Source organism: Neofelis nebulosa, chromosome 2 (assembly GCF_028018385.1).
Source record: "Neofelis nebulosa isolate mNeoNeb1 chromosome 2, mNeoNeb1.pri, whole genome shotgun sequence".
NCBI lineage: Eukaryota > Metazoa > Chordata > Mammalia > Carnivora > Felidae > Neofelis > Neofelis nebulosa.
The window spans coordinates 61,995,163-62,267,351 of record NC_080783.1 but is presented as its reverse complement, the minus strand read 5'-3'; the positions used below and the strand labels follow the sequence as shown (position 1 = coordinate 62,267,351).

The 272,189-nt window shown below is 37.4% G+C and overlaps 2 protein-coding genes and 2 pseudogenes across 5 annotated transcripts in view; 2 read left to right on the top strand and 2 right to left on the bottom strand.

Annotated features, from left to right (window-relative positions):
* GORASP2 (golgi reassembly stacking protein 2) overlaps positions 1–2,768 on the top strand; it is a 34,273-nt gene extending 31,505 nt beyond the window's left edge. Inside the window, exons 9-10 of the mRNA XM_058714325.1 lie at positions 1–21; positions 1,632–2,768. The exon at positions 1–21 is cut by the window's left edge and continues 90 nt beyond it. Coding sequence (XP_058570308.1) covers positions 1–21; positions 1,632–1,972 — 362 coding nt within the window. The 3' untranslated portion in view covers positions 1,973–2,768. The remainder of the gene's footprint in view (positions 22–1,631) is intronic.
* Positions 2,769–19,610: 16,842 nt separating this feature from the next.
* Positions 19,611–19,998, bottom strand: LOC131492981 (large ribosomal subunit protein eL31-like; annotated as a pseudogene).
* Positions 19,999–49,027: 29,029 nt separating this feature from the next.
* TLK1 (tousled like kinase 1) lies at positions 49,028–242,128 on the bottom strand. Of its 4 annotated transcripts, none has more exons than XM_058714302.1 (21): positions 242,107–242,128; positions 152,853–152,971; positions 131,625–131,696; positions 114,305–114,380; positions 109,694–109,740; positions 107,919–108,014; positions 106,621–106,710; positions 105,262–105,354; positions 101,341–101,451; positions 101,088–101,224; positions 96,910–97,098; positions 81,686–81,752; positions 69,796–69,893; positions 67,140–67,221; positions 62,058–62,149; positions 61,884–61,973; positions 61,570–61,739; positions 61,142–61,277; positions 58,203–58,314; positions 57,301–57,408; positions 49,028–50,792 (listed from the first exon to the last, which is right to left on the bottom strand). In XM_058714302.1, the coding sequence occupies exons 2-21, from the start codon at positions 152,964–152,966 to the stop codon at positions 50,616–50,618; spliced, it is 2,157 nt and encodes a 718-aa protein (XP_058570285.1). In that variant the 5' UTR covers positions 152,967–152,971; positions 242,107–242,128; the 3' UTR covers positions 49,028–50,615. The 4 variants fall into 4 exon arrangements, with proteins under 4 accessions (XP_058570285.1, XP_058570271.1, XP_058570282.1 ...); XM_058714288.1 differs by lacking the exon at positions 242,107–242,128 and adding an exon at positions 194,528–195,070; XM_058714299.1 differs by lacking the exon at positions 242,107–242,128 and adding an exon at positions 159,437–159,485.
* On the top strand, positions 219,642–219,747 carry LOC131505738 (U4 spliceosomal RNA; annotated as a pseudogene).
* Positions 242,129–272,189: the final 30,061 nt, after the last annotated feature.

Below are 272,189 nucleotides of genomic sequence, written 5' to 3'. Positions count from 1 at the left end.
TACCAGAACTGGTGAACGCGGGTATGTGGCCCATCTTGCCTTCCTAGGACTCTGTCTAAATAAAAAGCTTTTACCCAGGAAAGCAGATCCTCTATTGCAGTTTTTTCTGGAAAGGGCAGATCAGTTGAACAAATTTCAGTTGCTTCAAATAAATATTATTTTTTTTATTTAAAAAGCTTAAAAAAGAGGAAGAATATTTTTGTGATTCTCCTCTACTTGGCTGCCTCTCTTCCATTTTCCTCTCCTTGCACCCTGACAGCCCAGATACCAGAAAGGCCAGTTGTAGAAATAAAGAACAGCAGTGTGGTGCTGCTTTGAGTGAACTGCGCGGAAGGTGTGCATTCACCCAGCGCAAGTGAATGGACTCCTCGTGTTTGGGTAGCTGCCACCAGCGGTGTTTGTTTTGAGTAGTCAAGACCAGAAACGTGGGCTGTGAAACTGTCACCCTTGCTCAGCTGGCTGGATTTGTTGTTATTTGATACGTATTCTCTGTTACTAATAGATGTTTTTATGATAAAAACTGAGAGAGACTTTAGCTACACGTAGTTAAGCTGGCAGATACTCCCAAGTATTTACGCTCAGATTTTATGCCCTGATGAAAATGAAGCAGCAGAGTGCCCACAAGTCTGTTCTTCCAGTTAATGATTACCCAGCTCTCCTTCAACTTTGAGAGGACCGCATGTCAAGGCGACTGCTAGTTGCTCATTTCAGTAGCTAGGCCCCTTGGTGATGTCAGGGAGTGTGCACGGTCGTGTTTCTGTCTCGGTTGTAGGTGTCCCCGTTGTGCCGTCCCCATCTGTATGTATTCATCACCTGTCCTCATGGACGCATTTACTTTCCGCCCAGTAGTTTAAAAAAAAAAAAAAGGAAGACTAGTAAACCCTCATGTTTACCCTGTCTTACCACTCCTTTTGTTTTTTCTATTGTGCCCTGTATTCTTGGCTTCATCCGCCCTTTCCTCGACTTAACAGACAGACCCTAAGAGCATTGAGGTTTTCACCAGCCCGGTGGTTGCTCTGAATATATCGTACCTTCTGCCGTTCCTTTGTTTCTTAAAAAAGCAACGCTCTTTTCCTTCATTCTCCATTTTGAAATCCTCACGTTGAGCCCACCAAGCGTAATGGTTACCAGTCAGTCAGAGGGCTTGAACAGAGGCTGAGTGCTTACAGTGAGGTGAGGCTAAAGGAGGAGGCTACAGGACAAGCGCCTCCCTCCCCAGGCCGGCCCGTCTCCTCTTCCTGTTTCTGTCCAGAGGGCCCCTCTGACTCAGCTGGGGGCTTGCCTGACTGAAGGGCAGTTACGTCCAACACTAGTGTGGCCGCATTGCTTGCCAGGTGGGCTTCTGCCTGTCCTAACGGGGAGAATCATTTCTTCTCTGAACTGGCTGAGTCACATGGAGGTTGTGGAGTCTGGAAGGCGGGAACATTTCCTTCTGGCCAGCTGGTCTTGGATTGGATATTTAACCCTAACTGTCCTGGCCTCCGCCTGAGGATAAGCAGAAGTTGCGATTTGTGGTGTCTCTCCTTGGCTTCAGTTTCCCTAATGAAATGCAAATAAAAACAGTCACGTGATGATGACAGCTGCTCTTTCAGTGCCGGGAGGATGTATGATCTGTGCCGTTTTTGTCCTAGGTTTGCCACCTCTTCCTTCCTTGCCTCCCCGAAACTTACCTGGCATTGCACCTCTCCCCATGCCATCCGAGTTCCTCCCGTCATTCCCTTTGGTTCCAGAGGTGTCTTCTGCAGCGAGCTCAGGGGAGCTGTTACCCTCCCTCGCACCCACCGGGAGCCCACCCTCCGACCCTGTCACGACCACTGCAAAGGCAGACGCTGCCTCCGCACCCACCTCGGATGTGACGCCCCCCACTCCCAAGGCCCCCACCACTGTTGAGGACAGAGTCTGCGAATCCAGCCCAGCCGGCGAGAAGCCTGCTTCTGCAGATACGGATGCAAGTGCCTCCGAGTCACCTTAACTTTGAACCGGTCTTCGGAATTGGTGTGGTGGGCTTTGTCTAACCACAGGAGCGTGTCTGGAAATGCAAACTCTCATTAATTTCATACTAGTTTGTACCGTATCTGTAGGCATTCTGTAAATAATTCTAAGGGGAAAACTAAGGAAGAGGACGTGGGCTTGTATCCTGCCAAGTCGGGGTGGGGCTCATAGGCTGGGAGGGAAATGTCAGAAAGTGCTTGTATTTTAAAAACAACCAAAAAGAATTTAAGAGTGGCTTGCTGCCAGGTTTCCACTGCCATTCGTGGGGGTACACATCTTTGGGAAAGGTGACAGGGCATCCACGAGGCTCCCTGTCCCCCTGCTGCTCCTCCTGTAAGAAAATGAAATATTTTATGCCTAGTACTCACATGCAACATTTCTTGTATTTTGTAAGTCGTTTTTGAGAATGCTGACCACCTCACTTAAATTGTGAAAGGAACAGATATTTTACTTTTGGTTTCTGTGAGTCAATCTCTAAAGGTTTACACGAAAATTCCAACTAAAGATGTTTGTTAAAGTTACACAGTGTGCACTATGAATTGGACATCTTTTTATTCAGCCTATTCACAGATCTTTGTTTAGAGCTCTCAGAATTACTCAGATAACATTTTGTAACTGCTGCTGTTGCTTTATACGTCCACCATCAAATGGCATTTAAAAAGAAATAAAGGAAATGCTGCACAGTTTTAAACCAGAAGGTGGCACTTTGTGGCTACTTCTAATATTATAGCTATCCTGGACAAGCATAGATTCAGCAATAAATTACAGTAATTTTATTTTTCTTCTTGTGGTGCATTTAAATGACAACTCCTAATTGCCATGTATGCACTTGTTACTCTCAAGTATGTCACACATCTTTAATGTAGTTTTTCATGTCTTTTGTTGGCTCTCTCCCAAGTTTTCTAAGAGATGGTAAGTTAAGTGGAATTGATTTATTGAATGAAATTAAATGCATATTGTATCTGTTTTTTAAATAAGACAAAAGAGGTTCATCAGTTATTGACCTGGTAGTAGCATGAATGTTGCTAAGGGCCCAGCACGTGTAATTGAGCTGCGACTGCTCAGCCGGAAGCTAGACTTGCCAGCGCCAACCTAGTGCCTCTAACGGGGGGCCCAGCACCAGCCGATTTTTAGGATATATCCACTACTGAACCAGGTTTGTACTTCACGCTGAATGAAAAAGAAGGCTCCAGCTATGAGCACTAGCTTCTTCTGTTTGCATTGTAAATATAATTCTAGAATATTTCAGTTAGCAATCCTATTTTTTTTAACAAGAGCTTGTAACTGGTAGGAAAAATATTCACAAGCATACTTAAATGTTATATGATTTTTTACTTTCCAGTATAGGAAGAGGTGAGCAAGTTGTTATTACTTTCTAAAAGATGCTCATATTTTTTAAAATGTCAAGGAGATACCTTAGCGGAAAGCAAGTAAGTTTTACGCTTTAAAAGTGATTAAAAATCAAAAAACAAAAACAGCAGCTCTTCCAATGCAGTGATTCTTAACTCTTGTGAGGTCACAGTTCTCATTTGAGAATGATGACAGCCCTGGACCGTCTTCCCAGAAAAAGGAACATAAGCATATATAAAACACTAAGCTCTGGAGAGGGGGATTCTTAGCACTCGCTTGGAAGCTAGGCACAGAGTTGGTCTATGATGGCTCATTGGATCTTCCTGAGGTGCGAAACACGTATTTTACATACTCCCTGCTTCCTTCTGGAAAACCAGATTCAGTGTTTATGGAAGTAGGGATCCTGTACTGGGCCCAGAGACACAGATATAAAAGATACGTGTCCCTGCCAGGAAGCCACTTACTATGGCTGCGTAGCGAAGAGAGCTTGGGGTGTGGGGTGTGTCGGGCCTCAGGGCAGTCCTGAAGTGTTCTAACCATGGAGATGAGCTCTCTGGCCAGCCCTTGGTGGAAGGATCACATGCCCTCAGAATTACCTCTGAACTCCCTATATCACTCAGTGTTCCCAAGTTCACACAAGAGAGACACGATTGAGGCAGTGATGGTAGAGGATGTTTGGAATAAACTCAGTTATCACAAATATTCTGAAAATAATGGAGGCTTAAACAAAAAAGTTTTTCTCCCAAGTTCAATAGAGATAGTCTGGTAGAGGCAGGATTGGTCCATTAACAACGTCAGAGACCTCAGCCCCTATCTGTAGTTCTGGAGAGTGTTCTTTTTCCATTTGCATGGTCATCCCGTGGACCCGGATGGCAGGTGGGGCCCCAGCCAGAAGAAGAGAAAGGTACATCCCCTTTTGCGTTGGGGATAATTCAGAGAAGTGTCACACAGCCCTGTGGTTTACATCCTCCTGGCCAGTGTGGAGTTACATGGCCACTTCTCCCTGAAGGGGAAGCAAAGAAGTGAAGTCTTTATCCTGCCCTGTGCCCAGCTATTACTGAGGAGGAAGAAGAGGAACTAGTGAGGCCGGATGAGCAGCCCTGCTGCCCCCCTGTGGGACTGGACTGAGTCCTTGGCGTGGCCCGTGTGGCGCCAGAAGAGGCAGCCCGGTGAGGGTGCTGGGGAGATGGGCGGGAAGGTTCCTGAGATGACATTTGACATGAAGAGTTACTCAGGCAAAGGAGGAGGCAGAAACATAGGTTAGGGAGAGTCTGAAGTCTTTGAGGAATGGCCAGGAGTAGAGTGCACAGGGGGCCCCAAGTGCCAGGCCGGGGAGTTAGGGCTTTATCTTAAAAACAGGGGTCCCTGAAGGGGTACAAGCTCAGATCTGCATTTGAGAAAGCTTGTCTAGCGGCGGGGAGGCTGGAGCGTCTGCAGCAGCCCCTTCAGGGTGGATGGAAGAAATTGACTTGCTGCTGTCACCCAGAGGCATCTTTGGTAGCTAAGACCGTGAGGAGGATTTCCCCTTTCCCCTTTGGGCTTTGTTCCTGTTTTATCCTTAGTTCATTATTAAGCACACTTACCAAGAACAGCCATGTTTACCTCATTTGCCTGACCATTGAAAAAGGAAATGCAATGAAAAACACCTTTCTTATTTGTGAGACACCAGTTAAGGTTCAGGGATGGCTCTGCCTTGGCCTGAAGGTGAAGGCCTTCCCTTTATCAGACCACCTGGTAAGCATAGCATTTCAACCTCTGCAATTAGAATCATCTCAATTAGAGTATGGATTCCTGGGCCCTCGGAGTTTTGAAAAGCTTCCCAGAGGATAAGAGCCGCTAAACACATTTCTCTTCCACGTGGAACCTGTTCCCACTCTGGCAGTCCAGAGCTTGGGGAGGTAATAAGACAACACAAAGATCATTGTTTACTAAGATATTTTAGCACTTAGCAAATTTTTTGCATTAGACCTAAGAAGAAGAGCCTCCTGTATTGCCAACCAACATATTCCTGTATAGGCTTCTTGCATATGAGCGAATGTGACTAAATAGAAGAGTGGGAGATTAACAGCCAAGGCCAATTTTTCCAACACCAGAACCACAGGCCAGTGGAAGAGTGCATGGGACCACCCTCAGGCTGGTAGCATCCTGGGCTCTGGTTTGGGGGGCAGTGGAAGGAATGCACCATTCACGGGGACAGAGCTTCTATCTGTTACAGAGCAGCTGAGGGCTGGATGCAGAAAAAGCTGCCTCTCCAGGGAGTTCTGTGAATGTGGGTGCCCTCTGCCCACTTTACCAGTTCAAACGTAACATGAGAAAGCCATCCACCAGTGGGGTTGGGCCCTGGGACTTTCAGTGTTAGCAGAGCTGAGGTTGCACAGTATTTCCTGACAACAGAAACAGGACCCTGGTCCGCGAAGGCCACTGGGACTCAGGTACCTGCTCGCTGCCGGTGGGGTGAATAGGGGTGCTTGGCTGACTCGATCAGTAGAGCGTGCGACTCTTAATCTTGTGGTAGTGAGATCGAGCCCCACGTTGGGTGCAGAGATAACTTAAAAAAATAAATGAACTCAGTTTTCTTAAAAAAAAAAAAAAGTTACTGAGCCAGCCCTTTGCAGGACAATCTGCCAGGTGAACAAGAGGTAGCAAACTGGCTCTCCCCCCCCCCCCCCCGCCCCCAGACATGGTTCCTTTGAACTGCCCTGTATATACTAAAATGTGAATTAATTGCCAACTTTAAAAATCAGAAAGTTTCACATAAATCCAGATTTCTGGTTTCTCAAAAAGTCCCAAGATCTGGGATTTTTCAGTCCCGCAAGGAAACAATCCCCCTCCACACCACCCCACCATGAGCCTAAATCTTTGAGTTTGCCACGGTCCTCACCTGGCCCGCAGGCATCTGAATTTGCAGTGTCTCTCAAGTATTCTCCTGGAAGGGAGCTTCAAAAAGTTAGATGGTCCAGAACCCGGGGGATCCAGGATCAGAAAACAAGATTGTTCATGGGCTTAATTATTTTGAATCCATGAACCATGGTAGAATGGACACTAAGGTTTACAAAATGTTAAGCAGTCCCTTAAACTATAATAAACTTGGGGGAGAAATAGGTCTGGACGATGATTGGGACAGTGACAGGGATTCGGGTTTCACCAGCCTCTTCCTGAAGCCAATTCTGGGACCCCAAAGCTGTTAGTTATTTACCTAACAACCAACTCTTGGAATTCATCACCAGTTCTCTTTTTTGGGTATCAAGGAGTGGGTTATAAGAGGTCCTGAATTCCTGAATGGCCTTCTTGCCCTCCACTCTAAATGGCCTCAAGTCCTGGTTCGAGGAAAGTGGCTGACATTTGCCCAGCTCTGACCAAGCTGGTCTGGCTTAAGACTGGAGCCAGTAAGTCTGCCTGAGGTTATGGGGGAAGCATGTTTGAGGAGCCCTTGAATTTAGGGTGGCTGGTGGTAGAGTGATGGGAACTTCTTTCTTCTCTTACACACTTGAGTATTGCCACAATCTTTTAAAAACACATTTGAATGCCCTTTTAATTAACAAAAACAACAGGATCGTTTCCATGTAGGGGAGAAATGGGACTTACGGGGCCAGGGCTGCCTAGCCTGGAGGGTGGGGACTGGTGATCTCCGGCAGCATTTAAAAGGACTATATGGCTGGTCATATATACGGGGAGCTCTCTACGAAGAAATCTTTAACACTGGCCCCTAGGTTAGAATTATCAGCCACATTAGCCTTAATAGACTTGCACTGTGACTGCCCTACAATGTTGTGTTCGTAAATCAGTTTCGTCAGCAATGTTCCTAAGTCTTCAGACAGCTGTGCTGAGCAGAGGGGCCCATAGACATGGCAAGAGTCTGCCTTGCTTTGGCATTTAGATCTCTGGAAATGATGTGAGCTGTCAGATACAAGAAGCACACACCCTTCTAACACTGTTTCATTTGAAACCAGCAGCTGAACCCCTGTGTGCTTTGGGGCAGAGGGGAACATAAATAATGAGAGCATGCTTTTGTTAGCTGAAACAGGGGCTCAGGGTGCATTTAATAAACGAGGCATTTACCCACCTTGGTCTCTGCCAAGTTTTTGGTTTTGTTTTCCTGGAATGGCAAGGGCATGACAGCTCATTTTTCCAAATTCAAACCTCTTCTAGGCACATAGTATATAACCTGAGGGGAAAAAACCCACAGGGATCTCTGACACCCTGGTGTTGCTGTGTTCCAGGAGGGGGTGAGTGAGGGTTGACTGTGCTTGGAACGTGGAAAGAGGCAGAAGAGAGAAACGAGGGGGCCTTGGGCAAGCACAGATTCTGGACTTGCTCCCATGGACTGGTGTTGCTAAGTGTGATACGTGGAGGAAAGTTTTATTTTCTAATATTAATACCTATATATTTAGCATGTTTTGAAAACCTGAGTTGCTTTGGATGAGGTTAAAGCAGTTTCCTTTACAAATAAACTTTAGTAAGAAAAAGGAATGCATTTAAAGGGAAGTATTGAGTTGACAGCAGGTGCCAGGCGCCATATTGAGCGAGTGTTCTTATTCTCCTGGGCATCCAGCAAGTAGTACCGATATCTCCACTTAACCGTTGAGAAACCTCCTCCAGTTCGTACAGCCGGAAAGCTCTGGGATAGGAACTGACTCCGGGTAGGTCCGTCCTGTCCCAGGCCTGTTGTGTCCCCTGAAGCCGGGAGGCCGCGGCGCTTAACGTTGACTCTCGCCCAGAGATTCCTGGTTTCTCCACCGCCCACGAGCAGAGGGAGCCCGGCCCGCAGTGCGCGCCGCGGCCACCAGGTGGCGCCACGAGCCTGGGAAAGCCGCTCCGCGTCGGAGGCCGCGGGGTCTCCGGGCCGGCCTCGCAGGGCCCCTGGGCGGGGCTGGGGCATTGCGGGAGCGGCCCCAAGGGTGGGGGCGCTTTTTGCTCGTTGGAAAGGGACTCTGGGACTTAGTCCCCTGCTTCCCTTCCACCGCAGACGCTTAGCTGGGTGGGGATACAGAAAAGCCTGGGTGCATTCTCCAAACGGAGTGTTCAACACAATTTTCAAGTAAATATGTCAACCTGAGGGTTGTTAAGATAAAAAGGAAAAGCCCTTCACTAGCCTGTGAACCCCTCCAATACTTCAAGAAACATCCGGAGTCTGAGCACCTAGTGCGGGAGGAGGGTGAGGAGGAGTCTTGCTTCCCACCATTCCACCGTCCCCTTGGCTTCGCAACCCCAGGTTGACCTTAGGCCCTGGCTGTGGCCGTCACAGCTGAGCCTCCGTGGGCAGACCGGCCTGGGGGCCTCGCCCCGGGCTGCGTGCTCCCACCCCAGTGTAATCCTCCCCACGGCTCCGCAGAGGCGAATATTCCCGCTTCGCAGGCAGGCCCCAAGTGTAGCTAAGTGGTGGGTTTGGACCCAGGCGTCTCAGCAGCCAAAGGCATTCCACCACACCGCTTGTGAGTTAGCGATTTAGTATCCGGTGTGATGAGTTAGGAGGGTTGGGAGAGCACGGCAGCAGGAAACTTCCATCTGGGGAGATCCAGGAAGGCTTTGACGGCCGGCTGGGGCTCCGGGAGCGGCACTGCAGGCGGAGGGCCCCGCAGCCGCGCTGGCGTGAGGTATGTAGCACGCGGCGCGTTCTGGAACCCCAGGTTGCTCTGGGCGGCCGGATCGTGAAGGGTGCCGTGTGCAGGGGCAGCAGCTGCCGCCGGAGGGGTTCAGGGCCAGACCTTGAAAGGCCTTGGATGCCGTGCCAAGGAGCTGAGACTGCACCGTAGTGGAGAGTTGAGAGAGGGTTTTTTGTTTTATTTTGGTTTGGGCAGGGGAGTAAAGAGCTTGCCCTTTATAAAGATCGGCGGTTTGGAAAATCTTTTTAGCAAGCAGATAGCCTTTTGAAACTGAAATATCATATGGAGCACAGCCTTCGAAACCAGATCAAGGTGTAGCTGCTGACAGCCTCTGAGCAGGAGCGAGAGGCGTGGCACCGCTGGGGAAGGCGGCCAGTCGCCCCAGAACGGGATACGCCAGGGAAACTTTAAGATCTCATCTTCCTTCAAAGAAACTGAAGTCCAGAGAGGTGCTGTGATGCCCCAGGTCTCCTGCCTTCCAGTCCACCGCATTTCGTGCCCCCAGGACCCTACTCTAGGTGTGGCTGGCGAGCACCTTCAATTCAACTTCTGGTCTCGTAGAGGTCTGGGAAGAGCCAGAAACCCGCAGGGTGAGCCCCCTTCCTCTTCTCCAGCCAAGGCAATCCTTTCTGCCTGGGTCGCTTTAAAAAATGCATACCAGGGGCGCCTGGGTGGCGCAGTCGGTTAAGCGTCCGACTTCAGCCAGGTCACGATCTCGCGGTCCGTGAGTTCGAGCCCCGCGTCAGGCTCTGGGCCGACGGCTCGGAGCCTGGAGCCTGTTTCCGATTCTGTGTCTCCCTCTCTCTCTGCCCCTCCCCCGTTCATGCTCTGTCTCTCTCTGTCCCAAAAATAAAAAATAAAAAACGTTGAAAAAAAAATGCATACCAATGCCTGTGGATCGGGCAAAGCAGCTTCGCAGACTTTGGAGTTCTTTGCCCTCAATTCCTCAGTTTATAGATGAAGATGGTGAATCCAGAGAGGTTGAGGGACTCTCCCTCGGGGGTCCGGCTAGGGGTGGCAGAGCTGGGCCTGGTGTCCAGGTGGAAATAGGAACCGTTCACCTGTTCTTTGAGCGAGGTCACAACCTGGGCCACTGGAGGGTGGGGGACAGCTCACAGCCTGGTGGACATGCATAGATGACACAGGCAGCTGGAGGGCTGGGGGAGGTGAGTGTGGGGTCCTGTGAGCGCTCATATGGCATTTTCTGTTTTAAGTTTGCTTATTTTTGAGAGAGAGAGAGAGAGAGAGAGAGAGAGAGAGAGAGAGAGAGAAAATCCCAAGCAGGCTCCGCACCATCAGCACAGAGCCAGATGTGGAGCTGGAATTCACAAACTGTGAGATCACGCATGACCTGATTCCAAGTGGGACACTTAACCGGCTGAGCCTCCCAGGTGCCCCTCGTATGGGATGTTCTTAATGCAAACCGGAGCTAACAGTGCCTTCATTTTTTTTAAATCAGAATTTAACATGCCAGTTATTTTCCCTTTTTTTTCAACAGTAAGACAGTGTAGCCGTCAAGACTCTTAGTTGTGATAAGAACCCAACTTAAATCAGCCTAGTCAAACAGGGGCCGTTTAAAGGCAGGCTCCTGGGGGAATTTCTGTGTCCAGGCTGCAGCTCTCTTCGGCCCCTGGGGTCTTTCTGTCCCCACAGACTGGCAGAGAAGTGAAGGAAGAGAGGACTCAGGTGAGAAAGTGCTACGATGGGACACTTAAGGGGAGGCTGACACACACCTGCCTCCCTGCCTTGGTAGCGGGGACTGGGTCTGGTTTAACTGGCTCTGCAGCATCTAGAACACCCCTGACTCAGTGCCGAATGAGTGACCACCAGGATCTGTCCTCATCTAACCTGGAGTCTAGCAGCGGGGCCCTGGCGAGGATGAGTCCGTCTGGTACACGCACGGCTCCCTGCCTGTACACCACCATGCCCACCTCTGGGCCAGGGACTCAACAGAGATCTAGGGATCAGAGGAGCTGGAGGGGCATGTGCCTTCCTAGAGGAAGTACACAGAAGCAGGCAGGGGAGGAGCTCTCCCGCGGGGGGGGCGGGGGGGGGGCTGTATCCGTGGGCTGACTGCGGTGCCTAGCAGAAGTGTGCGGGGCGTGCTACCTGGGGTGACGAAAGGCAAGGACTGTTCACACCTGCTGCTGTCTCTAGCAGAAACTCAAGGCTCATTAGGTCCTGTCAAAGGTAGGGGACGGGGGATACTAAAAATGTTTTTTTGTTTGTTTGTTTTAGGATTAGGGGTTTAGTTGTCTTGCTCAAGAGGAAACAGTAAGTTATGGGCAGGAATTGAATCCTTTTCTTTCCCCAAGGCCAAGATTTTTATTTGGAAATAGATAATTTTATCAAGAGATTTTTATAGCTTGTTCATGCAAAGGCAGAAGGCCTTATTTTTTTTTTATTCTTTATTTATTTGTTGTTTTTTTTAAATCCAAGTTAGTTAACATACTGTGTAATCATGATTTCAGGACTGGAATTTAGTGATTCATCACTTACATAAAACACCCAGTGCTCATCCCAACAAGTGCCCTCCTTAATGCCCCTCGCCCCTTTAGCCCATCCCCCCACCCACCTCCCCTCCAGCAAACTTTAGTTTGTTCTCTGTATTTAACAGTCTCTTATGGTTTTCCTCCCTCTCTGTTTTTTTTCTTATTTTTCCTTCCCTTCCCCTATGTTCATCTGTTTTGTTTCTTAAATTCCACATATGGGTGAGATCATATATTTGTCTTTCTCTGACTTACTTATTTCAGTTAGCATAATACCCTCCAGTTCCATCCACGTAGTTGCAAATGGCAAGGGTTCATTCTTTTTGATTGCCGAGTAATACTCCATTGTATATATAGACCACATCTTCTTTATCCATTCATCCATCGATGGACATTTGGGCTCTTTCCATACTTTGGCTATTGTTGATAGTGCTGCTATAAACATGGGGGTGCATGTGCCCCTTCGAATCAGCATTTATCTTTTTGGATAAATACCTAGTAGTGCAATTGCTGGGTCATAGGGTAGTTCTATTTTTAACCTACGAGGAACCTCCATACTGTTTATCAGAGTGGCTGTACCAGTTTGCATTCCCACCAGCAGTGCAAAGGGTTCCCCCTTCTCCAAATCCTCACCAACATCTGTTGTTGCCTGGGTTGTTAATGTTAGCCATTCTGACATGTGTGAAGTGGTGTCTCAGGGTGGTTTTGGTTTGTATTTCCCTAATGATGAGTAATGTTGAGCATCTTTTCATGTGTCTATTAGCCATCTGGATGTCTTCTTTGGAGAAGTGTCTATTCATGTCTTTCTCCCATTTCTTCACTGGATTATTTGTTTTGTGAGCATTGAATTTGTTCAGTTCCTTGTAGATTTTGGATACTAACCCTTTATCTGATACATCATTTGCAAATATCTTCTCCCATTCCATGAGTTGCCTTTCAGTTTTGCTGATTGTTTCCTTCGCTGTGCAGAAGCTTTCTATCTTGATGAGGTTCCAGTAGTTCATTTTTGCTTTTGTTTCGCTTGCCTTCTGAGACATGTCAAGTAAGGAGTTGCTGTGACCAAGATCAAAGAGGTTGTTGCCTGTTTTCTCCTGTAGGACTTTGATGACTTGGCAGAAATTGAATCTAAAGAGAGTCTTTACTTGACAGGATTTTCACTTTCAAAAGATGCTACTCAGAGCTTTATTCTTTTTTGTTTTAATGTTTACTTATTTATTTTGGGATAGAGAATACACATGCGTGCGGGAGAGGGAGAGAGAGGGAGAGAGAATCCCAAGCAGTCTCAGCACTGCCAGAGCAGAGCCTGGCACAGGGCTCGATCCCACAAACCTGAGATCATGATCGGACACTTAACCAACTGAACCACCCAGGTGCCCAGATCTTTGTTCTTTTACTTAAAACAAGTTGTGGGAATTAATAAAAGTTCTCAATAATGAGGAAAAAATAAAATACTTGTAACATCTGAGCATGTCAGAGATTAGCAGCTCTTTGCTTTATCTTAGGAGAACAGAATGTAGCTGGAGGGAACTGCATTTGATAAAATATTGGCAAAAGTATTAAAAGAATACAATTGTAGTATCAACAATAATATAACCTATTAGCTTCTTCAGATTAGAATGCCCTAAATATCTGGAGTATTGCCATCTTTTATTGCAGATGATCTCAGTCTGCAGCCTAAGGTATACTTTTCTGCTTCTGAAATTTTTGGGGGGGTATGACTGTGTCCTATTATTTCATCTCCAAAATGAAGAGTTTTTAGAGTGAAATTATTATGCTAGAGTAGCATACATCTTTGATTTTTTTCTATGGACCTCTTTCTATTTTTAATTTTTTAGCACCATTCATCAGGTTATTGTCTTCCCACAATGTAACTTCACATTTATTTGTGTGATTCTCTTAACTGACACCTGTCTCTACTATTAGACTTTTTATGTTCCACAAGGATACTTTTCTGCTGCTTTCTGTATCCTCAGAGCCTCAAAGAGTGTCTGGCATAGGATATATGCTCTATAAATTCTTATTGGATGAGTGAAAGGGCCTATGAGGGATTTTTAGGCTAGGCTAGATCAGTACCCATTTCACAGCATCCCTGACTGCATTATTTTCTAAATGTTCAGAAAGCATTATAGAAAGGAAGGATGGAAGGAAGGAAGGAGAGAAAAAGGAAGGAGAGAGAGAGAAGAGGAAGGAAGGAAGGAAAAAGCATTGTAAAGAGAGAGAGAGAAAAGAGAAGAGGAAGGAAGGAAGGAAGGAAGGAAGGAAGGAAGGAAGGAAGGAAGGAAGGAAGGAAGGGGAAAAAAAGCACTGTAATGGCTGGAATTGTCATCTAGCCATCTATAGCTTTTAAATGATACTATCTCCCATTTTGAAAATCTTTCTTTGATTTACTTAAATGTATTCCTAGCTAAAACCACTAGATATGTTGACTTCTTGTCTAATTTTCTCAACTTTTTTCCTTGAAGAAAACAACATATATTAGACACTTTTGCCTTTATTTGCAGATGAAGAGATTGGGGTGAAGTAATTTTTTATTGAGATAAAATTGATAACATTAGTTTCAGGTGTACTTAATAATGCTTTCGTATTTGTATGTGTTACACAATGATCACCAAGATGCCTATCTGTTGAAAATCTGTCACCATAGGTAGTTACAGATTTTTCCCTTGTGATGAGAACTTTTAAGATCTACTGTTAGCAACTTTCAATATTTTAACTTTGTATACGATACAGGATTAACTATAGTCGCCATCCTGCACATACATCCTCATGAATGGTTTATTTTACAACCGTACCTTTGGTCCCATTTCACCTACTCTCTGCCTCTGGCAGTCACCACTCTCTTCTCAGTATCCACGAGCCTGAGGTTTCTTTGTTTCTTTTCGTTTTTGAGGTTTTGGCTTGTTTAAATAAAAAAATTTTAATGTTTATTTATTTTGAGAGAGAGAGGGAAAGCAGAGCAGGGGAGGGGCAGAGAGAGAGATGACCCCAAGCAGGTTCCACCCTGTCAGAGCGGAGCCCAACTCAGGGCTCAATCCCATGAATTGTGAGATCATGACCTGGGCCAAAATCAAGAGTTGGACACTTAACGGACTGAGCAACCCAGGCGCCCCATCATTTTGTTTTTTTAGATTCCACCTATAAGTGAGAGCTTACGGGTCTTTCTTTGTGTGACTTATTCACTTAGCATAATGTCTTCAAGGTCTATCCATGTGGTTGCAACTGGCAAGATTTCCTTCTTTTTTTATGGTTGAGTACCATTCCCTTGTGTACGTACATTTTCTTTATCCACTCATTTATTGATGGACAGTCTGGTTGCTTCCATGCCTTGGCTGATGTAAATAATGCTGTAGTGCACATGGAGGTGCAGGTATCTTGTCAAGTTAATGTTTTCATTTTCTTTGGATAAGTACCCAGAACTGGAATTCTTGGATCATATAGTTGCATTTAAAAAATTTTTTTGATTATTTATTTATTTAGAGAGAGAGAGAGAGACAGAGTGTGAGCAGAGGAGGGCTTGAGAAAGAGGGAGACACAGAATCCGAAGCCTCCAGGCTCTGAGCTGTCTGCACAGAGCTGATGTGAGGCTCACACTCATGAATGGTGAGATCATGACCTGAGCCTAAGTCAGATGCTTAACGGACTGAGCCACCCAGGTACCCCTCGTAGTTGTATTTTTAATTTTTTGAGAAACCTCCATACTGTTCTCCATAGTGACTCTACCAGTTTACATTCCCACCAGCAATGCAGGAGAGTTCCCTTTGTTCCATATCATCACCAACACTTACTGTTCTTGTCTTTTTTTTTTTTTTTTTTTTTTTTGAGAGAGAGAGAGCAAATGTGTGCATGAACAGGGGAGGGGCAGAGAAACAGAGGGACAGAGAGAGAATCTTAAGCAGGCTCTGTGCTCAGCGTGGAGCCTGGCGTGGGGCTTGATCCCATGATCAAGGTCAGGATCGTGACCTGAGCTGATATCAAGAGTCAGACACTTAACCAAATGAGTCACCCAGGTGCCCCCTTTTTTGTTAGTAGCCATTCTAACAGGTATGAGGTGATAGTTCATTGTAGTTTTGATTTGCATTTCCCTGATGGTTAGTGATGGTGAGCACCTCTTTGTGGATCTGTTCACCATCTGAATGTCTTCCTTGGAAACATATCTATTCGGATCGTCTTCCCACTTTAAAGTTAGATCGTTTGTTTTCTTGCTACTGAGTTGAATGAGTTCTTTTTTTTTTTTTAATATATGAAATTTATTGTCAAATTGGTTTCCATACTGAATGAGTTCTTGATATATTTTGGATGTTAACTTCTCATCAGATATATGATTTGCAAACATTTTCTCCCAGTTGGTAGGATGCCTTTTAATTTTGCTGATTGTTTCCTTTGCTGTGCAGAAACTTTTTCATTTGATGTACTCCCACTTTTATTTGCTTTTATTGCCTTTGCTTTTGGTGTCAGATCCACAAAGTCCTCTTCTAGACCTCTATCAAGGAGATGATTACCTTTGTTTTCTGCTTAGGAGTTTTCTGGTGTTAGGTCTTATGTTCAAGACTTTATCCATTTTGAGTTTATTTTTGTGTATGCTGTAATATAGTGGTCCAGTTTCGCTCTTTTGCATGTTGCTGTCCAGTTTTCCCAGCACCATTTCTTGAAGAGACTATCCTTCCCCCATTGTGTGTTCTTGGCTCTTTGTCATAAATGAATTGACAGTCTCTACATGACTCTGGGCTCTCTATTCTGTTCTATTGACCTATGTGTCTGTTTTTATGCCAATACCATAGTGTTTTGATTTCTATAGTTGGTAATGTCGTTTGAAATCAGAAAGTGTAAGGCCACCAGCTTTACTTTTTTTCTCAAGATTGCTTTGGCAATTCAGGGTCTTCTGCAGTTCCATACAAATTTTAGGATTGTGTGGTCTATTTTTGTGAAAAATGCTGTTTGAAATTTGATGGGGATTTCATTGAATCTGTACATTGCTTTGGGTAGAAGGGACATTCCAACGATATTTGTTCTTCCAATCTGTAACCACAGAATATGTTTCAGTTATTTGTGTCTTTCACTTTCGTGATTAAATTTATTTCTAGGTATTTTATTCTTTTGATGTAATTATAAATGAGATTTTTTTCTTAATTTCTCTTCCTGATATTTCATTATCACTGGATAGAAATGCAACAGGTTTTTGGGGTTTTTTTTGTATATTTATTTTGAATCCTGCAACTTTTACTGAATTGTTGATTCTGACAATTTTTCAGTGAAGTCTTTGGAGTTCTTACATATAATATCATGTCATCTGCAAATAGTGACAGTTTTACTTCTTCAATTTCTGCTATAGATGCCTTTTATTTTTCTTGCCTAATTGATTTAGATAAAACTTCTGTTTGGTACTTTCTGCTTTCTCCCTCTTTATTGAAGTTCTTGCTGTGCTCCTCTATTCTCTCAGGTTCAGCGAGCTTCTTTATTATTTTGAACTCTTCATCAGGTGTATCACTTCTCTCCATTTAATTAAGAATTTTTTTTCTGAGGATTTATCTTGTTCTGTCATTTGGAATGTAGTCCTCGTTTTCTTCATTTTCCTTGACATGCTATGTTGGTTTCTGTGCACTGGATAAGATAGCCACCTCTCCAGTTTTGGAGGAGTGGTCTCGAGTAGGAGATGAGCCTCATTCAACTCTGCCCGAGCTCTTCACTGTCTCTCAAACCTTTGTAATTTTCCAAATAATCTATTTCATTTTTCATGGCTCCTAGTAGGTAATGGTGTGCCAGGACATCAGTGCACACAGAGGGGAGGATCTCATTTAGCACTTAGATTCAGGCTGATCGGAAACCAGACCCTGAAGCAGCTGCCATTAAAATATACAAATATTTACAGTCCTGTAGGACTATAGGCATGAGTCCCTCTGGCCACCAGTACCAGATGATCCAGAGGCACCAGGCACTGAAATCAGGGCACCAGACAAGTGTGTACTTCTTTTCTGGGACGTCCGTGAAGAGGATTACAGTCAGCCCTTCAATGTGTGTTTAATTAGAAGCCTGCCCCTCAGACTGCCGCTCTGGTCATAGACCAATCAGCCTCTTTAACAGAAAGATTGGGTTCCTGGGTCTGTTGCCTCTTGTTGTGCCCTGGTGGTGACAGCCACTTAAGAGCCCTTTCCCTGTTGGTTATCACCCTGTAGGACCCACGAGTACAAGCCCCACTGGCCCCCAGGGCCTGGTGATTTACAGGTATCCCCTAGAAGCAGCTGCAACAATTGGGGTGCCAGAGAAGGGTATAAGCTCCTTTTTGGGAGCTACCCATAAGCTGGAGTAAGGCGGAGGGCGAGCACAGGATTCCACCGACCGGCCCCCATTCCCTGAGAGCCCTTCTGAAGGCTTCTCCACATATGCCAGACCTGAAGCCTGTGCTCAGACGGAAGCTCCTGGAAAAGCAAACAGGCCTCTTTCACAGAAGGACTTGGGGCGTGTTTCAGTTCGCTGTCTGTGCAGTGCCCTGAGGGTGGTAGCCTGCCAAGAACCTTCTCTCCAAATATAGTCCTGTGGGGCCCAGGAGCACAGACCTGCTGGCCACCAAAGCCAGGTGATCAAGTGATCTCCCCTGGGCAGCAGCCACAAAAACTAGGTCACCAGATGAGTGAACTCCCCTCCAGGAGACAGTGGCACTTGGGAGTATGACAGAGGGAGAGCACCCTGACACCCTCCCACCCTTCCATATACATCAGTCCTTAGATGAATACTTAACTGGAAGCCTATCCCACAGCCTGTAGCCCTGATGATGAGCTAATGGCCTATTTCACAGAAAGACTGTGTGTGGGGGTGGGGACTAGGGTGGCTCACTCAGTTGAGCATCTGACTTCAGCTCAGGTCATGATCTTGCAGCCCGTGAGTTCGAGCCCCGCGTCAGGGTCTGTGCTGACAGCTTAGAGCCTGGAGCCTGCTTCAGATTCTATGTCTCCCTCTCTCTCTGCTCCTCCCTCACTTGCACTCTGTCTCTGCCTCTCTCAAAAATAAAGAAATGCAATAATAAAAAAAAAGACTGGGATCCTGGGACTGTTGCCTCTTGCTGTGTGTCCTCAGGGTGACAGCCATTGAAGAGCTCTTTCTCCATTGGTTACAGTCCTGTGGGACCCTTGAGCATAAGTCCTGCTGGCCACCAGAGTCAGGTGGTCCAGAGGTATCCCCTGGGGAGCAACTGCAAAAATCAGGGCTCCGGGAGGGTGCAAGCTCATTTACATGGGATAGGAATGAGCTGGAATGAGTGGGAGAGAGCGTGAAAATGGTGCCTACTAGCTGGAACAAGGAAAGAGAGTGCAGTGGTGGTGCCCCCCAGCCTCCATCCTGGAGAGTTCCCCAGAGACCCCTAGATCAGGAATTAAATTAGATGCCTGCACCTCAGGCAGATACTTAAAGATAAACAAATAAACCTCTTTCACATAAAGTCAGGGCCCCTCTCCCTCAGCTGCTTCTGCCCTGGGCCTCGGGGTGAGTGAGTCTGAAGAGGCAAACCCTTTAAGAGCTGTCTCTCAGATCACCATAGGTCCCATGGGCGGGTCTCATGTGGGTCTCAAGGATGCAAGCCCCATTGGCGTTCCAAAGCTAGATGCTTTGGGGGCTCGTCTTTCAGGTGCAGGTTTGAAAAACTGGGATCTCCATTGTCAGGTTAAAAACGCTTCGCTCCTCAGGGAGAGGCCCTGGGGTTTGAATCCCTTCTTGATCGCATGCCGTCGTGCCAGGGGTGGGGTTTATGGTGAGACTGTGTCTCAGCCTCTCCTACCAGCTTTGAGGTGAGGAGTGTTTCTGTTTGCCTGACAGTTGCCCAGCCAGTTTTTAGTATTCTTCAGAGGCAGTTGTTCCATATGTAGCTGTAGGTTTGGTGTGTCTGTGGGAGGAGGTGAGTTCAGGATGCTCCTGTGTCACCATCTGGAACAGGAACCTTTTGTGATGGTTTTACTGGATGTCACTGGATGGCTTTTATTTATTTCGCTTCCCAGGTGGCTCTAGCTAGGTCTTCCAATGCTGTGTTGAATAAAAGCAGTGAGAGTGTGTATCCTCGTCTTGATCCCGACCGATATTAGAGAAAAAAACGTTCAGCTTTTCATAAACAATATATTTTTGGGTTGAGGGCTTGGTGTTTTGGGTTTTTTTTTTTTTTTGAAGTTTTATACCTTTATTTGACAATCAGCGATTAGTTCTCATCCACATGAACTGTCTGTAGATTTGTGAAAGTGGTGACAGGTGCATCAGTAACCAGCGCTTAGCGCTTGTTTGGTGAATCTTCATCCTCATTACGTTTTCCGGACAACCACACACGGAAACGGTATGGAACATTCCTTATTCCTTTGGCCCAGGCAGTTCTGTTGAGCCTGGAGTCAATGTACACGTCTGGAGTTCCTCTGTCCTTCATGGTAAATTTCCGGATCTCTTTGAGTGCCCGAGGGGCATGCTTCTTGAAACCCACTCCATGCATGCGATTGTCAATGTTCTCTGGTCACTACCTCAGTGATGGCAGAACAGCCGTTCTTCTCCCCACCCTTCCTTGAGGAAGCCATCCTGCCAGGCCCTGGCCCGAAAGGAAGAACAATGTTTGTTTTGTTTTCAACATGTGTATATGTATGTATGTAGGTAGGTAGGTAGGTAGGTAGGTAGGTAGGTAGGTAAGTAATCTCTACACCCAACGTGGGACTTGAACTCACAACCCCAAGATCGAGTCCCATGCTCTAGGGCACCTGGGTGGCTCAGTTGGTTGAGTGTCCAACTCTTGATTTTGGCTCAGGCCATGATTTTACTATTCATGAGACCGAGCCCCCCCTCAGGCTCCATGCAGACTTTGCAGAGCCTGCTTGGGATTCTCTGTCTCCCTCTCTCTCTGCCCCTTTCCCAGGCTCATGCGCTTGTGCACATGCACTCTCTCTCTCTCTCTCTCTCTCTCTCTCTCTCTCTCTCAAAAAAAAAAAAAGAGTCCCATGCTCTAATGACTGAGCCAGGCACCCCAGAAGAATGTTGTTTTAAACTGGAATTTAATATTCACAGGATAAAGAAATAGGGCTTTCCCTCTGCATTTTACAGATTCCATTCAGAATTGGAGCACACTGCCTGTATTTTTACTCAAGTGGGTCTTGGATCCCCAGTGGTAGAACAAAACCTTTCAAATACCCCAGTATAATACAACTGCTTTTCTGGTAAGATCATTAAGTATGTAGGGGCACCTGGGTGGCTCAGTTGGTTAAGCGTCCGGCTCTTGGTTTCGGCTCAGGTCATGATCTCATGGTTCATGAGTTCGAGCCCCTCATCAGGCTCTGTGCTGACACTGTGGAGCCTGCTTGGGATTTTTCTCTACCTCTCTCTCTGTCCCTCCCTGGCTTGCCTGCCTCTCTCTCTCTCTCACTGTCTCTCAAAAAATAAACATTAAAAAAAAACTTTTTTAAAGATAATTAAGTATCTCACCAAATAACTTTATAAATCTGAAAAAGGTTATGTCAAACTCTGTGGAAGTCCAATGTAATTTTTCTTAGATATTCCACTGTAAATTAATTGAAGACTTTGCCCTGCTATTATTTTTGTCACTTGAAAGGTTGGTGAATAGTGTGTTGGGGATTTTAAAGTCTCTTGAGTACAAAACTATAAGAAAATGGTAAATTTTTTTCTCCAGCTTTATGAAAGTATTTCTGACAAATAAAATTGTACATATTCCAAGTGTACCTCTGGCGATTGGATATATGTATACTTTGTGATGTGATTACCACTGTCATGTTACTTAACGTTCATCACCTCATAGGGTTAATTTTATTTTTTGTAGTAAGAGCGCTTAAGATCTGTTCTCTTAACGGGGGCGCCTGGGTGACTCTTGGTTTCAGCTCAGGTCATGATCTCACAGTCGTGAGATGGAGTCCTGTGAAAGATTCTCTCTCTCCCTCTGCCTCTCACCTCCCTGTCAAATAATAGTAATAATAATAATAATAATAATAATAACAATAATAATAAAAGATCTATTAGCACATTTCAAGTTTACAATACAGTCATTAACTGTAGTTACTATACTGTACATTAGATCCTCAGTACTTATGCATCTTATAGCTGAAGCCTTGCGCCCTTTGACAAACACCTCTCCATCTCCCCCCCCCCCCACCCCCACCCCAGTCCCTGGTAACTATGCTATGCTCTCTGTTTACATGAGATCAACTTTTTTGTTTTTAGACTCTATATATAAGTAAGATCATACAGTATTTGCTTTTCGACCATATCGTCTGCAAATAAAAATTTATTTTACTTCTTCCTTTTTACTTTGCACTCCTCTTATTTATTGTTCTTGCTAATTGTTCTGGCTAGGACTTCCAGTACCATATGGAATAAAAGTGGCAAGAGGGGCCATCCGAGCCTTGTTCCTAGAGGAAAAGCTTTCACCTTGAATATGATGTTGGTTGTGGACTTGTCACTTATGACCTTTATTATGCTGAGGTACATTCCTTCTATACCTAATTTGTTGGGAATTTTCATCATAAAAGAATGTTGGATTTTGTCAAATGCTTTTTCTGCCTCTATTGAGATGATCCCGATTTTTATCTTCTATTAATGTGGTGCACCAGTTTAAAGAGAAAAACCAACTTTCTTCAGTCTTCCATTTCCTTCCATTTTAATTATTCTTCATTTTAGCTTTCAAATATACACAAATATCTACAAATAAATACTGGTCTGTGCTCCACTTCCCGACTCTCTTCTCCACTTATCTTTGCCACCCTCTATAAAATTATTATCACCAAGGTTGCCAGTGGGTTTGGTACTAAATCCGACCTTGTGATGCTTGTCTCACTGAGTATTGGAAAATATTATACATATCAACTCTTTTATTTTTTTTCAACTTATTTCTTTGTAGCCAGGAGTTTGTACTTTTGAAGCCCCTTCACACCCATTTTGTCCACCCTCCAACTCCTTGTCTCTGGCAGCCACCAATCTCTTCTCTGGGTCTATAAGCTTGGGGTTTTGTTTGTTTCTTTGTTTCTGTTTTTGTTTTGTTTCAGATTTCACATATAAGTGAGATTGCATAGTATTTGTCTTTATCTTACTTATTTTAGCATTTAGGTCTATCCATCCATGTTGTTGCAAATGGCAACATTTTCTCTTTTTTATGGCTGAATAACATACCACTGTGTGTTGTGTACATGTCTGTGTTTGGGTGTGTATGGATGTGTGTGTGTGTGTGTGTGTGTGTATACTTTCTTTATCCATTCATCCAGTGATGCACACTTACATTGCATCCATGTCTTGGATATTGTAAATAATGTTGCAGTGAATATGGAGGTACATACATCTTTTTTGAGTTGCTGTTTTTCTTTTATTTAGAAAAATACCCAGAAGTGAAATTTCTGGATCATATGGTAGTTGAATTTTTAATTTTTTGAGGAATCCCCATACTATTTTCCATAATGGCCACTCCAATTTACATCTTTTTTTTTTTAATTTTTTAATGTTTATTTTTGAGACAGAGAGAGACAGAGTATGAGCAGGGGAGGAGCAGGGAGAGAGGAAGACACAGAATCCAAAGCAGGCTCCAGGCTCTGAGCTGTCAGCGCAGAGCCCGATGTGGGGCTCAAACCCATGAGCTGTGAGATCATGACCCGAGCTGAAGTTGGATGCTCGACCAACTGAGCCACCCAGGTGCCCCTCCAATTTACATTTGTTTTAAAAGTTTATTTACTTATTTTTGAGAGAGAAGGAGAGAGAGAGTGGGGAAGGGGCAGAGAGAGAGGGAGAGAGATCCCAAGCAGGCTCCACACTGTCTGCGCAGAGCCCAATGCAGGGCTCAAACTCACAAACTGAGATCATGACCTGAGCTGAAATCAGAGTCAGACACTTAACTGACTGAACTACCCAGATGCCCCCCAATACACATTCTCATCAAAAGTGTACAAGCGTTCCTTTTTCTCCACATCCACACCAGTACTTGTCATTTCTTGTCTCTTTGATAATAGCTGTTCTAACAGGTGTGAGGTGATATCTTACTGTGGTTTTGATTTGCATTTCCCTGATGATGAGTGATGTTGAGTATCATTTCATGTATCATGTATCTGTATGTCTTCTTTGGAGAAATGTCTGTTCATGTCTTCTGTCCATTTTTAATTGGATTATTTGCATTTTTGGTGTTGAGTTCTGTAAATTCTTCTTAATTTTTTTTAGTTAGTTTATTTGGCGAGAGAGTGAGAGAGCGAGAGAGCGAGAGAGCAGGAGAGGGGCAGTGAGAAGGGGAGAGAGAGAATCCCAAGCAGGATCTGCAGAGCCCAATGCAGGGCTCAGACTCATGAACCAGGAGATCGTGAATTGAGCCATTGTTTATTTGGAAAGAGAGAGAGACAGGGAGGAAGGGAGGGAGGGAGGGAAGGAGAGAGAGAGAGAGAGAGAGAGAGAGAGAGAGAGAGAGAGAGAGAGAGAATCCCAAGCACGATTTGAGAGCCCAATGAGGGGCATGAACTCACGAACCGGGAGATCATGAACTGAGCCAAAATCACGAGTCAGATGCTTAACCAACCTAGCTACCCAGCTGTGTGGATTCTTTATATTTTTTGGATACTAACCCCTTATTGGATATATCATTTACAAATATCTTCTCCCATTCAGTAGGTTATCTTTTTGTTTTGTTGATTGTTTCCTTCACTGTACAGAAGCTTTCTGTTTTGCTGTAGTCCCAGTAGTTTATTTTTCATTTTATTTCCCTTGCCTTAGGAGACCTATCTAGAAAAGTGTTGCTGTGAAATGCCTTTTAATTTTGTTGATGATTTCCTTTGCTGTCCAGAACTTCTTCATTTGATTTAGTCCCACTTGTCTATGTTTGCTTTTCCTTCTTTTGCTTTTGGTATCAGATCCATGAATGCCCACCAAGACCAATGTCAAAGAGCATATGCCTATGCTTTTTTCTAAGATTTTTATGGTCTTACATCTAAGACTTTCGTCCATTTTGAGTTAATTTTTGTACACGCTGTAACACAGTGGTCCAGGTTCATTCTTTTGTATGTGTCTGTCCATTTTTCGTATCAACACTTACAGAAGAGGGGCGCCTGGGTGGCTCAGTCAGTTGAGCGTCTTCAGCTCATGTCATGATCTCATGGTCCATGGGTTCGAGCCCCACATCAGGTTCTGTGCTGACAGCTCAGAACCTGGAGCCTGCTTCAGATTCTGTGTCTCCCTCTCTCTCTGCCCCTCCCCTGTTCATGCTCTCTCTCTGTCTCAAAAATAAATAAACATTAAAAAAAATTAAAAAAAAACACTTATAGAAGAGACTGTCTTTTCCCCATTGTATATTCTTGGCTCTTTGTCATAAATGAATTGACCATCTGTGTGTGGGTTTATTTCTGGGCTCTCTATTGTGTTCCATTGATCTATGTGTCTGATTTTATACCAGTACCATACTGTTTTGATAACTATAGATTTGAAATGGAGTTTGAAATCAGGGAACTTGATGTCTCTAGCCTTTACTTTTTCTCAAGGTTACTTTAGCTATTCACAATATTTTATGGTTCCATACACATTTTAGGATTTTTTTTTTCAGTGAAAAATGCTGTTGGTATTTTGATAGGGACTGCATTGAATCTATAGATTGCTTTGGGTTATATGGACATTTTAACAATATTCTTCCAATCTATGATCATGGTATATCTTTCCATTTATTTGTGTCATCTTCAGTTTCATTCACAAATGAACATCATAGTTTTCTGAGTACAGGATTTTCACCTCCTTGGTTAAGTTTATTCTAAGGTATTCTTTTTGATGTAATTGTAAATGGAATTATTTTCTTAATTTCTCTTTCTGGCAGTTCATTATTACTGAATAGAAATGCAACAGGTTTTTTTGTATATTAATTTTGAATCGTGCAACTTTGCTGGTTGACTAGTTCTGACAATTTATTGGTGAAGTCTTTGAGGTTTTTTTTTTATTTTTTTTAATGTTTATTTATTTTTGACAGAGAGACAGAGCGTGAGCAGGGGAGGGGCAGAGAGAGAGGGAGACACAGAATCCGAAGCAGGCTCCAGGCTCTGAGCTGTCAACACAGAGCCCGACACAGGGCTCAAACTCACAGACCGCGAGATCGTGACCTGAGCTGAAGTCGGACACTTAACTGACTGAGCCACCCAGGCATCCCTGGTTTTTAAATATAATATGTCATCTGCAAATAGTGACAGTTTTACTTCCTTACTGATATAGATGTCTTTTATTTTTCTTGCCTAATTGCTCTAATACTATCTTGGATAAAGTGGTGAGGAAAAGCTTTCAGGTTTTCACTGTTGATTGTTCACTGTAGGCTTTTCATATATGACTTTTATTATGTTGATGTACATTCTCTCTATGCCCACTTTGTTGATTTTTTTTTTAATCATACATGGATGTTGAATTTTGTCAAATATTTTTTCTATAAGTGATTTTATCATTTTTATCCTAAATTTTATTAATGTGGTGTATCACATTGATTTTTAGATGTTGAACCATCCTTACATCTTACATCCCTGGAATAAATCCCACTTGATCATGGTGTATGATCCTTTAATGACTGAATTAGGTTTGCTAATATTTTGTTGAGAATTTCTGCATCTATCTTTATCAGGGATACTGGTCTGTACTTTTCTTGTGTTGTCCTTCTTTGGTTTTAGTATTAGGGTATTGTTAGCCTTGTAAAATGAGTTCAGAATTGTTGCTTAATGTCAGGTAGAATTTACCAGTGAAGCCATCCATTCCTGGAATTTTGTTTGTTGGGAGACTTTGATTACCCCTTACTAGTAATTGGTCTGTTCAGATATTCTATTTCTTCATGATTCAGTAGTTGTGATAGGTTATAAGTTTCTAGGATTTATCCATTTCTTCTGGTTGTCAAATTTGTTGGCATGTAATTGTTTCTGGTAGGTTCTTATTATTCTTAGTATGTCTGTTACCAGTGGTTTTGTCTCTTATATCTCATTTTATTTGAATCTTCTTTTTTTTTTTTCTTAATGATTTCAGTTACAGGTTTTTCAGTTTTGTCTTTTCAAAGGAGTACCTGGGTGGCTCAGTTGGTTAAGCAACTGACTCTTGATTTTGGCTCAGGTCATTATCTCATGGTTTGTGAATTTGAGCCCTGTGTTGGGTTCTGCGCTGACAGTGCAGAGCCTGCTTGGGATTCTATCTCTCCCTCTTTCTCTGCCCTTCCCCAGCTTATGCTTGCGCTTGCTCTCTTTTTCTCAAAATAAATAAATAAACATTAAAAATTAAAAAATAACCAGCTCTTAGTTTCATTATTTTCTATTGTCCTTTTAGTCTCTATTTCTTTTATTCCCACTCTGATTTTTGTTATTTCCTTCCTTCTACTAACTTTTTTTTTTCTTTTTCTAGTTCGTGTGGTGTAAAGTTAGGTTGTTTACTTCATTTATTACTATGAACTTTCCTCTTGGAACTGCTTTTGCTGCATCCCATAAGTCTTGGTATGCTGTATGTACATTTTCATTAGTCTTGAGGTATTTTTTATTTCTCTTTGACCCATAGGTTGTTCAGTAACATGGTGTTTAATTTTCACATATTTATGAATTTTCCAGTTTTTTTCTTGTAATTCTAGTTTTGTGCTATTTTAGTTGGTAAAGATGCTTATGACTTCAGTCTTCTTAAATATATTAATGCTTGTCATGCGGCCTAATAAATGATCTATTCTGGAGAATGTTGCATGTGCACTTGAGAAGAATGTATATTCTGTTTCTTTTGGATGGAATGTTTTGTATATATCAGTTAATTTCTTCTGGCCTAATGTGTCATTTAAGGCTGATGTTTTCTTATTGATTTTTGCCTGGATGATCTATCCATTGATGAAAGTATGGCATTAAAGTCTCCTATGATTATTGTATTCCTGTTTTTCCCTTTAGATTTGTTAATATTTGCTTTATATGTTTAGTTGCTTTTATGTTGGGTGCATAGGTATTTAAAATGTTCTGTCCTCTTGTTGGAGTGATCTCTTATTACAGTCTTTGTTTTAATTTTATTTTTGTCTATGTGGAGCTACCCATTTTGGGGTGCCTGTGTGGGCTCATTTGATTAAGTGACTCTTAATTTCAGCTCAGGTCATGATCTCACAGTTTGTGAGTTCAAGCCCTGCATCAGGCTTTGCTCTGACAGAGAATCCCTGCTTGAGATTCTCTCTCCCCCCTCTCCTCTCTCTTCCCCACTCCTCTCCCCCCGCCCCCCCCCCACTGGTGCACTCACTCTCACATGCGTGTGCTCTCTCTCTCAAAATAAATAAGTAGAGCTACCCATTTTATTTCTGGTTTCCACTTGCATGGAATATCTTTTTCATTTTCACTTTTAGGCTGTGTGTGTCATAAATGACATGAGTCTCTTTTAGGTAGCATTTAGGTAAGTCTTGTTATTTATCCATTCAGGTACTCTATGTCTTTTGATTGGATAATTTAGTCCATTTCCATTTAAAGTAATTATTTAAATGTATGTACTTATTGCCATTTTGTTCATTGTTTCCGGGCTGTTTTGTTGTTCAGTTCCTTTCTTCTTGCTCTTTTCCTTTGTGATTTGATTTTCTGTAGTGTTATGATTCCTTTATATTTTGTGTATCTGCTATACATTTTTGCTTTGTGGTTACCATTAGGCAAGCTCAATTTCTTATAAAGCTTTTTACTAATAACTTTGTATGTGTGTGTATATATATACATATATAGAGAATACATATTCTATATTTCTGGGAAGGAAGCTCACAGGCATAAAATTTTAAAATATTCTTAGCGATGAAGTTAAAATTGTCAAACACAAACATTAATAAATTTTGTTACATTAATTCAGCAACCACCATGGTGTTAATATTCACAGTGGCTTGAATATAAAAAATCTTGGGATCCAAACAGCATCTTTAAAGTGAAGGAAAAAAGATAGACCTCTGGAAGCAGACACCAGTAAATTTGCAACCCACAGTAGTCATGTGCCTTAGATGTGCAAGTCACTGGATATGCAAACTTCCAAAATAGCTGCAGGTATTAGAACAGAGAAGAAGTCATTTATGAAAACTGCTGTATGTCATTGGTGAGAGGCAGGGTTCATGCTAGGTAGTTATGCACAGGTGTGAATTAAAATATAGAAATATGTCCACATTGGTTGATAAATGACTGCTTCCTAAAATCTCCTGAGCTTCTCATCCCAACTGTTCTCATCCCTTCTTCAGGGTTTACCACAGTCACTCTGAGATAGGGGCCTCTTGACCCTCTCCTGCACTGTGGCCAGTATTTGTTCTGACTTGGCAGAACCCATGCCATATCTTCTGGAGAAACTTGTGAACCCACTTCTGGTGCCAGGTGCCTACACAGCAGGTGCTTTTAGTATAAACAGTTTAGAGATAAAGAAGGTAAGCCTAGAGAGGTTATTGGCTTATCTAAAGTCACACAATTATTAAGAAAGGTGGGATGCAGGGACCCGTGGGTGGCTCAGTTGGTCAAGCATCTGACTTGAGCTTGGGTCATGATCTTGCAGTTCATGGGTTTGAGCCCTGTGTCGGGCTCTGTGTGGACAGCTCAGAGCCTGGACCCTGCTTCAGATTCTGTGTCTCCCTCACTCTCTGCCCCTCCCCCATTCGTGCTCTGTCTTTCAAAAATAAACATTAAAAATTTTTTTAATTAAAAAAAGAAAAAGAAAGGTGGGATGCAGAGTCAAGTCTGACCTCAAAACCAATACTTTTCACATTTTTTAATTATCTTCTGAATGCTTTCTTAAAAGGAAGGTATTTGGTCATTAGCAGACAAAAAAAAAAAAAGATGTACTAGGATCCAATATGAATGACATAATTTAGAACACCAAAAATGACTAATATTCAGAACACTTTGGCCATACTCATTTTTTGGATCAGGTTATTTTAGTACGTAAATTTTAGTATCTAATTTTAGTATATTGTCTGTCATATTCTAGAAATAAAGCCTCAATATCTCTTTTATCATGTGAATGGTATTTACTCCAACACACCACATGCTCCATTAAGAAAAATGGAACGTTGGGGCGCCTGGGTGGCGCAGTCGGTTAAGCGTCCGACTTCAGCCAGGTCATGATCTCGCGGTCCGTGAGTTCGAGCCCCGCGTCAGGCTCTGGGCTGATGGCTCAGAGCCTGGAGCCTGTTTCTGATTCTGTGTCTCCCTCTCTCTCTGCCCCTCCCCCGTTCATGCTCTGCCTCTCTCTGTCCCAAAAAAAAAAAAAAAAAAAAAAAAGTTGGAAAAAAAAAAAAAAGAAAAATGGAACGTTGATCATGTTCATCTACTCTTTAGCTCAGTTAGGTGTATGGTTATGGGAATAGCCTAATGTCTAAATCCTTCAGATGAAAATGGATCATATATTCAAAGAAAAATTTAAATTCAATTACATACAGACTTTTTAAACCAAAGGAAGAGTCACTTGATGAAGTCAGGATTACTCATTTGTGGTCTTGGTGATGGAGCAGCATCACACATGAGTAGTGTCATCAGACTTAAAGACTTTTAGACACAAAGTTTAGTGGTCATGTATAGGCAACTAGTGAAGTTTCCGTAAAGTTTCATGGCCTACTTTTGAGAAAGTTATTGTCCTAATATAGTCAATTTTATAAATTTTTAAAATTAGAGACCACCTGGTACCACTGCAGGGAGAAAAGACAGGATATATCTTCTGTGCTCATAAAAGTGGGCCAAGGATGAGGAAGGTGAACCGATGTCTACAAGTTAGGCGAACCAGATCTGATCTTTGACTTAAATAAAAATGTGACAAAGAATAAATGTGAGGACAAGAAAAGGTTTGCGACCCTTTCTCCACTTTACCTAGAATGAGCCTGGAACAGAAGCCCTCCTCAAATGGCAGCCATCAAGGTACAGCTCAGATGTCATTCTGATCTAACAGGTGAAGAATTGTTTAGATTTGCTCTTTTATGATAACAATGATCTGTTCTGTTTGGTGTCACCTTTGAAGAGTCACAAAGATTTAACACACTAAACAAGTTTTATAATAAGTAGGCAAGATATTCACATGGTAAAGCTGTGCTGTAGTTCTGACATTACTATGTATGTGGCCTTACCTAGTAATTTCTTTCCTACAAATTTCTTTCTTCCTCTGTAAAACTGGGATAATACTGCCTGTTCTACTTCAGTTGCTTGCTCCTAGCAAGGAAAACTGGAAAGTATGGTAAAATGGCCTCTGATGAAATAGCATAAGTGGCTAGGGTGTGCTCCTTTTGGAGATTGCAGTTTCCAGAGTTACTTTTTTTTTTTTTTCCCCAAATTCCTATACTTGCTTACCTTCCATTTTCAGGTAATCTAATCATTATTTGAAACCTGAGTGGAGCATTGTAAACTATTTCTTAAAAGAATTTAAATTATCACAGGAAGCAAAGTAGGCTGCATTTTATGTATAGGATAAAAGCAACAGAATAATCTGTGAGTTTTAAAACAGAATCATAATAGCTTATTCTACGTGGTATTACAATGTTCTGGGCATGGGTCTAAGTACTTTTTCTATATGAACTCATTTATACCTTACAACCACAATATGGTGGGTACTATTCTCATTTCCAGATGAGGAATCTGAAACACAGGTAGTAAATGACAGTTGACAATTGAACCAAAAAAATCTGGTTCCAAATTCTGAGTTCTTAACCAGTATATTGTATTGCCTTTCTCAAAACAGTCATGGGTATGTAGATAATCCATGTTGCCAGTATTTTAAATGAGGATTTCCAGGTGAAAACCATGCATTTCATCCTAAATAAGAACAACTCCTCTAAGTTCTTCTCTGGCTCTGTGCAAATTTTTGAAGTTGGTTTATACACATTTACTCAAGTCTTTCCTATTCAAAACTTAAAGAATTCTCAGGGGGAAAAAAATCCTCAGAAAAAGGGGCAGGAGAGATAAGTGAAAGCAGGGTAGGGTAAATGAAGATGTGTACATTCCAGAAAATCTAATTCAAGTAGACCAATTATTTAAATTCTAAAGCTATTGTAGAGTTCCTGAAATATAGGAACTAGAATTCCACTAATTTGATTTAAAAACTAGCCTCTAAAGCACTTTTTTACTTTTCTAAACAGTATTTTTATTCAATCCATCTTAACCATTTTTAAGTGTACAGTTTCATGGCATTAAATATATTCACATTGTTATGTATCCATCACTATAATCTATCTCTGGAACTTGTCATCTTACAAAACTGAAACTATCCATTAAACAAAAACTACCCATTTCCCCTGCCCCAGTACCTGGCAACCACCATCCTACTTTCTACGAATTTGATTAGTCTATGTACCTCATATAAGTGAAATCATACATTATTTGCATTTTTGTGACTGGCTTATTTCACTGAACATAATGTCCTCAAGGATCATCCACGTTGTAGCATATTGGAATCAGACACACTACCATTGCACCCCCAGGTCACTGTGTTGTAGCATATTGCAGAATTTACTACTTTTAAGGCTGAATAATATTCTATTGTGCACACATTTCATTTATCCATTCATCTATGGGCAATGGGTTGCTTCCACTCTTTGCCTATTGTGAATAATGCTCCTATGAACATCAGTGTAGAAATGTCTTGATAAGTCACTGTTATCAGTTCTATTGTATAGATACCCAGAAGTGGAATTCCTGGATAATATGGTAATTCTATTATTTTTTTTTAAATCACTCTATTTTTTTTAATAGTGGAGACACCATTTTACATGCCCATTAAGAGTGTACAAGTGTATCAATTTGTCTACAACCTTACCAACACTTCTTATTTTCTGGATTATTTTTTTTAAACTGAGGTATAATAGACATATACTATTATATGAGTTTCAGGTGTACCACATATCGATTTGACATTTATACGAAATGTTCACCATTATATATGTAGTTATCATCTATCACCATAGAAAGTCATTGCAATATTACTGTTTTTTCTATGGTATTCATTACATCCCAATGACTTATTCATTTTTTTTAAGTTTACTTTTATTTATTTTGAAAGAGAGTTGGAGAGCAAGTGGGGAAGGGGCAGAGAGAGAGGGAGACAGTAATCCCAAGCAGGCTCTGTCTTGTCAGCAAAGAGCCTGATGTGGGACTTGAACCCATGAACCATGAGATCATGACCTGAACCAAAGTCAAGAGTTGGATGCTTAACTGACTGAGACACCCAGGTGCCCTGACTCACTCATTTTATAACTGGAAGTTTGTATCTCTTAAGCCACTTTACCTATTTTGTCCATCCCTCAACTCTTTGTCTCTTGCAACCACCAGTTTGTTGTCTGTATTTATGGTTCTGTTTCTGCTTTTTTTGTTCATTTGTTTTTTAGATTTCACATGTAAGTGAAACCGTATGGTATTTGTCTTAGTCTGATTTATTTTGTTCAGCATAATACCCTCTGGGTATTGTCATAAATGGCAAGATATCATTCCTTTTATGGGTAATCTTCCAGTGTGTGTGTGTGTGTGTGTGTATTTTACACACACACACACACACACACACATATGAATGGATAAAGATGTATATGTATATATACACACACATACCACATCTTTATCCATTCATGTACCAATGGACACTTAGGTTGCTTCCGTAACTTGGCTATTGTAAACAATGTTGAAGTGAATAGGGGTGCACTGTTTGTTGTTGTTGTTGTTGTTGTTGTTGTTTTAGAGACAGCATGAGCAGGGTAGAGTGGCGGTGGGGGGGAGGGGGGACAGAGAGAGAGAGAGAGAAACCATCTTAAGTAGGCTCCTTGCTTAGTGTGGAGCCTGACATGGGGCTCAATCCATGACCCTGGGATCATGACCTGAGCCAGAATCAAGAGTTGGACACTCAGCCAACAGAGCCACCCAGGTGCCCCAAAGGTACGTGTATCTTTTTGAATTAGTGTTTTAATTTTCTTTGGGTAAATATCCCATAGTGAAATTACTGGATCATAAGGTCTTTGTATTCTTCATTTTTAAAGGAATTTCCATACCGTTTTCCACAGTGGTTGCACCGGTTTGTATTCCCACCAAGGGTGCACCAGTGTTCCTTTTTCCTCCCACATTGTCACCAATGTGTTTGTTATTTCTTGTCTTGGGTTTTAGCCATCCTGACAGATGTAAGGTGATATCTCATTGTGGTTTTGAAGATTAGTGATGTTGAACACCTTTTCATGTATCTGTTGACCATCTGTATGTCATTTTCAGGAAAATGTCTCTTCAGGTCCTCTGCCTGTTTTTCAGTTGGGTTGTCTTTTTGGGGTAGAGTTGTATAAGTTCTTTATATATCTTGTATTTGGATATTATCAGACATATCATTTACAAATATCTTCTCCCATTCAGTAGATTGACTTTTGATTTTTTTTTTCTGTGCATAAGTTTTTATTTTGCTGTAGTCCTGGTAGTTTATTATTGCATTTATTTTCCTTGGTTTTGGAGACCTATCTAGAAAAATGTTGCTATGAGAATGCCTTTTAATTTTGTTGATGGTTTCCTTTGCTTTCCAGAATTTCTTAATTTGATATAGTCTCAATTATCTATATTTGCTTTTGTTTCTTTTGCTTTTGGTATCAGATCCATAAATGTTCACTAAGACCAATGTCAAGGAACATACTGCCTATGTTTTTTTCCTAAGATTTTTATGGTATCAGGTCTTACATTTAAGACTTTCATCCATTTGTAGTTTATTTTTGTGCATGGTATAACATAGTGGTTTCGTTTTAATTCTTTTGTATGTGGCTGTCCATTTTTCCCAGCAACACTTATAGAAGAGACTGTCCTTTCCCCATTGTATATTCTTGGCTCTTTATCATAAATGAATTGACCATCTGTGTGTGGGTTTATTTCTGGGCTCTCTATTCTACTTTGATCTATGTGTCTGTTTTTGGGCCAGTACCATACATTTTGATTACTACAGCTTTGTATTATATCTTGAAATCTGGAATTTTGATACATCCAGCTTTGCTATTTTTTTCTCCAGATTGCTTTGGCAGTTCAAGATCTTTTGTGATTCCATATAAATTTTAGTATTAATTGTTTGAATAATATGAAAAATGCTGTTGTGGGGGTGCCTGGGTAGCTCAGGCAGTTAAGTGTCCAACTCTTGGTTTCGGCTCAGGTCATGATCTCACAGTTCGTGCATTTGAGCCCCACGTTGGGCTGTGCACTGACAGTCTGGAGCCTTCTTGGCATTCTCTCTCCCCTCTCTCTGCCTCTCCCTTGCTCACATTCTCTCTCTCTCTCTCAAAATAAATAGACTTAAAAAAAAAAAAGAAAAATGCTGTTGGTATTTTGATAGGGATTCCATTGAATATGTAGATTGCTTTGTGTAGTATGGACATGTTAACAATACTAATTCTTCCCTGAGTGTGAAATATTTTTCTATTTGTGTCATCGTCAATTTCTTTCATTAGTGTTTTATAGTTTTCAGAGTAAAAGTTTTTCACCTACTTGGTTAATTCTTATGTATTTTATTCTTTTTGGTGCAATTATAAATAGAATTGTTTTCTTAATTTCTCTTTCTGCTAGTTTGTTATTAATGTATAGGAAAATAACCAAAATGAATAAAGAAGCAATTTCTGCATGTTAACCTTGGTACCAAAAACTATTAGATGTAATTTACATAAATCCTTTAGGGTTTTCTAGATACAGTATCATGTCTTCTGCAAACAGTGGAAGTTTTCCTTCTTTACTAATTTGGATGCCTTTTATTTCTTTTTTCTTGTCTGATTGCTATGGCTAGGACTTCCAGTACTATGTTGAATGATAGTGGCAAGAGTAAACATCCTTGTTCTTGATCTTAGAGGAAAAACTTAGTTTTTCACCACTGAGTATGATGTTAGTTTATTTATTTATTTTGAGAGCAAGTGGGGGAGGGGCAGAGAAAGAGATGGAAAGAGAGAGAGAATCCCTTAGCAGGCTCCACACTGCCAGCACAGATCCTGATGTGGGGCTTGAACTATGAACCATGAAATATGACATGAGCTGAAAGGAAGAGTCAGATGCTTAACCAATTGAGCCATCCAGGTGCCCAGTAGCTGTGGGGTTTCCATATATGGCCTTTATTATGTTGAGGTATGTTTCCTCTAAATCCACTTTGTTGAAAGTTTTGTATCATAAATGGATGTTGAATTTTGTCAAATGCTTTTCCTGCATCTATTGAAATAATATGATTTTAATGTTGATTTATTTATTTTGAGAGAGAGAGCATGCATGAAAGTGGGGTAGGGGCAGAGAAAGATGGAGAGAGAGAATCTCAAGCAGGCTCCATGCTGTCAGTGCAGAGCCTGACACAGGACAGGGCTCAATCCCACAAACGGTGAGATCATGACCTGGGCCAAAACCAAGAGCCTGATGCTGAATTGACTGAGCCACCTAGGCACCCCCAAGATGATATGATTTTTATTTTTCATTTTGTTGATGTGGTGTATCACATTGATTTGTGAATATTAAGCCATCCTTGCATCCCCAGAATAAATCCCCCTCTATTTTGATGAATGATCCTATTAATGTATTGCTGTTGTTTAAGATTTTATTTTTATGTAATCTCTGCATCCAACATAGGGCTCAAACTCACAACCCCAAGCTCAAGAGTCATATGCTCTTCCAACTGAGCCAGCCAGGAGCCTCCTATTAATGTACTGTTGAATGCAGTTTGCTAATATTTTTTAAAAGGATTTTTACATTTACATTCATTAGGGATATTGGCCTGTAGTTTTCTCTTTTTTTTAGTGTCTTTGTCTGGATTTGGTATCAGGGTAATAAGGCTGGCCTTATAGAATGTATTTGGAAGCTTTCCTTCCTCTTCTAGTTTTTGGAATCATTTGAGAAGAGTTTAGTATTAACTTTTTAAATGGTTGGTAGAATTCACCTGTGAATCCATTTGGTCCTGGACTTTTGTTGGGAGTTTTTTGATTACTGATTCAATTTCATTACTAGTAATTGGTCTATTCAGACTTTCATTTCTTTCTGATTCTGTTTTGGAAGTTTGTATGTTTCTAGAAGTTTATCCATTTTTTTGAGGTTGTCCAATTTGTTGGCCTATAATTTTTGGTAGTATTCTCTTATAATCCTTTCTATTTCTTGTTACTTCTCTTTCATTTCTGATTTTATTTATTTGTGTCCTTTTATTTTTTCTTGAGGAGCCTGGCTAAAGATCTATCAGTTTTGTTGTTTTTTTCCCAAAGAATCAATGCTTAGTTTTAATGATCTCTTCTATTGTTTTGTTTTAGTCTATCATTTACTTTTGACTTTACCTTTTTAATTTCGTTTCTTCTACTAACCTTGGGCTTTGTTCTTCCTTTTCTATTCCTTTAGGTGTAAGGTTAGATTGTTTGAGATTTTCTTGTTTCTTGAAGTAGGCATGTATTGCTGTAAGTTTCCCACTTAGAAGTGCCTTCTCTGTGTCCTAAAGATTTTGGACCATTGTGTTTTCATTTTCATTTGTCTCCATGTATTTTTTAAAATTTCCTCTTTGATTTCTTCATTGTCCATTGGTTGTTTAGTAGCACATTATTTAGCCTTCACACATTTGTTCTTTTACCATTTTTTTTCTAGTGATTGATTTCTAATTTCATAATGCTGTGGTCAGAAAAGATGCATATGATTTCTCTTTTGACATTTATTGAGGCTCACTTTGCAATTTATTGAGCCTAACACATGATCTATCCTGGAGAATGTTCCCCATGTGCCTTTGAAAAGAATGCATATTCTGTTGTTTTTTGTTGGAATATTGTTTGTATCTGTGATGTCTAAACAGTCTAATGTATCATTCAAAGACACTTTCCATGTTGGTTTTCTGCCTGGACAATCTAGCCATTGATGTAACTGGGGTGTTAAAGTCCCCTACTGTTACTATATTGCTGTTAAGTGTTCCCTTTATGTCTCTTAATATTTGCTTTATGTATTTAGATGCTCCAATGTTCAGGGTGTTTAGATACATACAATTGTTACATCGGCTTGTTGGATTGACCCCTTTATCATTATGTAATGCCCTTCTTTGTCTCTTATTATAGTCTTTGTTTGTCTGATAGAAGTACCCTATCCTGGCTTTTTTTCTGCTTTCATTTGCTGGGAATATGTTTTTTCATCTTTTCACTTTCAGTCTGTACCCAGTATCCCCAAATTAATAGGATATTTTTCTCTCTCTTTTTTTTTAAGTTTATTTATTTTGAGAGAGAGAGAGAGAGAGAGAGAGAGAGAGCAAGCAGGGGAGGAACAGAGAGAGAGGGAGACACGGAATCCGAAGCAGGCTCCAGGCTCGTAGCTATTAGCACAGAGCCTAATGTGGGGCTCGAACTCACAAACCATGCGATCATGACCTGACCTGAAGTCAGATGTTAACTGACTGAGCCACCCAGGCTCCCCAGGTCTTCTCTTTAATCCATTCTGCCACCCTGAGTCTTTTGATTGGAGTATTTAGATCATGTACATTTCAATTAATTATTGATATGAACTTACTGCCTTTTTGTTAATTGTCTTCTAGTTGTTTTTATAGTTCTATTCTGTCCCTTTCTTCTTCTCTTGATCTTTCCTTAAGATTGATAACTTTCTGTAGTGGTTGGCTTGGCTTTCTCTTCATTTTTTTGTGTATCTATTATAGGTTTTTGGTTTGTGATTACCATGAGGTTCATCTGTAACATCCTAAGTATATAGCAGTCTATTTTAAGTTGATGGTCAATTAAGTTCTAACACATTCCGAAAGAACCTCTTTTTTGCTCTCTACTCCACATTTTATATATATGTTGTCATATTTTATATCTTATAATTCATAATTTTCTTTTAATTATAGCTTTTTTCTTTTCCACTTAAAGAAGTCCCTTTAGCATTTCTTGTAAGGCTGGCTTTAGTGTTGATGAGCTCTAACTTTTGTTTGTCTGGTAAGCTCTATCTCTCCATCAATTCTGAATGATAACCTTCCCTGATATGGTAGTGTGTTCATTGTGGATTTTTTCATTTCAGCTCTTTGAATATATCATGCGACTTCCTTCTGGCCTGCACCTTCTGCTGAAAAATTAACTGATAGCATTATGGAGTTACCCTTGTACATGATATTTTGTGCTTCTCTTATTACTTTTGAATTTTTCTCATTATCTTCAACCTTCAAATTTTAATATGTGTTGTAGTGTGGACCTCCTTAAATTCTTATTTGGAACTCTCTGTGATTCCTAGATCTGGATGTCTATTTCCTTCTCCAGCTTAGGGAACTTTTCAGTTATTTCTTCAAGTAACTTTTCTGTCTCTTTTTCTCTTCTTCTTCTTCTTCTTCTTCTTCTTCTTCTTCTTCTTCGAGGACCCGTATAATGCGAATATTTGTTCTTTTGAAATTGTCCAAGAGATCCCTTAACATATTCTCATTAAAAACAAAAAAAAAAACATTCTTTTATTGTTTATTTATTTTTGAGAGAAAGCGAGAGAGAGAGAGAGAGAGAGAGAGAGAGAGAGAGAGAGAGAACGAACGAGAATGAGGAGGGGAGGGGCAGAGAGAGAGGGAGACACAGAATGAGAAGCAGGCTCCAGGCTCCGAGCTGTGACCACAGAGCCTGATGCAGGGCTCATACTCACGAATTGCTAGATCATGACCTAAGCCAAAGCTGGATGCTTAACTGACTGAGCCACCCAGGTGCCTTTCTATGGCTGGATTTTTTATATACTAGTTGCTCTTTTAAACCATTGCTTGCTTTTTTTTTTTTTTTTTTTAGCGTCGTAAGGTGAATCTGCCTAGTCCCTCGGTACTATCCCGCCTCACTGCCTTTTGCAGCATTGGGGGTGGGGGTTTCCTTTGTTACTGAGTCTCCATCTTTCTTGCCATTCTCTATGATGTCTATCTGCTGTTCATTCAGCTCTCAGTTTTTATTCAGGAGAAACTACTTATAAATACATATAGATTTGGTGTATCCATGGAGGAGATGAGTTCAGGGTCTTCCTACATTGCCATTTTATACTGTAAACCCAGGTCTTTAATCCATTTGGAGATTCTTTTTGTTTATGGTGTGAAAAAGTGGTAGTCTCTCATTCTTTTCCATGTAGCCGTCGAGTTTTCCTGATACCATTTGTTGAAAATAATGTATTTTCTGCATTGTATATTCTTGCCTTTTTTGTTGCAGATTAATTGAACACATAAGTGTCGGTTTGTTTCTGGGGTCTCTACTCTGGGCCATTTATCTATGTGCTGTTTGGAGGCCAGTTCCACTCTGTTTTGATTAGTATTGCTTTGTAGTATAGTTTGAAATCTGGGGATGTAACATCTTTAGCTCTTTTTCTTTTTTTCTTGGTTGTTTGGGATCTTTTGTGGTTCTGTACAAATTTTAGGATTATTTTAGTCCTGTGAAAAATGCTATTGGTAATTTGATAGGGATTGCATTGAATCTGTAGGTTAATATTAACAATATTAATTCCTCCAATCCATGAGCATAGGCTGTTTTTCCATTTGGGTCATCTTCCATTTCTTTCATCAGTGTCTATTAGATCTCAGGGTAGATGTCTTTCCCCTCCTTGGTTAAATTTATTCCTATGTATTTTATTATTTTTGACGCAATTGTAAATGAGATTGTTTTCATAATTTCTTTTTGCTAGTTATTAGTATATAGAAACACAACCAATTTCTCTGTGTTAATTTTGTATCCTGCAACTTTACTGAGTTCATTTATTAGTTCTAGTAGTTTTTGGTGGAGTGTTTAGAGTTTTATATATATATTATCATTGTATCTGCAAATAGTGATAGTTTAACTTCTTCTTACCAATTTGGAGGCCTTTTATTTTTCTTGTCTGATTGTTGTGACTAGGACTTCCAATACTATGTTGAATGAACATGGTGAAAGTGGGCATCCTTATATTCTTCCTGATCTTTCAATTTTTCACTATTGTGTATGACGTTAGCTGTGGGTTTTTATATATGGCCTCTATTATATTAAGTATGTCCCATCTATACCCACCTTGCTGAGATGTTTTATCATGAATGGATGCTGAATTTTGTCAAATGCTTTTTCTGCATCTATTGAGATAATTGTATAATTTTTAGCCTTCATTTTGTTAATGTGGTGTGTCATACTGACTGATTGCCATATGTCAAACCATCCTTGCATCCCTGGAAGAAATCCCACTTGATCATGGTGAATGATCCTTTTAATTTATTGTTGAGTCCAAGTTGTTAATACTTTGAGAATGTTGCAGTTATGTTTATCAAGAATATTGGTCTATAATTTTCTTTTTTGCCCTTTCATTGCTTTTGGTATCATGGTAATGCTGGGCTCATAGAATCTATATGGAAGCTTTCTTCCTCTTATAATTTTTGGAATAGTTTGAGAAGTATAGGTATTAATCCTTTTTCAAATATTTGGTAGTTGGGGCGCCTGGGTGGCTCAGTCGGTTAAGCGGCCGACTTCGGCTCAGGTCATGATCTCACGGTCCGTGAGTTCGAGCCCCGCGTCGAGCTCTGTGCTGACAGCTCAGAGCCTGGAGCCTGTTTCAAATTCTGTGTCTCCCTCTCTCTGACCCTCCCCCATTCATGCTCTGTCTCTCTCTGTATCAAAAATAAATAAACATTAAAAAAATTTTTTTTTTAAATATTTGGTAGAATTCATCTCTGAAGCTGTATGGTCCTGGACTTCTGCTTATTGGGAGATTTTTGATTGCTCATTCAATATCCTAGTAATTGGCCTGTTCTCATTTTCTTTTTTTTCCTGATTCAGCCTTGGAAGATTGTATGTTTCTAGGAATTGATCCATTTCTTCTAGGTTGTTCAATTTGTTGGCATATAATTGTTTGTAGTAGTCTCTTATAACCCTTTCTATTTCTGTGGAGTTGGTTATAACTTTCATTACAGATTTAGTCCTTTTTCTTGATAAATCTAAATGTTTATTAAGTCTTATTTCTCTTTTCAGGAACCAGCTCTTAGTTTCATCTTTTTTATTGACCTTTTCATCTCCATTTCATTTATTTCCACATTGATCTTTATTATTTCCTTCCTTCCACTAACTTTGGGCTTGTTTTATTTTCTGTTCTTTTGGGGGTAAGGTTAGATAGAGAATTTTCTTGTTTCTTGAGGTAGGTCTCTATCACTATAAACTTCCCTCTTAGAACTGCATTTATTGTGTCCCAGATATTTTGGAATATTTATTTTGTCTCCACAATTTTTAATTTTTTTTTTTACATTTATTTGAGAGACAGAGACAGAGCATGAGTGGGGGAGGGGCAGAGAATGAGACACAGAATTGCAAGCAGGCTCCAGGCTCTGAGCCATCAGCACAGAGCTTGATGCAGGCTTGAACACACCAACTGTGATCATGACCTGAGCTGAAGTCAGACACTTAACTGACTGAGCCACCCAGGCACCCCTGTCTCCACTTTTTTTAAATTTAATCTTTGATATCTTCATTGACCCATTAGTTGTTTAGTAGCATTTTTAGCCTCCACAGGACTTTTTTCCAATTTTCTTTTATTTTTAGAGAGTGCATGCTCTTGAGTAGAGGAGGGGTAGAGAGAGAAAGAATCCCAAACAGGCTCCGTGCTGTCAGCAGAAAAACCAAGAGTCAGACACTCAACCAAGTCACCAAAGCGCCCCTTTCCAGTTTTTCCTTTAATTGACTTCTATTTTCATAATATTGTGGTTGGAAAAGATGCTTGACATGATTTCAGTCTTCTTACATTTACTGAGTCTTATTTTGTGGCCTAACATGATCTCTCCTGGAGAATGTTTCATATGCACTTGAAAAGAATATATTCTGCTGTTTTGAATTCAATGTTCTGTATATATCTGCAAAGTCCATCTGGTCTAATCTGTCATTCAAAGCTACTCTTATTGATTTTTCTGTCTGGATGATCTATCCATTCATGTGAGGGGGCTGTCCAAGTCCCCTACTATTATTGTGTTACTGTCAACTTCTCCCTTTATGTCTCTTAATATTTGTCTTATAGATTTAGGTGCTTCAATGTTGAGTGCATAGATACATATAGTTGTTTATGTCATCTTGTTGAAGTGACCCCTTTATCATTATGTAATGTCTTTCCTTGTTGTCTTACAGGCTTTATTTTAAAGTCTACTTCATGTGATGTAAATATTGCTCTCCTGGCTTTTGTTTGTTTGTTTATTTTCATTTGCATGGAATGTCTTTCTCCATCCCTTTACTTTTGGGTTCTGTCATTAGGTCTGAAGCCATATAGACGGCTCTTGTTTTGTTTTTGTGTTTAGTTTATTTATTTTTTAAAAACATTTTTTAACATTTATTTTTGAGAGACACAGAGCACGAGTGGGGGGAGGGGAAGAGGGAGAGAGGGAGACACAGAATCCGAAGAGGCTCCAGGCTCTGAGCTGTCAGCACAGAGCCCAACGTGGGGCTGGAACCCACGAACCGCAAGATCATGACTTGAGCCAACTTAGACAGTTAACCAACTGAGCCACCCAGGTGCCCCTAGTTTATATATATTTTTACAGAGAGCAGGGGAGGGAAGACAGAGAGGGTGAGAGAGAATCCCAAGCACACCCCACACTATCAGCACAGAGCCCAATGCAGGGCTTGAACTCACAAGCCTGTGAGATCATGACCTGAGCTGAACTCTTAACTGACTGATTCACCCAGGCATTCTGATGGGTCTTGTTGTTTTATCCATGCAGTCTCCTAATGTCTTTTGATTGGGGCATTTGGTCCATTTACATTTAAAGTAATTATTGACACATCACAATCCCAGACTTCAAGCTATACTACCAAGCTGTAATGATAAAGACAGTATGGTTACTGGCACAAGAACAGACACTCCGATCAATGGAACAGAATAGAGAACCCAGAAATGGACACACAAACATATGGCCAACTCATTTTTGACAAAGCAGGAAAGAATATCCAATGGAATAAAGACAGTCTCTTCAGCAAGTGGTGCTGGGAAAACTGGACAGTGACATGCAGAAGAATGAACCTGGACCACCTTCTTACACCATACACAAAAATAAACTCAAAATGGATGAAAGACCTAAATGTAAGACAGGAAGCCATCAAAATCCTTGAGGAGAAAGCAGGCAAAAACCTCTTTGATCTTGGCTGCAGCAACTTCTTACTCAAAATGTCTCCAGAGGCACGGGAAACAAAAGCAAAAATGAACTACTGGGACCTCATCAAAATAAAAAAGCTTCTGCACAGTGAAGGAAACAATCAGCAAAATTAAAAGGCAACTGACAGAATGGGAGAGGATATTTGCAAATGACATGTAAGATAAAGGGTTAGTATCCAAAACCTATAAAGAACTTATCAAACTCAACACACAAAAAACAAATAATCCAGTGAAGAAATGGGCAAAAGACATGAATAGACACGTCTCCAAAGAAGACATCCAGATGACCAACTGACACATGAAAAATGCTCAACATCAGTCTTCATCAGGGAAATACAAATCAAAACCAAATGGCTAACATTAACAACTCAGGCAACAACTGATGTTGGCAAGGATGAAGAGAAAGAGGATCTCTTTTGCATTCCTGGTGGGAATGCAAGCTGGTGCAGCCACTGTGGAAAACAGTATGGAGATTCCTCAAAAAGTTAAAAATAGAACTACCCTATGACCCAGCAATTGAACTACTGGGTATTTATCCACAGGATATAGGTGTGCTGTTTCGAAGGGACACATGCACCCCTATGTTTACAGCAGCACTATCAACAATAGCCAAAGTATGGAAAGAGCCCAAATGTCCATTGATGGATGAATGGATAAAGAAGATGTGATGTGTGTGTGTATATGTATGTGTATATACACACAATGGAGTATTACTTGGCAATCAAAAAGAATGAAATCTTGCCATTTGCAACTATGTCGGTGAGGACTTTAAGACACAGAACAGATGAACATAAGGGAAGGGAAGCAAAAATAATATAAAAACAGGGAGGGGGACAAAACTAAGAGACTCTTAAATATGGAGAACAGAGGGTTACTGGAGGGGTTCTGGGAGGGGAGATGGACTAAATGGATAAGGGGCATTAAGGAATCTACTCCTGAAATCAATGTTGTACTATATGCTAACTAATTTGGATGTAAATTAATAAAATTAAAATTTAAAAAAGTCATTATTGATAAGTACTTATTTCCATTTTTGCTAATTGTTTTCTGGTTGTTTTTGTAGTTCTCTGTTTTTTCTCCTCCTTTCCCAGTCTTGTTATTTGATGACTTTCTTATGCTTGGATTCCTTTTTATTTACTTACTTATAATATAAGGTTTTTAGCTTCTGGTACCATGATGTTTATATATAGCACTTTATCTATATAGCAGTCTATTTAAAATTGATGGATGTTTAAGATTGGACAAATTTTAAAAGTGCATTTTTTTTTTGTTTTTACTCCTTCCCCCCCCCCACCCATGATTTATGTATTTGACACATTTTACATCCTTTGTCTCTTAACTGTTTTAGATATGTGGATTTTACTACTTTTGTCTTTTAAGCTTTATCCTAGGTTTATAAGTGATCTACCTTTACTATAGGTTTGCTTTTACTAGGGAAATTTTTTCTTATGTAATTCTCATCTTATACTATTTTTTCTCCATTTAAAGACCCTTTGATATTTCTTTGAAGGCCATTTTGGTGGTGTTAAGCTCTTTTGACTCTTTATATTGCCTCAATTCTGAATAACTTTGCCTGGTAGAGTATTTTTGGTTGTAGACTTTTTCTTTCAGCACTTTAAGCTCTATGTCCAATGTGGGGCTTGAACTCACATCCCCAAGATCGAGTTACATGCTTTACCACCTGAACAAGCCAGGCACCCTTCCCTTTCAGTACTTTTGAATATATCATGCTACTCTCTTCTGGGTTGTAATGTTTCTGCTGAAAACTCCGCTGATAGACTTATGGATATTTCCTTGTACATAATTAATTGCTTTTCTCTTGTTGCTTTTCGGATAGTCTTTAACCTTTAACATTTTTATTATTATGTCTTGGTGTGAACCTCTTTGGGTTCATATTGTTTGAGGTTCTCTGTGATTCCTGGACCTGGATGTGTTTCTTTCTCGATTACTATTAATAAAGTTTTCTGTCCTCCCTTTTCCCTTCTGGGGCTCCTATAATGTGAATGTTGGTATGTTTGTTGTTGTCACAGAGGTCCCTTAACCTAGCATCATATTTTTTTTTACTGTTCAGTTTAGATGATTTTGTTTTCTGTATCCTCTATTCTGCTGTTGATTGCTTCTAGTGTTTTTCATGTTACTGTACTCTTCAGCTCTGGTATGTATGCACGTATGTGTGTGTGTGTGTGTGTGTGTGTGCGTATTATTTATTTTCTACCCCTTTGTTGAAGATGAATTTATCTTCTCCCAAGTTCTGTGAACATCTTTATGACCATTACTTTTATCAGGTAGATTGCTTATCTGTTTTATTTAGCTCTTTGCGGTTTTGTCTTGTTCTTTCATTTGGACCATATCCATGTGTTTCTTTTTGTCTGGCTGTTTCTATATAATATGCAGGCCTGCTACATCTCCTGGTTTTAGAGGTATCAGTATGTAGGTGTCCTGTGGGGTCCAGAAGCACAATCCCCCCATGGTCACCAGAACAAGGTGCTCTACAGGTGTCTCCTGTGGGCTGCATGTACCCTCCAGTTGTGACTGAACTGTCTTGACTTTTGTGGGTGTGCTGATGGGTGGGCAGACTCCCAGTGTGGGTGGCTGTAAGGCCCTGCAGTGACTTTGGGATGTGTTGTTAGGCAGGGCTGCCCCCGTTCCCAGGGCCAGAGGTGCTTTAAAGGGGAGCCAGTCTTGGGATGCTTGGGTGGCTCATTTGGTTAAGTGTCTGATTCTTGGCTCCAGCTCAGGTCATGATCATTATTCCTGAGTTCTCTCTCTCCATCTGCTGTTCACATACACTGTCAACAAATAAAACAAACAAATAAATAAATGGAGAGCCAGTCCTGACCAAGACTTCCCACCAGACTGTGGTGGGGCAGGCGGCAGCTACCTTGGAGGTATGCTTACTGAGAGATGGGTTAGGTGGGTCAGAGCTGTAGGGAAATGCCAGGATTGGGTAAGTGGTGCTAGCAATGTAGATGAAGAGTCCTGAACTGGCACCTGCCAGGATTGGGCCAGCTAGGCTGAACGAAGGCAGGAACAATTGTGCCCATCAGCACTGCCCTTCCCAGAGAAAATTTCTACAGATCTGTGTTCCTTGTGTTCCTCTGGCACTGGCTTTAAAATGAGTCAATATATCTCACTTACATAGAACCTAGGCACTTTTCAATCTGCTGCTTCTTGCTGGGTCTTAGACTTTGAGACTGCATTGGCCTTTAAGAGCAGAGACTCCGTTTCCTACAGCTCTCGTGGAGTTAAACCTGGCTGATTTTCAAAGCCAGACATTATGGGGGAATACCTTCCTGGTGTAGATTCCCAGGACAAGGAGGGGGACCCAACGGGCTTGAACCCCTCATTCCTCAGGCAAGACCTCTGCACCTGTGATACTCTTTTCTACTTGCAGGTTGCTAAGTGCTTTTCAAACTGCTGTTTTTCTACCGGGTCTCAGGGTGAGTCAGCTTGCATGCAGGCCCTCCAAGCAGTGATTCTGTTTTCCTATAGCACTTTGGGACCTCCTACAGGTCTACCCCGTTCCAAGCCAAATGTTCTGGTGGCTTGTCTGATGCAGACCTTGGGGTCTAGAGTGCCCAGTGTGGGGCACCAACCTCTTGTTCTTCCTAGAGAAGCATCTCCCTAGTGTGAGATCTCTCCCTATTGTGTTGCCACACTGGAGCTTTTTTGTTTTGTTTTGTTTTGAGACCATGTCTCTGCCTCTCCCTTTGCAATGTGATCATTTATATCCTTTGCTGTGGAGGGCAAAGCATAACCCCCATGGTCACCAGAACAAGGCGCTCTACAGGTGTCTCCCGTGGGGCTGCATGTACCCTCCAGTTGTGACTGAACTGTCCTGACTTTTAATTCATTTAGTTTTCAGATCTTTTTCAGAGGGAGATGATCCATATGTAGCTGTAGACTTGGTATGCCTGTGGGAGGGGGTGAGTACAGCGTCTTCATATACCACCATTTTCCCAGTTGTATCTTTTATTTATTTTTGAGAGAGCGAGAACAAACCCCAGGCAGCACGGAGCCTGATGCGAGGCTCGATCTCACAAACTGCAAGATCATGACCTGGGCCGAAATCAAGAGCCGGATGCTCAACCAACAGAGCCACCCAGGCGCCCCTTCTCAGCTGAATCTTGAAAATTAGCTGCTAAAGCAATTTTTGGGTTAGATTAAGCCTTCAGAACACTTAGATTCGGTTGTATTAGGGAAGAAAATGTTCAGATAACATATTAAAATTTAAAGTGAGACTGCAGAAAGACCTGCCAATATCAAAGTATGAGGTTTTTCCACATTTCAAACAGCAATGTAATAACTAAATTCTTAAAAGAACTGCTGTCTACATTAGCACTAAAACATAGCTAATAACATCTGATGTTAACATTGTATTTAATAAGTAATGAACAGCAAAACAGACAATATACTCTTTAAATGTTTCGCTGAAACTCTCCACCATTTTGGCTTCATGTAATGAGGTATTTGTAGAATATACAGTCACATTTGATGTACATTTAAACTGAGGGTTTTTTTTGGTTTTTATTTTTAGAAGGGGATGGTGGTCAGTAAGGAAACAAACCTGAATTTATTTTTGAAAGACAAAAACCAAAAATCTACGCAACTCCCAATTTAGATGAGGGTGGTTTCTACACTTCCTCTCCACATGCATATACTAAATAAAGCTAATTCACATCAAAGAAAGATTTTTAAATTATATGCAGAAACTATACATTTTACCTTGTATCACTGCTGACTCCTGATGGGAGACCTTGGCTTTGTCTTAGGGAAAAAAGACATGCTTTAATTCTGAGGACAGAATTCTGTAGATCAGGCAACAATGTATACTTCAAAAGATATTAGAGCCATAGACTGAAATTATTTAGTGATAGTTACCGATATCCCATATGAAGGTAACAGTAAATGATTCAGTTTGGCTCAGTTAGCCATCCTATACCTGCTGGGTTACTGGCATATGACCCCAAAGCTGTAGCATTTGTTGGGAAATACTTTAGGAAGAGATGGCGTGTAACTTGATTCATCTTTGACTCCAAATGACTACCTAAACTCAGGTCAGGGAAGCAGTGTCATTTCATGGCTTGTTTTCCTGCATTTCCACACTACGAGGCATTTTCACTCACTTGAAAATAGTATGACAATGCAGTGATCTAGTCCATACCACTTATTCAACCTAGTGTTAGCATCTCACTAAAACTTAGAACACCAGGCATTTTCTTTTAATTCAGGACTTTAAATGACAATTACTATGTGAAGACAGTACTTTATGATTTGGAAAGATGAAAACTCCACAAAACTGAAAAATGTGCAGGCAGCATCTAAAGCACTCAATGAATGTTAACATTCCGTTACCCTATCAGTATTTTTTAAAAATAAGATTTCTGTCTTAATCTATGGAAGAACAGGTATAGTAGCCCTTAGGCCACTCCTCATGGTGCTAAATGTTACTTACCCAGGACTAGCCTTGATAATGATTATTAGATTTGCTTAAACAGCTTGAAGCACTTGATACTTGAAGTACACTTAAAGAATTTACTGAGCTGATTCTTAAGGAGCCAAGTCAGTTAATATCCTAAGTCTTGAAAGCTCCCTTCAAATGTAATTTTCATAGTCCTTAAATTTTAATTGTCACTGTTTATTACTGTTTTGGCTACATTCTCTACAATTTCAGCAGCATCTTAAAGAGACAATGTGTCTATATGTACAATGAAAAAACAAAATGGCTTGCAACATGAGAAATAAGAGCCACAGTTTAACTGTACAATATTAAGGAGAATCTGTGGTATCACCTCCTTTTTCCGCAACATGGACAACTTACATGTAAGTATCAGCATTATGAATGTGACAAATAATTCTTACAGGAGTAAAATACAACATCCTGAAAAATAATGGTTTCTACCATACAAGGCAGTTAGAAAATGTTCACATTTTAACAAATCTGTACAAACCACAAGAAACTTGTTTATGGGACCATCATCCCACCTTGCTGATAAGAACCTTCTAGAAATGTAGGATAAACATGAACAATTTATAAATCTAGTATCTATGTGCTCCACAGCCCTAGAACCCAAGAAACTGATTTAGTGAACCCTAATATGTCCAAGAAGGATCATTTTTACATGCCTTGATTGTTAATGAATGCCAACCTTTAATATCTCTCTATGATGTACAGTCAACTTGCACCTTTAAAGAGGTCATTAAATTTTTTAGCAAAGAAGCAACGTCATTTAGCAGCAATTAAAGCGCCTTCAAGAAGACTTAAAAAAAATACAATATCCAATTAGAAAAGCCGTATTTTTAAACATTTGTACAAGAATAAGCTGCTGAAACTTGGTAATTGAAATACAACATCTGTACAACAATTTACAATAGAGCTAGAAGGGAACTTTATCATTATCCTGCATAGAACTGGTCTGGTCCACATTTGGTCACATACTATCACTTGTTTATGAACAAGGCCTGGTAATAAAGGGAAAATAATCTTAATTCTAACGTGTTGAAAACACCAGAGATAATGCAATTTAGCAAATTCAACTGATTTCAAAACAAGCAGCTCCTTTTGTCAAAGGTGTAAAGTATCTAGAAATAACAGCTCTCCCGTTAACATGACTAGTGTGTGTGGGGTGGGGAACGGACATGTGACTCCGAGGTACAACTTGGTAAAAGCCAGAATAGGCAAGTGACAAAGTCTAACTTTGTCCAAAGATGCTAACTCTCACATTCTACTACTACAAAACACAACTGTCACTGCCATTCAGTTCTCACTTTGGTTTCAGCAGGTTAACTGCTGAATGCTGAAGAATGTATCCAGGCACTATAGTTCTTGTGTTAGAAATATTTTTTCCGTGTGTTTTTAAATAATGAAAAACTACCCTTCATATTAGAACTCTCTAGTAACAACCAAATGTATTTAAGTATTATAAACGTTATTTACAGTGTTCCCCCAAACAACGATTTTTCTCCTTAAGTATGGTATTCCTGTTTCTGTGCAACAGGCAGTCATCTTTCACTGCTTAAGGTTACAAAGTGTACACTTTATTCATTGTCCATGATCCACTCTCATACAAATGACGCTATGAAGAACTTCAGTTCACAAACAACCATGTCTGTGTGAAAAAGGAAACAAAAACAATCAAATGCTCTCAAACTCAAGTGTGTATCTGGAAGCAATTCAAAGATACCATGCCAATTTTGGAGGAAAATCAGTAAGTAATTATGCTTGAAGAAGGGGGTGTGGGGGATGCTGTGAGGCCAGCCATGTGTAAGTTTCCTGAAGAATTTGATCTTCTCATGTGCGGGAGAAGGTATGGGTCATTTGCCAGTTGGTGCACATCAAACCGATCTTCTTTTCGGTAGGCCAAACAGCGTCTTATAAAGGCCTTAAAAAAAAAAAATTCAGAAGTTAAAATTTTGGGGGGAGGGGCAGAGAGAGGGGAACAGAGAATCTGAAATGGGCTCTGTGCTGACAGTAGTAAGCCTGATGTGGGGCTCGAGCTAAAGAATTGTGAGATCATGGACACTCAACTGACTGAGCTACCCAGGTGCCCCAATTTTTGCCCCTTCTAGTCATCCTACAGAAGGATGAACACATTTAATAAATATATTTCATTTCATTAGTATTCAAATCTTTAAAATTTTGTAGCAATAAAATTCTTCCAATTCAACTCAATTCATCCTTAGTGGTTCATTTTAGTCTAAATGATTATTGCTACCGTTTAAACTTCCTGTTGGAAAGATGCATCTCATTTTTAAAAAAATTTACAGCTAGAACAAAAATTAGCATTTTAATCCCTTTTGGATATGCAGTTAATTCAGTGGCATTTTAAGTACATTCATGTTGTGAAACATCAAGATTGACCATGTCCAGAACATTTTCATCATCCAAAACTTATCCAACATCCAAAGCAGAAGTTAAAATTCTGTATCCATTAAACAAGAACTCCCCACTCCTCCTTCCCCCAGCACTTGATAACCACTATTCTACAAGTAGAGTAAGATTTGTCCTTTTGTGTTAAGGCTTATTTCCCTTACCATAATGCTTAAGAGTTCTCCATGTTGTAACATGCATCAGAATTTCATTTCTTTTTAAGGCTGAATACTCCATTCCATGCAATTACCACATTGTATTTATCCATTTATCTGTTGACTGACATTTGCATTGTTTCTTCCTTTTGACTACTGTGAATAATGCTGCTGTGAGCAATAGTATATAAATATCTATTTGATCCTTGCCTTTTGGGGGGGGGGCATATACCTAAAAGTGGAATTGCTGGATGACAATTATTTTTAAAAACTGAAGTATAACTGACTGATCTATAACATACTAGTTTTAAGTGTGCAACCTAATAATTCGATATTTGTATATTGCAAAATGACCAGCACAATGTAACTAGTTAACATCCATCACCAGTTACAACTGTTCTTTATTTACTTTCAGAGAGTGAGAGTGAGTAAGCCAGCATGAGTTGGGGGTGGGGGTGGGGTGGCAGAGAGAAAGGGAGAGAGAGAATACCAAGCACACTCCACACTGTCAGCGCAGAGCCTGATGCAGAGCTTCACTTCATAAACCCTGAGATCATGACCTGAGCTGAAATCAAGAGATGGATGCTTAACTGGGCCACCCAGGAGCCCATTTTTCTTTCATTTGATAAATTTAAAATCTATTCTCATAGCAACTTTCAAATATATAGTGTTATTAATTATAGTCACTATACATTACATCCCCATGACTTAATTTTTTAATTTACATCCAAATGAGTTAACATATAGTGCAACAATGATTTCAGAAGTAGATTCCTTAATGCCCCTTACCCATTTAGCCCATCCACCCTCCCACAACCAACCCTTTGTTCTCTATATATAAGAGTCTCTTATGCTGTCCCCTCTCCCTTATTTTTGCTTCCCTTCCCTTATGTTCATCTGTTTTGTATCTTTAAAAAATTTTTTAACATTTTATTTATTTTTGAGAGACAGAGCATGAATGGGGAGGGGAAGAGAGAGAGGAAGACACAGAATCTAAAGGGGGCTCCAGGCAATGAGCTGTCAGCACAGAGCCCGAATCGGGGCTCAAACTCATGAACCGTGAGATCAAGACCTGAGCCGAAGTCAGTCACTTAACTGAGCCACTCAGGTGCCTTGTATCTTCTGTTTTGTATCTTAAATTCCTTATATGAGTGAATCCCCATGACTTATTCTGTAACTGGAAGCTTTGACCCTACCCTCATCGCTTATTCTGCTCACCCCCTACTCCCTGCTTCCCACCAGTCTGTTCTTTGTATCCAAGAGCTTGGATTTTTTTTTTTTTTTAATAAGATTCCATATACAAGTGCGATTAGATGGTATTCGTCTTTCTCTGACTTATCTCACTTATTTAGCATAATGCATTTAAGGTCCATCCATGTTGTTGCAACTGGTGAGATCTCCTTCCTTCTCATGGCTGAGTAATATCCCGTAAATGTATGTGTGTGTGTGCGCATGTATATATACATATACACGCATAAATACATATACACACACATACACACATGTTCAGCCACTATGTTGTTTTCATGTCTTGGCTACTGTAAATAATGCTGCAGTGAACACAGAGGTGCAGGTGTATTTTCCAATTTGTGTTTTCCTTTTCTGTGGATAAATACCCAGAAGTAGAATTACGTGATCACATGGAAATTGTATTTTTAATTTTTTGATGAAACTCCATACTATTTTCCACAGTGGCCATACCAATTTACATTCCCACCAAACTGTGCACAAGGGTTCCCTGTTCTCCACATCCTTGCCAATACCTGTTTCTTGCCTTTCTAACAGCCATTATAACAGGTATGATGGGATAGCTCACTGTGGTTTTGATCTGCACTTCCCTGATTAGTGATGATGAGCACCTTTCTGTGTATCTGTTAGCTATATGTCTTCTTTGGAAAAGTGTCTATTCAGATACTCTGCTCAGGGCAATCAGATTATTTTCTGCTATTGAGTTGTACAAGCTCTGTATATATTTTGGATATTCACCCCATATCAGCTATGATTTGCAAATATTTTTTCCCATTTGGTAGGCTGCCTTTTCATTTTGTCGAATCCTTTGCTATGTAGAAGGTTTTTCATTTGATGTACTCCCACTTGTCTATTTTTGCTTTTGGTGTCAGATCCACAAATCCTCACCAAGGCTGATGTCAAGGAGCTTACTGGCTGTGTTTTCTTCCGTTCGAGACTCTCGTCCATTTTTAGTTTATTCTCGTGTATGGTGTAAGACAGTGGTCCACTTCTCACAATATCATTTATTGAAGAAACTGTCCTTTCTCTACTGTATAGTCTTGGCTCTTTTGTCATAAATTAATCATCTATGCATGGGTTTACTTCTGGGCTCTCTATTCTGTTCCACTGATTTTTCCCTTTTTTATGCCAATATCATACTGCTTTGATTGCTACAGCTTTGAAATATAGTTCAAAATCAAGCAGTTTGATGCCTTCAGCTTTGTTCTTTGGCTATCCAGGGTTCTTCTGTGGTTCCGTACAAATTTTAGGATTGTGGAGTCTATTGTGTGGATTGTGTGAAAAATGCCATTGGAATTTTCATAGGGAGTGCATTCAGTTTTCAGATTGCTTTGGGTAGTAAGGACTTTTTAATATTCTAATTCATGAGCACAGAGTATCTTTCCATTTATTTGTATTGTTTTCAATTCCTTTCATCAATGTTTTATAAGTTTTCAGCATACACATCCTTCAATTCCTTGGCTAAATTTATTCCTAATTTTATTCTTTTTGATGCAACTGTAAATGGGACAGTTCTCTTAATTTCTGTTACTCGTGTACAGAAATCCAATAGATTTTTGCGTACTGATCTTTATATCCTGCAACTTTGCTGAATTTTTTTATTAGTTTTGGGTGCAGTCTATTTAGGGTTTTCTATATATATATATCGTCATCTGCAAATAGTGACCTTTTTACTTCTTCCTTTCTAAATTGGATGCCTTTTATTTCTATTTCTTGCCTACTTGCTCTGGCAAGAACTTCCAAATACTATGTTGAATATGGAAAGCTGCTGCATTTTTCCTTATACAATTGTAAACTCTTAGAATTTTTCTTCTGCTGAGAGACTCCTCTCACCCTCCTTCCATTTTACTATCAGTTTATTCTGGCCACAGGGTATGATGCCGCTTTTTGTCATATTTCTTTCCTTTTTAAACATCTTTCTTTAGATGAAGGGAATGCTGAAGTGATACTTCTATTGGGGTTTGTTTCTTAGGTTAATATCATGTATCAGTACACTTTTGAAAAAAACCAATGGAATATAATCCGTATCTGTTTTTCCTTCTCAAACTGGTTTTATATATTGTCCTTATAATTTTTATATATTGCCATTTATATATTGCCTTTTATATACTGCCATAAAATGGCCTTTTATTTTTTAAAAAAATCTAACATTTACAAGACAGTACACAAATCCTGAGTGTATAGCACAAAGCAAATCTACGTAACTGGCAACCAGAACAAGAAAAAGAACTTTACCAGAACCTCTAGTCTCTTCATGCCCCTTTCCAGGCACTGGCTCTGTCCACAATAATCTCTTTCCTGACTTCTAATACTGTAGTTGAGTTTTGGTTGTTCTGAACTTTATTTAAGTGGAATTATAGCTTATGTTCTCTTTTGCCTGGCTTCTTTCACTCAGTACTATATTTGAGAGATTCATCCAATTTTTGCAACAGATAAAACATTCTCAAGGGATAACTGATTGTTTCCTTTTAATCCTGACACTAGAAATAACTTTAGCAGCTTGTCTTGAAATTCCCAACTTCCAGATACATTCATGAATTAAAGCATTTGTAGGGAAACTACAAGTAAGATACATAACTTCAAAATCAAATCTTAATCACCGTAAAAAGTATTCTGCACCTTCTCAGTTTGAAATTCATTGTAAGTAATTTTTTTTCTTTAAAAACAAAACCTAGCTTTTCTCATCATTATACCTTGGATATTAGCTAATATTTACTAAAATTTTTTCCAAATCCTTAGGTCTTAATCATTTTCTGAGTGGTCATTGAAACCCAACATGGAGAAAAAAATATCAAGAGTGACTGACATGTTCAAGGCAGAGTTTTAGAAGATGAAAAGCTGCTGACAGCAAGGTTAGTTAGGAAGTCTACAAGGAGAAAATGTACTTCAGATGCCCACACCAGGTCAGTGGAGATACTTGGTAAAGGTGTACTCTGTAAGGATGAGATCTGAAAAAGAACACATACAAAACCCCACAAAAAACAATGTGATCTTCCCCATCCCAGATCTGAGGTGGGGGAACCTAGGAAGAGCCTAAGGCTAGACTCAGGGATCGTCAAATGGGACTTCCTTTTGGCACACTACATTCATGCCTGGTCATTTCTGCCGGTTGATTCATTTAGTTTCTGTTCTCATGAAGGCAGAATTTAGATGCCAACATTGTCAGGTTCCTTTTAAAGGAGACATATTTACCTTATGAAAAATACGTGATGTTCTTATTCTGAAGCATAATGAATTATCTTCTAAGAGTCATCCAAATAACTTGCTAAAGCACCAGTTAAGATGTAACAGACAAAATGAAATACAAGACGGTTCCAAGAAGCACACTCAGAGTACAAAAAAACCCTAGTAAGTACATCTTCAGTTATGAAGGTCACTATGACCTCAATGAGTGGCAACATCTAGCAGTATTTTATCTATATTCTAAGAAACTATATAATGCCTGTTTATGAATTATCCTTATGGCCTAGACTACTCACACCAGAAAAAATGGGAACTTCATGTGTTTTTTTTTCTCAGCAATTTCATAGGTTTTAAAAAGGAAAAGATGCCAACAGGGCTCACAGAGAAATGAGCTTTGTGAGAAGGATAACAAAGCAGGAGTGAAAATACAAATGTGAAAGGCCAACAGGATGAAGATGGGAAGATCTAAGTACCGTAAACATTCTATTAATTAGAAATGGCTATTCTGTGTTACCACACAGACCTATGGATTAGAACTATAGGAAGCCACTATTACAGATTCACAGACCGCTACATGGAAGCACAGGTGATGAAGAGGTCAGGCTTTTTCCACAGCTACTGTAGGGTGGCATCTGGAGTCTAGCGTAAGTGAATACTTTGGTCCACAGCTCTCCTACTTACTAGCCAGTTTGCTTCTGGACAAAGTACTTCTACAGTGGCTTAGCTGGCTTCCTACTTTATAAAATGGAAATAACAAGAAACTGATCTACACCTCATAAGGTTGTTAATAAATAAAGTATCAACACAATGCTTGGCACACAAGCACTAAATAAATGGTAGTTATTACTACTTTTATTACTTCTTATACACTTAAAATACTTCAGTATTAACATAAGTTTGTGATTTTCCCTTGCTCTCCACAAAGCAAGCTGGTGTGATCAAAGAATCAGGGACTGTATCTGGGTCTTCAAAACTATCAAAACCAAAGACCGAAGAAACACTTTTCCAGAGCAAATAACCAGTCCCAACGGGACAGATTTCACTGTGGTAGTGATCCCTTTTACTTTACTTGTAAGTACAGTTGACCCTTGAACAATGTGGGGGTTAGGGGCACAACTGAAAATCCAAATATAACTTAAACGCCCAAAAATGTAACTACAAATAGCCTAGTGTTGACTGGAAGCCTTACCAACAACAAACAGTTGAGTAATATATATGTTGTAGGTTATACATATTAAATGCTGTATTCTGTCAATAAAAAATTAGAGAAAAGAAAATGTTAAAATCATAAAATACATTTACAGTATTGTACTATTTACTGAAGAAAATCCACATTAAGTAGACCTGTGTGGTTCAAAAGTCAATTGTACTTTGTTTTAAGCACAATTTATGAAAAGAATTACTTCACAAAACCTATTTACATAAATTTAATACCTTTGCTTCACTGCTTACAACTGGTTTTACAGGGAACTGGACTTCTGTGGCTTTTAATATTGTATTTTCTTGAAGAATGTCTTGTTGAGATTGATTGTGACCAAATGGCTTAAAAAAAAAAAAAAAAGAATAAAATGTTTAAATATTTTGTGAGAAATTTCTACGAGTAATTATCAGTGAATCCCCAAGATACAAATGATTTGTATTCTAAAAAATCTTGTCCTCAGTTATTTGGAACTTGGGATGCATTTTCTTAAAACAAGGTTCTGAGAGCAGGCTGAGTAAACCCATCTAATCAATCCTCCACATAGCTTAAACGTTGTGAATAAGCACAGAAAATAATGCTGTTACAATATAATCAAGATAAAAATATAAAAAGAAATCAAAATTATGACTGGTCAAAAAACGGAAATACGATTAGAGGAGTAAGAAGCAGTGAAAACGTCTGTGAAAATTCCAAAGAATAAAATACTTGATCACAATACACTCCCTTCAATGACAACTCAGGGATGGGAAAGTCTGTGGCAGCTCACAGTTCTGACTTCAATATAAAGAGAGGTTTGGAAAGAATTAAGCCTAAGTTTGATGAAGTTTTCCCGAGAAAGCTAAACTGAGTAGGAGGAGGGGAGACAATGTGAGCAAATAGAGAGAATGGAGAATGAAAAGTGTTTTCCACTTTCCAATATCCCTACATAGCAGAAAATGTTAGCACTATTAACAGATAGCTTCTTTTACTTTAAAAAAAAAAGGGGGGGCTGGGTAGGGATGCCAAAAGCAACTTAAGTAAGCTGCCTGGCTTTCCTTAGAAGGATCTACACTGACTTGAAGTTAGTTAAACTTTGCATTTAAAAAGGAAATTCAACTTATCTCCACACAGCAGAATCCTGCATACTTTAACTTACCTTTCTACCATAAAGACACTGAAAGAAGATGACTCCAACTGACCATACATCAACCTTGTTGGAAATCTTTGGTGGTTCTTTTCCAACCACAAAACACTCAGGAGGTAAATACCTATAGTTTTTTTTGGGGGGGGGGAGGGTAGAAAACAGGAAAGGATACTGTTAAGAATCTGTAACTTAAAGCCTTCTCAATGTACATTTAGAATACCCAGAACACTCCTGTCATCTATACATAAAACCTTAGGACTTTTATCAATGAAAATGACCAAAACTTTTGAAGCACTTACATCCTTGTGTTATCTGACTCTAGAGTCAAAACCTACAACTCTGTGATGAAGTCTGCAATATACACATATTATGTATACGTATTATATATACTAACAAATTTTTCATTTCTGTAGACAATATATATATAATCATTAGAAATTACAATGTTCTAATTTGAGCAAGCAATAATAAATGCTCTCCCATGCCCTTTCACCTGAGTTCAAACTGTAGACAATTCTCTTCCTAAAGCACCTATCTGACCACCTGGTTCTTCTGTTTAAAAAACTGCAACATCATGAACCACCAGCTTAAGACCTCCTAGCTCTTGTTGGTACACACAGACCCATCCTAATCTAGAAGCAACTTAAATTTCCAAAATCTGCACTCCCTCTTCTCCTTCACCCTCACACCTCCTCAAACTGGCTAGGCAAAAACAATTCACTTGGTTCCCCAACAATGCCCTCTGCTGCATCCACCCCCACTACCCACCACCTTCCTATGCTTAATATGAATCTCTAATGCCTTCCCTGACCACTCCAATTCATTTGGTGAGTACTTTCTCTCTTTTAAGAGCCACTGGACCTTCATTAAGTCTTCTCTGTTTCCTCCAGGCTGAGCTTTGCTCCCTCCCTATGTAACCAGCAGATGTTATGGTACCTCTATTATGGCATTAAACTAAAATCCCACTAAACTGTGAGCAGAGCTCAAGGAGCTCTTATTATTCAATGTGTAGTTTTTGAACACGGCAGCATCTGAAATATGTTAAGAATTCAAAAATACTATTTTCTATTTTTAAGTTCATAATTTTATATAAAGGAAAAGTAAAAATAAATTTGTCACACCTTAGATTGTAAGTAAAAAAATCCACCAGGGATGCAAGCATCTCCCACCTTAAAATTTAGATAAACTTAAAAAATCCTGGAAAGGAGTTTTTTTTTTCCTTTAGTTTTACACTATGATAAAATCATTTACATTTCAGCAGAAATGCATAGATTTCTTAAAAAAAAAAAAACTTTTTGAAAAAGAACAAAAATGACCAATAATTTATTTGGAATGTAAATCCTTTTCTACCCCCCAAATCAAGTAAAAAGCCAGACTTGTTTTATGATAAAAATATGTATTTTGTGTATATTTATGAAACAAGAATGGCTTGTAAACACTATGCTGCAATGTCTCTTGAGGCAAAAGGGTAGAACCAAAGAGAGAAATTGTAGGAAGAGAGACCCAAAGCTGGAGAGAAATGACCACCAGGACTTAGTGAAAAATTGCATTTGAGGCCTGAGAGGAAAGGGGGCACAAAACTGATTTCCTTCTAACTGGTAATGACAAATAGTTTATACATTTCTGGGGATGAGATGTAATTTGTGAAAGTACTATTATATGTATTGTAAAAGACTGTAGAGAACATCCCAGTTTACCAAACACACAGCTAAAAAACTTAAAACCATTTTTAAAAACGTTTCTATGGGAAATACATTCCAGGTTACTACATGGAAATGCTCCAGCCCTCCTGTCAGAGGTAAATCTCCTTGCCCAGACCTCCACTAGCAAAGCCGGAGTGCGAGGGAAACAACATAGCAGGAAACTCTGCAGAGGAAGGACGATCTATTATTCAGAACTGTCTAAATCTACTATGTCAAGCTGTCTTCCATAGAATCCAGGGTTCTATAAAGGAGACTCGATGCTGCAACTCTAAAGACTGCTGATTGAGGATACTAACTTTTAGGGGGTTACTAATTTGATAATTTTCTTTAAATATGGAAGAAAAATCCATGACCTACTATCTTACTCATATTCCTAGAAAATGGTACAACCAGAATTTGAGAGTAAAATGGTTTTAGAAGAATATAGGGAAAGTCAAGTTCACACAGACCGGCGGCATCCTGTGGAACTGGTTATTATGTGCCCAGGCTGTGTGAAGACTGTTCTAGAAACTAGTCTCCATCCTGTTCAGTGAAGTTGTGTACAGTTCTCTCTCCAATTAAAATTTTACTCCTTTTGCTAAACTAAGTTTGTTTTGAAATCTTATAGTCTTATGTTCTCCACTTTGGTGAATTTGACCAGAAGTTTGAAAATTCACTGAGAAGTGATTTTTGTCAACACCTTGGTACTCTGAAGGGAATGACACTCATTTAGACTTAGATCTATGAATCTATAGTTCTATCCAGAGTTTATACATATGAAGTTATTAAAAGGGATTTCTGAGAGTCAAGTCCAAAGACCAAGAATATGCTAAACTTCTTTCCCATTGTAAGATCAATGCAATCTTCATCTTCAACAAAAACCAAAAAACTGCTACAATGAGGGCTTCATGCTTATGACTATTGCTTGTAATAGTTATGTTGTTATATTCACGTAAGTATTTTTACTCATGATAAACATCACTTGAATATACAGAAAGAAAATCTGTAATTTTCTATGTGAGGCGTTTCTGGCTAGTAGATACTGAAGTCACTCACTAATGCCAAGTCATTATCCCTTCACTTACCTCATATTTATAGTTAAGAGCAGATGAGAAGAGAAGGCTGATGACAGGAATCTCCCTCTTTGGACTCAAACTTCGTATTAGTACCCCCTCACCACAGTAATCTCCAAAATACATGAACATAAAAACTAAACTCTCACAAAAAGTAGTCTACACAATTTCAATTCAAAATAAATTATACATTTACCAGTAAGTGCCTGCCCCTTGAGAAGTTAGATCCATTCCATCTACACCATAGCTATCATCATCCATAATCTTAGATAGACCAAAATCAGTGATTTTGATTTCTCCACATGCTGTGCCATCTACCAGAAGAATGTTTCCTAAGAACAAAATATAAGGTTTTTTTTTTTTCAATGACACATAGATGAAACACATTACTATGCTAGCTGACTTGTGGGCAACAAACAGATATTTAAAAATACATAGTTAAAAATGTAAACAAATTATAATTTTAAAGTGTGGTAACACAATAAACATTTTAAATTCTTCTAGTATTCCATGGAGTTTTTTGTAAAAAGCTAAACCACAAAGCATATTTGCAGATAATAAATAAAAACCACAGTCTTTAAAGCTTAAAAAAATAAAATTATTTTGACAAATTTTATTAATTACCTGGCTTAAGATCATAATGTATAATAGGGGGTTTGATTTCATTGAGATATCTTAGTGCATTTACAATTTGCATTACAATAGACCTAGCTTCCTTCTCTGACATTAATTTATGTTGCTTCAGATAGAAATCCAAGTCATTGCCTTCACAGTATTCTAACACTGTACAAAACCTACAATGAAGAGAAAAAAAATTAGACTTAAAATATCACCCAATAATTATCACAGTGGAGAAATGAAGTGTGTATCATAACAGAATAGGGAAAGCAAAAAAGCAAACAGTTTTTCTTAAAAACTAAATCCTTATATTCACTTACGTATCTGTATCCAAGGAGAAATAATCATAGAGTTTAACTATCCTAGGGTGATCCAGTTCTTTATGTATTCTATATTCTCTGCAGGCATGTCTATGAGAAAAGAGAGTATATTCATTCCCCGTGACTATTAAATGTACTTTCACTTGATACAAACCAGAAAGTATTAATATTTACTTGTGGTAGTTTTCCTTCTTCTCATCCCTCCAGCTTTTATTAAGCTGATGGATCTTCACAGCAGCATATCTTTGTTCATAAAGGTCAAAAGCCTAGAATTCAAGGCATAGTAGAGTTAGGACCGAAGATCAACTGAATAGCTGAAGAGATTTTTACAAATTTTTTGGTGATGATTTTTGCAGTAATATGGAATGAGAACATACACTACAGTTTTTGAACTATGATTATATATAGTTCTGTGACACATTTATTACTGGACACAAGATACAAATTCCATCATATTACATCAGAGAAAACTTTAATGTGAATTTTCATACTCAAGTTCGTAAGTACCAATACATTGAATCAAGATAAAACAAAGTTATTGTTTTCCTTCTTTACACATGGATCTGGCTCCTCTCTACTGGCAGTAGCAGTAAGCAGCCAACAGAACAGATGGCTATAGTGTGTTTTTTATGGGCCGGACAAAGCAAACCTTTTTCCTCTACCTTTTTCTAGCAACTCCCCACTTCTTTAAAAATAAACAGGTTCCTAACAATTTCCACCTGTTTAAAAAATTATAAACTTTTATTATGAAACTGTTCAAACATAACCATAACCATACCACATATCATTTTATCACACCTAACTACATCAATAATTTCTTAAAATCTCTTCTAATACCCAACTTGTCTTCAATTTTCACTGGTTGTCTTAAAAAAAAAGGTTCTTATACTGGTTTGTTCGAATCATCAGCCTAATTCTTACATAAAAAAATTAAGAATGATTAGTATTCTTTTAAGGCCGTGGGTAATTTATAAATTAAAAAAAACAACACTTGAATGTCATTAAAGAGAGATCTACTAATTTACGTTCTGTTGTGATTTATACATAAAGGTGTCCCTTTATTAAAAACTTTCTAAAAAATATTCATTTTTGAGAGAGACAGACAGTGAGCGTGGGAGGTGCAGAGACAGAGGGAGTCACAGAATCAGAGGCAGGCTCCAGGCTCCGGGCTGTCAGCACAGAGCCTGATGCGGGGCTTGAACTCACAAACCACGAGATCATGACCTGAGCTGAAGTCAACCACTTAACCGACTGAGCCATCTGGGTGCCCCTGAAGGTATCCCTTAAAAAAAAAAAACACTTAAGGGGCGCCTGGGTGGCTCGGTTGGGCATCCAACTTCGGCTCGGATCATGATCTCGCGGTTTGTGAGTTCGAGCCCCACATCGGGCTCTGTGCTGACAGCTTGGAGCCTGCTTCGAATTCTGTGTCTCTTTCTCTCTCTGCCCCTCCCCCACTTGTGCTCTGTCTCTATTAAAAATAAATAAATGTAAAATACATAAATAAATAAACACTTACAAGGTACATATTTATAAGAATGAAGGTCCCCAGTCCCTACTCCCCACACCCCCATCAACTTAACCTAAAAATAAATAGGAAACACAAACTGCTTGTCACATAAGCCTGAGATCAGAAATAATATAGGATGCAGTAGTTAAGAATATTCACTTTGGAGGCAGAACTCATCAACTATACGGGGCACCTGGTGGCTCAGCGGGTTAAGTGTCTGACTTTCACTCAGGTCATGATCTCACAGTCCATGAGTTCGAGCCCCATATCGGGTTCTGTGCTGACAGCTCAGAGCCTGGAGCCTGTTTCGGATTCTGTCTCTCTCTCCTCTCTCTGCCCCTCTCCTGCCCACATTCTTTCTCTCAAACATAAGCATTAAAAAAAAAGAACTCATCAACTATAGAACTTTGTGCTAATAGCTTCTTAGCCTTAGTCTCATTTGTAAAGTTTGGGTTGTTGAGAGGATTAAATAGGGTAGAGCATATAAAATGTTAAACATGAACTAATTACAATATTAAAAGTTTAAAGAAATAGAAAAGGATAAAAGTAAAAGAAGCTCATGTGAAAGAATGCAAAAAAGCATAAAGGATAATTAATAGAAGAGAATAAAATTTTAAGTACACTAATAAAAGTTATCAATATATATTTAACTTATATATGATACATCTTTCTCTCAAGATTAGGGGAGTATAGTATACCCTTCCCATAGGCTAATGTGGTAATTACTGAGCAACTGATTCAGTATTTTCCACCTTGGTATAGATAAAAAAGTCTGTATTTTTTTATTTACAGTCTGCTTCTTTCCCAGTGGACCTGGCCACCACGAAAAGGCTTTTTGAATGGGCTGGTAAGAGTGGTGTTTAGTATCTAGATCAGTATTGAAGATTCAAGTTATTAGGCCCAATCTGCATTTTCTATTTGCTATATAAGTCTTTTCTTCAAAAAGAAAAACCCCTTTTAGCCCCCACCTGTGGCATTAAAAACAGTGCAAACACTGTAGGGCAGTGGCAGAAGGTTGTCATGAAAGGTGTTAGCAGGCTCAAAAATTGGGCAACTCTAAGGCTGAGCTAGTACTAACTGTACTTTGGTGATTTTTAGATCCAGAGTGAGCTACTATGATCTTCTTTTCTATTTCGTGGCCTGGGTAAGCCTACTTGAACCATTAAGTGCTTGAGGATGAACTATTGTTAGAATCAGAGAACCAGGAATTGAGAGAGAGCTCACAGATCACTCCTGATGGGTGAGGAAAGTTGGGCCCACGAATCTTAATGCTCATCCAACTTAGCAAAACAAAAACAAAATGACTCATAGTTGAACTAAGATCAGAACTGAAGTTTTTTGAATCCAAATCCCATATTATTTCCCAGAGTCAGAACTAGAATCTAGGTTTGTCCTCAGTAAACCAAGAAGACACAGTCCTTGTCTCACTGAACAGAGAGGATTTCTAATAATAATCTGATGAGCTTATATTTGCTAAACACTAATATTCTATGTGATTTCCCTGTGATAGCTCATTTAATCATTACAACAATGCTATGATGTAGGTACTGTTACTATTCACAGATGAAGACTGAAGCAGAGTTGGTGTCATAAGGCCAAGTATATACAGTTAGTAAATAGGAGTCAGAACTAGTCAGGATTCAAATCCAGCCTGTCTGGCTGCAGAACCCAAACTCTTAACCACTGACTATACCAATACATAACAAAGCACAAAGTGTCAACAAGGAACTATAAAAGGCAGATCAACTGGGAAGCCTTCTGTAAGAATCGAAATTTAAGGTGAGAGTACAACCTTCAATATGACTTCATCCTAGCTATGAGCAGATGGGAAGCCCCTGGGGCTTATAAGCAGGAGAATGAGAAGATCAGATTGCGTTTTATAAAAAGGCCACTCTAGCTACAGTATATACATCAAAAATTGGAGAAACTCAGTGCCCCAAAGAAGGTGATTAAGTACAAGGCTCAGGCAGCAATGCAAGTAAGAGACAAGGAGACCTTGGGCTAAGAGAGGACAAGGGTCATTGCTGGATTTGAGAGCTTAATGACATTAGTAGCAGTAGGCAGCAGGGACTGGTTTTATGTGGAGGGAAGGGAGTTAAGGGAGAGGTGGAATGAAGAATGGCTCCTGTGTTTTTCATTTGGGCAGATGAATGGTAACGCTATGTACTGAAGTGGGAAGCAGTGTTAGAAGAAAAAGGTTTTGGAGAAGAGGAAGGTAACTTCTATTTCAGACCTAAGTTTTCAGTCCATATGAAGCATCCAAGTGAGGCAAACAGACTAAGTTATGTACACCAACAGGTATGGAGCTCAGAAGGAAGGTGTAGAATGGCTATACGTACACTGATACAGTAATGGCATTCGTTCCTTCATTCCATTTATTGAGAGAGAGAGAGAGAGAGAGAGAGAGAGAGAGAGAGAGAAAGCACAAGCAGAGGAGGGGGCAGAAAGAGAGGGAGACACAGAATCCAAAGCAGGCTCCAGGTTCTGAGCTGGCAGCACAGAGCCCGACGTGGGGCTTGAACTTGTGAACCATGAGATCATGACCTGAGTCAAAGATGGATGCTCAACTGGCTGAGCCATTCAGGTGCCCCCAGTAATGGCTTTTTTTGTAAGAGTGAAAAATCCTCTCTGGATTTCTTTCGGTTAGGGAGCACAGGCACTAATATAGGTCTTTTTTTTTTTTTTTTTTTTTTTAAATGTTTGTTTATTTTTGAGAGAGAGCACACAGAGAGTGAGAAAGACACAGACTCCGAAGCAGGCTCCAGGTTCTGAGCTGTCAGCACAGAGCCTGATGAGGGGCTCAAACTGTGAGATCATGACCTGAGCCAAAGTTGGACTCTTAACCGACTGAGCCACCCAGACACCCCCTCTAATGTAGGTCTTTTGTAAAAAGTGAAGAAGCCTGACAAAACTTCAGAAAGCAGGAGATACGCTTCCCTTTACGCCACTTTGGGCTTATGAAAGGTTGCACAGTAATGCTCTATTTTAGATAGCTGGGGAAACCTGTATTTGAAAAGGAGTATACAGAATGATAAAAGACCTTAGGAACTACAGAATTTTAAAGGTTGGGCAGAAAGATACAATGTAAAGTGAAAAAAGGTTAAGATACAAAACACTAAACACGGTGACTAAAACTTTTTCTACATTTACAGAGATGCATTTAAGAAACACTGGCCTTAAAATAGGTAGAAATTTGGGTAAATTCAGGACATGTAATACTTGTGACACATGCTTAAGGGGTACAATCTTTCCATAAACGTACTATATTAGATGGCTACCTGCCACTCTTGATTCTAATGACTGTTATCAGATTGGCTACTGATAACTAGGTGTCAGATATCAGCATGACACAAGGATAGTGTCCAGATTCTTGAGACAAGACAACATAAGCCACCAGACTATTTTGTAATGAGCTGAAACATAAAATCAATCAATAAAAGACAAGTACCTCTCTCTTTTTTTAAGTTTATTTATTTTGAGAGAGAGAGAGAGAGAGAGAGAGAGAGAGAGAGAGAGAACATGAGCAGGGGAGAGGCAGAGAGAGAGAGCAAGAGAGAATCCCACACAGGATTTAAGCCCTGACATGGGGCTTGAACTCACATATCACGAGATCATGACCTAGCCTAAATCAGGAGTTGGATGCTTAACCAACTGAGCCATGCAGGCACCCCAAGACAAATACCTCTTTAACCATGTACTCCTGTATCTTTGCTCCATTAGTGTGAAGAAAAGAAAAAAATTTACATTACCTTATACACTTCACTAAAGCCACCTCTACCAAGCAGATGAAGTAATAAATATCTTTCATTTAACGTTGGGTGATCTTTGAACCTTAAAGGTGGGAGAAAAAGACACTTAGGCATGCAAAAAACACACACAAAAAAGATTTCTTCCACAATAAAGTTCCACTCTCTCTTCTACTACTCTGAGTTACTGTTCTCAGTTACTCCACTACTAATTTCTAATTCCGTTCTATACTGCTTTTCTTTCTCTACTTGCATGACTACTTTCCATCTTAACTCTTTGGTGTTCACTAAGCTGAACATTTACAGCTGAATATTCAAGTTCAATAACCAAAATTATAGCACTCTGATAAAGACTTCTCAACTATCTTGTTTCCAAGAGCTTTATGAAATCCTGTAACTACTCACAAGAAATTATTTCCCTTGTAGAAACATACTTTTATATTGAGAGGATCGTTAGTCCAGATTTTACAGTATTGACGTATGATTAAAAATAATTGTATTTATAAGCTGGCCTTCATACGTGATTAAATTTTACTCTTTGGACTTGTATAAATAAAATTTCAATTCCCAATTAAAAAAAGGAAGCTTTAAAACAAAACTTAAAAATCACTCACAGATAATACTACTCTTATTACTACTAAACACTTATTGCTTCTGCTATATATTAAGCATTCACATGTATTAACTCATTTATTTCTCAGCCAACCCGTTCTAAAGCAGGACTTGCTACCATCTCGTATTTTACAGATGAGGACACCACCACACAGAAAGGTTAACTAACTTGCTCAGGTCAACCAACAGTTAATACATGACTGCACTTAGCAGAAAAATGTGATTCCAAAATGTGTGCCCTTGACATCAAGAAAACAAAACAAAACAAAAACAAAAACAATGACAGCTCTATTTTTTTTTAATTTGAATTTTTTAATTTAATTTTTTATTTTTTAAAATTTACATCCAAATTAGTTAGCATATAGTGCAACAATGATTTCAGGAGAAGATTCCTTAATGCCCCTTACCCAGTTAGCCCATCCCCCCTCCCACAATCCCTCCAGTAACCCTCAGTTTGTTCTCCATATTTATGAGTCTCTTCTGTTTTGTCCCCCTCCCTGTTTTTGTATTATTTTTGTTTCCCTTCCCTTATGTTCATCTGTTTTGAACAATGATAGCTTTATTAACTCCAGGTGCAAATACATTATATTTTGTTCAAAATCAACTGAATATAACTTTGACAATTTTTTTTTCTTGAAGAACTTGTTAATAAAAGAGATTTTGCTTGGTTTTTTTTTTTTCTGTTTAAGTAAACTCTACCCCCAGTGTGGGCTCAAACTCACGACCCGAGATTGAGAGTCACACACTCTACCCACCAAGCCAGCCAGGAACCCCTCTGCTTTATGGTAAAGCTGTAACAATTCACTTGATTTTCATCAAGTGGACTAAGTCATATCCATAAATAAGTTTGAACATAATTTTCAGAACAGCCAACTGTAAATTAGTTTTGTCCTACCTGCTTTATTAGAATTTTCATCTGGTACATTTTAGGTTATTCCATAACTATATCATTTCATTCACCTTATACAGAAGAATGATCTGTGTATTTATGAATTATACAAATACAATGATCATGGATAGGCCTTCTTTTAAGCAAGATTATTTATAGTTCACAAGAGAAATTGGCCATTTCCAATTCTGAGATTCAAATTAAGTCATGAAGCTTTAAATGACATGACAAATCTCACAGATAAAGGATAAAAAAGACCACCCTTCCTTTCCTGTACATCAATCAAATCCAAGTAGTGCCTTGCTTAATTTCTATCTTCTTCATAAAGTTCCCACCAGTCATCTCCTCTTCTTTTGAATTTCTTTAGCATTTAGTATCTATGGCACTCATTCTGATAAGCAGGGATTAAGGACAGAGGCTATACCTTGAAACTTCTTTTCTGTTTCTTCTACAGTTTTTGCATAATGATGAAAACACGGCTTACTGAAGTCCCGTTGGTTGAAATAATTTCTCCTTCACTACTGTAATACTAACTTTGGTATTCAGTCAACAAACATTTATTTTGTGCCTATCATGTGCCAGGCACTGGTCTAGGCTCTGGGGATACAGCAAGAACAAAACTAAGCCTCGGCTCTCATGTAGCTTATGTTCTAATTGGAGGAGATAGACAAGAACTGAAAAATAAATCTGTAATTCCAGGTAGTGATAGATGCTATGAAAAAATAAAGCACGGTAATGACACTGAGAGAGGGAATGGAGTGAGTCAAAGACTGCTATTTTAGAGGGTGGCCCAGGGACAGCCTCTCTAATGGTCATTTGGAGTGCAATAAGAAGTAAGCCACTTAGATATTCAGAAGAACAACATTTCAGGCAGAGAAAATGGCAAGCATAAAAGCCTTGAGGTGGGAATGTGCTAGACATGTTTGAGGGGGCCAGCTTATCTACAACATATAAATAAGGGGAGGATGAGAGAGATGGGAGTGGTGAGGTAGCCAGAGAAAAGATCATACGAGGCCTTCTGAGCCATGGGAAGGGCTCTGGATCGTTTTCTAAGTGTGATGAGAAGCTACCCAATAAGGAAATACTGTGTTTATGCTCTTCACAGGGAAGGAAAAAACTTTTATCATGTAAAACTGTAAAATATGAATAATGACTTACTGTGAATTATCTTCATTATTTATTCTTTTGAGCTCTCGAATGTGAAGATTTCTGACTCTTTCCAAACGTTCAAGTTCTGCCTGGATTTCTGCCTCTTCCTGAAAATGAAGAGAGGGGACTATAACAAGCTCAATTTATTTGCAATATAAAAAAGATATTTTTACCCATGCATCAATTTTTTACAATGACGGGAAGAATAGTATATTATAAAGTACCACTGAGTTAAAAGACCAAAGTGCACTTTCAATGCCTGAAAGATGGAAAGAGATAAGGCAAAAGCCTATTTCAAGAAACCATCCTCCACATAAAAATCTATACCTAATGAGATGCTGAGTTTTATTCTGTACTACAAGAAATCTATTTTTATAACATCTAAACTGAAAATGACTGCAAGGTAGTCTGAAACTGACTTATAACACAAAATGAGAGCTTTATTTCTGATACATCCTGATTTTAAGAGGGAATAATTTAGCAATACAAATGAAATGAAGGTATTTTACAATAGTTAAAAAAAGGAAGAAGACAGAACCACTGATTATTTCTAGGCCTTATAGTGTTTGATATACACAAACATGCACACACATACAATCTGACCACTCACTTAAGTAAATCTCTCTGTAATTGTAAAGAGACTTTAAAATAAAAACTACACGGATAGCTGTGGCAGAACCTCAGTTATTAGAGCAGATAGAGGCAAATCCTAATGAAATTTCCTTTCACATTTGATAGAAAATTTTTGAAAATATTTTTCATGTCTCAAAATATACAGTTTTGAGAACATTAAAAAAAAATAAGATCCCAAATAAACAATCACCCATCTTACATATCTCTTTGTCAATATAAATTTGAATACTACATAAGGGACAGATAAGAATAGACCAAATTTTAGTGGAAAATTCTAGAAATACCCAATTTTATAGTATTTTTGAATTAGTGTTTGTTGAGGAAATAAACAAATACAAATTGCTTTGGCCTAAATGTGTATCCGCTATCATTATAAATCTATACCACATGGAATAGAGGTTGTTTTTTAGTATTACACTTAAATATTTCTGTATTATATTAGCTCATTTTCTTTTAATGATTTATCTTCTGATTTTAAAAATCCTTTATCTAAAAAGCAATTTTCAAGTTTACTATAAAAATATAAATATCATTTCATTCCAAAGCAAATAATAGAGATATAAAGTCTATAACACCTTTGTCTAAGGCTTAAACTGAAAAGAAGATTCTAATTAAGATAAAGAAAAACAAATGTTCACAGATTAAAAAAACTAAATCTAAGTATGTTGTTTGTATTCCACTTGATCCTTGAGGTTATTTTTTTATTGTTTTAAAATAAAACTCAACCACTACTTGTTACAGAGATATTTAATATAAAGTAAAAATTAGATGACAAATAGAACGTTTAAAAATAAATTTAAATGAAGATCAGCCTTCCTAGAATTTTGGAGATCTTTAGAAAATAGACACACTAAACAGACTGTCTTAATTTAACTGAAACGAATGCACTTAATACAGCTTCAGTCACAAATATTCCTTATTTCAATGAAAAAAAGAAAGGTAATAGTCTAGGGAATTAAATAATTGAAGACTCATTATAAGGACATGAAATAGATTAAAAACTTCTGGAACGATACTTAAATCACAGTTGTCTTAATTTAGTCATATGAAGTACAGTAAGAAACTGGCTGTAGAAAATGTTCGGGAGTATGAAAAAATTCAAATTCATTTCTAGCACAGAACATAAAAAGTGGCAACCTTTTCCTTTCATATTACTAACATTTGCTATCTTAAAACTTGCCATTAATTTGATTCTTACACATGCAGGAAACTACTAAACACTTGGTAGGCTGGTGGATTTTTAAATATCTGATAAAACTATGAAATGCCTATTAGGATACCAGCTGAAAAAATTGTTTTAACTTTTATTTGAAATTGTGGTAAGGGGTACTATTTCAAAAGTGAATTTACAGAAACTAAATCTTACTGAATCAATAAATATATAATTATGAGATCCAACTAGATTGTTGACACAGTTACATGTGCTTAATATTTTTTGTTAATCTTCAGAGGTTTATCCAATGGCAGTAGCCAAGATCACAAAATACTTATTAAAGAAAGTAAAATGTCTATCCGTGTCAGTTAAGTAAACTTTTTTATCCTCTATAAAACAAGACAAATATGTCCCATAAAATCTTACAATACAAAAAGCACAGGCAAGCTGCATTTGGTTTGAATTATAAAGTTTACAGGAAAAAACAAAATGATGCCAGAAGCACTAAAAAAAAAAAAAAAAAAAAAAAAAAAAAAAAAAAAAAAGCTAGATCCTATGTATTTAAGAGGAAATGTCAAGGGAAGGAATTATAACCAAGTCTTACATACAGATAAATATAAATCCTCTATAGTCAGTGAAATATATTTACAGCTCCCATATTCTAATTTACTATTTATTCCACAGTATCTTGGACCTTAAACCAAAGTGACATACTTCTGGGGGGAAGATAATTCTGCAACTCTTATAAATAATTTCTCTTAAACCCCACTGAACAAAGGATATATACTGTTATGGACTAAAGGTTTGTGTCCCCCCCCCCCCCCAAATTCCTATGTTTAAGCCCTAAACCCCAATGTGATGGTATCTGGAGATGGGGGCTTTGGGAAGTAATTAGAATTCGATTAGGTCATGAAGGTGGGTCCCACATGATGGGATTAGTGGCTTTATAAGGAGGAAGGGAGAGAGAGACATCTATCCTCCCCATCCTGTCCCCTCTTTGTGAGAGCAGAGAATAAGACAGGTGAGGAGTTGAGAAGACAGCCATCTAAAACCAGGAAGAGATAGATCCTCACAAGAAACTGAACCTGCTGGACCCTAATCTTGGATTTCCAGCTTCTAGAACTGTGAGAAAAATTTTAAGACACCCAGTCTATGGTATTTCGTCATTACAGCCCAAGCAGATTAATACACATACTTTTGGGCAAATGTTAGGGCAATACTACCTAGTACTCTTTCCTTATATAAAGAGGCAAGACCCAATTTTGGTATGGCCCCAGGGTACAACAGTCTAGAATACAGTAGTCTCATCAACTAACTTCTATTTAGTGCAGATCATTTCCAAATATAAATAATTTATATTTAGTGCAGATCTATCCTACAGACTACACTCTCCTTGCTTGAGATCAACATTAATCTCTGGGCCATCCTCAGAATTAATCATTTTCAGAGGGTTCAGGAGAAGCAAGTATGACCCAGGCTCACAACTAACCTGAGTTCATTACAGAACAGAATCCTCAAACTATGGCAAAACTAGGCAAGCTTACTAAAATATAAGAGAGATAATCCAACCAGATAGCTCATGCTTAATAAGAATACCAAGTAAAAATTCTGGAGTCATCTACTAGCTGAGCAGTTATCTAGAAGATACAAAGAAATAGCATCTCTGGAAAGGAACTGGTCTCTGTAGGCAATTATGGTGTAGAAGGGACATGGGTAAGAAGAGACTGTTGTAGAGAGAGAGGTAGATTTGGTGATCACATACAGTTTTAAAAGGACATGGCTCTTTTCTGTTGAAACAGAAAGCTGTAGCAATGGACAATTTAACAGTATTTCTACAGCTATTTTAACAGTATCTTAAAATAAGCTCTTAATATTCTGAATTAAAAACCAAGTCATACAAGTATACAACAACAGATCTCAATATTGCCTTACTGTTTAAGTAACCTGTGAAACACACCTTCCAAAATTTATAGCTTTTAAATTTTTACGTGGAAGGTAAATTTCACAGCAACTCAACCAAAAACATTTGTTTCTCAGCAGAAGTTTGACATAGAAATGCTTTCTATTTGTAATCAAAGTCTTTTCTTGCAACTTAATGTCCCCTTGGCTCAACACTCTAAGCCAAAAGTCAGTCACGGTACTAGACAATCTCTGCAAAATGCCAGGTGAAAACTGCTAGGTGAAATTCTGAGCATTTCCCATAATGGCAACTTTTAAAAGAGCAATTACTGAAAGGTGGGGTATGTAGGCATTAAAGCTATAAAGCTTTAAGAGTTATAAAATGCGTTATCACAGGTAAAACTGATACATTTCCTGAAAAAATTAAACACCTGAGTTTATATTTCTTTAACAAATCTTGAATATGTTACATGTTATACACACAAAAAACCTCTTTTCAAAGTGCTGCTTTTCTATAAAGGAAGATAATATAGAAAGGATTTTAATGTATCATTCTCAACTTGCCTATATTCCAAGAGGGTTGGTAAAAAAGAAATTCTGCATAGTGTATTATGAAGATTGTAGGAGAGAAAAAAGCATATCATTCCAACAGTCTATTCAACAGCACTATAAACGTTGCTTGGTCTAGGAAAACAAGTTCAGAATGAGGTTTCAAAAAGTTTAACTCCAAATTCATTTCAGTAATATGAACAAATATTAATCCCTCAAAAGTTAGTATCTGCAGGTCCTCAAATTTTTAATGTCATAAACTATGTCATTCTAAAAGTTTATCACCAAGAAAGGGAAAGGAGAAATTAACAAAAGGCACTATTAAAAGCTAATGGAAAGAAAGGGCAGTGCAGAAAAAAGAATTAAGAAGAAAATCATTACCAGTTTACTTCAACTTTATCCCTATTGTGTGTTCCCAGATTATGTCTATTACATGCTTTCAAATATCCTACCTATGGATGTGAGAGATATGAACCATTGGAAATACGAACCAACCAACAAACCAAAAAACCATGCAGATAAAGCAAATCTGAATTTATAGAGATTGGTTTTGAAACTATTGCCCATAATCCTATTTTTGCTTGAGTATATTGTATAGATGGAGGACTGGGGAAGGAGGAGAAGGGACAAAAATTACGAAATTCCTTGGGGAGTGGAAGGTTTCTTTCCTAACTACATAAATCCCTTCACTCCTATTCCCAATCACGGAGCTGGCTATTACTGATGGGAGAATACTCTATCTCCCTCAGGTGTATTTCACTGCCTTACATAATTATTTTAGAACCTTAATGTTTTCCTTTCTCTGCACTTCATTTCCTTCTTTTTTAGGGGGACGGTGTGGGGTATGACGATTGGGGTGGTTTTTTCATTCTCTCTTCAAATGCATAAATACATACATTAAAACCCCTGAGAATAACTGTTGAAATAGGCAGGGTTTGATTCCATTAGTTCCTCCATTCTATTTAAACAAAACAAAATAAAACCCTTCCCAGAAGCAAATAAATATAACAATTCAACTGATCGGCAAAATTTAAATATTTAGTACATTTCTTAAGAAAGCAATTACAGCTGCTGTATCAGGCTAGGAGTGAAATTCCTTGATGTTCAACACAAACCAAAGTGCTGACAGCATGCCACAGCATGTACAGGCACCATGCCCTACTACAACACATCGTAGCCCTTCTCCCCACTGCAGGCTTCCTTTTAACCTTTTTCAGGATATGGGTGGATTCATACCTCTAGCTCATTTTATTGTAAGAATACAGTATTATATATAACAGAAAATTTGTGTTAGTTGACTGCTTATGTTATTGGTAAAGCTTCTGGTTAACAGTAGGCTATTAGTATAGTTAGGTTTTGGGGAGGCAAAAGTTATATGCAGATTTTTGTGCACATGGGGGTAAAGGGGGATCGGTGCCCATAATCCCTGCATTGTTCAAGGGTCTATCGTAAATGGCATGGAGTTATAGTTCTCATTGGGAAGGGCCAGTGGTCAAGCAATTGTTTTTCTTTTTTTGTGAAACAGTGATCTTTAGACTGAATTTACAAATCTGAATTAAACTCTGCTCTGACCAATTGCTAACATGACTTCTAAAATTCTTTCCAAAATTAAAAAGATTCCATTGCTTATAAAACAACTGGATTAATATTAAACATTACAGAAGCAAAACACATTTCACCTCTAAAGTTTCATTTTGGTAACTGAACATCTACTACCAAGTTAAGATAAATGACTGCAAATGTGGAAACACAGGGCAAGGAATGTTTATGGTTTCATAGTAAGCGCAAGAGATAAAATACGAACACTGGGAGTTCTCCTATTGACAGCCAGTTCCATGATCTCTCGGCACGGTCACAGTCATCTGTTATAGACTACCACTTGTTCTTAAAAGGGAAGCAGTAGTAAGGACAAAATGTCAAGTTTAGACATCTAACACTCCTCTTGGCACTTTTCTTGCCCACACATGCCAAGAAGACAAGAACCTCATGACATTCTTCATGGGCTTAATCATGACTTTTTCTACTATAGTGCATTTTCATCAGACTTCCACTTAAAACTACTGCCTGTATATACAAGTAGCCTCTTATGTTCTAGAGAAATATAATGTACAATGTGGTTGGCTTTAATTGAGAGAAGAATTCCCAAGAGATTTCTTCTAGTCATGGCCATGAATATAAAGGGGAACACACAGATTTAGAAATTAAGTCCTCTAGAATTATACTGTTTTTTCATATTTTTATTCAAACCTAAAGTGACAAGAAATGTCACGTATGCAAATTTATTCTTTGTGGTTATACTAAGGATTTGATAAATCAGATGACAATGGTATTCTAGAAAGACCAAAGGAGATATCAAACTTCAAGAATATTTGGGGGTCAATTCACCTAAAACCAATGCCCTGTATTCTCCACTGTTCAAAAGGCTTGTAGACAATCCATTGTCTTCCATTTCAACTAGATGCATGGTCCACTGTGAAGGAGTGAGAAAAGAGCTGTGTGCTTGTTCTTGACCTGTAAAGATTTCATCATGGAAGATTAATACTGATGCTGCTGCTGCCTGTTACTGGTTGTTTCTCTTTGCAGGTGCCAATATCGGTCAGAGAACAGGATTTCAATGGCAGAGTTGTTGCTATACTGTTATCTCTTCAGAACGGAGGCACAAGGAGAGATGAATGCCACATCGCAAGGAGCAAAAGAGAGAGAGAGAAAGAAATGGTGTCAGGTGGCATGTTGGATGTGATTTTTGTTTTAGTAGAGATTGAGATGACTGCAAATTGTTTAGCTGATTCCTTCGGTCTGCAAAGATACATTTGTGTTGGTGCTGAGGATTCTTGACTAAGCCTGTTTCAAATTACAAATTGGTTATATTTTTCAAAATAAACTTCCAGCACTTATATTCAGGGCTTATAAATCTCTCTCTCTCTCTCTCTCTCTCTCTCACTCTCACTCTCACTCTCCCTCTCACACACACAACCCAAAACACATACATTAAGGCCAATCCTACTAACATTATTTAATATTCCATACTGAGATGTCAAATTTCCTGTATGTATTATTTTCTTTAGTTAATCAAGTATTTTAAATATAGAAGAGGACAAAACTTAAAGACTAAAAAATAAAGAGCAACATATGCATGCTGTTCACATCACAAACTTAAGTAACAGCAGGGGCAAGACATAGTTATTAGTTCTAATAACCTTCAAAATTCTTATTTCCTCATCATTTTGGGATGCCATGATGGGTAACTAGGATCATTTAAATAACAGTATGACTACAGAGAGAATCTATTACAAGGATGATGGTTTTTCAGGGATTTTTAAAAAATATATTTGTGTTAGGGGCGCCTGGGTGGCTCAGTCGATTAAGCATCTGGTTCTTGATTTTCGCTCAGGTCATGATTTCACAGTTCGTGAGTTGGAGCCCTGCATTGGGCTCTGTGCTGACAGTGCAGAGCCTGCTTAGGATTCTCTCTCCCTCCCTCTCCACCCTTCCCCTACTCACTTTCTCTCTAAAAAAATAAACTAAAAAAAATTAAATATATATATATATATTTGTGTTAATTTAGTAACAATCCTAGAAAAGCATATCCATGTAGTTTTCTTCAATTCCAGAATTATCTGAATACAAACAACAATCTAGCAGAACTCCTCAAATCAAAAAGATAAACTGCTTTTCCATAACTAGGATTTATCAAAGACTGGTATCAAAACAGGATTAACCATAAAAGCTAACTGACATACAGTCTGTTAATTTCCTTAAATCCATATTCCACATGTGGTACAGGTACATAAAATGGGACAGTTAGTAGTCTTGCTTCAAAGAACCAACTTCTTAAAGATAGTAAATTATTCCTATTGCAACTACTAGCTTTTAGTAAGTGATAACTGGGTAAATTTGCACATAATTACTACCAGTGAAAGGTCATTTTTTAAAAACTGTTTTGGGTATAATTTGCATAGTCTCCATGTATTTTATTATATAGTTCTTTTCTGTTAAATCCTTAAGCTACATAAAAGGTAAGATTATGTTAGAGTCTTTATACTTTTTATTAAAAATGTGCTTTTCAGTTGACCTTTAAAAATAAATTTAGAGTGAAAAGCAAATGTATCAGCTAATAAGAAATACTGTAGCTGATATAATCATCACTAACATTACCCAAGGAAAGTAATACGTGAGTTAAAGAGTATCTGTGGGTGAAAAACTATACTGCTCTCCTTTATCTGCAATGAAAATGAAGCATGTATCTGAAAAAACAAAAAGCCAACATCAGCACTATTCTAAGACAGATGCAAAGAGAGCTACAAGTGAATTAATTCTTCTGAATACAAAGAATCAACTTGCTATCCTAACTACAACAAAAAAATTGTAGGAATAAGTGTATAGGTATTGCCATTGAAATGGGAGTGGAAAAAGGTTCATGTTTGGCTTTGCCAGTTACTAGCTTTTGTTAATTTCTACAAAACATAGAAGATCCTGGCATTCAAAAAGTTAACATTAATGTTCACTCTAGAATGGTTAAAACTTCAAAATCCGTCAAGTGTAGTTATCATGTAATTCTTCTGAAATGGGGATACAAATCATGCCTGTATCAGGCAGAGTGTGGAAATAAGTCAGTGAATGAGTGAGCAATGATTTCATAAAGTGAGAAAAATTGAAAATATTGAAGAATTCTTGATATATATTTAAAAAAAGCGTGCTGCACAGCAATTTTCCTAATCTCAGAAGAAAAAACTAATAAGCCCCTAAGCCCCAGAAATATCTGTTTGTTAGCCATGGACTTACTTTTGGAGACTTCTGCTTACCTTTCATTCCTTACTCTATCACTTTCACAGCTTTGGATTTATTATATTTCTAACCCCACAGAACAGCACAGAATGTGAACTGAACTTTATGATTTATTCAATGGTAAATATACTTTTTCATATTTGAGTTTACCTATTCAATTATTATGATCTTTACAAAATACAATGCACATCATAAATTATTCATTTCAAAAAAAAGTAAGTAGGTCTTCTAGTCCCATATGTCCAAATAACATGGGCTTCCTCAATAAAATAAGTTTCTCTTTCGGTGCCCACAAATTTAATCTAGTAATTTGACTGAACTTTAAGAGCCTGCTCCGGCTTAAAGACAGAATGAAAACAAGAGTATGTCAGGCTCTAAATCTAAACCGTAAGCTGGCATACTATAGGTTAATTCCCGTGCAGGTTACAAGGATCTCAAATATACACAGATCAGATCCAGCCTATGGTAGAAACCATATGGTAGTTACAACTTGGGTACAGTTCATGTCAGCTTAATAAACCCAGGAGCGAAGGGAACTGCTAAAACAGAGGTCATAACATCTTTTCTCTTAACTGAAGCTTGTTCTCTGTGTATTAAAAGTGTCCAATCTACTTTTTTAGAAAACAGAATGACCTGTTTTAATGGCCTATTTTCCAGTTGTGCTTTGGAATGCCAAATAACTTATTTTTAAAACATGTGACTTAATGCTTATTATTTAATTGTGCAACTCAAAATTTATATCCAAGTGGTAAGCAGGCAACTCTTGTTGATTTGTGCTCTAAGATGACACTACTTACTCAATTCTGTTCTCTGTATGTACTACCAACAACTTTCTTTATAATGCATTCATACATTCTTCTCACCCAAAATAGCCTCTTAGAAGAAAATGCGAGAATTCAAGACATGAAAGCATATTTCACCATTAGTAGTTTATCCACTCTCCCAAAATATTCCATGATGTTGGTCAAAAAAAAGTACTGTTGTAAAATGGCTAAGAAGATAAAGTTAGAAATCTAGAGCTGCTCAGTAAATATGATAAAAGCTGAAAAAATAAAGCAGGAAAATGATTACGGAGGGGACAGTTATTAGAAAGAATGAGTAATACAAAACATGGAGAAGTCAAACACAGGGAAAGAGGCTAATATGGAGGTTAGAAGAGAAAGGGTAGTATTTTACAACAGTTTGCAACTATTTAGATAGTGTCTAGATGTGTAAGTATACCTCCCTTAAGAATACTTACAGAAGTGTTTCAGACAAACCAAATATTATCAAAGTACCAGGAAAGCTTTAAAGTCAACCAAACACAACCAACCAAGACCAAAACCAACCCTTCTCTGAAGCTTTTCAAAAAGCAAAGTATTTTTTGTAATACAAGTAAGCTGATTCCTAATATAACTGCTTTGTAATTTCAGATTTTATGTAACAGGTTTTCATAAAATAAGATATACAATGTACAATCTCATTATTAGAGCAATTTAAAATGAACTATTTTATTATATGTAAAAATAATAACCCTCCAGTTAAAATGTTCCATTATCATGAAAGGCTGGTTTGAAAATAATTGATAAATCTTTATAGGGGACATCAAGCATAGGTCTCTATGAATTCATTATGACAACTGCTTAGGTGGGCACACAATACTTATACTAATTCTGTATTACAAAATCCCCCAACAGTCTCATTACAACTCATCTGTTACAGAGAATAGACTGAAGTTGTCTACTGTAACCCAAAGAGCAGGAAAAATAGTCAATAATTACAACAGAAGAAAATACACTTTAAGAAAAAAAAAAAAAAGACCAGAATAAATCATTTCACAATTTACTGTTAAAGTATTTGGGGTTGAAAGTTTTCTGAGTACGGGCATAGACAGATACAGCATAGTTAAAAATGCTAATGCAAATTACACATATATGTGGACACATTTATGTATCTTTTTCTATTCTCTGTAATTAAATGGCAGGGGTCTGAAAGTAGGTTGATGGCATTCCAAAAACAAAACAGTTCATAGTATGATGGCAGCTGCTACCAGAATGGGTTTCTCTGTCCTACCTCACAGGAAGACAACTTCACAGAAGCTATCTTCGATTAGTTCACTAACTCATTTTTAGCAATTATTCAGCCTATTAAAAAAAATATGTAAATGATGTGACAAGCAAAAAGCAGAATTAAAAAATTTGGTCAAAGAAAAAGAATTTTACATCTGTCATTAAGTTCATTTTGAGTGGGAAAATCTATTATTTATTTGAAATAGTTTGAACTAAAAAACTGTAAAAACAATGAACTGATTACAATTTCGTAGTTTACAAATCAGTACAAAGCTATACATTTAAAAAATTTTACTATAATAACACGTAGCAACATTTTAATAAATTATATCACTTTATACTATTATTAATGATTAAGGCTCTTCTAAATTTGCCAATGTACATATTTTAGTTGAAACATTTACTCAAGCATTTGATAGCTTAAAAGTTAAGCCAAAGAACCAAGTTTGTTATTAATTTTCAATTATTTCAGTTTATTATAAATGGACACAAACAATATGGAAATTTACATTTCATCTTAAAAATGAAGCATTTTTACAAAAATAGTACTTAAACACAGTAATCTTAAGACCCTGAAAGTCTGGCCAGGAGTCACTTCTCCACTACAGGCACATGGTATTATCAGCATCTCAATGTTTGTAAGCTGCCACAAGGTAAAAGGCATGTTATTTTAACATATTCAACTTAAAAGGACAACTTTAATGCCCCTCTTTTTTTTGTCTGAGCTTTGGGTATTTTCTCTCTAAGCTGACTTCTCCAACGAGAGACTTACAGTAACAACTCTCCATGACCTCTGGTAACAAACTAAAATTCCAGCATATGCTTCACATACCTTTTTGAGATGTCCTAGTCTAAGTTTGAAAATTTCTTCCTGTTCATGATATTCTGCCAAAGTCAACCTGTCAAAAATGAAATTGTAATTCTAGATATTAAGATGAATACTTATTACTTCTTATTAATAACCAGCAAAAAAAGATTAATGTTTCTCAAAATGCTAAAATGTTGACAACTTTCAGTCCAGAATATAAGCCAGAAGTCCTTTAAAATATTCTTCAGAATATTTCTAACACTTATAGATGGAACACCTAATTGATAAATTCTGCAACTATTTAATGAGTGCTATGTATCAGGTGATGTTCTAGAATTTCAATCCTAAGGATACAATGGAAAAGACATTTTCTCCTTTCATTTTAGTTTGAACTTACACTCTATAGTGGGGATAAGGAGGCAGAAAACAACTTAAAAAAGAAATAAAATAATCCCAAATGGCAGTAAATACTATGAAGAAAACAAAAAGGGTGGTTGATAATGACTGACTATATTACACTACTTGCAGTGAGTATTAGGGAGGCGGTCTTGACCTAAAAGTCAAAAAGGAAACTACAAGAGAACCTGGGGGAATATGTCCTAGATATAGGACAAGTGCAAGTGCAAGGATGCTAACATGGACACAGGGTGGCATACTGTAAGAAGAGAAAAAAAAAAAAAAAAAGTAAGCATCAAAACAGTCAAAGAGGCTGTGAGAAGTAGGAGAGGTAAGCAGGGGCCAGCTTACAATGGACTTCCAGACCAAGGAATGAATTTCATTTTATTCTAAGAGCATTAGAAAATTACTGCACAGTCCATCCAGTTGAGTACTGGTTTAAAAAAAAAAAGAAAAAAAACTAAGACATTTTTCTATTTTCTGCTTCCATGTGTTAGTGAGAAAAAAGAATGCTAAAACTATAGTCAAAGCATCAAATTCTTAATAAAATATAAATAGACATAAGAATTTAAATCCTGAAAAGTACTTAATGGTTATTTTATTAATTTCAAACACTCCTATAGAACACTGAAAAATAACTAGCTTATTATGTAGGTCTATAGTAAGACATACATATTATAACATTTCCTAAGGAAAAATGATTCTGTTTTCTGATAAAGTAAAAGTAGAAAAACCACTCTACAATAAAACAACTTCCATTTCATACCCCAAAACTGAAAGAATTGCTTTTATCCATCATACTCAGGGCCCGTTTGTTTACTTATGTGTTCGGGGGTACTTGGTGAAGCTCCTACCCTAGGTATGATTTATTTATGTTTTTCATTCAGGTCCCTCAGCAACATTTAATATAAATGCTACTTTCCTTTAGCTAGATGTTAGTTAAATTTACTAATTCTAAAGAAAGGGCATTCAAAGGAAACAAACAAAACCCTCCAAGAAATTCAGTTAGTATTCCACTAGAAAATCTTAAGAGTGAAAAAATAAACATTTAAAATTAAATCAGTCTTAGGTTAACACAACTGCTGGATTTTGTTATACCAAATATAACAACAGTGGAGAGTTGCAGCAGATGCTTAAAGCAAATTTAGAGAAATAAGTGTTGCAGTGTGAATACAGATGGATTGAAAGAGGGAGAAGAGGGAAAGGTGATGTTAAAGGAAAAGGATTTGGAAACAAAAATTGATAAAAATCTCTACTAATCCAATAAAGAAAAGCTGTAAGAATTTTTGGTGAATGGTTTTTGGATAGGCATATATACCACCAGTGAAAATTTGGTACAATTTGAATTTCCCATAATTTTTGAAACTGTTTTCTACTAAGAAGTTTGGCTCTCATGCAAACTTGCAAAGCCTTTACATGTACAGATGGCTGAGAATTTCTGTAATTTGGAGGTAAGGATATTTTGTTGTCTTTAGTTGGTGTAGTTTTCAATAGCTGCTATTCTTGTGAGTCAATAATGAATTAATATCAATTAGCTCCACGATGATTTAGTTTGTTGAATACTGTCTGGTTAATCTTATAGCATAATGTAATGCATACTTGCTTTTAAAAGCACTCAGTTCCAGTTGTTAGTATGTTTTGTGTTGTGGTTCAAATCATCCACATCCCCATAGCTAAAGCAAATGCATACAAATACTCCCTCCCCACATTTACTTATAGTAATAATTCTTCACTGATTTAAAAACTTGGACCTTAGAGCATTATTTCATAGGTCTCACATTTCATAGGTCTTTATTGTATGTGTTAAACGCATACAATTCTCACTAAAGCTTAATGGTAACTTTCATCAGCAGGAGAATTTAGCTATTTACTTCCTGCATTTTAATGACTACTACTATAACTACTAACTAAGCTTCAAATAAACAGCAAAATATATAAATTTACCAATTTTTCTCTGCTTGGTTTTGATGCATTAATAAGCAAATTCTATAGAAAGCACTAAATACTAGGCTACTGACTTTCTAGACAGTGATTCTTACCACTTTATGATCGTGGATATCTAAAAATAATCTAAGGAAATTTATAAACACTCTCTCCAGAAAATATCACATATACATAAATCGGGGGGTTCACAGATCTCCATTTGATAATTCCTATTCCAGGGTCTTGTCTCACTAAATAAAATGCAAAAGAGACATTTCTTACATTTCTCTGCATTTCCCTATCAGGAGGTACTTGACATATGATATCTCTGTTGTCTCCTTCCAGTAAGGAAAAATGTTTTTAGATAAAATGTGATTTTAATACATAGAATGAGAAGAGGTAAGCTAGGATAATGTTAATTTTAATGGCTACATAATTATTTTTATGATGTGTTTTTAAAGATCCTAAAAAAATTCACACTCTTAAGCAAGTCTGTTGGTTAGGTTATTTAGCAAATCTTTTATTCACAGATAATGAGAAGATAAAGTCCAACTCCTCCCTGTATGAGTCATACCTGATATTATTGCCTGAATGATTAATATTTTATTATGTTCAAATATACGTATATGTGTTTATTTAGGGGCATGCTAAAAGCTCCTAGAGTAGGTTTATATAAAACTTTATTTTAAAAGCCAAGAAATTTAAAATAAGACTTAACTCTTGATAATCTTTCATAATGAGTCTAAATGGATGAGCATTTTTTAAATGTTTTTTTAATTTTTATTTTTGTGACAGCATGAGTGGGGGAGGGGCAGAGAGGCAGGGGACAGAGGATCCGAAGTGGGCTCTGTGACGAAAGCAGCAAGCTCGACACAGGGCTTGAATTCATGAACCAGGAGACCATGACCTGAGCCGAAGTCGGATGCTCAACCAACTGAGCCACCCAGGTGCCCCTAAATGGATGAGAATTTTATTTCTAATTCAAAGAGCTGTTTTACAATAGTTTGATAGAAATGTGAGATGACTGTAATAGAACTAGAACAAATAACAGGAAAAAAGGGAATACTTGATAATCAATTCTTCAAAGACATCCTGTTTAAGAAGGAAATTAACCTTAAGTCTCAAAGTTAAAGAATGCAAGCTATAGTAAAGAAGACTGTTACAGGCATTGAAGAAAAAAAAAAGGCAAGCCCATTTATTTGCATAATTTAGTAACAGGCTATGAGCCCTGCATTGAGGATTAGATTTTCTAAATGGAGGAAGGTGGGACATGAGACTAGTTTGTCTTTTTTTTTTTTTTAAGTTTATTTATGAGAGGGAGACAGAGAGAACGTGTGCACACATGTGAGCACAGAGGAAGAGGAGAGAGAGAGGGAGACACAGAATCCCAAGTAGGATCAGTGCCCATGCGAGGCTCGATCCCATGAACCATGAGATCATGACCTGAACTAAATCAAGAGTTGGACACTTAACCAACTGAGCCACCCAGGAACCCCAAGACTAGTCTGCCTTTGAAAAGCCCCCAAAAAACTAGGAACAGAAGTTCCTCAACATGATACAGGGAATTTATTAAAAACCCACAACTAACATCATACTCAGTGGTGAAAGACTGCAAGCTTCCCCCTTAAGGTGAGGAAGAAGACAATGATGCTTTCACCATTGCTATTCAATATTGTACTAGAAAGTTCTACCAGAGGAGTTAAGGAAAAAAACCAAAAATGTAACATAATGCATGAGAATTAGAAAAGAAGTAAAACTATCTTTATTTGCAGATGACATAACTCTAGATGTAGAAAATCTTGAAGAACGAACAAGAAAAAACCACGAGAGCTAATAAATTCAGCAAAGTTGCACGATACAAGATCAACCCACAAAAATAAGTTGTGTTTCTACACATCAACAACAAACAATCTAAAAAGGATATTAAGAATACATTTCCATTTATAATAGAATCCAAAATAATAAAATACCTAAAAACAAATTTAACCCAGGAAGTGACTTGTACACTAAAAACTAGTAAATAGTGCTAAGGAAATTAATGAAAACGAATTAAATGAACGACTTGTATGTTCATGGATTAGCAGACTTAACATTGTCAAGAGATAATCCTCTCCAAAGTGATCCATATATTCAGTATAATCCTGATCAAAATACAAATGGCTCATTTTGCTGAAATAGAAAAGCTAATTCTTAAATTCATACAAAATTGCAAAGGAGGCTCAAATAGAAAAAACAATGTTGAAAAAGAACCAAGTTATAGGACTCCCACTACCTATTTCAAAACTTTCTACTACAAAGTTATGGTCATTAAAACAGTGTGGTGCTACCATAAAGACAGACATTGACCAAAGGAATAGAACGGAGTGCAGAAATAAACCCAAATATCCATCGCCAGTTGATTTCTGACAAGGGTACCGAGACCTTTCAATGGGGAAAGAATGGTCTCTTCAACAAATGGTGCTGGGACAACTAGATAACCACATGCAAAAGAATGAAGTTGGACTCCTGCCTCATTCTATATAAAAAAATTAACCAGGGGCGCCTGGGTGGCTCAGTCGGTTAAGCCACCGACTTCGGCTCAGGTCACGATCTCGCGGTCCGTGAGTTCAAGCCCCGCGTCGGGCTCTGTGCTGACAGCTCAGAGCCTGGAGCCTGCTTCGGATTCTGTGTCTCCCTCTCTCTCTGCCCCTTACCCGTTCATGCTGTGTCTCTCTCTGTCTCAAAAATAAATAAAAACGTTAAAAAAAAAATTAAAATAAATAAATAAATAAATAAACGTTAAAAAAAAATTAAAAAAAAAAATTTAACCAAAAAGGAATCCATAATTTATATATAAGGACTACTAGAAAACTATCAGAAGACAGCACAGGGGTAAATCTTTATGACCATGGATTTGATACCAAAAGCATGAGCGAAAAACAAAACAATAAACTTAAGTCATAAAAATTAAAATAAAATAAAAGGACATTATCAAGAAAGCAAGACAACTTACAGAATGGGAGAAAATATCTACATATCGTATATCTGATAAGAGTGTTGTATTCAGAATATATAAAGAACCCTTATAACTCAACAACAAAAAGACAAACAGCTTGATTAAAAACTGAGCAAAAGACCTAGATATCTATATAAAGACCAGCAAGCCCATTAAAAGACACTGAACATAATTAGCCACTCAGGAATATAAATCGAAACCACAATAAGATGACCTTTTATGGACACTAGGATGACTGTAATTTAAAAATGGAAAATAGGGGCGCCTGGGTGGCTCAGTCGGTTAAGCGTCCGACTTCGGCTCAGGTCACGATCTCACGGTCTGAGTTCAAGCCCCGCGTCGGGCTCTGGGCTGACTGCTCAGAGCCTGGAGCCTGTTTCAGATTCTGTGTCTCCCTCTCTCTCTGACCCTCCCCCGTTCATGCTCTGGCTCTCTCTGCCTCAAAAATAAATAAACGTTAAAATAAAATAAAATAAAATAAAATAAAATAAAATAAAAATAGAAAATAGGGGCACCTGGGTGACTCAGTTGGATAAGCCTCTGATTCTTGATTTAGGCTCAGGTCATGATCTTGGTTTGTGGGCTCGAGCCCTGCATCAGTCTCCTCAATGACAGCATGGAGCCTGTTTGGGATTTTCTCTCTCCCTCTCTCTCTGCCCCTCCCTTGCTCTCTCTCTCCAAAAGAGGGAAAAAAAAAAAAAAAAAAAGGAAAATAAAATGTGTTGCCAAAGACGCAAAGAAATAGGAACACTTGTTTATTGCTGGTGGCAATGTAAAATATTGCAGATGTGAAAAAGTTTAGCAATACTTCAAGAATTTAAACATAGAATTACCATATAATGCTGCAATTCTACTCCTAGGTATATACTCAAAAGAAATGAAAACATATGTCTACACAGACACTTGTACATAAATGTTTGTATCAACATTATTCATAATAGCCAAAAGGTGGAAACAATCTAAATGTTCATAATAGATGAATGGATAAACAAAGTGCGCATGTACATGCATATACATACAATGGGATACAGTCAGACATAAAAAAGAATGAAGTACTGATACATGCTACAACATGGACACACCCTGAATATATTATGCTAAGTGAAAGTCAGTGAACTCTCCAGAAAAGGCAAACACATAGAGAAAACTGTTACCAGAAAATGAGGGGAGGAACAAAGAGGAATTAATGGGAATTAATGATTATTTAATGGCTATGAGGTGTTCCAAGTTAATAAAGTTTTGAAACTAAAAGGGTTGCATACATTGTAAATGCACTTAATGCCACTGAATTGTACACTAAATGGTTAACTGTTATGTGAATTTCACCACAATATTTTTAAAAAAGCATCATTGTGAAAAAGAATGGAGGTGTGTGGGAAGGATGAAACTAGTCTGCCTCCGAAGAGCCCAAATGTTCTCAATGCAATTAACAGTTGAATTGAGAATAACTTATACCAAGTGCTAATGTGGTATGCAGAATAATGGCCCTCCAACGATGTCTATGTTGTAATCCCTGGGACATGTGAATATGTTAAATTATACAGCAAAGGAGAATTAAGATAGTGAATGAGTTGACCTTAAAATAGGGAGTTATTTTGAGAAGACATGACCGCTTCTTGAAGTTCACAGATTAAGAGGAATTGTGTTTTGGAGTGGATTATACAGATTCTCACCCATACCTGATTTCGATAATGAGATTCAGAACATTTGAGATGATGAAATTTAGATGAGATTTTTGAATGCTGAGTTGATGCTGTAGTGGGGTTGATTCTTTTGGGGATGTTGGAATAGGATGAATATATTTTACATGTAAGATATGAATCTTGGGTCAGAGTAAAGACTGATAGGCAGAATAACTGCTTCCAAAGTTAATACATCCTAATCTTTGGAATTTGTGGACATGTTACCTAACAGGGCAAAAGATTAAATGGGATAAGGTTGCTAATTAGCTGACCTTAACATAAAGTGATTATCCTGGATAATACAGCTATGAGTACACAGAACAAAGACAAAAATTTTTTATCTAAAGGAAACTAGGAAAAGACACAGAAGAGGTAACATCTGGGCTTGATTAAAGAGGAGTAGCAGAAGGAAGCCAGGAAAAAGAAACGGTGTATAAGGCCATTGTAGCTCAAGAGCACAGCATGTAGATATGCATGCAAAAAAAAAAAAAAAAAAAAAAATGAATGTATAGTGTAGATTAAGGAAGTTTTTCTACTGATTCCTAAGAGTTTTAATCAAAGATTAATGCTGAATTCTGTCTGATGTTTTTTGTTTTGGCATCTGTTAAGACTATCATATGATCTTTCCCCTTATATGGAAAATTACACTGATTTTTTTTTTTTTAATGTTAAACCAACCTTACATACCTAAAATAAATCCAACTTGGTCTTGACGAATTAATACATGGAAAAATCACACTGATTTTTTTTTTTTAATGTTAAACCAACCTTGAATACCTAAAATAAACCAAACGGTGAAGATAAATGATCATTTTTACATTATTATATGTTGGGTTGCTAATATTTTATTTAAGATTTTTACATTCGGCTTTATAAATGAGATTAGGCTATAACTTTCCTTGTTTGTGTCATCCTTATTAAATTTTGACATCTAGATTATGGTGGTCTCATAAAATAATCTGGAAGTATTTCTGACTTAACTATTCTTTAAAAAAAAAGTTTTAAAAGGAGTGGCACTATTTCTTCCTTAAATGGATGTTACAATTCATAAATGAAGTCATCTGTACCTGGAGTTTACAATTCATAAATGAAGTCATCTGTACCTTTTTAATTACAGATTCAATTTCTTTAATAGTTATAGAACTATTTAGACTTTTGTTTCTTCCAATGTCAACTTTGTTAAGTTAGATTTTTCTAGAAATTAACCCATTTCACAAAAAATTTCAAACTTAAGCTATTTATTTATTTTTTTAATGTTTATTTATTTATTTTGAGAGAGAGCAAGCATGAGTGAGGGAGGGGCAGAGGAAGAGGGAGAGAGAGAATCCCAAGCAGGCTCTGCACTGTCAGGGCAGAGCCAGAATCTCCATCTCAGGAACCATGAGATCATGACCTGAGCTGAAATCAAGGGTCAGATGTTTAACCAACTGAGCCATGCAGGGACCCCTTAAGCCATTTATAATATGTATTTTGTTTTCCTTTAAATATCTGTAGACTCTATAGTAATATTCCTTTTTTTCATTCCTGATAATGGTTGTCTTCTCTCTCAATTTTATTAGTTTAGCTTTTGGGGGGAAAAAAACACATTTTTTTTTGGATTGGTTGATACTCTGTATTGTATATATTTCCTGTATTGTTAATTTCTGCTCTTATCTTTTCCCTTTTCTTTGGTTAAGTCTATTGCTCATCTTCTAACTTACTGAAATGGATGCTTAATTTATAAAGTTTGAGTTTTTCTGCTTTTCATATGTAAGTACATGAAGGTATTAATGTCCCCCAGATACTGTGTCAGATTTATCTCACAAATTTGGCCACACAGCACTTTCACTATCACTCATCCAAAAATATTTTTCTCATTTCCATTGAAAATTTTTTCAATACCTTTTTTGTTACTGATTTCTAGTTTCATTCCACTGTGATCAGAGGTCATATTCTATGATTCTAATCCTTTAAGTTTCACCCAGGAGTTCTACCAAACATTTAAGGAAGAAACAATGCCCAGTCTTATACAAACTCTTTCAATCTTTTGAAATTTGTTGAAACTTAACTTTATGACCTAACATGGTAAATTCCTATAAAAGTCCGTGCTTAAAAAAGAAGACAACATATTCTGCAGATGTTAGGAGATATTCTGCAAGTGTCAAATTTGTCAATCTCACTGAAATTTTCTATACCTACACTGTTTTTTGTTTTGTTTTTTTAATTTTATCTATATGTTCGGGGCACCTGGGTGGCTTAGTCGGTTAAGCATCCAACTTCAGCTCAGGTCATGATCTCACGGTTTGGGAGTTCGAGCCCTGCGCAGGGCTCTGTGCTGACAGCTCAGAGCTTGCAGCCTGCTTCGGATTTTGTGTCCCCTTCTCTCTCTGCCCCTCCCCAACTCGCATTCTGTCTCTCTCTCAAAAATAAATAAACATTAAAATTTTATCTGTATGTTCAATTACTATGACATGTTGTATGCTGAAATCTATTATGATTTGTGGATCTGTTTATATCTCCTGAAAGTACAATTTTTTATTTATCTTGAGGTCATATTATTACATGCATGCAAATTTAGAATTACTGTATGTTCCTGGTGATTTGAACTTTATTTATAGTTCTGAAATAACCACTATTTCTTCGTATTTTTTTTTTGCCTTAAAATTTTACTGAGTCTCATACAACATTTACCTGGAATATTTTTGTCTTAACTTATAGTCCCAATATCTTTTTTCCATCCTTTGGCTACTTTTAAGAACTTTTCCTCTTTGCCTTGCTTTTTCTGAAATTTCATTATGATGTTCCTAGGTGAGTATTTCTTTTTATTCATCCTACTTGGAATTCTTTGGCCTCTATAAATCTATAGATTGATTTTGTTAATCTGTTTTAAAATATTCTCAATTATCTAATCTTCAAATATAGCTTCTGCTCCATTCAAGATGGTTTTTCTATGGTCAGGTGACTTGTCTAGTAAACAAAAACTGAGCAATCCAATAAAAAGAAAAAAAAAAATGGGTCAGGGATGAGGCAGGATAAATCAACAGTACAAATAAAGACCAGATTTAAGCCCTAATAAATAACAGATGAAATGAAAATAGATTAAAATGCTCCAATGAAAGATTTTTCGGGCATGATTTTTAAAAAAATCAATTAAATATTTATCAAAGCCAATAAAATGTAAACTACCAAAGGTGAACTTTAATGTACACTGTAAACTCTGGGTGACAATGATGTGTCAATGCAGGTTCATCAACTGTAACAAATGTCCCACTCTAGTGGAGGGTACTGATAGTGGGGAAGGTTATATGTGGGGACAAGGAATAGATGAGAACTCTTCTACTGTCTGCTCAATTTTGCTGTACACTAAAACTGTTCTAAAAATAAATCTTATTAAGAAAAGTTATAGAAGACAAGTAATCCATTAAATAACTTTATGCTACATAAAATATAATCTTGAGCTAAAATTAAAGCTTTCATGAGAAAACACAGTAACCTCTAAAACTTCGTTAATATTAAATGTAAGGTAAAATATTACTGTTTACTTTGCAATCATCCTCTGTGAAACATGAAATGCATAAATAAAATCAGGATATTGAAAATATATTTAACATAAGCCCAAATCTTAATTAAAATTAATTACAAAGGTCATTAATTAGTCCAAGGGTCATTTACACATCCATAGATAATACTATCTTATGCAAACTACTCTGAATAATAAAAGTCTTTGTGACTAAAATTAGAAACTACTACCTAAAACACCTGACTGAATCTTGCTGGAAGATAAAAATCCGTAAAGAGCCAGGAACCATGCAAGTACTTTACATTTACATGTATTACCTCATATCATCTTCTCAACACTATGATGTAGGTACTTTTAAAAGTGAAGAAATGTAGGCTCAAAAAATGTAGCTTACAAAAAATAACCACATCTGACCATCTACAGAAGTTAAAGTCCTAACCCACTACATAGTAGGTAACTTCTTTTTCTAGATTAACTTCTTGACAGAAAAATAATTAGGAGCACCTGGGTGGTTCAGTCAATTGACCATCCGACTTCATCTCAGGTCATGATCTCAGAGATTGTGAGTTTGAGCCCCGCACTGTCAGCACAGAGCCTGGAGCCTACTTCAGGTTCTCTGTCTCTCTCTGGCCCTCCCCTGCTCACACTAGGTCTCTCTCCAAAATAAATAAACGTTAAAAAAATTTTAAAAAGAAAAATAATGAAAGATTCAAAGTCTCTATGCTAATTATACTAGATGTTTTACAAACACACTAGATGTTCTAGTTACCACAAAACAGTGATTTAAAAGGAATTTTTAGAAGACAGTTGCAAAGACTTGGGCAGCTGGGTGACTGAGTCGGTTGAGCGTCTGACTCTTGATTTTGGCTCAGGTGATTATCTCACGGTTGTCAGATCGAGTCACAAGTCGGGCTCCACACTGACAGTGCAGAGCCTGCTTGGGATTCTCTCTCTTCCCCCCCGCCCCCTCAAAAAAAAAAAAAAAAAACCAAAAAAAAGGGCAGTTGCAGAGTATAGCCACTAAAATCAAAGTATAATAATACATGAATCAATGTCCTTCTACAGCTTCTTTTCCCCATTTAAAGCTGCATTTGTATAAACATGCAATAAAACTACTAGGAGTATCACTTCATTTGCCATTCCAAGAACACAGAGCAGTATAACTTCAGGGTTAGTTCTCAGTCAACATATACAATAAAGTGTGGTGGAAATGAGGTAAGTCTATGATTATTAAACTATAGTTAGGGCTATCAGCACCTTGGAAGACAAGTAGTAAGCAAAACACCTGTAACAAACCAGAAAAATGGTCTACTGAGGAGAAAATGAAATTCAACCCAATGCTTATGTACTGGAATTTAGCATTTACTGACCACTTTCCATATGCCAGGAAACTGTGCTACATATTGGGAATATAGAGCTAAAAAGGTGAGATAAATGCTACAGTATATACACATACACATATAAAAGGCTATGGGCACCTAATCTGAGGGGAGAGACAATGGGAAGAAAAAACGTCAGAGGTGGCTTCCTATTGAAAGTGGTATGTGAGCCAAGCCTTAAAGGATGGATAGGAAATGAGACAGGTGAAGAAAGGGAAAGAACAAGATGTACGAAGGCACAGAAACAAGAAAGCTCAACCCATTTAGAGAACTAAAAGAGTTTAAGATGCAGAAGGCAGATATTGGGAGTGAAGTGAAAGAGAAAAATGAGAAAAATAAGAAGGCCTACAAAGAGTCCTTCATGAGGGTGAATTTTATCTTAAAGGCCAGTGAAGGAGGTTAAAGGTGAAACTGACATGAAGAGAATCAATTTTAACAGTAATCTAGGTTAAAAAAAAAAAGAGATGAGGTTCAATATTAAGATAGTGGCAATGATGGACAAATACAAGACGCTATAGAAACAGACACAGAGAATGAGGCAAAGGGAAACATCTACAATATTTCTAGTGTCATTAACTGAGTGAATGGTGATGCTGTGACTGAAGAGACAGAGGGCACTATCACTTTACCTTACAGTGATCATTAACTCCTATTCTTCAGGGATCAAGGAAAAGCTTTTAGGAGGAAATACCTAGCATGGGATTTAAACAATGAACAGAAATTAAAAGAATGGTTTGGAGTCTGAAAGTTGGCAGTGAAGGGTAGGCAACAGTTAACAACAAAAGATGAGGCTAGAGTGGTCAGAAGATGCCAGATCAAGGTGCTCTGTGGCACAAAAACAGACATTCAGATCAATGAAACAGAATAGAGAACCCAGAAATGGACCCACAAAATTATGGCCAACTAATCTTCAACAAAGCAGGAGAGAATATCCAATGGAAAAGTGCCCTGAAGAAGTCATCTTAGGGCGGTGACGCATCCATCTTAGCCCGCTGGCTCGGGTGGTTAAGCATCCAACTCTCGATTTTGGCTCAGGTCATGCTCTCACAGTTTGTGGGATGGAGCCCCACATCAGGCTCCGTGCTGACAGTGTGGGGCCTGCCTGGGATTCTCTCCCTCTGCCCCTCCCCTGTTTATGCTCTCTCTTTCTCAAAATAAAGAAGTAAACTTTAAAAAATTTTTTTTAAATAGTCATCTTGGGACTTTTGGATTTTATCATTCAAGTAACAGAAATCTATGTTAGGGTGATAAGGAAGAGAACAAAAGGATCGTATTTTGCAAAAATGATTCTGATTGCAAAATGAAAATGAATTGGATTGCTGGACCAATGCTGAAAGGAGAGGTAGGGGTAAAAAATAACCCAAGTAAGAGATGACTAACCTGAGTTAGAATGGTGTCAGTGGGGACTTGCATAGGTGGATATAACTGAGATCTGGAAGGACTAGTGTCTTACAGGAGTGGGGTTAAAGCTAACACATACTGTATTCTATATAACCACTTTTCTACCCACTACCTTTTATCAAGCAACAAATTTACTGATTTACAAAAAGTTAACCGTTTGCTAAATTTAAAAAAATATCAATAGCTGAACGTTTCAATTCCAATTTACAAAAGCCCTCTGCTGCCCCCCAATCAGGAAAGGCTTGAAGATGGAGGTAGATTTTGAGATGGAATTTGAAAAATTATCACCTATTTTTGATGAAAAATAATAAAGAAAAATAAATGGAATCTTGATCTATAATATTAAGGATGATAATCAAAATTTGGCATGTGAAACTTAGAGAATGGTAATACAATTTACTAACAGAACACAGGAAAAGGCAAGGGGTGTGTATGTGGATGTGTGTGTGTAGACAGAAAGAGACGGACTAGAATGGGAATAACAATAAATGTTTTGTGTTTTTAGTAAATATGGTTTTGAAAAGGCTGCATTAGAGGTTCCTGTGAAGCACTGAAGTACCAATATCAATTATGCAAGGATATGACATTCAAAACTGAGATACAAATATTTAATACTCAAGAGAAAAGTGTACTGGAGATCAAATCTTGGATGTCAGTAGCATGTATGTGGTAACTGAAATTCTAAGAGTAGCTAGTTTTCAAGAATATGTAGGGGAGGAAGTAAGATGGCCAAGACAGATCCTTAAAACACCTACATTTTACAAACTGGTAGAGTAAATAATGTCCACAGAAGAGACTGAGAAGATGAGCCAGAAGAGTTAAAATGAAAATTAGGATAACAAGGTATTTCAAAAGAAATAGGCAAGAAAGAGAACTGGGAAAAAATAAGAAGTCAACAATATTCAATATTGCCAAGTTAAAGACGCAAATGTCTAGGACACTGAGCATCAAAAAGATAATGTTTAAAAGGCAATTTCACTTAAGAAAGGACAAAAGAGAAGTTGAGGCAGAAGAGACTGGCCCAAGTAAGTCTTTTGGGAAACCTGGTTAATAAAGATGACAGAATATGGAGACTAGGGTAGAGATATATAATGGCAGCAGAGTTTTTTGTTTCATTTTGTTTTCTAAAAGGAAGGAATCAGTAAAGAACAAAGTCAACGATGTAAGATAAAGGAGTATCAGATAGAAGAGGTCCCTCATGTAGCCAGGGATGGGAATCAAAGCATAAGTGAAACACGACCTTCCAACACAGGAGAGAAAGAATACATCCACATAAAAATATCAAACGGGGATGGGTGTGTTTTAAGCTTAACTCATAAACTTAAGTTCCTGCAGAAGAGAAAAATTATAGAAATTTGGATGTATCTTTAAATCAACATTTAAAATGGTCTTCTCTGTGGGATTGGATCATGGTCTATATTGTTTTATTATGTTCTTTCATATTTTCCCAATTTTCTATCATAAGCATTTAATGATTTAAAAATGTCTTTGTCCCTTGAACTATGAATTCATCATTAATGCAGAAAATTTAGAAAATAAGTAAAAGCAGGAAGGGAATAAACAATACCTACAACTTACCAACGTATTGCTTTCACAGGTTAAAAAAAATACGTCAGTTATATTACTTAACATTTTCTCAGAAAAAGGAACATTAATGGAAACACTGAACTGAAATAATCAAAACTGATAACTGACTCTATCATTCAGACATGAAGAAAGAGTGGATTCCAGTTTCCTCTTAGCTACCTAAATCTCTACTTTAAAAGAGGATTAATAAATCTCCACTTACAAAGGCAGAATTCAGATATCTGGAGATTATTAATTTAGTCATAAATTTCAATACTGCCATCATTCCTGGCCATAACTACTTTTAGTATTTAAGTATTAGTTTAACTACAAATAACATCTATCACAAACATTCATGCTCATTGGCAACAATTAAAAAAAAAAGAAAAGTTAAAATGGAGGCTTACAGTTGTGGTAAATTTGGTCTAACAAAGGGATCATTCTCTGCTCCATTGACTGCTTTGTTTTTCCTCTGTTTTGGTTCAGAATTGGTAGAGGGTGCCTGAGAATTATTAGCTGTGGGAGGTTTGCGCTTGGCTAGAAGTTTCCTTTGCCTTTCAATATCTTCCCTTTGCTGATTCACCCATTCTTGTTGCCTGTATAAAAATAAATGTAAAAAACCGTATTTACTTTTTGTTTACTCTTCACAGTTAAAAGATGAAAATACATTAATAAACATGAAAAAATCATTTAACAAATCATATAACATAAACATAAATTATGGTTCCACCTTTCTGAACTAACTTGTACTCACTTTCTAGGTCTAATTTGAAGCATTCATTTCTAAATTCCCTAAATCCCTTGAACTAGGGAAAGCTGTGTTGCCATATATAATCTCATGGTAGCTTGTAGATCTCCGCTTCCTTCTTTCTAATAAGCATCAATCCTACAGACATTTGATTAGAATGTCTCTAGTTAGACTACATTACTCCATGAGAACAGAGACTGCATCTATTTTCTACCCTATTGTATCTCTGGTGCGACCACAATAATCAGCACATACTAGGTATTCAGTAAATATTTGCTGAATGACATAAATGGGCTATTAAAAAAAGAACAGAGGTAAGCACGGAGTATATTTTAAACATGCATCTGATCACTTACTGTTTGTAGAAAAACTTACAAAAGACAAATATGAATTTTTTAAATGTGTAATATTTATTTTCTATAATTTATTTATTTTTTTTATAATTTACATCTAAGTTAGTTAGCACACGGTGCAACAATGATATCAGGAGTAGATTCCTTAATGCCCCTTATCCATTTAGCCCATCCCCCCCCAACCCCTCCAGCAACCCTGTTTGTTCTCTATATTTAAGAGTCTCTTATGTTTTGTCCCCCTCCCTGTTTTTATATTATTTTTGCTTCCCTTCCCTTATATTCATCTGTTTTGTATCTTAAAGTCCTCATATGAATGAAACCATATACTTGTCTTTTCTGACTAATGTCGCACAATACCCTCTAGTTCCATTCACCTAGTTGCAAATGGCAAGATTTCATTCTTTTTGATTGCCATCATCCGTTGATGGACATTTGGGCTCTTTCCATACTTTGGCTATTGTCAATAGCACTGCTATAAACACTGGGGTACACGTGTCCCTTCGAAACAGCACACCTGCATCCCCTGGATAAACACCTAGTTGTGCAATTGCTGGGTCGTAGGGTGGTTCTATTTTTAATTTCTTGAGGAACCTCCATACTGTTTTCCAGAGTGGCTGCACCAGTTTGCATTCCCACAAATATTAATTTAATAAAGTGTTATTTTCTAAATTTATCTCTGTTAAGAAGATTTGGGGAATGTGCAAGTGCTATCTTGAAACAAAAATTGATCTGAATATGAGAAATTTAAGAAGAGGGGAGTCTGGGTGGCTCAGTCAACTAAGCATCTGACTATCTGATGCTTGATTTCTGCTCAGGTCACGATCCCAGGGTTGTGGGATGAAGCCCTGTGTCGGGCTCTGCGCTGAGCATGGCACCTGCTTGAGAGTCTCTCTCTCCCTCTCCCCACATGCACACCCACGACTGCTCTCTCTTTCTCTCTGTCCCCCCCACCCCGACACACACAGTTTAAGACATTTATGAAGAAAGAGGAAATTTTCACTACCTGAAGGAAACAAAAATTAGCATGGCTTTAAAGAATGAGCAATTAATGAAAGTAAATAAATATTACTGTTTCCCATTCAAGAATCTAAAGCTTACTAATTGTAAAAAACTACTAAATATCATGTCTACTATAAAAATACATGTTAGAGATTTCAGCAATCTGACCAGAGCAAGAGTAGGTTAACAGTGAACCTTTTTTTTTTTTTTTAACGTTTATTTTTGAGATGGGGGAGGGGCAGAGAAAGAGGGAAACAAAGAAACCGAAGCAGGCTCCAGGCTCTGAGCTGTCAGCACAGAGCCCAAAACGCAGGGCTTGAACCCATGAACTGTGAGATCAAGAGCTGAGCCAAAGTTGGATGCTTACCTGACAGAGCCGCCCAGGCAAACTTGTTCTCAAAGTAACCGGTTCCCTTTTAGGTCACCTCAACACGCTAAGAAAAAGTTTTAAAAACGCTACATGGCTATAAGACTAAGATTTAAAACAAGACAAATGTTTCAATTCCTTGGCTCCCCACCCCCACTCAAACCAGAACTACAGAACTTCTACTCTGCTGATGCAAAACTGACTTCATGCACACTGCCTTTTCCTATGGTTCTAGCCAGATGGTAGTAGAATACGACCAGAATGAAAGAATCACTAACCACCCACAGAGAAGAGTAAAAGGGTGGAGAAAATTCAAGAATAGCAAAGCTAGAACAGGACTTTAATCCAGTTTCCATTTGGAAGTAGGAATAACTTTATTTAAAAAGTTAACTTTTAAAGCTACTTTAGAACACAATCAAGATGTTATAAATGAAAATAAACAGCAATAACCCTACTGATCAAAATCCTAACGGAAAGTAAAGAATTACTGGAATGAATATACAGCAAATATCTGATTATTCAGGAATGACTACACATTTTAGAGATTAATTTAACATCACTAATATTTATTTCTCTTATCTGTCAACTACTTTGGGTTCTATCACTGATAAACTACTTGATACACACTGATAAGTAACTTGATATAAAATATGTATAACAATACACAGTAGGCCCTCAATTCAAGAAATGCAAGTAATTTTTTAAAAACTAGATTACTTATCATAAAAAGGCACAAAGCCAGAACAGCCAGACTGAAGAGGTGCATAGGGCAAGGCACAAGGGAAGGGCACAGAGCTTCCAACGCCCTCTCCATTTGCACCACTCTCCCCAGACTTCCATGTGTTCACCAACCCGGAAGCCCCAATTTTGCTCTTTTTTGATAGCTCAGTGAAGAAATTTTAACTACTAACAGAGCTTGTGTTTTAGATTTATATTTAAGGTTATACACTGTAACCTATTTTATTCATTACCAGGACAACTGTAGGTCTGGGTTTAGCAGCTGAGGTTCTTGCTTTTAAAATACTCAAAAATCATGGTTTCTACCTCAAACGTATCTCTAGTTTCACCGTCAATATTTTAGCTCAAGCCTAATCATCTTTCATTTGGAGACCTCTCCCCATCTCAGCTGTCAACAATTTATCTTCTTTCCAACATTCCCATATTATCATGAGTTATCTTTCTAAAACTCAATTCTGACCACACACACTACAGACAAACCTTTAATAGCTCCATATTATCTACAGAATTAAAAGCCAAAATCTCTAGCATCACAAGAACAACATCCTTCATTATGGTACACCTTTCACCCAGCACAGCTGGTGGTGAACAAAAGCTAAAGAAATCAACTGAGATAGGGAAGGCCATTCTGTGCTAAGTCCTGGGAACCAGTGTTTAAAACAGCGATGTTTATATAATACGGGAGATACAGCTTTGCCTCCATTTTGCACATAACTGAACGAGTTCTAGGAAATCTGATGTAGATGCTGCCACTACTCCTGCTTTTCAGGTTTTAAAATTTTTCCAGCAAAAAAAAAAAGGGGGGTGGGCAGCATAGGTCTTGGCTTCTTAACAGAGTCAATCATCTAAACTCAATAACTTCTCTGTTTTAAAGTTTACCTCAGAAACACTAAAGCCACATGTTCAGTTCAACTGATTTAGAATTATTGTATCTAAAGCAGAACAGAAAAAGTTCTTGTCTTTTCCATAGGAACAGAGAGCAGACAAGGGCTGAATACTAAGACTAAAGTAAGGATTGGAGAATGGGGGGAAAAAACTAAGTAGGCAAATCCCAAAATATACATACATATAGATGTAAATCTTCCAATGACAATTACATTTCCCTCCCAAATCATCTATAAAGCTGGAAGGTCAGTTTATATTTTGGAAAGTCATGTTTAGAATAATACATCATGCTGTATGGATGAATGCTAACTAATCAAGAAATTTGCTAAAGCTGAAATTGTAATACTTGTGTTTTACGTTCCTTTCAAATGTACTAAATTCTGTGATTTCAAATAGTAAGGAGTAGATGTAGAACACAATTCCAAATGTACAATCTTTGCAAGTAATAAAAACTCAAAGGAACACTACATTATTTAAAATGTAAGAATGACTAACTTCACGAGATTCTGAAACGCAAAACCATCTGTCCATTGTTCAGTAAATGAAGCACCATGTCTAACTGTTGTGAAGTGCCCAAGGCGTAATCTGTCTTGCATACTCTTCTCTCGGCTTGACAGTTTTTCCTGCGTACTCTGGAAGGAGAAGGAAAATATCATCAATTTTATTTATTTAAAATTTAAAACTGTACAAGGCAAAAAAGGGGTCAAGCGGAATGAAAAGGAAACAAATCACTGAACTTTAAACCTACCTTTTCAATAAGCAGTTTTTTGCTCATTGATATGCACTTATTTAATCGTTCTTTGTATTTTTCAAGTAATTTTTGTTGTTCATCTATTTGCCGTCTGAGATCACAATTAGCCTACAAAATAAGGAGAAAATGGAAAAGGTCTAGAATTTGTGTATATGAAACAGTGATGAATATTTTTAACATTCTGAATAAAGTATATAAAAAGAAAGGGTTAATTAAGGATTTGAGTATGATACTAAAAATTTTTTTTCAACATCTACTTATTGTGGCATAATACTGTTAAATGTTCCTTAACTGTGCAGTGGAAAGTACATGGAATTTGTATCCATATTCCATGGTTCAAATCCACATCCTAAGGTATATAACCTTGGCTAAGTTCAGTCAGTTACCTGAACCTTAGTTTATTTCTTTTGTATTTCTAAAATAGGGGCAATACTATCTATCTCACTTAGTTAAAAATAACTAAAATATATGTATATAAAATGACTAACACTTAAAAATGAATGTAAGTTCTCTTCCATCTTTTGTAACTGATAAAACTGTTTTCTCCATTAAACTTGGGGCTGACACTACCGATGCCTACCCAATAGCTAACTATTTCCACCATCTTTCTTGGCAATAAGATACCCATTTTGCTGACTTTCTAGGCAGCCATATGCTCATGCAAAGGCCCTTATATAAACTCAGGAGATGAGTCAGATTAGTCTAGGATAATGACAGAATAACCTGGAGGGCTTGTTATAATACAGACTGCAGGGACTGTATTGGGGGACACACTCCCCAAGTTTCTATATAAGTCAGTCTGGAGTAGGGTCTGAAAATTATTTCTTTCTTTCTTTAAAAATTTTTTCTTAATGTTTATTTATTTTTGAGAGAGACAGAGACAGAATGCGAGTGGCTTGGGGCAGAGAGAAAGGGAGGCACAGAATTTGAAGCAGGCTCCAGGCTCCGAGCTGTCAGCACAGAGCCCGACGCGGGGCTCGAACTCACGAGCTGTGAGATCATGACCTGAGCCGAAGCCAGACGCTCAACCGACTGAGCCACCCAGGCACCCCTGAAAAATATTTCTAATAAATTCCACAGGATGCTGATGCTTCTGGTCTGGGAATCATACTTTGAGAACCACAGTTCTAGGCCAATCATTGTAGAAGCCAAAAGACATAATATATCGAAAATGCTAGAAGAAAAGAGCTACCAATCTAAAATTATATACCTAATAAAATTATTTTTCAAGGAAAAGGGTAAAATAAAGAGATTCTCAGAGGAACACAAATGGAAGTCAGTACCAAGAAACCTTCCTCATTAGGCACAATTCAAACAAACTGTGGTGTGTGTGTGTGTGTGTGTGTTCAAAATTTGATTCTAACATTTCTCTAAAACTACAAAAGGCCAAAAATAGCAAAAAAGAAAGGATATTTCTTCGATCACAAATCAAGATTTAATATAAAGCTACAGGAATTATGATCACCCAAATCTATTTTCTCTTTCTTTATTAGTAATGAAAGCTTACATTTTATTCTGGATTGATATGTACCTAGCTAGCCTATTGTAACTATGAGACCCTAATAAATATTTTATACCTTGATATGACCTTCAAGATGAAAGCCATACACTAAGGATAAAGGAATAAAAAACTGAAGGAGTCAAGATCCCATAAGACACTATGAAGACATCACCAGTTCTGTGATGACAGAACCAGTTCTGTTCTCCTCTCAAAAACTAATATTGTATCTCATTTAAACTATTGCTGTTTATGTTCTCTGGTACTAACAAAGACAATTGCTAAATGATAAAAGATGCTATACCAGTGTAGGAATACACAAATAGAACATGGAACACAGCAGAGAATACAGAAATAGATCCACTTGTATATGGAACATAGATTACATGATGGAACTGGCAGGAAAGAGTGGAGTTTCAATTAAAAGAGCTGGGCAACTGATTATCTATATAGAAAGAAAATAAAATGAAACCTTATTTACACCATACCGAAAAACAAATTCCAGTGAGATTAACAACTTGTCTTGAAAACCCAGACTACAAAGGTTTTAAAAGAAAATATAGAGGGATATCTTTATGATATTAGAAATTAAAAAAAAAAAATTAGTTCTTTTGGTATACCTTTGATAATAACTTGGTACAAACATACCATAAGCTACAAACAAAAAGATGTATTTAATCATATAAAATTTTTAAATGCATCTAATCATCAAAAGACAGCATGAAGAAATAAAGAGGCAATTTGCACACTGGGAGAAAATCAATATATATGAACAACAAGAAACTGACATCAATAAAAAAAAGATAGCAACCCACTAAGAAAAAATGAGCAAAAAACATCAGTTATTTCACAGAAGAAACACAGTTAATAAATATTTTAAAAGATGATAAAAGAGAATGCACAATAAAAGACACCTTGTTTCCCTCTATCAAATTGGCCAAAAAAATTTCTTATATCTGATTATAATAAGCCTTGACAAAGATAATAAGCACCAAGATTATTTCTTGCCCACTGCCGGTAGGAGTGTAAACTAATCCAACCACTTTGGGAAAAATTTGGCATCATTATAAAGCAAAATTGAAGATGTGCATGCCATGTACTCTGGCCACATCTCTCTTAAGCATATAACGTAAGACAAATTTTTCCACATTTGCGCTAGAAGACATGTATTAGAATGTTGTTAGCAGGACCATTCGTATTAGCAAAAAAGTAGAAACAAAATGTCTACCAACAGCAAAAAGATGTATTACGGTATATTCATATAAAACCTTACTATATAACATGAAACAAAGTACATGACAATTCCACATTTAATGTTTAGTGAAAACAAGCAGGGCAAAAGGGTACATAGAGCGTAATTTTTTTTAAATGTTTTTATTTATATTTGTGAGAGAGACGGAGCAAATGGGAGAATGGCAGAGAGAGGGAGGGAGACACAGAATCTGAAGCAGGCTCCAGGCTCTGAGCTGTCAGCACACAGCCCAACGTGGGACTCGAACCCATGAGCCATGAGACAATGACCTGAGCTGAAGTCGGACGCTCAACCAACTGAGCCACCCAGGTGTCCTCAGCATAATTTTATGCAAAGTTCAAAAAAACCCTGAAATATGTTGTTAAGAATGTATAGATACAGGTGATAAAACCATAAAGAAACACAAAGGCATAATAAATACAAAACTTAGAACAGTAGGTAATGGTAAAGGGATGTGAGAAGTGACTGGGATAGGATCAGGAAAAGGCAAGCTGGGTGTTTCAAACATATAGATCATTATGGTAAGACCACAGATGTTGATTTCACTGAGTTTCTATACCAACAGTTCTTAATGCTGGCTTAAATTATAATTATCTGGAGGAGTTTTAAAAACTACCAATGCCGAACCCCTGACCTCACATCAACTTAATCAGAACCCCTCAGGTTGGAGTTTAGGCATGGCCACCTTTATAAAGTGCCTCCCACCTTTCCCATTTGCTAATTCTAATCAGCATCATGGAGTGAGAACCACTGCTTCATACCTTACTCATATTATAATACTTTCTGATGTGTCTTTTTGCAAGGTTTCCATTAAAAATTTCACAGGATTGCAGCAGTTACTTCATCTTGTATAATACCAAATATCAGAGGGTTTAAGACAAAATCCATTACACCCTTAAAACTAACACAAAATGGCTATTTGTCTTATGATAGTTGATCAAATAAAAATAAATTTTATAAACTTCCCTCTATTTCTCCAACTGTTTCTCAATTCACATTTAAAGAACTAAGAATTTGCACTTTAAAAGTTATTTTCATGTACTTAAAACTACCAGAAAAAGCTTATTCTTCTCAGCTATAGAATTTTTTTTACGTTGCTAAGTATTTCCTCAACTTTTACTATTGCCAAATAATTCACTCAATTTTCCCTCTATGACTTATTACTTACCCTGAGCAAGTCATCTATACGACCCTCCTTCTTTTCCAGGTCCTGGTTTTTATTACTTTCTAATGCTGCTAATTTCAGCATTGTGAGATCAGTCTAAATGAAAGAAAACTATTTGATTATCTTCATTATATGTATCACTGCATGCAAATATAAACTAGATTTTACTCTGATTCTAAAAAGCAAAGAAAATATTTGAGTTTGTGTTCATAAAAGTTATCCCAAAAGTCTTAGTACAGGTTTAAGTTTTAATATCTTCAGAAGTATAACTTCTACAAGGTTACAAAGAAATATTTAAAAGACTGATTACTAAAAGTTTTAGAATATTGTTATGTTCTTCATTAAAATTCAATATAACCACTGCTTTGTGCTATCAACTCTAGCTGACTTTTGAACATGGCAAAAACTTTCATGAACTATTCATTGACTGAAAGCAATGAATAGCCTGAAGTTTTGATGCATGTACAACAATTTGCACATGACCTAACAGAAAAGTCTAATGGCAATAAATTGGGTAATAAAGATGGCTAAGCAAAAACATCTACTCTTCAAATCCCCCTGGTTTGAGATAGTATCATCCCCAAACTGTCATATGTAAAAAGTTAAAATGAAAAACTTAGTAATCAAAATTCATAAAACCAAATAAACATAAAAGATATCTAATATTCAATTTTCAAATATTTTAAGTATATAGCATATATATAAATTTATATATATATATATAAATTTATATACACACATATATATGTATATATAAATACATACACCCAAAATGAACACCTTTTATGTCCACGTATGACAAATGTAATAGCTTCAGGAAGACAATGCTTATATTTATTTGGATGGTATGTTCAAAAAAAAAAAAATCAGTGAACAAAATTGACATGTTATGGTTGTTCTATTTAATATGCTTAAACATCTAGATATTTTTAAAAAGTTTTTAATGTTTATTTATTTATCTTGAGAGAGAGAGAGAGAGCGCACGCAGGGGAGAGGCAGAGAGAGAGGGGGAGAGAGAGAAAGAATCCCAAGCAGGTTCCGCACTGCCAGCACCGCGAACTCACAAACCATGAGATCATGTACCTGAACCAAAATCAAGAGTCAGACACTTAACCGACTGAGCCACCCAGGTGCCCCAAAACATCTACATATTTAACCAGCATGTAACAAAGGACAAGCTGATAGTAAACTGGGTGTTTCAATTTCTCACCCCCTACAAACTACTTTTTTGTCTAGTAATTAGCTTTCTTGATGTATAATTTTACTTTATGACTATGTCCACTAGTTTCTACATTATACTAAGTTTCTTATAAGTCACTAGTTTCTTACAAATCACACAAAGAAATTTCAATTACTATTTACCTGAGTAATTTTAAAGGATAACTGCTTTGGTTGTAAAATAGGGTGGTCCCCAAAAGCTAATGCAGTAGGAGAAGGGCTATTCGGTCGAACCTTAAAAAAATATATTAAAAATTTTACATTAGCAAGAAGAAAACAGCCTTCTCCTCAGCAACAACTACTTAACCCTCCCTTACATAAAGGTGCAATGAAAGAGACAACCATATATTCCCTGCCCTCAAGAAGCTTACAGCCTAGAACCATCAAAAACATTTTAATGCTTTCAATCTGTTAAACAAGGCCAAATACATTATTTCAAAACAAAAATATTAAAAACAGATGACGATGGCTCAAAAAGTAAAACTGAGAAGATCTTAATATAGAATTCTTAGTAATAGGGACAATAATGCATGCCCATATATAGTATAATATCAATTTACCGTTGAGTTTCATGGTTTATCTAGTGACTAGTTTTAAAACACATCATTGAAAACAGATTATATCATTGTATCACTGCTATCACTACGACTCAAAATTATTGAGTCTTATAGTTTATTTTGCATATTACAATATAATGTGTCCAAGTTACAAAATAAGTAAGATACAACTAATTATATGTCTACCAGCAAGGACCAGAAGGGAACACTGGAAATAATAACAAGGTATTTGAATAAATAAGAGATACTTTGATTTTAAAAAACCTTCAATTCATTTTTAAATTACTGAGAGCCAACACTGCTTTTCCGGTTAGACATTAAACTTTCATATAATGAAAGACAAGGAAAAATGAAATCCAATATGCAAAACAATGCATATAAAAAGGACTAGGACTTAAATACACTAGAAACAAACCAAGAAGTTGTAAGATAATTTTTAGATCCAAGATTCTTCTCCTATGCTGAAATAAAATGGTCCAAGGCTAAAGGCTGCCTACCTTTGTCTAGAAAGGAATCATGCTATCACTTTAGTGGGTTAAGAAATTTAATTTCTAAGAGAATTAGAAATTAGAAATCAGTAACTGAATATGGACCGATACAAGAGTATTCATTGTAGTCCCCTAAGTTTGACAGCATTCTTTTATAGAAACATTACTTCTTGGATATAATCAATTCAGGAAATCTTTAACTTAAGGATCTCACTTTGAGAAATAACGTTCTAACAGCATCAAATCATTAAAAAGAATTTAACCTACCTCACAAAATAATTTTCTTAGAAGATAAATACAAATAAATATATATAGAAGTTCTCAGTGAAAAGATATTCAGTATACATACATACATATGTTAGTAGATTTAAGACTCTCTACACATGTCAAAACTTACAGATGAGGAAGGAGTGGAATGTGAATGTGAATTTTGAGGAGAACGGATCGCAGGAGGTATGCCTCTTACTGGACTTGAGCCATTCCCACCTTGGTACTAAGAAAAAAAAGAAAACACTTTATGAAAATAGGTTTGGACAGATGTTTAGACATGATATTAATAATTAATTTAAATATATTGTCTTTTAAATTAAATTCAGTAGTGATTTAAATGGGTCAAGAAAAAGCAAAACTAAGGTTAGTTACAGCCAAGTCCTAAAAGACTAAAGAGAGAATACTGATCACAAGAATATGAAAAGACTATGTTTAGCAAAGACCCTTATTTTTTTTAACATTCTGGTTTTAATTTGTTACTGCAGCAGACTCAAAAATTCCCCCCTTCCCCAACAATGAACATATATTATTTTTCCTTCAAATTTTAATAGTTCCTTATAAATGTTTGTTGAATGGGTATAATCCCGAACACCCCCAAATTAACATATTTACAAGTAGATGTTAGTGAATGTAATAAGCCATCTTAAAACAACATTCTCTAGATCTGTTAAAAATCCAAATGTTTGTAGCACTTAATATAAAAAGTTACATAGACAAAGTCTCTTCTGTTTAACAGCACAAAATCTAATAAAAATCAATCCTTTCTTTCATGCATGAGATGAATTACAGTGCATGACTTAGGTGCCTATGAAGAGAAGCCTCCAAATCTATTCCACAGCTACCTTTCTCATTTCTCTACCAAGAATGGGAAGAGAAAACTGCTACTGGATTCCTCTCAGGGTATTAGGAGAAGAGCAGAGATGGGGACCTCCTAGTAGGTCTTCCTGCAACCTAGGGACTTGGTCTAATTTATTTTTTACTCTACAGTGACTAGCAGAACTAGTGGCACATGAGGAATATTCAACAGACTTGAAATTTGTTTATTTGAATTGATCCAACCTTTGCCAAAGATTCTTATTAACACTGAGGGACTGACCTTAACTAAAGAGCACTAGGTTAGCAATACAAGACCGTGGTCAGCAATAGTTTTACCTTAGATTCTGTAAATCCAATTAAGAAACACAATGGATGGTTTAAAAAAAGGAAAAAAAAAAAAAAAAAAAAAAGCTTTTAATGCAGCCCTTCCCCTAACTGGCAAATTCTGCTCTCACACTCAAGTAAATATAAGTATTTTTCAACTGAGTAGATCATGTTTGTGTTTTAACAATCATATTAATGTACTGTAATGTAAAACTGGTAGCCAAAAGTATTTCTGTGTAGAAGAATAAGGTAATATTCTAAATTGGGTAAGAATCTAAATTTATCACATTTATTATTTTCAGGGGCTCTTAGATTCACATTTCTATTATTTAACTTCCATCTACAGGGCTCAAATGTTGCTATGGTGCCATAAAGGCTGCACTGACAGCAGAAACAATTCTAAACTAGAGGTTATTCAAGTTCTCTCTTTGCACTTCCATTTAGAATTTGACGTTAAATAGGCTACTTTACATGTCTGGTCCTCAGTTTCCTCATCTGTAATATAGAAACCCTAATATCTCCTGTGCCTATCTCCTGGGCTGTTATACGCAAGCATGTGAGGAAGTACTTTGAAAATTACAACAATAATATACGAATATAAAAGTAAATTTTAATGTTCCTAGGAAGACAGGACATTACATAGTACTGACACTCTGCTCTAATCACGTAGATAATCAAAAGTTGACCTCGTACTTCAAAGAAATTATTTCAGCCCATACCAAAATAATATTAAGAACTGGAGGTATTTGTCAATAAACTTACTTCAAAATAGTCGCTAATTTTGTGGCCACGCCCCCCAATACTTTTTCCTAGAATATAAAAGTAAAAAACTGTTACCGATCTGGTCATGACTACCTACCATACTATATCAGAAAAAGAATGTGTCAAACTTGATTTTGCTAATACACATAAAAATCATCTGCTTAATAAAAAGAACATGATATTTTAGTTGGGTAATGATAGACATTGAAAGAATTATATTAAGAATCCTCAGAGGGTAAGATGCCAACTTCAGAAATCCAAAAATCAAATGACATTTCAATAGAAACATGTCAATTTTTAAAGTCCCAATTACTGGAGAACCACATATATAAATGACATTAAAGGATTTTGTTTTTAAAACTACATTATTCATATTGCTTAATGACTGCTAATTTCATAAAAGCAAATCAATGAATTAAAAAAAAAAACAAGTAGCAACTGTATAACTAACAAACCAATTCATACCTGTAAATAATATAAAAGCTTTGGTTAACACAAAACCATAACAAACTGACAATAATAAGCTTTAATATGAACGTTATTTTGTAAAAGTTTGGATTTTCTAAAAAAAGTATTCCCGGGGTGGGTGGGTGGCTCAGTCGGTTAAACATCCAGCTCTTGATTTCGGCTAAGGTCATGATCTCACAGTTCACTGGTTCAAGCCCGCATCGGACTTCCCACTGGCAGTGTGTAGCCTGCTTGAGATTCTCTCTCTGCCTGCTCACACACCCTCTGTCTCTCTCAATAAACAAAATAAACTTGAAAAAAAAAAAAGTATCCCCAAATCAAATCAACAGGATGTTCTTCTTCTTCTTTTTTTTTTTAAGTTTATTTATTTTCAGAGAGAGAGAGAGAGAAAGAGTGTGTTTGCACACAAGCAGAGAAGGGGCAGAAAGACAGGGAGAGAGAAAATCTCAAGCAGGCTCTGCATTGTCAGTGCAATACCAGATGCGGAGCTCAATCTCACAACACATGAGATCATGACTAAGCCAAAACCAAGAGTCAGATGCTTAAATAACTGAGCCACCCCAGGCACTCCTGTGTGTTTTTCTTAAAGTTTATTTTGAGAGAGAGAGAAAGAGCGTGCACACATGCAGGGGCGTGGTGGAGAGAAAGAGAGGGGGGCTGAAAATCCAAAGCTGGTTCCATGCTGCCAGTGCAGAGCCTGATGTGGGGCTTGATCTCACCAACCATGAGATCAAGAACTGAAATCAAGAGTTGGACCCTTAATCAGAGCCAGCCAGGTGCCCCCAGAGGATGTTTTTTAATAAACTAGATTTTAAACATTGCTCTTATGACCATATTGATAAAGTGGTCCAAATCATTACATATCACAGTTCTTTGATTAAAAGTTTTGCTCTAAAAAGAATCAATTTTATAAATCCTGAATTAAGGGCAGGGGATAGGCTAAATGTGTGATGGGGATTAAGGAGGGCACTTGTGAAGAGTACTGGGCTGTTATACGTAAGTGACGAATCACAAATTCGACACCTGAAATCAATTTTAATATATATGTTAACTAATTAGAATTTAAATAAAAACTTGAAAAAAAAATATTGAATTAAGAAGGTGCTAAGAAATACTGTGTTTAAAGATACTTTTTTTGGATAAGAGGCACCCACCCTTCATTGGAACTATACAGAATACAGGATTTCTTCAATACAAATAAAACCTGATGACACCATGAAGTCAAAAGCTTCGGATAATATAAACACACACATTTATCAATTTAACACTGACTTATATTAATTTATTCATTTATTTTATTTATATAACAAATATTTGAAGTGGTTACTATGTGCCAGGCACTACTGAGATGAACAAAGGTTACATTTAAGGTGTGCCTGGGTGGCTCAGTCAGTTGAGCATTCAACTCATGATTTTGGCTCAGGTCGTGATCCCAGGGTCATGAGATCAAGCCCTGCATCAGGCTCCACACTAAGCATAGAATCTGCTTAAGATTCTCTCTTTCCTTCTTCCCTCTCCCTGGCTTGATCTCTCTCTCTCTCTCTCTCTCTCTCTCTCTCTCTCTCTCTCTCTTTTTTCCCTCTCTCCCTCATAAATAAACAAATCAATCAATCAATCAATCAATAAGATTTTAAAGTTCAGCAGCCTTAAATTCTTTTTTATTTTTTTAATGTGTATTTATTTTTGAGAGAGAGAGAGAGAGAGAGAGCAAGCACTGGAGAGGAGCAGAGAGAGAGGGGGACAGAGGATCCGAAGCGGGCTCTAAGCTGGCAGCAGAGAGTCCGTTGTGGGACTCAAACTCAACAAACCGTGAGATCATGACCTGAGCTGAAGTCAAATGCTCAACTGACTGAGCCACCCACGTGACCTAACAACCTTAAATTCTTTTGTTTAACAAGAAAAACTAAGTACTCACAAGTATAAACGCTACCTAGAAAGTTTGAACAATAGTTTTATACAGATTTATTTAGAGGTCGGAAAGGAATGTAAAAGGTTTTACAGGCATACCTTGTTTATTGCGCTTCACTGATACTGTGCGTGTGTGTGTGTGTGTGTGTGTGTGTGTGTGTGTTTAAACACAAATTGAAGGGTCTATGGCAACCTTGCACTGAGCAAGTCTATAGGCACTGTTTTTCCAATAGATAGCATTTGTTCACTTTATGTCTCTGTGTCACACTTTGGTAATTCTTGCAATATTTCAAGCTTTTTCATTATTATTATATTTGTTATGGCAAATAATCACTGTTATCAGTGATTACAACTCACTGAAAGCTCAGATGACAGCATTTTTTAGCAATATTTTTAAATTAAGAAATGCATGATGGTTTTTAGACATAATGCTATTGCATACTTAATAGACTATGGTATAGTATAAATATACTTTTATATACCCTGAGAATCCAAAAAATTCATTTAACTTGTTTACTGTGATATTTGCTTTATTGTGATGGTCTAGAACCGAACCTGAAGTATCTCTAAGGTATGCCTGTATAACCCAAGGAATTTTCCTTCTGCCTATAACAACTTTCCTGCAGATTCTGAAGGTGCTATCCTTTGATGAAGACAGAGACATTTTTGGTTATCTATCCAGAAGCTATTTCCCTAATCCTTTTTCCCTAACTGAACACAAATTTTGCTCTGTTAACATTCCCTCCCCTACATAGCACATGTAATTTCAGAAGAAGCTGACTCCTGTCTGGCCTCCATCCTAATTTCTACCCCCTACTGATCAGAAATCCAATTTTGTTCAGGTATCGTCCCCTCTCCACAAAGCCTTCATTTCTAAAAGGAATTTTACCCACTTTCAATTTCAGAGATGGACCTGATTTTTGTAAGGGCAATAGTATGTCTATGGACATAACTGGGTTTGGAATGGACTCATGATCCAATTCTGGCTGACCAGATTATAAGAGAAGTTTGCTCAGGACTTGAAGAAGCTAACGTTCAAAGAAAGGGGAAAAACATAGAAAGCCAACTCTCTCTAAAGCAAATACAAGTGTGAAAGCTGAAGCAAGTAAATCCAATCAAAATTGGCAACCATTCTAAAACCGTAAGGAAACCAGACAATTCTGTGGATAGCAGACCACAAAGAAATAAACATGGATTCTTAAAAACATAGGATCTGGGTTGGATCAACCACCCCAGAAGTCCCACTCTAATTTGGGACCTGCTTTTAAGTGAGTTTTTAAAACTAGAGTTGAAACTATCATAACTAATGTATCTTTACACTAAATCAAACTCCCAAGTCCACTAATCACAAGCTGGTGGAACTACACCAAGACCAAAAACAAGCTCAGAGCAGACTGAGATACAAAGTACCACACGTCTACAGAAAGATGCTAGAGTGGTTTAACTCCTTCCTTCCACACAGACAGTTGCTTCAAGTACATTTCTTGACGCCAGTGCCACATGTAAATACTAGGATACCACATGTTCGCGGCCTTAAGTCTTTACAGCTAAAGTAAGTGGCTCTAAAACATGTAATATATGTATAAAGTCATTACATGTGATTGAAGAACCAATTTATCGTATTTAATTTTGAGTAGCCAAATTAAAGGACAATAACTATTTTGTTGCCCATTACAAGAGTTGTGTAGTCTAATGAAAACCATCTTCTTAGCCTATATCACAAAGGGTAGGTATGCAACAAAGAATGAAGAACAAACAGGTCTGGAAAGAAAAAGTTGGTGCTTTAATAAAAGTCTTTATATAAAGTCTTTAATAACCAAAGCAAGCTTTGGGTACTTGCACTTTAAAGTGACATCTAATGTTCTTATCCAAAGACAAGAAGCCACTTCAATACCATAATTCAGATAAAGAAAGAAAAATGAAAGGGATAAGATAAGGTTTGGACATGATACTTGCCTTTTTAATTCTCAAATAAAAAAAATAAGGGAAATGTCAAAAAGCCTAAAAATAGTAACCATACACAAACTATCTGTGCTACACGAAAGATTCCAATTTTATATTATTATTTCTTATAGAAGTACATTTCTAAACTATTAGTAATGCATAAGTTACATAATAGCTATAGAAATTACAAAAACATAGTATTACTTGTACAGTTAAACTACTGATTAAAAAATCAGAATAATTAATTGTAAATGGTCATTTGGCTCTGAAAGGAGATTTTGTTTCACTTACCCTGACTACTTTCATTCTGGTTTTCTGATTTTCTCTTTCTTCCTCTAGATGATTCCGATTGTTTCTTTTCTGGTGTCTACAGAAAGCAAGTTAACAGAATTTAAAAATATACTTTTTACATACAAAATTATTAGTCACTATACAAATTATTTTCATTTTCAAAATAAAAACGGTTTTGTTCAATAGTGTTCATGTGCTATAAATGAATAGTTACTTTTACACAATTTATTAAAAGATAAAATTTTCTGTGTAAGCTTTTAAAATTCAAAGTACAGAAGACTTACACACATTACGTGAAATTCACATTTACAGAATCTGATTTGAGGTGGGTGAAAATCTGAGAGTAATTAGCCTTTTTAAAGGCTGTTCTTTAACATCTTTAAAGAAAAATGAAAGTTCTTCACATTCTTAACTGGATTGGGTAAAAAACAACAAAAATAAAGAATAAAAACTTATGTTTTTCCTATTAGCTTTCTATTATTCACACATATTTAGTCTATAAAAGTAAACTCGGATGAAAAAGAAAAGAGCAAACTTAAACTGATATATATACAATCCCTACTAAAAAGGACCATTCACCTAAATGTTTAACAATTATTATGTAACAACAATTAGAGCAAATTTGTAGACTGTGCCCTAAATTAGGGGACAGCAAACTACAACCCACTGGCCAAATCTGGCCAGCCACCTGTTTTTGTAAGGCCCAACCTAAGCCTAACTTTTACTTTTTTTAAATAACCAAAAATTTAATAATTAAAATACTATGGTAAGAAAATTTTAAGAAATTCAAATTTGAGTGTCCATAAATAAAGTTTTATTGGAACACAGCCACACTCATTCATTTATGTACTATCTATGGTTGCTTTCAGACTACAACAGCAGAGTTAGTTCCTACAGAGACTCTATGGTCTACAGAGCCTAAAATATCTGGCCCTTTACAGAAAAAGTCTGCAGACACCCCACCCTGGAAGATGGCTTATTCCCAAATTAGTATTTTCATCAGGCTAAAATGACAAGTAATTTTCATGGAGTGTTGACAGACTGTTGTTGTGCTTAAAGATTAAAACTAAGAGCAAAAGCACAAGGCAATGGCACAAGGCCCTCAAATTCTAGAAGCTTGGCAAGTACGTCTGGTGCCAGAACAAAGAATGTTTGAATGAATGAAACATCGAGGCAACTTAAAATAAATCTCTAAAGGCAATGTAGTCCCCAAACAAGGAAGGAACATATTCCATATTTTGTTGTATGAATAGTCTATGATTAAACAGTACGAATGACAACACATAACCTAACTCATGTTGAACATCTATGATTCCTCTTCAGTATTATCATGGAGATTTTAAGTTTTCTTACCCTCATTTTTATCAACAAGATAACAGATTCTGAGAGGATGAAGTGAATGTTTAGAATCTGAATTCTTTAAAACAGGAGTGACACCATCTTCCCACCTCACCTTCCCATTCTCCCATTCCTGCATACAGTTATCACTTGATAAATACATGAATATTAAATAACTTATTCAAGGTAACCAGGATGGAAATCAAATTCAACTCTGTACTTTCAAGGCCGGAATGGTCTTTTTTTCTCTGTGTGACATGTTACCTGCCCTATATCCAGAACTGAATGAATCAACTATACAAAAAAACTTCAAAATTTTATCAAGTTTGCAAATAAAATTCATTATGTCTATCAATAAACTGCCTATATGTTTTCACAACACAAACCAGGTATCTTAAAGAAATCCACTCTAACTTGCAATCTACTCAGAAGGCAGACTGATGTACCAACAATTTAGGGTAAGTAGTTCAGAGTTTAGTTATCAAACTCAAACAATAACCAATCTTCTATTTGCTTCAAAATAACACTAAATTAAAAATTCTAGGTTAACATTTTTATAAACAACCCTAAAATCTATCTTAAACAAAAAAAGAACTGATTCGCAAGTAATATTTATTCATATCCTTCCCAACTTAATCTATGTAAAAAATATAATTTAAAATCAAGAATATACGGTTTTTCACAAGTTTAACGTTACACTAATTTTTTTTTAATGTTTATTAATTTTTGAGACACACACACACACACACACACACACACACGGCATGAGTGGGGGGAAACACAGAATCCAAAGCAGGCTCCAGGCTCTGAGTTGTCAACACAGAGCCCAATGTGGGGCTCAAACTCATGAACTGTGAGATCATGACCCAACGCGAAGTCGGATGCTCAACCAACTGAGCCACCCAGGCACCCCAATGTTATACTAATTTTTAAGCATGACAGGATCCCATCTGAATTCCATTTTAAGTCTTGACTAGCTAACTTTTGATAAACAACAAAGAATCCACACAGAATTATACAATTCTAAAAGTTATACTGGAAACACTGTCTATCTAAATGGTTCCACATTATTTTCTAAAATACATTGCAGGAAACACTGGATCAGTTAGATGAGAGGCTACATTTTAAATGCAGAAGACCGTGGGGTGGTTCAACTGGGGTAAACAAAGTTAGATTTATTTACCACAAAGCTTCTAGGAACCATTAAAATGCTAACATTCACTGGTTATCTCCAAAAAGGGACTGGGATGGAAAGTTACAGTGTATATAGAAATTCTCAAACTTATTTGGAATATCATTTATTAAACACTTCACTAGATATATACTTGAAGATACTGTAGGTCTTTTTTTTTTTTTTTTTTTTTTTTTTAAAGACCTACAGGTTACTTAGGAAAAACTTCTTTTCTCTGAGGTAACATTTCCCTACCTAAATTTTAAGTTTGATGGAATGGAAAAGTGGGACAGTCCTTTGAGGGAAATGTCATTTTGTTAAAAACTGTTAACAATGAATGATGGGACACCTGGGTGGCTCAGTCCATTGAGTATCTGAGTCTTGATCCCATGGTTTGTGAGATGGAGCCCTGATTTGAATCCGGCTCTATGCTGACAGCTCAGAGCCTGGAGCCTGCTTCTGATTCTGTGTCTCCCTCTCTCTCTGCCCTCTCCCATTCATGGTCTGTCTCTCTCTCAAAAAATAAAAAATAAACATAAAAATTTACATAAATAAATAAACTTAAAAAAAAACCCAAATGAATAATTATTACAGTTAAAACACACACACACACACACACACACACACACACACACACACACACAAGGAACGGGTTTACCTTGTTTACACCAGAAAAGAATTTGAGGAAGAAGGGGTTGGAAAAAGGATGACTAAAGAACTAAGGAACTAAAATTAATTTTAAGACTGACATGACTAATGTGGGGTAAGAAGTTGGAAATAGGTAATAAAAAATTGAAAAGTTAAGCAAAATAAAAAATGAGAAAGGAAAACCTAGATATAACTAAATTTGCCTATAAAGTAAATGTTTCCATTACAAACACACCATTTTGTCCCTTCCTATGAACCTTAATCTTTTTTCACCGATGCTGTAGTATGACCACCTCATTCCTCACTCTCACCCCAGATTATTTTAGGCTTGTTCTGTCAGCCCAAATGAACTGTAATTTTCTAAAGAGCAAGTACCATGGCTCTCTGAAGAAAAAGACTGGGACTAAGAATCAAACTCTGGATCCATTATTTACCATAACTCTTAGCATGTTACTTATTAACCCGACTCAGATTTTCTCATCAATTTTTTTTTACATAATCTCTATGCCCAATGTGAGGCTTAAACTCAGGACGCTGGGATCAAGAGTCACATGCTCTACTGACTGAGGCAGCCAGGCACCCTATTCCCATCAATTTTAAATGTGATAATACAGGTATAGGATTGTGGGGATTAAATGAGAAACATACCAGAAACACACTTGATACAGCATCTGGAACAGATACATACTCTATAAATGTCAGTAAGTACCCAATAAATTTTCTTATCTGAGTAGCTATCCTATTATTACAAATATCCGTGTACTTTCATATTTCTAAAGTTCAATCATGTGCCACCTGTTAAATGATTAGCAGATTCTGCCCTTACAGCTTACAAGTAACTTGTAGGGCTTGCTTACAAAATAAGTGGTTTCCTCTCTAAGGTCCCATTCAACTCTGTTCTCAATTACAAGCCACAGAACTGGCAGTCTAGGCCCTAAGTGTTGTATCACTAACCTTCAGGACAACGTGCATTAGTTATGTGGTTTTAAATTTAAATAATCTCAATAACACTTATATTAAACAAAACAAAAATTCTCAGTGAAGGCTACTGCTGCCAATTCTCCTGAGTCACTCATTTCTATATGGATTTATTTGGGAATTTAGAAACGTGGAAATTTAGGATATGTGGAAACTTGGCAAATATTTAATGTCTAAAATGGCTCATCAGTGAAGAAAAATTCAGAATGCTATCTGCAATTTTTCAAACAGTACTCCAGAGATACCTTAAGAGAAAGGAGGTTGTGCCTCAAAAGTTTAGTTAAAGAGGAGAGAGAAGGGAAGAAAGAAGCAGGTGGCTGAGCTAAGGCTCTAGCTTATCAGAGACACATCCTATCCCACCTCCACTTCTATGCTTGCAAACACTGCATTTCTTATTTTAACACTCGAAATTCTATATTTGACTCACTTTGAAGACAGAGTTCTATGGCTTAAAAAAGATTTGAAAAACCATCAATCTTGACCAGTGATTTCCAAGAAAATCCAAGGGACATCAACCACGCCAGCTTTGTATTTGCACAAGGCATAAAATTTGCTCATATCAAGCATTTTATATAAAATAATTCCAAGCTTGCTATTGCTCTCGTGGAGGCTGTTATTTCATTCTTTTCTTCTCTGTTTTTTCTCAATTGTTGCATTACACTTGACCACAATAACAAAGGCAAAATAAATATAGAAGGCAAAATATCATCATTTTGCTTTAGAGCAAAGATGGAAAGATTACAGCAATTATAAAAAGTCAAAGAATTATCACATACAACAGAACAGTGGTTAGGAGAAAATGATGAAAGGAGAGACTGGTACTATTTAAAAAATCAGTTTAGCTTCATAAATGCTAATTTGTAATCATACCAAAACCTGAATGATTACTCTGGCATTTAAATGTTCTAAGATATTAGTGAGAATTTAACACAGTACTTCCTAGCAGTTGAAAGTATGTTCAAAAAACAAAGACAAATCTAAAGGATTTAAGAGGTGATTGTGACATAATTGAACTAATGCTTCCATTTTACTTGGAATTTAAGCCAGTGATTATTAAAAAAAGGTTTTCATATCTACTACGGGATCTTGTTTTATCTGGCTCCTTGACGTATTTTTAAGATAAAAATACATGTGTGTTTCTTCAATGCAATTAAGACAAAATATAAGAAAACCAGAATCTTAACACTGTCACAGAAGGAGGCAGATAAATCAGTATGGATTGTGTCGTGAAAACAGATAACCACCGATAGAGCCTCCAACTAGAGATATTTAAAATTATTGGCACAAATGCATTACAGGAAATTTTAACATTATGTGAAAAGATACCATTATAACATCAACAAAAGAAGAGTGGATATTAAAATTTATTCTTCGCCTCCACCTTAAGCAGAACTCATCAGCCCTGACTAGACAACAACAAAAAATCAGGTATCATCATCTCTAATAAAATTACTACAGCTAACCGACACAGATATATTTAGTATTTTCCTGTTAAATGAGAAAATACTTTAAATCAGAAAGAAAAGTTACTCTATTATTAAATAATATCTATAACCGAATATTCAATCCTTAGACTTGTCAGAATGAATGTTTTCCAATCAATTCGTTTAGCTTAAGATAGGTTTCAAAAATACAACTCACTGGCTATTCAAATGATTCACAGAGTTACTTAGGTATCAAATTTAAGGTCACTGTACTTTGAACAAATGGCATGACAAATCTTTTTGCCTGAAGCTGGTAATATCAATGTTCAATTTTATTCCACATTTCTAGGCAAAATTTGTTAAACGATGTAAGACAGAAAAATGCTGGAGAAGTCTGTTACTTTAATGGCATATATCAAAACAGCACTGAACTAGAAAGGAAAATCTGGAGCTTTATAAAAATAGTCAATGTAAAATAGATGTTCTATTCAAGAATATCAAATGTACAAGATACTGTTCCTTCCAACTTTTTGCTATAAAAAATTGGTTAGAATAATGCACTATAAGAAAACTAAAATTCTATTGTAAAAATTTCCTTGCTGCTTTGCATCAAATTTACATTTAGATAAAACTACCATGAAATATGTACATCCTAATACAAGGATGATTTTGAGCTGGCAGGACCTGAAATTCACAGTCTGACTCTGCCCAAGAGTCAAAACTTTAATATTATTATCTGGAAATATTTGCTTGAATCTTTGACACCTAAAAGAAGATCGACGTTATACTACTGATTTCAATATTTAGTATAAAAAGTTTATATATACATCATTTTGGGGATCCTATCATGAAATAAAAGCACTTCCTTGCTGTCTGAAGTTATTCCAATGAACGTGTCAGCAATTTTGAGTGTAGCCTATTTTCTGCTGTATTATTATTTAATAATATGTACTATCAAAGATGGTAGAGAGCCAAGAGATAAACTTGGGTAACTGACCAACTAAAATGTGTGTGTGTGTGTTTTTTTTTTAATGTTTACTTATTTTTGAGAGAGAGAGAAAAAGACAGTGAGAGACAGAGGGCAAGCGGGGGAGGGGCAGAGACAGAGGGAGACACTGAATCTGAAGCAGCCTCCAGGCTCTGAGCTGTCAGCACAGAGCACGATGTGAGGCTTAACTCAGAAACCATGACATCATGATCTGAGCTGAAGTCAGGCGTTTAACTGATTGAGTCACCCAGGTGCCCCAAAATGTGTGCTCTCTATAGGTAATTTAATCTGTGCCAGCTCATAACATTTTTAAAAGCCTGAAGATTTTTACTTTGCTCACAAATATACAGTACCTACAACCGCATTAGCACCTAAAAGAACTATAATACTAAAGCAATCTTACTGTCAATTTTTTAAAAACTACCTTAGCTCGCCATTCTCACAGTCTGACTTTTTAAGATCCTATCATCTGGACCCATTTTAATTTGCATTCACATATGTTTAAAGGAGCATACCAAGTCTTCAATATTGATGAAATGCAATTTTATCTCCCATTTTCTTACAATTTACATAGCATAACTATTTCTTGGCATTTTCCCTTCTCTGGCTTTCCTTTTAAAGGCTTTATTTGTTGAATAATATAGACTAAAAATTAAAATAAAGTTGGACTTTCTCCCCTATTCATATGATCTTGTAAGTTTTCAAATCATACAATCAGAATAAAACAGCCATACAGAGCAAATGCCGTGGGAGGAAAAAGCAAATTTTCAAGATAAGTTATTCTGGAAATGTTGGCATTTTGAGAGTGCTTACAATAGTAAAATTTAGAGCAGTGATTTCACAACTTTTCTCCCGGTGTGACACTCATGATGGAGTAACATACTCCTGTATAATAGCCCTACAGACATTTCCTTGAACGTGAATCCCTAGATCCTTAAACAATTTCTTTGGGATAGACACTTTTACGTGTAAGTTTTGTGACACAGAATATGCACACTAATAATTTTAAACATATTGCCAAAGTGCATTTTCAGAGGCAATGCCAATCTACACTTTCAATAACACTGTGAGAATGCCCACCAATCGTTAAATATCTGTCTACCTGATATGTTTAAAAAAAAAAAAAAAAAAAAGGTGGTATTCCATTGTTGTTCTCTATAGCAATACTACATTTATAACCCAAAAAAGTGAGTATGTTGTAGAAAGAAATCATTCTATCATTCAACCATTAGCCCTGATTTTCAATGTTACTATACATCATAACCACTTAATGCTTTTATTTAAGCTCATGCTCAAGTCCCCATTCCAAATTTAACCATCTCTGGAGAGAGACCAAAGGAATCCTCACTTTTAAAGAGCTCCGAAAGTGATGCCGATGTATCCAGGATTAGCAATAATCTATGTATATAATAATGAGACCTGCATATTCCATACTGGAGATTGTCTAAAATTAAGAAATTATTCTTAATATATTCTTCTATTAAAAATTAAAGACCAAAATTGTGACATATAGCTATAGCAGAAAACTCATTAGGATATAAGTCCAATGGGTTGTCATGGTTACTCACTTATTTTAGAAAATGAGAATTAATCATAATACTGTGTGCTGCTGACATAAAAATACATCTAATATTTTTAAAACTCTACTATAGTATAACACACTGAAACCGAATTTCTCAGTAATGTCAGCTTGTGCTGACTGTCCTTAAAATCCAGACTAAAAGCAGTATTTATCAGATAAAAACATTTGTGAAATGCTTTTAGTCCAGGCATACCTTGGATTGGCAAATCTGATGTTATTATAAATCATTTTAAATCTAAATATTGCCAAAAAAGAATACCTTTTTTTTTCTTCAAAAGACTAGCTAGGATCATTTATCTAACTCATGACTTATACATTATCTTAGTTATACAGAAAGAGGGTACACACAGTGGTTGAGAGTATCACTTTGAAATAAAACAGATACTTACGTACTAGAATGTTGACTGTTAACTTACTATCTGTGGGCAAATTAATTAACCTCTCTGGACTTCTGTTTTCTTACTTAGGAGATACGAAACTTACAGAGTTGTAATCTAGCTCCACAGGTAACATGCTAAAACTATTCTCTCTCCTTCATTAATAGGGTGGTACTCAACGAGAGGATTTCTGGCAATACCTGGAGATATTTTTGGTTGCCACAAGGGAGGGCAGTTGTGGAGGAGGAGAGAGGGGCTACGGAGATCTAGTATGTTAGGCAGAGATGCTGATGAACAACCTGCATTGCACAAGACAACCCTACCCCTAGCCCAGGAATTCTCCACCCCCAAATGTCAATAAAGTTAAGAGATGAATGTGTAAGAACCACCTGTAGTTGTTGACACAAAAGCTACCCGTATAGTACGGTACAACTAGAGTGGTGTTAATAAGTTTATTCATTCAAAAAATATTCACTGAGCATATGTTATGGTCAAGCACTAGGCCAGGTTCCACTTTAAAGTATGTCTTCAGTCTTAGAATGACTTGGCATTTTTCTCTTCCAATCTTATTTGCATCAATCAGCTTAGAACTTTCTTGTCCAAAGAACAACCAATCACTGACGCTAAATGCACTTGTACAAAGGGAAACATTTAACAGCTAGCTGTTTATTTGCTTCCAAAATAAAAGGGTTACAGAATCATTATTTCAAGATTTCATGATTTATAAGAAACTGAAAGATTATCTAGACAGAGTATATAAGAATTTCCAAGCAGGGAGCCTGAATACTTTTCCTCTGAAAAAGCTTCTCAGATGATTTCGACACATACAGTCCTCTAACTTTATGGAAAAAGAGGCACAGTGACAGTATCAAACCCACATTTGATTTCAACTTTTCCTTCCAGGAGACCAAGGACATATATATTCAACTGGATAGATCCACTTCCTTTGCTGTGAACCCTGTCATATAACATATTTTAGGGTCAAACACTAACTTTTAGCTGAATATAGCTCCTATAAAAGCATGTCCTTTAATGGATAGTAGTATAATTAAATATAGTTTTCTTTTTAAATAAAAGGAAATTTTACAAAGAAATTCCATGAATTTCACAGGAACTTTAAATCTTGTAATTTAGAAGTATGATTATCAGTCTTATAAGGGAAAGAAAAAAAACAAACTTACTCTTCTACTGAGAAAATGTCTTTATTAGTGTTATAAAATACACCAGTTTGCATGCACACAGAGTACTCTCCCCTTCAAGATGACATTGCTATTATACATATTACATACTGTATATAGCAACACTGTTATATACAGTGGTTTTGGTTTGGCCCTCCTAACATAGTAAGAAGTAATGACAAAATATTACTAGCGCAAAGACAAAAAAAGACAGAGGAACCCAATCAAGTAGAACACCACAAAAATTATTTATCAGACTAAAACATTTTAGAAAATAATGTAGGCAGCAGGATACAAAGAATATTTCTTAAAATTGATGAAGGTACTAAACTAGGTGCCTAACAATCTTGAGGAGCTAACAGATTTAAACAGAATAAAGTGAAAAAAAAGGTAATTCACCAAAGGGAGGAATGGGCATGAAAATATAACTTTCAGTGATACTTAACTACACACAACTAAATTCATTTTTCAAGTTTTCTTCTTTCTTACTAGGTGTTCACACTAAGACATTAAAAAATTCTCTGGGTTATAATAAATATATATAGACAAGTAAAACTTTAATGATTTTTTTTTAACTCAATCTAAAACCCAAAATTTAAGGCCAGTATTTGCAGCAACATGGATGGAAATGGAAGGTATTATGCTAAGTGAAATAAGTCAGAGAAAGACAGATACCATATGTTTTCACTCATAGGTGGATTTTGAGAAACTTAACAGAAGACCATGGGGGAGGGAAAGGAGAAAAAAAAGTTACAGAGAGGGAGGGAGGCAAACCATAAGAGACTCTTGGATACTGAGAACAAACTGAGGGTTGATGGGGGGTAGGGGAGAGGGGAAAGTGGGTGATGGGCACTGAGGAGGGCACTTGTTGGGATGAGCACTGGGTGTTGTATGGACACTAAGTTGTCAGTAAATTATATTAAAATAATAAAATAAAATTTAAGGCCAATATTATCTATATTTTCAAAGAGAATCATAATTTCCAATCAACCTAGGATACCTAAGCATTCACTGCAGAAACATTTAAGCCAAACACTATTAAGAGGGCAAAAAAGAAATATGAAAAGTAGAGATGGGTATGAATAAAAAAAAGTAAAAACAGGAAATACTCTTACCACTCTCCTAATCTAGCCAGTTAACTAATATAAGAAGATAACCCATTTAAATAATTCATACATATGTATAAGTTACACATGGAATTTTTAAATACCGTCTTCAACAAAGGAGATTTTACATTAAAAATAACCTACTAAAGAACTCAATACACAATATCCCTAGCTCTAGAAATGGAAATAATACCCTGCTAAAGCCAGGTTCAAGTTAGCTTTAGGTCTAATTCCCTAGTGTCAACTTCTATTTCCTCCAAAATATGAAATAAGAAACCACACATAATGTGGTCCTTTGAAAATTCTTTTTAAAAAAGAACAAAACAAGCCATTAATGTTTTAAAGTATCTTTAATGCTATCACTTCAACTCGAATGAGAAAAAAATCTCATTTAAGTTTCAAGACTTCTACAAACTTAATTCAAATGACAAAGCTAATCAGAACTTTCATAAAATGACCTTCATTAATCAACATTAGAGGTAAATTAAGACAATCAAGGCACCATATCATATTTACCTTTCATTACAATCCTAAAAACGCATGTAAGTTTAAATGTCTAGATGCAACAGCTGTCCTGGCTTCCCTATATCTATAACTTAAAATCCTTAATCCTAAATAACTCAGAAATCAAATTCAGTTGGACCAAAAATAAACAGTAATTCAATGCCAGCGGACAGAGAGTTAAAGGATTAACCTTCCTCAAGGCGGGGGTTGGGGGGGGGAGAGAAACATTTCGGTTCTAGAAAAGAGAAATAATTTATTTTAAAATGATTAACTTTGATTCAGGTTATATAGAAGTACTATAAAAGATGAATATTAAAGATTAAATTGAGGCAAAAATAAAGCAATTTGACATGTGTGTTTGCTTTACCAACATTATTATGTAATATGTTGAATGTAAGCACACAGGTATAAACAGACTTACAGCGTGCTTCTCCAATATTATTAAAGACGACATAATTCAATTATATTTATATTCAGTCACAAATATTTCAACCTTAGTAAGAAATAAAGTAAGGCAGAGAAATATAAAATATATTCTAGGACATCCAAGAGGAGAGGGAGGGAGAAGAATTATGTTATTAGTATTCATTATAAATTCCAAATGAACTATACAATACATAATTTATCTTAGGATCTGGGGTACGGCTGGGTGGGGACAGCAACTGCAAAGAATTTATAGAAAGTAGCAAAGGTCTTTGTGCGTAGTTAGAGAAGGGTCCTTCAAGAAGAACTGCAAACAGGTGAATAAAGGCAGATTTTAAAACTTAGAAAACACTGATAACCAAAGAATATGGGCTCCATTCTCTTATCCTCATAAAATAATCTGGACTCTCATCCAGCAGACAACGCACGTATATACGGTTTCTAACTCCTTGAGGCATTCTAAAACATTTAAAATAAGATGAACGGCCATCTCCCTCCATTCCCTACAAACTCCTTTTCTGGTCCGTCCCATAAAATTTTTATCATTCTCACACCCACAACCCATTCATGATTCTCTCCTTCAGCTGATAACCTCTATTTCACTGTGAAGTATGAGAAAGGTCGTCTGGTTAGAAGTTTGCCCATCAGGGGAAAGGATGTACCCAGTCAACTCTATCTACAATGAACCCAATCAACCCAGGGTCTGGATCTTGGCATTTCATACCACCTCAAAAAAAAGTTTAAGTTTGATTCTATTTTCTCTCTTTACAGCACTTTTCTTGTCCCACTGTCACAGCTCTGCTATGAGCCCTTCCCTAGCACATAATATGTCAAGCCTGTTAAGACTCTAGATACCGTCTCCCCTCCTTTATCATCAAGATTCTGCCAAGAGTAGTCAATATTTGCTGTCACTATTTCCTCACTATCCAATGTCTCCTTAACAGACTATAATCTGGCATCTTGTTACCATTAGTCTACTAAAACTAAGCCTAAGTGACAATTCTTAGTCACTTTTTACAGTCATTTTCCTAACTGACTTCTGTGACATTTAATTCTCCTTATTATTCTTCTCCTCCACTTTCTCCTCTTTTTCTTCCCACTGTCTGTCTACTTGCTTACCAGACTACTATTCTTTCTCTAGCATACCTATCTCACCTGCTAACATTTCCTAGCATTACAAACACTATCAAGATGAGTTCAGCTACAGAAGCAGTTTTTAAACTTTTGGGTCTCAGGACTCCTCCACGAACTATTAAAAGTGTTGAGGACCCCAAGAGCTTTTATGTATGTGGGCTATAATTATCAATATTTACTATTCTAGAAGTTAAAACTAAAAAAGTTTTGAGACACCAGAATATACAAGTCATCAGAGTGATGATGTCATCATGTGTCATTACACACTAGAAATTTTCACACTGTAAATTCATGAGAAAATGAAAGTTAAAAACCCAAACGTGTCTTAGCATTATTGCAAAAAAGGCAAATAATGTTTTAGCATTACTATACAAATTGTTCTGACCTTCAGAACACTCTGAAAGAGTCTCAGAGACACCCCCTTCCCCATCCCCCACCCAGGAATCCTTTATCTCAAGGATTTAACACCCACACCAGAAATTCCTCTAAGTCTTCATCTCTAACCTGACCTCTTTTCCTGAGCTCCAGATAGCTCCTACCACCTAACTGAAGTACCATCTTCATTTGGTCAGTTCACAGATATTCAAACTCACTGTTGTCCAGAATTTAATTCATTACATTCTAGGCCAAATCTATGTATCTTCCTTCTGTGTTATCTATCTTCATCAAAGGCACTAACATTCACCTAGGGCCAGATAACTTTAAACAACCCTAGGTTCTTCCCTTTCCTTCTTTACCCTCATTCAGTCATCAAACCCTACTGATTCTGCTTTTATAATCTAGTAGAATGTGAGAGCTTGTTAGAAATGCAAACCCCCACTCCAGACCTAAAGGCATAAGGAACCGTTGGTAATTAATTCACTTGCACGCTAAAATTTGAGAAGCATAAGCCTGGATGGTGATAATATCCAATAACCAAAGTTAGAAAATCTGAAGGAGAAGGCAGAACCCAAAAGGTAAACTTGAAAACACTTTAATTAGCACCCTGCCCACTTTTTTCCCTCCTACTATTAAACTGTGGAGGTGAGCAGTTTCGTAAAGGTGGCAGTATTCCTTAACTAAATGATCTTCCCAACTTAGGTTTCTCCTCTCTCCCAACTCTATTCTCTGTACTGCCACCCGGGGGAGCCTTCCTCATCTCTACTTTGCGTTTTGTTTCTCCTGCTTAAATGGCTCGCCATTATCTAGACCAAAGTCCAAATTCCTTAGTACAAAGAACAAGGGCTTTCAAACCCTGATTCCTACCAATCTTTCACCATCCTTGCATATCCTACCTACACCAGAAGTCTGCAAACTAGGTGAATCACACAGGCGGATTATGTTTTTTAAGCTTCTTGGGTGATCTAAAGTGCAGTTGGGGTTGAGAACCACTACACCATGTCTTGAACAAAACTATTTGCCATGCTTCCAGGCAAAAGCAAAAAGCGTAGTCTCTCTGCCTGCCTTCTCATACTTTGCCCTTGTGTTCTGGGATGAATTCATAGCCTTTCCAACAACTCAATCACCATCTCTTCTTTAAAGGAAGACTTCTCTTTTCTCCCCTCTTCTTCCCTGCAGGCAGATGGAATTGGGGGGTTCTTGCTCTTTGCTCCCATACCACCTTGTACTTCTATCATAGCATAATCTACACTGTTTATGAAGTAGTCTGTTCTACTAGACAATGATCTCATGTGAACACAGGGATTGTATCATATTCATCTTTTATATTCTCTGTGCTTGGACACAGAGGCTAGAAGATAACAGATATGTAATAAATGCTTACTGAAAACACAGCAAATTCTTGGAGCCTATCAAACAGACCTAGAATGATGTAAAAAAAAAAAAAAAATGAAGCAAAAACAAGACCAATCTACTTCCTATCTACTAGGCAATTTCATTAACAAAGGGAAAAATCTCTGTTCTAAATTCTACATTTAGTAACAAAAAGCAAATCTATGTATGAAGTAATTCACATCTGAGTGAAATGAAAAATTTCAGTTGAAGTAGATTCAAATCAGCCTAACAGTGAGTATCAGATGCTTTCAGTTTTAACAGTACAAGGATGGAAAACAGAAGGGTTCTGGGTGTCTGAAAAGAGTACTGGGTAGGAGGAAAGAGCCCAACTGAAGAAACAAAAGCTCAGGATATATATTAATATGCATAAATAAAATGTGGAAATAAGTAACAGGAAGAAGGGCTAAAAGAATTGAGGATGCGGTAGGGTAGAGGTGGGTGGCAGAGAACTGCTATTTTTTTTTTCAAATAAACTTCTAGTACTGATTGTCCATAAAAACAAAAACTATTATTTAAGAAAACGTAATGGATCAAGGGATGGATTACCAAAAAAATAAAATGACACCAGAAGACAATGAAATACTACATAAACTTTACTACGAGGTGTATCAGGAAAAAAAAAGCAGTACTCCACCCTACAATTGTTTACTCCCAACAACTTCATTTAAAGACCTACAAATACCTGTATTTTGAAGCGTGTAAAATTTCATCCCAAGGAAATTCATTAATTAAAGTATCTTAATATAGAAATAAAACTTGGAAACCATTTTCCAGATAAGTAGCTTCCTAAATGATAAGACAAAAAAAATTCCTTCTTCAAATCTTAAGGAAAAAGTGTAAGCTGTAGACCTTTCCAATACTGTGCCACTTGACTTAATGATTAATTTTTAAAAATTCCAGATACAGAACACAGAACAACAAAATCTCCAAAATTTTAAGATTTTCTATTCCTTCCCCAAATGTCAAATTTTCTATACAAATTAAGCTAAGTATATGCAATGGTTAGCCAAATTGTACTTCACTGTAAATTACACTATGGTCTTAAAAGAAAAAATTTTAACTACAAATACAGCCAAAAGCGACTCTTAGAGTTCTTTAAAGGGAAGTGGTACTTTCTTATAGACTAATTCTTTTGAAAGAATTGAAATACTCTATGGCTTATATTGGGGGCATGGGTACCTATAAAGGACATGGAAATATATAACTACTTTAGGTGATCTAATTACTAAGTTTTGCTATTAAAAAAACTCTCAAAAATATCAGATTTGGTGAAGAGAAAAGGGAAATATTTAAAACTATTTTATTACCCTTCATAATGTAACAGCCTATGAAAGAAAAGACATGTGAAATTACTAAATGGACCAAAATCTGGAAATATCAAGAAATGTTCCAAAGTCCAGGAGATATAAAGTGAAAACATTCTTGATGTAGCTTCTGAAAAGCTGTACTCTGACTAAATCTAAACCTACACTTTGTAAGGACTTAATGTAAATGTGCTAATTTGAGAACAAGCTAAACTGCGATAATCTGGTGCTACAGGGGCTACTAACGCTTACCTCAAGGGAACCTACTGCAGATAAAGTCCCGTCACTTGCACAGTCCTTTCAGCTGCCTGCCAGTTGTCTCTGTGGAAGGGAAAGCCTGATGAGTGAAAACCCTATGCCACACTCCTCTGGAGTGTCAGGGTGCCTGCATAGAACTGCACAAAACTGTCTACCTAGAGAGTCCTAGATGTTTTCAGTAACACAGGACTTAAAAAGATGCCACCTTTGACATTCTCTTTCAATGAACACCAAAACCAAATGGCTAAGAGTTACTAAATGCTAATGACCTACTGATATTATCAAAGAGATATATCTACACTAGCCCAAGTAGGAAAAAGACTAAAATGGATCAAAGAGAAATAAGTTAACATTGAAAGGAAAACACAAATACACATACACACATACACACACACACACACACACGCATGCGTTGAAAAGTAACACAATGCTATGATCTGAGCAGAAGTTGTATCCACAAAAAGTGATGTTGTTGCATCAGCAAGTGAATGCTAAAACCCAAAGAACTTCCTATCTACATATGTCAAAAAAGATGCTATTAAGTACATCATGCCCATTGTTAACTATATCATGGATCCAAATGCCTACTTATAAAATCCCACGTATTTTCTTAGTGGGGTCAGTAAGTGGATGGGAGGGGAGAGGATTTTCCAGGTAGTTTTAAATATGAAAAGTGAAAAACAGCAGCATGAAATTCCGCAAGAAATTTCCAAAAGAGAAAAAATATGTGTATCTACATCTCAGTACACAAACCCTTACTCAGAACCAAACTAAGAGGGGAGTATAACAAAAAACAGTGGAAAACTGTAGTACATAGTTCAAAAACTACTTTCATCTACTAGAATTATAAATGGCCAGTAACTGTCTTCCATTAAGAACACTTATAACACTAATGTATAAGTTCAGCTACATAACCAAAGAAACTATATTTTCTTACTAATGCCAAATAGTCTTCAGTCTGAATACTGTGCCTCATAAGGCAGAACAAAAATGCTCCCATCAGAAACTTTAGCATTAATGATTATTAGCACAAGGATGGGGGGGTGGGGGGTGGGGGGTGGGGAACTATTAAAAGAAAAAAGGTGATTCCAGCTTTTACTTTAATAGCACCATATTTAAAATGAAGTTACTTACCTCAGATTCTTTGTCACTTAAAGATCCCAAGCTTCCAAAACTGTGATTAGAACTTTCATTATTTGTTGAGGCCTGTTAAAGATTTTTAAAAAGGTAAAAATTAGGAAAAATTTTAAATGAAACATACTACAAAAGGTAAGCTATCTTCATAAGTGAAAATAAAGTATGATTCCTTTAAGCAAGGAAGTTAAATGAAGTAAAAATGAGAAATATCAACTTCTTAACACTATAAATATCTTGGAAAGTTTTATCAAGTCAATAAAGATCTGTATTTCAGGAACTGACTTGTTTTAGCTGACTTTTTAGAATACCAAATTCAAGAACAAAGGAACTGGGCTATTACTAGGATAACAAGATCCCTAAAATTAGTACCCAACATATAAAAAATTATGCTTCCTTAAAAAAAAAAAAAGTATTATTTGTGCTCCTTAATTCCCTTCACAATCTCATCAAATTCCATTATATACCATCCACACACCCCTTTGCCTTTTTTTATATAAAACAAACCAGGCAATCCCTGGGGTTTTGTTTGTTTTGGTTTAGTCTTTTAAGAGAATTTCTTCCCATCTTTACCATTTTAATTGCTTCAACCAAGAGTTTTTACATTTCCTTTAGTAATACTTTTTTAAGTTTATTTATTTATTTTCAGAGAGTAGGGGAGGGGCAGGGAGAGAGGGAGAGAGAATCCTAAGCAGACTCCATGCTGTCAGCACACAGACCAGTAAGGCTTGATCCCACAAACCATGACCTGATCGTGACCTGAGCCAAAGTCGGACGTTTAACCAACTGAGCCACGCAGGCACCCCTCCTTTATAATGTATTTTTAAAATTTTTTAAATGTTTATTTTTGAGAGAGAGAGAGAGCGAGCAGGGAAGGGGCACAGAGGGAGACATAGAATCCAAAACAGGCTCCAGGCTTGGAGTTGTCAGCACAGAGCCCAACTCAGGGCTCGAATTCACAAACTGCAAGATCATGACCTGAGCTGAAGTCAGATGCTCAACCGACTGAGCCACACTGGCGCCCCTCCATTATAAGATTTTTAAACAGTGACGGGATGACATTTGCTGTGTTTCCAATATGTTTCTATGATGCTCACTATTTTGTAGACTTTTTTGGACCATCAGCTTTAGATCAGTGTCTTCCAGGAGTGTTCAGATCAGAGGATGACAGACTATGGCATATTTATCAAAGATGATGCATGAATAACCTACGTGTACAGGCAGGCCAGTTGATATCCCTGTTTTTCTCCAATTTGTTAAGAGTAGGAGCTAATCCTACTGTTAAAAGGTTGGAAGTTGGCCTACAATTACTCTTAGGCTAACTTCTAAACTGATGACTCTTGAGTCACTATTTGGAAGAAGGTATAATTAGAGCAAGATTATTAAACACCATAAACAGCCATTAAGAAGTGATAAATTAGATTCAGAAACAATGGAGGCTGTACCATGTTTTTGAATATCCCCAAATCCTCAGATAAAAATATAAACCCAAAACCCACAGACAACATTTACAACAAAACTGGCTGACAAGGAATCTCCATGAATTCCCCCAAAAGAGAAGGTAGGGACAAATCACCAATAACCACAGGAAATGCATCATAGGAGAGGAAGCAAAAGGAAACAATGACAGATCTGAGAAAAGAGACTCTGAAAACAGCAATTTAAGTACAATGGCTGTCATTGGAAGGGTTTCTGTCCTTTCCAACAGAGATTAAGTATGGGAGGACCATGGTGAAGTGTGAAGAAGTTGGAGCAATCTAGCCTCTAGCTACGAACTCTTAACACATCCCTCATAAGGGTATCACAATGAGGATAAACTACTGGGTGCAGAATCAAAATTGAGCACAAGAGGTACAATGAAGATAAAGGAAAGAGAATATTCAGATAAAAGTGAGGAAGGGAGCAAAGCCTAGAAATTTCAGAAAGCAGATGCCACACTTTTGAAGAGTGCCCAAAAACAATAGCAGAGAGAGCTCTGTAAGAAAAGCCATTCTAAACCACAAAAATGTAAACAACTGAAAATGATGTAGGTCAATCCCATGAAGTTATCATAAGAAAAAGAAGAAAAAGAAAAAGGAAACATGGGATAACATCCTGATAATAAAACCATACCAGGAATACATATCCACAAAAGAGTATGAAAACTATAACCTACTATTTCAAAATGAGCTAAAAAACATTACAAAAATGACTCAAGACATGAAAGAACATAAAGCTGGTTTCAAAAAACTGAGATTTAAGGTTAACAGAACTCAGGAAAATATCAGAAATAAGAAAAAAAAGTTTCAGAAATGAAGATTAAGCCTGAATGAAAGTAAGAGGAAATACATACATGTAATGCTGCAAGAGAACTAGAAGGTAAAAAGGAGAAACATTTCTGAAATTCAAATGAAGGGATAAAAAGGATTGAGAAGGCAACAACTAATGAAGCAATAAAAATTCAACACTCAGGTAAAATAAGTCTTTAAAGAATAATACCAGAAGAAAACAAATAGTAAAAAGTATAATTCAAGAAAATCTCCTTGAAAATTAAAAAAAAAAAAAAAAAAGGAAACTACCAACAGAAAAGCACACTGTACACCTAAGAATACCAACCCAGAAACCCAGTATCAAATTTTTCTAAGGAAACACTATATGCTAAAAGAAAATGGAGTAACATACTTAAGATATTCAAGAAAATATAAATGAAGTTTTATATTCAGTAAAATGGATTTTGGGGATGCGTGGGTGGCTCAGTCAATTAAACATCTGATTCTTGATTTCGGCTCAGGTCATGATCTCACAGTTCATGAGTTTGAGCCCGTCATTGGGCTCTGTGCTGGCAGGGTGGAGCCTGCTTGGGATTTTCTCTCTCTCTCTCTCTCTCTCTCTCTCTGCCCCTCCCCTGCTCATGCTCTCTCTCTCTCTCTCAAAATAAATAAACTTAAATTTTTAAATTGATTTTTAACACATAGAAGGCACTGATAAACTGTTATCAAAATGTCAGAAATCAATACTGCTCCCATGAACCTTCCAAAAGAATCTAGAGAACAAGTATTAGATAACCAAAATGAACAGAATTTCAACCTAAAAACTAATGGCAAGCAACATTATTTACTTGTTGATAAAGATTAAATGAGAAGTATAAGGAAGAGAGCATAAAATATAATGGCTAAAGCATGTCAAGTTGTTAATAATAAAATACTGTTTTAAAATAGGAGACGGAAGAGTATGGAAAGCACAAGCAAAAATGGTAATGGTTTTTGGTAATCACTTTGGTCACGATGATAATACAACTATTATTTTAAGACTGCTATGTGTAAGATATAGAAAGGAGTGAATAACTATGTGACCTTCTAATTCTATCATCTGCTTTATGTCCTTGAGAACCACAAGTTTTAGTACAGAAGAAAGAAAATAGAGATGTTAAGTAAAAACCTTGTAAGTTCCCATTTGAATTGGAAGTATAAATATAAATTCATAAGGTGTTTTTAACTTTTACAACAAACAACAAAAAAATATAATGGAGATTCTGTAACAAGTAATAGAGTATCTCATCATACCAACATTCCCTCAGATAACTATATATTCTGGAAAAAAAATAAAAAACAACTACCTGAAGGTATCTGAGCAACCAAAAGTAGGCAGAATCTGGATAGGATATAATATCTGGAAGAAAGGAATAGAACTGGGTGGGTTTCCTATTTCTACAGCTTTCACTTGAAGAAAGGTCCTAGTCTGAACAGCACAGAACAGCTGGAACTTGGATCAAAATATGCAGTCTTACCGGCCTGAAAAATTCACTCTCTAAAATAAAAAATTCAATGAATGGGCTTAATAGCAAAATGGAGAAAGTACTGAAAAGATAAAAAAATTACTCAAACTATAGAAAGAAAAAAATATTTAAAAAGAGTTGGCTCTTGGACACTGAAGCAGTCTAACAAAAATTTACTTGGAGTCATAGGAGAGGAAAAGGGGCAGAAAAAATATGTGAAGAACAGCCAGAAAATTCCAAAATTTGGTTAAAGACATAAATGTACAGGTTGAAGCAGCTCACTGATTTCTCCAAACAGAAATACAAAGAAAACCATAACTATGTACATTATAGTCAAACTACTGAAAACCAAAACTAAAGAAAAAAATCTTACCACAGTAAGATATCACCTCACACCTATTAGGATGGCTATTACCAAAAAGACAAGAAATAACATGTTGGCAAAGATGTGGAGAAAAGGGAACCCTTGGCCACTGTTGGTAGGAACATAAACTAGTACAATTCAGAACATTTCATCCTAAAGCAGCAGAATATACATTCTTCTCCAGTGCACATGGAATGTTCTCCACAACAGACCACATACTGGGACACAAATCATCTCTCAACAAGTACAGAAAGATCGAGATCATACCGTGCATATTTTCAGACCACAACACTATGAAATTCAAAATCAACCACAAGAAAAAATTTGGAAAGGTAACAAATACTTGGAGACTAAAGAACATCCTACTAAAGAATGAATGGGCGGGGCGCCTGGGTGGCTCAGTCGTTGAGCGCCCGACTTCAGCTCAGGTCATGATCTCATACTCCGTGAATTCGAGCCCCGCGTCGGGCTCTGTGCTGACAGCTCAGAGCCTGGAGCCTGCTTCAGATTCTGTGTCTCCCCCTCTCCCTGCCCCTCCCCTGCTCATGCTGTGTCTCTGTCTCAAAAATAAATTTAAAAAAACATTAAAAAAAAAAAAAGAATGAATGGGCTAATCAAGAAGTTAAAGAGGAAATTAAAAAGTTCATGGATGCCAATGAAAATGATAACACCACAACCCAAAACCTCTGGGACGCAGCAAAGGCAGTCATAAGAGGGAAATATATAGCAATCCAGGCCTTCCTAAAGAAGGAAGATCTCAGGTACACAACCTAACCTTATGCCTTAAAGAGCTGTAAAAAGAACAGCAAATAAAACTCAAAACCAGCAGAAGACAGGAAATAATAAAGATCAGAGCAGAAATTAACGCTATCGAATCCAAAAAAAACCAGTAGAACAGATCAATGAAACCAGAAGCTGGTTCTTTGAAAGAATTAACAAAATTGATAAACCACTGGCCAGTTTGATCAAAAAGAAAAAGGAAAGGACCCAAATAAATAAAATCAAGAATGAAAGAGGAGAGGAACATAAACTAGTACAGCCACTATGGAAAATAGTATGGAAAACTGGATGACTCAGTCAGTGGAGCATGCAGCTCAAGATCTCAGGGTTAAGAGTTCGAACGCTATGCTGGGTACAGAGATTACTTAAATAAACTTAAGGAAAAAAAAAGACAAGTATGGAGGTTCCTCAAAAATATTAAAAAATACAATTACCAGGGGCACCTGGGTGGCTCAGTCAGTTAAGCTCCCAGCTCTTGATTTTGGCTCAGATCATGATCTTACAGTTCATGGGACTGAGCCCTATGTTGGGCTCTACACTGACAACACAGGGCATGCTTGGGATTCTCTCTCTCTCCTCTTCTCTCTCTGCCCCTCCCCTGTTCTCGCATCTGCCCACTCACTCTCTCAAAATAAATAAATAAACTTAAATAAATAAATAAATATATGTATGTGTGTATATATATTTATACATATATATATATACATATATATATATATACATATATATATATATATATATACATATATATATATATATATATATATAAAATTACCATACAATCCAGCAATTCCACTTCTGAGTACTCATCCAATGAAAATCAAACACTAATGCAAAAAGTTATCTGATCAGCAAAACTGAAAAGCAACCAACAGACTGAGAGAAGGTATTTGTAAATGACATGTAAGATAAAGGGTTAGTATCCAAATCTATAAAGAACTTATCAAATTCAACACCCAAAGAAAACAAATAATCCAGTGAAGAAATGGGCAAAAGACATGAATAGACACTTTTCCAAAGAAGACATCCAGATGGCTAACAGACACATGAAAAGATGCTCAACATCACTTATCATCAGGGAAACACCAAACAAACCTACAATGAAATACCACCTCACACCTGTCAGGATGGCTAACATTAACAATTCTGGCAACAACAGATGTTGGCGAGGATGCAGAGAAAGAGGAACCCTTTTGCACTGCTGGTGGGACTGCAAACCGATGCAGCCACTCTGGAAAACCAGTATGGAGGTTCCTCAAAAAATTAAAAATAGAGTTATTTTACAACCCAGCAATTGCACTACTAGGTATTTACCAAAGGATACAGGTGTGCTGTTTTGAAGGGGGACATGCACCCCAATGTTTATAGCAGTAATTCTGACAACAGCCAAAGTATGGAAAGAGCCCAAATATCCATCGAATGATGAATGGATAAAGAAAATGTGACATATATACAATGGAATATTACTCAGTGACCAATTCTTGCGATTTGCAAGAATGGAATTAAAGTGTATTATGCTAATGTATTATTTGTCAAAGAAAGACAAATATATGACTTCACTCATATATGGAATTTAAGATACAAAACAGATGAACATAAGGGAAGGGAAGCAAAAAATGTAAAATAGGGAGATAAACCATAAGAGACTCTTAAATTACACAGAATAAACTGAGGGTTGCTGGAAGGGTGTTGGCTGGAGGAATGGGCAAGGGGCATTAAGGAGGACACTTGTTGGGAGTAGCACTGGATGTGACACATAAGTGATCAATCACTAAATTCTATTCCTGAAGTCATTATTACTGAAACCATATTAACTAACTTGGATTTAAATTAAAAAAAAAAAAAAAGTGTGCTTGTGATGAGCACTGGGTGTTGTATGGAAGTGTTAAATCACCAAATTGTATACCTAAAACTAATATTACACTGTATGCTAACTAACTGGAATTTGAATAAAAACTTTAGTTTAAAAAAAAAAAAAAAGGAAGAATTATCTGCACCCCATGTTCACTACAGCATTATTTACAATAGCCAAGACATGGAAGCAACCAAAGTGTCCATCAATGGAAGACTGGATAAAGAAAATGTGGTGTATATATATACAAGGGAATATACTCAGCCATTAAAAAAAAAAAGGAAAGAAATCTTGCCATTCACAACAACATGGATGGACCCTTCAGGGCATATGCTAAGTGAAATAAGTCAAAGGCAGACCAAAGTTTATGATCTCACTTATATGTAGAATTTTAAAAAATAAACAAAACCCCCTAAAACCCAAGCACACAGACACAGAGAATAGATTAGTGGTTCCCAGAGGCAGGGGATGGGGATGGGTGAAATGGATAAACAAGTCAAAAGATACAAACTTCCAGTTATAAAATAAATAAGTGCTGGGGACTATAGTTAATAATACTGTATTTCATATTTGAAAAATGCTAAGAGATTAAATCTAAAAAGTTCTCATCACCAAAAAAGAATTGTAACTGTGTGGTGATATTTTCACTAGATTTACCGTGATGATCATTTTGTGATATATACAAATATGATATATATATTATATATATATAATATATATACAAGTATGTTGTATGCATGAAACTAACATAATGTGATATGTCAATTACACCTCAATAAAAAATTAATCCACTAAAAATTTTTAAAAAGAAAAAAATCTTGGGGCACTGGCTGGCTCAGTTGGTGCAGTGTGCCACTCTTGATTTCAGGGTTGTGAGTTTGAGCCCCATACTAAGATGCAGAGATTACTTAAAAATAAAATCCTAAAATATATATATATAAAGAGAAAGAAAAAAATGTTGAAAGCAGCCAGAGAAAGCTAACATATTGTATACATAAGGACAAAAAAGGGTATGACTGACTACTATCTCGTCATCATAAATACTGCAAGCCAGATTTAATCTCTGGAAATGATGAGCCAGAACTATGGATTTAGGCACATCCGGCACACCTGAGGAACTAGAAGGTATTAAAAGCAAGTCTACACACTAACTGAAGAGACCCTTAGCCCTCTTTCCATGCTCAATTCTATAAAGTTAGCAACCAAACTTATACTCCAGATAGAAGACTATAGACTTTCTCTCTAAAAAACCAGCATCTCAAGATATAAGACCTATAGATAAGAAGAATTAAAAATCTCTCAGAAAAATGACCCAATCATGTCATCCTGCTACAAAACCTATTGGTCAATAAACCCTCCCTACTCATACAAAGCTTCCAGTAAGTGTTCCACTGGCCGGGCGCCTGGGTGGCTTAGTCAGTTAAGCATCCAGCTTTGGCTCAGGTCACGATCTTGCAGTTCATGAGTTCCAGCCCCATGTGGGACTCTGTGCTGACAGTTCAGAGCCTGGAGCCTGCTTCTGATTCTATGTCTCCTACCTCTCTCTCTGCCCCTCCCCTGTTCATGCTCTCTCTCTCAAAAATAAATAAACATTAAAAAATAAAATGTGCTTCAGTGTCTAAAGCATGTACACGAACAAAGCCCAGTATCACCAGATATGTGAAGAGATACAAACAAAAAATATAAAGAAACTGGTAAGAAATAAAGAAATAAACTTCACACAAAAATAATACCACTATTAAATATCCTAGGATAGCAAACTAAAAATGAAAAAAAAAAAAAAACCCTCCTGGCAAAAGAAAATACTATAGCTAAAAATGAAAGAAAAAAATGGATGGATTCAAAGATAAAGCTGAAGCAATCCTCTCAGAAAAAGACCAAAAAAATTCAAAGAAAAAAGAAAACTAGAGAATCTATCCAAGAGGTCCTGGTTCAAATGATGTGAGTTCCAGAAAAAAGGACAAGAAAATCAAGGAGCTGAAATTATCAAAGAAATAATTCAAGAAATTTTTCTAGAACTGGAAAACATGAATTTCTGCATTGAAGGACATACTTTTGACCAAGCACCTGGCTCAAGGAAGAGCCACACCAAAACATATTGTAATAAAATATGTTAAATGCCAGGGATTAAAGACAAGATCCTAAAAGCGTTTAGGGGGAAATAAACAGGTTACTTACAAAGGATCAGGAATCAGAATGGCATTGGAATGCTCAGCAGTAACACTGGAAGCTAGAAGGCAATGGAACAATACCTTCAAAATTCTAATAAAGTGATTTCCAACCTAGAATTCTACGTGCAAACAACCAAAGGGAAGAAGAGAATATGCAAGGTTTCAAAAATCTGCCTACTCATTTACCTTTCCTCAGGAAATAACTAGAGAATCTGTTCCACCAGAGCAAAGGAGTAAACCAAGAAAGATGAAGAGATGGCATTCAGAAAGCAGAGCTCACAGGACAGACACAAATGGAATTCCCACGATGGTCAAGAAGGTAGATTCCAGGATGACAGGCATCCAGCAGAAAGAGAGAGCAACTATCTTAACAAAAGAGCTACAAAAGTTCAGGGAGGATGTCTAAATAAAAAAATAATAACAAAGACTTGTATGTGAAAATAATGAGAGATCTGCACACCTCTGCTGGAGAGTATTTGGATACTTCCACTAAATACTAAAAAACTAAAGATATAAATCAACTATTAACTCCGGTGAAAACAGAAAATTGTATAAAAGAAGAAATGTAATCATGGAGCCTTCACAGCTGTGAATAAAATTTACACAGTCATACTGTAAATAATGAAATAACAATCAATCCCAAAATTGCAGTACTGTCTATCTAAGTTAGGATGGAGTCAGGGAAATGTGAATATTTTTATAGAGGTAGAGGGTTGGGTCATTTAAAAGAGTTAATGCCTCATCTTCTATGATACGAAGTCAATAGGCGTGCCTGGGTGGTTCAGTCTGTTAAAGCGTCCAACTCTTGATTTCCACTCAGGTCATGATCTCACCGTTTGTGAGAGGGGGCTCCGCACTGGGTTCTGTGCTGTCAGGGCAGAGCCTGCGTGGGATTCTCTCTGCCCCTCCCCCTACTCATGCCTGCTCAAAATAGGTGAATAAACACACACACACACACACACACACACACACACACACACACACACACACACACAAAAGGGAAGTATTAAATACCTAAAACTGAAAAAGACAAAGAACCAAGAACAAAGAAACTATATTTATTATATAACCTTACTTAGAAATACAAATAAAACAAAACCTGCGATAAAAAGCTGTAAGATAAGGATCACTTCTGTGAAAAATGAATATAGGGTTGGAAGAACAGGATGTAGTTCTACTACTTTTCATTACAGGTTGGGTAGAACAATTTGGCTTTGGCAACTCTGACCATGGATTACATGTCTTTTTCTTCTTGGTTTGTAGGAATTCTTCACATAATTCTCAGTATAAATCTTCTATGACTTGCCTCTTCACTCATCTTACTGGTGTCATTTGAACATAGTTACATTTATTAAATTTTTTCACTTTATGGTTAGTGCCTTTTGTGGTACATATATGAAATCTGTCATTATTCTTATTAAATATTTATTGTTTTACCTTTCATATTTAGATCTTCAAGTCACCTATTACTGATTTTTGTATGATGGTAAGAGTTGAGGGTCAAGAATCATTTTTCCCCATATGTATATTCAACTGATCCATCATCTATTATAAAAGACTATCCCTTTCCCCACTGCACTGTGGAACTACCTTTATCATATATCTAGTTACTATATATAAATGGATCTGTTGCTGGACTCCTTCTGTTCCATTGGTCTATTTTTCTTTTCCCATGCTACTATCACAGTGACTTAATTCCACTCCTTGATATACACCTAAGAAAACTGAAGAAAACCTGTACCAGAGTTTTCAAAGCAGTTGTACCAGTGTTAATTCAAAGACTATTCACATCAAAAAATAGAAACAAGTCAAATATCCAACAACTGATGAATAGATAAACAAAACGTAATACATCAATAAATGGAATATTTAGTCATAAAAAGGAATTAAGTACTAATATATGCTATAATATTCATGAACTGTGAAACATTATGCTGGGTGAAAAAAAACACACAAAATGGTACATATTGTATATTTCCCTTTATAGAAATGTTCAGAATAGGCAAGTCCATAGAGACAGAAAGTAGACACAAAATGCTGTATTTGTATGAATCCATTTGTATGAAATGTTCAGAAGAGGCAAACCCATAGAGACCGGTAAGACTAATGGTTGCCAGGGGCTAAAGTGTAGGGTAGGAGAGCAGAATGGGGAACTACTGCTAATGTGTAGGGGGTTTCTTTTTTGGGTGATAAAAATATTCTTGAATTAGAGGGTGGTGATAGCCACATACCTGTGATATACTGAAATCCCCTGAAATGTACACTTTAAAATGGGCCAATTTTATGGTATGTGAATTATATCTCAATACAAAAAGATTTTATAAAAGTTTCAAATTATTGAGGAGAAAGGAACACAGGAGGAAGAAAGCTTGGTAAAACCTAGTATATAATCACTTATACACTCAGATACATAGTTATACACACATGGCAAGCACACACTCAGACTTTCAAAGCCTTCAAAGCAGATTTGGTGGGGCAAACACTCATGAGGTATTTTTTTAAATATAAAAACAACACAGGCACATGGAAAAAAATTTCATTACTGAAACATAAATTTCTCCCTCTCATGCTAGTCCCAATATTGAGGCAACCATTTTTTTAAAAACTATTTTTAATGCAATTTTTGAATAAGCAATACAAACAGGCTACTTTACTTTCTTATTACCTTTCTAGAGGTTATCTGTCTACACTAACAAATCAAACATACAAACTTGGTTCCTTCCTTCTCATACAAAAAATAACATTATGCAGACTATCCTGCACTTCTTTCTTTTCTCTTAATAGAGACTGGGAAATTCCTAATCAACATATAATAAATTCTTGATTCCTTTTTTCTTTTGCTAATTTCTTTCTTTCAAACAGGGGCAGAGTATTCTACTGTATGTACCTCTATTTCAATAAGTCCTTTATTGACTCTGCCATGAATGATGAAGAATTTAGTTCACTGGCACCACAGCTTCCCCTTCTTCCTGATATATTCGCATTTTTTATTTTACATTTTTCAAATGGTTACCTTACCCTTAAATATACACAATTTTTAAGTTCTTTAAACCATGTGTGACTCCTCACTATATAAGAAAATAAATCTTTATATTTAGCTCCTTTTCCTGACATGACAACCACACAATAACTTTTACGTCAGTCCATAACGTTTACCTTTACCTTCTATTTGTAACCCTACAACAGAGTCACAAACTCATGCCATAAGGATCTGGGACAAGTAAAATAAGCAGGTGAAGCAGGCTTGGGCTAAGATAAAAGAAGTAGAACATGATGGAATAAAAGTTCTCTCTCTCTACAGTCAATTTTTGTATTAGCTGTGAACACTGAATTAAGTGAATGCTGAATCATCGCCACTTGGGGAAATACACAGTTAGGGTCCTGCAAGCTTCTCATCACATTTTTTGTTAATTAATACATAATCTTGTTTTGTATAAAAGTGTGTTTCTGTTTTAAGATGCCTTATTTAATATATATTGTTGATTCATTCACACTGAATTCACAGCTAACAGTACTATAACTCATGCTTGAACAAAGCTTACATAATAACACATGTATTTTGTCCCTAGGGCATATCACAGCCTTCTTGTGCTTAGAACACTAGATAGCAACTCAGCAATACTACCCCTGGGGGCCATTTTAAACAGCAAAATTACCAATAAAAAGCACAAAAAAGTGAAAAACATGGCACTGAGTAAACTGTGAAAAGAACACTTGTTTAAAGTATAAGAGCTGAAACACGGAGTGTTGTTTTGTTCAGCCTCAGGCAGCTCAAATTTTCCAACACTGCACATGCACAGGTCCTTGAATGATTGGCAAAAGCAATCTGAGTTTTGATATTGAGGTTACAAATAAATTTTAGCAAGTAGGTGAATTTGCAATTACAAAATCCTCAAATAAAGAGGACTATTGTATGTGTGTCCATTATCTATCAAATCAAGCATATAGATTATATTGTGCAAACTGCAAATCCTATATAGCCTACTGTTATATATATGTGTATATACACACACACGCATGTATATATATATATATATATACATACATACATGCATCTATACATATATATGTACATATATAAATATAACTGAACAGTCAAAATTTCAAAGAATTTAAAATTTAAAAGAATTAAAATCCTTCACTATAATTACACTTTAATAGATTCACCATGTATTTTTAGAACTGTATGACATGTGAAAGTTTATAATTTTCATATCTTCCTTATGGATTATTAGTCCTTAAAGGGTATCTATCTATCTTTGTACCATTCAGGCTTTTGTTCCTGAAGAATAGGCTTAGTACTATTGCTGATGCTAGAAATATAGCAATGAAAAAAAAAAAAAAGACTTAACTCCAAGGCTTATGGAGTTTAACACTGTACAAGAAAGGAAACAAACAACAAACAAACAAATATCTAGTAGTATGTAAGGAAATAGAAAATTAGAAATTAGGTGGAGAAAGGGGGAGAGTGATATAGCTATCTTCTTACATAGGGCAGACAGAGAAAGCCTCTTTGAAGAGGTGACACTTGAGCAAACATCTGAATGACGATGGGAGAAGTATGTTTGAGACAAGTGGCAAATATAACAATGTGGGCATAGTGGAATGGCTGTTAGTTAAATAAGGTATTTAGTCTAAAGGCAGATCAGAAGGTCTTATTACAGTGTAATGAAGACATTTAATTTTATTTTAAGTGTGATGGGAAGTCTCTGGAAGGCTCCGAGTTGGGGAGAAACTGATCTCAAATTTATATTTAATTGTTCTCCATGATTATCTGAAATATCTTCTTTTCAGTTATTTCCAATCTTTGTCATTTTTGGGAAATGCTTCTTGTCAACAGTCTATAGATGGAGTCTCATTTGTTGTGATAATATATACTTGGCTTTATGATTTCCACATTATGTAACAGCTTAAAATAGAATTTTTTGTTTCTTTTTTCTCTCCCTCACTTTTATTGGATTATTTCTTTTTATTCCACCTTCTACACCCTGTCACAGTAATTTAAAAGTTCTATTTACAGTATCTCTGTTGCCTATACTTATTACTTTCCTACTTTTAAGCAAACATACCTCAATACAGACAAATTTATGATTACTCTATACTCTTAAACAACTTTCTTACCTTTCTCCCATTCCTCCTCTCCCAGAGCACCATCACTATCAGAATTGTGATCCTTGTGCTTTTACTTCCACATTATCAACTCCTGGTTTACCATTATTAAAATTGCCTACCCAACAATACTGCATTTCACAGGCACATTATCACCAGCAATTTATATAAAATCATTGTAACAGTCATTGATCAACAGTATTTTACATTCTGTAGCTTCATCTATATTTGTTTTTAAATTTAAATGGATATTTTAAAAATGGAAGGCTATCCACAAAGAACAGTAAGCCAACATTAATTCATCATCTAACACAGAACCCATACTCAAATTTCCTGAGCTGTCTCAAAAAACATTCTTTATAACTATTTTTCTCCCAATTCAGGAGCCAATTGGGATTCACAGATTCACAGACTGCATCTGGCTATGTCTCTTTCACTTCAATCAATCTAGACAGAACAGTTCCTCCACATCTCTTCATTCTTCATGGGACTGAATACTTTGAAGAGTCCAGGCCAGTTGTCCAGCAGGATGTTGCAGGAGTATTTTATCATGACTAAATTCAAATAAAATTTTTCCACTATGGAGAAAGAAAACTCCACTATGAAAACTATAGGGGTTCCTCTTGTTGCATCTCCTCAGAGTACATCTAATTAATGTCAGACTGTGTCACTACCAATAAAAAATTTGACCTTGATTATGGTGGTGACTAACAAATCTCTCCATTTTAAATACCCATTTTCTCTTCTGAAATAAATAACTCATCTATAGGGTGAAATTTGAGACCCTGAAAATACACTAGTCTCTGAAACATTTCACTAAATGATTGTAACATCCACTGATAATCCTTGCCTTAAATAATAATTACGCTAGGGAATACTGAATATTGACTTCCTGATTCCACATTCCTTCTACATTAGCTGACATTCTTCCAAAAGACTACCACATAACAAGCATACCTAGCTTGGTTCCTAAGTACCATTCCCCACCGAAATGAAGCACAACTCCCTCAGAGAAAAGTCCGTTCACATTCACTGAAGAGACCACAGTGATACTAGAGAAAGATGGTAGGGGCTTGTGTACACACGAGCAAAATTTCACAAAAATGATTACATCTCTTAAATCTGGATAAAGAATATGCAAGTATTCTTTGTACGGTATTTTCAATTTTCTATAGGCATAATATTTTTTCAAAGTGAAAAGTTATTTAAAAAATAGGGGCTGGCTGGGAAATCCTGCAGGAATACACAAATACCAGTTTGAGTACAAATATAATTAATATAAACAATATAATTAGTATAAATATACACATGAGTATAGAGTATCATAATACTAAAAATAGAACATGTAATCTCGAAACATCAGGAAAAACTCCATCTGTCCAATGGAAAGCAAGGGATAGAAGGAAATAAAAGTAAAGTATAATCAGAAGACACTGGACAATAGATAGCAGAGCCAAGTCAGAAAATAACAATAGTTACAATAAATATAATGGACTAAACCCGCCATTTAACAGGTAAAAACACTAATATTCTATCAAAAAAGACATGCAGTTGGGGTGCCTGGATGGTTAAGTGTCTGACTTCAGCTCAAGTCATGATCTCATGGATCATGAGTTCAAGCCCCGCACTGGACTCGGTGCTGAGAGCTCAGAGCCTGGAGCCTGTTTCAGATTCTGTGTCTCCCTGTCTCTCTTCCCCTCCCCTGCTATCAAAACTAAACAAACATTAAAAAAAAAAAAAAAAAAAAAAGACATGTGGTCCAAAAGAAATACAATTAAAACGAGTAAAAATAAAATAGAAAAACATATACCCATATATCTAAGACAAAAATGAACCAAAAGAAGGCCGAAAATAGTAAGATTTGAAAAAAACAAATAATTAAGGAAAAAATAGTTATAGAAAGAACAGAATAAGATGTATGCATGTAAAAATATAGCCTCAAAATATATTAAGCAAATGTTGATAAACTGCAAGCTGAAATACATAAATCAATAATCACAGCTAATGATCTTTTTTTTTTTTTTAATTTTTTTTTTTTCAACGTTTTTTATTTATTTTTGGGACAGAGAGAGACAGAGCATGAACGGGGGAGGGGCAGAGAGAGAGGGAGACACAGAATCGGAAACAGGCTCCAGGCTCCGAGCCATCAGCCCGGAGCCTGACGCGGGGCTCGAACTCACAGACCGCGAGATCGTGACCTGGCTGAAGTCGGACGCTTAACCGACTGCGCCACCCAGGCGCCCCTAATGATCTTTTTTTTTTAATTGAAGTGCAGTTGACACACAATGTTACATCAGTTTCAGGTGTACAACATAGGATTGGACAACTCTATATGTTATGCTATGGTCACCACAAGTGTAGCTGCCATCTGTCACCATACAATGCTATTACAATACCACTGACTATATTCCTTATACAGCTAATGATTTTAATACACCACTCAGGGAAAAGGTCAAGCTGACAATACAAGGAAATATCTAAGATCTGAACAAATAAAATTAAGAGTTATTAGATATGAAGTGTTTATAAAACAGGGCGCACTTCAAGAATTAATGTCATACAGGGGCGCCTGGGTGGCGCAGTCGGTTAAGCGTCCGACTTCAGCCAGGTCACGATCTCGCGGTCCGTGAGTTCGAGCCCCGCGTCAGGCTCCGGGCTGATGGCTCGGAGCCTGGAGCCTGTTTCCGATTCTGTGTCTCCCTCTCTCTCTGCCCCTCCCCCGTTCATGCTCTGTCTCTCTCTGTCCCAAAAATAAATAAAAAATGTTGAAAAAAAAAAAATTAAAAAAAAAAAAAAAAAAAGAATTAATGTCATACAAACTGTATTTTCAAAATGTAATGCAATAAATTAGAAATCCGTAACAAAAGAATAGCTTAAAACATCCCACATTAATAACCCTTGTGTTAAAAAGGAAATAAAGGTGGGGCACCTGGCTAGCTCAGTAGTTGGAGCATGTGACTCTTCATCTTGGGATTGTGAGTGTGAGCCCCACATTGGAGATAGAGCTTACTTAAAAAAAAAAAAAAAAGTAGAATAAGCATTATAATATGTAGCCTTTTGAATCTGGCTTCTTTTAAAAGTCAGCATAATGCATCCATTTGAGATTCATCCATGTTGTTGCAGGTCGTCATCAACTGCTAAATAGTATTCCATTGTACAAATATATATATCACACTTTTTAATCCATTTCTTAGATGAGGAACATTTGGGTTGCTTACAATATTTTGAAAATTACAAATAAAGCTTTTCCTTCCTTTCAGATTTGACAGCTGCTTATGTGGTATAAATACCACTCAAAACAATATAGAGGATTTCCATTTCTGAAGGCCCTGACCAATAAAAAGAAAAAATACATATATGAGGTGTAAGAAATAAAATGATTTTTGAAAGAATATTATTTGTTAGAGAAACCTAGAGAATCAACAAACTGTTACAACCAAAAAAAAAAAAAAAAAAAAAAATCAACAAGACTGCTACATACAAGACCAAACTATAAAACTCAAAAACCTCCAAGGTCACCTGGGTGGCTCAGTTGGTTAATCAATCCAACTTCAGCTCAGGTCATGATCTCACAATTCCTAAGTTCGAGGCCCCCAATGGGCTCCACGCTGACAGTGCAGAGCCCTCTTAGGATTCTCTCTCTCTTTCTCTTTACTCTTTCTCTTTCCTCCCTCAATTAATCTATAAATTCAATGTATTCAAAATAAGAATTCTACTTGACTCTTTTAAGGATAAAAATACAAATAAACCATTATATAAAAATTCCCAAATGTTAACAAGCAAGTGAAGAGATACTCAAATTTTTTATGAGGGAATAAAGATCCATAAATAACTAACTCAACCTTAGAAAAGATGATTAAAGAAGAGACTTGCTTTACCATATAAAAAAAAAAAAAACATACAAAAATACAACAGTATTTTTTTTTAATGTGATACTGGGACAGGAACACAGACAACTAGAATGTAAGAGAAACCTCAGACAGATCCACCTAAAGACATGGCAACTTAACATACACGGTAACGGTGGCATCACCAATCAATGGAAAAATACGGATGATTTAAGAAGTCTTGTGGAGAAAACTGGTTCACTAGATGGTGAAAAATAAAACTGGGTCCCTATCAATACTATATAAAAGATAGGGCCTAAAGTGCAAATATGACAGTAAAACTATAAAATTAACAGAAGAATCTGTAGAATTATCTTTGTAGCCCAGGGGTGGGGAAGATGTATTTAACTCTTAAAATACCTCATGGTGCACTGGACCCAATTTCAGTGTTTGAGTTTTTGAGTAGTTCTAGCTATTTGTAAAAATTGGTACTTTGGGACTTTTATTCTTTTTTAGAGCTCATCCAAAGCATAAAAATAAAATTTATTTTTAATAGAATAAAATGCATTCTATCTGGTCATTAATCACCAAACATCCAATGGACCTTTTCACAAATTTAAAATACATTATGTGATCTTATGGATCTAATTTTTCCTATATTTTGTTATTACATCATCCTCAAATTACTTCATCATTACTCATCATTGTTCATCAATTATTCCCAACTATGCTGAAACAACCAAAAACCATTAAAAAAATAGAAGAATGATGATACGATAGGCAGAATAATGAACCTCCAATGATGCTCACACCCTAATCCCTACAACCTGTGAATGTTATCTTATATGGCAAAAAGGACTTTGTACATGTAAGGGTAAGAACTTTGAATTGGGGAAATTACGCCAGACTATCCAGATGGGCATGAACCCAATTCTAATCACATGAATACTTAAGTGAAGAACCTTTCAAGACTGATCAGAGGGAGATGTGACTTCCAAAGAACAGTAAGAGAGATGTATGACTGCTGGCTCTGAAGATGGAGGAAGGAGACCACCAGCCAAGAAATTTAGGCAGGCTCTAGAAGCTAGAAAAGGCAGGGAAAATTATCCCCACCTAGAGCCTCCACAGAAGGAATCTAGGCCTCCACACACCTTGATTCTAACCCTATGAGACCAATGTCAGACTTCTGACCTTCAGAACTTTTAAGAAAATAAATGTCTGTTGTTTTAAGCAATTCTGGTAATTTTTTATGGTAGAAATAGAAAAACAATACAGAGTTAATGACCTAAAAGAGTGACGCAATAGTGAAATAAATTATCATCTTTCAGTTATCTTTTTGTCTTGCCCAAAGTACTGCACCATCTTCCAAGAACGTATGAAAGACTGGAGACATCACTGCAGACTGATTTTAGATTGCACTGACTCCAGTGGAGAATCAAGAAATTTTCATCTTCCACCCAAGATGGTCAAGAGAAGAAAATGACAGAAGAAGACATTTTATAATTAATTAGAAGACAAATCAGAAAACAAAGAGATAACAATAACACCTCTAGATTCTAAAACTGATGGCAATGACCATATAAAATCTCAGTCATTGAATGTTATTACCCGAGATGAATTTTCCCAAATTCAAGAATCAATGAATCAGATAACGCATTTCTAAGGAAAAAAAGGAAACAGAATTTTCAAGTCATTTAACTGAAGAATTTCACCATATAATATTCTTCTACAGGAACGTGGACCACTTCATGCTCAAAGGATGCATGACAATAGCCTTCATCCTTTATGATGCTTGTGCTGCTTGTGCACCAAGATTTACTTGACACAAAGAGCTTTTTAGTATGTTTAAATTCTTATTGAAATTTCTAATAAAGTTGTTTTTCATTACACTTTTATTCCTGCTATAAATTAGTAGCAAAATAACTTAAAATATAAAAATAGCAAAAGGACCTATTTGACCAGATGGTTCATGATGAGGACTATTTTTCGTAGTATACCAACAGCTATTTAAAACTTTACAGTTATAGGCTCTAAGGCAAAAAAAGTTGGTAAGTTTGATTATAACAAAATTAAAGAATCGTCTACAATGATCCTGTACAATGCTGGATACCATGAACAAAGTTGATAGACATGACAAAATGGGAAATGTTATCTGCACTGTATACAACTAACGTGGAATTGCTATGTAGAATATACAAAGAACATGGGAAAATCAGTTCAGTTTGAAAAGTAATCACTAATCCTGATTGGAACAATTTATAAGAGACTCCCAAAAAGCCAACAAGCATATAAAAGAAATGTTCAAAATAACTGGTGGTATGAGTGAAAAAATGAGATACTATTGAGATACCTGTTAAACACTATCAAAAATGAAGAATCCAGATAATGCCAAATGTTTCTGAGATGTAGGGTTATATAAATGCTCATGCATTCTGTTGAAAGAGCAGATTAGTTGTATACAACTGCTCTGAATAGCAATCTTATACTATTTATTCAACTTAACTCTATACATACCCTATGACAGAGCAGTTCTGCTCCTGGGAACATAACCTCAATAAATGATCAGAAAGGTCCATAAGCGAACAAGTACATTAAAGTTACTACCGTGTGAGGTAATGGGGAGCTGAAGACATCCTGATGTCTATCACTGGAAGGCCTAACAGATACACTTAAATTTTTTTTTTAATGTTTATTTATTTTTGAGAGAGAGAGAGAGAGAGAACACACAAGTGGGGAAGGGACAGAGAGAGAGAGGGAGACACAGAATTTGAAGCAGGCTCCAGGCTCTGAGCTGTCAGCACAGAGCTGGACGCAGGGCTCAAACTCACAGTCGTGACCTGAGCCGAAGTTGGATGCTTAACTAAGCCACGCAGGCGTCCCCAGATACACTTATTTGTATTATCTGCTGTACAAATAAGAACATATACAGATAGGAACAAGGGTGACAGGGGCAAGGAAGAGATAAAGGACAGGAAAAATAAAAATTATATAATGGGAGAAAAGAACTATAATCTACTAAACTCATTTTTACTCCTGAAACCTATTAAGCTATAACAACATATATTAATGTATATATATTAACACATATATATTATATATACATATATATTATGTGTACACATATATATTATATATATATAATATATATATTATATATATATTATATATATATATATATAACATAATGCTCCCAAAGCATGTTATGCTGTATTAAAAATCAGATTTATAAATAGTTTTTCCCTATACATTATAAAAATTACAGTAAGTAATAATTTGCTTTTAAGCACATATGTAGGGATCCTTTACAAAATATATTTTAGATCATTTAATACAAGGAAAGAATGTCAAATGAAGATTACAATTTTACTCACTTTTGCTCCAACACTGCAACTGCCAGTGCTTCCAGTGCTCCCACTTGCAACTCCTGTAAATCTAGCTTCCAATAATTCTTGCCTTCTTGGATCCAGACTATGAAGCTCATCCATTGCAACTATTAGGAAAACAAAAAAAAAACCAAAAAAAACATACACATATATATCTTCATATACACACAAACACAAACACATAGACATGGTTAGTTGAGATGTCAATATAAACTTAATGAATCAATTCTACAAACAGATGAGAGAGACTTTAAAATTTTTGTCCTGTCCCACACTCATTTAACAAAACAATCTACAGTGGATTTCCAACAATTTTGACTGCAATCCACAGTTAGAAATATATTTTCCACACATCAGTACACAGACATATACATACATATATTGAAAAATTCCGGGGGTGCCTACATGGCTCAGTTGGTTAAGTGTCTGACTCCATCTCAGCTCAGGTCATGCTCTCACAGTTCGTGAGACCGAGCCCCACGTCAGGCTCTGCACTGACAGCATGGCACCTGCTTGGGATTCATTCATATTCATTCTCTCTCTCTCTCTCTCTCTCTCTCAAAATAAATAAATAAATATACTTTTTAAAAAATTCTACAAATACTTCTTACCACATGCAGTGCACTCGATTATTTTCTATTTGTCTATTAGAAAAGAGAAAACACTGGTTGTGAGCTATTAAATTGATTTCATGAGCCATTAATGGGCCATGGGTCCACAGTCTGAAAACACCACCCTCCTAGTAAAATCTCCCTATTCTTAGCTTATACAGAATTTTGACACTAAGTAACATTAGTAATTATTTTGTTTATATATACCTTATATCTGACTATATTTTCAACTGGGAAGAATTCTTTTGACTGTCACATCGCAAAGATTTTTTGGACATTGGATAGTTTTCAGTTTCTATCAAGTACATGAAAAACATACATATATTAAAAAGATCATTGAAGTAACATCTATTACTAAACAATCACTGGAGAGTTAAGGGGGACAAATTAACATCCCCATGCAATTGTTAGTATGTAGACTAAAGCATCACAAACTCTAACCAAAGTGCAATTAAACTTGTAAAATTCTTTTATTTATGTCTGTCAATTCTCTACTGATAAAACCTTAGAACTAACAATAAATGAGTGGTTCTCAAAAGGAACAAGGAAAATACTATCAGAATCCCAAATCACATGTGGACATTTTTCAAACTACTCTAGACCCCTTCCACATACTCTGGCATTCCTCTATCTTAAAGGCTAACAATTATTCCTATAGATCTTATCTTTTAAAATTCCTTTCCTTACCTCTCATCTTTATCTGGACATAAGACTAGATGGATAACGACTATCCTACCATGTTTACTTGCATCTCTGTACCTAAATATATCTTTCCTGCCCACTCTTCTTTCTTTCAACTCAAAAAGTAACTATGTTTAAAAAGCTAAAGCCTTCAATTTTTGCTTTTCATCCTATTCCTTCTTGATATCCAAGGGATCTCACATTTGCATATACAGACCTAAAACTATAGATTCTTAGAAGAAAACAGGGGAAAGCACCATGATCTTGGATTTGTCAGTGATTTCTCAGATATGAAACCAAAAGCACAGGCAACAAAAGAAAAAATAGGTAAGTTGTAATTCATCAAAATTAAAAACTTTTGTGTATCAAAGGACACTATCAAAAAAGCCAAAAAACAACCAACAGAATGGGAGAAAATTATCTGCAAATCATATACCTCATAAAGGACTAATATCCAGAAATAAATCCTACAACTCAACAAAAAACAAACAGCCCAACAACAAAAAACAAACAACCCAATTTTAAAAATGGGCAGAGGATATGAATAAACATTTCTTCAAAGAAATACAACTGGCCAGTAAGTACATGAAAAGAGGCTCAATATCAATCATTAGGGAAAGGCAAATCAAAACCACAATGAAGTATCACTTCACATGCATTAGGATGCTTATTACCATAAAACAGAAAATAGCAAGCATTACAAAGGATATGGAGAAATTTGAACCCTTGTGCATGGCTAGTGGGAATATAAACTGGTACGGCCACTATGGAAAACCATATATAGCAGTTCCTTAAAAAATTAAAACACAGAATTACCATATGATCTAGAAAATCCACTTCTGAGTATATATACACCCAACAAAAGTGAAAGCAAGAACTGGAATAGATCTTTGTACATCAATGTTCATAGCAGCATTATTCACAACAGCCAAAAAGTAGATGCAACCTACATGTCCACTGATGAATGAATGGATAAACAGAATGTAGTATATGCAAAGAATGGATTCTTCAGCATTAAAAATGAAGAAAATTTTGACAGAGGTCACAACACAGATAAACTTTGAAGACATTATGCTAAGTGAAGACATTATGCTAAAATAAGCCAAACACAAAAGGACAAATACTATGTAATTCCATTTATATGAAGTTCCTAAATAGTAAAATTCACAGACACAGAAAGTAGATGGTGGTTGCCAGAGGGAGAGGGCCATGGTGGAATGAGGAGTTAAGTGATCAATGGATACAGAGTTTCAACTAGGAAAGACAGAAAAGTTCTGGAGATGGATGTTGGTGATGGTAGTACAACAATGTGAATGTACTTAATGGCACTGAGCTGTACACCTAAAAAATGGTTAAAATGGTAAATATTACATTATGTACATCTTATCACAATTCTTACAAATAATTTTTTTAAAATAAATAAAAAGGACTTCAAATTTTAACATAAAAATTAAAAGGCAAGCAAGAGACAGGAAGAAAATATTTGCAAAACATTTATGTGCTATATACTATTTCTACTCTTTGGCTTAGTAATGGGTTGATGGCCCACTGAAATTTAGCAAGGAAGATGAGAACCTAAGTCCCTGCTTTGACCCTGACCAACTAATAATGTATTTTGTTTCCGATTGTTTTTGTTTCTTAGATATATAGCTTCCTCTAGACCTCAACACTTCCCCATGAGGTCCTACAGGAAGCTATACACTCAAGGAAAAGCAAACAAACAAACAACTAGTTTCTAACCAAAACTCCTTACTAGGGGTCCCAACCTCATTACAGTCCTTAACACCTTCTAACAAGTTTTTATGACATTTTAATAGCAATATATGCAAGAACCCTTGGTATAATTCATAACAAATAATAGATGCATAACAAATATTAGAATACTAAAGCCTTGCTCCCCAAAATGCAGTCAATGACCAGTAGCATCTATTCTCACCTCAGATGCTTATAAGAAATGCAATATCTTAGGTCCCATACCAAACCTACCAAATCAGAATCTGCATTTTAACAAGACCCTGAGGTAATTATTATGTGCACTCATGTTTGAGAAGCACTACTTTAGAATCTGGGTTCTCAAACTTTTCTGAAAAGGGCCCAATCGTAAGTATTTCAGTCTTTGCAGGCCAATAGGCAAAATCATGTAGATACTTACATGAGAGAGAAAAACTTACTACAAACTTTTTACTGATAAATTCAGGATATAATAATAACAGTATAATACTTTTTAATGTTATAAAATAGAAGTCAGTTAATGAAAAATAATGGAATTGGGAAGTGGTAACATTTTACTTAATTTGAGTTTCCAATCATCAAAATTTATTGCAAATACTCAACTGATAATGTTGATCAGGTTTTGTGTTTATCTTTGAACTGTTTTCTTGTTGTTGTTGTTGTTGTTGTTGTTGTTGTTTTGACGCATAGGTACTGCTAAATACTGAAATCAACCCACAAGCATATGATTTTAATTGAGTATATTCATTACTTTGAAGGCAGCTACAGAAGTCTCTTGGATTCTTCCTTTGATATTTACCTTTCAATGTGTTATTACACTACAGATTAATCATTTCCAATTGAAGGTTAGGTAGAAGTTCCTCAAATGCACAATTAAGTGGATTTTGAGATATGGAAACTTTCTTTGCACTTGCATCAATGTCTGAAAAATGCTGCTGGAGCTGTATTTTATGATGAAAAATATATTAATTCAAATTCATATGGGAATGAAGATCTCACTTTGACAGTATAAGAAATGTATAAAGCAGCTTGATGTTACTTGTGATTTCAAACATCAGTTCCCACTGAAATGACTTTACTGCAGCTAAATTTCACATGAAAGCACTATTTTGCCTCATAATTTTAGGTCTGATTTATTTAAAAATATTTCCAAATCTCCAGAAAAAGCTAATTTCAAAGCCAATCAGTATTTGACTAGTGGTTAAAGGCCATCTGCTTCATTCAGAAAAATTTCAATCTCAGTCCTAAACTCAAAAAATTGCAGAAAAATTTACCACTGCTAATAAGCCAGTCAAGATATTCAGCTTCTCTATGTCTAACAAAAATTCAGGCAGCTGATGCTAGTTAAATCCATGAGAGCAAATGAAGTTCACCACTGACAAACTGATTCAAGAACACAAAATGAATTCAAATTATTTTCTGCAAAGTACCTACTGATAAATAACACAACAAATAACCATAGCTTTGAACCTCTCACATTTGTACAAGCCTTGTAAAGTTGTCCAACTAAGCCTTTTTCTGTTCCACACATATTTTTACCACCATCAGTTGTAGCACATCTTAGCAGATTCCACTTCAGATCGTACTAAAGTATTTTCTCAACTTCAAAATATTCTCGTCTGTAGTTGCTCTCCACAGACTATTCACAGAGGTTAACTATTCTGCCACTTCAAATCTGGCATTGACACCTTGAATAAACAACTGAATAGTCTCAATAACATCTGTTCACTCATTAAGAGCCAAGGAAAACCATTATAAATTACTTGCCTTGTTGTTGTTGGTTTTTTTTAATGTTTATTTTTGAGAGAGAGAGAGAGAGACAGAGCATGAGCAGGAAAAAGACACAGAATCTGAAGCAGGCTCCAGGTTCTGAGCTGTCAGCACAGAGCCCGATGCGGGGCTTGAACCCACAAACCATGAGATCATGACCTGAGCTGAAGTCGGACAGTTAACCAAATGAGCCACCCAGGCGCCCCACTTGCCTTGTTTTTTTAATACGCTATTAATGTTACTTCAAATGTCGTCAATTCTTAAATCAAGTGTTCTTGCCCAAAAAAATCTATGGTCTAAAACAAGTTTTTGTCCACCGCCTCCCGCCCCCCCCCCCCCCGACACATTTCTTTGCTACAATCAAACACAATTTAATTAACTCACCATCAGTAAATGGCTTTTCTTGCTTGGCTAACAAATGAACCACTTGGAAACTTATTTTGGTGGCAGTCTCATTTTCAATTTTTATTTTTATGAAGAAATTATGCTGTGATAAGATATTCCATTTTAAATTGACTGTTACTTTAAGAAAATTGAGGGTTGAAAAAAAAGAAATATAGAAATAAAGAGAGAAAATTGAGAGTTGAGAAGTGTGGTGTATGCTTAGTCTAATAATGTCAACATATATTCTTCTCTAACAGCTACAGTGTCACTGCATAATAAAAAAAAATGTTTCGCTCTGATTCAACAAAATAACACACACTCCACTGTGCCTTAAAAGTATGCCACTCATAGTCCATTTTTCTTTCTTTTCTTGTTTTGACATGATAGATATGCACTGGTATAAAAAAAATAAAAGAAATATCGCAGGCTGGCAATACACATGGCACTCAAACACCATCAAGTTATAACTGCAGCACTGAAATTTGTAGTGCACCAAGAGCTGTATGAAGTGCTGAGAATGCCATACAGGGTCTCTGTCACAACTACTCAGCTCTGCCATTAAAATGCAAAAACAGCTGTGTTCCAATAAAACTTTATTTATGGACACTAAAATTTGAATTTCACATGTCACAAAGTATTATTCTTTCAATTTTTTTAACCATGCAAAAATAGGCAGTTTGCAGACTTGTTACAGCAAGTACATTTCAAAGATTTTAATCTTTTATGGACTCAAACTATCACTTCTGACACTTATCCAAAAATTTGGTCCTAATTACAAGAGGTGCGATTTTCTGAAGAATATGTAATTTCACTATAATCCATTAAATTCTTTATTATATGATAAATGTTTATACTTTTGAAAAAGAAACAAAAGCCACTATAAAGACCATACCATCCTTAAAGAATACCTGTCTCTAAATAGAACCACATGACTCATAATTATGCTACTATTCTTACTACTCAATAAAATTTATTATAAACCCAAAATTTCACATAAAAAACATAACAAGGTATCACTACCTGAATTAGAAATCACATCCCATTCTATAAAGAAAAATTTTAGGGAAACATAAATGAAAGCCACAATTTTACACAGTTTGTCATGGCCCCTTCTAATAAACATTTCTCTCTCCCTCTCTCTCTCTCTCTCTCTCTCTCTCTCTCTCTCTCTCTCTCTCACACACACACACACACACACACACACACACACACACACACACACACTCACTCAATAAATTTTACTTTTTATAAAACTATAGTCTCCAAAGGTGACCAGTCTAAAATAAAGGATGTATTTGGACACAGTATTAGTTCTGGTTAGTCAGCATTACTTTATAATTCTATCACCTTTTTTATAACAAGGAATCTACCTTTCATTGTATCATTTTTAATTACCTTAAGACTTCATCTTCCTTGGCAGATAGTCAAAACAAAATCACGGTATCTAGAAAGCATGTTTTCAAAAGGTTAATACCAGTTACTAAAAAGTAAAGGAAATGAGTTTGTTCACTTAGACCTTCTTAATAGATTCAGCTGCTACTCAGCCATTGCCTCACATTTTTAAATTTAAAACTTCCTGAAGTCTGAAAATATTTTAATTCATTCCAGATTTTAATTGTTACTTTTTATATTTCATCTGATAAGCTGATTTATACAGAACAGTTAAGGTCTTTGTTCTATTAATACTTTTCACATTATGCCTGATAAGGCAAAGAACTCTGATTAAAAACAGAAACACTATGATAAAGTTAGAAATTATTTTCACAAGATAAAATATTCCATTTAAATCATTCCTTTTCATTAGTTTTTTAATGCATTTGAAAATTTAGGACACAAAAAGAATTTAAGAAATCTACACTGTTCAACCCTCCAGAATTACCTCCAACTCTTGTCTTTAAACATCCGTTTTATTTTTTAATATTTCTTTCTTTCTTTCTGAGAGAGTGCAAGTGTGCGTACATGTATGTGCAGGGGAGGAATAAAGAAGGGGAGACAGCATCCCAAGCAGGCTCCACACTGTCAACGCAGAGCCCGATGCAAGGCTCTAACTCAGGAACACTGAGACCGTGACTGAGCCCAAATCAAAAGTCGGACTCTTACCAACCACCCAGGTGCCCCTAAATACCATTTTAACATGGTTGATAGAATATATCTATTTTCATATACAGTATTTTCTATCACATATTTAGTGAACATACCTATAATTTTTGTTGAGTATATCGCATTTCAACATTTATTCCATGGCTTGATTTCCAATTTAAAACCAAATATCCTGGGGCACCTGCATGGCTCCACTGGTTAAGCGACTGACTTTGGCTCAGGTCATGATATCGTGGTTTGTGAGTTTGAGCTCCATGTCGGGCTCTGTGCTGACAGCTCAGAGCCTAGAGACTGCTTCAGATTCGGTGTCCCCCTCTCTCTCTGCTCCCTCCTGTCCCCCACACTCACGCTCTGTCTCTCTCTCCCTCTCAAAAACAAATAAACATTTAAAAAAATCAAATAAACAAATAAATAAAACTAAATATCCTAATTTTTTGGTAGTTAAATCAACATGTTAAATAGCTATCATAAAAGTAGCCCAATTTCCTTCATAACCTTTTCCCCCCATGAATCTAATAAAAACATCTCCCACATTTTTTCTAATGATTTTAAATATTAGCATTTGAAATTTTAATCCATTTAGAGTTTAATTGTCTATCACTAGAATTTTTTCCAAAAGAAAATGTTATACAACTTTCTTACAAATGCAACCTCTCCCAGTGATTTGAAATATTTTTCTGGTCATCTATCATATTCTCACATAACCATGGGTCTGTTTTTGTATTTTATTCTGTTTCATGAAACTATTTCTGAGCCATATACATTTATCCATCTACCTACACAAATACATATGTACTGTACACATATACATAAATATACTCACACCAAATATTTCATGTAGAATGACTTAAAGAGTAAGCATAGAAAGTCAAGTTCCTCAATCTAGAGCACACATTTAGTTATACAAGCCTGTGGTTAAAGAGAAGACAAGTCTGATCTAGAATCACACTCCAAGTCAGATTAATACCTCAGCTTATCTTTAAGATACTTAGTCATTTTAAACAGTTTTGTTGTAACCCTTACAGCAAAGAATTCAGACATACTGAGACCAAATTATTCAGAAAAGGAAATATAGATTACATCAGGGGTAAAGCAGAGAGTTCTAGTTTTTGCTTCTCTATCCTATCACGACCTTAGAAAACGAGTAATAATTTAATTTCAATTTTACTCTTACAAATTAAAAAAACAGGGAGCCTGGGTAGCTCAGTCGGTTAAGCATCTGACTCTCGATTTCGGCTCAGGTCATGATCTCATGTTTTGTGGCTTCGAGCCTCTCTACTCTGATAGCACAGAGGCTGCTTTCGATTCTCTCTCTCCTTCTCTCTCTGCTCCTCCCCCACTTGCATGTGCACGCACGTGCACTCTCTCAAAATAAATCAATAAAGATTTTTAAAAAATCATGTCTGACAGCTTTTTTTTCCCAACAAAAATCAACACACAGGTTGTATAAATATGGCCAAGTTCTTTAACCATGTTTTAACTTTTTTTATATGTAAAATGGATAATAAATGTAACTGTTAGTTGTTAGAGTAAAACAAGTGTATACGCAGAGTTTTAAACTAAATCTGTCACTTAGTAAGTATTCAATAAAGTGTGAGCATATATGTATGCTACAATACAACTGCTTACTGAAGATTGACCTATTTTACACACACACACACACACACACACACACACACACACACACACACACACACTCCCTTCTAGCTTTCTCCCTGAGGTTAGAATTTCTGGTATGTAAAACGACATGTACTTCAGTGCCTAAATTTCTTCTGTTAATGTCAAAGTAATATAACTCCTATTCTTCTACCTTCATGTTTATAATTACTTGCTGTTTTTAAAACCAATCTCTCTCATGTACACACATGCATATACATATAAATGTGTGTATATATACACAGACACATAAATGTATTTTTATATTAGGCTATTTCTCTATTTTAACATATAGTTCTCATTTTAAAGATAACATTGAGACACTGAGAGATAAGTCATATTACCTTTTGTTACAACTTAAACCCACTCAGCTAAGCACCCCTATCCCAAAAGAGCAGAAAGAGTATGGTATGTGTGGTGTGTGGTGTGTGTGTGTGTGAGAAAGAGAGAGAGATGGAAAGGAAAGGAAGGGGGGGAGAGAAAGAGACAGAGAGAACGCATGTGCTTGCTCATGTAAAAAGGAATGTTTTCTGAGAAATCTCCAAAATAGGCATTCGGCTGAGACTTGACCTAGATCACTTTCTTCTTACTACCACAAAGTAAACTGGTATCCTATCCCCAACCTAAGTACTAATTACTTAAGAATCTTTTTTAGTTTCATGCCTTTTCCCATTATTAATGTAATACATGCTGGATGAAATGATACAGAAAACTAAAACTGAAAGGCCCAATACTCCCCGTCTCCCAAAATCCCACTCCTCAGAGGTAACCATTTTGATATACCTTCAAAAGGACAGTGATGATTTACTGCCCCACACTACTCCTTTTTGGTCTGTTCTATCCCAACAAGGCAGAGTGAAAGAAGGGCTACCGAAAGTTACTTCATATGGTCCATATGCATCAGGGAAATAAATCTCTGACAAGGAAGGAAGTTGCATTCACTCTACATAAGAAGTCCAAGTTGAGCACTACCTACCCATTAAAACACTTCTTAAAACAATGTATTATAATAAATAAGGATAAAATATCTTAATGTTTACACAGTGATTTCAACATAAGTATTATTTTACCAACATCATCTCTATCATATCCTCAACAAGACTCCTAAAATGGATTTCTGTGGAAACTTATTGTAGCAATACAGCTTTAGGGTTAAGAACATGGGTTTAATCAGACTGAGTTCAAATCCCAGCTCTGTCCTAAAATCCTGGTAATAACAGAGCCTACTTCACAGGATTCTTATGCAAATTAAATGAGATGATACTTGTAAGCCTTGTAGCAGGTTCCTGGAATATACAGCCTCCACAATTTTTACTTAACTATAACTGAGTGCTAGAAAAGTAAGCAACTTGCCCAAAACCACACACCAAGTTAAGTCATGTGAGAAGAGAAAGCAACAAAAGAATATTAACAGTGGAGTATCCTAATTTACTCACTTTCAATTTCTCTAGCCTAAGTTTTCAAATAAAGAAAAGAAAAAAAATACTAAAGTCTTTAAATTAATAAACCCAAAAGATTCCCAACAAAACAAACCACTCTGCCTAGGAACCCTACCTGTTCTCAATGCCCACACAGACATGTTTAACATAAATTATCCTGCTCAATGAAAATAAAAACACACTTAGCCATCATTCCCAACTCTAAATTGTTACACAACTCCAGAGTATGCCAACAGTTTAGGTGCCAGATACATAAATGTGTGTATAAACCCATTAAAATCATAACGTTCCTCTAGAAAGACACATTTCCAAAGACCAAACCACCCAACAAAATTTTTAAATTTTAGTAATATTTCCTATTACCTGCAACCTTAATAGAAACACCAACCTGCAATTCCAGATAAATATGTAAACTAAGAAAATCAGTTTTAACAAAGGATGAGAAATTATAATTTTTGACAGACTGAACCATATGCAGCTATATCGAAACATTTTTAATCTACAAAATGGGTTCATACGGTTCAACCTATGTACTCGATGACCTGAATGGCCTAAAGTATAATCAATCCCCTCGTATCTTTACAAATGATTATGACTGCCATTTTTCAGTTTTCAGTGATTCAAAGAAACTATGGGTCACATCATTCTCATACATCTTTTACTTGTGTATTATCTCAAAGCTGCCAAAACAGAGTGATACATGCAAAGCCTTATTAAGTATAAGGCTTAAAAGGTAGCATTAATATGCAATGAAATTAAATAAAAATATGTTTATAATTTATCTGAAGCTTTGGCCCTCAAATTTTACACCATAATGTTCCAGCAAATCTATACATTTAAAACCTCTGACTTATACCAAGTTTTCTTTCTATTATACCAATTTTCTGACTTAACATTTCCCAATATCAAGCTATCTGCCTTATGAAAAAAAGGACATTATCTTTATAAAATAAGGACAAGAAGCAATTTCACTCCTTTCCCTTTTTACCACTGGTCACGAACCCCAAATTGCCAACAATAAAGAAAAACACAAAAATGTAAAAAAACTGGAGCCTAAAATTCCCACCCATAATCCTACTACCCAAAGATAACCAAAGTCAACACCATTCATGTTTATTTTCTCCCAGTCTTTTTTCTATATACTTTTTATCCAACAACTAACATTATACTTCATAGTAGCCCCTGGCATTCAAAAATGTTTCCACGTTCATAATATCAACCATTTGCAAAAGACCCTAAAAGTAATGACATAATAAAATTATCATTTTTGAAGTGCTGCTAAATGAGACACTTCTATAGCCTCCACCCATTCAATTCTCAGTTTGGGTTTGATTTTCCTTATCTATAGTCATATACCTAGAAAATCACAGAGTTACCCCAACCCCCACCCCCGACCACCAAAAAACTATTTTGTTTTTGAAAAATCTTTCCCCCAAATAAACCCAATTAATAACATTAATGAAAATGGCAGTGGCAGTTCTTTGCCATAAAAAAGCTTCAGATAAATTATAAATTTATGTATTTAATTTACTGCATATTAATGCTACTACCCTATCCAGTATACATGTTTTAATGAAATTTATTTAAATTTCCTACAAGCAACTTAAACTTTTGTATTAAAACTGATGATTGTCAAACTGTGTGATGGGTATGTTAAGGTTCATTGCAATATTCATCCTACTTCGATAAATTAAAAGATGTTTCCATAACAAAATATTAACAATTTTTTATATTTTCCTACATTCCTATGAAGGAATTTATCTTCTCTTCACAAATTTCAGAACTAAAAGCAGAATCTGGTAGCCATCACTGTCAAGATTCTACACTAATTACTATTTTATATCTGCTGTTCTTACAAAAGCAATTTTCCACATTATGACATGTTTTCATGAACGTTATTTCATGACTACCTAACATTCCATTAAATGGATGTACAGTAATATATTTAATTATTTCTCTACCACTGGTGATTCAAGCGTTTTCTAATTTCTTGCTATTGAAAACAGTGCTGCAACAAACATCCTTCTACCTAAAATGCTTTGTTTGGATTAGAATTATTTCCTTAAAACAATGACTCCCAAGGCGTAGTAGGAAAACTACTATGTAAGTATTCATTTATCTCTCCCAGATCCACCTCAGCAATCTCCATCCAGAGTCAAAAGGTAACTGCAGAAATGAGTTAACCAAGCATAAGGATGCGATCTTTAGAAAGGCCTGCTGCAAAGAAATCCCCACTTTCCATAATTGATAGGAATTATGTGCCTGACCAGTGCCTGAACTGGTCGTGGAAACAATGTGGTTGGTATATGGTAGGAAGAAGGTATCCCCAATAAAAACCTTGAAAGCGGAGTCTCTAGAGAACTTCCCCAGATAGGCACACTGCACACTTGTTGCTGCACTCTCATGGGGGAAGAGTGTGTACTCTGCGTGCCCCCTCTAGTGAGGGAGAGAACTTAAGGAAGCCTCCATATGGATTCCTCTACTCCTGCCTATGTATTTTCCCTTAAGACCCAGCTATGTATCTTCACTATGTTATAATGCACATCAAAGATGAGTACAACTATATGCTGAGCCCACTAGCATTTCTAACTAATCTCTGAAATAGAAGTGGCCTTGGGGACACCTGACATAGTATGTGAAGCCCCTTCAGCCTACTTGACCACTCTAAAACAGGCTGACACCATGTTCATAGCCCTAAGTAAAAACTAGAGACTACCCCGCCATTTGAAGTTATGGAGAACCCCAAGTAAAGTTAAATTTCACAAATCTCCCTTCCCCTGCCAAGACAGGGAAACACTGTAGTTCTGAAACTCCCTGGCAAACAGTCATTCTGAGTCTGCAGCTTTATCAATGAGCTGGCATATCTCCTCTTACTAGAAGGTAAGTTCCAAAAAAATAGGAACTTGGGGGAGTTTGTTTACTAAAATATCAAGGTGCCTAAAAGAATGCCCTACCACATAGAGACTCTCAATAAATATTTCTTGAATGAATAAATGGATATTCTCAGGCATCCCCAAAATTTCAAACTTAAGAAACCTGGTCTAAAAGACAACCAAATCGGTATTTCAGCTCTACTGCTTTAGTAATGCTCAGTCTCAGTTTCCTCATTCATAAAATGAAAACAACCATGTAACCTACTGGCATGAAGACAAATGCAATACTCCTCCTGGCATATAACAGACAGTAACATGAAGACACCTTATTTAGAAAGCCAAAGAACTACAGTTTCACATAACTCAATAATAAAATCAACATAATAAAAAAATTACTTTAGTCAGGTAGAATATTAAATACTGTCACTTGGAAAGTATTACAGTTTCTATGTTTCTTCCTAATTAGAGATTCCAGGGTGGATTCATGGACACCAGTTAGGAGTCCACTATAGTGATCCAGGTAAGAGGCACTAGACTGAACCAGTGTCACAGAAGATCAGAAAGGTACCCAGGAGATGAAAAAAAAACAGGACTTGGTAGTAGACTGAATGTGAAAAGTAAGGGAAAGGGGAATGTTTCTGGTTTACACATGGATAATTGGCAGTAACAGTAAGTAACTATAAACGGAACTGGTTTGGGGAAACAGATCACGAGTTCCTTTTTGAAGACACTGAATTTGGCGTGTTTTAGCGACAACAGTGAGTTTCTTCCTGCAGGTCTCACTTATCTAGTCACCTGACAATAAACACTAAGGCCCAGTTACCTATTTTATGGGCAATGGTTCATTATCATTAGCAAAAAGTATGGGGTAGCAGGAAGGAAGAATAGGTACAAAATAAAGCCCAGTTCAATATACAAACAAGTACAAAGGATGAGGAAAAACTGGTTTCACTGACCTTTTAGACATTTAAAAATTCATCCATACTATGGATCACTTATACAATCAGCAGTATTGTAAGTCACTGGCCCTAAAAGAAGACTGTGCTCACACGAATAATTCTATATGATGCATAAAATCAATCCTGTGTCTTTTTTAGTCATATTATATGTACTTCATCTTCCCAAATTGCTGTTCATGTACTTTAAAAACAATGATGGGGGGGGGAGGCGCCTGGATGGCTCGTCAGTTAAGTGCCCAACTTCAGCTTAGGTCATAATCTTAGGGTTCATGGGCTCGAGTCCTGAGTCTGGCTGTGTGCTGGCAGCTCAGGGCCTAGAGCGTGCTTCAGATTCTGTGTGTGTCTCTCTCTCTAACCTCCCCCACTCACACTGTCTCTCCCTCAAAAATAAATAAACATTAAAAAGAGAGAGAGACAGAGAGAGAGAGAAAGCTGCATTGGAGAGGTAGGATTTGTTCATCAACAGATTGTCCTGTCATAGTAAAAGGAAAAAGTAGTCGCAGATATCATTTACTTAACTATACATTCATTATTACTACTGAGAGGATGAAAAAAATTTCAAATTCACCCAAAATTTTCAAGCCAATTGAAATATTAAAAATAAAAGCAGGGGCACCTGGGTAGCTCAGTCAATTGAGCTTCCAACTTTATCACTCAGGTCATGCATGAACTCACAGTCTGTGAGTTTTAGCCCCAGGTTGAGCCCCGCATTGGGCTCTGCAAGGAGTGTGGAGCCTGCTTGGAATTCTCTTCTCTCCTTCTCTCTGCCCCTCACCCACTCACATGGCAAACACTCTCTCTTAAAATAAATACACTTAAAAAAATAAATAAGAGCAAACAAGAAGTTTCTACTTCTAGTAACGGTGATTAGGTAAATCAGACCAATCTTTTGGCTCAGGAAACTTGAAAAGTTGGACTAATTCTTTTTTTTATTTTTTTTAAGTCTACTAAGAGATATCAGGTAATGAAGAATCATGGGGCCAAAGTTCAAGAAAAGAAACTCCAGAGAGTGGAGTCTGATATACCAAGCTTCCCCTATCTGTAGAAGCATCTGCTGATTCTAGAACTAGTGACTTAGAAGCTGAGATGCTAAGCAAAACTTTGGCAATATCACTGGGCCAGCCAGGCAAAAAAAAAAAAAAAAAAGGTGAAATCCAGAGCCTCCCCCAAACACTGCACTGGGATCCCAATCTTGGAGCAAAAGTGAATAGGATTAAAGCCGAGCTTCTAATCTCAATCCTTAAAAGTAGATCAAGAGAATCTGAGATTTTACAGTGCCCCTGTATTTCTGCCAAAATTAATGTAAATCCTGTCATAGAAGACTGCCATTATTCTAGGCCCCAAATTATCTCTATGGTTTTTCATTAAAAATGTCCCGAATGCAATTAAAAAATAAAACAACAAAAAAGAAACCCAAGAAAATAACACATGACTGAAAAGCAAATAAAACATGGAACAAGACTCAAAGGGATCTAGATAATAAAGTTACCAGACACCGACTTCCAAATAATTACACTGAAAAGTAAGACTGAGAACTTTGACAGAGAACCTGAAACTAAAAAGAGAACCAAACTGATTTCTAGAACAGTAAAAGGACCTAAGTTAAGAACTCAGCAGATGAGTTTGACACATATTAAACATAGCTTAAGAGAGAATTAATGAGATAGAAGGTATCTCAGAAAAATATACCTTTTATTTTTTTTTTAATGCTCATTCTTGAGAGAGAGAGACACAGAGTGAAAGTGGGGGAGGAGCAGAGAGAGGGAGAAACACAGAATCTGAAACAGGCTTCAGGCTCCAAGCTGTCAGCACACAGCCCGACGCAAGGCTCGAACCCACAAACCGTGAGATCATGACCTGAGCCGAAGTCGGATGCTCAACTAACTAAGCCACCCAGGCACCCCAGAAAAATATACCTTTTAAAATGTACATTAGGAAGAAAAAAAAGAAATACAGAAAAAGGCATAAGAAATATAAGGCACACAGTAAGAAAATCTAATACACGTATAACTACAGTTCCAGAAGGAGAGAAGATGACAAGGCAGAAGAACTATTTGAAATGGTATGGGCTAAAAATTTCCCAAAACTTATAAAAGCCCTCAGCCATGCTGTCCAACAAAATATTCTGCAGTGATGTGATGAGGGAGCATAAGGCAAGCTGACACCCCACAAAGCACTCCCCTCCCTCACTAAAAATGGGATATGTGTGATATTCCTCAGGTACTCCTGGCTGCCCAAGAGCAAAGGAAACGACAGAAAACAATTGGTTAAACTGACAGAAGTTCCATCAGTTTACACATATCTATCGATGGCCTCATCTCCAAGAACTCTCTACTATCTTAATTATAATGCTTTGCTAGAAGGAAAAACAACCTTATTAGCTAGGCCTCCAGTAATCTGTTAAATCCTCTTTAGCATATGGAAATCCTTTCAAGAAATTTCCTCTTGGGGGGTGGGAGGGAGGGGAGGGTGGGTGATGGGTATTGAAGAGGGGACCTTTTGGGATGAGCACTGGGTGTTGTATGGAAACCAATTTGACAATAAATTTCATATATTGAAAAAAAAAAAAAAAAAGAAATTTCCTCTTGACTTTATCTCCCCCAAATCCACAGTATATAAGCAGTCACTCTTCACAAACCCAGTGCAGCTCTTTCTGCCCAGGCTCCTGTCCCCATGCTTTAGTAAATTACCTTTTTGCACCAAAGACAGGTCATCTCTACACTCCCACCCCACCAACACCCCCAAACCTCATCAGAAAGGTTTTCCATCTGCCAGTAAGGCAGTCAATAACTACATATAGCTACTGAGTACTTGAAAAGAGAGGAACTTAATTTCTAACTTCTTAAATGATCATTTATCATTTAAATACCCACATATAGGTAGTGGCGCACTGGACAGTACAGCCACAAGTCACAGATCTAAGAAGTCCTACACACACCAAGTAGATGAAAAGAAAAGCATACCTAGACACATCATGGTAAAACTGCTTAAAGCCAAAAATACCGCCCGGTCCCCCCAAAACCTGGAAAGCAACCAGAAGCTGCAAACTAGATTACCATCAAAGGAGCAACAATAGGACTGATAGCTGACTTTAGAACAAAACAATGGAAATCAGGTCTCAATTGGATAATACACAATGAGCTGAATGAATGAAAAGAACTACCTATCTAGATTTGATGTCCTGTCAAAACAAAAACTTTTCAAGAATAAAGATGGGGAAAAGACTTATGAGATAAGCAGTAACAGAGAATTCCACACCAGATAGGCCCAAATAGAGTAAACACTAAAGAGCATTCTTCAGGAAAACAGAAAATCAACTCAGCCTAAAAAAAAAAAGTAAATGCAACATCACTATATAAAACACTAATATCTTATGGATGGCTAACATACATGTAGAACCAAACTATACAGTAATAATAGTATATAATTCAGAAGAGGGAAATGTACAATTCATTTTTCCAAAGTTATTGCATTGGCCAGGAAAATGAAAAAATACTGACTTACACTGCACTTTACTAACTCAAGGAGGTATGTATATATGTTAAGTTTAATTTTTGAGAGAGAGAGAGTGCAAGCGGGGGGGGGGGGGGGGGAGGAGCAGAGAGAGAGGGAGAGAGAATCCCAAGCAGGCTCCATACTGCTAGTACAGAGCCCCAATGAGGGGGGCTTGAACCCACAAACCGTGAGTTCACGACCTGAACCAAAGTTGGACACTTAACTGACTGAGCCACCCAGGTGCCCCAAGGAGGTATATTTTAATTTCTGGGATAGCCACTAAAAAAAAAAATTAGGATGGGGCGCCTGGGTGGCTCAGTCGGTTGAGCATCTGACTTTGGTTCAGGTCATGATCTCACAGTCTGTGGGTTCAAGCCCCACGTCGGGCTCTGTGCTGACAGCTCAGATCCTGGAGCCTGTTTCGGATTCTGTGTCTCCCTCTCTCTCTGCCCCTCCCCCACTCTTACTTTGTCTCACTCTGTCTCTCAAAAATAAATAAATGTAAAAAAAATTTTTTTAATAAAAAAAATTAGGATATAACCATTAAGCCACCTGTGGGGAATTGTCTGAAATTAAAAATAATAACAATCCAAAAGAAAGTTCAAACAAACAAGGAATAAACAGAATTAAAAATATCAATTTAAACCCAAATATATCAGTCAGTATATTAAATGTAAATTTACCCAACATTCCAATTAAAACAAACATGGTCAAATCAAACTAGTTATTTTTTAAAGAACGTATGCTACTTACAAGAGACAGCTAAAGTATAAATAAGTTGAAAGTAAAAGCATGGAAAAAGATTTACCATTCAAACATTCAGTAACTGAAAGCTAGTGTTATCTGTCTTAACACTGGATAAAATAAACGACATGAAATACACTAGGCAAAACACATTACAAGAGATAAAGAGAGGGGCGCCTGGGTGGCTCAGTCGGTTAAACGTCCGACTTAGGCTCAGGTCATGATCTCACAGTCCGTGAGTTCGAGCCCCGTGTCGGGCTTTGTGCTGACAGCTCAGAGCCTGGAGCCTGCTTCGGATTCTGTGTCTCCCTCTCTCTCTGACCATCCCCCGTGTATGCTCTGTCTCTTTCTGTCTCAAAAATAAACAAACATTAAAAAAAAAAATTTTAAAAAAACGTGATAAAGAGAAATATTTCATGATGATAAAAGATATGATTCACCAGGGACATAAAAAAAATCCTTAATTTGTAAACACCTGTAACAAAAAAATATATAAATACATAATACAAAAAAAGACAAACTATACAGAGAGACAAATCTACAATCATTTTGGGACATTTTAAACCTTTACACTCACTTTAAACCTGTTCTGGGGGTGCCTGTGTGGCTCAGTTGGTTAAGAATCTGACTCTTCATTTCAGCTCAGGTCATGATCAAGCCCAGAGTCAGGCTGGGCACAAGCACAGAGCCTCTCTCTCAAAATAAATAAATGCTCACTCTCTCTCAAAGTAAATAAAGCTTTAAAAAAATGTTTTTAAAAATAAAATAAACCTGTCCTTAATAAGAGCAAGCAATCAAAACAAGTAATGATAATTTTAAAAAGAAACAAACTTGACTTAACTGATACACATATTTTACCGCATCTAACAACTATAGCCTCCAAAATTTTGGGAGCTCCTATACAAGGAATATTTACCAAGACCATAGGTCATAAAGCAAGTCTCAAATTTTAAAGAACTGAAATCTTATAAATTTAGTTCTGACTACAGTAGAGCTAGGTCAGAAACCAGAAAAAGCCACTTAAAGTATATAATACTTCTACAAAATGTGTGCTAATCAACTATTTATGTTATTGGTAAGGCTTCCAGCCAACAGTAAGCTATCAGTAATTAAGTTTCTGGGGAGTCAAAAATTATAGGCAGATTTTCAACTGTATCAGGGGTTGGTTCCCCAAACGCCTACATAGTTCAAGGATCAACTGTATTTCTGAATAATCCAAGGATCAAGAGAAATGATGGAAACTGTAGAATGTTTTCAGCTGAATGAAATACATACACATACATACATAACATATATCAAAACCTGGGGGAGTAAATTAAAATGGTTAATTTTGGGGGCACCCGGCTGGCTCTGTGGTTAAGCATCTGATTTCGGCTCAGGTCATGATCTCAATGCTCATGAGTTCCAGCCCAGCGTCAGGCTCTGTGCTGACAGCTCAGAGCCTAGAGACTGCATCAGATTCTGTGTCTCCCTCTCTCTCTGACCCTCCCCTGCTTGCGATCTGTCTCTCTCTCTCTCAAAAATAAACTTTTTTTAAAAAACTTAAAAATAAAAAATAAATAAAATGGTTAATTGTACGTTATGTGAATTTCATCTCAATTCTGGAGAGAAGACAAAAAAAAAAAAAAAAATCAGAGAACAAAAGCCAAACCCATGCTTAGGTAACTTGATAACCTCAAACACCTGGGAGGTGGGGAGGAGGGGTAAAAATCCAAGAACTAAGCATTTGTCACAGAAATCTAGAAAAAGAACAGCAAATTAAGCCCAAAGAAAGTAAAAAAAAGAAACAAAAATCAGAATAGAAATCAACCAAACAGAAAACAAACATTAAAGAGAAAGGATGAATGCTAAAAGTTGGCTCCACGAGAAGATGAATAACCGAGTAAGAGGGATCAAGAAAAAAAGAGACAGGACATAGTAACTATCTGGAATGAAAAGAAGACATCATTATAGATACTAAACACAGAAAGATCACAAGGGAATACTATTTACAATTTTATGCATACACATTTGAAATTTTAAATAAAATGTAGGCAATACTAGAAAATACAATTTACCAAAACTGATATGAAAACTGAAACTCTAAAGAGTACTATGACATTATAGAAACTGAAGTTATTATTTACAACTTCTCCAGAGAAAACTCCAGGCCTAGAAAGCTTCCTCAGTGACTTTCTACCAAATATTTAAAGAAGCTTTAATACCCTTCTTACACAAATTCTTAAAATAGTGGTAAAAGAAAAAGCACTTCCCAATTCATTTTTATGAAGATGGGTGTTACCTTGGTACAAAATCCGACAAGAAAATTATAAGAAAGGAAAGTTTCAGACCTATCTCATTCATGTACATAGGTGCAAAAATACTAAACGAAAAATTGGTTTAAATAATTCACATAAAAAATAATAACAACTCACAGTTAAATTGGATTTAGTCCAGGAATACAAGGTTGGTTTAATAATTAAGGGAATTAAAATAACTCCCCACTTTAAAAAAAAAAACTGAAAAGTTAAAATGATTACGTAAATAGATGCAGAAAAAGCTTTTGACAAAACTCAGTATCTATTCATGCTTTAAACAAAAACAAACCAGTAATAGAAAGGAACTCCCTTGATCAGAGAAAGGAAAAATTGTCAAGTACTCATTCTCTCTCTACTTCTAAAATTAGGAGCAACCCAAGAAATCCCACTATAACCAATCTATTCAACACTGTACTGGCAGTTATAGTCACTGCAACAAGGTTAAAAAAAAAACAAAAAAACCCAAAAAGTATTAGGACTGGTAAAGATGATATTACTTTATCACTCATAAGCCATATGCTTATAGAAAATCAATCTAGTTGAGATAAATTATCAGAATTAAAGCAAGGTTGCTGGTTACCAAGACAATAGGCAAAAATTAAATGAACTTCTACATATCAGCAATAAACAGAAAATAAAAGTTTAAAAGATGCTATTTGGGGCACCTGGGTGGCTCCGTCAGTTAAACTCTTTTTTTTTTTTTTTTTTTTTAGAGAGAGAGCGAGCAAGCATGAGCATGCAAGAGCAGGGAAGGGGCAGGAGGCAGGGAAAGAGAGGGAGGGAGAGAGGGGGAGAGAGGGAGAGAGAGGGGGAGAGAGGGAGAGAGAGGGGGAGAGAGGGGGAGAGAAGGAGAGAGAGGGGGAGAGAGGGAGGGGGGGAGAGAAAGAGAGAGAGAGAGAGAGAGAGAGAGAGAGAGAGAGAGAGAGAATGAATAGCAAGCAGGCTCCATGCCCAGCGCAGAGCACAACACTGAGCTCTCACAACCATGAGATCATGACCTGAGCTGAAATCAAGAGTCTGATGCTTAACCCACTAAGCCACCCAGGTGCCCCAAACGTCCAACTCTTGATCTCAGCTCAGGTCTTGATCTAAAGCCCTGCATTGGGCTCCACACTGGGCATGGAGCCTAATATAAAAAATTAAAAAAAAAAAAAAAAAAAAAAGATACTATTTACAATATCAGAAGATAAAAATAAAACACCAAGAAGTGTAATAAAATTATGCAAGATCATTACAGAGAAAAGTATAAAAATATTGAAATGATGAATTTATACTATCTACATGGACTGGAACATTATTGTAAAGATAAAACATTATTGTAAAGATAAAATCAACAGATCCAGCGCAATCTCAAACCCTCATAGATTGGTTTTGGTTTGGTTTGTAGAATGTATCCAGAAACAGCCAAGGCAATCTTGAAGAAAATCAACAGAAAATCAATAAAATGTGTATTAATTTTCTATTACTGTTCTAACAAGTTACCATAAACTTAGCAGCTTGAAAAAACACATGTATTATCTCCAGTTTCTGTGGGTCAAGACTCTCAGCACAGCATGGCTCAGGGGGTTCTCTGCTTAGACTCTCACAAGGATGAAATCAAGGTATCAGATAAGCTATGTCTCTGTCTAGGCACTCTAGGAGAGAGAATCTATTTCCAGGTTCATTTAAGATGCTGGCAAAATTCAGTTCCAAGCAATTATAGGACAAAGGTCTCCATTTCCTTCCTGTCGGTCAAGCGAGAGCTTCTAGAATACAACCTATTCTATATACAAGAATATTCTGTGCCTCATGGCCCTCTTTTCAAGGCAGCAACAGCAGGCCAAGTCCTTTTCATGTTTCTGAGCCAAATTCCTCTGATCTCTCTTGATGCCCCATCTCTCTTCTGCCTTCTTCCCTTCAGCCCCTTTTGTATTTAAGGGGCCTGAGTGGTTAAACTGGTCCCACCAAAATAATCCAAGGTAATCTCACTATTTTAAGGTTTGTTGCCAATAACTTTATACCTGCAAAACCCTTCAGAGCACTACTGTAGATTAGTATTGAACTGAATAACTGGAGAAAAGAAATCTTGGGAGGACATCTTTAGAATTCCACTTATCAAAAGGCGGGATAGTTTGTTTTAATGGATATCAAGGTAATTATATTTACTGGATATCAAGCTGGTAATTAAAACGGTACTGATGAGGGAGCATAAGGCAGGCTGAGGGCAAAACACGAACTAGCACACACGCACACACCCCAGGTGGGATATGTGTGATATTCCTTGGACACTCCAGGCTACCCAAAAACAAGAAAGGACAAAAAACAAATGGTTAAACTGGTAAAGAGTCTCCACCCGTTTACCAGAAAAAGGCAACCTCATCAACAGCTGAGAAAGTCCAGGACTCCCTATGGTCTTCATGTTAATGCTTTGCCAGAGGGAAAAACAACCTTAACTTGACAGTAGCTAGGCCTCCAATACTTCATGACTCTTCAGCATATGATAATCCCTTCAGGAACTCTCCTCCAACTCCGTAAGACGGTCACCCCCACACTTAAAGTGCAGCTCTTTCTGCCCACAGGTCTTGTCCCCATGCTTTAAGTAAAATCACCTCTTTGCACCAAAGACATCTTCAAGAATTCTTTCTTGGCCGTCAGCTACAAACCCCACCATCACCCCTAAACTTCATTGGCACAAGAATAGACAAATGATACAGAATGCACGGCCGAGAAACAGACATGTTCCTGGGTACAAACGCTTGATTCATAAAAAAAGGGGGCACTGCAAAACAGTGGGAAAGAAGAGTCCATTTCAGTAAACGGATATCAGGACAGCCATATGGAAATGACAATTACTACTACATCACACCACACAGAAAAAACCAACTTCAGAAAGAAAAGCATATGAAAAGCATAACAGGGGCGCCAGGGTGGCTCAGTCAGTTAAGCATTCGACTTCGGCTCAGGTCAGGACCTCACAGCTCATCATGAGTTCAAGCCTGCATCGCGTTCTGTGCTGACAGCTCAGAGCCCAGAGCCTGCTTCAGGTTCTGTGTCTCCCTCTCTCTCTCTGCCCACCCCTCCCCAGCTCCCGCTCTGTTTCTCCCTCTCTCTCCTTCAAAAATAAACAAACATTAACAAAATAATAATAAAAAAGAGACAGAAAGAAAAGCATAACAACGAAGTTTCTGAAAGACAATATTGCAGAGTGGGACAACTTTAGGAATAGTGGCATAAGAAGCTCAGTAGACTATCCCTCCATCCCTCCAGTGAAACAACCATTTAACTGGTGAAACTTTTTTTTTTAACCTGTTTTGTTTTTTTGTTTTTACACCAACCAACCAACCATTTAATGTTTCTGGAGATTGTCCTAAGGGCATACAGCAAATGGAGAAACACAAATTCAAGAAAATATACCAAACTAAGATGAGAACAGCACCTCATCTGAGCCACAAGTCACTCCCATTCACACGTCACAACTATACCAGATGGGTTCTGCATGAGCTCTGCTACCCCAGTCCAAGAGTATAATTTCACCCTGGAGGAGAAGGATGCTGGCATCTCCCACCACCCACCCCACCCCCACCCCCAGCTCCATGTTGCAGAAACTATGTCAGGCAGGCATGGATGAGAAAACTAATGGGTCCCTCTTCCCAACCAATTCCCACTAATACAGCAGAAGCTCTACTCCAAAAATACTGTGTCACAATTGCTCACTCATAAGCAAAACTTCTTTGCCAGGAGGAGCAAGCTGAGAATACTGATTACCATCCTCATCCAGGGCCCTACTCCTACAGCTGGGTGTCAGTTGAAGAGAAGTTATCTCTTTTCTCTATCCCTAACTCCACTGAAGCAAGGCAGAGATTCTTCCCAGGAGGAAAAAACAGGCTGTAAGAACTGAGAGCTCTGTTCTCCACCTAAGGAAACAGACTTTATTTGGCAGATCATAGGGAAGTTCATTCCTAAGGGAATTTTCCAAAACTATGAAGATTTTGGAGGTAAACAACTAAAAAGAGGATTGTAGTTCCATGACAGAAGTAGCAACAAGCAAAGCTACAGACCATCTAGAAGTTTAACCGTGAGAATGATGCAAACTGTGAGAAATGCAGTTACCTCTCAAAGCAAGCACAAGTCTCAAAGACTGTCAACCCTTAAGCTTCTGTAGAAACCTGACTTAATGCAATCAGACTGTGGAGCAATTTATGCTCCGGGAAGTTGATGAAAGCAACAGAGCAATCAGCTAGCAATTAATGGAGGCTGACAGCTGAGTGTGATGGCAGTAGAAGCAGACCAGCCAAATGCTTAATGGAAAATCAGGGAAAGACAAAAAGAACAGGGTCAAAATCACAGTCATCTCTGGTAGTCAAGAAGACCATGCACATGCCTTTGAGAGGGCCCAGATGTTGGATTCAGCAGAGTTCAAAGCAGCTATTATAAATATGTTCAAAGAACTAAAAGAAACCATGAAAACCGTGTTTAAAGAATTAAAGAAAGGTTATTATGACAGCATCTCTTCAAATAGAAGAGAATGCCAATGAATACAAAATAATTAAATTAAAACCCTAGAGTTGAAATGTACAGTAACTAAAATGAAAAATCCACTAGAGGGGCTGAAGAGCTGATTGGAGCTGGCAAAAGAATCAGTTCTTCTGGCTACACCATACAATAATCTGAGTCTACATGAGAGAACCTGAGTGTCAGCAAAGGCAGCATAATTGCATATTTCTCCTTAATTCTCTTAACCAACTTAAAAAAGTAACCACTTACAACATGCATATAATTCTGTCATTAGGCCCAAAACATTTAGAAATGGGACATCTGATAATAATAGCATAAAGGAGGCAGGTGGAGACAAACTTTATTGGAGTAAGGAAATGACATTAGATAGTAAACCAAATCTACAGAAAGAAATGAAGAGAAGTGAAATGATAAATAAGAAAGTTAGTAAAAAACTATTATATGTACATGTTTTCCTTTCTTATCAGTTTCTTTAAAAGGCAGAAGTTATATGAAATAATTATAATAAGGTGTTTTTTAGTTTGTAACATAGCAATGTGATTTAAAGAAAAGGATGGAGTAGAACTAAATAGAAATAAAGCTTCTATATATCACCAGAATTATAAATCTGAAGTAGATTTTGACAAGTTGTGTAATGTATACCCTCAAGCAATCACTAAGAAAATAACTCAAAAATAATTTAAAAATCATTAAAGGAATTAAAATGTTACACTAGAAAATAATGCAAAAGAATGCAGTAAAGAAGGCACAGAAAGACAAAAAGAGACCCACAGAAAACAAAACGCAAAATGGCAGATGTAAATCCAACCGTACCAATATCATTATCAAGAGGTAAAGACTGGGGGCGCCTGGGTGGCTCAGCTGAGCATCTGACTTTGGCTCAGGTCATGATCTTGCGGTTTGTGGGTATGAGCCCTGCGTCGGGCTCTGTGCTGACAGCTCAGAGCCTGGAGCCTGCTTCGGATTCTGTGTCTCCTTCTCTCTCTGCCCCTCTCCCACTTGTGCTCTGTCTCCCTCTGTCTCTCAAAAATAAATAAATAAATGTAAAAAAAAAAAAAAAAAAAAAGAGGCAAAGACTCTAAGACTGGATTAAAAAAGGACAAGATCTGACTAAATGCTGTCACACTTTAGATTCACAGACACAAATAGGCTGAAAGTAAACGGATGGAAAGACACGATGCAAATAGCAACGATTAAAAAACTGGAGTAGATATACTACTATCAGACAGCGTTTAAAACATTTCTAGAAGTGAAGAGGAACATTTTATAACAATTAAAGGGTCAAGCCATCAGGAGATAAAAATTATAAATATGTCTGCACCATACAGCAGAGCTTCAAAATACATGAAGCAAAACTGGCAGAATCAAAGGAAGAAACAGACAATCCTACAATAGTTAGAAGACTTTAATACTCCATTTTCAATAGAACTAGACAGAAATTAATAAGGAAAGAAAAAGCTTAAATACTATAAACCAACAAGACCTAACAGGCATGTAGAGGATACTCCAACAACAGAACACATATTCTCCTAATGCACACATCAACATTCTCCAGGACAGACCACATGCAAGGCCATAAAACAAGTATCAACAAATTGAACAGGGCTAAAATCAAAGTATATTCTCCAACCACAAATGAATTAAATCAGTTACAGAAAGAAATGTGGGAAATCCACAAATATGTGAAAACTAACATACTCCTAAATCAGCAACAGGTCAAAATAAGAAATCAAAAGGAAAATTAGACAACACTTGAGATGAGTAAAAGCAAAAACATAACAAGGGTGCCTGGATGGCTCAGTCGGTTAAGCTTCTGACTTCAGCTCGGGTCATGGTCTCTTGATTCATGAGTTCAAGCCCCGTGTCAGGCTGTGTGCTGACAGCTTGGAGCCTGGAGCCTGCTTCAGATTCTGTGTCTCCCTGTCTCTCTGCCCCTCCCCTGCTCTCACTCTCTCTCTGTCTCTCTCAAAAAAAAAAAAAACAACAAAAAAAAAAAAAAATTAAAAAAAATAACAAAACTTAATGATGAACTGATAGCTAACTGAGTGCTTAAAGGGAAATTTACAGCTGTAAATGCCTATATTAAAAGCAAGAAAATACAGGAAAACATTTTTATGAACTTGAGATACTTCTTAAATACCATAAAGGGAGGGAAATAGCAGGCCACAGAAAAGGGGAAGTAATAATAAAAGAAAAGAATACTTATCCAAAATATAAAAAGAATTCCTTTAAATACATCACTGTTTTTTGTAAGACAAACACCACAAAGAAAACTGACCAAAAGATTTGAACACTTAACATATGTTAGACACCCAAAAGCCAATAAACTTATGCAAAAATGGTTAGCTCATCAAGGAAATAAAAATTAGAACCATAAAACCACCTCACACCCATCAGATTAGCAAAAATAAATAATACTAATAAGATGTGGAACAATAGGAATTCTCATAAATTGCTCATGGGAGTATAAATTGTTACAGCCACTTTGGGAAACCAGTAGGATCTACTAAAGGCAAATAAATATCCTATAAGCCAGTAATTTACTGTTAGGTATATACTCAATAGATATTAATAGTACACGCAGAGACAGGTATAAACATATTCATACAGCATTATTAGTAATAGTCAAGAAGTGGAAACAATCTAAACATCCATCAACAGATTATATAAACTGTGATATAGGCACACAAAGTAACATTACAGAGCAATGAAAATGAACTACAGTTACAGGAATTAACATGGATATCAAAAAACAAAGTATATACTGTGTGAGTCTTATCTATATAAAGCTCAAAACAGGCATAACCAAGTCAGAATAGTGATTTCTGTGGGAAGAAGACAGAAGGTAGTGACTGATGGGAGAAGGAATAGGGCTTCTGAATGTTGTTTCTTTTTTTTTTTTAATGTTTTTATTTATTTGTGACAGAGAGAGAGAGAGAGAGAGAGAGAGAGAGAGAGAGACAGAACACTAGTGGGGGAGGGGCAGAAAGAGAGGAAGAAACAAAATCCGAAGCAGTCTCCAGGCTCTGAGCTGTCAGCACAGAGCCTGATGCAGGGCTAGAACTCATGAACGACGAGATCATGACCTGAGCTAAAGTCTGATGTCTGAGCCACCCAGGCGCCCCTGAATGTTCTGTTGACTGAGTGAGTAGTAGTAGTTACACAGATCATGGTTTATAATAATTCACTAAGCTAAAATATATTTGTGGGCATTTTCTATATGTCTTATGCTTCAATAAGATAAAGCAATATACAAAATTTAAAAAATCAGCTGCATCACAGCAAAATTAGAGTACTTGAACTTTAAAGGGCAATATCACAAGAAAAAACTTGTGTTGAATTTAATAAAAGTATAAAACTTTATATAATGGAAAATTTACAAATATATAGAAAGAAAAAAATGGAGAAAATGGTCCCATCAAATATAACAACAACTGACATCACTACCATATATTCTAATGCCTAAGGTAAAAGATAACAAGAAAGATCAGCAATGGGCTCTTGATACAAATACTAAGTTCAAGGGGCGCCTGGGTGGCTCAGTCGGTTAAGCGTCTGACTTCAGCTCAGGTCATGATCTTGAAGTTCCTGAGTTGGAGCCCCACAATGGGCTCTGTGCTGACAGCTCAGAGCCTGGAACCTGCTTCAGATTCTGTCTCCTTGCCTCCTCTCTCTCTGCCCCTCTCCCACTCATGCTGTCTCTCTCTCTCTCTCTCAAAAATAAATAAAGATTAAGAAAATTTTGAAAAATATTAAGTTCACTCTCACTAGCAATCAAGACATAACTGTAATTCCCTTCTCTAGGGAGCACTTTGTTCATACCTCTACGATAGAAATACAATTCCCTCACTTGCTACTTTTCTTTCTTAGAGAACTTTCCTTCACAGCTGCAAAGGGTTGCTCTATGATCCACAGGAGAATAGTGCTGCCTTGATTCCTGAATGTCCAGTTTCTATTTCAGTCCCCCTGAGGTCTGCGTTCTAAGATATACCCAGCTGTATATCCTTCTAATAGGAAATCTTATTTGCTTAAGTTTTTTTTCTAACAACCAAATGACAAATACCTTGATATAGTATATGCTGCAACTACATCACAGTTCTTCTTTTTATATCGTAAGTTGAAACCTAGTAACACAGAGACTGTCTTACTTGATCCACAGCGTGTTTTTTTAAAAGTATATTTTGTAAAAGTACGAATTACTTGTTATGAATTATAGTCTTCCCCATCAGATTGTGACCAAGCTCCTAAGAGGCAGGGACTCTATCATGTATCTTTGTTTTCCCAGTACTAGGCTCTAGGTCCAAAAATACTTGCTGAGTAAATAAACAAACTACACCAGTAAGGTTTCTATAAAACTCTAAAGCTATGACAATTGATTCATAGCTGAGAAGCAATAACAGACATGAAAATCCAAGTTATCCCACTGGGAAGAAATAATAATACCCAATAAAATATATGATGCTTAATATTTGTCTCCTTCTACCCAATAAACCAAATCCTTCAAATATACACTAAAGAAGCAATTCAAAGGAAGAAATATTATTGTATGCATAATAAATGCCAAATATTATACAGTGAAATAACAATTATAATTAAGTTTTGGTGTACGTATCAACTAAGTTATGTTAGTATAAATTAAATATATTTATTTAATTATATTATACATTTAATATAATTAAAGTATAATTATGAAACCTACAATACAAGAACACATAGAGATGAGGGAATGTAACCTAAACATTAGTTTTCAATGACTCTCTAATATGAGCTGGTTTTTTTATCCTTGCCTTTCACCTCAAAAGAAAAAATTGACCATTGCGTGAACATACATACACAAACACTAACAGCAGCAGCAGCAAGTAACTTAACCAAGGTCACACAGCTCAGAAGTGACAGAGAATGAATATAAATCCAGGTCTATCTATAGTATCCCACAATCCTAACCCCTGGACTACAGTGCCTACACACCCACCAATAAACACACATTATTAAGCACCTACTGCACATAAAGCAATCTCCTTGGTATATACATAAGAACACATGAAAAAACACAATACAAGGCACTTTTACAATTTTCAATGCAGTGCTTTCAAGTATATTTCTGCATATCGAAAGCAATATGAAAAACAAGATGAAGCATAAACACTGCTAATCCAAATATATACTGCTTGATGCTTGCTTAAATGTTATAAACATGTCTCATAAATTTGATCAATTCTCAAGCCACAGAAAATTACAAGAACTAAAATAATGAAAGTAGCAATTTTGAACAACGTTCGAAATCTGCCTCTGTCAGACACAACTTTACTAGAATTCTTCAACAGCCCAGGGAGACAATCCATGTGAATTAAATGTGCTCCAGCAACAAGGGACCTCTATCCAGATAGTACTTGTTTCTTATTCTTGCCATTTATATATTTTTTTAAGTTTACTTATTTATCTTGAGAGAGAGGGAGAGAGAGCACAAGCAGGGAAGGGGCAGAGAGAGAATTCCAAGCAGGCTCCATGCTGTCAGAGCGGAGCTGGATGTGGGGCTTGAACCAAGAACTGTGAGATCATGACCTGAGTCAAAAGCAAGAGTTGGACGCTAAACCGACTGAGCCACTCAGACGCCCCATTTTTGCCATTTGAATAAAGAAAAAAATTAAATTCTAAAGCATCATTATATCTATATATAATAGTAATATTTAACATATAATGACTGCTTAATGTGCCACGAATTTCTCATTTAATTCTCACAACCTTGTGAAGTAGTTACCACTAGTATCCCAACCTACAATCAAGAAAATCTATAGGTGAGGCACTGAGAGGTTAAGTAACCACAGTTTAAGTGACAAAATTCAAACGGGAACCCAGGTCTGACAATTGCATGCTTATAACTATTACTTATGTTACACTAACTTACTACATCATAAAGCTTTTTACATATGGTATCAATATCCAAAAACTAAGGACAATGCTGTCAACGAGGTCAAAGAAATAGGAGACACTAGACAGAAAGAGGAGTAGGAGCCAAGAGCTTGCAGGATACTGCCACTTACTAGTCTTAGGTTTTTTACTGTATAAAAGCATAAAAGTTTATTAAAATGTTTAAAAGCATAAAACAAAAAGTTTTTAAATAGAGTAAGAGATGCCCAGAAAAAATATAATAAAGCATTTGACAAACTCAATTAGATACATGTTCCTTGTCAGGTTTGCAACCTTTCAATTAAGTGCAAAGCACTGTGTTAATAATATTTAAGCCCAGTACTTCATAGGATGAGTTGAACCTCACCTGCTTCAAAAATACATGCCCATCTCATGCACTGCAGATATATGAACTCAGTACAATCCTTAATATAATATTTGACAACACTCATCAAAAGTCCTAAAATTGTCATATTTTTTGCCCTGACAATTCCACTGAAAACTGTCTTTAAGGAAAAAAAAAAAAAAAAAAAGCTTTTACTCAAAGATATTTATTATACCACTACATAATAGCCAAAACAATAAAATCTAAATTAAAAATAAATAAAAAGAAAAAAATAACCTAAATAACTACCATAGTTGTTTTTGTTCACCATAATCCCTTTCTCAGGAAAACTACCACTCAACTAATCTGTGTGATCTTAAGGGGATTATCAATCATGATTTTCTGTGGGTTCCCCAACTCACCCTACCCACAGCCACAGTAGCTAGTTACCTTGCAGAACTTCATCTCCCAGGTCCCAGTGACTGGTTAAGAAACTGACAATTAGAAACATTAGCATCACGGGTGTAGGGATGGCTCCATTGACTGAGCATTCAACTCTTGATTTCAGCTCAGGTCATGATCCCAGGGTCATGGGATCAAGCCCCATGTCAGGCTCTGCACTGAACATGGAGCCTGCTTAAGATTCTCTCCCTCTCTCCTTCTGCCCCTCACCCCCACTCTCGCACTCTCCCTCTCTAAAATTTAAAAAAAAAAAAAAAAAAAGCAGCAACCCAAAACTGACTGACATGTGGACATCAGGAAAGGGAAGCTATCTTTCAATTGTCGTTGCTACACTAAAAGGTATGTGTCTGGAAGTTCCAAAAAGAGGCTACAAGAATCCAGAAATGGAAACAGAGACTCAATGCCATTATGTGAAATCTTGAATCTAAGCTATTTCCAAAGCCATTCCAGCCTCTTCCACACATACAATTCCCACTTACATAAACCAATACATTTCTTTTGTTTAATTTACCAAGGCATATGTTAAGTTTTTATCACAGGTAAGCAACAGAACCATGACTAAAACACTACCTAAAGAAGAATGCTTAAGTTAGTAAATTATAGTCCATTCATCCAATGGAATACTGTTGACAAAATAGGGTAACTGTAAGAGCATGCACTCAGGAGCCTAGTCTGAGTCCTGGCTCTGCTACATGTTCTCTATGCGTTCTTCAGTAAGTTACTTAACCTCTCTGGACCTCAATTTTCTCATCTGTAAAACAGGGATATAACAGAACTTACTTCGTATGATTGTTACAAGTAAATGAGTTACTATTTACAAAGTACCTAGAATAGGGCCTACCATTAATAAGTATATGAATATTTTAAATACATGAGGGGCACCTGGGTGGCTCAGTCGGTTAAGCATCTGACTTCCGCTCAGGTCATGATCTCATGGTTAGTGCATTCAAGCCCTGCATGGGGCTCTGTGCTGAGAGCTGAGAGCTCAGAGCCTGGAGCCTGCTTCAGATTCTGTGTCTCCCTCTGTCTCTGCCCCTCCTCTGCTCGCACTCTGTGTGTCTCTCTCAAAAAATAAACATTAAAAAATAAGTAAGTAAGATACATAAGTAAAACAAGTAACATACTAAGTTGACTAAATCATGTAATTATGATGATATTTTTAAAAACGTGTGCACAGAAAAAAGGAAAAACTGTATTTTTAAAGAGGCAAACAATATATATCCAAAGAGGAAAAAAAAGTGGAACATGCCTCAGATCTTATGAGAGACAGGAGGAATCTGACTGGCCTCATACAAATCCCTATGACCTTCACGAGTGTCACAATATTTTATCATCAGATGGGAAGCACATACACAGTGTCAAGTGTCAATCATAAAATCACACAATGTATCACATTTAACAAAACTAGCGATACTATTAACAATAAAGCTTAAGAATTTAAATCTAGAAAAAGTTTGTCATTACCTCCAGCTGAATCAGTTTCCAAGGAAGGCACAAAGTTAGGAGTGTGACCAGTGAAGAAGAACAAATGTTATCCCAGAAGTCACTCATATTTGGCTTTGTAATGCATCTTTGTAGAATATACACATTTTTGCTTAAATATGGGTATAACTTGTCTTCTGCAGTCCCAACATTTCAAAACTAATAATGAAGCCACAAGAGAAGATTTAAGTTTCAGGGCGCCTGGGTAGCTCAGTGGTTAAGCATCCAACTCGATTTCGGCTCATGTCATGATCACCCAGTTTGTGAGCTCAAGCCCTGTTATCAGGCTCTACGCTGAGGGCATGGAGCCTCTATGGGATACTCTTTCTCCCTCTTTCTCTGTCCCTCCCCTCTCCCCCCAAAAAAGAAACTTTAAAAGTTAAAAAAAAAAAAAAGATTTAAGCTTCATAACCTACCCACTGGATCAGCTCTGTCTTTCCTCATCATGCTTTGAATTCCTATTAACCTAGTCCAATTCTCTGTCTCTCGTTAGATTTACTAAATAATACATATTATCAAGAGATTTGTTTTGTAAGCAATAAAGTAGTTAAAACTAAACACTTTAAAAAATACTTCTTATAGACAAGCCATAGCTTCAAGCCTCTTGCTTCAAGCCTCAAAGCACCTCAACTTTGTTCAGAACCTTATGTACCAGGTTATAAAGCCTCTTGTACTCAGTAGGAAATTCTTTGTTCCAACCCTAATGTTTATTTGCTACGGCTGTGGTGGGCTTATGAGGCCAAATGGGAAGATAAATGGCATTCCAATTTAGATTATTAAACATAAAAATAAGGTTTTTCACTAGTGTACCTCTAACATTTCCCATGAAAGAACTAAACATATCTGAAAAAACGAAATGTAAGATTTGCACAGCTGGCATAACTTTCTAAATTGGGTTGTTTGGTTTGGGATTTATTATATGTGTCGTTTTTTAATCTTATCTTCATACATGTATAAAAACTCATGCAAAGGGGCACTGGGTGGCTCAGATGGTTGAGCGTCCAACTTCGGCTCAGGTCATGATCTCGCGCGGTTTGTGAGTCTGAGCCCCACTTCGGGCTCTGTGCTGACAGCTCAGAGCCTGGAGCCTACTTCAGATTCTCTCTCTCTCTCTCTCTCTCTCTCTCTCTCTCTCTCTCTCTTTCTCTCTCTCTCCCACACACACACACACACACACACACTCTCTCTCTCTCTCTCTTTTCTTCAAAAATAAATAAAACATTAAAAAAAAAAACTCATGCAAAAAAAAAAAAAAAAAACTAACACAAGTTTATAGGTAAACTGAATGGGCCTAAAAGATTAGTAAATTAAAATCTGTTAAGGAAAAATAACTAAGAAAGTAACCAAAACGAAATTTCTGTATCTTAGGTAACATATCCTCGTGATATGTTACCTAAAATGTAGACACTACATTAAAATGCAGACTTTGCTCAAATTCCAGCCCTAGCATTCACTGCTGCATCACACAAGTTTCTTCACTTCTCTTGTGCTTCAGTTTCCTCATCTGTAAAATGAGAATGAAAGTTGCGTACACCTCACAAAGTTACGAGAACTAAATGAATATATGCAAACAATAAATTGTGGCTATTATTGTTGGTGCTATCCATAATATCACTCTAAAATATAACCTAAGAATTACTAACATAAGCATCTTCCTGGGTCTGAAAATATGTGCACCTTAAGATACATAATCACTCAATTTTTAAGAAGACGTAACAGTCTTTCAGCAAAACTTTGTGTTGGGTGCCAATACAGAAGACATCCTGGTATGCACTAAGAATACAGAAATGAACAAAACACAATCTCTGAATTCAAGACTTCTCCATCTAGCAGGCAACACAAATAAAACTTTGATAAAAGACAGCACAACGGACGTGCTATTAAATAATGACAATCCTAACTCAGGGGGGAAACACTCCAGAACCTAGCTACTTCACTTCAGAGTACCACACTGTTATTTATGTAGCTAACATTGTTTTTAATATATTCATAACAGTGTTTCAGAAAGTAGATCATTAAAAACAAGATCACTCAGCACACTACTTACCAAGCTCATAAACTTGAAAATTTTTTCCATAATAATGAAGGTGATATCTTCCCTTAACAAACCCAAACATAACCTTGAAAAAGTCACACTGCTTCTTCAAGAAACATCTCTTTCACCAATAAATAAAAGCTACCAAACTTTCCTCCAATAAGTTATATTAGGACAAATGTCAAAAGAATAATATTTTTGAGCTGGTCGAGACCTCTGACAGCCTCGAATCCAAACCCCCTCATTTTACAGATGAAAAGAAGCCACAAAGTATAATGGAAAAAGCACTAAGTTGAAAGTCAGAAGAGTGAATTTTGGTCCCAGGTCTCTCACAATAAAAGCCTGGGTAAATTATCTAAGTTTCCTCATCTGTAAAATGAGAGGTTTGGACTCAATTGCTTCCAAGGTCCCTTTCAGCTCTACAATTCTCATTTTATGAAACTGAAGCAGAGAGATAAGCAACTTGCCCAAGGTTACACGGCTAGTTAATGGCAAAGCAGGGACTACACTTGGATTTCAATTACGATCAATGTACTTTCTCATCTGTACCATACTGCTTCTCTTACTTCATAACACTATTCTTCTAAATTTTTCTTAGATTTTTGGAAATGATTAACAAGCATGAAGCGTTTCATGAAACTAAATGATTTATTCCTATGGCTCTTCTATAAAAACAGCTCTAAATCCAACTGCAGCAAGTTCATGAAGTCTCGAGCTGTGTGTCACTACACTTAAGTTGAACTTCAATGAAGTTATGGGAATTTATGCTTAAGTTCCCTAAAATCTAACTTTTCAATCCAACTCATAAAAGAGATTATGTTCCTTATAAAATTAAAATATGAATTGTTACAGGTAATGGTAAGTATTATATGCATAGTTCTCTGAATACGAGGAGAATTAAAATCCTTCATTTTACTTTATGTCCTGGTTATATTTAATAGGCATTTTTAAATTCAAGAGTAATCAATTTCAACACTTTTCTTTCATGTATCTTCTTTTCAGACTCTCTAGCTTTAAAACCATTAGAACAGATTAAGCATATTCCTTCTGAAATCACATAAACAATTACAAATGAGACTATAAAGACCGGTGAGAGTTTCTCTTTCAAAATTGAAAATCAGCCCCCACAGTATTCTAAAATTCTGTGCCTGAATATATTACAAACTCTACTAAACTGTATCATAAGCAGCATCTGATTCCCTAAAATGCCCTCAAAGCTTATTATATTTCACAGGGAATTTAGCAAGATTTCAGGAAGACTAATAGCGTTGATTCCTGAAAATACAAGAAAATACTCAGAGGAAAAGCACAATAAAAACACAAAATAAAGTCAACAAGAGTTTCATACCAGTGACTGAAGAGAATATTCAAATCATTCACACACATATAAGTACAGTTTAACTATAGAATTAAGTGATTTTCAAAGAATCACAGAATGTTTATATTTTTAAATTGGATGGGACCTGAAGTCACTTAATCCAATAGCACTCAAAATAAGAATCAACAGAATTTATCTCTGCCTCGCCCAAAAATGTCCCTGTAGACTGCTTTAAATTCTTATTGCTAAATACTTCCAAAAGCAGTTTTTTCCACTGTTGGACAAGTCTAGCTGCTATACAGTTCTTACTAACATCCTTGCCAAAAAATTATACTGAATTCAATCTATGCCTAACTTTCACCTGCTGGTCTACATTCTAGAATAGCAGAATGAATCTACTCACTCTGCTATTTACATTTTTGAAATACAAGACAGCTATCATGCTTCCCACCATTTCAGTGGTCTCTTCTTTGGGCTATAAATGTATAGTCCACAGATTTCCTGTGGGTTCTGGAGACATTTCGGAAATACGGTGTACTTCCACACTGAAGTAACGTTTTAAAAAAACCTGCCACTTGTCAAATTTTGGTGTAATATCAAAGAAGAATAGACACAATTTCTTTAAAAAGACTATTAAAATACATCATCTTTTCTAATTACCTATCTATATGAAGCTGGATTTTCTTCACAATACCTCAATCAAAATAAATCATAACAGACTGAAAGCAGAAGCAAAATGCAGCTGTCTCCTAATAAGCCAGAAATTAAAGTGATGTAAAACTATGAAACAATGCCACCACTCTCACTCAAGTTTTTGTTTTACAATACTTTTTCTTCATTTAAAAACGTTACCAAGTAATCAGTTTACTATTTTTACATAAGATAGTACTTTTGAAATTATTTCTAAAACAGTAAATATTGATAGGCATATCCCAAATAAAATCTCTTTAGAGTTCTCAGTAATTTTTAAGACAGCAAAGGGTTCCTGAAACCAAAAAAAGTATTTCCCAAGGGCAGATTCCCAGACCTCTAACTATCCTGGGATGCTCTCTTTTCTCTCTCCTCCAATTCATAAATGTGCCTCTGTAAAGAAGGCACCTACTACATATCTATTCCTAAGCTAAAACCCTTAAACATACAACCCTGTCCTCCAGCTAGTGACTACAAGCAATTAAATGGCCATCTGGTACACCTTTATTTTTAACATCTCCCTACAGGTATTAATCATCCAGAGTCAAATACTTTAATTCTTCTATCTAAGGGATGCAGTCTGTAAATATGAAAATAAAATGAGCAACAGTTTAATTACACTGTGGCATTATCTTTTTAACCAAACTACTTTCACTGTTTACATAAAAATAAAGCAAATTATTCATATCTAGTAAGATGGAACAGAAAGAAAATCCAAGTCTTCTGTATAATCATTTGATTCTTAGCAATAACTTATTCAAAAGTACCCATATACTGATAGGCAAGAAAAACTCCATCTGTTCTTCTAGCCAATATGACACTAGGTTCCTAGGCCTCAGTAAAGCAAAACTAACCTTTATTTGGAAATGCACTTAATTTCTTCTCATTTCCTTAACCACAGGATTATTAGAAGATAAAATGGGATAAAGATTGGGGCACCTGGGTGGCTCAGTCAATTAAGCCTCTGACTTTGGCTCAGGTCATGATCTCACGGTTCATTAGTTCGAGCCCCGCACCGGACTCTTTGCTGTCAGCACAGAGCCTGCTTCAGATTCCCTGTCCTCCTACCCCCACCCCTCCCCAGCTCATTCTCTCTGTCTCAAAATACATCAATAAACTTTTAAAAAATGGAATAGAGACCACAGGTTTAGAAGATCCAACATGAAATCCAGAGTGACAACTGCTGACTTTCCCAAGGAAAAAGCCTTGAGACTCTTGGGAATAGAAGTGGTCTATCCTCTATCACACAAATTACTAAATTCCAACAAATCCCTAATTCTTACAATATTTAAAGGTGTATTTTATTTGTAATCAAGCAAAACTATATTAATATGAGAATAGAGTGAGAAAGGAAAGAAGAGAGCCAAAATATAGAGCATTGAAAATAATCACAGTATACTATTAAATTTTTGGTTTCAAATATATCAAAACTTCAAAATAATCAATTTTTACAGTTCTGACACATCTTCAAAAACAGCCCATGTTTTTGAACTCCGTGAAGGAGTTCCTCACAGCTTTGTACACATACATCCACGTATCTTTTGAGTTTAAATTTTTCTGTTATGTTACATGAAATTGCTTCAATTCTTCAGAAACAAAGTTTGTTTTCACCTTGATCCATACATCCTTTTCTTTTTTAAATGTTTACTTTTTAGAGACAGAGAAAGAGAGAGAGCAAGAACAGGGGAGGGGCAGAGAGGGAGGGAGACAGAGGATCCCAAGCAGGCTCTGTGCTGACAGCAAGAGCCTTACGTGGGGCTCGAACCCACAAACCGTGAGGTCATGATGTGAACCGAAGTCAGCCACTTAACCCACTGAGCCACCCAGGTGCCCCAGATGCATATATTCAAGTTCTACTAATATTAACGGTTCTTACTAACAGTCACCCTAAGTCCAAAACTCCCTCAATTTACATCAACTTATACAATATACTAACGTGCATATCCACAAAAGATGTTAAACACTTGTTAAAATGAACACTGGGAACTCACTCAAAAGTAAATGTCTCCATCATTATGTCTAAGGTTTCATATATGCAATTCCTATTAGCATTAATGATACCCAAAAGACAATAGCTTCAGAATAAATACATAGAACCCTAGAGAAAATTAACACAGTTTTAACTTACATGCTGGTTGGTCAAAAAGAAATATACCACTGTGGCCACAGAAGTACTTGATGAAATATAAATGTTCACAAAAGCACGTCTTGTTATTTTATTAATAAACAAAAGATTCACTAATTTAGTTTACATAAAAGCCTACTGTAATCCAAACTGCTACAAACAATTCTAGTTATTTGGAAGCTCAAGCTAAATTATTCTAACCCCTCAGGATTTTCAAACATCAGGAAAATTGCAGAATGACATAGAAGTTTTTTAACTAGAGTTAAAGTAACCTCAGAAACTCACAATCTAGACTTTGTGGCCCCTAAATTACTGATAATTGATGTTACAGATGAACAATTCAACACTACGTCTTGGCTCAGTGAAATGGCTCAATACATACTTGAGAAATAAATGAATGATAAAAAGGTATAGCCTTTTAAAAAGACGGTCTTTCCCAAGACCATCATTTACTATCACTTATTACACTATTACTGATAACACTATCATTAAGTATCTTAATGAAACTACAGATAAAAATAAAAGCATACTAAAAGCACCAACTGCTCTATTTACAAAATAGAATTTGGAACATTCATTTACAAATTTTCAAGTGCAAAAAGAAAAATCGCCAGATGCACTAAATTTGAATTAATAAATAAACTTTTATCTTCTAATAATCAGAACTCAGTGTTGGGGGTAAGATGGAAAAGGGGAAAATATCTCTCAATATACTCAGCATGCTTAATGGATGCCATAAATCAAACCTTTCCATGAATTTTCTGGAGCAAATTCATGCCAATCTTTGAGCCTATTGTCACTTTCACACATGCTCACAGGAACAAGATGACAAAGAATGCTATGCCTGAACCACTAGATTCAGGGCACAAAACACTTGATTAACAATTGTCAAGGCTGAGTAGTAAATACTGACAGATATTTTCAAAATAAATTAACCCCACCAATACCTACATAAACCAAAGCTCCTGGTTTCCTTTAAGGATTCACAAGACTATTGGACTTCCAGACATTTATTGAAAATGTGGTTACAGTCTCCTTGTGTGACACAACTGGGAGTGAACAACCCATTTACCAACTGCTGATGAATACCGCTAAACGTTTTCCCAGACAAAAAAGCGTTAAACGTGATTCCATGCGCATTTCTTCCTCCCCCATAAATGCCTCTTCTTCCAAATTTCATTTTATGTCGTATACTTAAAGTTAAATACAGCAAGTTGAAATCTTGGTCAAAAGCACTCCTGTGTCTTTACTAGCTGTGTAACTGCTACATCTGGTGGCAGCACACTTGCATGCAAGAAACCAGAAAACTTAGAAAACAATTGTAACCGATTTGGTGCGTGTTTGCAGTAACCTTTACGCCGATATTTCCCACAAAACCCACGACCCTGTCAGGGAACAGTAGCCTACTTGCACAAGAGAGATAACGCACCAACACGCAGTGGGTGATGGCGAAGGAGAGAAAGTTGCAACCATCTGGAGAGGGTGGTTTCAAAAGCCTGCCCACGAGTCAGTCTGCCGTTTAAATTGCTCTAAGGGGCCAGGCAGGGGATCAAAGTCGGCTTTGATAATTTAAGCGACTCTCCCCCAAAGGGCAGGGACCCCGCCAGCGAGGGGCATCCTCCAGGTCCCGGGCTGCAAAGCTCGCAGAGCGGGGACCGCCTCTATGGGAGGAGTGCGCGAGGGAAGGGGAGGGGGCTCGAGGATGAATGCTTCAACGGGAGGGAAAACCCACCAGAGACCGGAGGCCAGGAGGTTAAGAGTACTGAGTGTACTAGCAAATGGAGCAGAAAGGGGCTGGCGTCCGGGGGGAGGCTTCCCACCCTAGCAGCACGGGCTCTTAGGAACCCCATGCGAGTCTGCGCGCCTCGCCCCGTCCCCTCCAGCGTGCACCCCCTCGTCCGTCTCCGCCGCCACCCGCGAACCACCACCCACAGCCAACGCACTACCTCCCCGGAGCCGGGCGGCCTCGCGTCCTCCTCGTCACCATCCCCCACCCCGGGGTCGGCGGAGGAGACCCGGGGGGGCGCGGGGGCCGCGGCGCGAGAGACGAGGCCCGCGAGCGGGCGCGGGCGCGACGGCGCTTACCTTCCCTGGGCCTCCCGGATGGCGGCGTGTGATTCAGCAGGGACCTGGCCGCCGCCGCCGAGCCCGGGGTTGGAGACGTGGAGAGCTGGGACCAAGATGGCGGCCCCTCCAAACTTCCACTGCTACTTTGGACACTCATCAAGCTACTTTCTGGGAACCCGACTCCCCCCCTGCGACGGCAGCGGCGGCAACGGCACCGGCACCCGCCTCCGTCATGGCGGGGGCCGCGCTGAGGGCGAGCGAGGGAGCGAGGGCAGGGAGGGGAGAGTCAAGGGGATGGGGGAGGAAACCGAGAAGGGGGGAGGTAGGAAGGGAAGAGGTGAGGGGAGGAGAGGGGACGGGGAGGAGGAAAAGGGGGAGAAGCGAGGGAGCAGGCGGGCGCGCCGGGGAAGAGGCGGAGGGAAGGAGCGCGGCGGCGGAGGCGTCGAGGGGGCGCCCGGCGGAGTGCAGGCGGAGCGCGGGCTGCGCCGGCCGAGGAGACTTCCGCGAGCGGAACCTGCCGGCACCTCTGCAGTGCGTCGGCCCCCGGCGTCGCCTGGGTGGCGGCGGCGGCGGCGGGCGGTGGGTGGCGGCTGAGGCGGCGGGGTAACCTCTGCATCAGTTACAGGCGGCGGCGGCGTCACGCGCCGCCTGTGCAAACACTATCGCGAGGCTCCTGTGCCTCCGGTAGCGGCGGCGGCGGCCGCGGGAGCAGGCATGGGGGAGGGACCTGCCAGGGGTTGGGGGCGGGGGGGGGGGTGGAGAGGGAGCGAGCGCGTGAGGGAGGAGACGCGGGTGCCGGGCGCCCCTGGCGCACCCGCGGATCTCAGCGCGGCGCGGGAGCCCCGGGCCGGCTGACTCGAGAGCGCGGGGGCGGCCTCCCCGCGCCGGCCGGAGGGAGGCGCACCCCGCACGCTCCCCCGCCGGCTCTGGCTCCCGCTCCGTTGCCACCTGACTCCCCCTCCCTCCCGCGGAAGCGCGCCTGGCTCCCGACCCACACCCAGCCTGGGGAGAAATGCTTCTGCTCTTGCTGGGCTGTCCTTCTCAGGAGTTCGATGTGATCATTTCTCAAAATGGAACTGAAAAGTTAAGAGTTGCTTCTTTCTGTCCCCTTTGTAGTGTGCGAAAAAACCTGCGTGCGTCTCCCCGTCTGCAGAATTGTAGTGATTACCGAATAGAAGAGCTACGAAAATAAGTTGGGGGCGGGGGAGGGCGAAAATAAAACTTTATGAATGTTTTCTAAAAAGAATCTTTACCGGTGTTGTGCACTCTGTGTGTGGTGTACAATTCTTTGTTTTAAGACGGTAAGTGGATAATCTGGATAGAAAAAAACTTGATTAATGAATTCACACATTTAGGGAAACTATCCAGTGTTCATCTTGTAGGAGAGTATGGTTTCTAGAAAGTTCCAACTTGTTTTCATGCCGCCGCTGAGTTACGGCTAGAAAATCCCAAAGCAAGTTACAGCATTTGCCAAAATGTATAGATACAGTGTAGCCTTCTCCACACCTTCACACCCACACACAGAAGACACACCACGGATTGGGCATCTTGTACATAAAGTAGCTGTGTAATAGCTCAGGAAAAACAACAAGGTTATTGCTCCCTTTAAGAAACCAAATTGACTAGAACACTAAAAAGATTATGATATAGAGCAACCGTACAGGCATGAGGAAATGGTATGATTACCAGGGGGACAAAAATGTCATTTCTATTTTTTATTTTTATGACTTTGCATTTCTCATAGTAATGTTATGTTCAGATAAACTATCATACTAGAATAGAGCCTTGGTTGTCAGTTATCACCAGAAGTAATTTTAGTTTTCTTATATTTCAGATTCTTCAGTGAGTTCTTAGTCATGTTCTGCATTTCAGACTTAAGAGGTGGATCTCACAAATTAAACAACTTTTTGAAGTATAGCTGATGTACAATAAACTGCACATATTTAAAGTATACAGTATAGGTTTTGATGTGTATACAACCGTGAAACCATTTCTGTAATGAGGATAATGAATATATCCATCAGTCTCCAAAGTTTCCTCTACCTTTGATACTCCTTTTGTACTCCCAACTGCATCCCCAAGTCACCACAGATCTGCTGTCACTTAGTTTGCATTTTCCAGAATTTTGGATAAATGGAATCATATAGTTTGTACTCATCCAGCTTCTTTTTCTCAACATAATTGAGTTTACTCTACATTGTTGCACTTAATATTTTTGTGTTGTTGCCAGAGTAGCCCATTGTATGAATAGAACCCTGTTTATCCGTTAACCTGTTAATGAACATTGGGATTGTTTCCACATTGAGACCATTACAAATAATGCTACTATGATCATTGGTTTGTGTAGAAGTCTGTGTGTGGACATATGTTTTCCTTTTTCTTGGATATGTATCTAGGACCTTACTACCATTATTAGACTTTTATACCAAAGTACATGCACTCTAACGGGGAAACAGTTCCTGTAAGGACATGTAGGTAAATAAATGCTCTTTCTGTATTTTAAGAGTAAGCTTGGGGCACTAGGGTGACTCAGTCGGGTAAGTGCCTGACTCTTGATTTTGGCTTAAGTCATGATGGCAGGATCATGAGATTGAGCCCCACATGGGGCTCTGCACTAGGCGTGGAGGCTGCTTAAGATTCTCTCTCTTCCTCTTCCCCTACCCCTCCCCCCCAGCTCATGCTTGCTCTCTCTCTCTCTCTCTCTCTCAAAAAAAAAAAAAGTAAGCTTAGTCAGCTGAGTATGATGAAAAGAGAATAGGACAGGAAGTCAAGATACTTGGGTATTAGTCTCAGCAGATAACAAGCCCTCTTGATTTAATTTCCTCACCTGTGAAAAAGGTTAGCCCCACTAGGTGGTCTCTAAATCTCCTACCAATGCCAAGACTTCTTACAGAGTTTAGCTCCTCTCCTGTAGTAAACACAACCCAACCAAAGAGATTTGATGGTGGGTTATCTTCCAACCTTCTCCACAGCTTCCAGTTATCTTTATACCAACCTAGGTTACATTTTATGCTGACCTGCTCCTTTTATTTTAAATGGTAACTAGAGGATCACAGCATATACATAATTCAATGTAGATACATTGTTACAAGTGCTGCCTAGGAAGGACAATAAAATGATTGATTCCTGCATTCCTGTAGTTTACATTAAAGATCATCAAGGCTAACTTGTAAAGAGGCTGCTGCCAGCAGTAGAGTTAACTAAATAAACCATGGGGTAGCCTGAAAATGGAATATCATGTCATCATTTAAAATCAGATTTTGAAAGAATACTGAAAAAGATAATAAAATTTTCACACTGTAGTAAGTGAAAAGGTGGGTATGATTCCAGTTTGTAAGTATGCATAACAAATGACTGCAAGGGTGCACCCCAAATAGTTCCTAATTGCTAGCCTTGGATTGTGACATTAGATAATTATTCTTTCTCCTTTATGATTTCCAAATTTGGTACAATAAATCATTTTATTTTTTTAAGTAAAGCATAAAAATTATACAAATAGATGGTTTTATAAAATGATTATGATAATGAAAACGTAGAGGGTGAGTAGAGGCTCCCCTGCATCTTGCACATCAGCTAGTACAGAGGCATTCAAAAATTATTTGATAGAGATAGATAGGATGGCTAGAGTGACAATTTACACAATAGGAAAAGGTACAGAAAAGTCAGGAGGGTCCAGATTTGGACAGAAAGGAACACCTGCCACTCTGGGGATGGAGAAATCTCTAGAAAAGCAAGAAAGGATCATTGAAAGGGGAGTTTTGGCAAGCTTCCTTGGGAAAATATGCCCAGAGGGAAAGCCAGCATGAGAACACAGGAGTGAACTGAATAAGTGAGAAGGCAGTAAACCTGCCTAGAAAGAATCAGGATGAGCTGGGGAAAGTGTTCTTTCTGTGAATTGAGTGCTCCATGAAGACAGACTCAAAGCTTTAGTACAGTGCCTGGCACAGACACTCTGTCAACATTTATGGGATAAATGAATGATGAGGATTAGCCGGGATACAAGTGAGGGAGCAATGCAGGAGGGTCTCCTGATAGGTCATATACCAAAGGGGATATCTTAGCTCCCATCTATATACTAATCATAATTTAGAACTACATTTATTAGACTCTGTATATGCCATAGTAAAAATAGTTACAAAGCAGACAAGACTATAGATATAAAAAATGCATTTTATATTTATTATTTGATTCCTTCCAAAGTTGAGGAAATACTTAATGCCCAAGTTCCTTTTCCCCCAACCAACCAGAAAAGAGCCTACAGAATGGAAAAAGTGCCCTGAGTATTCCCCATACAGTGTGGTGTCGGAGCCCGTTCATATTGCCCAGAGAACAGATTGGGTGCATCTCTCCCCAACTCAGAGTTCAGTGATGTCACACTGGTAGCTTGAAGTCAGCCATGGTAAGAGTATTTACAACCCCAAAGGCATCAAAGGCTACAAATCAGGGCTTCCTCACCAGCATACTGCTGCTCCCATAGTGCATACATCATTTCTTTACTGTTCTGTTTCCTCACCTTGGCTAAAAGCCTAGAGAGGACAAGGACCTTGTCTTTCATGTTTACAGGTATAGTCCCAGCATCTAGCACCTGCCTGGCATTGAGTTGATGCCGTATGCACATTGGTTGAGCCAATTAGTTACCCATATAGTTGGTTAGCAAGCATTTGAGCCCCCTGAGCTAACAACTGGGTTGGCCGCTCTGGCAGAGGGAAAAAGGACCAAATATTCCACCACCCCCTCATATTTCATTGGCCAATGTTTGTGATTTGGTAAAGTTTACTGACCTTGTTAGGGTTGCCAGATGAAATATAATTTTTTCATGGACCATGCTAACATTAAAAAAGTATTGGTTGTGGGGCGCCTGGGTGGCGCAGTCGGTTAAGCGTCCGACTTCAGCCAGGTCACGATCTCGCGGTCGGTGAGTTCGAGCCCCGCGTCAGGCTCTGGGCTGATGGCTCAGAGCCTGGAGCCTGTTTCCGATTCTGTGTCTCCCTCTCTCTCTGCCCCTCCCCCGTTCATGCTATGTCTCTCTCTGTCCCAAAAATAAATAAAAAACGTTAAAAAAAAAAAAAAGTATTGGTTGTTCATGTGAAATTCAAATCAAACTGAGCATGCTGTATTTTTATTTATTAAATCTGGCCCTTTTGAACTAAGCAGAGAGTAGTTAATGAGTACTTCCTAGTAAAGTTGAATTCTGTGACCTGAAAATTCCATTCCAAAGAATATATCCTAGAGGAATTCTTGCTTGTGTGCAATAGGACATAAGAACAAGAATGTCCATAGCAGCCCAAAACTGGAAACCACCCAGATGTCCATCGACAGAATGGATAAATAAATAGAAATATGTATCTTCACACAATAGGAGATTATTCAACAATTAAAATGCTCACAAGCAAGGCGCCTGGGTGGCTCAGTCGGTTAAGGCATCCGACTTTAGCTCAGGTCATGATCGCACAGTTTGTGGGTTCAAGCCCCACGTTGGGCTCTGTGCTAACAGCTCAGAGTCTGCAGACTGTTTTGGATTCTGTGTCTCCCTCTCTCTCTGCCCCTCCCATGCTTGTGCTCTGTCTGTCTCTCTCTCTCTCAAAAATAAATAAACATTAAAAAAATAATAAAAAAATAAAATGCTCACAAGTATAATGCTGATTTAAAAGAACAAATTAAAGAATGATGAAGTCAGTTTGACTCCATGTATAAACATTCCAACTAAATGATATATTGTTTAGGAATGTATATATGGCAAAACTAGGAAGAGAAAAGAAAAGAGAATGAAAAGCCAAAATCAGAGTGGTTACTTCTGCCAAGGAAAAGGGGTGATGTACTCATGGAGAACAGACAGGGGCTTGATAGATAAGCATCAATAAATGTGCTACGTGTTAAGTTGGGTGGAGGTACAGAGGTATGTTTGTCTTATTCTTTTTATTTAAGCTATGCATGTATGTGATCTACTCTTATATGTACGAAATATTATCTTACAAATGTTTAAGAAATGAAGAAAGCTTTGCCTTCTCATCAGACTGAACTTAGATGCCCACCCTGTCTCCTCTGCTTGGACTCATCCCCAGATTTGATTTCCTTCTTTGTCCAAACGTAGGCACACAGACGGGAGCTCTAAAGATGCCTGTCCTACCATTGCAATATGCCACCTCCATAGTCTTTTTGGTAGATGCTTAGACAGATGACTCCATCACATTGGATTATGAAGAATTCTCATTTTGCTGTGTCCTAACTGCCCTGCACAATTCACAAAGCCTGCTTAAATATTTTGGTTTCCACATCCCTGTAGAGATTGTCCCAGGGTTTTGTGCATTATATGCTAGGTCACACTTCCTCTGCTCTCTCCAGCATTGGAAACGGCTTCCTTCAGGTTTATCAACTTATGGGGGAGAGGGATTGATCTATATGTAACAAAACTGGAATTACTGGATTTTCAAAACTGATTCACGTTGCCTGAGGTTAAAAAATCATAATCAACTTCAGAACAATATTACCTCCCCAGAGTGCACTAGAGGCTGTCGCCAAGGACATGAGTATTACAACATGTTTACAAAAACAAAGTACAACAAGCAAACAGTACTCAAACAGCAGATTTAAAATCAACAGTGTATCTCTTAACTAAGCCTACTTAGAAAAGTGATTAAGAAAACATATAAAACCAAGTAATCTAGTGTTCTACTTCACTCATTCTGTTTTACTGATTAAATTGAAATATAAATTTATCACATTAGAGGGAAGATCAAAGATTTTCAACACCTTACACTGAACTTTGTTTCTGCAATATGAAATTTTTTGTAGGCACAGAAAGTGATGGTGGTTTTTATAAAAATTAACATCAAACACTCTTGACTTTTTGACAGTATCTTTCCAAATACACAGGTTTAATATTTACAAAATCAGGTGCCTGGGTGGCTCAGTCGGTTAATTATCTGACTTTTGATTTTGGCTCAGGTCATGATCTCACTGTTCGTGAGTTTGAGCCCCACATCGGGCTTCTGCGCTGACAGTGTGGAGCCTGCTTGGGATTCTCTCTCTCCCCCTTTCTCTGCCTCTCCCCTGCTCTCTCTCTCTCAAAAAATATACTAATGAAGATTTTTTAAAAACCAGATTTACAAAATCACTTAATGCTTTTCCAAGGAATATAAAGTGCTAAATCTTTCTTAATTAGATACATGACAAAAATAAGTAGAGATGTCTATAACCTCATACATATTTAGAAACTTTGAAACACTTATAGAAATGTCAAGGTTTTTTTTTTTAATTTTAATTTATTTAAGTAATCTCTACCCCTAACGTGGGGCTCAAACTCACCACTCCAAGATCAAGAGTCACATGCTCTTCTGACTAAGCCAGTCAAGTATCCCTGTAGAAATGTCAAATATTGATGAGAATTTCTTTCCCCTCCAAAAAGAAGTAAAAAATGCCACCATAAAGCAAATAGAGGCTTTCTGAGATGCAAGTAATATTCTGTTCCTTAAGCCAGGTGCTGTTTAGAAGCATGTGTTAAACAGTTTGTGAAAAGTCATCAAACAGTACACTTATAATAAAAAGTTAGAGGGACACCTAGGTGGCTCAGTCGATTAAGCATCTGACTCTTTTTTTTTTTTTTTTTTTACTTTTTAAAAAATGTATATTTATTTTTGAGAGGGAGAGACAGAGTGCAAGCCAGGGAGGGGCTGAGAGAGGGAGACACAGAATCCGAAGCAGAATCCTGGCTCTAAGCTGTCAGCACAGAGCCCATCTTGGGGCTGGAACATAAAAACCATGAGATCACGACCTGAGCCAAAGTCAGACGCTTAACTGACAGAGCTACCCAGGCACCCCATTAAGTGTCTGACTAGATTTCAGCTCAGGTCATGATCTCACAGTTCATGAGTTCAAACCCCACATCAGGCTTTATGATGACAGCATGAAGCCTGCTAGGGGTTCTCTGTCTCACTCTCTCTGCACTTCCCCTGCTCACAAACACACAAAAACAAATAATGAAAAATAAAAAATAAATAACAAATAATCAAAAATAAATAAACATTAAAAATAAATAAACAATAAAAAATTAGGAATAAATGAAAAAAAAAAACCCAAACCCCTGGCACTTGTAATTGTAAGTGAATATACACAACACATATAAACACACATTTAAGGGCAAATAAATTGTTGTTTAATGAGAAAATGAAAAGGAGGGTTTTTTTGTTTTGTTTTTTAAGTTTATTTATCTTGAGAGAGACAAAGTGTGTGAGTGGGAGGGGGGAGAAGGAGAGAGAGAGAATCCCAAGCAGGCTCCAAGTTCAGCACAGAAACTGATATAGGGCTCCATCCCACGACCCTGGGATGGTGACCTGAGCAAAATCAAGAGTCACGTACTCAATGGGGCACCTGGGTGGCTCAGTTGGTTAAGCGTCTGACTTCGGCTCGGGTCATGATCTCACGCCTCATGAGTTCAAGCCCCATGTTGGGCTCTGTGCTGACAGTTCAGAGCCTGGAGTCTGCTTTGGATTCTGTGTCTCCCTCTCTCGCTGTGCCCCTCCCTCATTCATGCTCTGTCTCTCTTTCTCTCAAGAATAAATAAAACATTAAATTTTTTTTTTTTTTTTTAAAAAGAGGTGCTCAACTGACTGAGCCACCCAGGTACCCCAGAAGGTTTTTTATTTTTTATTTTTTTTTAAGGAAAACGTTAATATAAAGGAAAATGAATGGTGGTTTCTCATGAGAAGATAAGAAAACAATATGTTAAAATCAATAAACATACAATGAAATTTCTAAAAGAGCCACTATGAGAAAATCCTCAAGGAAATATCTGCTACTTCACTATTATTCATCTTGGGCACTTTGTAAAGAAAGTTGTTTGGGAACACTTGATGACCTGTATATTCACTGGTAAAAATAGTTATGGACTGATAAACATTTATTTCAGGAAATACTTATCGAGCACCTACCCTGGGTAAAGCAATTTGTCAGGTGCTGTGGGAGTATAGAGGTGAATCAGACATGGAGCTTAGTGGTGACAGCAAAGAATAGTCAGGCAAATGACTACCATCCCAAGTAAAAATGATTCACACCAAGGGTAAAGTATAGGTAAGTGGGAGAATTTAGAGGCAGGAGAGATCACATTTGAGGCTCCCTAAAAAAAGAGCAATTCTAGCTGGGCCTTGAAGTGTATCAAAAAGTGATCTAATTATTCTTTCCTTTTCAAGATTCAAAATTTAACCATCAGAACCCAGATCTATTCCATAAACAAACTGAAGATATTTTCAGTTTCATACAGTCTTAAACTTTTAGTTCAATCTTTGCTTTTATCTCCCTCCTTTTTTTTTTTTTTTTTTTTTTTTTTTTTTTTTTTTGCTTTGCTTATAGGCCACAACACACTTTCCAATCCCTCCTAGAACTGCATCTTTAATTTAGCATTCTCTTTGCTCTATGGGTTGAGATGGTTGGGAGAGAAAAGGGACACTGGTAACAAAAGTAATTTTCTCCACTGAAACTAAGTCATCTATTACTCAACATGCAGAAGAGAAACCTTCTAATTAAGTCAAAGCATTATTTTTATTGGTAATCAACAAAAAAGCATACAGGAACATTCTCCCATAAATTGACACAATTTGATGAATCATAAAATCATGAATCACTGCATCATAAAAAGAACTCATGATTTGGAAGATAAGGGTTGGAAATAATTGGCAGAGATATCTAAAACAGACTTTAGCTGCAGACATAGTTAATATAAACACTAATAATGAGAGAAGAATTGGTGGTGCTAAGCCTAATTGAACTATGTAAAATGTAATTACATTGAGATTTTCTTTATAATGAAGGGATTTCTTCTGGGAAGCAATTTAGCTATATGCATCAAGAATCTGTTTGGGGTTCCTGGATGGCTCAGTTGGTTAAGCATCCGACTTCAGCTCAGGTCATGATCTCAGTTTGTGGGTTCTAGCCCTGCGTCAGGGTCTCCCTCTCTCTCTGCCACCCCGCTTGCACTGTCTCTCTCTCTCAAAAATAAATAAACATTAAAAAAAATCTTTTTAAAAAATTATTCCTTTGACCCACTGATTTCATCTTGGGAATGTATTCTAAGAAAATAATCCTAAATTAGAAAAACAATGTGATTTTTTTCCCTTTCTCACAAAGACAATCTTTCAACATCATTTATAACAATAAAAAATTAAAAATATCCTAAATGGACAATAATAAGGGTATGGTAATAACTTATGGCTCATCTACTTTATAGACTACAGTAAGGTCATTAAAACGATAGTGAAGATTTTACAATAACCAAAAACAACTGATTTGCTTATAAGAGCATTACAGTGACTAGCACAGAATATAAAAATTATACATACAATATAGTCTCAATCATATAAAATGTATATGGTAAAAAAAATTGAAAGGAAATATACTAAAATATTATCAGGGGTTTTCTCAATGTGTAAAATGATGGCAGATCTTGTTGCTGGCCTTTGTACTATTGGATATTATCCAAATGTTTTGTAGGAATAACAATTACTTTATGGGAAAAAAAACCTGTATATTTTCAAAAGATTGGATTTACTAACCCAGATTAGATTAATAAAGAGCAACGAAAGGAAGTATTACCAGGAGATGGGGGAAAAAAATGTTTGGTACCTCCTTCTCCATAGAGCTTCCAAGGACTATTGTTTGACTTTTCGTGGATACAATTAAACAAATGTAGATTTTAAAAGTATTTGTGTAAACCTCTAAGGAACCCACCAGCAGAACCAGAGGAATGCCGACCTTCTAAAATCACAGTAGAAAATAAAAGCAAACAAAACCAGGTCCGCAGAGCAAATGACAAAACGGAAAAGAAATAGCATGCATACATGAAAACAGAGGCACAGAAACATGGCAATAGTGAGACTAAGCCCTGTAAGTTTAGTTATTAAATTTAGTTTCTCTGTTAATAGAAAAAGATTCTCAGATTGTGTTAAAAATTAAAATCCAACACTTTGCTGCTTATAAAAAATACATCTAAATGAAATAACACAAAAAGACTAGAAAAGACAGGATGGGTACAAATGTAGTAAGCAAGCTTGCACTATATTAGAGATAGCATTAGTAAGTTAAAATAGAATTCAAGGCAAGAAATTTTAAAGGTTGTTTTGATTTAATACGAACATTAGATACCTCTTGTGCTTGCAATAGACACAAGCAATTCACAAAGTGGAAAATAGGGTTAGTTAATTATGGGAATGTAGTCGAAACACCACCTCTCTGGTATCTGGTTTTCCTCTCCACCCTGAGCACAAGGGAAAACCATTCCAGGTTACTTGCAGTGAGAGGCGGCCATGTTTCCAGGTATAGACAATAGAACTGGAGCAAAAATCAGGCGTGTCCCATCCAGGCCAGGGATCTGAGAGTCTGTGTGCCACCGGCACACTCCCCTCCTTTAACAGGGATTACAAATGCCACACAATAATGTGAAACCACAAGATGCGAGTAACATGGGTCTCCCAGTCACTACAAGGAGCCCAGCTGCCTTATAAGGTGGTAGGTACACTGGCGCTGGACTTTGCATGCAGAAAAAAAAATCCGATTTTTTTTTAACCCTCTGAAATTGGGTGCTTTATTTGTTATTTATAGCCTGTCCTGTCTTTTTTTTTTTTTTAATTTTTTTTTAACATTTATTTATTTTTGAGACAGAGACAGAGCATGAACGGGGGAGGGGCAGAGAGAGAGGGAGACACAGAATCAGAAGCAGGCTCCAGGCTCTGAGCCATCAGCCCAGAGCCCGTCGCGGGGCTCGAACTCACGGACCGCGAGATCGTGACCTGAGCTGAAGTCGGACGCTCAACCTACTGAGCCACCCAGGCGCCCCAGCCTGTCCTGTCTTAATTAATACAATAGAGAAATGGCAAATGGCCCAAATAATCAAGAAATTGAAATTATGGGGTGCTTGGGTGGCTCAGTCGGTTAAGCCTCCGACTTCAGCTCAGGTCACGATCTCGCAGTTTGTGAGTTCAAGCCCTGCGTCCGGCTCTGTGCTGACGGCTCAGAGCCTGGAGCCTGCTTTGGATTCTGTGTCTCCCTCTCTCTCTGCCCCTCCCCTGCTTATGCTCTGTCTCTCTCTGTCTCAAAAATAAATAAAACATTTAAAAAAATTTGTTTAATAAATAAAAAATTTAAAAAACAAGAAATTCAAATTAAACAATGAGGTACCACTTTCCATATGTTAAACTGGAAACAACAACAACAACAACAACAACAACCAACTTTAAATACTAATACCCAGTGCATTGGGGGGAAAAGACAATCTTTTCAATAAATTAGGCTGTCAGATACCCACATGAGAAATATATTCCAGATGGATCATAGATCTAAATATGAGAATAAAAAATAAATCTTTAAAAAAAGAACATAGGGAAATCTCTTTATGACCTACAGGTAGGCAAAGGTTTCTTAAATAGGACATAACATGTGCTGACCATAATGAACAAATTTGACAGATTAAACTGTATTAATATAATCACCCAAAGACTCTTGATCACCAAAAGACTCAATTTAAGGTAATGAAAGCAAACATAGAGTAGGAAAATATACTCTCAATACATATATCTGTAAAGGACTTATATTCAGAATATGTAAAACAACAACAACAAAAGTGTCCTACAAATCAATAAGGAAAAGACAAACAATATAGTAGAAAAGTGGACCAAAAAACTTGAAAAATTACTTCACAAAAGAGAACATCCAAACGGCCAAAAAACATATGAAAAGATGCTAAACATGTTTGGTTAATGAAGAAATGCAAATTAAAGCCAAATGAAATACCACTCACCAGAAAGGCTAGAGTGAAAAAGACAAAATGTCAGCTAGTACGTGGAGCGTTGGGAACTTCCATACACTGGTGGGAGTGAAAAGTGATACCCTTAGAAAACTGAGGGCTGTATAACTACCAAAGCTAAACATTATCCATCAGTTCTATTCCTAGGTATACTCCCAACAGAAACGTATACATAGATGCATCAAAAGACATCTACAAGAATTTCATAAAGCAGCACTGCTGATAGTAGCCCCAGACCAGAAACTACCCAAATGTCCACCAGAGTAAATATATTATAGAACACTCACACAATGGAATGCTCTACTACAGAAATGAGAATTAACGAACGACTACCGACAGTGACATGGATGAACTGTATAAACATAATGCTGGACAAAAGAAGATAGACAAGAAAAATTACATACTACATGATTCCATTCATATAAAGTTCAAAAACTGGTAAACCATTCTATGGTGTTAAAATTCAAGACAGTGGTTTGCCTTGGGGGTGTGTGAGGGAGACTTCTGAGATACTGGTAATGTTCTGTTTCTTGATTTAGGGTCAGGTTACATAGTGTGTTCACTTTGAAAATTCATCAAACTGTGCACTTGGATTTGTACATTTTGGTGCACGTATATTTTACTTCAATAAAATGTAAAACCTATATAATAACAATATATGCATGCCACAAATGTATAATACCAAATTATGGCAAGTACCTAGTTAAACTTGCATTATTTGGGAGGAGGGGAGATTTTATTTTTAAGTGATCTCTGCACCCAATGGGGGTCTTGAACCTACAACTCCGAGATCACATGCTCCACTGACTGAGCCATCCAGGCTTCCCTAAACTTTTATTTTTATACACTGTTGGAATCAAGCATAAACTGGTACAACCATTTTGGAAAGTAATTTGGATATACATATACAACACACATTAACTATATAACACACAAATATATTCTCATTTCTGAGAATCTTTCCTAAGAAAAAAAATCCAAAATGTGAGGGGGGGGGGGCGGGAGGGGAAACTATGAATAAAAATGTCTATCACAGAGCTAAAGTGAACTATATAGCATACCCTCTTGCTATATTTTTATTCAGCTACAGTTATGATTGCTTTGAAAACTCTCGTGAAACATGACAAAAGCTTTTGGTATAATGTCAGGTGAAAAAAGGAAAAGGAAAATTGTATATACCCAATTATTATAATTGAAGATATGTTAGAAGAAAATAACTAGAAAGGAAAGCACACAAATGATACATGTACAACTTCCCTGCCTAGTCTCATCCACTCGTGTAACTCTAAGAATCACATATGTAATGATGACTCTTCAGTCTGTATCTCCAGCTCACACATCTCTCTTAAGCTCTAGGATTGGAGTTCCATGAGTCCCTCAATTTCTTTGTCCTATGTTTGTTATCTTGGGAAGAAAGGCAGCCAGGAGTAAGAACAGGGACAGGGATTCACTTATCCAAACGAAAGATCTGAGAGTCAACCTTGTTTGCCCTACTCCTCCCACCCCATATCCGCATCCTTTTACCATTCCCTAAGTCCACACTGTCTCCTCAAGAGCCCTTTGAATTCATCCCATCCATCCATCTATCCATCCATCCAACCTTCTGCCATTGCCTTTATCATTTCCCACCTAAATGATTGCAAAAGCTTTCAAACTAGTCTTCCCATCATGAGTTTCAGCCCTTTTCAGTCCAGCTGCTGTGGTTCTATTTGTAATACCAACTCTGAGTCTGCTTTTCCACTTTAAAATTCTTCTGTGGCTACTCCTAAGTGATTGGATAAAGCTCAAACTCGCTAATATAGTCAATGTGATTCTTTTTATCTTTTTTATCTTGTCATCATCTGCCTGTCTTTCCAGTTTTATTCCTGGTTACTCCCTCATGAGAAGCCCACACTCCAGCCACACCAAAGTTATTACAGTGGCCAAACGAGTTATACTGTGTTTCCCTTCTCTTGCCTTTTCCCAGCTCAGAACTCTCTTCCCACCACCCTCCCCCACAACTTTTCCTGACCTCATTTGCCTGGCCCATCATCTAAGACTCAATTCAAAACTTACCTTGACTGGGAAACCTTTAGGAATCACATTTTTACATGGTTGGAATCATGGGCTATGCCCAATTTTCCATCTCGTTTTTCTCACTAAAATTAAAACGTGAGCAATTTTCCAGTTTGCCAAGGTACTCTTCATAATTATCATTTAATACCCAGTGTTAAGTTCTCTAGCTTCTCTGCTCCCTCAGTATACCGAATATAACCCTTATCAGATCACTTATTGCTTTTTTAAATTCTTTTTTTAATGTTTATTTAGTTTTGAGAGAGAGAGAGAGAGAGAGAGAGACAGCGAGAGCAGGGGAGGGGCAGAGAGAGAGGGAGACACAGAATCTGAAACAGGCTCCAGACTCTGAGCTGTCAGCACAGAGCCCGATGTGGGGCTCAAACTCGTGAACCTCAATATCATGACCTGAGCCGAAGTCGAATGCTCAACCGACTGAGCCATCCAGGCTCCCCTAGTTTTGTAATGTTTTTGTAAAGTATTCACCTCTTCTACTAGCCCCTGAATTACTTGAGGGCAAAGATTTTTGTTGTGTTTATTTCTACGTCCCCAGCAGAGTCTGCTGCCGAGTAGGAATTCACTGAATGAAAGTGAACGACCAATTAATGGTGGCTGTGTTAGTCCAATAGAATGGGAGTAATAGTTTTTTGCTTTTTCTCAAATATTCATACTTTTTGTGGCTATTTATTTATTTAGATTCACCATCTTAAAGAAAAAAGGAGTATATTTAGAATATAATTTTCAGTAATGTGATCTTTACCGTCTTCAATTATTTTTGATTTATCAAACATCTCATGATTCCCAATTCTGTCTAATATGTATATATATAATGAAGAAAGACTGGAAGAACATTCGTTATCTCCTTTCTGTTTGTAATACAATCATCATGCCTAATTAACAGTTAACTCTCAGTCCTTATCTTACTAGTACTTCTAGCAGTATTTGACTCAGCTGATTACTCCCTCCTTCTTGAACCTCTGTCTTTATTTGACCTCTAGGACACCATCCTAGTTTCCTTCCTGCCTCAAGGGCTTCTTTTGATCTGTCAATCCTGTTGCTGAACTCTCTGCCTCCTCTTCTGATCCACTAAATGTTGGAGTCCACCAACGGTTAGTGCCTTCATTCCCTTCTCTTCTTGTCTCATCCCTTCTCTTCCTACTGTCAGCTACCTCCTTTCCTTTGGTCTTGGTTCTTGAGCCTGGCTATACATTGAGTCACCAGAGAACCATTTTGTTTGTTCGTTTTTTTGTTTTTGAGAGAGAGAGAGAGAGAGAGTGAAAGTGAGAGGGGGGCAGAACGAGAAAAATCTTAAACAAGATCCACACCCAGGGCAGAGCCCATGGCCGGGCTGGATCTCACGACTGTGAGATCTTGACCTGAGCCGAAATCAAGAGTCAGGCACTTAACCAACTGAGCCACCAAGCACCCCAAGAGAAACTTTTTAAAGCATGTCAAATCCAGTGTTGAGGATCATATTGGGTGTCTTTAAATACCATCTTCATGCAAATTAGTTGAAAATATATGTCCCCAGCCATGACCTTTCTTTGAACTTCAACCTCAAATATCCAACTAATTCTCGTCAACTTCTTTTGGCCTAATAATTAGCATATCCAAAACTAAACTCTTGATTTGTGCCCCCAAATCTTCACATTCTATAAATGGTCCCACAACTTAGTAGTTGCTCACACCAAAACTCTGGGAATAATTTTTGATTCCACACTCTCTTCACTTTCCATATAATTCAGTCCTGATCTGCTGCACATGGAAAGTATCTTCTAAATTTTACCATTTCTCCTCTCCTCCAAAGCTACTGCCCTAGCCTAGGCTATCATCATCTCTCACAGGTAATCATCCTTCCTTCCACTCCTGGATTCCTACCTTTCATTTCCCACACAGCGGCCAGAGAGATCTCAACAATTGTAAAGTTGATCATATCATTCTATTTAAAAATTTTTAATGTTTATTTACTTTTGAGAGAGAGAGAGACAGAGACACAACAGGAGTTGGGGGGGGGGGGGAGGCAGAGACAGAGAGAGACACAGAATCTGAAGCAGGCTCCAGGCTCCGAGCTGTCAGCACAGAGCCCAACGTGGGGCTTGAACTCATGAGCGGTGAGATCATGACCTGAGCTAAAGTCGGATGCTCAACGGACTGAGCCACCTAGGCACCCCAATCATGCTTAAACCCTTGCTTAAAACCCTTCAGTAGCTATCTTCATGCTTCCAAATTTAGTCTACGAATGACCTGGCCCTGTCTAGATCTCCAGCCCTCCTCTTGCCCCCCTGTGCCTTGCTTGCTCTGCTGCACACGACATTGGCCTTCTCAAAGTTCTTCCTTAAACAGAGCAAGCACACTCCCAACTCAGGACCTTTTGTTTTTGTTTTTGTTTTTGTTTTTGTTTTTGTTTTGTTTAAGTAAATTCTACCCTTCAGTGTGGGGTCTGATCAAGAGTGCATGCTTTGCCAACCAAGACAGCCAGGCGTCCCTCACTTCAGGACTTTGCCCTTTGTTTCCTCTGCCCGGAAAGCTCCTCCACCAAAACTTAACATGGCCTATTTCCTCACTTCATTCAGGTCTATGCACAAATGCTCCCTCCTCAGTAAAGCCTCCCTCAACCACTCTATCTATAGTACAGTTCTCCCTCTGACCAGCTGTATTTTTCTTCAGAGTTCTTTTTCACCACCTGAAATTATATTACATATAGACATTCTTTCTTTGTGAATATTCTGTATTTTTCACTCTAGAATGCAAGGTCCCAGAGGGCTGACTTTTATTTGTTTACATCTGGTTTCCCAGCATCTAAATCAATATCTGTTGTTACATTTAACATATCTGAAACTGGGATGCCTCTTACAATTAATAGCACGATATAGCGAAATTAGCTGTGTTTCTTTTTTTTTGTTGTTTGTATAATAGAAAATAAAAGTGTATGCTATAGTCAACATATTTTAGTTTTTTCCCTTTTAATTTTATTGTGATATAATTGACATGTAGCACTGTATAAGTTTAAGGTGTACTGCATAGTACACATGTACACATATATTGTGAAATGATTACCACAGTAAGTTTAGTTCACTTACATCACTCCATATACCTACAAAGAAAAAGAAAGAAAAAAAGAAGGAAAGGAAAGAGAGGAAAGGAAAGGAAAGGAAAAAAAAGTTTTCCCGTGTGATGAGAACTTTAGGATCTGCCCTGTTAGCAACTTTCATACATACGATACAGCAGTGTTACTAGGTCACCATGCTCTTAGTACATCTTCAGTACTTATTTATCTTATAACTCAAAGTTTGCACTTGTGACCCCCTTCATCCTACTCCCCCACGTCCACCAAGAGTCAATGCACTTTAGGCTCAATGAAATATGGCGGTAGGCACTCAATAAACAACATAATGGGTTGGGAACACTGAATAAACATATAAACAATTAGAATAAATATGGAGTGCCTGGGTGTCTCAGAAGGGTAAGTGTCTGACTCTTGATTTCAGCTCAGGTCATGATCTCACAGTTTGTGGGTTCGAGCCTTGGGTGCTTGGGATTCTCTCTTTCTGCCCGCACTCACTCTCTTTCATAATAAATAAATAAACTTAAAAAAATGTTAATATGCCTGGGCCCCAAAAATTATATCTGGGTTCCCATATACATAGAAGAAATGTACCATAGGAAAAGGAGATTCTTGTTGTTGTGAAGGGGACAAAAAGCCCTGGGTTTACCTCAAACACTACTGTGGGATCCCTTGGCAGGCAGACCCTAGGTGGTCTTGAGGGTAGAGGGAGAGTCACTAGAGACATCAAATTTGAAACAGAACTGGTCATCAAAGAAAAAGGAGTATCAGAGATACTGGAGAAAGTTGTGTCCAAAACCTGTCTCTTCTCAACTAATAAAGTGATGCAAGTACAGCACTTTTTGGGCTCCATGTCATTTCTGAATAAAGATATCCCCAAAAGGACATGGGAGCATCTCCTCCCAAGGGTATAGGGCATTTTTAAAACAAAAATATTTTTATATTAATAGCACCAATGTTTTATTAGCTAGCATGTTTTAATGCTTACCATATGCCAGGCACCATGTAGTGTTTACATGCATTATCTAATTGGATCCTATCAATAAACTCTACGTGATAGGTACTATTGTAATCCTTATTTTACAAATGAGAAAACAGAGGCGTGGAGGGATTGCAGAACTTGTCGAAAGTCATGCAGGGATAAGGGAAGAAACCAGAGGGGCGGCTCCGTCAGGTAAGTGTCCCCGACTGACTCTTGATTTGGCTGGGGTCATGATCTCAAGGTCATAAGATCGAGTACTGCATCGGACTCTATGCTCGGCGTGGAGCCTGCTTGGGATTCTCTCTTGCTCCCTCTGTCTCTGCCCCTCCCCTGCTAGCACTTTCTCTCTCTCTCTCTGTCTCTCAAAATAAATAAATAAACATTTTAAAAAATGTGTTTAAAAAAGAAAAAGAAAAAGAAAAGAAACCAGAATAGGGACCCAGGTCTTCCTTGAGGCCAAGGTCCTTGCTCTCAACTGTTCTGCACACCGACTTTTATTTATTTCCATTTCCAAAGACTATGCTTCTTAATTTCTGGATGAAATGTCATGGAGCTTTCGATTATGGACAGGAGCTGAAGGGGTGTGTGCTCTTTAGCTTCTCACCCTTTTCTACTTCGTGACCATCTTTCTTCTTCTTTAAAGAAGAAACATAAGAGAAGGCTTGGGTACAGGCAAACTTTGTGACAACAGTGGTAACAGAAGCTCTAGAATAGGCAAAAAAAAAAAAAAAAAAAAAAAACCACAGTGAAAAGATAACTCCAAGGCTGACAATCATAGTAACCAAGACATATTTAAGTAAACCATTAGCTGAAATGGATTGAGAATCAGTCAGCTTTATAAGGAAAACTACCGAGAAACCAAAGGTCTTACTTGTCCAAGTGGAGTCAAACAAATGCATATTGTAATGCATATTGCTTTTATTCTTTTTGTTAAACATTTATAGACTTATTAAGCTGAAGAAATATCAAGTGGGGTTCAGCTTTGTATCACTTGCCTGGTTTGGGGTATGGGTTTAACTAAACATTATCAAAACAGTCTTAATTTTCAAGTATTATGGACTTTTTACACTGATGATTATCAAATTTTATATATACTTTTTATTACATTGGATAATTCCGTGGATTTTCAGTGCTGTAATATTGAATGACTCCTTCCAAGGTTCTGAGGTAGTTTGCACCTGCTCTAGTTACAGCTTTTTATAGCTTCGTCTAAAGATGGATTTGAGACTATTCTAATATTTATCGTTACACCAGAATGGGTCTTATATTCCATGTAAGAAGATATGGAATAGCAATTACCAACTGTATAGGGAAATTGGCAATGCTGCTGTGATGACAAGCAGAGTTGTAGTGGTGTGACCGATTTATTCATTTCCTTAATAACCTTCAGAGTTGTAATGAGTCATCCCTGTCTCTTATTCTAAATTATAGGGCACCCTTTTATTCCCAAACCAAATGAATATACATGATGGCATTTTTTTTTCTTCCTCGCTCTCATTTCAAAGACCTAATTTTTCATAATCTAGCAGTTAAGAGAATCAGACAGACATGAGTTGGAATCCTAGCTAAGAGGGAGAAAAGGTTAGAGAAGGTGTGGTTTCCTCCACTGCCCCCAACTCGTCCTCTAGACGTCTTTCAGAGGCTTTGAAACATGGCCAGACTCTGCGGCCGTGAGTCTGACATTTAAGCAGCTAGCCCCTTCTATTCCTTTTACAAGAAAAAGAAGGAGGAGGAGGAGACGATGAAGTAGTTTTTGGTTTGACAATCAAGCACACAGTGTTTGCTTTATACATCAACTTCATTATTCACAAACGAGGAATTTTTTAAGGAGCCATTAAAGAACAGTCATCTGAGAAGGCAGGAAAACGCATCCACCTTCCAGGTCCCAGTGTGTTAGTAAGTGGTGTTTGTCATAGAAATTAAAATGCTGAGCTGATGAGAAAGAAAGCCCCAGCGCATTATTAGCCGTTGTATCCATATTAATACCTTTCGTCTTGAGCATGGATAATTGAAAGCACAGATTAGCAACATAGTAGTGCTGCAAACTAAGGAGACCAATTGTTTTCTCTTATGATTCCTGGAAACAGAGGAGGAACTGTGTGGGCTGAGAAGATTGCAACATGTTTTAACTTGTTGCTTCAGTAGTACACAAGGCTGTTCTACACTGGCTTGAAGATGAGTGACTGTTATTTAGACAAAGACTTGAAACCCAGTTTTCCGTCATGTAAATTTTGCAAATGAGTCACTTGACATATTAGAAAGATTATGTGGGCATAAAAACAATGGTAAGAAGAAGTATTTTTTACTTTATCACAAAGTCCAAAGCTAGAGAAGATGCCTCTCATGACATATATAAAACTATAGGCCTAATGAAAATGTTGAAAAGTTCAGGGATGATTAACTCTGATAATGATGACTGAGAAATTATATTTAGATCAAGGAATAGATTCATTCTGTAAGAAACCTGGAACACAAGAGAGTTTTTGTTTGGATTGCGAACAAAAACAGTAAAGGTCTGCCATTTGTTCTGATCTTTCAACAGAAGCCAGAAAAATTACTGTCTCATTAAGGAAAATAGTAGCTGAAACAAAATATGGTGTTTCTTTTATGAACTGGAAATAAAACATCAAAGTTGGTGGTGTAAAACTGTAACGTCACCAAGACCCCTAAATTGTCAGACTCACAAGTGAAGGCAATGTTGATTTGTTTCTTGACTTCAACTAGTATGAATCATTCTGTGTGCTTAAGCAATGAGGTGTAAATATAAAGGCTCTGAAAAATTAATGAGCAGCTGAGAAATCCAAAGTCAAAAGCTGAGCCAACGCTTGAACCCAAGTGCTCTAAAGTCTTCATATGTCTCCAGAGCTGATCCTCCACCATGTTAGCAACATGGTTAACTTCAAGGTTCTAGGTCCTCACCTCTTTCCATTTCTTCCTAATCAGTCAGCTGCCTCTGGCTTCACTTCCTACGTTGTCCAGCCAGATCCCACAATCCATCCCTTCAACTCCACTCTTGCCAAGACAAGCAACTTCATGTTTTTTTTTGAAAGATTATTCACAGAACCCACTCTGGATCAATCCAACCATTGTCTTCTCCCTCATACACCTAAAATCTAGAGAAAAAAATCCTCAGACTATCAAAGATTAATGTTACTAATGAATATATCTGGGGATAGGGCTATGGGGAAATTTCACTCTTTTTTTTTTTAAGTTTATTTTTATTTATTTTGAGAGAAATAGAGAGAAAGAAATAGGGAGGGACAGAGAAAGAGGGAGAGAGACAATCCCAAGAAGGCTCTGCACTGTCAGCACAGAGCCCAACGTGGGGCTGGAATTCATGAACCGTGAGATCATGACCTGAGCTGAAATCAAGAGTCAGACACTTAACCGACTGAGCCACCCAGGCACCCCATCCATCTCGTCTACCCAATTCAAATGCCAATCACAAGTCGGGGTTGTTACCTGTACTTCTGACCAACTGGCTATAAATCAGAGGTTCCGATAACCCCCCCTAGGAACAATTACTTTCCTAGAGCAGTTCACAGAACTCATAGGAACATTTACTTGTGTTTACTAGTTTATTATAAAAGGATAACAGCCACATGGAAGAGATGCATATGCAAGGTATGTGGTAAGAGGTGAGAAGCTTCCATGCTCTCTAGGTGTACTACTATCCCCTCAACTCCATGCATTCACCAACTGAACTCCATCCTTGAGGTTTTTATGGAGGTTTCATTATCTGGGCATGATTAATGAAATCATTGGCCATTGGCAATTGATTCAACCTCCCGCCCCTCTCCCAGCAAGAGGTCAGAAGGGTGGGACTGAAATTTCCAACCTCCTAATTGCCTGGTTGGTTCGCCCTGGCAACCAGCCCCCATCCTTAGGGGCTTTCCAAGTCACCTGCTGTTGAAAACAGTTTGTAATGAACACCAATACACCTTTGTCACTCTTATGACTTAGGAAATTCCAAGGGTTTTAGGATCTCTGGGCCAAAAAAAAAAAAAAAATGGGATGAAGACTAGATATACATTTTTTATTATAAATCCTAATATCACAAACACATAAACCTGGAGTCGATCCTTTTGCTATAAAGAATATCATTGAGACATTGCCAAACTTGAATAGGTTTTCTGAGCAAAAGATATATGGGAATTCTTTGCACAATTCTTGCAACTTTTCTGTAAGTTTGAGATTGTTTCAAAATAAAAGTAAACAAAACAACAACCTGATTTTCCATTTTTAAAATCACGAACCATTGGATACATATACATAAAAAATGAGTTTAAAGTATATATAAGTTATGACATTAAAAATAAAAATAAGTGTCTATGAATTTACCACTCAATTTGCGAAATAGAACATCAATAATATTAAAGTTCCCAGCATGTTCCTCTCTACCTCACCCCTCTGTCCAGGAAGCACTATCCTGAATGTATTTTATTATTTCTTGCTTTCTTCAAAGATTTAGTGCATATATAGAAATTCCTAAATAATATTTTCTAATAACTACAGGAGTTTTGCTTTCCCTTCCTTCTTTGTTTATTGATTATTTTTATTTCTTCTTTAAATCATCTGTTTTATCCTTTGCTCATTTTTCTGTCAGGTTGGGCTTTATCCTTATTGGTTTGGAAGTAATCTTTACATACTATATGAATATTATCTTTGTCTGTTATGTATGTTGCAAGTATTTTTTCCAGTCTGATGCTTGTCTCTTAACTTTGTAGGTTTTGTGGTGATTTTTATCATACAGATGTTTTGAATATTTATTGGATCAAGTCTGTTTCATAAATTTATTTATGACCACTGGGTTTCTTATCCTATCCAGGAAGGTCTTCTGCTTAAAGATATCCTCCTATATAGTTTTCTATATGGTTTTGGTAGTTTTGTTTGTTTTTATGTTTAGATCTTTAATCCATAAATAATTTATTCTTTGTTTATGGCGTGAGGTAGGGATCTAAATTGGCATCTTCTTCACCTGTGATAGGCAGAATAATGGTCCATAAAAGAGGGTGACACCCTAAACCCCAGCACCTTTAAATGTTACCTTACATGGCAAAAGAGATTTTACAGATGTGATTAAGGTTATGGAATTTGGAATGAGGAGATTACCCTGAATTATCTGGATGGGCCCAATCTAATAACAGGAATACTTAAAAGCAGAATTTTTCATGGCTATGGTCAGAGGGAAACATGACTATAGAAGAATGCTTACAGAAGTACAATGCTGCTGGCTTTGGAGATGGAAGAGGAGGCCAAGAATCAAGGAATAAGGGTGGCACTTAGGACTGGAAAAGGCAAGGAAATAAATTCTTATCTATAGCCTTCCAGAAAGGAAAGCAGTCCTGCCGACACCGATTTTAGCTCACTGACACCTATGTCGGACTTCTGACCTATAGAACTGTAAGATAATGAATTCTTATTGTTTGAGGGACCAGGTTTTTGGTAACTTATTAATTAGAAACTTAATATACCCCTCTCACCAACACCTTTTACGAAATATTCCATCCTGTTCTTACTAAATTAAAATGACAGATTTACTGCATAAATAATTCCCATGCACCCGTTGGTTTCTGAACTCTCTATTCCGATCAACTGGTCAGAATGAATCTTTTTTTCCTGATCCAGAACCATATTGTTTTAGTTACTGTTACTTTATAATTTTTTTAATGTCTTGAATCCTTCCTCTCCTTTTAATCCCCACTCCTATCTCTTTATTTAAGACCTCATCATTCCTCTTTCCTCAAATCTTAATAACACTCTGTCTCCAGTTTCACCCTCCTCCAGTTCATTTTCCATTATATTACTAGCATGATTTAAAATGCAAGGATTAGGGCACCTGGGTGGCTCAGTTGATTAAGTGGCCAACTTCAGCTCAGGTCATGACCTCGTGGTTTGTGAGTTCGAGCCCCTCACTGGGCTCCATGCTGATAGCTCGGAGCCTGGAGCCTGCTTCAGATTCTGTGTCTCCCCCTCTCTCTGCCCCTCCCCTGCTCATGCTGTCTCCTTCTCAACAGTAAATATTAAAAAAAAAAAATTTTTAATGCAAATATCATCAGATTTCTACCCTTCAGGTCCTTTGTGGCCATCCTTCATCTTCAGCCGAAGTCCAAATTCTTTGATAAGGTACATAAAAATGGTATGACGAAGGATGTTGCCCATCTCACAGGGTCATCCCAACCCCTCTGCTCCAGACATCAAAGAACGTGAAGCTCACAGAGTGTACCACACTTTGCATCTTTGGAGCTTTGCACAGTGGCAGTATCATAGCCAATGAGGTTTATCTGAGGCACGATTATTGCTAATTGAAAACTTTGTATCTTTGGATATGTTGCTGCTTCTTCATAGAATACCTTCCATGCCTCCTCCAAGCTAATTAGCACTGTACATTCAAAACTCAGCTAGAGCATCAAATTCCCTCGGCAAACCTGCTGCATTCTTCACTGGTAGACTGAGCTAGTGCCCCTCCTTTACCCTCCCAGAGCAGCACAAATATATCTCTTCTAGCCTGCACTTACACATTTTGCAATTGCACTTGTTGGTTTGCTTGTCTACCTCCCTCACTAGATAGTGAACTCCTTAAAGGCAGGAATTGTCTTTCATTTATGTATCCCCAATGCTTAACAGAGTGCTAAAATCTTGTAATAATAAGAATATGAAAAATAGTGATATCAGGGGTACCTCTTATTAAAACCTGGGCTAAGTGCTCTTCATTATTCAATAACCACTAAGTGTCAGCTCATAATTTTGTGTTCCGTGAACCTGTTTTTAACTAAAAATAATATTGTCCAGCTTATTCGCTTGTCTTATTCACAAGACTTGGCTACAAGCAACTTTGGGATGTTTCCAAAGGAAGAAAGTTTCCTATGTTGAACAAATTCAAAAGAATATGACTCAGGCTCTAAAAGTAATCCAGAAAAGAATTTCTAAAATATTTTGAATAGGAATGGTATTACTGGATTATTTTGATAGGAAGAACCCTGATTTAAATGCCTGTGAGAACCACCAGACTTGGTTAGGTGCCCCCACTCTGTGCTCCCATAGCAACGAACACAAATATTTAGCCAAGCACGTATCGTGTCATGTGGAAGTGATGTGTTTACTTATTTTTTTTTCCCATTACCAGTGGTTTTCAATCAGGAGGACAATGCAGCCCCCTTCCCTGGCAGGGGTGTTTGGGAAAATTTTTGATTGTCATAATGACGGGAGAGAGATGCCCCTGTCATTTAGTGTCTACAAGCCGGAGATGCTGACTATCCTACATTGTGCAGGACGGTCTTGTACCACAAAGAATTCTCCTGACCCCATTAAGAAACTGACTTTATTTATCTCTGATTTCTCATTGGCTAGGAGAAACCCAGAACTAAAAGTCACTCTGAATGGAAACTACAAAGTAATGGGCACAGAACACCTTGTCATAATGTGTAGGTTATATGGGTTTATTTTTTTTTTTTTTTTTTTTTTTTTTTTTTTTTTTTTTTTTTTTATTTTTTTATTTTTGGGACAGAGAGAGACTGAGCATGAACGGGGGAGGGGCAGAGAGAGAGGGAGACACAGAATCGGAAACAGGCTCCAGGCTCCGAGCCATCAGCCCAGAGCCTGACGCGGGGCTCGAACTCACAGACCGCGAGATCGTGACCTGGCTGAAGTCGGACGCTTAACCGACTGCGCCACCCAGGCGCCCCTATATGGGTTTAAATAATCAGATTACTTTGTAATCACCACTCATAGTTACTTCTATATTTCTGTATTATATAATTGTTGAAAGACAAATGATAAGAGAGTAAGGTCATTAAATCCAGATATTTCTTTTTCTTGTTTTGGTCCAAGTAAACTTTTCTAATAGAAATAGCAAAATAGCAAAATAAATAAATAAATAAATAAATAAATAAATAAATAAAATAACAATAATAAATAAAAGTTCATCTTTAGTATTTTGTTCCATCAATCCACCCATGTCAAGGTGTCTCCTTCATATTTTGGCATCCATCTGTAGAAACCGTCTCAATTTGGCACCACCAAAGAAAGACATCCTGGCCTGGATATGTACACCTGATATTCCATTCCATCAGGGTCCAAGGGCGAATTATTTAAACTGATAATCCAGGTGGATCCCAGATAATATGGCTTCCATATTACCTCTAAATTCCCTTCCAGCTTTGGGGCGCCTAGGTGGCTCAGTCGGTTAAGCATCTGACTTTGGCTCAGGTCATATCTCATGGTTCGTGGGTTGGAGTCCCATGTCAGGCTCTGTGCTGACAGCTCAGAGCCTGGAGCCTGCTTCAGATTCTGTGTCTCCCTCTCTCTCTGCCCCTCCCCCACTCATGCTCTGTCTCAGAAATAAACATTAAAGAAAATTTTTTTTAATCTACAGTATTTCACAAGTCCTTCCTAAATTTATTCATGACTCTAAGCCATTAGTGAGCACTTATGGTTTGTGCCAGTGCCATAAGTTGAAGGGCAAGAGAGAATTTTAAGGAGAAGGGGGCATAAGACCATTTCAGTCAAGGGAGATATTTTCCGGGCTGCTGGATTCTGGGTTTTTCTGATTATGATTTTTAGGAAACCTGTTTCCACCATTCCCTAGGTCCATTCCTTGCCGTAAAACAGCATGGTTTATTGTCTGCTTTTGCTAGAATGTCAACTTCATAAGAGCAATATCCTTGTCAGCTTTATTTGAACTGTATTCCCGACACCTAGAACTATATCTGTTATATCATGGCACTCTTTAAATATTTGTTGAATAAATGAATGGATGAATAAGTAATTTACTATAAGTAGAGATTTAATCATTTATGAATAAAAGAATAGAGTAGCATATCTACAACAAAAGGAAACTTCACGTTGAGGGGCAACTGTGTGACAGATTATAAACTCTGTACTGAATTGCAAAGTCATGGGAGGGACGAGAAACATGAACCCATGAACATGACATGAAATATAAAAGCAGATATCACTGAATTATAAGGAGCACTTAAGCCTGGTACAAAGGTCAAATGAAATTCGTTTATCCCTCAAGTCTGATCTGGGTGAAGAATATCTGATAGGCTCTCAGCAAAAATAAGATCAGTTCTCAAGTGCTACCCTGGAAAATCCAAAGTCCATTAGCTTAAGCAATAATCCTGGACATACTTAAAATCTTATTTTACAGGATCCTCATATGCACATTAGGAACCAAGCAAAATATCTCATAGGAGTAATGTTGAATAACTACCAAAGGCATACAGAGAAATTACAACTCATTTATATCATTTGAGTTTCATAAGAACAAGTAATTATTTCCATTTTCCAAAACGACAAAATAAAGATATATGAAATATATAAGTCAACCAGGGATCATGAAAACCATTTTAAATCAATATACCACGTCCTAAGTGAAATTTCCATGCAACCAGAAAATAGTAAGGGAATTTAAATAAAATTTAAAAATCAACTCAAACATTGACAGTACCATAATTCTAAGACTTCAAATATTTCTTGATTTTAAAATGTCAATGAGAAATATGGGAAAGACTTGTGAAAACAATGTGCATTATTCATTGCATAGGCTGACAAATTTTTTAAATGTTCAAAGTCCCACAGAGAGTTGCAAAAGAAATTCTGTCTCCTGGATCCTTAATTCAAAATCACTACCATGGGAAGTGTTTCAATTTACAATTGTTTTCAGCAGCAAAAAACAGAAAAACATAACAAGTTTTTTTCAGGTAACAAGGAGTGTGAGGGTTGACAGTGACATCAGGTCAGAAGCCTTCCCTTCTATCTTTCTGTATCTCTCTCTCTCTTTTAGTTTATTTATTTATTTTGAGAGAGACAAAGACAGCACAAGCAGGGGAGAGGCAGAGAGAGACAGTGAGAGTATCCCAAGCAGGCTCCACATTGCCAGCTGTGGAGCCCGACTTGGGGCTTGAACTTACAAACCATGAGATCATGACCTGAGCCGAGACCAAAAGTCAGATGCTTAACCAAGTGAGCCACCCAGGAGCCCCTGCATCTCTATCTTTGCATATGGTTTTTTGCCCTCATGTCATTTTGTGGTCACAATATGGCTGCTCCACCGCTGGCATTGCAGCTGAATTCCAAACAAAGGGCAAAAGGCATGTGCTCACTAAAACCTGGAAGAGATTTTTCAGAAACCTCCATTTAGTGACATTTCACTAATGCCTCCTTGACCAAAGCTTGTCTCACATGGCCACCTCAAGCTGTAAGGCAAGTTGTGAACTGTTTTGTTTCCTGGAACATTGCCATACTCTTGGTTTCTATAGGATATATGCATAGTAGACTGTTCAAGTTAGTGCAGTATTGAAGATCCAATTCAGAGGCACTTGATCTTGAAAGGGTATGAACTTCACAAGGAAATTGCCCCTGATGCTGATGAATCTGATACTTCAGTTCCTTCACTTATATGGAGACCCTCCAAGGCCTTGGGAAACATGTGTTCACAATGTCATATATTTTGGTAGATTTTTCACCTTAAGATATTTTAATGGTCATTAATTAATATCTATGTTCTTCCTACTGTGACTTTCCCACCCTTGTGACAGGTGAGTGTTGTTGGAATGGCCACGGGCATTTGGGGAACGAAGCTAAGTCAGAGCTAAATTGAGGACACATTCCATTTGAATTTAATGGGATATATCAAGGAGACTCACACATTAAGTAGGTTCTGTGTATAGTTGAGTCATTGCCAGCATAGGAATTGTTTCCAGGAATACTCCTGCTGCCCACTGTGCTAATTCACCTGGCACCATGATGTGAAGGTACAGGGCTCAACATAAAGCTCGTTAATAAGCCACTACAAAAGGACATTGGGGACAAACCGCCAGTGAGTGTCTTCAACCGAAGAGTAGTCGTCAATTAGTCAGTGACTACTGACAAGAAGACTTGAGATGCTCTCATATATGAAAGAGACTAGGTAAAAGTTCCCCAAATTTGACAATAGTCCTAAAATTTTACATGACATTTCTGATAAGATATGCTGCTGAAAGAAACTTTTTTAGGGGCACCAGGGTGGCTCAGTCGGTTAAGCGTCTGACTTCGGCTCGGGTCATGATCTCTCAGTTCATGGGTTAGAGCACCGCATTGGGCTCTGCACTGACAGCTCAGAGCCTGGAGCCTGCTTCACATTCTGTGTGTCTCTCCTTCTGCCCCTCCCCTACTCGCGTGTGCACGCGCTCTCTCTCTCTCTCTCTCAAAAATAAATTTTAAAGTGTCAAAAAAAAGAGAGAAACTTTTCTAAATTTTCAGTAACACATTTCAAGCTTGCTAGAGGAAAGCCTCTATTATCTTTCTAGTCTACATAAAATCTTTGAAACCTTCCTATGAAGAGGCAAACAACAAGCATGCAGCAAAAATAAATAAATAAGTAAATAAATAAAATTAAAAAATTTACAAATTATATATTAAAAATAGAAGTGTGTCAGGCAGGAAATCAAATTTGTGTTGTTTTCCCTAGATATTGTGATATTCATGGAGTTTGTCAGTTTAAAAAATCCAATTTGTTTTAATTTCTTTCCTCATTTTAAATAGTCACTTTTGTCCCTAATTTTGTATTCTTTCTATGAACAAGTTTCCTTTAACTAACAAGTTACTACAAACTGAGTAACTTTCAAGCCTCATGGAACCTGGATCTGCCCTTGAGCCTCAGGAACCCTGTGAGTCCCCCAGTGAGAAGTAATCTTGAAGGCCTTCCAGATTCACCTTTACACATAAAGGTAACAATCTACCATCAAGTCAGAATCAAAGCTGGCTGCAGATGCCCATGTGAAGTGTCCTTTCGCCTGAGCTGTACCCTGAATTAACTTGGTCTTCTTAGGTGAAGGTCACTGTCAGGTATCCTACAGCAGCCCAGAGAGGGCCACAGGACGAAGCAAAAGGAAATTGAGCTGTTAATTCCCTTACTCCTCCCACTGTATCCTTAAGCACTCCATTTATCATGTACCCATATTAACATTCTTTCTGCTTGGATGTTAGAAGGGGTTTACCCGGCAAGGTCAACACCCCTCCCTAAGGATGTCCAGTAAAACATCAATCTCACAAATTTCTCCTTCTTTGGTAAAATACATTGTAGGAATGCTGCCCATTAGAATGTTCTCTGAAGATTCCCAATGCACTAGCATCTTCAGAGCTCTGAAAAGTGCAAGTGAACTGACTTTGATTCCACATTTTCCCAATCTAATTTAATCACAGGATCCTATTTACCCTAGAATACGTCTTCAGAATTTTTGCTCAAAGTGGATGTACAAATATTCAATTCATATTATTGTTATGTTCATACCACAAATGGCAAGTCTCCAAAGGGCATTTGGACTTTAAAGAGCTCTTGATAACAAAAGAAACCAATCTTGTAATAATGGACTTTAGGCTGCCATGGCCCAAAGGGCAGAAATAGGTTAAGACAATGTTAGAGGACTATCTGTACACATTTCAAATTCCAACATGATGCTGACTGTTTTTCTAGCCATTCATAAGGCAGGTCTTGAACCTGTTCACAAAACAGAAGATTGTAATGGAGGATGTTGTTACTTGATTATGTTTCCATATTATTATTCTCAGATTTGGAATCAGTCACCGATTGCATCAATAATACTTAAACACATGCACTTGTTAGTTTTTAGTTACAGAATCCGTGTAATGATTACGGTATAAAAGCCTGCTAATTTTCCTTGGTTACTAATAAAGCCAGTTTGGGTTGCTTTTGGATTGCTATAAGAAATCTTATTTACGTTTACATTTCAAAACATTCTGCTCAGGTATAAATTTGTACAGTACTGACAACAAGCATTTGATCAAAGAAGGGAATTTGTGACCTCATCCATGTGCTAAGTTAAATCAAGTGCCTGAAGTTAGCGGCCATGCTTAGAAATATCAATCGTAGGGGCGCCTGGGTGCCTCAGTTGGTTAAGTGACCAACTCTTCTTTTTTACTGCATTTTTTTATTTTGAGGGAAAGAGAGGGAGAGGAGAGACAGAGAGAGAAAATCTCAAGCAGGCTCCATGCTGTCAGTGCAGAGCCTGAGGTGGGGCATGAACCCACAAACCCGAGATCATGACCCCAGCCCAAATCAATAGTCGGATGCTTAACTGGATTGAGCCACCTAGGCACCCCAAGAGACTGACTCTTAATTTTGGCCCAGTTCGTGATTTCATCATTTTTGAGTTCAAGCCTTGTGTAGGGCTCCACACTGACAGCACAGAACCTGCTTGCGATTCTCTCTCTCCCTCTCTCTCTGCCCTTCCCATGTGCACACATGCATGCTCTCTGTCTCTGTCTCTGTCTCTCTCAAAATAAATAAATAAACTTAAAAAATCCTCTTTAAAAATATATATAAATCCTAAGGGAGAATGAAAGGCCTACTTTAGGAGGGGTGGAATCACTACCATCATGACTTCATAAACCTTGTATCTTAAATGACACAAGATACATCTCCATGACTCCGAGCTCAAAGACTTTGAGCTTTCTATTTGCTTTTATTATTTATTTATTGCTTTAATAATGCAATTGTCCTGGTCTTGACATATTTGGATCTTTTTTTTAACCTCTTGTGTTGAAAGCAAATGGCTTATATGCCACTGCATGGAGGGCATAACTGGAGCTTTCTATTGATGAAATATATTTCTTTGGTTTCTATTCTTTTTTTTTTTTTTTTTTAACTGAGTTGAATCCTCAGCAGCTTTTTTTTTTTTTTTAAGTTTATTTATTTTTGAGACAGTGAGAGACAGAGCATGAACGGGGGAGGGGCAGAGAGAGAGGGAGACACCAAATCGGAAGCAGGCTCCAGGCCATCAGCCCAGAGCCCGATGCAGGGCTGGAACTCACGGACCAAGAGATCATGACCTGAGCTGAAGTCGGAGCTTAACCGACTGAGCCACCCAGGCGCCCCTTTTTGGTTTCTATTCTTATTAGACTGCAAACACAAAGCCCAGGAAATGTAAGAAGATAAGCCTCTGCAATCAGAGCTGTCCCATACGATTGTGCAGGTTGTGGACTGTACAACCTGCACAGCTATATATAGCAACCTAGTGCTGCAATCTTTCATGGGTACCTGTGCTGTAATCATCCATACTTGCAGAAGTAAGTTAACTGAAGAAGAGGAGTATGTAAAGAAATCTTATGAAATCCTGTAATTTTTTTTTTCACACATGAAGCAAACTTGATAACTTATTATTTAACTTTGAGTTTCACAGTCTTTATTATGGAGTAGAGTAATTTTTGTAGAAGAAAAGTTCAGTAAAATTTGAATAAAAATTAGAAGTGGTGGGGGCGGGGAGGGGATGCCTGGGTGACTCAGTCAGTTAACCATCAGACTTTGGCTCAGGTCATGATCTCGAGGTTCTTGAGTTCGAGCCCTGCATCAGGCTTTGTGCTGATAGCTCAGAGCCAGAAGCCGGAAGCCTGCTTTAGATTCTGAGTCTCCCTCTCTTCTGCCCCTCTCCCGCTCACACTCTGTCTCTCTGTCTCTCAAAATAAAGTAAAAACATAAAAAAATTTTTTTAAATAAACAAAATGATTGCTGTTATAAGATTTTCTGTTAAGATTCCAATTAGATCAAAGGCATTGTAGCTATTTTAAGAGAGACATGGTGAGATTGTTTATTTTATTTACATTTTTTTTAATTTTGAGAGAGAGAAACAGAGAGAGAGAGAGACAGAGCACAAGTGGAGGTGGGGGAGGGGCAGAGAGAGGGAGACACAGAATCCAAAGTAGGCTCCAGGATCTGAGCTGTCAGCGCAGAACCTGATACGGGGCTGGAACTCTCAAAATGCGAGATCATGACCTGAGCCAAAGTCAGTCATTTAACCGACTGAGCCACCCAGGCACCCCTGTTTTATTTTATTTAAGTTTAATGTGGGTAATTGTCTCCTGCTTATTAAAAAATATCACACAAAGACAAATATCATATGACTTCACTCATATGAGGACTTTAAGAGACAAAACAGATGAACATAAGGGAAGGGAAGCAAAAATAATTTAAAAACAGGGAGGGGAACAAAAACATAAGAGACTCTTAAATATGGAGACCAAACAGAGGGTTACTGGAGGGGTTGTGGGAGGGGGGATGGGCTAAATGGGTAAAGGGCATTAAGGAATATACTCTTGAAATCATTGTTGCATTATTTGCTAACTAACTTGGATGTAAATTTAAAAAATCACACAGATTTTTTTTAATGCTGTCAAAAAATGACATATATACACCAATATCATATATAATCATATATATGGCAGCCAAGTAACTGTCAATTTATATGTAGGTATATATACATCCTTAGCTGCATGGATACAGTTGGTAGAGAAGTTAAGACAATGGATTTCCTCTCAGTAGGGTGAGCAAGGGCATCCCTTTAAGCAGCTCTAAAAGCCTAAAGAACTTGCAGTTGAAATGCAAAAAAGGTGTAGGAACGCAGTCTGGAGGCTGATGTCAGCCTGGCTGTAGGAGAGACTTCAAGGTGATTTGGAAAAGAAGGTTTAAGATGGCGGGGGGGGGGGGGGGGGGGGGGGGGGGCGGGGGGGGCGAGGGGGGCGGGGGGGGTGAGTGGGGGTCTGGCTGGGAGTGGGGACTTTGCCTGATCAAACTCAAAATACCAAATTTTATTTTTTTTTTTTTTAATTTTTTTTTCAACGTTTTTTTTTATTTATTTTTGGGACAGAGAGAGACAGAGCATGAACAGGGGAGGGGCAGAGAGAGAGGGAGACACAGAATCGGAAACAGGCTCCAGGCTCCGAGCCATCAGCCCAGAGCCTGACGCGGGGCTCGAACTCACGGACCGCGAGATCGTGACCTGGCTGAAGTCGGACGCTTAACCGACTACGCCACCCAGGCGCCCCAAAATACCAAATTTTAAAAGAAAACTACCAAATTCTACACAGCCATCACTGTTGGTAACTAGAAAACACTGTCAAAAGTATTTTTTTAATGTCAGGATGTAGTCATATCAACATTTTCCACCCTAAATTGCATAATATATGTAAATGTCATTGCTTCTCTACTTTCTTAAATCATTAAGGAAATTTTGAATTACCGAATTCTACTTTCTTCAGATTTTCTGGTTTTGGTGAGACAAACTGAAATAAACTCCTGAAGCATTAAAAAAATAAATAAGTAGGCCCCTAAAAACAATCTCTTTCCAAGTAGAGCACATATGGCTAGCAGCCACATCTCAAGCAAATCATAATTTAGGCCTTTAGTTGGACTAGAAACACTAAATGTTCCTCTCCTTGAAGCAGGAGACCCTACTTGCAGGAAAAGTGTCTACAAAGAAAAAGCAGACTCAGAGTAGTAAACTTGGAAAGCTAAACTTTTACAGAGTGATAACATTGTTGTAACAGTGTTACAAGGTATTTAATTTTATGGGTTAATGCTGGGGGGAAAAATACAGGATAAATTTCTAGGCTTTTAGTAAAGTATTTATACTTTAAATATATATTTTTTTAATGTTTATTTTTGAGGGACAGAGCATGAGTAGGGGAGGAGCAGAGAGAGAGGGAGACACAGAATCTGAAGCAGGCTCCAGGCTCTGAGCTGCCAGCACAGCCCCAAATCTTCTTATTCTTAACTGGTAATCTCAGAATATGAGATTTCTTATTTTTAAAAAATGATGAAAAAAAATTATGGAAAAGGAAACCGGTTAAATAACATCTTCCTTGAAATAGCATTTTTCTTAAACATTCAATAGAATTTAGTGTTGTGTTTTAAAAGTGTTTTCAATGCAGGGGTGCCTGGGTGGCTCAGTCGGTTGAACGTCCGACTTCAGCACAGGTCATAATCTCACAGTTCATCAGGCTCTGTGCTGACAGCTTGGAGCCTGGAGCCTGCTTGGGATTCTGTGTCTCCCTCTCCCTCTGCCCCTCCCCCATTCATGCTCTTTAGCTCTCTCTCAAAAATAAACAGACATTAAAAAAAAATTTTTTAAGTGTTAGCAATGGACTGTGCACATCAGAATCACTTACTAAAATACAGATTCCTAAAAAAAATAAAATAAATTAAAAAAAAAATAAAACACAGATTCCTGGCCCCCATCCCAAAGTTTAAAAATAGGGGTAGGTGAGAAATCCAGAATCCGCATTTCAACTAATAACCCTCACATGACTCCTAAGAATGCTAAGATATGAGACCCACTGCACAAAGTTTCTTGTAGATAGAATAGACATTATGTGCCCGTTAGGGCTAGGTATCCTTAATACCTAGCATGCCACCTGGCCCAGAGCAGATGGTCAATAAATGTTTACATAAGCAACTTATATAGGGGAGATGGTCTTTCCCCTCTTAAATCACAGCTCATGTCCAAAAGTTTACCTAAAGAAAGTATTCATCTATGTTCTATAGTTACCAGGGATAAACAAGTACAAAAAGAAAAAAAGAGAGACAGAGAGAAAGGCAAAGGATGTAGGCTAGCCAACTGGAAATACATTATGAATGTATTCGATGTGCATATCTAACGTGTGATATAAATGCACAGGCTCAAATAATGTGCTACAAATGTGTTAGTTCAATTAATTAAAGCCTGAAACTTTTCTACTCACAGGCACCAGTTAAGAAAACAATGGATCCATAGAGCCCCACTATCTCAACTGCAAAAAATATGTAAAATATTTGCATCTTATGGATGAGAAGGAATAATTTTCAATATAAAAGTGCACATTTAAAACTACAGTGGAAAAATCCTAGAATGAATGTGCCAAAGTAGAGGAGTGGAGTGGGTTTGGATAGGATGTATAAAAGGGCCATTATAACTATTGAATGAGCAGGTTGTGAGAGCAGCTGGGCTGGATAGAGTTGGTGGTTGGGTTGGCGGTGATGAGAATGGGAAGTTAGACCAGTATCCAAAGATGCATCAGAAGTAGGTCTGATTGACTAAGGGATAGAAATGACAAGTGATTACAAATGGCCTTCAAAACTGTGCATGATCAGAAAAATCTGACCATAATAAATTTATCCTTCAATCCAAGAAAAGCAAATGTTTGCTTATGTCAGTTCTTTACTGATTTTTAAAAAAATTTTTTTACATTAATTTATTTTTGATAGAGACAGAGCACAAGTGGGGGAGGGGCAGAGAGAGAGGGAGACACAGAATCCGAAGCAGGCTCCAGGCTCCAAGCTGTCAGCACAGAGCCTGATGCGGGGCTCAAACTCACAAACTGTGAAATCATGACCTGAGCCAGAGTTGGACACTTAACTGGCTAAGCCACCCAGGCACCCCTGTTCTTTACTGATTTTAACTTAAAGTCTTTCCTCTCTATTTACCTACTGATCAATGTTAACACAAATTTATAGCACATTTCCATATTTCAGTGCTTTGTTTTAATAGATTAAAATGAATAAAGCATGGCTCTGATATCACCAGAATCAACATTTTTGGTAATATGTAACATAAGTTACTAAAAAATAAACCTCAAGTCCTGTTCATCCAGTAAATTTCTAATGAAAGGGCCATGTACCTAAATTCTTTTTCCAAAATAATGAAAAGGGCATCTGTAACTATTGTTTGTTTATCTTAGAAGTAGTATTTTATTAGCAATGTGTATGTGTGTTTTTTAGGTTAGTTTTCTAGGCTAGCCCACAAAATCATGCCAGGGTCACTCTGAAATCTAAAAGCCCCAGGAATATTGAGTCTTTCTGAGCCTTGATATCTAAAGCCCAGAGTCACTTGGAAATTCAAAGGATCACTCAGCCAGTGGGTTTTCCTGTATGTTTGTTTTGGGAGTGGGACATAGCTAAAACAGCAGATCTGGTGGTCCTCTTTGTTGGGGAAGTATTTTTCAGTCATGAGGAAGGATTATCTTGCAAATTCAAAACAGAACCTGTAAATTTTAGAGCCTAATCTCTTGAAAATGTTCTACACAGTAGAAATCATGGAATTGGAGGTTTCATATTTTTGTGTCTTCATGTACAGACTACAGTGAACAAGTAACCTGCAATTCTGTTGATATTTTATCTTCCTAAAACATTTTCTTTTTTTTTTTTAAGTTTATTTATTTATTTTGAGAGAGAGAGAGAGAGAGAGAGAGAACATGTGGGGAAAGGGCAAAGAGAGAGAGGGAGAGAGAGAATCCTAAGCAGGCTCCTTGCTGTCAGTGCAGAGCCCAATGCAGGGCTCGATCTCACGAAGCGTGGGATCATGACCTGAGCCGAAATCAAGAGTCGGACACTTAACCAACTGAGCAACCCAGGCACCCCTTTTTGATATTCTAAATAGAAAAAGTCTAAGGGGGAAGAACACTATTGCACAGTGAATAATTAGTAACTGCTGAGTAGATGGAACACCTTTGACACAGCTTACAATAGTGGCTCATGGACTCCCTTTTCCTAAAAACATGGTAGCCACTAGTATAAATGTGAAAGACTGGAAAGAGGGCCAATGTGGCAAGAGCTTTTCTCCTCATTGAGAGGACCAGTGCTATTAGAAAATAAAACCCCATTGAAATAGGCAAATAAGCATACCCCTTCTTTGGAAAACACAATAGAAATAGAAATAGTGAGGTTTTCACTTCCCCTCCCATCAGAGTTGCTATTTCTCAGCATTGCACAGTAACATTATATTACTTAAAATGCTTCAATGCATTCTTCAGCTGTTTCTTTTGCCATCCTGCATGCTGGGTAGTTAAATTTCAACTGAGTGATACTATCACATAAAGGAGTTTTAAATTTTGGTCTGTGCAACAATAATGATTTGAACATACCTTTATCACATGACTACGTGGAAGCCATGATTCTTTTCTCTGCATTCCATTAGGATGACTTACAGAGCCCACATTTTACAATCCTGGTGTGATGTATTGGGATCCATAAAGGTAGGCTTGATCCTAGAAATTTTAAAATTCAGTCGAGCTAAATTGGACAAAATCGAAACTATTTGGGAGATTCATATCGGGTACTGATTAGTATCAGAAATATAGTAGGATCAATCAGTTTCAGTTTATATTGTTTTTTATTTGAAATTTAAAAATTGCTTCTAAGTCACATTAGGCACTTGACTAAGACCCGTCTTATATTATCTGTGTTCCTCATCCTAATTTCATCACAAAAGCCTACACATTTATAGAGTAAGTTTGTGATTCATTTTATTTTTTTAATTTTTTTATTAAAATTTTTTTAAATGTTTATTTATTTCTGAGACAGAGAGAGACAGAGCATGAGTGGGGGAGGGGCAGAGAGAGAGGGGGACACAGGCCCAAAGCAGGCTCCAGGCTCTGAGCTGTCAGCACAGAGCCCGACAAGGGGCTCGAACTCACAGATTGCGAGATCATGACCTAAGCAGAAGCCTATGCTCAACCGACTGAGCCACCCAGGTGCCCCAAGTGATTCATTTTAAATTCACTTTACCAATGCTTGTTAATTGTGACTTAATTGCCATCACATTGTTTACAGATATACATATAATATTTCATCATCAATCATTGAACATCCTTTGAAATTCCTGGATGAAGAGTCATTATTTGGTAAGAGTCACATTATCAACACTAACTCTGCCTGACCTTATTTTGGAGCATTTGGGAGGACAACTGGGCCATATATACAACCATTCAATTAGGAAATCACCTTTGTGACACTTTTTTTTTGTTTGTTTTGTTTTTTTTACCTTTGTGACACTTAAAAAAAAATTTTTTTTTAATGTTTATTCATTTGAGAGAGAGAAAGAGGGGAAGAGAGAGAGGAAGACATAGAATCTGCAGAAGGCTCCAGGCTCTGAGCTGTCAGCACAGAGCCCAATGGGGTTCAAACTCCCAGAGAGTGAGGTCATGACCTGAGCTGAAGTCGGAAGCTTTACCAACTGAGCCACCCAGGCGCCCTGACCTTTGTGACACTTTTGACAGGAGTCACCAGCTACAGTTGGTGAGAAACTCAACTGCTCTTTAGGTTTTAGCTTACTGGATGTATAGACTGATCTAGCTCTTGAGAATTTTCCTCACAGTTGCCTAACAGCCACTTCGAGGTCAATCTTCTACTTTGGTTCTAATCTTTACCTTGGTACAACTCTGAAGAAATCTAAGTGGTTCTTAAAGGGAGTTTTTCCATCACCCTGAACTCATCTTTTCTGCTCAAGTCTTCCCGAATTTTACTCCAGCTTACTCAAACCACAGGAAAGGGAGATGAAACTCAGTTCCCTTGGCTGGACTTCACCATTAATTTAGCCTAAAACTACTTATAGCCAGCTAGTTAGCCAACTATTCAAGCATTTAAACAACTTGCCTCACACTCGGGGCTCATGTAGAAGCTACAGTTTGGGACTGTTATTGGGTTTCATTAATATTTTTTGAGTTCCCACCATGCCTAAGACATAGGATTGCCAGACAAAATATAAAACACTCAGTTAAATTTGAGGTCAGATAAACAATGAACTATTTTTTTAGTGTATGTCCTAAATATTACATGATTATACTTATATGAAAAAATTATCTAAAATTTCAATGAAAACATAAAATAAAATTTAAATTTAACTGTGTGTCTTCTAGATTTATTTGCTAAATGTGGAAACCCCATTAAGACATTAACTCATTTTACCTTCATCATAACATGATGAAATCGGGGACAGTTTTACTCCCATTTTATAGATGAATCATCTAATGCTAGCAGAGTCCCCCAGCTAGTGACATGGGAGTGGGGATTCAATTTTAAGCTGTCTAAAACCACAGTGCTTAACCCAGGACAAGGGTTCATAAGCAACAACTGTTAAACTTCAGAAAAATACAGATGCTAAGGCCTATCACAGACCTACTGAATTAAAGTCTTCAGCGCAGTAGCCCAGGCATCTGTATGTTTGGATAGAGCTGCGGATAATTCTGATGTGCGGCTGAGATAGAGAAGATTGCTCTTACTTCCCCAGATGTTTTCACGTGAAGTGCTATTAAGCTGGGGTTCCACTTGAGAAATTAATTTTTTGAACATAAAAGCAGAATTTTGTATTTACCTGTTAAATTGCTACATCTGGTCTATTTTGGTAGCATTTTAAATTATTTTCAAATCTCAATTCTGGCACTTTTGAAGATTTCTATTTCTGTAGAACAATAGGATTAAGCTTCTTTTAGAGTCACATAGATTTTTGTGAATTTGATGTAAACGATAGATTCTCTCTCAGGGGGTGGGAAACACATATGAACACTCATGTGATTTGGCACACAAGCTCAGGGGTTCTGCAACCTGGTGATAGATCTAAAAATCCATGGGCCCTCAAGTTAAGAACCCATACTTAGAGGATGTTTTCACTCTCCATCGCAAAATTTACAAAAAGTGCTTATCAATATTCGTATATTGTTAAGGATGGTTAATTCTTCCAATCAACTTCATTAAACTTTGAAAAATAAAACTAATTGCTGTTTTCATTATAAAAGTAATTTTAGGAGAAATAAATACTCCTATACCCTACTGATGAAAGTAGGAATAAAATTTTGTTTTTACTTGTGGGAAAATACACTCTACATAAAATTTGCTATCTTAACCAGAGTTAAGTAGGGTTAAGTACATTCACATTGCTGTGTAGCCAATCTCCAGATGCTTTTCATCTTCCAAAACTGAAACTCTATACCCATTAAACAACTCCGCATTCCCCCATGCCCAGCCCTGGCAACCACCGTTCTATTTTCTGTCTCTATGAATTTGACTACTCTAGGTAACTCATATAAGTTGAATAATACAGCATTTGTCTTTTGTGCAACTAGCTTATTTCATCTATGTTGCAGCACAGATGTTGTCAGAATTTCCTTCCTTTCAAATTAGAATAATCTATTATGTTATGTATGTACCACATTTTGTTTAGCCAATCATCAGTCAACAGACATTTGGGTTACTTCCACCTTTTGGCTATTGTGAGTAATGCCGGTATGAGCATGAGTGTAGAAATTTCTTGAAGGAAATTTAGCAGTGTCAAAAGAGGTACTACAGATTGGTGAATGATGAAATATATAAGGATTATAAGAAAAGCAGGGGAGAGGCAGAGAGAGAGAGAGAGGGAGACATAGAATCTTAAGCAGGATCCAGGCTCTGAGCTGTCAGCACAGAGGCCAACACGGGGTTTGAACCCATGAACTGTGAGATCATGACCCAAGCCGAAGTCAGATGTTTAACGTACTAAGCCACCCAGGCACCCTAAGAGAGAAAGAATCTTAAGCAAGCTTCGTGCTCAAGCACAAAGCCTGACGTGGGGCTCAATCCCGTAACTCTGGGATGGTGACCTGAGCCAAAACCAAGAGTCAGATGTTCAATCAGCTGAGCTACCCGGATGCCCCTCCCCCCCTTTTATTTTTTTACATTTTTAACATCTCTAAAACTGTGCTTCTACTGTGAATGGCTTTATAAATTGCTGTTGGTGAAGAGCTGCGTGTTCATACTTGGTCACAGCTGTTCATGATGTTTTCACTTTCACTAAGTAACGTACATTGTTGGTATTTTACAGGTTGAATTTAACTGTCATTTGAAATGTCTAAAAAAAGTTTCTTCTGTAATTTTGGCATTTGTTGAAATGAGGTATTGTGTACATAGAAAGGCAGTGAAACAGAGCAATGGAATGTGCATTTGATATTAGTGAGGACTTCATCTTCAGAGGAATGGCAACATATTTTTCATATTTTTGTTCAATGAAACAACCAAGTACTTTATGGAAACTGAGAAAGAAAAATGCCCACAAATAGATGGAGCTGGTTATATTTTGTTACTAAGATACATACAAAAAGATTCTTATCACACACCAAGAAATATAACTGAAGGCAGGAAATATTGCCAAATCCCTTGTAAGAAATAAAAGAATTTCAGAGTGTTGAGAGGGTAGTTTAACTAGTTCCTAAGTCATCCCAGACTATTGTTAAGGCATTGTGTGTAGTTTAATAAGATTTTTCTTTCTTAGAGGTATATAAAATAATGACACAGCTGATGATACCATCTTATATTTGATAAAATGTGGTACATATTTTCTCTATTTGATTAAGAAGGAAAAAGGAAAGTCATGGAGCTGTGAGATAGCCAAATCAAATGAAAAAAGTAGAAACTCTACCAAAGATAGGAAGAAGTAGGAGAAGGGGGTCCACGAGAGGGTGGAAAGATGATGGATTAGCTACATGCTCTGAAAAGGGAGGGAGGCAGTATAATCTCTATCCTTGTCCCCATGGAGATGAACCTATAAAGGGCTTATTACTTCCAAGGCCGAGTAAGACTTACCTAGTTTCCCTATAGTGCTAGAAGACCAGGACTTAATACTTAACAGGGACATGTTACTGGTTTCTATAATGCTGACCAAGCAAACAAAAAAGAATACATTATTTCAGGAAAAGAGATCATCTTACAAGAAACTAAAATCTATATGAAAGTGTGGACATGAAAAGTTCCCTTGATATGAGCAAAATCTAACTATTAAAAAGGGGCTTATCTTACCAAAGAAGACATACAGATGGCAAATAATCATATGAAAAAAATGTTCAACATCATATTTCATTAGGGAATTGCAGATTAAAACAACAATGAGATATTACTACACACCCATGAGAATGGCCCGAATCCAAAACACTGACAACATCAAATATTGGTGAGGATGTGGAGAATAGGAACCCTCATCCATTGCTGGTGGAAATGCAAAATGATACAGCCACTTTGAAAGACAGTTATAGGTTTTTTACAAAATTAAACATACTCTTACATGCCCCTTGGTATTTATCCAAATGAACTGAAAATGTTGGTCTACACAAAAATCTGCACACTGATATTACTGTAGCTTTAGTTAGAGTTGCCAAAACTTGGAAGCAACCAAGATGTCTTTTAGTAGCTGAACAGACAAATAAGCTGTGGTCCATCCAAACAACGGAATATTATTCAGCACCAAAAAGAAATGAGCTCAGACCATAAAAGCCATTGAGGAACTTTAAGTGCAAATTATTAAAGAAAGCAAGTCTGACAATGCTACATACTGTATGATTTCAGCCATATGTCACTCTGGGAAAGACAAAACTGTGGAGATAGTAAGAAAAGATCAGTGTTTGTCAGGGCTTAGGTGGGATGGGAGGATGAACAATCAGAACATAGAGGATTTTTAGAGCAGTGAAACTACCCTGTATGATACTGTAATGATGGATACATGCCATTCATTTGTCCAAACCCACAGAATGTACAACTCCAAAAGTGAACTTTTGGTGAGTTAAGGTAAACTATGGACTTTAGGTCATAACAATGTGTCATTGTGGGTTCAGTTGCAACAAATGCACCTCTCTGGTGGGGGATATTGATAGTGGGGGAGGCTGTGCGTGCGTGAGGGCAGGGAGAATATAGGAATTCTCTGTACTTACCACTCAATTTTGCTGTGAATTTAAAACTGCTCTAAAAAAGAAAGCCTATTAAAAAAAAAAAAAGGGCAGAGGGAGGAGGAGTATTCAGATGACAGATGATTTAGGTTTGAATTACCTTAGAAGATAAAACTACAAGTCAATGAAATTGACAATTCAGGCTCTCTAACCTAGTCTGAAGCAGTCTATTTTCTGTCTGTTTTTTTAAAAATTTTGTCTCTCATAAAATTACCAGAAAAGTATAATCCCAGGAAAGTATAGAAATTGGTACTGTTGCAACCTTAGGAAGGTGTAAAAACAAGTATACAAATAATTTTTTTAAATGAATTGAGGACACCTGGCTGGCTCAGTCAGTAGATCATATGACTCTTGATCTCGGGGTTGTTGAGTTTGAGTTCCAGACTGGGTGTAAAGATTACTTAAAAATAAAATCTTTTAAAAAGTAATAATAAAGGGGCACCTGGGTAGCTTAGACGGTTGAGCGTTGGACTTTGACTGAAGCCATGATCTCATGGGTCATGGGTTCAGGCCCCACAGCATACGGTGCAGAGCCTGCTTCAGATTCTCTGTCTCCCTCCCCTGCCCCTCTCTGCCCCTTCCCTGCTCCTATGTTCTCTCTCTCTCTCTCTCTCTCAAAAATAAATAAACATTAAAAAAAAGTTTAAACAAACAAAAATAATAATAATAAAATAAAAATGAACTGAATTCAGGGTATTGCTGTTTTGAAATTGTAAATGTAAGTTTTATCACTGCTGTTTAAAGCATTTGAAATATTCTAAATAATTCTTTATATTAAATTTGTAATTAAATTTTAAACCATTAAAGAGATTTTGATTAATTAAATTTAAAATCATGTTTAAATGCTTAAAGAAAACTGATTTTCTAAGTTTTGTTTATTAGCTATATAAGCTTAGCGCATTAATTACATTGCAGGAGGGGAGAGTGCTCCTCTCCATGCCCAGGAGACTTCAAGAATCCCCCAAGTAAGTACAGTTAAAAAGCTCTAAAAATGCAGATACTCCTGGAACAACATAATCAACTTTGAGAAATTTATTTTAAGGGAATAATTAAAACATGAGCCAAGGTAAAGCTATAAGGATATTAATCATAGTGTTGTTAAGTGTAGTGAAAGTGGAAGCAACTTAAATGTTCAAAAATGAGGCATTTGATATTGATCAACATCCAAAAGTTTGTAGCTCATCCTACTAGGGAGGCTGTGCAAAATTAGTCGCTGCTCACAAAATGGCGCAGCCCCTATGCAGGGCAACGAGGCAGGGTCTATCAAAACTAGAAAGGCGTTTTGACTCAGCAATCCCGCTCCTAGGGATTTATCTTAGCAATACACCTGTAATTGTAGGAAATGACATATGTATAAGTTTATTCTTTGTCCCTCCACGTAATAGAAAAAGGTGAGAAATAACCTTCCGCAGAGGACACTGGTTAAATAAACTATGGTTCATTCACACAATTGTATGTTTTGTGGCTGTAGGAGAGAATGAGGATGCTCTTGCAGTACTGATAATGGACACGGTCTAGAAATATATTAAGTAAAAAAAAAAAAGGTGCAGAGAAGTGTAAACAGTGTGTTCTCTGTTGTGTAAGAAAGCAGGGGAAATACGAATGTATATTTGCATTTGCTTTTTTATTTGCATAAGAAAACACTGGAAGGAGACACAAGAAACCAATAAAAGGAGTTATTTATGAGGAAAGGGGGATAGGATGGGAGTCTTCTTAGTGTTTACCCTTTCTATACTGTTTTCATTTGCAACTGTATGCATGTATTTCTTATTCAAAAAATTAAAAGTAGAAGAATTGTTAACTAAATTACAATGTGTTTGTATGACAGAATACTAGATAATGATTTAAAATTCATGTTATAGGGGCGCCTGGGTGGCTCAGTCGGTTGGGCGCCCGACTTTGGCTCAGGTCATGATCTCACGGTTCGTGAGTTCAAGCCCTGCGTGGGCCTCTGTGCTGACAGCTCAGAGCCTGGAGCCTGTTTCAGATTCTGTGTCTCCCTCTCTCTCTCTGATCCTCCCCCGTTCATGCTCTGTCTCTCTCTGTCTCAAAAATAAATAAACACTAAAAAAAATTTATAAAAAAAATAAAAATTGACGTTATCAGTGTTTCAATACATAGAGAAGTATTAAAAATATGTAATGAGTAAGAAATGCAGGTTATAAGAAAGTAATATATATCCTATAATTTGAGGAATTATACTTACTTCTTTAGTATAGCTTCCTAAAAAGTCAGTCAAGTGTCCCTTTTTAAGTCCATTTGATGAAGTCCTAACCCCCAGGACCTCAGAATGTGACTGTATTTGGAGGCAGGCTCTTCAAAGAGGTAACTAAGTTAAAATGAGGTCATTAGAGTGGGCCCTAATCCGATATGCCTGATGCCCTTATAAGAAGAGAACATTTGGACACAGATATATACAAAGGGAAGACCATGTGAAGACAGACAAGATGAGCATCTATAAGCCAAGGCGAGAGGCCTCAGAAGAAACCAACCTTACCTACATACACCTTGATCTTAGACTTCTAGCCTCCACAATTATGAAAAAATAAATTTCTGTTGGTTTAAGATACCTGGTCTGTGGTACTTTGCTATAGCAGCCCTAGCAAACTAATACACTGTGATCCACATTCTCAAAGGTTTAGGAGCTTGTACCCATTGGTGATGTATGATGATGCCTGTTTCGTGCCTTCTACTAGCTACTTAAGTAAGTCAAAATATGATATTGTGCCCTAATTTGCGTTTCTGTTCATTTTCTTTGTATTAAATAGTTCTATTATGGCTCTTCTGAATTTGAATATCTTTCCACTGCCGTGATCTGTGAACCAATTGATTATTCTTAGATGAATAAAGCTGTGCTTGAGTGTGGTATATGTATAGTGCTCCCCTGAAGAAGGAATAAGGTTATAACGCCACCCATACCTTCACGGTCAATATTGTTCCCTTTGTGTGGAACAGTCCTGGCTGGGCCCCTCCACTCCATCCCTCCTCTCGACACCTCCCAGACCTCATTGTGACTGCTGTTTTTCCAGCTTTAACACCAGTTCTCCCAGAGACCACACCTAGGAAAGTATGTGGGACAGGCAGGTATTTCAATCCCAGAAATAATCAGAAAAATCTCCATAATGAGCCTGTCTAATGGTCTGAGCACCACATCAGCAAAGACAGTCTCCCTATGTAAAAAGAGCAAAGCAAAACAAAACAAACGAAACCGAAAGGGCAGTGTTAAAGCTCAGGGATAGTTTGGACTTTCAAGTTTCTTCCATTGTATTGCAACACCCTTATATCAGAACCATCTAGTGACTAAACCTAGGATGCTGTACAAGGAAGAACTTGCTGGCTAATTAAGCGAGGGCAAGGTTAATTCACTGACAATGCTGTGAGATGTAAAGAGGGAAGCTAGGAACTGCTAACAGGAAATAGTTTTTCTGACTTACCAGCAGGAGAAAGGAAGCTGCATTTGAACCTGAATGCATCCCAGAGGCTGTTGAGTAACTTCACCCAGCAGATATATACAGCTGCGCATACCCGGGAAAGCAGTTATGACCAGACAGTCCCAAAGGCACTTCTAAAGACAAGTCTATCTCATAAGATCTTTGCGGTGACCTCCTTTGGGCTCATGAAAACCTTACTTCTGGTTGATTTCTCTACTTCCTGCCCCATGTTACATTCTTAGAAACCAAAAAGTGCTCTGAAGACAGATGTTCAACAATCCAGAGAACTCAAATCCTACACAATTGTCAGCGCCTGCAACACGGCACATACTGTCACAGAACCTTTTGTGCAACAGAAATTTAAAGTATTGTTTTGTTTCTTACCTGGCTCATTTTCTGTAACAGATTTTGGTTGTAAGAAGCCTTTTGGTGTTCACCACAGATTATTTCAAACTGTTTGTCATGGCAAATTCACTTCCTCTTCCTTTTTTCGCATAGTTAAACTCATTTAAGATGCCACAGTGTGGTTACCCCATATTTTAACACAGATGTATAACAAATAAAGATATTTTGCTGATGTGCACACCGAAGTTTAAATTTTCAATACTGTTATCCACTGACCACTCTTAGTCCAGTATTCCACATCACAAATATATCTGGTGATATATGAGTTAAATGGATGCTCCTTCCCCCTTTCCTCTTGGTTTAAAGCCTGTCTAGCAAGACTTGCCAGTTTGGAACTCCAGAAATTGATTGGTATCTGCATAAGTGCAGCCTGGCCATGCCAGAGGTTGCATTTTATCATGCAAAACATTTCTGGTTCCCTCCCGCAAACTCCAGTCCTCCTTTCCTTATGCTGCCTTTTTGCCACTTGAACCTAGAATCCCCAAATTTCCTGAGATCTCTTGGGTTGATATTATCTTTATATCTTGTAATAAGTCCTGACGTTTGATTTTATCATATCGTTCTTGCCTGGGTAAGTTAATATGTTGCCTCAAGCACATAAGGGACATCCTATTAGACTTCCTTTATCAACATCAGTGTGGTCTAAAGGTGAAGGATTTGGAACCAGGAGATAGACGATTTCAATTCCAGCACCAGGTCTTTTTATAACTGGTTATGTGACCTTGGGAAAGCAATTTAAGTCCTCTGTTCTTCTAGCATGTAGTTTCCCAACTGTAATAAATATTATAAATCCATTCTGTCCTCATCACTTTTATCATCAAAAAACATTTATCAAATGCCCACTTGGTGATGGCACCTTGCATGGTGAGGCAGGTAGTCAAAGCCCCTGTTAGTTTCTAAGGCAGAGCATTTGAGCCTCCTGTGAGCATTTGTTCACAAAGTTTTCCTGCTTTGGGGGGGAATAAGAGAAAAACACACAGTAAAAAACCATTTTTTCCAGAAAAAATAGCCAAATTTATTTAGTGTTTTAAAAGATCTATCTTTTATTTTAAGATACACAAGGGTGCCTGGGTGGCTCAGTTGGTTAAACATCTGACTCATGATTTCAGCTCAGGTCATGATCTCATGGTTCATGAAATTGAGCCCCACATCGGGCTCTGTGCTGATGGCATGGAGCCTGCTTGAGATTCTCTCTCTCCTTCTCTCCCTGCCTCTGCCCCACTCAGGTTCATTCTTTCTCTCTCTCTCATAAAAATAAATCAATAAACTTGAAAAAAGATTATACCTAATATTTTATTTTGGTGTAAAAATGACACTTCTTTTATGAAATTATGGTCATAGCAGATGCTACTTTCTAAAATTGTACTCAGCGAAATGAAAAAGTTTCACTTAAAAAATTTTTTTTACTCCAAAACATTTTGCTAATGGTTGAATTCCAAGTCTAAGCTCTGGACTGGACCATATCCCCCTTGAGAAAGGGTTTGCATCCTGCCTCTAGCAGCCATCATCCTCTTCCACACTCTGTGGTTGTGGTTTTAGAACATTCTAAGCTGGTGGTCTGTGAGCAAACCAGGGCCTCATGTCAGCACTGTAGTGTCCATGTGGTATGGGTAAGTCCTTTAATCCTTTTGCGCCTCAGGCTCCTTATTTGTAAAATGGGGTCAAGAGAGGTGTTGGGGAGGGAAAAATGTCTTCCTTCCCTTTTAGTTCTTTTGGCTGTTGAATAATTAAAATGACATAAGACAGATTAGCAGGAGTAAAGCAAATTTAATTACATACTTCCCAAGAATCCACATAAACATGAGAGATCCCAAAGACAGGCAAAACAAGGTATATAAGTCATCTCAAACTAAGGAGAAGGGAGTAGGGGTCTGGGACTTCAAAAGGAAGAAACGCAATTCACAGGAAGAGGAAAAAGAGTAAATAATTGGTAAATGTTCGCTGGACTCTATGGACACAAGAGGACACAGGAATTTGTATGAAAAATTTTGTTAAATTCCTCTCTACCACACCTAGTTCATATTATACTGTCGCATGTATGGTGATAGCTTCCTTCTGGGAGCAGATCCTCCCTCTAAACCTTTTAGGCAGTTAGGGGAAGGTTAAAGGTTCTTCTTGAGCCTTGTTTTTCTTAAAAATAATCAGCCTAAAATAAGCCATATGCCAAAGAGATATATTTTTGGGGTGGTAAATTTTGCTTCCCTGTAGTGGTCACTTTTTATCCTAATGAGTGACAAAGACTTTCTCCTTGACCTAATTCTATTCTGGCTCCTCTAAACTCTCAAGGCCCTGACCTTGGGCTCTGTCCTTGAGCCATTAGTCCAGTTTTAGCAAGAATCCTGTTGGGTCAATTTAATGGAAAATCCTCCCTCCCCTTCCCCCCCCCCCTTGATATCTGATCAAATTCTTCATTTCCCTCCTTCCATATCTTATCGCTCTGGCCTGCCTTCAGCAAGAATCTTGTTCAGTCAGTCTAGCAAGAATCCCATTAGCTTTGATGTTTTATCTTAGTAATTTTCCATATGCTGATCCCCACTCTGCTCTTTGGCTATAAATCTCCACTTGTCCTTGTATTCAGAGTTGAGCCAGATTTTTATTCCCCGTTATAAACCCCATCGTGGTAGTCTCCTGGAGTAAAATCTTCCTTTTAGCAAGTGTCATGAATATATTTTTTTAACATGGGCATTACATGTGCACACGCATATCTCTCTATGCCCCATTCCCTAGACAGTAGGTGTAGCATATTTCTTCACCCCTTTCGCTCTCCCTTGATAGAGCACATCTGGGTGCCAGGTGAATGAAATTAATGCTGCTTTAACAATGGTTCTCACACTGGAGTGGGCATCAGAATAAACTCCAGCACTCTGTGATCACACATTGCCCCTGATTTGGTAGGTCTGGGATTGGACTTGAAAATTTGCATTTCTGTTAAATGCAAATGATCAAATGCAGCTGCTGCTGGTGGTCCTGGAACCATACTTAAAGAACTATCAAGGGAAGGGTGCCTGGGTGGCTCAGTTGCTTGCTTCAGATTCTCTGTCTCCCTCTCTCTGCTCCTTTCCTGATTGTGCTCTCTCTTTCAAAAATAAATAAACATTAAAAAAAAAGAACGAATGTAGGAGAAGAACTTTGAATCCACAAGAATATAGTAATCCACCAAGTCAGTCATTCACAAACTGCTCTCACTTATAATATATTACTTTCTACATTTTTGGCTCAACTGCTGAGTTAGCGACCTCTCAAGGACCTTCCATCTAAAAAATTTTATGATGTTTAAGTGAAGCAAGACAATGAGTTCAATAATTGATGCCTGGCTCCTGCTACAATCATATCCTCTTTCAATTCTTCCTGGGATCCCCTCCACCCCACCCACCTGAAGACTCTAGCACTCAGTGTCCTAGGGACCAGGGGTGGCACAGTGTGGTTTAGTTTCCTGCATGAATACAGAACAGTGTGCCCTCCTACAAGTCTCGTCAGTCGTGATGAGAATCTTTTATTCACCTCAGGCATCTCTTGAAGGAGATCAGATCTACATTCTGACTTTTCTGAGGCTGGAGGGAGGTCATTCCAGGCCCAGCAAATGTTGCAATTTGCTTTTAAGAATGTCCAAGACAGGTACCACAGTGAGGTATTGCCCTCAGGTCATCTTAAAGGAAACAAAGGAATCCCAAAGGAAACGAAGAAAATTTAAATTATATGTATGTAGGCTTTCCTAACAGTGATGTATTTTCTGTGGAAACATTTCAATCAGTTGTTCTTCAGAGGCTGACTGTCCAAAAGAAAGGAGAAATGCTTCTCCAGGACTGTCAGAAGTCTATCGGCTTTATGGTCTGCAAGCAGTCAGGAATGATCACTTGGCAGCATTGGGAGCGAGGAGTACATTGGGTCCTTGCCCCTCACTCCAGGTCCAGTTTCTCTTAGAAGGAAGCTCTGATAGGTGCATTCATACAGTGGAATGCTTTATTCCCCTAGGCCTTTTTACAACATACCCAACACCACACCTTTCTAGTGGGAATTAATGATAAGAATAGTCAGTTCGGTGTACCTGACTGGCTCAGTCAGTAGAGCATGGGACTGTTGATCCTGGGGTTATAAATTTGAGCCCCATGCTGGGCGTAGAGATTACTTAAAAATAAAATCTTCAGGGGCGCCTGGGTGACTCAGTTGATTGAGTGTCTGACTCTGGATTTCAGCTCGGGTCATGGTCCCACGGCCTTGGGATCAAACCCCACTCAGGCTCTGCATTAGGAGTGGAGTCTGCTTAAGAGTCTCTCTCTCCCTCTCTCTCTGTCCCTCCCCCACTCTGATGCATTCTCTCTCAAATAGATATAATAAAAGAAAAGAAAAGAAAAAATAAAACCTTCCAAAAAATAAGAATAGTCAATGTATGGTTGCTTATTTTTAATACAAAAAGCTAATATGTATCAAGTTATCATAAGGACTAGCCTTGCATTAATTCATCTAATCCTTACAATACTCCCATAAATACTATTTCCATTTTTCAGACAAATAAACTAAGTCACAAGGAATTAATTAATTTGTCCAAGGTCACATGTTAGTAAGAAGTAAAAATCTAATTAAAACCAACTCTGGCCTCAGAGTTGCATTCTATGCTGCCTTTTTTTTTTTTTTTTCCAAACAGGGAACAACAACCTTCTAAAATAATTAAATCCATAGTTCAAATGTTTTATTGAACCATTTGATAATAAGAATCTGTTATGGGTTGAATTGTGCCCCGCCCCACCCCCGCCAAAAAGATATGTTGAAGTCTTAACCCTCGGTATTCCAGGATGTGAACTTCTTTAGAAATAGGGTAATGGCAGATATAATTAGTTCCTTCATACTGAAGTAGAGTGGGCCCTTAATCCAATATGAGTAGCGTCCTTTTAAGAAGGCCATGTAAAGACAGAGACACACAGAGATAACACCAAGCGACTACAGAGGTAGATAGTGGGGTTAGGCAGTTACAAGCCAAGGAATGCCAAAGACTGTCACAAACCATCAGAAGCCAGGAAGAGGCAAGACAGGATTCTCCTTTAGAGTTCCGAGGGAATGTGGCCTTGCCTCGACACCCGCATTTTTAACATCTAACCTCCAGAACTATGGAGACAAACATTTATTATTTTAAGACATCCAGCTTTGGGTACCTTGTTATGGCAGCCCTAGGAAACTAATCCAAAATGGATGCATTTGTTTTCTCCATTTTCCCCATGTCTCCCTCCTAACTTTCACAGGAATGTTACAGAAGAGCAGATCCACTCGGTAGGACAAAAGGCAAACATCTGAGTTGTTCATTCATTCAGAGACTGCCTGGCACGATTCCCAGTGCATTGTACGTGCTTAATAAATGTTTGTTGATTGAATTCTTCTAACATTTACTAAAGGACCACTCTTTGCCACAATTACCTAGAAATGGCACACCAAGTTTTAAAAATCAAGAATAGGCAGTGAATTCCATTCCTCCTTTCAAATCCACCGATGACTTAATAAACATTAGCCACCAAAGTGTCTTCCAACCATGCCCAACACAAGTAAAAATTGCTGTGTTAAGATTTTGTTTCTGGGCCCTCTTGTTCCACTGATCTATTTTTGAGCAATGCTTCACCTCTTTTCCATTTTCTTGCCCCCCTCTGGTGGACGTGCTAATAAACGGAGAAAGGTATGAAAAGCAGACAGCAGGAGGGAGAAGTACAACCCCAAACTTGATCATGAGGGCTTAGATAATTGAGAGGACACCACTGTCAGACTGTAGAAAAAGCCCTCTGAACACGTTTTAGACATTAATATCTAACGAAAGCTTATAAAGGTACTTTAAAAAAGGTTTGTCCAAAGACAAAGAATGAAATGATTTTTCTGAAAGTAAATTTATTAAAGATGTTGAGAGCAAAAGAAAAGTATATGTAATATGGTCTCATTTTTATAAAACAATGACAAAAATCCCTATGTATATATGCATGTATAAAACTGCTTATGTACATACAGGGTATCGCTGTTTCTAGGCACTGTCAATGGAAAAAGCTGGGTTTTCTGGTAGTTTTTAAAAATAAAGCATCCTAATTTATAAACTTACAAGACACTCACCCACTCATTCACACTTCCCCTTCCCCAGTAGTCTCCTGTGAGTACTTATGGATTTCCCTTGGTGGGGTCCCACATCCTGGAGCCCCAAGGAAATAAATTGCCTGGTAATCTATAGAGCATGTTGAAACATACAGAGAAAATAAGAAATAAGCTTTTGTTATTATAGGCCATTGAAATTTGGGGTCATTTGTTGCAACCACAGAATCTGACCTAATCTGTTATAGTAATTATGCACAAGGCACTGGGCTAGGTACAAACAGTCATTTTCATATAAGTGGCAAGAAATTCTAGAAAATTAATATCTTGTTCGCTTTCACATAAATCAGTAAGATACCAACAGAGCAGAAGACCTACTAGAGATTTAAAACTGGCCAAATTTTCTAGAAGGCATCTGGTATTTGATTCGGATACAATGAGGGTCAGTCTCTATACAACAGAGGTTAAAACCCCAAGAGAAACAGAGTAACAAGGGTATGTTTTCCATATAAAAGTCACTTCACTAGAATATGAGGACTCCATGTCACTGTACAGATTTATGAAGAAAACAGAATTCTTAATAGAGCCTTGGGCATCTGCTCCTATCATGGAGGGAAAGCACTCCCAGAAGCAAGTAGACAACATTTGCCTAGAACCTGCTATTATTACACTCTGTGCATATGGTAGCTAAAAACTCATTAGTTCTATAATTCTGGCTGAAGTTGGCAAGCCACCTCCAGAAATATTTCATAGAAGCAAAGTGACAGATGGCAATTTCCTTTGTTATAGGATGAGCTGGTTAGGATAGTGGTCACACACAAGTCATCTAGATAAGAGTGAACGACTCTTATGTAAAGTAATTTACCTGCAACTTCCGATAAGTCAATCTTCATAAAGTTGGCCTCATTTTTCTCATCCAGGAATACATTATTGGTCATACTTACAGAATTTCTCTCAAATAGGATTAGAAAATATATTTCAGTCGACATGGTGACATAGATCTATAATTACTTAGGGATTTTGTTTGTTTTTTAAAATTTTTTAAAAATTAATTTATTTATTTTGAGAAAGCCAGAGAGAGCAAGCAGGGGAGGGGCACAGAGAGAGAAAGAGAGAGAACCCCAAGCAGGCCTTGCACTGTCAGCTCAGATCCCAATGCGGGACTTGAACTCATGAACCGTGAGATCATGACCTGAGCCAAAAACAAGATTCAGATGCTCAACTGACTAAGCCAGTCAGGTGCTCCTATAATTATTTTGTAGCAGCAGAAAACCAGAGGGTAGTCATTTTGTTCTAATTTTCCTCTACACCTGCAGATCCTTCTGTAAAGGACTGTTTGTTTTCTTCTCCCACATACCATCCCCGTCCTCTTTCTTTTAGTAAAAATATACAATACTTTGAGGGTCCCTACCAACCCTCCATGTGCTTCAGGTAGAGCTGATCCCCACTCCCATCCCCAGGCTCTAAGTGATGAGTGTATGACCCAAACCTGGCCAGTCAGAATACTATATCTCTTGCCCTCATAATTCATTGAGATGGACATGTGATCCAGCTTGGACCAATGAGAGTCTTATTCCAGTTTTGTGCTAGAACTCTTAAGATAGAATGCAAGCCTGAAGTTGTTTTTGGAATCTTGGCTGCCACTTCAGGAGAGCCTGTCAGACAATGCAGACCTACTGAGGAAAGCAGAACCAAGAGATTCCTGGCTTCATTTTTTGTGTACATGGATCCAAATAATCTTGAGGCCACCATGCCTTGGACTGTTTCATTTACATGAGTCAGTAAATTTCCTTTTATGGTTTAAGCCAGTGGATTTTTTTTTTCATTTGCCACCATAAGAGTTTTGACTAATGCTCTCACTATCACAGGACAAAGAGCCAGAAAAAAATACTATAGTCTTCCTTGGTCTTATCTCTATGACCTAGTCATTGAACCAGAAACACAAAACAAATAATAAAATTTCAAATAAAATTTCTTCCCAATATAGTACATTTTCCCAAAGAATCTCAAAGCCATTTACAAACCTTGGAGAATAATACCCTGGAGTATACAAGGCACCTTGGAAGAACACCTAACTCTTGTTAGTAGAGTTATAAATAACATTGACCTTTTCCTGAGAATAGTATACACCGAAAACTGCACAAGCCATTTTATAACTTTACCTTATTTAATATCAACAACTATTTTATTAGTTGTGATCTTTATTATTTACATATTTATTATGCCCAAATTATAGATGAGGGAGTTGAAATCCTCAGGTGATTTAGCTTATAAGTGACCTCTCCTGCATTTAAGCTCATATCTTTCTGACCCAAAGTCTGTGCTCTTCCACGAAACATTGCTTGTGTCTTTTCTTATGTCTATATTGACCTTTGTCTCAATACCTCCCTTCTTACCCCTTTTGACTGGCCTTCATCCTTCTGAGGTCCTAGCTGTATAGGCCAGAAACAGACACCTGACCTGGGCAAGGTAATTATATCTACTCCCTTGAGAATTTAAATATGAGACACAGAAGGAAGTTCTACTCAGTGGTAGATTTTTGAGCTGAAATAGCATATGTGTTACTTGTAAGACACTTTTCCAGCTTAAGGAAAAATATGGTCTTAAATCTTTCATTTTTCCAAAGAGTTACTTAAATTCTCACATGTTCTTTCCCAACATCCCCTCTGTGGGGACTTCCCCCAAGACTCTTAGGGGCTTTCTTGGTACAAAAGGATCCACCCATCAAACCTCAAAAATAATGAACTTGAAATCTGATTATATCACTGCTAGTATTAGTCCTGTTTCTGCCCTTAGTTATTTGCATAACTAAGTTGGAGGGGGCAGCATTAAAAGAATTACTTTCATAGTAATGAAACTGCTCCTGGTTCAGTTAATTGTTTCCACCTGAGAATACAGACAACTCTAAATGTTTTCTAAAATTGTACCTCAACAGGTATCCGGTGCCATCTTGGATCAGAAGCATGATGAGTTAGCTAGTGGAGGAAGTCGATTGATGAGCTAGAGAGAGAAAGAGGCTTTCTGACTGTACATAAAGCTCCCCATTCTACAGTGCAAAAGGCTTTGATGTTCTTCTTGCCTTTCCTTAGGTTCCACCCATGTTAGTAAAGTGCCACCTCTGTTTAGTAGTTCATGTTGCAGGTCAAATTCGTGTTCTAGGAAAATGCAACTTAACAGTACTAAAGGCTGATAAAGGCTGATTGTTTTTATAATAATTAATATGAAAAATTAATATATGCTTCCAAAAGCTCACCATCCAACTCTTTATCCATTAACTGACACAAAACACATTAGCACTTCATTGATTTGCATAAATAATAGAGAAATAATAAAAGACTTTGTGTAATCATTCTCAAAAATGTTGGTTTTGGGCTTGATGCAAGAATTTTTAAATTATTCTATGGAGAACACCAAAATCAAGGACTATAAAAACTTTTTTGGTCAAATGGCTGGAATCAGGCAAAGGAGAAATGAAGCAGAGGACTGACTTTATTCTTCACTATCAAGTCTGCAAGTATATCTGGAGTCAGAAGCAGCTGAGAGACATGAAAGAGCATTTTATCATAGGCTCAGTGGACCTCCCCTTCCTATATATATAGCAAATATACACTTTTAAATGATGAGTTATTTGTACTATATAGAAAAATACAGAGAATAATACCCATAAACCTTCAAGTGACATATTTTGACTTTTTGCACTACTACATTAATTTCCTAGGGCTGCCATAACACATTACCACAAACTTGATGGCTTAAAACAACAAAAATTTATTCTGTCAAAGCTCTAGTTGCCAGAAGTCCAAAATCAAGATGTCACCATGATTGATTCCTTCTGGAGGTTTTAAGGAAGAATCGTCTCCATCCCTCTCTCCTAGCTTCTGGTGGCTGCCAGCAATGCTTGGCATTCCTCTGTGTATTTTTTCCCCTTCTCTCCTCTTTGGAAGGATAGTTGTCATTGATTTAGGACCCACCCTGATTCAGGATGATCTCATCTGTAGACCCTTAACTTAATTACATCTGCAAAGACTCTTTTACCAAATAGGGTGATATTCACAGGCTTTTGATGGAACATATTCTTATGGAGGCCACCATTCAACCCAGTACAACTATTTACTTTAACCCTTACATATTAAAAGGTGCAGATATCATTGAAATTCCCTCCCCAAAATCCTTCTATCTATTTTGCTTCATCCCCAGATGTAACAGCTATCCTAAGCATCACTGCCATGTACATTCTAGTATTTTTACTACCTTTGTATGCACAAAGAATATGCAGTTGTTTATATAGACACTACCTTTATTAGACTAAAAGATTTCTGTAAATGATATCACACAGTACATTTTCTTCTGCAACTTGTTTTTTTCACTGAACCTTAATATTTTAAGATTTATTTATGCTGATACATGCAGTTTGATTTATCTATTTTGACTATGGTATGAATATCCTACAATTTATTTATCCAGTCTTCAGTTCAAAGAGATTTAGTCTTTTATGATTTGGGGTATTATAAACTTCATGGCCATGATCATCCCAGGATGTATCTTCCTATCCTTCAAAAAATTTTTTTCTTTTTAACGTTTATTTATTTTTGAGACAGAGAATGAGCAGGGGAGGGGCAGAGAGAGAGGGAGACACAGAATCTGAAGCAGGCTCCAGGTTCTGAGCTGTCAGCACAAAGTCTGATGTGGGGCTTGAACCCACAAACTGTGAGATCATGACCTGAGCCAAAGTCGGATGCTTAACTGAGCTATACAGGTGCCCCTTTTCCTACATATATATATATATATATATATATATATATATATATATATATATTCCTATATATATATACATAGGCCCCTTTTCCTACATATATATATATATATATACCTGTGTGAGAATTTTTTTTAGGGTGAATACCCTGAAGTGGAAACAATAGTACCCCCCCCCATTTATATTTCTATTCCCTTGAAGAGAATAGGTAAATATTAAGTGTTGTTTCTTAAAAGTTTGCTAACATTAGGTTATAAACTGTCTGGGCCTCATTCTGTTTGGGGGATAGATTTTTTTTTCACTATAGTTCAATTTCTTTAATGATTATAAGCATACTAAAATTTTTAAATTTCCTTTTTTAGTTGACTTCAGTCATTTACATTTGTCTAGAAAATTATCCTATTTATGATTTCAAATATTTGGCCTTAAGGTTGTTTATAACAACATGAAATTGTGGTTTTATAAGGTCAAAAGTTTGAATATTGGCAATTTTATATGACTTGACTAATTTCTTGTGGCTTTAAAATTTCTTCTTTCTCTGCAATTATAAGCTCTATTCACTCTTTTTTTTTTTTTTTTTTTTAAATTTTTTTTTTCAACGTTTTTTATTTATTTTTGGGACAGAGAGAGACAGAGCATGAACGGGGGAGGGGCAGAGAGAGAGGGAGACACAGAATCGGAAACAGGCTCCAGGCTCCGAGCCATCGGCCCAGAGCCTGACGCGGGGCTCGAACTCACGGACCGCGAGATCGTGACCTGGCTGAAGTCGGACGCTTAACCGACTGCGCCACCCAGGCGCCCCGCTCTATTCACTCTTAATAACATTATTGTACCCTTGGATATTTTTAGTGTTATCACTAAACATTATTTTATTAGTCTTTCAAAATACAATTTTTTCATTTTTTATTTTATGAATTCTACTTTTTAAAAAATTTCTTCTTAATACCTTTGAATTTACTCTGCTTCTCTTTTTCCAACTTATTGAACTGAACATGGAGTCATAGATTTTAATATTTCTGTTATCTTATACACATATATTTAAGGCTATACTCTCCCAGGTGTACCCAAATTTTAATAATAGTTTCATTGTCATTTAGTTCTACATATTTTTTTATTTCTATCTTAATTTTTTTGTTGAAAAGTAAGTTATTTTAAAATGTACTTTTTATTTACTATAATACATGAGGCTTTTGTTCATTCATTATTTACCATCTTTTTAACAATTCACTTTGAATTTTATTACATTTTTTTCATGGAAAATATATCCATTTTTGGGGATTTCTCTTCTTTTATGGCCTAATATATGATTTGTTTTTGAAAGAGTTTATGTGTGTTTGAAAATAATGGGCATATAATTTTGATGATAGAGTACTGTTTTTTGTATGAAGCTGATAATTTTGTGGTTCAAGTCTTCTAGAGGCTTACTGATTTTTTTTGACTATTTGACTTATTAGTTTTGGATAGATGTATTAAAATTTTCCACTATGATTTCAGATTTGTAAAATTTTCTTGTGATCCGGTTCGTTTTTGCTACTTATATTTTGGCTTGGTTATCAGGTATATATGAAAATGGTAGTTACTTTCTCTTAGTGCTTTTACAACATTCATTGCTTTTGCCTCTGACCTCTATTGTGTTGTCTATCCAATTGCTGATTCAGTGTCAGCAACCTGTCTTTCCATCCTCCTTGTTTTTAAAGATGTTTCCCCTTTTCTTTAATGTTCTAATATTCCATCATGATGTTTCTAGGTAGATTCCTATTTGGAAATCTTACAGGGCCCCAAGGTCACTCAGCACTTATACCCTAGGGCCAATATCCTGGTTTGGTCTTACCCTGAGCAACTGGCAACTTTTGGATCTTACTACTCTAGCTTTGAGTTTTTGCTTTATTTCCAGACTTAATTGTTTTCTTCTCACACTTCTTTAAAAATTTTATTTTTTAAATTTACATCCAAATTAGAGTGTAGTGCACGCTAAGATTCCTTAATGCCCCTTACCCATTTAGCCCATCCCCCCTCCCATAATCCCTCCAGTAACCCTCTGTTTGTTCTCCATATTTATGAGTCTCTTATGTTTTGTCCCCCTCCCTGTTTTTATATTATTTTCGCTTCCCTTCCCTTATGTTCATCCGTTCTGCATCTTAAAGTCCTCATATGAGTGAAGTCATATGATATTTGTCTTTCTCTGACTAATTTCGCTTAGTATAATACCCTCTAGTTCCATCCACGTAGTTGCAAATGGCAAGATTTCATTCTTTTTGATTGCTGAGTGATACTCCATTGTACATATATATATACCACATCTTTATCCATTCATCCTTCGATAGACTTTTGGGCTCTTTCCATACTTTGGCTATTGTTGATATTGCTACTATAAACATGGGTGCATGTGTCCCTTCAGAACAGCACAGCTGTATCCCTTAGATAAATACCTAGTAGGTCATAGGGTAGTTCTATTTTTAATTTTTTGAGGAACCTCCATACTGTTTTCCAGAGTGTCTGCACCAGTTTGCATTCCCACCAGCAGTGCAAGAGATCCTCTTTCTCTGCATCCTCGCCAACATCTGTTGTTGCCTGAGCTGTTAATGTCAGCCATTCTGACAGGTGTAAGGTTTTGATTTGTATTTCCCTGATGATGAGTGATGTTGAGCATTTTTTCATGTGTGGGTTGGCCATCTGGATGTCTTCTTTGGAGACATCATGTCTTTTGCCCATCTCTTCACTGGATTATTTGTTTTTTGGGTGTTGAGTTTGATAAGTTCTTTACAGATTTTGGATAGTAACCCTTTATCTGATATGTCATTTGCAAATATCTTCTCCCATTCTGTCAGCTGCCTTTTAGTTTTGCTGATTGTTTCCTTCGCTGTGCAGAAGCTTTTTATCTTGATGAGGTCCCAGTAGTTCATTTTCTCACACTTTTTTCTTTATTCATTTCTTCCATTAAAAGACAACTTAGGGGGCGCCTGGGTGGCTCAGTCGGTTAAGCGGCCGACTTCAGCTCAGGTCGCGATCTCACGGTCCGTGAGTTCGAGCCCTGGGTCGGGCTCTGTGCTGATGGCTCAGAGCCTGGAGCCTGCTTCCGATTCTGTGTCTCTCTCTCTCTCTGACCCTAACCCACTAACATTCTGTCTCTGTCTCTGTCAAAAATCAATAAACATTAAAAAAATTTTTAAATAAAATCTTGGGGTGCCTGGGTGGCTCAGTCAGTTAAGTGTCTGACTCTTGATTTTGGCTCAGGTTATGATCTCACGGTTCATGAGTTTGAGCTCTGCAACAGGCTCTGTGCTGACAGTGCAGAGCCTGCTTGGGATTCTCTCTCTTCCTCTCTCTCTACCCCTCCCCCACTCACGTGTGTGTGTGTGTGTGTGTGTGTGTGTGTGTGTGTGCGCGCTCTCTCTCTCTCAAAATAAATAACCTTTAAAAACTAAAACTAAAAATAAAATCTTAAAAAAGTAAAAGAAGTTAAGTAACTTGCCCAAAATTACAAAGACTATAATTGAAAGAAGTGAGATTTTAAGTTATGATTCTGAGACCAAAGCACCTACTTTCCCTACTGTGCTACTTCCTAGGAAATTGTAATCTTTATAACAGGAAGAGACATGTTTAAAAGGTAAAAACTAAAGAATCAGAATACATTTAAGGGCTAAAACGTGTAGTATAGAGAAAACTATAAAAGGAAGATATCAGTGCGGTGTGTGTGTATATATATATAATTTATATATTTATATAAATATTTATATATTATATATTAAATATATATTAAATATATATTAAATATTTATATATTTATATATTTATTTATATATTATTTATATACATATATATTTATTCCTTTTGAGAGAAACCAAATAGCTGCATGTCAGTTGAATGCATTCCTCACAGATAGATTTACCTGTTGAGTATGTTTGGATGAGTTCACTAGATGGCATTCCAAATGAGAGAATGCCCACGTGGACTGTGAAGGCATAATGGTTTTCCAACATCTATGACTGTCTCTCTGGCAAATGACATTGCTTTGAAAGGTGCATTTTTTTCTTTGTCTTTTGAAGCCTATGTCCATTTTTAAAGAGAAGCACATCTGCCTTATATTGATTGGATCTGTGTAGATATCAAATTGTGTGTGGCAGTTAACCCAATGATAGTGGGTGATTCTGAAAGCAGAGATACTCTAGCTGATTACCCCTAATATTCTCATTCTTATTTCTTCCTAAGACAAAGGGAATGTCTTCCTAAGACAAATGTCTTCCTAAGACAAAATCTTAATTTTGCAAGTAAATATGATATTTCCTGATGTAAAGTTGATGATAAATGATGCCCTGGATTTTAATTCTAATGGTTTTTGGCTGTATATAATAGAAAACCCAACTAAAAGTGGCTTAAACAGTAAGGATTTAATTTTTCCATGTAGATATTCTGGAGATAGAGTGGTTGGTTAATTTAAGAGTCCAGTAGTGCCATCACAGACTTTTTCCATGAAAAACATGGCTCTTTCCATGTTTTCTTGTTCCCATCTCCAATGTGTTCAGTTTTGCCCTCGTGCTTTTCTTATCATGGTTCCAAGATGGCTGCCTCATCTCCAGACATCTTTCCCTCATACAGCAATGTTGAGAGATCAAAAGTGGCAGTTTTCCCTCATAATCACAGAAAAGTCTCTCCCAGACGCTGTCACAGAAAAGTTTCTTTCAAGTGTTGTTTGCTAGTATTACCTCATACATTCATTCCTGAACAATCAATGGCAAGAAAAGTGGAATTTCCACAATGAATTTTCCTAATGGTGACTTACTCTTTGGAGCTAGAGAAGGGCTCCTTCACTGAGCACATGGCCATGATAAGGGTGAACCAAATCACGGTTCTGTTGGTAAGCAATATGGGATGAACTGGCTGTTGATAGGCAACTAACAGTATTTGTAACACTTAAGTCCTGTTAGATAAGGGAAATGTGCTAACAATTATTAGCTTGGTCAATTGTTTGAAGGAGGAGGAGTATCACTATTTAACTACCAAACTGCTATGAATGACATTTTGGTTTTGGCCACAAATGTTTTATCTTTTTTAGTTCATGAAACTTGAGCCTATATCTTAAAATAGTATTTAGTTTTTTCTGCTCAAAAAGCATCCCCACATCTTTTTTTTTTTGAAAATCAAAATTTTCACCACTCCAAACAAGTGAATCTTTTGCATTGCTAATCACTATACCTCCTTCCCTAACCATAGAGCTGAGCATCTGATTCAGGATGGTCAAATATATTCATCCCTCTGGCCACAGTGATTGGTCTGTGATGGGCACATGGCCCAGACTAGGTCAAGTGTCCTTCTAAAGATTTATCTAACTGGAGATGAAAGAAAATAATCATTTTTTGAGAGTTGGGATAGGATTCAAACAGAATTATAAAGCCTACACACAAATGCAGCCATAATTCTGGATGCATAGTTGTAGCTGGCCTGAAACAATGAGAGAATATGCAGAAGAAAAAGGAAAAAAAAAAAAAAACAGAAGCAAGATATGGAATGGAGAAAGGGAGAAAGAAAGGACAGAGACAGATATATGGTAGCATTTAATTCCTTGAACCCCTCATTTCTGCCCCTTTTAAGACTTGGTGATTTGAACCAATGAATTCTTTTTTGTTTAAGCTAATTTGAATTAGATTTCTCTTAATTGCAACAAGAAGAGTCCTGATTAAACAGAGTCTTTAATTACCTAAAGTATAGTTAGTTAAACTACAGTTGAGGAGGATCCACTGTACAATAGAGGAACTGTATCCGTCAAGATTCAATCAGGAGGTAGATGCCAAATAGTTATTTGAACAGAGGAAGTTTAATATAAAGAAATATTAACCATAACAGAGAATCAGAATAATGAGGGAATGGATAGTAAGAAGTAAAGGGAGCTCTAAGTAATACAGGAATAGCAGCTACAATGGAGAAGCCCCTACCCTACGGCTGAAAGAGAGTAACTGTGGAAGCATCTCCCAGGCTTTCTAGGTTTAGAGCCAGACCTTGTTGGAGTGGGAGGGACAGGCAACTCACTGGAAGGCAGAGAAGTCTCTGTAGTGCTATGTTAGTGCAACTTCCTGGAAATACACCCTGCTAAGAAAAGCTGTTAAGGAAGAGGTATCTCGCTGGAAGCATTCCACTATAGAACCACATGAGTGGGGTGGGGTATTGCTGACACCTGACCCTGCAGTGGTCTAGTTCTGGAGAAAACTCCCGTATCGCTGGTTGCCAGAGTTACCACCTATACTCCAGGAGCCTGCTGCAAGGCACAGAGGGACTAGGAGGGAAAACAACTTTTTCCTGCAGTGTCTCTCCAGCAGTCCCTGCTGTGAAACCTTGATATTGTGTCAATTGGCAAAGGAAAAAATATTTAAAATAGTTAAATATCAAAAATATCAGAGTCTGATCAGAATTTTTTTAAGGTTTTCTCCCATAAGCTAAATTGAAACGATGTACCCAGAGAGAGAGAAAACCTGAAGCCTTTATGGAAGAATTTGCTAAAACATTTCAAAGACAAATAGCTCTAAATACAGAACACAGAAGTCTTTTGATTTCCATCTTAGCTGGAAATCGTCTCTCTGATACAAAGAAGCAAATTGAGGATAATGTAATCAGATGGATGGATCAACCTGTGATGTAATTTAAATCGAAACCCAATTCCTGGAGGAACAGAAAGCAACTATCCTCAACTTACAAATCTTTGCAAAACCAACAGTTCAGCTGCAGACATAATTTAAAGTCTACCTATCTTTTTTACCAATGCCAAAACCTCCGCCACTTATCTCAAAAGGCTTGCGAGTATGGTAAAAATTCTGGCCTTAGGAAACAAAAATCCTTCCTCAAGGAACTGGTTTTCTTTCCCTGTGCCTTTGAGATGTGAATGTTCTGCCTGGTCTTCTCCAGTAACTCTTATCTAGGTCATCTCTTTGAAATACCAACTTCAGAGAGATAATTCTTATTAGAAGAAAAACAACAGGGGAAGGTTATATAAATGAAGAATCTGAAGATTCTTCATATAATAGAAAAAGTTTTAGCCATCAGAGCAGGTTAATTTATTCTCACTGTTCTTTTTTTTTTTTTTTTTAAATTTCTTTAATGTTTATTGATCTTTAGGAGATGGAGAGACAGAGAGTGAGTGGGGAAAGGGCAGAGAAAGAGAGGGAGATACAGAATCCTAAGCAGGCTCCAGGCTCTGAGCTGTCAGCACAGAGCCCCATGTGGGGCTCGAATCCACCAGCTGTGAGATCATGACCTGAGCTGAAGTCGGACACCCAACTGACTGAGCCACCCAGGCGCCCCCTAACTATTCTTTTTATAAGCTAATGAGTTCTGCATGATCATACATGTCTTATGGCTAGAACTTCAAAATGAAAACTATAAGGTCTCTGTTTTTATCTGTGTTTACATGTATCTCTATATAAGTGTTGTAAGTGTGTGGGATTTTCTACTAGGGATTGTATTGTTAAAATTAATTTGTAAAAGAGTTCTATTTAATTGGCTTAAAGAAAACTAAGCACTTATATAATTGAATATTCATAAAATTCTCAAAAATATAATAGAAACTCACCCAAATGCTTTTCAGGTTCATGTGATATTGGAAATATTTGGCATTAAGGCTAATTTAAATTTGTTGGGGGGTGCCTGGGTGGTTTAGCTGGTTCAGTGTCTGACTCTTGGTTTTGGCTCAGGTCATGATCTTGAGGTTCGTGGGTTCGAACCCTGCATCAGGCTCTGTGCTGGCAGGGCAGAACTTGCTTGGGATTCTCTCTCTTCCTCTGTATTTGCCCCTCCCCTGATTGCTATCTCTTTCTCTCAAAATAAATAAATAAAGTTAAAAAATTTTGTTTTTAATTTGTTGGTTTAATTAAAATAGAAATGTCTTTAGGATCACTAACATTGAATGTAATGCAGACATACAACGTTTATCCTACCTGGATTTATAAGTCAAATAAGTTCATGTTATCCCTTTTATGAAATTTGACAGCAAGAAAAACAACTTGGTCTTTATGATAGGTCTACTTCTAAAAAGTTCCCAAATCTTTTTGTAACCTAAAACTTTACAGTTTTCTAAGTTAAATTAAATGACAGAGAGCTATTAAATATCTACATAATTTCCAAATAAGATAAAATACTGAAACCTTAATTACTGAACATAGGTTTTCTATTTTGGTTTTCTTCCACAGAGAAAACTAAAAATAATGTATATTAGGAAACATGTCTAATATATGAATACTGGAAAAGGTACTATGAGAAAGTATGCATTTTTAAAATTATAAAAAGAATGTACAAGTCTGCCAATCCACAGACAGCTAATGTAAGAGCTAGCTCACAGTTGTTTTCTTCTTAATTTCCACTAGAAAATAAAGTTTTAGGGGTTAAAAATTCTAGGATATGCAATTAAGGCTACTAGAAATATTAGGGTAATCATCTCTATATGTGCAAGGATGTGTGTTTTCAGTAAATGAAGGGATGAGAAATGGAGACGTGTTTTGCCAAGGGGAAAAATGTAAATTTGTCCTAAAGTAAAACTGGTTATTTCAGAACAGGAAGAGAAGAATAAAATACAAAATGGTATAGAAAATTGGGAAGAGAGAGAATTTTACCTTGTGTAGCCAAGTTGGATAAAACTGGAATTTTTATTATAAGGGCTTAAAATATAAGCTTTAATATTAATAGTGTACTTATACAAAACTAAAACTTGATTTTCTTTCTTCCTCCCTCCCTCCCTCCCTCCCTCTTTCTTCCTCCCTCCCTCCCTCCCTCCCTCCCTCTTTCTTCCTCCCTCCCTCCCTCCCTCCCTACCTCCCTCTTTCTTTCTTCCTCCCTCCCTCCCTCCCTACCTCCATCTTTCTTTCTTCTTTCTTTCTAGATTTTATTTTTAAGTAATCTCTATGCCCAATGTGAGGCTTGAACTCACAACCCTCAGATCAAGAATTGCATGCTGCACCAACTGAGCCAACCAGATCCCCCTAAAACTTGATTTTCTTTAATCTGCTAAAAGGATTGGGGGTTTTTTTGGTTTTGTTTTTTTGTTTTTTGTTTTTCTGACTACTGAGCTGTTCCTAATAAGAGATTGTCAAAGGTTTTTCTTTGCCTTTTAAGTAATTTGCCTAGAAAACAAAGAGTTTGTGTTTTGTCAAATAATTTCCTATACTTTATCAGGTCCGATGTGTTTTGCTCACAACTATGTAACCTTCTTTATTTGCCTTTGAAACCTTTTATTGTCACTTTGGTCAAATAGATGATTAAATATTGTTTCATGATGATTTGCAATCCTAATTAGTTCATATGTCCAAAACCTTTTGATATTTTGGACAAAGTTCCCAAATTCAAATTCTAAATGAAGTCTTTTTGACCTCAAACTAAATGGATTTTAAAGAGGGTCCTGGAACATCTCAAAAGATTTGTTCTCCCTCTTTATATAAAGACAGGTGTTTGGGTGCCTGGGCGGCTCAGTTGATTAAGTGCCAGACTCTTGATTTCGGCTCAGGTGATGATCTCATGGTCATGAGATTGAGCCCTGTGTTGGGCTCTGTGCTCTGTGCTGGGTGTGTAGCCTACTTAAGATTCTCTGTCTCTTGCCCTTTGCCGTTCCATCTCTCCTGCTCATGAATGCAGTTTCTCTATCCAAAAGCAAAAAGAGAGAGAGGTGCTAAACAAACTGGCCTAGTTGATATGTTAAATTACATAAAAAGCACTGTCAATTAAGTAATACTAATCTTTAGATTATATTTGTGTAGATATATAAGTGTCCCAGAAATTGTATGAAATTCTAGAAATCTGATATGTCCTGGTATAATGTTTTTAGTCATAATTTTAGTAGTATCTCGTAATGTTTTATGACACAGAAATAACCAAATGCCTCTGTCAATTGTATTATAATGAACTCTAATCAGATCTTTAACTGTGACCATTTTTAAATCTTTGTCATTTACAGAAGTTACTTGTTTTAGTGTGATGTTTTTGCAGATGTGTTTCATCTTCAGATAGATTCATAGAAAGGACTCTGACAAATTACACACTTCTTATAACTTTAAGATCATACCATTGAGCTGAATAAGAAGTTATAGAACTCTAAGGGAAAACTTGATTCATAAAACTGCCAACGGAGAACAAGAGTTAATAACATGGGATTGAATGAACTGATGAGGATGATTGTAATTTGTTATGACTTTTTGTTTGACACACCACTGGTCCTTTAATGTTTTGTTTTTCCAGATTTCAGGAAACGTTTTTCTCTTTCTCTTAACCTGTCTGTGACCTACAGCAATTTGATAAAGTATACCTTTGTGAACAAAAATGAAACATTTACTTTTTCTCCACACCTGATCCCTCCAGAATTTGGAAACTAAGATCTTAATGAGCATTCCTATTTTTCATGTCAATATAGTTATTTGCATAAATCAATAAGAATCTGTTCTTCTTGTAATGGGACACAGTTGGAAACATTGGTTATATTACTAAGGCTTTGGATGGAATGTCATATTTGAAAATGATGTACATAAAATCAGATATGACCAAACGATTTGAATAAACTAAGGTTGACTTTATGAAGTCAATAAAGCCTCTTGGTAAAACATCCTGGTATCTTGCTTAGAGGGTTCCTGATAGCTTTACCAGGTGAGTAAGAAAGGTCACTTCCTGGGGCACCTGGGTGGCTCAGTCAATTAAGCGTCCAACTCTTGATTTCAGCTCAGGTAATGATCTCACAGTTCATGAGCTTGAGCCCTGCAAGGGGATCTGAGCTAACAGTGCAAAGTCTGCTTGGGATTCTCTCTTTCTCTCTCCCTCTCTCTCTGCCCCTCCCCCACTCATGCTATCTCTCTCTCTCAAAATAAACAAATTAATTTAAAAAAAAAGAAAAGAAAAGAAAAGGAAGGTCACTTCCTGACAGATACAAGAAGCCCAGGATATTTAGGAGATCTTGGCAAGAGAGGAATTCACTCAAACTATAGGTATTGCAGGCAAAATCTGATAACAAGTCTGTGGCGTGGCTTCCTAGCCTCAAGAGGCTTTTAAAAGACCAATTTTGAGATTCCTTATAAAAAGTTCCAGCAAAGCATATTTAAAAGAATCTATACGGGAGAGCCTGGCTGGCTTAGTTGGTAGAGCATGTGATTCTTGATCTTAGGGTCGTGAGTTCAAGCCCCATGTTGGGTATAGAGACTACCTAAAAACAAATAAACAAATAAGTCTATATGGCCAATCACTATTCTTGTTGCACTTACTTAAATAACCAGGACAAGTTTATTTTGTAAACAAATTTGTCCTAATTTGGCTATCTCTATCTCTGGTAGAAATGAGGGTGGTTTTAGAGGGAATAATTATGTTTCAGTAGAAACTATAATATATACTTGTGGATATCAGATTTTAGTTCTGTTAATTGTCTTTGAGATTTTGTTTTCTGCATGTAAAATGGACTGGATCCTAACTTTTAGTTTCCTCAAATATCTAGCTACATTTCTCCAAACTGTTTGCAATTTTCCCCTATCCTTCCAATTTGGAATTACTACAAACAATGACGGCCTTTGAATCTCCTGGGACAGGACTGTATCAGGTGTCTTCACTAGCCAGATAGCAGCCAACTTCAGGGACTTGAACCTTGGGTACACATCTCACAGCTAAAAAAAGCTCCACCCAACATCTAGTCCTGTGCAGACACTGGAGAACTCTGAATCACATTGAGTAGGAAGAGAAGTAAGTGACATCAATGTAGCCCGCTTCTACACAGGGTGCTGGGGCAAGACTTTATACCCTAACTAAACAAAACCGTCTCTTCTTCTCTTTCCTCCCTTTGCTCTGGCATTGGCCTGGAAAGATAATACCATCATCTGTATCTCCCAGACCATTGCTAAGGGAGGTAACCCCCAGACTGCTGGATTTGTCTTCAGAAACTCTGATCTTTCCATTAACAATGTCACCTTAGTGGGAGTGATTTGTGCCCTGACAGGATTTATCTTTGCCTGTGGTGGTTATCATTCTCCTTGGGCCTGTAAATGACTAGATGGCTGGTGCATAAGTGGGCAATGCCTCCTAGGTAACCTAACTGTGCTCCTAACTATTCACACACAAAGACAGTTCTTTTGTCAAGTCCCCTGAATTGACACTGTCAGGTTAGAAAAGACCTAGCAGGAAACCCTCATGATTCAGGATTTATCTCCTTTGCCAGGGCCCTATATCTTTTGTTAAGAACAAATGTATATGAGGCAATGATCAGGAACCCCTCCTTAACTTTTGAAGACAGCGCAGAATCTGCTACTAAAGTAATAGCTGCCCGATAAAAATCCTCAGACTCTCTGCCCAAAGTTGTTCTGGATGATAGGATAAGCCTTGATTGTCTTTTAGCCAAGCAGAGGGTGTCTGTGATGTGATCGGCACTACTTTCTACTGCTGGATTAACACTTCTGGGGAAGTTGAGCCTCAGTTGTATAAGATCACTGAGCAAGCCACATGGCTTAAAAAGGTGACTCTTCCAACAAGGTCTTTCTTTGACCTATTTGATTTTTCTTTAAAGATTATTTTTATTTTTAAGTAATCTCTACACCCAATGTGGGGCTCAAACTTACAACCCTGAGATCAAGAGTCTCATGCTTCACTGACTGAGCCAGCCAGGCGTCCCTGACTCATTTGAGTTTTGATTGATTTGAGTCTTGGGACCATGACTTTGAAGTATCCTCTAGACATTGTGAATTATCCTGCTTATAATAATCATAGTAGATCCTCTGGTAAGCTGTATTTTCTCAGAAGTTTTAAATGTATGTTTGCAGCTGCTAACCACCAAGCAAATGATCTCCCTAAGACTGGAACGTCGGAAAAGAAATGAAGAGAACCCCTGACTTTAAAAAAAAGTGAATGTGAAGTCATGACCTGTGAACACCACACAGAGATCAGCAAAAACTGCAAAAACTTCAGAGTGGTAGCTGGGAGTAGTGCTGATGCCTTAAATTTTGATCACATCTCTCAATTAAGCTGAGAGTCTGATGAAAAGGGAGTAATTATTTAAAAAAAGACAACAGGTCCAAAATGGAGTCACTGGTGCTAAGCCCGCCCCATCAACAAACCAAGACTTAATATCTAACCTAATTGCAGTTTCAGCCTCTCCTAGGAATAATCTTAACCTGGAATTACCTGGTCAGCACTGGTGAAGTAATTTACCTGATAGACTGCTTTCTTCCCCCCAAAGGAAGGTGACCTTGCCTGAAATAATCCACTGTTTGCTACAGTAACTTCCTTGCCCTGTCTTCTTCTGCATATAAAAGTCTATAGGAATTTTGTACAACTCCTTGGAACTCCTTTCTATCTGCTAGATGGGAAATTGATAACTTGTGAACTGCTGAATAAAACAATTAGATCTTCAAATTTACTCAGTTGAATCTTTTTTTTTTTTTTTTTCTTTAACACTATGTAATGGACAGAGTGCAGGATCTGGAGTTGGGTAGCCTGAGTTTGAATCTTCATTTGGCCTTTTACTAGCTATGCAGGATACTTAACCATTCCCTTCTCTGTTTCTTTCATCTATAAACTGATGATAATAGTATCTCCCTAAATGGTTGGTATGAGGATTGAGGGAGTTGATATGCTCAATTGCTTAGAACAATTCCATGCCTCATAGTAAGTAGTGTGGGGGAGGAAAAAGAACTTTTGCTCTACCCTTCCAGATTCTTGGCTGAGACATCCCAGTAATAAAAAGTCAGATTAACAGGAGAAAAACAAACAAAAGTTTAATAACACACGTACTCCCCATAAACATGGGAGAGAGACTCAAGAAAACTGAGTAACTCTCTGAAGTGGCCCAGGCCATCACCTTAAATATCATCTTCAGCTGAAGAAGAAAGAAAGATGATGGAGTTGAGGAGGCACTTATGGGAGGTGACCAGGAAGGCACAGTAAACAAGGGTATGGTTGCTCTGCAGATTTGTCCCTGTGCCGTCTCCACTGATAAGAGTTTCTTGAGATTTGGTCATTCGCCTCTTGCTACTACAGCAAGGAAGACACCCTTACAAATGGAGAGTTCCTTATACATGTAAATGTCTTTTACAAAAGGGTGACTTCTACTTGGTTTTTAGAGCTTCTCCCATATCCATTATTAAAAAAAAAAAAAAAAGCTTAAAATAATCAATATGCCAAAGAGACATATTTGGGAGTGACAAAATTCTGCTTCCCTTCAGTAGCAATTATTATTAAAATCAGACCCTGGAAAATACAACCACCAGAGGTTATAAAAGAAGACAAGGCTAAATTATTTGCAAACTCAAACCCTCATGTGCTCTTGACACTTTTCTCTACCAAAAGAGTGGGTAAAACAAAGAGAGGCTAGAGGAGAGAGGAGAGACAGGCAGATAAAGAGACAGAGAGATACTGTAGGCCCCATTCATCAAGTGTCTTGTCATTCCCTCAGTAACCAAGTGGCCAGTTTCTGCTCTATTTTCCCATGCTCCTGATTAGGCTCTACTTGACTGAAGAACCCATGATTCTTCGATTTCTATAATGAAGGCTGGGTCAGTGGCAACAGGAGTCGCTATCCTCTTTGGCTGACATTTTCTTAGAGGAGGGAGATGCTCTGTTCTGATTTTACTATGTAACAGATGATTGATACAGTGAACAGTCATTGTGTGAATTTAAATTATGCCCTCCATCCTGACCCTAAACAAGGATTTGCAAAAGATCCTCTTTTCAAATTGCTATGGTCAGAAGTGCTCTCTCTGCGAGGCTTTTCCTTCTATTCATGGACACCAAAATGCAGCAGTGGGACTGGCTCTAGGAAGAGAGATTAGAAAAGAGGGGGCCTATGGTGGCAGGGGCAGGGCCTATCTGCAGAATGAAATAAGGAAGGGACTTGCAGAACAAAGACCCAAGGGTAGAAGTGAAGGGCAGATTTTGGCTGAATATAAGGTAAAATTTCCAAATAGTGTTACTCTAAAACAAGATAGGCTACTGTACTAAGTAGTGACTTCTCCAAAGTAGACAGGTTCAAGCACAAGTAATAGACATTGTAAAACAGATTCTTACTTTGGTGGGAAGAATGGATGAGGTGACCTCTAGACTGTCTATGAGTCCATGGCACTTGATGGGACAAAGGGACAGCTATCCTCTAACATCAGTCTTACAGAGAGCTGCTTGATGATGTTTATCAACTCAAAGACTCTGGCATTAACCGATTCTTTTTTTGGGTATCTGACTGACCAGCCATCATCAAGGCTTTCATAATTTAATCTTCTCAGCGAGCCAGTATCAATTATTATGGCGCTTTTATAAAGGAAGCAACTGAGGCTCTGAGGATTTAGGTTGCCTATATTAAATCAAATCCAGTCTTGTCGTTGAAGATTTTTTTTCTTAAACGCTTTACTAAACTGAAACACTGATTACAAATTTGTAAGCATATTTCAGATGCTCTACAAAATCAAGCAAACTTTAAAGGTAGTCAAGCAAATTTAGATACAAATCATTGTTACTAACTACAGCATTAACAGCCACTCCTTAACAAAATCTTGATTTTTCTCTTCCGCTTTTCAGAAAAGCTTCCTTTCCCCCTCCACCCTCAGTTTTAAAGCTTCCAGGCCTATGGCATGCTATGAATGAATCACTATTTACAAGTCATAGTAGACGTTACAGGGGGTCTCCTTTTGTGTATGTTAATTCAGAATTTTGAATAGTAAGTTTTCCATGTCTTTAACGACATCACTGTTGCTCTTATGTCTTCTTTCCTTACCCCTTCTTGTTCCTGTTTAGAAAAAAAAATCATGTTCTTGTAGGCGAGGAAAATGTTTCCCTTCTACACTTCTAGGTTCTGTGGCTGGTCTAAGAATTAAGTTGACATAAAACAGATTAACAGAAGGGGAACATTTTTCTTAATTATGGGCATGGGAGCTTCACAAAGATCTACGACTCAGCAGGCAGCCAGGTGACTGAGACTTGTATACCAAAGGAAGCTCAGCTAAAGAGAAGGGTTTGGGTTTTCTAGGTGCCTGGTAAATAACGGATACCTTGTTATGCAGATAATTCTCTCTGGTGAAGCAAGTTCTCTCTGGTAGTAACTCACTCCCTTGGTCCAGGTACCCTTTCTAGTGGAACTTTCTTTTATAAATGTAGATCTATCCAACAAATGGGGGAATATTTTACCTACTTTTAGGCAGTTAAGAGGGAGATAAAAAGCTTCTCCTGAGACTTCTGGGTCTTGATGCCCTTCTGCTCAAAATAATCCATATGCCAGAGGGGTATATTTTGGGATGGCATGTTCTGAACACCTTCACTCTCCTTGTTTTTTTTCTTCTACCACTGTCCAAAGTGTGTCTAACCAGTTTGTTTCCTTTAAACCAGGAAAAACTTACTCTAGTAACCAAGTTACTAATTCACTTAATTAACTTCGTCTTCTATTACTTCTCAATTAGCTTAAGTGACTTCTTTGCTAAATCCTGCAGTCTGACAATCTGCTGTTGCCAACCTGCATCTTCAAAGAGACTTTTTTGCCTAATAAAAATACTTTAAACACTTCTTAACAGAATAGAACCATTTAAAAATAAGTTATGCATGATAAAGGATTAGGGGTGGTTCCATACACCTCACTTGATTTATATTCTTAAAAATGGTGCTATCAATAAAAATGATGTAAGCTGAATCTGATTTTCCCCTTGGAAGCCATAGGAAGGCGATGAAACATCTGACGAAGGGCCTGAAGCCCATGATTTAATGAATGCTAGGAATTCATTAAAATGAAAGAAGTGAGAAACTGGAAGGAATTTTAAAAATCAACCAGAGACTCCATGTCTTCTATTTTACAAATATAGAATAGCAACCTTATACTCCACAGTCCATAAATCATATATTTAATGCTGAATAGTGTATAGTTTTCAAAAATATATGTAATCCAAATACTAATTCATCACACACAACTTCCATTTTCATGATAAGAACATATGAACACACTATAAAAAGTCTTTTTTAACATTTTTCGTAATTTGTTCCTTATTTTTACTGTAGCAAAGCAAAAATTGAAGGATCATTACACCTTGAGCCAAGAAACTGTAAACAATTTCTAGGGATTCTGAGAAAGCTTCTTGGGAAGGTAACTTTGGGGAATATTTGGGGGAGAGTTTTGGGTACATGGTTAAGGAAAGTTTGTTTTATTGTCTAATTTCCTAGCTTTATATCTGAAATTAATGGTGTTAGATTGAGGTAAAATAAACATATATATTTGGTCTTTGCCCCCAGTTCCTGCTACAGATCTCTTAAAATGCTTGGAATTTCCTGAGTGATTGGAGTGTCTTTTTTTGGTCCTAAGGAGCCACTTTCAAAGATATCAACGTATATGCTAGTGAAATGACCCAAGGTGGGGCCCGTAGATAGTTTCAGTATGGGGGCTGGTCACCAGAACGACCAAACAGGTGATTACAGCCTTGGAATTTTCAGTTTCCCTTTCCAGTGAGGGGGTGGTGGAGAGGAGATGGAGTTCAATCACCAATGGCCACTGATTTCATCAGTCATGTCTACTTAATGAAACTTCAATAAAAACTCTTGAACAAGGAGATTCAGAGAGCTTTTGGGTCCGTGACATCAATGTGCCGGGAAGGATGGCATGGGGGCTTGGCGCTGACACCCACTCCCGCCTCCAGTATCTCTCACATATGGCCATTCCTGAGCTGGATGCTTTATAATACACCGGTAAACATAAGTAAAGCTCTTTTCTAGGTTCTATGAATTGTGCTAGAGAATTATTACACCTGAAGGAGGGTCATGGAAACCCCTAAATTTGTAGCCAAGTTGGACAGGAGTGCACGTAGCCTAAGGATCTAGGACGTTTGACTGGCATTTGAAGCACGTAGTCTTGTGGGGCCCAGCCCTCTAGAGGGTGATGGAATTGAATAGAATTTCAGGACCCTCAATTGGTGTGAGAAAATTGGAGAACTGGTGTTGGAATAAGGCATTTGTTGTGAAAGAAATCACATGGTTGGTGTCTGAAAAAAACACACATGGTATATGCAAGGTTAGGATCTATTATGGGATAAATGTTTGCGCCCATGAGAAATTCATACATTGAAGTCCTAACCCCCAGTGTGATGGTATTTGGAAACAGAAATGGGGCCTTTGGGAGATAATTAGGTCATGAGGGTGCTACCCTCATGAATGGGATTAGTGTCTTTTAAGAGGATGAAGGGACCAGAGTTTTCTCTTTTAGCCATGTGGGGATACAAGAGAAGTCCAAAGTCTGCATCCTGGAAGAGGGTTCTCACCAGAACTTGGTGCTGGTGCTGGTGCCCTGACCCCAGACTTCCAGCCTCCAGAACTGTGACAAATCAATTTCCCTTGTTTTTTGTTTTTTTTTTTTAAATTTTTTTTTTAACATTTTATTTATTTTTGAGACAGAGAGAGAGCATGAACAGGGGAGGGTCAGAGAAAGAGGGAGACACAGAATCCGAAACAGGCTCCAGGCTCTGAGCTGTCAGCACAGAGCCCGACGCGGGGCTCGAACCCACGGACCGTGAGATCATGACCTGAGCGGAAGTCGGATGCTCAACCGACTGAGCCACCCAGGCGCCCCTCAATTTCCCTTGTTTATAAACCACTCCATTTTTTCCCAGTTGGTCAGATGATGCTACATTGCAGCACTTGTAACACTGTATCAAACTGCTTGTTTCTTTATCTGACTTACTGACAGGTGAGCACTTGGACGACTCAGTTGGGCCTTCATGCATCTGTGTTCCAAAAGCCACACATCAGGGGCAAATCTGAGTTCTGTGGGCTTAAGGCTTATATGGTTTGGGAAGGGGAGAGCTTTCAAAGAATGCAAAATTCGGTGGGAAGAAATCACAACAGATTACAAATATTAAGAGCTGATAAATTACCACAAAATTTATAAAAATGAAATATTTTCATTTAACGGCCT

Excerpts from the sequence above, each read along its gene's own strand:
- TLK1 (XM_058714288.1), bottom strand. The coding sequence starts at position 194,666 with ATGAGTGTCCAAAGTAGCAGTGGAAGTTTGGAGGGGCCGCCATCTTGG. Across the intron at positions 114,381-131,624 it reads TAAGTGACAAAGAATCTGAG|ACACCAGAAAAGAAACAATC; the intron begins GTAAGTAACTTC and ends TGCTTTCTGTAG. Across the intron at positions 69,894-81,685 it reads GACTAGGACATCTCAAAAAG|GAAGAGGCAGAAATCCAGGC; the intron begins GTATGTGAAGCA and ends CTTCATTTTCAG.